This window comes from Siniperca chuatsi, linkage group LG24, assembly GCF_020085105.1.
Source record: "Siniperca chuatsi isolate FFG_IHB_CAS linkage group LG24, ASM2008510v1, whole genome shotgun sequence".
Classification (NCBI taxonomy): domain Eukaryota; kingdom Metazoa; phylum Chordata; class Actinopteri; order Centrarchiformes; family Sinipercidae; genus Siniperca; species Siniperca chuatsi.
The window spans coordinates 13,394,186-13,673,435 of record NC_058065.1 but is presented as its reverse complement, the minus strand read 5'-3'; the positions used below and the strand labels follow the sequence as shown (position 1 = coordinate 13,673,435).

General features: G+C 40.2%; 14 protein-coding genes and 1 long non-coding RNA gene across 31 annotated transcripts in view; 8 read left to right on the top strand and 7 right to left on the bottom strand.

Annotated features, from left to right (window-relative positions):
* Window positions 1-16,374: 16,374 nt before the first annotated feature.
* cckbra (cholecystokinin B receptor a) lies at window positions 16,375-48,752 on the bottom strand. Its single transcript, XM_044188188.1, has 5 exons — window positions 48,128-48,752; window positions 33,881-34,129; window positions 25,669-25,930; window positions 19,572-19,699; window positions 16,375-18,579 (listed from the first exon to the last, which is right to left on the bottom strand). The coding sequence occupies exons 1-5, from the start codon at window positions 48,240-48,242 to the stop codon at window positions 18,002-18,004; spliced, it is 1,332 nt and encodes a 443-aa protein (XP_044044123.1). The 5' UTR covers window positions 48,243-48,752; the 3' UTR covers window positions 16,375-18,001.
* An 8,232-nt stretch (window positions 48,753-56,984) lies between these two features.
* On the top strand, window positions 56,985-64,380 carry cpo (carboxypeptidase O). Its single transcript, XM_044188186.1, has 9 exons — window positions 56,985-57,105; window positions 57,934-57,973; window positions 58,068-58,169; window positions 58,275-58,379; window positions 58,542-58,658; window positions 59,020-59,113; window positions 59,546-59,748; window positions 63,620-63,704; window positions 63,961-64,380. The coding sequence occupies exons 1-9, from the start codon at window positions 57,038-57,040 to the stop codon at window positions 64,224-64,226; spliced, it is 1,080 nt and encodes a 359-aa protein (XP_044044121.1). The 5' UTR covers window positions 56,985-57,037; the 3' UTR covers window positions 64,227-64,380.
* A 139-nt stretch (window positions 64,381-64,519) lies between these two features.
* On the bottom strand, window positions 64,520-65,815 carry nudt15 (nudix (nucleoside diphosphate linked moiety X)-type motif 15). The gene is made up of 3 exons (XM_044188187.1): window positions 65,579-65,815; window positions 64,830-65,026; window positions 64,520-64,719 (listed from the first exon to the last, which is right to left on the bottom strand). Exons 1-3 carry the CDS (start codon window positions 65,740-65,742, stop codon window positions 64,592-64,594), a joined length of 489 nt encoding a protein of 162 aa, XP_044044122.1. The 5' UTR covers window positions 65,743-65,815; the 3' UTR covers window positions 64,520-64,591.
* Window positions 65,816-69,030: 3,215 nt separating this feature from the next.
* Window positions 69,031-78,578, top strand: trim25l (tripartite motif containing 25, like). 3 transcript variants are annotated; one of them, XM_044188176.1, is made up of 16 exons: window positions 69,031-69,821; window positions 70,972-71,067; window positions 71,293-71,526; window positions 72,576-72,735; window positions 72,826-72,858; window positions 72,958-72,996; window positions 73,103-73,147; window positions 73,255-73,308; window positions 73,401-73,448; window positions 73,572-73,628; window positions 74,111-74,290; window positions 74,455-74,568; window positions 75,938-75,973; window positions 76,108-76,176; window positions 76,325-76,390; window positions 76,910-78,578. In XM_044188176.1, the coding sequence occupies exons 1-16, from the start codon at window positions 69,192-69,194 to the stop codon at window positions 77,482-77,484; spliced, it is 2,436 nt and encodes an 811-aa protein (XP_044044111.1). In that variant the 5' UTR covers window positions 69,031-69,191; the 3' UTR covers window positions 77,485-78,578. The 3 variants fall into 3 exon arrangements, with proteins under 3 accessions (XP_044044111.1, XP_044044112.1, XP_044044110.1); XM_044188175.1 differs by having other exon boundaries at window positions 69,032-69,821; window positions 75,935-75,973; XM_044188177.1 differs by lacking the exon at window positions 75,938-75,973.
* On the bottom strand, window positions 78,573-100,297 carry trak2 (trafficking protein, kinesin binding 2). Of its 5 annotated transcripts, XM_044188170.1 has the most exons (17): window positions 100,151-100,297; window positions 96,559-96,739; window positions 94,432-94,617; window positions 91,153-91,212; window positions 90,378-90,454; window positions 90,176-90,292; window positions 88,933-89,145; window positions 88,354-88,432; window positions 88,116-88,246; window positions 86,516-86,590; window positions 85,856-85,993; window positions 84,802-84,881; window positions 84,248-84,388; window positions 83,861-84,159; window positions 82,365-82,889; window positions 82,122-82,221; window positions 78,573-81,475 (listed from the first exon to the last, which is right to left on the bottom strand). In XM_044188170.1, exons 2-17 carry the CDS (start codon window positions 96,611-96,613, stop codon window positions 80,683-80,685), a joined length of 3,069 nt encoding a protein of 1,022 aa, XP_044044105.1. In that variant the 5' UTR covers window positions 96,614-96,739; window positions 100,151-100,297; the 3' UTR covers window positions 78,573-80,682. The 5 variants fall into 5 exon arrangements, with proteins under 5 accessions (XP_044044105.1, XP_044044106.1, XP_044044107.1 ...); XM_044188171.1 differs by lacking the exon at window positions 91,153-91,212; XM_044188172.1 differs by lacking the exons at window positions 94,432-94,617; window positions 96,559-96,739; window positions 100,151-100,297 and adding an exon at window positions 93,858-94,349.
* Window positions 100,298-100,338: 41 nt separating this feature from the next.
* Window positions 100,339-109,967, top strand: stradb (STE20 related adaptor beta). 5 transcript variants are annotated; one of them, XM_044188180.1, is made up of 12 exons: window positions 100,339-100,548; window positions 101,094-101,415; window positions 102,076-102,156; window positions 103,883-103,985; window positions 104,139-104,260; window positions 104,439-104,547; window positions 105,538-105,661; window positions 105,778-105,949; window positions 106,181-106,312; window positions 106,399-106,655; window positions 106,786-106,828; window positions 107,886-109,967. In XM_044188180.1, exons 2-12 carry the CDS (start codon window positions 101,404-101,406, stop codon window positions 108,045-108,047), a joined length of 1,317 nt encoding a protein of 438 aa, XP_044044115.1. In that variant the 5' UTR covers window positions 100,339-100,548; window positions 101,094-101,403; the 3' UTR covers window positions 108,048-109,967. The 5 variants fall into 5 exon arrangements, with proteins under 5 accessions (XP_044044115.1, XP_044044118.1, XP_044044117.1 ...); XM_044188183.1 differs by having other exon boundaries at window positions 100,340-100,548; window positions 101,094-101,211; XM_044188182.1 differs by having other exon boundaries at window positions 100,340-100,548; window positions 106,181-106,285.
* A 4,354-nt stretch (window positions 109,968-114,321) lies between these two features.
* On the top strand, window positions 114,322-168,225 carry nbeal1 (neurobeachin-like 1). Of its 3 annotated transcripts, none has more exons than XM_044188166.1 (55): window positions 114,322-114,469; window positions 115,003-115,373; window positions 127,121-127,212; window positions 129,194-129,355; window positions 129,608-129,689; window positions 130,007-130,134; window positions 130,766-130,848; window positions 132,030-132,115; window positions 132,753-133,131; window positions 133,360-133,466; window positions 135,239-135,325; window positions 138,069-138,152; window positions 139,557-139,655; window positions 139,866-140,437; window positions 140,684-140,816; window positions 141,162-141,281; window positions 141,657-141,966; window positions 142,251-142,336; window positions 142,662-142,751; window positions 142,873-143,050; window positions 143,162-143,295; window positions 144,764-144,923; window positions 145,887-145,989; window positions 146,089-146,248; window positions 147,634-147,792; window positions 148,378-148,537; window positions 149,040-149,128; window positions 151,123-151,728; window positions 153,006-153,181; window positions 153,317-153,605; window positions 153,721-154,029; window positions 154,133-154,282; window positions 154,414-154,571; window positions 154,856-154,980; window positions 156,804-156,930; window positions 157,029-157,177; window positions 157,265-157,398; window positions 157,553-157,654; window positions 157,860-157,955; window positions 158,054-158,178; window positions 158,351-158,491; window positions 158,706-158,836; window positions 159,278-159,387; window positions 159,705-159,822; window positions 160,165-160,262; window positions 160,371-160,487; window positions 160,667-160,756; window positions 160,896-161,005; window positions 161,172-161,344; window positions 161,772-161,866; window positions 162,359-162,475; window positions 163,329-163,490; window positions 163,953-164,101; window positions 164,260-164,395; window positions 165,513-168,225. In XM_044188166.1, the coding sequence occupies exons 2-55, from the start codon at window positions 115,323-115,325 to the stop codon at window positions 165,600-165,602; spliced, it is 8,277 nt and encodes a 2,758-aa protein (XP_044044101.1). In that variant the 5' UTR covers window positions 114,322-114,469; window positions 115,003-115,322; the 3' UTR covers window positions 165,603-168,225. The 3 variants fall into 3 exon arrangements, with proteins under 3 accessions (XP_044044101.1, XP_044044104.1, XP_044044103.1); XM_044188168.1 differs by lacking the exon at window positions 114,322-114,469 and adding an exon at window positions 114,476-114,898; XM_044188169.1 differs by lacking the exon at window positions 135,239-135,325.
* Window positions 168,226-168,345: 120 nt separating this feature from the next.
* LOC122872238 lies at window positions 168,346-173,872 on the bottom strand. 2 transcript variants are annotated; one of them, XM_044188185.1, is made up of 9 exons: window positions 173,752-173,872; window positions 173,600-173,637; window positions 172,353-172,571; window positions 172,093-172,161; window positions 170,909-171,164; window positions 170,499-170,751; window positions 170,192-170,329; window positions 169,362-169,473; window positions 168,346-168,565 (listed from the first exon to the last, which is right to left on the bottom strand). In XM_044188185.1, exons 1-9 carry the CDS (start codon window positions 173,802-173,804, stop codon window positions 168,492-168,494), a joined length of 1,212 nt encoding a protein of 403 aa, XP_044044120.1. In that variant the 5' UTR covers window positions 173,805-173,872; the 3' UTR covers window positions 168,346-168,491. The 2 variants fall into 2 exon arrangements, with proteins under 2 accessions (XP_044044120.1, XP_044044119.1); XM_044188184.1 differs by having other exon boundaries at window positions 170,499-170,845; window positions 170,877-171,164; window positions 173,752-173,871.
* Window positions 173,873-175,086: 1,214 nt separating this feature from the next.
* On the top strand, window positions 175,087-184,719 carry fdx1 (ferredoxin 1). The gene is made up of 4 exons (XM_044188165.1): window positions 175,087-175,552; window positions 182,267-182,391; window positions 182,653-182,782; window positions 183,495-184,719. Exons 1-4 carry the CDS (start codon window positions 175,419-175,421, stop codon window positions 183,601-183,603), a joined length of 498 nt encoding a protein of 165 aa, XP_044044100.1. The 5' UTR covers window positions 175,087-175,418; the 3' UTR covers window positions 183,604-184,719.
* A 160-nt stretch (window positions 184,720-184,879) lies between these two features.
* On the bottom strand, window positions 184,880-213,150 carry LOC122872226 (rho GTPase-activating protein 20-like). 2 transcript variants are annotated; one of them, XM_044188159.1, is made up of 16 exons: window positions 208,171-213,150; window positions 203,134-203,219; window positions 200,490-200,663; window positions 200,150-200,299; window positions 199,390-199,431; window positions 199,207-199,291; window positions 198,974-199,051; window positions 198,241-198,307; window positions 197,742-197,936; window positions 197,468-197,640; window positions 196,110-196,274; window positions 195,267-195,379; window positions 194,888-195,080; window positions 193,754-193,868; window positions 192,157-193,097; window positions 184,880-188,261 (listed from the first exon to the last, which is right to left on the bottom strand). In XM_044188159.1, exons 1-15 carry the CDS (start codon window positions 208,240-208,242, stop codon window positions 192,181-192,183), a joined length of 2,625 nt encoding a protein of 874 aa, XP_044044094.1. In that variant the 5' UTR covers window positions 208,243-213,150; the 3' UTR covers window positions 184,880-188,261; window positions 192,157-192,180. The 2 variants fall into 2 exon arrangements, with proteins under 2 accessions (XP_044044094.1, XP_044044095.1); XM_044188160.1 differs by lacking the exon at window positions 184,880-188,261 and adding an exon at window positions 190,260-191,565.
* A 3,215-nt stretch (window positions 213,151-216,365) lies between these two features.
* Window positions 216,366-230,540, bottom strand: pspc1 (paraspeckle component 1). 2 transcript variants are annotated; one of them, XM_044188161.1, is made up of 10 exons: window positions 230,029-230,536; window positions 229,217-229,366; window positions 228,919-229,070; window positions 226,903-226,998; window positions 226,505-226,701; window positions 225,586-225,670; window positions 225,243-225,348; window positions 221,200-221,257; window positions 217,878-218,014; window positions 216,366-217,322 (listed from the first exon to the last, which is right to left on the bottom strand). In XM_044188161.1, the coding sequence occupies exons 1-10, from the start codon at window positions 230,401-230,403 to the stop codon at window positions 217,107-217,109; spliced, it is 1,572 nt and encodes a 523-aa protein (XP_044044096.1). In that variant the 5' UTR covers window positions 230,404-230,536; the 3' UTR covers window positions 216,366-217,106. The 2 variants fall into 2 exon arrangements, with proteins under 2 accessions (XP_044044096.1, XP_044044097.1); XM_044188162.1 differs by lacking the exons at window positions 217,878-218,014; window positions 221,200-221,257 and having other exon boundaries at window positions 230,029-230,540.
* Window positions 230,541-238,143: 7,603 nt separating this feature from the next.
* LOC122872447 (ly6/PLAUR domain-containing protein 6-like) lies at window positions 238,144-242,923 on the top strand. Its single transcript, XM_044188694.1, has 4 exons — window positions 238,144-238,261; window positions 241,944-242,042; window positions 242,479-242,609; window positions 242,747-242,923. The coding sequence occupies exons 1-4, from the start codon at window positions 238,144-238,146 to the stop codon at window positions 242,921-242,923; spliced, it is 525 nt and encodes a 174-aa protein (XP_044044629.1).
* Window positions 242,924-248,758, top strand: LOC122872228. The gene is made up of 4 exons (XM_044188163.1): window positions 242,924-245,028; window positions 245,439-245,551; window positions 245,642-245,824; window positions 246,037-248,758. Exons 1-4 carry the CDS (start codon window positions 244,969-244,971, stop codon window positions 247,115-247,117), a joined length of 1,437 nt encoding a protein of 478 aa, XP_044044098.1. The 5' UTR covers window positions 242,924-244,968; the 3' UTR covers window positions 247,118-248,758.
* A 620-nt stretch (window positions 248,759-249,378) lies between these two features.
* On the bottom strand, window positions 249,379-253,635 carry LOC122872230 (cobalamin trafficking protein CblD-like). The gene is made up of 8 exons (XM_044188164.1): window positions 253,452-253,635; window positions 252,890-252,934; window positions 252,193-252,334; window positions 251,680-251,897; window positions 251,061-251,166; window positions 250,775-250,893; window positions 250,597-250,683; window positions 249,379-249,866 (listed from the first exon to the last, which is right to left on the bottom strand). The coding sequence occupies exons 2-8, from the start codon at window positions 252,899-252,901 to the stop codon at window positions 249,648-249,650; spliced, it is 903 nt and encodes a 300-aa protein (XP_044044099.1). The 5' UTR covers window positions 252,902-252,934; window positions 253,452-253,635; the 3' UTR covers window positions 249,379-249,647.
* Window positions 253,636-277,321: 23,686 nt separating this feature from the next.
* The window catches only part of LOC122872225, a 2,390-nt gene continuing 461 nt past the window's right edge, over window positions 277,322-279,250 (top strand). Inside the window, exons 1-2 of one of the 2 annotated variants that reach the window (XR_006377055.1) lie at window positions 277,322-277,458; window positions 278,712-279,186. This is a non-coding gene — a long non-coding RNA (uncharacterized LOC122872225). The remainder of the gene's footprint in view (window positions 277,459-278,711; window positions 279,187-279,250) is intronic. The other variant, XR_006377056.1, reaches the window with a different exon arrangement.

The following is a 279,250-nucleotide window of genomic DNA, read 5'->3' as shown; positions in this document are numbered from 1 at the left end:
ATTTCCAAAACTGAGATTTTAGCTGACCTATGCTGATTGTAGGTAGGAGTGGGAGCGTATCTATGTCCCCTGGGTCCTTTGTTCACTAATCCCCTAACCCAAAACCCTAAAACTGGGGAACATAGGACCCTTTGTCATGTTCCCATTATGTGCCATATAAATCTGGGGAACATAAGACCCTGGGAACATAGGAATGACCCTGTGGGGGTCACTTACAGAAAGTAAACTCCTTATGTGTCATTTGTCACCTCCTCTCTCAGTGTGGGTGGATGTTGACTGATTATTTGTACTGAAAAGAACAAACAAGAGGGATACTGCACATTAAGCTTTGCGATCATTCGACTGTACGCTATTTCTTTAAGATAACTATAAACAGGTGGCGGATCATTGTTCCATGAAGGAGATGTTAAGGCTGAAAGAAAAGTGTTTTTGAGGTGGATGTCACCTCAGCTGCACCTAGGCTTCCACCTCTTTGACAAAACTTGCTATCTCCAGTACCTGCCAAGCTTCATGGACATCAGGTCCAGGTTTTTATACAGTCTTTAATACATTTATCTCATCATTTGTCCAGTGTCTAAGGGTACATTCAACGACCTATGTGCCTTTCTTGTTCACTCTCATTTATCACATTTTGTATTCAAATTTCTGCAAGTAAGATTCAGATATTAGTGTTATTATTGACTTGTGTTTTATCACCATATGCTAAAGTAAAATAAGTGTAATTACAGTCACTAAGAAAAAACTGAAATTAAATGCAATTTGTAACCTTCAGCCATGTACAACATCTTAAACTAAACTGCTAGTCCGTGTTTGCTCAGCCAAAATGTAGGACACATTAGTGGTGCCAAAAGTATAGTGTTCTCACTTCACAGAGCAGTAAAGTGATGGTTTTGACATTTTCAAAAAGCTCTTTGTTGGCTTCTTTGCCTGGCTAATTTTATTGGATCCAAAGGACAGACTGGGCCTGTAATGTCCTGGTTTATGTTCTATCTCAACTTGAGAATCTTTAAAGTAACACTTTTGAGAGAAGAAATAACAATCTTCCGCTTACAAGTTAAATTCCTAAGCAATAAAACACACCCTTGCACATTCAGTACACTCAGGGGTTAATGTTATGTTAGCTAATGTCAGCAAACTTTAGATTCGAATTTTGCTGTATCATACCACGGTTGCCAACTCCCATGCTTTTGGCATGAGACACCTGCTCTCAGGATCTGTCTCATGCTCTCACGCTGCCCAAACAAATAAGAGGAAACCACAAAGACGCAGTTTGTGTGGCTTTAGTGGACCGAGGCGCATACACAGACCGCTCCAAAATCACAAAATATCTTTCATGTATGTTGAGTTGAGATCAAAAAGTGGCTGATGGTATGCCACTAGTGGTTCAGCGACATATGCAGGTCCCTAGAGTTGTAGGCCGCTCGTGTCCAACTGTCACACCAAATCAAATCAAAACAAGTTCTGCCATAAATGTATGTAAATATATGTATATGTATTATTTATTAATGATATATTAGTCAGACTGGCTCTGGTGGCTAGGTTAACAATAGCTATGTTAGCTAAGGCTAGCTCTGTCAATACAGACAGAATACATTTATGGCAGAACTTGTTTTGATTTGATTGGGTGTGACAGTCGGACAGTATCCTACCTCTTTCAAGCGGCATGAGCGGCATACCACTCTAAGGACCGGCATATGCCGCTGAACCACTAGTGGCAGCCACTTTTTGAATTTTGTTTCACTTTGCTCTGCAATTTCACATCTATTACAAATTGAAATGTCCATAAAAATACAACTTTTAATGGAATTCTGTAACTGTTAGATTAATGAGGCTCACCAATAATGTCTCCTTGTGCCACTGAATGTAATGTGGTTTTGGCCCTCTGAACAGCTGTTTCTGTCCTAAATATTTGTAGCTGTCATACAGCAGCAGGATATATATGCGCTTCTCCAAAGTGAGAGAGTTGCTGTACGCATTTATGCACGAGGAACAACAGCGGTAACTTCAATAATTATTTCTAACTATTAATTACCCCCGTCACGGAGACAGGATGGATCAGGATCTAACGGCAAATGACATTCTGTACTTTTCTACACTTCAGACAGATAAGCTGTCAAACACAGATTCCAAGTTTATGGGCTACAGTCAAGCATTTGTTACATAGCGGCCGTCCACAGGTTGAGTTTTGCAATGGTGGCATTACTGTCAGGATATTTTTATTTTACTGTAAGTTAAAGTCACAGTATTTGCAATGGTGGCATTACTGTGCACATGGATGCTTTCCCATATACAGGATGCGACCTCTAATCAGTAAAGTAAAATATGGCAACAGTAACAATGAAAGCACATTTTCTAATGCAATAAGTTACCAATAGCAATAAACCATCATTACTCATGGGCAGGATTTTCATCTTTAGAACATCATAAATTCAACTAAAAAAAGATTTTGTCAGCACCACAGACAGCATATTTGGGGTATTATTGTGTTGTGAGACTTGATGCTTCACAGAGCTGAACTTTTTCCCTCTCAAACACTGCGGCTTCACTCCTCCTGGCTATTTAAAACGTCAGTTCACCAGATTACTACTAAAATTATTATCTTCTCAATAACCTCTTGTGGTATATATCCATCCTGATTGGGGGGTTTTCTCCAGGTTTTGTTGGTTTGTAGATGAATGGAATATTATTTGTGATGGTCTTTGCTTTTTAAAGAATTTAAAATTCAACATCTCTTTTCAGAATCAGTGCCAAATACAATGGAGCTGAACAGATAATCCACAGATTTAACTGTCTACAATAATTCATGAGAATATTTTCTTCTGAAGAAACAGTCCGTGTGAAACTGTCCACAGTGAGGTCTGTTGAATTTTGCATCTCCATTGTATTGGGAGACACAAACAAAAAGAAAACCCTGCTGATAGACAGCACAGAGTCACTTCGCTGACATTATAATGTGTCTATATTTTTGCTTCTGCATTTTATGCTTACGAAGTCAACTTATCATTTGTAAGCGGAAGAATGTGTTAATACTTCTTTAAAAATGACGTAGTTTCTCTTTAAGAACAACTGAAATATATACTTAACTCTCTAAACAATATTGATTTCCCCAAAAATGCATCCAGAACAAAATCCATGAACATGTTTTCATCTCTGTGTCTTTGTCATTGAAGTCTGTGGCATGAGAGAGCTCTGATGTGCTCAGAGTGAAGCTTCTTTCTCTGTTTATGTCGAGCGTAATCAACACCTAATCCTGCTGCTTTCATGTCACACTGAAGGGCACATTCATCTCTGGGAACAAGGAAGCAATCTCGACCCAAGGGGCTGCATTAGACTTGATCTGAGAAATCCTTTGGAAGCTGTATGGCATGTGTGATATTTTCAGTCTCTGTGCCTGAGTGCTGTCTCTATGTATTTGTAGGCCAAAAAGATTTCAGTCTGATTTATAGTTCAAAAGAATGTTCACCTTTTCGTAGTCTCCTCTTTCTTTCTTTCTTTCTTTCTTTCTTTCTTTCTGTCATCACACGCACATTCTCTCACATTTCCGAGGCCAAATCAACATCCTCTGCTGCCCTGTTGGCTTACAGACTCTCTCAGAGAACGGAGCCAGCAGCAGGCGGCCTCGTGCCACTGTGCCATGTGGTGTGGCCTCGGAGAGATCACCATTTTCATAATGAGGTGTCAACAGGGATGACGGATGATGTCTTTCCTCTCCGCCTCGGTTTGGACTCCAAGGTGCAGTGACTTGGCAAACGGGGCCAGAAGGAAATCAGAGAGCAGAGGAAATGTGGGAGATGTGGGCAGCGTGACTGAGTCGCCTGCTTTTCCATCTCTCCCATTGACAGAGACATCAGCTGTGACGCAAGCGCGGAGAAGTGCCACAGTCCCAGATATTACTGCCAGGATCAGTCTGATCTGCTGATTTCTTTGGTCTTATTAATCTGATTCCCACTGAGTCATTGGCGCTGATCAACACCCTGAAATTCTATTATTATTTCATGTGGCTGTGGCTTTCTGGAGTGACTAATGTCAGTGTGTGGAGTAGAGCAGCAGCATGTTACCAGTCAGCAATCAGACAGAAACATGAATGAGCTGTGAATGTGCTCCAAACGACCAATCACTGATCACCATTGTTTGTCCGGGGAACTCCTTCTCCTTTGTTTTTATCCTAAATGATTTAACTTGACTATTTAAGTTTGGGCTTTTTTTCAAAATACAGAGTTTCCAGCACAGACTGTGTACAATATGGACACAGTGTCCGTGACCTCACCCATAGGTCTCTGAAGAGCCAGTGTGAAGCTCAGTGTGGTGGCTCTGGCCGACACCATCTTGGCAGAACCTGACTCCGCGAGTAGGGTATCTCTGCAGATCGGAGACTTTGAATGGGCAGGGTAACTGTCAATCCTTTTTTAATTTGGCCAATCAGAGGTTGAATATAGTAACTTGCACCACTGCTCATTTTAGAACACATCGCAAGTTTTGTTGGAAAGCTAGACACTGGCGGCTAATGAGCTGCCACAGACTGTATGCAGAAAACTGCAAGCTAATTGCTAACTGCGACTTATTCAGACCATCAGGGAAAAGGCGAGAAATATATCCAAATATATTATATTGTAATTCATTCCCATGCATGCTGCGGCTCTCCCTCTCCTCTTGCACTGTGCGCAGGCAGTCAGTGTGGCATGTGGGGCATCTTCACTCTTTCTCTCTGGATTAAAATGTTATTACATGTTGTAAATATGTAAATAGTTTGTTTGATCTTGTAAATATTAAAATTTTTCGTAGATTTTTTAATTGATTTGTTTTACTTTTTTACTTCAAATATACGATGTCCCCATAGTGAGTTTGTGATAATTGGGCCAAAGATTTCTCTATCTACGTTAATATGTCTTAAATTAAGGTGATCTCTCCCTCACTGCAGTAAGCTGTATGCAAATGAATGCGTGATGACGTCATCTAGCTCGCTAGCTATTTGAAAAGGAGCATGAGTTGTTCGTGTACCTCCCCCCTTATGATACTGTGAAGCGATTCGCTGAATTAAAAAGTGATTGACAACTGGTTCAGGCAGTGTATTGGTGAAATTAGTTTTTGACAGACAGTGGATTGTAAGCCACTGATTGGCCAAATTAAAAAATGATCGTTACCACACCCTCTCAAAGTCTCCGGTCTGCAGAGATACAAACATGGACTCCGTCGGCTTCCGGCTAATCCAAAAATGGGCAAAGATGTGGAGCGAGCGTGGAGCGAGGGCGGGCCCAATGAAGCCTGTTTGCTGAAATCAGCTACCTGTGACGCACCCACCTGTCACTCAAAGCGGCCACGTCTTTAATTATGCATAACTTTAAGCCTAAATATAATTTAAACAGGTGTGTTATATAAAAATTCCCCGCCCCGTACAGCTGTCATGAACGGGGAAATTAGCTACCGTTTTTTTTGTACCAGGCTGTAAACATGTTTGTTTCTGCTGTATTTTCTGGCTTCATATTTCAGCCCGGGAGATTGCTGCTTGGTTTGCAAGAGTGAGTTTATTCCTGTGTCTGGATCCTCTCTATTTGTGACACTTATCTGACTCTATAATATATACAACAGCCTTCATAAAAAAGTTTTTGGAATTAGAGGTAGATTTCGATGCATATTGATATTAGCAGCTTGAAAAATAATAATAGCTAATGACAAGTCAGAAAAGCTAGTCAGAGTCAGTACAATTTTGCTTGACTTTCATTTTATAAAATCTTGTATGTATCTTGTATATACTTGTATATACACAATACCCATGTGAATATGCCTACACCACATCTACATGTGGGTCATCAGATAACATCATTAAACCAACTCTTATTTAGATGGCAGTGTTTACATGGCCACATAAATTGAGAGTTTGAATCCAGCTGTGCTCCAGACACTAATTATGGCCCTACTTTCATTACGATAATCAAAATGAGGGAAAACTTAATCAAATTACCAACCAATTATCGGTGTGTATGTAAACCGGAGGTGTTCCCAGTGTGAACTGCAGGAACTGGTGTTGTTTGATGTGCACTCAGTCTCTCAGGCAGACTTGTAATAGAGTTGGATGTGCAGCTGCGATCAGTAATTATTTTATCCAGTCGGGTATTCCTAATTAGAAAATCATCCTGATGTCAGGATGGGGAGGAAATTAAATTTAGTTTCACAAAATAACACTGAAAAGCTTTCATTATATTTTGTGAACCACATGCATGACACTCCTGTACCTTACATATGGAGTATACGTATAAACAAATTACACAGGAGATTTAACAAATGAAGCCCCTGATGTGCTCCTTGTTGTCACTGTAATGATCACTGGTGCTGTAATGATCATGTAAATGAAGGTCCTGATGATGACATTCAGTTATTAAAATAGTCCCTTAATGTGGTGCAGCTACTTTTAGATACCATGAGCTAACGGTCCATCATGAGTATAGATGTATTTGTCAGCGCCCGTGAATTTTCCTTGAGGGTTGTAGCAAGTGTGGTTTACATTAAAAATAAATTGTATCTGAGCAACCGGACATATTTCTCATGACCCAGTATCAGCTGGGTTTGAGATATAGTACACACAGATCTGTGTACACCAGACTCCAGCTGTTTGGATACTGAATATATATTTTTTTTTGGAAAGGCGCGGTCAAACCAGAAAGAGCACAGCGTAATCCATTGGTGTGTCTTCGTGGAAAATGCAGGCATTGCTAGATGCTTGGGCTGTGTCTGAAATTTCAATCCTTCGCTCACCCACTACTCTATATATTAGACACTCAATAGTTTACTCTAGTGAACAGTAAGTTGAGATTTCAGATATTTACGAATCATTCTCAGTTTGCATCATCATTCTCGGGTGTAGTGTTGCGGCACGACTGTGTTTTTGGGACATTGTGGCATCGTTAGCAGGCCATGGGCACTACTTTTGTCATTAAAGTGTAGAATCCTCTTAGGTCAATAAAATGGCGGACAGTAAATGTAGAGCACCGTATTATAAACAGGGAGTGATTTCGTCTTCCCTTAATAGAGAAAAGACAGCTACCTGAGCTCAATAGCTTGTTAACTGTAACTTCAATTATATTTTGATAGTCTCAAAAACAGCCTACTCTTTGGATCCATTGTTGCCATATTACCCTAAGAAATGGAGATAATAAACATGCCGAAATCAGTCGAGAGACCCTCAGCTTGGTTATAAAGTGTAGTCTTAATTAGACAGCAGAATGATGATATTTCTTATAGCAAAGTCAGGATGACAGAGGGGCGATATTAGACACCCAAAGAGGATCCTCACATTGAGTATTTGTGCAAGCAGCTTATCACCACCCATGTTTACGTTAACCACGTGTTTAACATCACGTGACTTATATCACGACTTGTTGGGCTCCAACCGGCTCAAACACACAACATCTTGAACCAACACAGAAAGGAGAAGAAGTGTGCTGTGCCAAAGACGAGAGTATAAACCTGTTGTACTGACACTTCTTCACACTTCCCTCTGGTGCAGGAAATGAATGCACAACACTTGCCAAGCACAGTAAGCTGTTGGTCCAGGCTTGGAGTTGGCCAGGCATCACAAACGCCAAATGAAGTAGGTAAAGTCCAAACCCATTACTATTAGCTCCCATAACACAGGCCAAGTGATTACTTTCTGCAGTAAAATGCAACTCTGCACCAATACCATCAGCAAGCAGAAAATTGCTAAGAGAGGAGATTTCCACAAGTAGTCATATTGAGAGTCCATGTCTTGTCCTGAGGCGGTAACATGGAAAATTTTATATATATATATATAGTGTATATGCAGGGTTATATATATGCAGGGTTTCATTCCCATGCGCTCCAAGCCATTTGCTCTAAATGTAACCATCCCCTCTTTGCTCTTCACAGTTCTCAAACCAAGCCAGCCAACCCATGTGTTTTTATAAAGAATATGTCAGATTTTGTACCGTGGAGACTGTTCTTTTCAGTTCAGTTACTTAGCAACTACATGACATATCACGCAAATAAAAACCTGAGCCTTCAGCAGTGAGAAAACTTTGAAAAACAGAAGGACGTCTCAGTGATTGTTGCAATAAATCTGTCTGCTCTGGGTCAGCGTGTTCAAGGTGGGCGTGTCGATCTCAAGGTTTTCCTCCCATATTGGGCCTTGTTCCTTCTTTGGTAATGACAGTCATTAAAGGCATCAAAGCTCTGACTTGCAGGACAAGAATGACAACTGGGTTGTCATAGCTTTATTTTGGCATCAGTGTCATTCATCAGGCTGCACGTCATGTCACCGACAGCCTTACTCATTGTCATTGCCAGCCGGGAAGGTTAATTGAGTTAACTTGAGTTAAGGAAAGTTGTTCAAAAGTTTTGTTTTTTTTTTGCAACAAACCCCTGTTGGCTACATTTCAGATCTCTCTCAGTGGGAACCCTAAAGCAGTACTTAGTTTTGTGCTTCCTATTTGCATAAACTGGAGGCAGAGGTTATATAATAAATAAAAATATAAAAAATAAAATAGCTTGAGGAATACCTTGAGTTGAGTGATTACTTGAATGAAATGAATGAATGAGACAGGGTGTAATTAAGGGTTAATATTTGACTCCTGTGTGCTGTGATAGAGGTCAACTCATTCGAGGACATGGAACAAACAGCACCAATACCATTAGCTTTATATTTGGTAACAATTCATTAAGTTCGGCTCTTTCATCCGAGGATAAAGACACAATAAGCTTCGGTGAAAGGGGCAGGTTTATGTGGTAGGTATTTAGGTCTTTTATCTTCCTGGGTTAGAGGTTTCTTCACATTCAAATAAAATCCCTCCTTTCTTTCCCTCTCTGAAAGGTGACCTTTCACAATGCACCCTTCACCCTCTGGTTCTATATCACTCGAAAGATAAATTGAAAATCTCTTATTAAATCTGAATTAGCCTCCCAGGACACGTGCATTTGATAGCACCTTTCATCAGTGCACTATGTTTTGCTCACACTGGAGGGTGTGTGAATTGCACAGAAAAAAAGAAAATCATGGCCTGAAGGCTTTCATACCGCACACTGGCTTTAATACCAAAGCGCTCTATGTGCTGAGCTGAAAATACCTACATATGCTCCGGCCTTTGGAAATGGAAACATTACTTAAATGCTGCATTGAATCAGCTGTGCAGCAACGTCCATAGCAACACATGGATTTATTGTGTTACACAGGATGAAATATAAAAGGGAGATGCATCGCTCAAGTTTCTTTTATTCCTTTAGGCTGTTTGGATACAGGGATCCTGCTGCTCTTTATAACGCTGTATTTTCTTTTAGGTCCCAATTGAAACAACCCCTGCCAACATAGATAAAAGTAATAGGGCATATCATAGCTTTAACCTGCTGGTCAGGCCTATGTCATGGAAAAGGCCAGTGTTCCCTCTGTTTTGTGTTGCAAGTCAACATAGGAATAAGGAAGATCAGGGGATGAAGAGAAATGTGCTGGAGAAATGTAGTGGGGATAGGCCATTAGGAATACCTTGCTGTTTGAAAGAGGATAAATTAGCTGTCTGTGTTGCTCTGTTGGGGGGTGGTGGGCAGGGCAGGGTCAACAACAGAGAAGCTGTGCATCATCAGTGTACTGTCACTTGGTTGAAATCAATGAGATTGTGAATCCCAGTTTGTGGTCAGAAAGCTGTTTTGGAAAAAGAGCACGTATTTCAAGGGACTCCCAGTCAGCCAGCTTGCACTCTGTCCTGGGATACTGTTCCAGGACAACGTAGCTGAAGGGGCCAAAGGAATGAGGACTGCAGGGACTAGTTCTATCGGTTGCAGATGCTCCTGCGGTGATTTGCAAGCATTGCTTTGCAAATGGTGGCAGTGTCACATTTCATGTTCCCTCAAACAATGTAACGTTATAGCGAAGATGCGTATCAGAGGGGATTTAGAAGTGGGCCAGGGTCTGACATAACCGGGGTCCCGGGGCCAGTACAAGTTTATGCAGGGCAACTTGATTGACCAGTCACTGGTCCGTTCGGGCCAGTGGCGGTCTGCTTATGAAAAGATGAAAAGATCGCTCTTCTTTAAGAATGGAGTGGACTTGGGATCCCAATATATTACCAATGTGGCATGTTGAAGGTAAATTAAAGTTCCGAACTGCTGTAAATCTGCTCATTATAGTGTTTAGACTCAAAACGTGACTTTTATTGAGGGTGTCATCTCATATAGCAGTCTAACGTTAGCCCTATTATGAGACAATTCGCTGAGGTACTTGTGGCTAGCTAATCATGTAGCCAGCTGCGTTGAGCTCAACAGCTACGGTGCTCACATTTATATAAAAATCTGAAAATACGGACATGATCATACAGTCGTCCTTTCTCCCTGTAGCCAATGTTGCTGTGTGGGGCTCAGCTGTTTTTTATAATCCGCTATGAGATTTGTTTTCAGTTCAACACTACGCGCTAGCTAACGTTAACTTTTACTGTAGCTGTCGTTCTAATGTGGAGTGCTGTGGGTTTTAACAGCATCCCTACAATGTAAAATACTGTACTCTTTGATTGGATTAAAATGTAAATATATACCTAGTGTCTTGTACTGTAGGGATGATTGAAATGTCATTTTATGACAAGTGTTGCAATATAGGGCCCATATAATTATTAAATGATGGGGGGGAAAGGGTTACCTAAAGCTGCTGTGGCTGATGGTTTTATGTAAAACTAAAAGATTAAAACAACAACTATGCCTCTGTCTTTTTCTTTCTTTTTTTAATAGAAACTTATTTAGATTTTCTACAAAATTAATATAAGTGTATACCTTTAATATGATTTAAAAATGTTAAAAATACGTTTTTAAATCATAAATTTTATGTAAGGTTTTGCAATTCCTCATACCCATGACAATTTTTCAGAGCAGAGAGCAGCCTGTCAGCCAACTGATATCCATTACAGCATAGCTATCGTTAATATTCAGGAAACATGGCATATTTCACTGTGTGCTCTGACTGTGTAAAATATTTAAAAAGCCTCATGGACTTCTGCACCGCCTGAGAAAAAACAAATGTGTTTCTGTTTTTACACAGGGCAAAATCCACATCTTTGAAGGATAACTTCAAGGATAAAAAAAAAAGTATTTTCTCAGTTTTCTGGTCCGAGACGACAGATTGAAGTTGTGGCCAGGCGCGTTGCTATGGCGATGACTCCTGAGCATTCAGCCTCTTCCCCATCCCGGTCCGTGAAATGTGAGTTTGAACTTCCTGAGGGCTTCTCGTCTCCCGAGGACTTTGATTCATACCAGAGTGTATTCACTGGGGAAACTGATTTTCCATTGTTTGTTGTTATTTTACTATTCATCGCCCTTTTTCATGTTTCAGTGATGAATATTTATTCACAGTCCAGCTCTTCTCTGCTTGAGATGAGAAAGTGTTTCAAACTTCCGTGGAGAAAGATTTCTAATTTGGAGGCAGATATTATTTATCGTCTAGTAGATTTTCTACCAAAAAATCCTCTTTTTTATTGAAGTAATCACACATGCTCTCACACACATGACATAAAGACATAATAATGTTTTCCCTAATATTTATTTTTTGTTAAATAATGGACATTTGGCATGAAAAATACTGTACGTGTAGCCAGTAACCATGAACCAAACCATGAAAAACAAGACTGCATCATAATAATTATATCATACTGGAGATACAGCAAAAGCAAAACATTACAAACATCAGTAACCTCACGTTTAAAACCTCTCACAGACATGAGAGTATGGTCGTGTTTCAACTAACAGACAATTACACATTTTATAGTATTACAATGTAACACAAGCAGGCACCAGATGTGGCAAAAATAATTCAGCAGACCTAGAGACTGCTTTGGTAAACATTTATCGCATGTAGATGCACAAACACAGACAACTTCACTATCAGAGAAGTGCTTCCAATGCTAATAAGAGCTAAATATATGATTTCATCTCAGCATCTCTCACTTTGTTTACTTGTGGAGTTTATTTTTTCCTTGAAGCTTTAACTTGACATACATGTTAACATTTAAAATGCTCCCTCAGAAGGTGTTAAGAAGCCTTAAAGTCCTGAAAAAAACAACTCTCGTCTACTCCTCCCGTAACTCAACCTTTGAGAAGGAAGAGGAGCAGACGAAGCCACCAGACACATTTTCCCTTTTTCACAAGGACGTACTCCGTGTAAGGCTGAGCAAAAAAATGAACATGAAAAGGAACAAATGAGAGCAGTTTCTTTGACAACACACATCCACTATGGTTCTTGGTATCACTCATGTGCAGAACCTGTAGACCTAAACAAAATATTTCATTCTGTGCTTGAGGCGAAACTACAAAAATCTCTCTTTGCAATTATGAATTATTCTGCAGAAGAACAAAATAAAAAATCCAGCAGAGGCACATTTTACTCGCAGCTGTCCTCCAGGTAGCCATTATATATAATTGAGAAACAAATTCTTCTAATTTACTTATGAGTGCTTTGTCAGTGTTTGCTGCTGGCTGAAAATCTTGTAATGCCGAGCAGTCAACTTTCCAAGAACTAAGAAAAGCAGCATTTTTAAGCATGGATTTTGTAAGCTCAAGGTGAGCAGAGTTTCCTCGGAGTGTGTAATCCTTCAATTAAAGTGGCAACATGAAGATCCTCCAAATTAGAGGTTAACTAAGAACAAAATCATAATGAGCAGCTTAACGAGCACATTATCTGCCAAAGCTATTTGTTGGTGCTTGTAGAAACTATTAAAAGGAATGGTTTGATATGTGGCTTTGAAAAGTGACAGAAATATATGCGTGGCACAAACAGCATGTTCGCTTCGTTTAAGAGAGCACAAATGAATCATCTGCCAGAGAGGTGACATTTCTGAAAGATGACACTGCAATTTATATTTTGTGCTGTCACTTATTTTGTGTCCTAAGATGATCAAAATGTTTTCCACGTGTCGTGTGCTGAACTAAAGAGGCAAATGAGGTTTGCTGTTTTTCCTCCTTGTGTGCCGCCTGAAGCACCTAATGGGATTCTTGTTGAGGGAGGTAGAGATAAGAGAGAAACCAACTGTGTGCACAGTCCCATGCCTCGGTCTCATTTCAGTTTCAATTTGCATCAGGCATTGTTCTGGGGACGGGGTAAGAATTTGATTTCTCACCCCTGGAGGGGCATTTTTACCTTTTTTCTTAGGAGTCTGTAAACTTACTGTGATATGGTAAAAATCTATTCTTTCGGTAGTCTACCGTTTCTTTCAGGAGACATTCACAGTTACTGAGCAGAGGCTTGTAGTAGTGGAAGTGCTCCATATAGCCTTAAAGGAATAATTCTACATTTTAGGAAATACGCTTATTTGCTTTCTTTCCGAGAGTTACATGAGAATATAATGTAGATACCGCTCTTATATCTGTACTGAAATATGAAGCTAGAGCCAGCAGCCGGTTAGCTTAGCTAAACAGCTAGCCTGACTATTCAAAGAATTATTTTAAATCCGCCTAGCAAATAGTCCCCCGTAAAACCATAACTTGTCGTTTTTACACTTGTCGTTTTTTTCCACAAATAAAACGTTAAATAGTGAGCTTAGAAGGCAGACTTTTTAAAACTTTGGACAGAGCCAGGCTAGCTGTTTTCCCCAGTCTTTCTGTTAAATGAAGCTAACTGCCTCCTGGCTGTAGCTTCATATTTAGCGAATAGACATGACATGTAACTTCGCAAGAAAGCAATTAAGCGTATTTCCCAAAATCTCAAACTCTTCTTCTTTTTAACCCATCCCTGCCTTTTCAAAAAGACACAGTTTGCTTAGCCTATATATCAGTTCTGCCAACGTTAACTGTTAAATATGACACCAATATTTTGAGTTGGTTCAATGATCACTGTACTTAAAAGATCAAAAGACCAAATCATCTCTGTGTGTGTTTCTGGTGAATGTATCTGTCTGGAGTGCATGCTAACACTTTAGTGTACTTGACTAGCGTATCGTGAAGTGAGGAAATGAGTTGCACTTGTACTCACTTTTAGTGTGCTGAGTACAATTTGCTTGACTAAAAGCATGAAAATAAGACAGTAGCAGCTCTAAGACTGGGTGGTTTGCTCGTTTTAATAATGCATGTCCAAATCTGCTGGCCTGCTAAGGTGAATAGCAAAACAGATATAAAATTCAACGAAAACAGTATATTTTCAAGAGCAAATCTCTGTCTCTCTGGGAGGCTTTTACCATAACTTTTAGTGAGCAAGATTACCCAGAGGTTTTGCACTGTTCTTTCATAATGCACATGGCCAGAGACTGAGATTTATTTTGTGAAGTTGTAAATCTACAGGCCACGGAATACAAAACAATACCAACTCTGGATTAAGAGGCTTATCTTCATTATTCGTACTCAGCTCATTTAACATACTTAACAGTTTGCAGTTCATTAAACTATAGGCTCCAATTTCATAATGTTCACAAAACATTTGGATAAATAAAAATTTAATGGAAGGTGAAATAAATCCTGATTGAATCCAGTTCTCCAGTGCACCAAGTGCTGGCAAAGATATGGTAATCACTCATTTCTCTCTCCTGCCTTAATTATGAAAGCACACACAGAGTGGAGGCTGGCAGATGAAGTGTTTACAAGAAAGGCTCTGTTGGGGATTTTTGTGTGCCAATTGTCTGTCTGCAAGCCGAACTCGCTGCCACCTCTGCCACCGCCTGTAAACTGCTCTCGGACAGTGCTTGTGCCTGCAAATCTCAGCTGTCACCCACACGCTATTGTCATTCATGTATTCATACGCCTCTGCATTGAAAAAGGATAAAAAGGAGGGTGTGTGGGTGGGGGGGCTGCAGGGACAGGGAGTGCTAGGCGATGGGAGGACATGAAAAAGAGGACCAAACTTGAAAGTGATAGGAGATGACAGCACTAAGCTGTCAACGTACACCGTATGTAGGACAAAAGTATTACATCACTGCTTAACACAAATCCAGATATTTTTGTGCTGCAGAGGCCAACCGATAAAAGTCTACTTTATATCTTAATGCAGTGTTAAATTATTCACTGCAACACTATCGTGTCCATATTTTGGCATAATTGAATTCATGAATGAAGTCATGATTAATTTTCATGGGAATCTGTTGTTCGGTAATGAACATCATGTCCTGTCATCAAAATAATATCTATCATTGGACAAAGTCAAAGTACCTATAGCTCATGAATCAAACAAGTCTGCCTTAACATTGTACACATTCCTCATGTGTATGTACAATTCAGACGGGATTTAAAGGGTTTCACTCTCATCACTAATAGGTCATGCTAACTTTGTACTTGCCGCCTTTATTATGGAGTTTCGGGAAACGCAACACAACAGCGCACGCCTCCAAAAGTTTTTCAGATAAATTTAAATATTACCTAAATCATTTCAAGTGCTTGCCTCTGCGTCCAAACCAAAGTAAACATAAAGCAGCATTGTAGCTAACTGCATAAGGATCTACTTCCGGGGCAACTTGCTAGCTAACGAAATAGCTACCTGTTCATCTTCACACACTGGTCTGTTTGCATGCAAAGCTGTAGGTTGATTTAGCATGTGTGCGTTAAGGATGGGCGATTCGACGAATATATCAGCTATCAGCTGAGTCCAATTTTTGTCATTTTCTTTGACTAATTCAATGGTCTGCCTCTGAAGAACGAGTGACATCCGCTGCTCAGCGACAAACTCGCATTCAGCAAGCTAACCCAGTAGCTCAAAGAGGCCAGCACCGGCAGAGAGAGGCAGCTGGGGAAAACAGCTAGAATATTTTCACATCTGACTCTGTGAATTAAAGGTTTATTTCGCATACATCTGCGCTAATATGTTGTCAATCTCCGGTTGTCTGGCTGGAAAAATGTAACATATTGCCCAACCTTAGTGTGCGTGCTGGAGAAGTAGTATGAGAGATTTGTTTATGCTATTGTGTTCTAAGGAAATTCAAGAAAACTAAGTGCTAAGTGTAGCTAGTTATCAAGTGGACTATTATGAGGACGTAGATGACCAGTACACAGTACACAGACTAGGAGCTAAATCAAATGGAAGAGGAAAGATGAATAATAGCGGCAGAGGCAGCAAGAGGAACATCCCGCAAGACAATATAACTCCAGAAGATGGTCACTCGATCCCTTTGCAGTTAGCTTCAATAGTTAATCTTTTCCACTACTTTCCGTACTTATTTAACAGACAGATATAGTGTGGTCTCAATCTTCTCATCTAACTCTCTCTAAAAGAATAAGCGTATTTGCCCCAATATCCCAAAACTTTTGTTTTGAAGCCCAGCAGGGCTGTCAAGCACCACAACCCCACAATAAAGGTTTAAAATAAAAAAATCTGCACAAGGAGCCAGAGCTTTAGAGGTGCTGTCGGTGGATTTTGTTACCTTTAGACAGAGCCAAGCTAAGCTAATCGTCTCCTGGCTCTAGCTCCATATTTAGCGTACAGACATGAGAGTGGTACTGATTTTCTCACCTAACTCTCAGCAAGAAAGCAAATAAGCTTATGCGGATAAGCTTATGTCCAAAATGTCAAACCATTCTTTTAAAGTTTTGTTTTTCATTGCTATTACTGCTTTTATTCTCATTCTTATTATTTAACTTCAATTATTAACGTTTCTTTGTACTTGTTTTTTGTCCAACCATTTTCTTGTGTCAAATTTTCTTGATTCTCCTTATTGTAGCACACTTTGAGCTGCTTTCTTTGAATGAAAGATACTATTTAAATCAAGTTTGTTGTTATTATTATTATTAAAGAATTGAAGGGCTCAGATGTGGTGCGTTAGCGGAGCCATTTGTCATCAGTTTTACAAAGGCAAAGCCGTGAGATTTGCACTGCAGGAGAGGGTCCCTGAGAAACACCTCGTTAGTCTAAGCCTGGAAACGGGGTCTTTGTACTCAGGTAATGCTCAGAGTAATTGGCAGCACTGAAGCGGAAGGCAGAGAGAGTACATAAAAGACACCACAGAGATAACTGAGCAGAAAAGGTGAGTCTGACTAAAGCACTTTTCCGTGCAAGTTCCGTGTAGCAGCGGCAGACTGGAGCAACAAGCAGGTGTCATCAGCCTTTCATGGACACGTTTTCTGCTAATTCACATCATCATCATGTAAATGTCTGCATCAGTATTCAACATACATTTGTAGCAGTGGCAACATGAGATTTAAGTTCCATGACCAAGCAAGCCTGTTTCATCCCAGTTTGTTATACTGCAGGGGGATCAACACAAGAAATTCGCCTGATTCTAAACACCAGGCTTTCTTATTTATGTATGCCAAGAAGTAAGCACATGCACCTGCCTTATCAGTCTGAATCACAAAGAAATGCTGCAGAAGGGTCAAAAACATCCCGTTTTTACTAAGAAGCAGACAAAATCACCCAACTGAATGAATTTTGGTGTTAGGATATTTGCAGGAAATCTGCTTTACACATAAGAAGTGATGAAACATAATATTTCTTGGTGTTCAAATATTTCAGAAATTTGGGACCCAACGATGTCCAAGTTATTCAGTAGAATAATTCTGATAACTGAGAGAGAGATGCCCTGAATGAATGAAGATGAAACAACATTAAACACAAAAGGAGCTGAAATCCATACTGAGTTAATGAGTCTTCATTGTTCAACAGTATGTCTCTGTCAAAAATTAACCTTTGGCAAAGTAAGAACATGAAGACATTATTTACAAGTACACAAGATTCATATTTTCAACGTAGTTTTTCATGAAAATGTCTTGTCTGAGCAAGTGAACAAACTACCATGACAAACGAAGCCACACAGCACGCACAGGCACTTGATGTTCTCTTCAGGATGCAACAAAGCGGATGCTGCCAATTAAACAGAAGAAAAAGAATGTCACCAAACTGAAACAGCGTTTTCCCCGCCTCACATTCTGCAACCATGCACACAGAATTTGAAGAAGACCTTTTAAAAAGGCTTCATAAACGAGGGCAGCGATATTGCTCAGCACATGACTCATAGCATATTACGATGAAGAGTGAAAAACAAGATTGAAAAAACAGATGGTGCGCACAGTAACCGCTGCCCGACAGCCACCCAGCTCTCCTCGAGGCTCAGCAGGTGCCGGTGGTGCTGACGGTGGTGTAGCTGAACTTGGACATGGAGGTGGCCATCGACGTGGCCATGGAGGAGGCGGTGATGCCGTCTTCTCCTGCCTCCCTCTTCCTGCACCACCAGCACTGGCGACAAAGCCAGTTGCGGCAGCAGCAGGCGAAGGTGGACAGCAGGACCTTGCGGAAGCGCGTGTTCATGAAGCAGTAAATGACGGGGTTGACACAGGCGGAGGTGTAGGACAGCAGGTGGATGAAGGAGATGGGCGCTCCTGACAGGGCTTTGGAGGCTGATTTCAGGTCAAAGGCCTTCCAGGTGTTGGCTGAGTACAGGGGCATCCAGCAGATGAAGAAGAGCGCCACAATCACCATCAGCATGCGGATGACTCGCCTCTTGGCCTGCAGCTTTGCTTCTGAGGTGTTGCTGCGGGCACGCTCAGGTTTGGCCTGGGTGGCCCCAGATGAGGCAGAGAGGGTGGGGAGCTCCACAGCAGATGAGGGTTTTTTAGATACCTGGATGTAGCAACCATCGTCATCATCATTCGACCCTGCGACAGCCCTTCCTACACCGTTCCTCTTGCCTGTAGAGGGTCAGAAAGTTTACATTTGGAGAGTTTTGTTGGAATTCAACATAATGTAAATGCCAAGTATTAAAGGATAGGTTCACAATTTTTCAAGTCTGTCTTAAAATAGTCAGATGCCTGTATGTACAGTGAAAAAGGATCTTTTAATGGCCAGTATGAACAGGAATGATTACAGCAAGCAAAACCTGTTTAAGGCACTTGACAATTGTTTAAAGACGGACTTGAAAAATTGTGAACCTATCCTTTAAAGGCATGAAACACTGACTTAACGCCAAGGATGGAAGTTCATTATTTTTCTCCATCCCAAAGAAATATAACACTATGTTTACAGATTACCAAAGGCTATTTCAGATCATCTCAACCTTGATGAATCACACACAAGACTGGACTCCATGGAAACTGGTGCTCCTGATGCACACAGTTACAACAGCAGTTATAATTCACCTGAAGGGACCATATTTCAGCTATCCTTCACAGGTTTTTCCTTTTCTATGGCAAATACCAGCTGTAAGGCCATGGAGAAATTCCAACATTAAAACAAGTAGAGTAGGTATTAGGATAACTAAGAAGAAGTGTATTTTTGGATGTAGCAGGTGCAGAACCTGTAGGTAGCAAAAATATTTGTCATTCTATGCTTGAGGCAAAACAAACACATCTCCCTTTGCAGTTATGTTGCATTATTTGTTTGCCTGTATTGCCTGAGAATGGTGGTTTGTGTCTATTAGAGAGTGCATAACATAAAACCATTCACAAAAAACCCCATTGAAACAGGCAAGTATTCAATTGGAATTCAATTGTGTCATTACTGGCAGTTATATTTTACCGGATCTTTGATAAAACTTGCTGTTTCCTGTCTTTCTGATGTAATTCACTGCAGGTTCATACAGGTCTATAAAAAGTGAAATAGATGTTTTCATCCACATTTTGAGTTATATCACGGTGAACAAAAAGCTTTTTGCAGTTTGGATTGAATTTATGATGCATCTCACCGGTGGTCTCTCTGTTCTGGCCAAGCTCAAACTGAATGCCTCGGTAGAGCTCTCTGGAGATCAGACCGTAGGCTACAATCATCACCACTCCCGGGACGAAGAACAGAGTGAACAGCAGCAGCACATACCTGGAAAAACAGCCAGAATGGAAAGAAAGCGGCGTTAAAAAAAGACAAGAAAACAACACAGAGAGTGAGAAAAAGTCACCATTAAATCTGAGTTAAATCAGCCCTCAAACCAACCAAACACATCAGACTCTCTAGCTACTGGCTGAAAAAGTTGCTTATGAACTTAACGAACTGTATCTTTCTTTCCTTTCTTTCATGCATGTGTGCATTGCATTAGTTGGTTGGGGGGTTGCTGATGCCATGTTTGCATATATCCACAAATTTTATATGCTGCTACAAGTTAACTTATTTGCTGCTAGTTAATACCTCTGCCTGGTACATTACTGTAACTGTCTTGTGCATTTCATATTCCTGTGTACTGTCTTGTTTCTTGCACTTTTTGTAGTCCCTTGTGCTGTCCTGTATGTTTCACCAAGGACAGGGCCATTTCTGGCCAGACATCCAGTGGTGCCTCAGGGGGACTGATCTTGTATATATATATATATATATATATATGTATGTATATATATATATAGCCTTTATTTCAATCAGGAAGTCTCATTGCATTTAAGCTCTTTTTTGCAACAGAGACACAACAAAACACAGACAGTCACACACAAGCATGTATAAACAGCATCAGAAACAATCATCATCATTCCATTTCTATGGTGCAAAGTACTGGAAGGTAGTCTTCCCAACTTCAGTATTTACTGGTGGGGCGTCGAGAGTTAGCCAGTCCTGAGATCTGCTCTGATGAACAGTAGTTTTAAATTTGAGTAGAGAAGTGATATATTGATGCAGCTTTAGTAGCAGACATTTATGTAGATGTAAGATACAAATTGTAATCTAGACATGGCTTGGGTTGGAGCAGAGCCATGTGAATACAAGATTGTATCATCTGCATAAAAACTACATTCAACTTCTGGTCTGTGTAATGTCATCAACAAAACATGACCTTTTCTGTCAATGAGTATGTTTACATGCGCACTAGCCCCCTTGTTTTAAGTCTTATCCTTAATTATAATCAAAATAGGGTTATGATATGTAACATAAGAAACTTGGTAACAATTCAGATCTGCTTCACAGCAGAATAGCTTTCTGTGAAGAAAAGAGAACCTTTTACAATTTTGACAATTTTTTAAAAAAGGGATCAAAATCAATGCAGCAGAACCAGAGATGTCACCTTTTATTATTCCATGCATTCTTCTACTTTGTAAAAACCTGGCACCTACATTTCCCACAACGCAACTTGACTGCAGACAGTTCTGTTGAAGATTCAGATGTGTTATGTTAGTAGCGGCTAATGTAGGCTACAAGCCTTTTAAAAGTAGACTGGATTTCTGAGAATAGTCACAAAAAACTCCTTTTCTTTGTCGACCCTCCAGCTGGTGGTTCCCTAGGCGACCGCCTAACTCGCCTATGTCTAAAAATGACCTGGCCAGGGTCAGAGAGATTTTTATTTGTGTCCCACTTAGTACTTTTACATGAATGGAGTGACAGTTGACTTAAAGATTAGATCTTATGTCCCTTATTTTATCAAGTGAAGACAGATGTACCCCAAAGGGCAATGGAGTAAAAGAAACTGTAACCTGGAGAAAATGCTAAAATTAAATGAAATGTATGATTTAACTAAATACACTGCCAAATTCACATCTTCCCAACATGAGTACACAGTTTGCAGAGTGAGGCAGGCCAGTTGGACCAGTTGGACCAGTTAGCTGCTGCAGGTCTGACACTTCAAGACAGTATTTTCTTTAAGAAGGTTTCAGCCATCCTGTTTAACCTAGGGAAGGTTTTCAACACAACCTTATCAAATTGTCCCTTTGACATATTGACAGTTTACACAGTAACAGTGCATATTAACACATATGGTAACAACCATATGAACACAGCACAACCTACTATAGACAGTACACATTGCTATATATCAATAATACATATAACACAACAGAAAGAAATGTAATTATTTTTTGAGAACGTAGTTATGAAATGACATTTTGCCAAATAAACATTGTTAAATATACTGTAATATGACAATTGCGAGACATTTTCTCCTGCTCCAGGCTGTGTACTCCAGTACTGTGTACTGGCTTTTTTCTGATCATAAATGTTCCATTTTTCTCACACGGAAAGAACAACGATCATGGCTCTCTCGAGTGCCTGGATTGATGACACCTCAAAGAAAAAGTAGTGAACTGAGTAAAGTGCAAAAAAACTGAACAAAACATTGACAGAGGGGAATTTGTGAAGAATGTACAAAATTCGAAGAGCTCGGAAGATCTGTCAATTTCTTACCATCTGTATCAGACTGCAGATACCACTCTGCATATATTCTATAAAAGACCTTCAACACTGTGTAGCTTTGTTTGAACATGCAGTAAAATACAATGAATGAGTTGCATAAGAATCCACTTGGGATTATAAAAGTGTAGCCTCTCTGTTAATCAAATGAATAAAACCTTTAATACAAGTGAAATTAAGCGAACTGAAGGGAGAATGATACAGAGAGGCGGGCAAGCGCAATTATTGTAAAAGACTAAACTTGAAAGAGTAATCCATGAATAAATAAGATAAAGAAACTGTACAGATGTCACTTTGATCGTAATAAATCTTTCCCATCTGCAGCCACATCTCCCTTTTGATTCATCATAATCAGAGAATGCTCTTCTCAACCACCGATGTCTGCGGTGCACATCAGTCAGCACATGAAAGCGACAGCAGAAAGGAAGAGGCCGAGTTTCATTCATTCTCTGATATTCTAATGTCTTCCCGGACAACCCTCTGAACTCTCTTTCACTTCTCATTTAAAATAAGGCTTCAGTCAAAGCCCCTCATCAGCTGGCTGTTTGATACTGTGGAAAATCTGTTGGACAAAAGCTGTCAGGAAGTGAACGTGTAGGAGTGCAGGAATACACCAAAAAAAAAAAAAAAAAGGTGCTGGTGGATATCTGTGCTTGTTTTGCCTCAAGGGGGAAACCCAGATGGATGAGGCAGAGGGACACATGGAAAAAAACATGATGAATATTCATATGTAGCTCCCTCTTTTGACTGTTCCCACATCACCTGAAAGCTACATGATTATCAAGCACTAAAGGTGTGTTTGGTTTATATTAATCATCAAAGAAAATGATATGCATGTGTTACACATTGTGTTTATTTAAAAAAAAAAACAAACACTATTTTTGGTTGTTAGGGTACATAGAGTATACTTGTATTTTTTTTCTTTAACTTAATTGTGGCCATAACCAAGTTTCTCTTTAATGCAAAATGTTATTTGGTCATATTAAAATGTCTACATTATCTAATGGGTTGATTTGCCTCAATGAATAAGATTATTCATCCCTCCAGAGTTTTTGTTATGTAAAACCCCAGTCTGCGTAAAACTATTAATGCACACCATGCATAACAAGAATTACAAAAATCGAAAATCATTACATTTGTCTTTGACTTGACAAAATTGGTTCATTAGCCACTTTATGGCTCTTACGTGTCTTGATATATTTGCCCATCATCTCAGACTGTGATTTCAGTCTAAAAATGGATGCTTCAGTAACTCTATGCACTGCTTCATTAGGTGCAAAAAAAGGTGCCATTTTCATGTAGTGAGAGGTAGATGAAAAAGTTTTAACCCCTAACCCTGGTGTAGTTTAAAAGACACTCATGATGGGTGAAGATGAAACTGTGAATTAAAACTTGAAAGGTCCTCCTAGTCGATGACACATCTGGACTTTTGACATCTGAGCCTCGACTTTCTTCCTACTCCTCCTCCTCCTCCTCCTCCTCCTCCTCCTCACCGTGCAGACTAATTAACTAGTCTCCCACTGCCTCGCCTTTCCCAGAGAAGCTTTACGGTTTTATAGACAGTGAGAGAAAAAAGAATTCTTCAGAGTGTTCGACCACAAAAGGCTGTCAAGTAGAGAGATGTACAAGGTTTTGGCATGTTCAGCTTTTTCTTCACTTTAATTGCGCCATCCTGCAGGAAAAGTTCTTTATGGACAGATCTATGAGTAGTACATCCCAAGATGCTCTAACACATCTTGTCCTTGGCTGCATATCCATCTGCTTGGGGTGCTTTTTAACAGCAAAGCAGCATTTATCGGTCCTCAGGGGGCATGAAGATATAGATGGATGACTTTCCTAACACAGCGCAATCCAGACTGTAACAGCAATAATCGCTTCTCTCCTGACATTTTGCATAAGCTTTACTCTTCTATCCTTTTCAGTGTACAGTCAGGAGCAAAGAAACAATCATGTTCATTTAAAATGACACTGATACAGAGGGCAGACACGTTATCTACAGTATCTTTGTCTAATGATGTACTCTCTACTTTCTTTCCCAGCTCCTCTGTGTTTTGGTACGACCCCTGCTATGCTAGAAAACAGACCCATTACACACTGTCTCTAATTGTGCCTCAACAAGAGGGTAGGTAGAGAGAAAATACACTAAAGGCCCAGTCAAACTGTGAAATTTCACAACAAAATCGATTTATTTTAAATGAATCCCCACAATCAGTGGATTTTCTTGCAGGGGCGAAATAAATCCGCACAAAGCTTTTGTGTTGAGTTAGTTGAGTATCTTAGGTGAACTTTGACATGCAAATTCAGGCCATTTAACCTCCTCTGTCAAAGAAAAAATGGCTTCACCAAAGACGAATGGTTTGCAGTCAATGGTTATGAGACCGGAGTCGGTGGCACAAATAAGTCTTTTGAATAACCTGTGTGAACGTATTGTCCATTTAGCGACTTAGCTAGCTTAGAGAATCTTTTTCCCCTCTTCAATGACTCTTCATGGAAATGATGTACAATCCTGAGAACTAAATGGGGAGTAAACAGTACAGAGAAAATAGAAATAAGCTCAGAGAGCTATTGTGACTGACTAACACTAGCATGTTGCCGGCTGGCTAGCATGTCAGCTGTTAGCTCACCAGCTACAGTAGTTCACCACCTAGTCCTGCGAGTAGTCCCTACGTCATTAGGCCTCTGTGCTATTTCACGAAAACGTGCGGATGAATTTTGCTGTGCCACTTTCTGGTGTGACCGGGCCTTAACTCTGACTCTCTAACTGCTTTAAACTGAGTGTTGGCTTATGGCACAAACTTTAAGTGCAGCACCAACTGTTGCTGGAGAACTACTGCAGTCCTTGAATACTAAAGATAACTACATCATTACATAGTAAACAGCTACACAGGTACGATAAACCATTAGACCTGACAAAATATATTCCACACTGTAATAAGTTCAAACTAATATAATGCAGCACAAAAAAAATTCCAGAAGACATGGGTTAACTAGCATAGCTACACACACAGTGTAATACAAACGCTGTTTCAATTTACTGCTCTGAGAACAGTGGATCCGCTGAAGGTTTGTGCAGGAAATTTGAGCTATATTACCAAAATGACCGAATCAGCATGCAATCTATTTTCCAGCTGTGAGCAATCAGTAGAAAGCGGTCAGATTGCACTACTCAAAAAATTAAGCTACTTTCTGCTTGTCATGGTAATGCATATGGAAATTACACAATTACACTGGATGTAAATCAGAGTATCTCAACACATTTGGAACCAAAGCCAAGCAGATTGTATTAAATTCACTAACTGACTCCATCTATTCATCTTTTTCTTACTTATTCCTGTTGTAGTTATGGAGGCACGTCCACCAAATTATTGATATGCATGTGAAATCTTTAAAACGCTTGCACAGACTTTGTGCAGAGTTTGTCCATTCAGAAAGGCAGCTGTCATTGCTTTAAAATAGCTAGCAGGCCTCATCTCCCAACAAGTTATGCCAGCAAGACAGATGGTTTGTCCTTCTATCATTAAAATCAAATCAGATTTTCCATTATCCATGCTTTTTTCACATTTTCACTTGTTTATTGTAGGTTATTGTGTTACTTTGTTAGTCAGTTTGAATTATTAAATAACTGTGTATACTTCGTTACTTGATAATAAAAATATATTAGTAATGAATGTAGTCCCACCGGTACTTACCAGGTCTGCTCAGCTTGCTGACTGGGCCAGTCCAGGCGACACATGTGGCCAACAGTACCGTTGCTCTTGGGGAAAGACCTGAGGACACTGAACACCGGGTAGGGCACCATGATTAGCAGTGACACCACCCAAGTGGCAGCGATGACGCGGTAGGCGTGGGATCGGGTCTGCCACGAGCGGGACTTCAGCGGGTTACAGATAGCGCTGTATCTCTCGATGGCAATGGCCACAAGGCTGAAGGTGGAGATGCTGACAGAGATCCCTGCAGGAAAGCAAATAAACTTTATTTAGTCCTTCCAGCACTTTTGTCCCGGTAGTCAACAGCAAGAGACAAATCATTTTTTGATCCTGTTTGAATTGTGCCATGAATTACACATGATGTTTGTCAATTTAAAAGATCATTTTACATGTCAAGAAAGTCGCAGTTTGTCGTAAAACTGAAGTATAAGACTGTGAAAATTAATAATAATGATAAGTCTTTCTAATGATAATTAGAAAGACTACATACCCAAAAGTTGCAAATGCCAAATGCAAAAGACAACGTAACTGCTTCATGACACAAACATGACTTATTCACTTCATCCAAAAACTGATTTGCAAAATAGTTTACAAACATGTACACAATAAACTAAAAAGGCTTCAAGACACATCTGCTCAAGAGTAAAAAAAAAAAGGATATAATCCACCTCCTCTCCATAGTGCTAGCACCTCTGTGATTATCCAGTGACACTGACTCTATAGGGTTCAACGCAGGTTAAATTCCTTCAGAGACAATCTGAGGCCAATTAGTATTTGCATGTATGAATATGCATAACCTGCAAAGGGGAGCAAGCTCAGTCAGTGCATAGTTCTGAGGGTGAGCCAGGTGAGACAAATAGCATTAATAAACCCATACCTGCGTGTCACCAGCAGCTACAAAGGAGCACTCCAGGAATAAATTCACCACACTAATCCTCTGTCGCTACGAGAGGCAACAACCTCAATCCACCATTTCGCTGTCACACATGAATCCCCAGTCATTGTTCCTTCACGACGGAAGAACATATCCTGTCTAAACCACATCTTTGCATTATCATTCAAGGGAGGAAGTCATTATCCCTACTCCTATGAGCATGGCGCAATTCAATCTACAGGAACCATGTTAAGTATCTGAGTGGTGGACTGCTCTGTGGCCTGCATGAGAACAATTTATCTTTTCTGGTATCAGCTTTTGGCAAAGGTTTCTCCTGCAAACCAATGATAAAATCTGTGTTCCTTTCTTTGTTATCAGAAGCTAAACGATTAAGGATTTAGTGTATATTGTCAACTGCAAAACCTACAAATGTGTGGATTGTAACCTAGAGAAGAAAGAGAACTTTGTGGATAACTGGTGTGGGATTTGATGTGGAGTCTGATAGAAGCGACAGAATGGCTTTATCTTATTCCTGCACTAACAGAACAAAGGAGCTGACTTATAAGGATACTCCAGAACAAAGAGAACATCACCGACACAAAAAGACGTCTGAATGGCTTTTATGCTCCGTGAGCAGTCAGAGAGACTCTGCTGTGCATTATTAAAGCATTTCAGTTCTTCACCAGAAGGGTAATTTTTTTTGATTGCTGCTACACTGACATTAAACCTGACAGAATACTACATCAAACCAAAACCACCTGGCCACTGACGCACTCAGATGGAGAAAGATAGTTACATATTGTAACTCTAGTCCTATGTTCATTGACACCGCCCTCAAACTGGGCTTATTGGCTCAGCACCGGGGATTTCAAATAGTGAGGTACACCTCCCCAGGGGGGAACGGAGGGCAAGGATAGGGCCAAAGACGAGGCAAAGATACTTCATGAGATTATAGAGACAAGAGTCGTGTTCTAGAAATAACAGGAAGTTAGTTATTGTAGTTTGTCCCGCTGATTTAGCCTGTTCATCAACAACAGCCACTTTTCGTTCTCTGCGTCTCCCCATTTATCGCACTTTGCATCAAAAAAGTACCTTGTCTCCAAGGCTTAACTCAACTCTGAACACACAACCATGATACACATATTTTTAGATTCAGTGTGACTTACACTTACGAGGATATAATTTTCTCCGATGTCCATCGTGAATAAACGTCCATAAATCCACTCATAGAAAAAAGAAATCAAAGAAGAAAGGACACACCTTATAACTCCAAAGCTTGCCTGAGAATCATCACGTTTTTAAGTTTTCTTCAGTGTCAAAGTAATCCAGTGATAACTGTCTGTACATCCATGGGTACACTGCAAACAGGAACTGCTAATTCAGCATACTTTGAATGGTGGCAATTTGCCAAAAATGTAAGCAAGACTAAATAAGCAGGGCTTGAGGGGCTTCTAAGTTGTAGCCCACAGCGTGACTAACTGAATCCATCACAACATTATACTTCCTGTTCACATCCCCCAAAACATAGGCCATGATTATCTACCAAAATAGAAGTAAGGCAAAGAATACCAATATTAATAGAAGTTTTTGCCATGGTGCACATAAATCGAGACATATATATATATATATACACACACACACAGTGCGACAGTGGCATACTTTGAAAACCCCTGGCTTAGCATAACTGGGCTTTAAAAGACAGGCTCCATCTGTGCCTGTGATGATAGAACTCGTGTTACAATTTCTATTTTTGTCAAAGAGCCTTCACTGTCTATAGGCTCAGGGTGTAAAGCCTTCCTGCAAAGCACAGGGTGGACCACCAACCTCGTTCCATGACACAGTCCTGTTGACCACTGTACACTACCGGTCAAAGCACAACCACCTCCAGCTCCGGCTGAGCAGAAGGAGGTGGGTGGCACAGTCAACACATGCAGATCTTAACAGTGCACCGGCACTGTAAGAGTCTCGCACAATAAGTCTCTCACACCCACACATCTCTTTCAAGTGCTAAGAACAGACACACGGACAGACCAAATCACACATGGGGGATTTTCTTTTGTTGATGCTTGAAGGCAGTCATGCCCAGCCACAGCGCTGGCTTACACTGACTGTGGAAGTAAGGAACACGGAGCGGTAGGAATTTTGGTCTTTTTCTCTCTCTTCCTGCACGGCAAGCAGGAGGAATAATCAAAAGGAACAATAACAGTAACGAGTAGAAGAAAAAAAGGAAAAGAAGAAGCATTATCTATATAGCACTTTTGTTAAGTGCTTTACAGAGCAGGAAAAAAAATTGTAGGTAAAATGCAGATTAATAAAATAAATATTATAGAAGAAACACTCTTTAAGGCCTTTGCATAGAATTAAGTTATAAAGGAAAAGGTGGACATTTTTGAGAGATATGCTTTTTTGCTTTCCTGTTAATTAGTTACATTTGTCTAACTCTTGGCAAGAAAACAAATAAACATATTTAAATGTCGAAGTGATTTTAAAAATGACAATGATTTTGCAAGCCTGAAATCAAGGAAGGTGCAGTTATCTTTAGCAGTCAGGCGTGTTTTAGAAACAGGAATGAAGGAATGATGCAATCATCTTGACCACCAACCAGCATAAAAACTGCATGAGGAGTCAGGCTGTATTGCCTTCTTATGAGGCCAACCGCCATAAGGTAGAATTATCTCATTATATTTGGCAAAACACATATTTTTTTCAGTGCATGGATGCATGCCCACAGAGACCCATTACAGGGTGAAGCCTGTGTGAAATAGAGCCACAGGTTTTCAAATGAGTGATGTTTTCGAACCCTACACTTATAAACACTGATAGCTGGGAGGTTGTGCACATCCATACTGAAAGGAAGTGCACTTCCAGGTGATGTATAGCACTGATACTCCAGTGATTTGAATTGATGACACAGTTGCAGGTACACAGACAGCTCAAAGAAATTCAGAGCAGACTAATGTGCTTTTTGTCCGAGGGATTAGATTCTTGTCCACGAGCACTAGGCCCAAATTCATCAGCCCTTTCAACATTTCAGTCCAGGTCCACTTGACCATCTGTTTTATTACTGCCAGGGAAAGCCAATACTGACTGAGATCAGCTGTACTGAGATCAATTTGTTTGGCCTCTAAAGAAGAGCTACGAAACAAAACAGGAAATCTTGGTGTAGTAAAACACGATGTAAAATATACTGCAGGAGCTGTATATAGATCATCATAGACACAGTTTCATTTTTCTTATTCTAACTTGTGATATCATCAGTAGCAGCTGAAATGGTTCGTGACCAGTGACCATAAACCTGGACTTTTCCATGAGGTGTGCATATACCTCATGTCTCTCAGCTATTGCTGCATGAAGCCCATTGCAGTATTGAGAGGCTAATGTTTGAGGAGAGGAGATCCTGCTGTGATTCTGGACAAGGTGCTGCCAAGCTAATTACCAGTCAACTCACCGACTAAATGCTCACATTTTCCCCCTGCGCTGTATCTTCTGTTCTCAGGATTAAAAAGAAGCTCTAATCCTTTTTCTTGTTCATTAAGCCCGAGTCGGGCGAACACTCACAGTAGGCTGCTTGCTAACTGGCTTTTGAGCGAAACGGTGAACTTTGGAGTCGAGGGTCTCTCAGCGCACCTCAGCCTGGGAGAGGAGATTTACATTCCTCAGCTGAAACTACGCCTCTTCATTCTTAGCTCACACCTAATTCTCAGAGTGTTCAGTTGAATGTTGCCCTGAAGAAGCCTGAAGGCATAAAAACTTTTTAAATGGAGTAAATGTGTTATAGGTGCCAGATTCCCTTGCAGCCAATTCTGTAAACGTTTGCTGGAAGACATGGAAACCAAAATTCTAATACATTATGCAAACTGCACCCCGGGGGGAGCTGACAGACTGAGCTGGTAAGTTGGTGGTAATTGCATCATATGACCAGCAACAAAAACACAAACATGCATACATAAATGTGATTGAAGATCGCACACATACACAAACGCACACACCCAGAATATTACAACATCGATCTCATAACTGCCACCGAAACAGTACAGGGGCTATGAGTCACATGATTATCGAGCTAGGGGCAGATGGATGGATGTATGGAGGAATGGGTAACTAGAAGGATGGATGGTGTATTATATGTCTAATGGCCGTGTGCTAACAGATGAGTTTGCAAAGGGTGGATGAGTTTGCCGAGCAGGTTTGCCGTACAATCAATGGGTGAGGATCACAACGATCCTGTGTATTGATTGGTTTTGTAATCAAAGGGCGGTATTAATGGTTCTTCTTCTGCTGCCTGCTACAATCACTTCTGATGATTCAAAACACACTAACAAGACAACAATTATTAAAAATTGTAGTATCCAGTACTCTGATAAGATTGGTAGATAGGACCTAAGTGCAGACAGAAGGAAGGCAGGAGCAGAAAAAGAAACAGTCAACTATGGAAAACTCACAAACCTCTGACTGAAAAATTACAGGGAGAATAATAGAGAAACTACACATCTCGTCAAACAAGCAATACACAGAGGGAAAATACCTACAAAGAGCTGCATCATTAGTGAGACTATTCTAGCCAAGAGTCCAGCTTATAATAGCCCTGAATGAAGCTCCAGTAGTGGTTGTGGGGTCTTGCAGGGGGTACTTTTCAAGGCTGGGCACCGAAGTCCTTCCTCTGACTGTCGGCCCGGCTATCATCGCAACTCTCTCTGTCTCAACTTCTCGATGCCTGCCTGCACTTTCTCATCGTCACTAATCCTCTTGACAAGGTTGTTTGATGATGAAATAGATAACAAATCAATGTGCTCAACCCCTGTACGGTATGTATAGATGGGTGCTGAGTCCTCAAGAGCATTTGATGAGGAAACAATGCATTTATAGCCAATTTATAGCCCAAAAGATTCCAGTGAATAGAAGGTTGCTATGGCAATTGGGGGCACTATTGGACCGGATCTTGTGGCGAAACACCAGCCGAACAAAGGACATTATACAGCATTTTGTGTTTCAAGCATCTGGTCATTTCTTGGTGGGGCTATTGCAAAGTGGCAAAATCGATTCATTCCAATGGAATCGCTGTGATAAGCCTGGTTCTTCCAAGAATTTTAGTCTTTAGAGCAGAGGAACCTCTAATACCGGTCTTTGATTATAATTTGAGACATTAATTCAAACCTAGACTAATGAAATTCTTAATCACTGCATATAGTGTGCAGAGAAAATAAATGTTCTTGCGGTTTTTAGGTAGGTGAGCCAGGAAATAACATCTATCACATTTGCATTGGAGGACATCCTAGTCATTAATCACAGTTTAATAAAAGGCCAGTATTGATATGGTTAAGTGATTCATAATTTCACAATGATTCATTGTCAGTTAAACTACTCAGCAGCCCTTACCTTGACTGAAATGACAAGCATAAGAAAAAGCAGCCAAATAAAAAGTTTGTATTTAAGGTCGAAGGCAGCTGGCCCTTCTGCCCTCCTCCTCTTTATCACAGCTCAAAAAGCCCAGTAGTTGAAAAGGAGATTCAGCAAGCCTGTTCTCACAGATGGTGCATTGCATTTCTGAGACAATAATAGGATTGTGATCCTCACCATTCAATAGCTCTTCTCAACCATTCAAAGCTCAAAGTGAAGCGAAGAGACAGAAGTATTGCAGCGGATCTCAGTTTCTTTGCCATCTCTTGTGCTTCAGTCTGACTCAGGCCTCACATGGCACCTTGACTCTGGCCTGATGGGAGCCAGCTCATCGCTAAGTCACACTCCTGAAGATGTGTGACTGTTCGAGCACTTTCAGCATGATGGTTACCTTCTGACAGGCAAAATGAAGCCCAGAGAAAAGCCTCTCTGAAAAACAGGCTCTTGTTAAATATCGAGCAATTTTCAGGCAGGATTCTGAAGCTGGAGCACATTTTCTGGCTGTCAGTCATAAAAAAGGCCAGATTTCTATGTAAGAATAAGAAAAACACCTATTAACCTAGACACTGAATGATCAGCATAAAATTATCAGATTAATTTGATCCCTCCCTTGTTCCTGTCAGCTTTGTTTAGAGCTTTTTGTTTAACGATTTTTGGCGCAAAGGTACTTGCAACATTACCTACAACTAGCTTACTTTGTGCTATAGCAGTAGCTTGATGTTTCTAATATGAAAACTATATAACATACTGTATATTTTAATAATATTATGATATGGAATAATCAGCTCATTACACAAAAATAAGTCCATGTCATGGAAAACTGACTGATGTTGTTTCTATCTGATTTATTCAACCTCGGTCAAGCATCGGGCAACCAGCAGCTGCTTAACTTAGCTTAGCATAAAGACAGGAAACAGGGGGAAACAGGTAGCCTATCTCTGTCCAAAGTTAACAAATTCTGCTTACCAGCACCTCTAAAACTCATTAATTAACAAGATATCTAATCTATATATTATCTTGCTTGTTTAATCTGTACAAAAACCAAAGTGTAAAAACGATAAGTTGTGGTTTTACGGTGGATTGTGTGTTATTTCTTTAGAGGTGCTAGTAGGCAGATTTTGTTACCTTCGGACAGAGCCAGGCTGTTTCCCCCTGTTTCCAGTCTTTATGCTAAGCTAAGCTTACCAGCTGCTGACTGTGGCTTCATATTTAGCATACAGACATGACAGTGGTATCAATCTTCTCATGTAGCTCTTGGCAGAAAAGTAAATAAGCATATTTACTGGAATATCAAACTATTCCTTTAATTAAATTAAAGTCAATCTGAAATTCCTGAAATTATTAGCTACATTTAAAACCACATGAATGTCCACAGTGTAGTACTTCACTATGACTGTAAATAGCGGTCAATGTTTGTAAGACTGCCATGGAAGAAAAACAGTCTATGCTATGACAGTCCTTAATGCTATTTATTATACTGTAAAATTGGTCAAAAATGTATTAAATTGCAGGCACAAAGTCTTAAAATAAACACAGAAATAAATACCTTGGTTAGAATTCAAATAATGTTTGATGCGACAGTTTGTCTTCAAATGTAGACTAAACCAGAATAAAAGTGTTTTTTAGCATGAATGGGCCTTGTGACTGCTAAGATAACTGACTCAATGATGGTACAATAAGTAAGATTTTTATTGCCCTCAAATACAAAATGGTTTTATTGATCAGTACCAAGCCCTCACTGATTACTTTGCCAGCTGGAGAGATTTATGACTTCCAAAACTCACTGCTCAGTTTTGTAGTAAAAAGTCTCCACACCAGCCCATCCCTTATTTAAAAAAACAGGTAATAGAGCTGTTTGAATTTATTGTAATACTAAAATGTTGCAGTTCAGCCCAGGTTTGAAATTAAACAATTCATTCTCACCCATGAAGTAGGAGACGGTCTTGCACATGGCGCCTCCGAAGATGAAGTCCTCCAGGATGTTGGGGATGAGGGTGAATGGCATGCAGAAGATGGCCATCATGAGGTCGCTGACTGCCAGCGACAGCAGGAAGGAGTTGGTGACAGTCCGCATGCGCTTGTTCAGCATCAGGACCACGATGATCAGCAGGTTGCCAAAGACGCTGAGCAGGAAGATGAAAGAGTACAGCAGGATGCGCAGCGAGTCCATCTCTGACAGAGAGAGAAGATATCATTTATAAGATCTGTTTTTGTATATAGTTCAGCTGATCAATTAAAGGAAGGAAACACATTTGCACAAGTGAATTACCAAGTACACAGCTTTGAATTAATGGGAAACTGAATGAATGTTGTCTGTCTTCTAAAATAGAAAATATTAACTTGGTTCATCAAAACCTCTCAGTGTGCTTGTGTGGGAACTTTTTCTTGTTGTCAAGAGAGACAACCAAATGTTTAATGTTACTGGGAACAGCAATAAAAAAGAAGAAGATGTGGAAGAACAAATAACAGAGGCAGAAGAGGAAGATTGATGTTTTAAATGAATTGGCTGGTTGACAAAAGACTTCCACCAGATTAACAAAACCAAAACTAGTTCAAAAATGTAGAACATTTTCTTCAACCATATGCAGTGCTGTTTCTTGTAATCATTCAAGCAACTCACATATTAAATGACACATGAAATAATAAAGTAAGCAGACGTTGAATAAAAAAGTGTGAGAAAACAAAATAACAGAGAGAGAACAGACTGTATCAGGTTGCTCACCTGGGAAATAAGACTCTGGGCACATAAACAACAGCAAAGTCTATTACAAGACAGAATAACTTCGGATAATCAACATCTTAAATTGTGTTAGTGTCAGTATTTTACTGCTCGCCCTGTGAGCCAAATGATAATTGAAATAATAATACTGGCAGAAAAAGATGAAAACAAACAACATCGTCAGTGGTGAAGAGACTGTGTCAGGTGGTAACCTGGGACTATACCTCAAACTGGAAAAACAAGATCAAAATTAAATTCTTATTATTTGCATCATCAACATTACATTTACATTATATTTATATAGCTGAAGTGACTTACAATGAGTGAATTCAACCATGTGAATACAACCCAAAAATTGTAAGAATCATGCAAATACAGAGTTGTTTGTTTTTTTTGTTTGTTTTTATGGGCCAAGGTGCAGTCTGTTCGGTCTATGACAGAAGATGTGTTGAGTTTCTGCTGTCCTGCTGTCAATGGGGAGCTTGTTCCACCATTGTGGAGCCAGGACCGCAAACAGTCAACATCTTTCCTGTGTTTGTGTTCTGTGTTTTCATTCTGGTTTTTATTCAAATAACCCATTAAATGATTGAAATACAATTCATAGAAACAGGGGTGTTGCCAAGAGTAGATAAACAGATAAACTATATAAGAAATATATAACATTTTCTATGCAGGACTATAACCTGACAAATAAAACTATGAATGAAACAGTCTTCTAAAATAAGTGTGTTCATATGGTTTCCTTCTTTCAGCCTTGACATACAGCTGAGCAGCAGTGAGAGCAGGATGGCCCAGCCGGAGGGTTTTTGGGATGCTCTCTTCACTCGGCCTGTCACAGCGAGTCTGCTTGAGAATTATAGTATCTAACAGGACGAGGTCGGGGCAGGCCATGTGCTGCGCTGACTGAGTCCTCTGATTAGAGACAGTGACATGGGACAAATCTAAAGGGTTTGCAGCAGAGCCTACAGACAGAGCGCAACACATCACCTTGAAGGCACACACACACACACACACACTCCTCATGAGGAGTGGAACAAACAGTACTGTATGTTCAGATATTTATCACTCATATGTGGGGTTTTAAATGCGTTTTTTGTGCCACAGTGAGTGTCGAACCATGGAAACACCATGTTAATGATGCGATGGAAGGCTATTTCATTTTATTTTGATAATTTCACATTGTCCTCCAACACAGAGGCATGACTTAAATCTCAATGGTTTCTCAATAAATAACATATGAAACACAATAGTGAATTGTAGTATTTCAGAGCAAGACATAAAAATGATAATATGATAAATGCTCACATGAAAATGGTCTGTGAAGTCATGTTACAATCACAAAATATATGTAGTTATCATCGTGAATGTTTAACAGGAAGCCTGCATTACAAACTGGGAGCGTGGAACAAAATGTAATGTGTTAAATTATTGAGCTTTAGAGGTGCTGGTAGGCAGATTTTTTATTTTTGTTTTTTTTTTGGAGAGAGCCAAGCTTTTTTGGAGAGAGCCAAGTTAGCTGTTTCTCCCTATTGACAGTCTTTATGCTAAGCTAAGCTAATCGGCTGCTGGCTCCAACTACATACTTAGTGTACAGATACGTGGTATCAATCTTCTCATCTAATTCTCTGCAAGTAAGCTAAAAAGTATACTTCCCAAAATGTTGAACTATTCGTGCAGCTAGCCATCCTATTAGCTGACTCTGCCCGGACTGGGAGCTTGGAGAACCAGGGGAGTGTTGGTGTTAACACTGCTAGCACAGGAGCTTTGGACTACCGGGAGAGCCGGTGCCAGTCTGGGCAGAGTCAGGTAATAGGACGGCTAGCTGAGCTAACTAGCTAACGGCAGCTAACATTAAAGTTAGCAGTAGTTAGCTGCTACTTTAGCAACAAGTAAAGCTATCTGTCATCAGGAAACTCCATAACTGAATACGGACTGTGTGTATTTCTCCGTGGCTTGAGCGTTTTGATACTTTCACAGTATTTATATAGCACCTACACCTTCTTTATAATCAAAATACATACATGGAAATCTCACTTTCTACAATATTGGATCTTTAAAACATGTGAACAAGCAAAAATATATTTGATATCTATTATCAGTAGGCAATTTGAGGGGGGATGAAGGGGGATGCCGTCCCTGTTGTTAGCAAAATGACCAAAATCCGTCCCCCTTGTTAACCTGCTCACAAGATGCTTTTAGTGGCGCTTACCATTGCTGCTTTTAATAATCGCCACAATACAATATACACGAACATATGAAACATACTGGTTCTGAACTGCCTGTGGGAAGATTGAACATGCAAGAGTCTGTCCATTCTTGATTAAAAGCTCTGTTTCTGCTGTCTATGTTTCTTTTTAGAACACGCCATGTGAAATTATTTCTCTGACTCGTCTTGTCTCTACTTTCCCTGTGTGTGTGTGTGTGTGTGTGTGTGTGTGTGTGTGTGTGTGTGTGTGTGTATGTACGTCACTCACTGACTCGACTCACGGGCTTAAAATAGAAACGCACTGTCAAAATGTAATAATTCATAATAATGGGTATGTATAGGCGTATTTACTGGTATTTAGTATTAGTATTACTGTGGTATTAATATTTTTATAATTTACTTGTGACTTTGTGCTGCATGGCTTACGTGTTTAGTGTGTGATATGACCATTTCACTAACTTTCAAACTATTTCTATTAACATTTTAAGATTAATACGATTGGTTGTTAACATTGTACTTTATTATTGCCTAATTGCTTAATGTATGGCTAACGTATGCAAAATGTGGTTATTAACAGTATTGCTCATTTGTGCTCTGTTGCTTCATATTGCTTTGCAATGCTACATATACTGAAAAGTTACTTGAAAGTTATCATATAATTTCATCATTTTTTTTTGCTGCTTCCCATTGATTTGTGTAATAAGTTGCTGAATTTGTTACTAATGTTGTAATTTCATCATCCTATAGTCACTGTTTGTGTTTCTTAACCTTTGTTGGTTTTAGGGCAACTAGCCAAAGAACTGCAGTTGAAAATTAGCCAGTTGGCTAACACTGGCACATTTATAGAAATGTTGATTAATGTTTGTTGTCCTGAAAATTAAATTAAAGATGTTTAATTTCCTGTTTTAAACACCTTCAGAGGAACTAGACAACAAAGATAAAAGTAGATGAGGTCTGGATTTGAACCGGGAACACTGCAGGATGCATGTTAATCACCTCTGCCACCTGAGAGACCCAGTTGCCCTCAACTGCAAATATGAATTATTCTTTTGATAAGAAAATCCTCTGATGGCTTTGAGAGCAGTTTCATCAGCTTAAGATTGACATCACGGTCAAGTTAATATAAGTAACATCCACCTTGTTTCAGCCACGGAAATATCAATTTGCAATGCAGGTGACAAGTGAAACAAGAGTTTGATTTACACAACAGCATTATGGGACGTTATGAATAATCAGCATTGACTTGTGACATCCTACACAAACACCAAGCGGGGAGCCCCCAGTGGCTCAGCGGGTTCTGTTGTGTTAGATTTTGTGCGATCCAGCCAAGTGAAAATGGAATTATCTATTCATTGAGCACCAGCGGTACGTTGGCTCCCCTGAGCCTAACGACTGCAGGACAATTCATTTTGACTCCCTCAAGCGTGACAGCTGTGTTCAAATCCACAGGCATCTATAAAAAAAAGGACGGCGTTCACCTCTGAGATGCCCATATGCAGCAGGAGTTGTTGACGTGGAACATTTTAGCCATGACCGAGGGCTGAGAGATCAACACTGCAGCTTATGTTAAGGTTGTGCCTGTTTGCTCTATTCGTACTGTGTATCCTATTGGCTGCTGCGGTGCAAACTGTAATTATGTTTCCCTGCAAAAATCATTAAAGTTATATCAATTCACTTTGTCTTATCTTTAGGCAACTATTAGCACAACTTCATAGGGACAGCAAGTCATTTGAAAGCTTTGTCATTTATTAGAGGATGTGGAGTAAGAGGAGTATTTCTTATGGATTGAGTTATGGAACTGGATCTCATCGTGATATATGAATAAGTTGTTCTAAGGATCATTAATAATGAGCAGTAATAATCTTAGAGGGGATATGATTGAAATGCAAAAAAAAGAGCCAAATTTCGGAACCATCCTTTTAATCACAACCTCACCATCAGGCTGTATTTCATACCAAGCCCCAGTGAGATGATGAAATGTTAGAGATGACTGTCAGCTCTGTCCAAATCTGATGTTACTCCTAATTACAACTGAGCAGAAAGCCCTTTGGAAATGAACCTGTGAAGCAGGAGACATGAGTCAGTTAATGAGTCCTGAACTTGTGGAAGTTAGCAACTAATTCCCTTAAGTAGTAAGTAAGAACTAATGTCATACCTTCACTCTGCAACATGTAAACTAGGGCTGCAGCTAACAATTCTTTTTACCATTGATTAATCTGTTGATAATGTTTTCATTTAACTGATTGATCACTTAGTCCAGTGGTTCTCAAACAGGGGGGTGGGCCCCTGGGTGGGCATAGAGCCACTGCAAGGGGGGAGTGGATGCCCAGGGGAAAAATATGGAGTAGAACTAAGTTGAATGAATATGATTTATGTAGGGAAATGAAAAAGTGAGAGTTTGCCGATGCTATCGTGCTGACCTGAATCATTTCTTTTATTTCAATCGAATTCAACTTGGCTCCTTTTTTATTTGTTGTTCCCCCGATATTGATAATGACTGATAACAATTCAGTCCGTTTACATGTGGTGGGGATGCATGAACTTTTTTAGGCTTCTGATGGGGGCCATGACAGAAAAGGTTTGAGAACCACTGGCTTAGTCTGTGAAACATCAGAAAATGCCAGAGCCCAAGGTGAGGTCTTAAAATTGTTTGTTTTGTCCAACAGTCCATATTTAAAGATAATCACTTTACAAGTTTTTAAAACATAGAAAGAAAGCGATGAATTGACACACACACAAAACACACAAAAACTCAAGGTCCATTTGCTAGCTTTTACAAAGCTTTTGACCACATTTTCCTCTCAAGCATGTTCATTTAAAGGAGAATTAAGAATCACTGCAAGCATGCTTTACTTTAAGGTACCCTGTGGAGTTTTTGATTAGTAGTGCTATGAAGCAATGTTTTTAAGAGTGGGTTCCCATTTTGTTTGTATCGTGCACACCCATGAGGACGCACATGCAAGCGCGCAGCACAATTCACTATTCCACTGATCAACAGCTGGTGGCAGTAACGTGCCAACAAATTGAGCAATGTGCTAACAAATGCATTGAAGAAGAAGACCAGCTAGCAAGCACACATAGATGTAAATAATGCGCAATTTAAAATATTTTGAAAATCAGCTTTGAAAATGTTTTATAAGGAAGGAATTGCACTGAACAAATTTGCCAAACCTCAAGGGTAGACAAAAAAAAAAAACATTGAATGTAAACAGAACTTTGTTTACAAAAAAAATCCATATGGCACCTTTAAAGTTACCCTGTGGACTTTTTGACCACTAGTAGCGCTATGGAGCAATTATTTGATATAGTATCTCATACGCACGCACAGGGACATACGTGCACATGATACACATCCACGCAAACATGGGCGTAAACTAAATAATAATAAAATGTATCTTTGCTTTTTAAGTATTTTAGGGAAGAAAATGCTACAGGGTACCTTTAACCTATAGATATGAATGTACCTTCAATATAATGCTGATATAATGTGCAAACACATTAGCACTGAATTTTGTCCGACAGCTGTAATATTATAGAAATCAGTCCAATATAATTATATTTCCTAAAGTACTATTCTGTTGAGACATTTCCAAAGGGAAAAAAAATATTATTACAAAGAGTCTCTTTTGGAAAGTCAGAGACATGAGAGAACAACATCTTTTTTGGAAAAAACAAAAACTGGCTGAATTCAAGTCAGACCAGACTGTGTTTTGAAATTGATTCATTTATTTCTGATATGCTTTCCAGGCACAAGGACCTGCTGGTTATTACATACAAACATCCATTCCATCCATTCCTTATAACCATTAATGGTTGTGTTTTGGAGTCATTTCTTTCTTAACTAGTAAACACTCCAAATTGAGAATAAACCACTACAAACATGCTTGGTATGAATGTTTCATCAGAGTGGAAGGTTGCTTCAAATGCCTGATTTGTGTCCACACTGCCAATAAATCACTATCTTAGATCGCAGAGCACTTAATAGCTCTGGCTTTAATCCCTATCATTCTTTTGCTGGTTGTCACAGCTAATGAGACGCTGTCTCTTTTCAAATTGTCACTTCAGAGAGGTGACAGCATGTCTTGTGTACTAACAGATTCAATCAAAAGATAGGGATAGTGGTTTGACCTCTTCTTCATATTCAGTTCAATCACAGAGGGAAAACATGATGGCTGAATACCAAGACTGATTTCACCTTGTGTCAGGTATGTGGATCCCTTTTAGACTTGTCTGAAAGGATAAAACTCAATCTGTGGGCTTTATAACACAATCCCTCAGGTTAGTTTCTGATATATTTGGATATATGTATGGATTATGAATTTACACAAATATGAATCTGACTCCTTGCAGATTCAACTTGGCCTCTATACTCCACACATGACCACAAGGCATTACTGGTTCTTAAAAAAAGTAGTGGCAAATGAATCCTTTGACACCAATTTAGCATAGTGCTCAATGTGCAGAAGCCCATCTCTGTATCGCATTTTATCACTATAATGAGGGAAATTGCTGTTACAGTCAGCACAATTCAACCCAATTAGTCTTTCCACTATGCATCCCATGAGAGACTACTATTGATCCTACATTACTTTAAAATTTTTGGAAGTTGGAGAGCTTGTTTGTAGTGTACGAACAAGCTCAGCACATATTCAATTACCCAGAAGGCCTTGTCAGACATGTACGTTAGCTTTTGATGCCATTAGTTCCTCCTTTCTATTCACTTCAGCATTTTAATTGAATATTTTAACTTGAAATCATGTAAAGAAACTAACCAAGAGACAGCTAACCAGTAACATTCATCATGATGAAACAGAAAACTTGAGAAGATGCTGGGCAGTATAGGACAATAAGCTTGATGGCAGATAGCACATGTACAGTAGGCGTGAGCTCATGTCTATTTAAAATAAAGCATTTAGCAGACAAACAGAGGCAGAGCTATTGCACTGCAGCCTCTCCTGAGGGTGAAAAATTCAGTATATCCCTGTCCTTTCTGCTGTCTCTGCAGACAAAATGACAGGAAAACCACAGTGTTGTTTTTACACTTCAGTTTTTTTGTACTGATTAAACAAACAAGTTAACAACATGTTAATTAGTGAGCTTTAGAGATGTTAGACGGATTTGTTAATTTTGGACAGAACCAGGCTAGCTGTTTCCCTCCTACTTTGTCTTTGTGCTAAGCTAAGCTAACCGGCTGCTGACACTAGCTTCATATTTAGCTACAGACATGAGTGTGCTCTTCGAGCCTTTATAATATCATTAATGGAGTATCAATTTTCAAAATTGCCACTAAGATACTTATTAAAAGGAGTGAAACTAACTATTGTGACCATAACATGTTGAAATTGATTAAATGGGAGTTTCCTCATTCACTTCAATATATTAATTGGAACCAGCACCTCGTAGCTATTAGAAGAGCTGCATCTTAAGGGATTTCCCTATTAAATTAAACATTCAGCCGAGGTGTTTGCCACTTCCATAAATCATTATGTAAACAAAGCCAGCAGTGAGGCACCAGTGTTTCCAAAGGGAACACAATGCAGTGAAACGACTAATTGGACTTTCCCAGGACTACAGAGACCTTAAACTTTGTGAGATTCAGACTTCACAGAGTGAAAATCTATCAAAAATTACAGCTCATATATTTCAGAATTTTTTAACTCCTTTGTCATGTATGGTTGCACAGGGATTGAGAGCCCTATAAAGTAGGTCTGTTTTTGCTTTGTCACTTATACTACACATGCGAGTCACATGACTAAGGATTAACCAACAATGAAATTAGTCCTCAATAATATGCACTGAGTCTACCAGATAACCCCAATAAACTCCAGCCCTGCCTCCCTCCATTCCTCTGCTACAGCCAGTTAATAAAGCCGGTGTGCAGACCATTACAGCTCAATACAGCTATTGCATGGTTGAGGGAGTTCTGCACATGTTTGAGGGGATCTTTATTTGTGCTGTCATACTCTACAGGCGTCACTATACACCCTCATATATTAATTGATTATTTAAGTCCTACACAAATTTGTGTTTTATGCTCAGTGATCTGGTCCAACATACTCAATGTAGAAATGTATAAATATATTTCCTTGATCAAACTGCTGCTATTGTTTCTGCAAACATAAAATGCAACACTTACTGCTGTAATATATTGGCAACTGTTTTAATAATCGATTAATCATTAAACTCCAGCCCTGCCTCCCTCCATTCCTCTGCTACAGCCAGTTAATAAAGCCGGTGTGCAGACCATTACAGCTCAATACAGCTATTGCATGGTTGAGGGAGTCCTGCATATGTTTGAGGGGATCTTTATTTGTGCTGTCATACTCTACAGGCGTCACTATACACCCTCATATACACCCTCAATTTCATGGAGCAAACTTACAAAGATAAATGCATTTAAAACCTGAAATGATTTTCCTTATTCTATATATACTTACACAGAAGGTTTATTTATTATTTAAGCTCTGGGATGTGGATTGTGCACAAGAGGCAACAGTTCATTATCAGGAAGGAGGATGCTCCAAATATTTTGTATAGTCAGTGCCTGCCTGTGCGTGCTTGTTTGTTCCGCCTCACCAGGTCGCTTCAAATTGTTCCAATTATTTGTTCTGATTACCGTGATCATGTTATGACAGTCTACATACACCGTGTCTACACCGTGTACATACCCGAAGGGAACAAGATGCTAATTTCATCTACAAGACACCTCGTCGTTGAAATTGATTAGATATTAGGAACTCCTGAGCCGTCCCTGCTGCAATAACAACTCTCCAAGTCTTTTTTTTTTTTTTATTTAATGCTTATGAGATCCACTTGATGATAACTTATCTCACATGCACTCAAAAGGACGGGGTGAGCTCAGCAAAGTGTCACTTTGAATCAGCAGGGAACGGAGAGTGTGCGGGCAGAGCCAAGGTGCAGCTACAGATGTTATTCCACATCAGCAGGGCCCTGTCTGAACTGAACTGCTCTCCAGAGTCCTGAATGATTACTATAATGTGATGTATTTCTGGTGAACACTGCAGACAAGAGACGGAAGAAAACAATCTGCGTCTTTGGAATTCACATGTAAATAAAGATCCCAAAGGATATAATGATATTTTGAGCATTTAAATTTTAGGAGGATTCACCTATATTTTTGCTGAGTTTAAATTCTAGATTTGCACAGTTTCTACAATTTGTTCCCATTTTGGCAAATTGCCACCATTAAAAGTTTGCCAAATTAGCTATTAGCAGTTCCTGTTTGCAGTGTACGCATGGATGTACAGACAACTACCACTGGATTACTTTGACACTGAAGAAAAAAACATGCTGATTCTCAGGCAAGCTCTGGATTTATATAGGAGCGTCTTTTTGCTCTGATTTCTAAGTGGATATATGGACATTTATATACGAATGACATTAGATATAATATTATCCTCGGAAAATGTAAGTCACACTGAATCTAAAAATATGTGAATCATGTCATATAGTCTGTGTGTTCAGATTTGACTGAGTTATAACTCTGACAAGGAGCATGATTTTTGATGCAAATTGCAGCAATCGGACTACGGATTTTAAAGTATCTTAATCGCCTCCCCGAGCTGTGTGTCACTGCTTTGAAGCAGAGGTCAAAAACAGAATGCATGCTCATTTGTCCTCTGTCCCCAGATAGATATTTGCTAACCTGGCTTGACTATGATGCACTCTATGAATTTACATATTTTTCTAAGCTAAAATGCCAAAAAACTCACTGTCTCCAGCTTCTCAAAAATAAACGTGCTGGATTTCTTATGCGATTATTGAGAAAATAATCTGCAGATTAATCGATAATGAAAATAATCGTTAATTCATTATTTAAGTCCTACACAAATTAGTGTTTTATGCTCAGTGCTCTGGTCCAACATACTCAATGTAGAAATGTATAAATATATTTCCTTGATCAAACTGCTGCTATTGTTTCTGCCAACATAAAATGCATGTATACTGTTTTAATAATGGATTAATCATTTCTGTAGTTTTTTGAAAAATGGCACCTTTCCTGGCTTCTCTGTTGTGAGGATTTGCTGCTTTTCTTTGTCCTATGTGATAAAAAACTGAATATCTTTAGGTTTTTGACTGTTGGTCGGACAAAACAAGACATTTGATGACAATACATTGGGCCTTAGGAAATTATAATTGGCTTTTTTCATTATATTCAGTACATTTTTTACAGACATTTTACAGATCAAACAATTAATTGATTAATCAAGAAAATAATTGGCAGATTAATCAATAATTAAAATAATCATTATTTACAGCCCTAGTTTATAGTTAAGTTAATGAGAACAAGTGTCCATTTTATGAAATTGTTTATGAATTATTGCTCAAAATATGTGATTTATGCAGGGCGCCACCAAGGGGGGGCCATGGCCCCCTTGATACAATTGCTAGCCCCCCCACTGGCCCCCCTCGCAAGTTACATATGCATAATATGCTTCTGAGTAATGAGGACTGTATGTGTAACCCAGGTTATTTTCTGCAGCCCCAATTTACAGATGTTCCCTAAAAAGCCTCGCAAGCAGGCTATTGGTAGGCACTTTCAAGGCTACTGTGCACAGCAGAAGCCGCTAGTCCCCCCCCCCACGGCTACCGGAGAACACACAAATTAGACAGATGTGTGAGACCGGCATTTCTTCCAAATTAAGTGGATTATCCTGGTGAGTTAGCTGCCTAAAGTTAGCTGGTTAGCATTAAGATTTCTTTGCAACAGAGTTGAATTTTGTGTCATTTTACTTTGAGAAACATGGCAAAGCAAAACCAGTCAGGATATAACGTTTTGTGTGATGTACACTTAATATGGTCGTTAAAATGAGCTGTTTAGCCGTCCACCTCTGTCGGCTTAATTGCGGTCTAAAAGCTAAGTAAGTGCAACTTTCATGACAGCTGATCTAGCTCTAGTAAAGCACATAAGGCAATTTGTGTGTATTTGAATTGTGGTTAAAGCTCATCGATGTGCTGTAAAGACTCTCAAAGGCCAGATGTCTACTGATGTCTATTATTTTGAAACTGAGATAATAAAAAGAGACAATTTAGTTAAAAAATGTTTATCATAGTTATTGTAAAGGGTTGTTTGTGTTAATTCTGATATGATGGACTGTAAAACAGGGAAAATCGGACCATATCATAGCTGTTCTGCACACTTGTGTGCAGGCTGGATTTTTTTTAGGGACGATTCTGTTGACGACGTGGAGCTGCTTCGTCTGCTGTCCGGATCGTCATTGCAGCTTGTGGATGCCTTCATCTCATCTGGACACTGATCTGTCTGGATGTTGTACCGTTCCAAGGAGCGGTAGGAACCAAATCAAAGGAAACTTAAATAAGGAGGTTTCAATTTTATTTGCACTTAATTTCTGAGATCTCAGATTATTTTTTTGTTGGGTCCAAAACTGAATAAAACTGGTATTTTAAAGAGGCCCATGGTTGACTGGCAACCTTGAAGGACCTTTCAAAGGAGAGAAACTCAAGACTTATTTAAAACTGATAACCTTAAGGAAAATAAGGAATGTTCCAAAGGAAAAAAACAAAGACTATTAAGAACTAATAAGTTAATCAATTTGGGCTGAATTTGGAGGTCTTATTGTTTTTACATAGAGTCTGCTACTCCAATCTCCTTACCAAACCTAGTGAATTTGGTGAACCTGAGAACCAAGTGAATCTGTAACCAAACTGAACTGTAAGATCTTGGGTCTAAGATATTTTGAAGAACCCCAGATATTGATATTTTGGATACTAAACCCAGGATCAGCAGCACGTCAGACTGGATTTATGCTCATTTTCCCAATACAACCAACAAAAGAAACCTTTTTTTTAAGATTCAAAACCGATATGAAAGTATTTTTCACTGTATCAGAAGCTCCGTCCTTTTGCAAGCGAAGGACAAAATCTCCAATTCAAGGAATCAGACAGCGTAATTCCACAAGTGAAAGGTGGGGTTGGGCTTTAATTTCCTGTCCGGCACTGGAGTATCACATCTGAAAACAATAATACAGCTGCATAATCAGGCTCCATTGCTCTCCCTTGGCCTAAAGAGATCCACTGAGGGTCCACTAAGGATTAAGGTAAGTAAAAGGAAGACTGTGTGTGTGTGTGTGTGTGTCGCCTCACAAGTGTGAGAGAGATGGAATGAGATAGAGGCAGCAATCAGTCTGCAGAACATTTCTCTTGGTCAAACACTGAACACGCCCCACAGGGTTTGATTGCTCTCCTGGTAGTCGAATCTATATACTGCTATACTGATGTTCCATCCTGCTTCCCATATAAGGTCAATAAAAGTAATGCAGCACAGAAGACGGAACTATGTGAATTATTTAGTGGGGGGAAGATTTGAAATTTTCTCAATACTGCAGCAGTGGTGGAGGGGGGGAATTAAAAAAGAACTCTCGCCTATGTTCAGACCTCATTACCTAATCAGCTTTTATTTTCCACTGGTGTCCTGATAGAAGCCAGAGCTATGGGGCCTTATCTCCTCTGGTGTGGGGTTTTAATCTCCTCAACGGGTAGTCAGCATTTTGAGAATTATAATCAAGAAAAATAAACATTCAGAATTAAAAACGGCTTTGCACACACAACACAGCTGCTCATTCTGATAGTGGTATTATTGATGGAGAGAGAGGCGGCAGTCAATTGGGCTGCTTGTTGATTGAATGCGTACAATGAGGCTGAGGAACTTGATTTAAACAAAACTCCTGATTGCAAATCATTTCATATAAAACACAGGTATCAGGCAGGCAGGAGAAAAATTAGGAAAATCAGTGATGGTTAGAAGGTAAAAGTGCAATTTTTATCCGTGATCAAATTACCAGTCAGTAATTAGTTCCACTGAGGTAATCAGTCATAGGTGGCAGTTTGTAATTAGAAGCAAACAACATTACTAAATAAATTAGTCAGACCACTTGTTTTTATGAAAAGAAGAATAACAAATAGTTTGAATTATTTTTTTCCAGTGCCAACACAGGCTATTTAGAAAGAATTACAGCAATATAACACACAGATTTGAAAATCCTGATAATCAGTTTAATAAAAAAAAAACAATAAAGTATAAGGCCTTGTTTCTTTAAAACCCATCTGCTTGGAGCCAGATGTTGCCTTTTGCCTGATGGAACCACTTGGATGCCATCTGAAGCATAAATAGCCTACAGTTTAACACCTCAGCGTGGATGCTTCATGAGAGGCAGCCTGACGTGGGCCTACAGAAGAAGAGAAGAGAAGAGAAGAGAAATCTTACCTCTGGTTCTGGTGGCCGGTCTGGGGGGGACGGAGCTGTTCGTGCAGCTGATATTATAGTCCACACAGCCCGCCGACACCTCCACCACACTCACATTCACCGCCTGCAGAGCCATCCTCTCTGGCGACAAGGACGATTATTATGACTATTATTACACCTGCACGCTGTTTAAAACTGGAGCCGCGATGGAATCAACTTGCCACCGTCGCCTATTTCTTCATAACAGCCGGAGAAGGGGCGTTGTGTAACTTGGAGAAAGCCCAAACTGGAGTTGACTAAATCTAACACAGTGGAATAACTGGAGGACAACCGGACTGTGACAGGGTACTTAACGTGAAGTCGTGAGGGAAGCCCCGTGAAGCGCCGCGCAGCGCTCACAGCACCGGACTGAAGCCCGACTGTGAAGGAATGAAGCTGCGCTGCTAAGGCAACTGAGGAGCTCGCTTTCACACACACACGCACACTCTCCCTCTCTCTCCCTCTCTCTTCAGTCAACTCACGGCACTCTACCGTTACAACTTAGCCAAAGCAGTAGCCTACATGAATAGGCTTCTTAGTTAAAGCTGCAAGGTTCCTGTCATCACGTGGAGCGTTTTGGCCTCTTTTAGCTCATTGTTTTGATTTTATGCCACACCTTTAAGCCACAGCAGGCAGCTGTTTTTAGTGAAAGAGCTGTAAAAACCCACTGTATGCTAACTGCTCAGCACCAAACAGTAGACAGACAGTTTGCAGCTAGCTGGTGAACATAGTGGAGCATTTAGCAGCTAAAGAGCCAGATGTTTTTCTCAGGAGTCGGTGGAGACCAAAAACAGAGCTAAAAGGAGAGGGAATATTGTACTCACATTCATCAAGTGGCCTGTTGCTAACGTTGGTGCGCGTCTGCTACGTGTGTAAACAGCAAACTGTTTGCTAACAAGTTCAACATAACTTTATAAGGCGATACTTTGTCAGTGTTGTTTGCTTGCTTCTGCCAAAAAAACAGTATCAATACCACAATGTAAAAATATTTAAAGTCCTGCATTTAAACTCCTACTTAAGTATAAGTACAGAAGTATTATGAATAATTCTACTTAAAGTATCAAAAGTAAAAGTAGCCTACTTGTTCTGTAGACAAATGTCCCTGTGACTGATATTATTACATATGACATTATTAGATTGTTAATACTGATGCATCAATGTGTAAGCAGCATTTTGTAGCTGGTTGAGGTTTAGCTAGTTTAAACAATTTTATATACAGTTAGGTCATCTAGTCCAGTGATTCCAACCTAGGGGTCGGACCCCTACGAAAGGTAAATTTGAGGGGTAGTGAGATGATTAATAGGGCATTGACTGGACACTTTTACCTCAGTGTGTCTCAACCAGTTATAGAAATGAAACCATCTGAGAAGTTTAGAGGGCAAAATCACTGCTGGAACTGCTAATAACTCATAAACATCCAACTAGACACTGCTTTTTTGGATCACAAGCCAAAAAGGTTGGGAGCCACTGGTTTAATCTTTAATAATGCATTGAATTTTACAAGCTTATTATATGTTTCTTAACATAACACAAATCTTAATCTTATCCGTCAAATAAACTATAGCTGTCAAATAAATGTAGTGGAGTAAAAAGTAAAATGTTTCCCTCTGAAATGTTGTACAGTAGAAGTATAAAGTAGCATAAAATGGAAATACTCAAGTACCTCAAAGTTGTTCTTAAGTACAGTACTTGAGAAAACTTTTCTCCACTGCCCTCTAGCTGTTTTGTATTTGAGATCACCCTCAGTGTCCAATCCCTGAGGGCCATAAAAACACAGAAGTTTTTATGGCCCTCAGCAGTATATAGAAGTTTTTCTTTTTCATAGATTAATTGATTGTGCTGCTGAGGTTGTATCCATCAAGTGTGAGAGTGCGTGGAAAGAAATTTGGCATGGGTGGGTGTTGAGGTTAAGAGAGAGAGGGAGGTAATTGCAAATTCTAAACCACTTAAGACTTCCAAGAGCTACACAAAAAAAACATCTGTATTTTGGTGACACGTATTGAAAAAAAGCAGCAAAAAGCAGCATTTTAGCGCAAGAGAGAGAAGCTGAGACTAGGCCAGAGAGACTTGGGGTGCTAATATGTAATTGTTATACCAAAAAAAAAAAGACATTCTGTTTTGAATGCTCACGATATACTTGTTGTGATATCAATGGTTTTGTAAAGGTAGAGCAATGATTGGGAAATGGAAAAAAAGGGGGCTCCAAAACTCTTACCCAGGGCCCCCTAAAAGCTGAGACCTCCGTCAATTACAGGATCAGTGTCACCAGATTTGTTAGAACTCCTCTTTCCTTAAATTGTTTTAATTTCATGAACCATTTCGGTAGATCGATAACAGAACAATCTTTTTCTGTCTGCTGTTCCTCTGCTCTAGTGAAAAACCTCCAGGTCTTGCAGGATGTCAGGGGGTATCATCAGTGGAACAAAGAGCCGCAATTCTGCAAGGTTTAGAGGAGAGTGCCAGCTACCTTTTCCTAAATTGTCTGGTGATTTAAAGCAGAGGATGGTGCCATGGTTACAAATTGTTTTTTGGCACTGGAATAGATATTGCACATCCTGTGTTTTTGATGAAAGTTCACACTTTTTGTGAATGCCACTGTCTTGTTTACACTTTGACTGTTTCAAATGATTTGTTTTAAACTGGGGAATGTCTAGAAGTTTTTCTGTAGCCTGTCGAACAACTGTAAAATTTTTGGCTATTTGGCCAACCCGCAGGAATAAGGTGATAGGTTCTGGGATGCCTGATGTGCAGCATGATGGCTTTGTTTATGGGGAACAATCTCAGAGTGCCTCAGGGTTTAGTTCATGTGTTACCGCTTGAGAAATAATTCTGATGCTTTGAAAAATGTCTGGAGGCTGTGGGGAAGGAGGGGGAGTTAGTTTGCACTGTGGGGGAGGAAGACTTCAGTATTTGTGTTTGTGATTTGTTCGATGGTTTCTGTCTGTCCTGCTGATGGTTTTACAAGTGTTGCTGCCCCTGTTTTTACTGCTTTCATACTGCTCTTGTGTGGGAGGTGTGTGTGTGTGGTGCTCCAGCTTGGTTAACATGTGCTGGTGTTCCTTCCACATTTTTTAAGATAACAGCTTATTAAAGTAATGCCAAAAGTCCCTCCCTTCTGCTTCCTCTCAAACCTTCGATGTTGTGAGTTTGGCAGCTGCTCCATATTGATTTTCACTGTATAAAGGTCTTCACACAGGTCATGACCAGCATGTCTGATGAGATAGGGAACTATTCACCATCTGATTCTCCAGGGTGATAAAACATCCTACTCCAATAGAGGCATTTTGTTGCCATTTTACTTTAGTTGAACTGAAATTCCTTGTGTAAAACTCCACTGAAGCAACGGCAGCTCTGGTAAAGCACTAAAGCTACCGATGTGCGTAAAAGGGAATGTCAGTCCACGCATTTTAAGAATTCCAGAGTTCCCCAGGACAGCTCAGTCAATCCTCACGTGTGGTGTTCCACGGGGATCAATCCTAGGACCCTTACTCTTCCAAATATATAATAATAATAATACCTTTATTTATATAGCGCTTTTCAAAACAAATTACAAAACACTTTACATATAATTAAAAAAGACAATAAGCAAACAGTTATTAAAATATGATAAAATATTCAGCAAAATATAATAAAACAGAATAAGCAAATCAAAAATAGTGAGTTAATGTGTTAGCTTCCCTGATCTCCTCCAGCACGCCATTCCACAACTGGTGGGCCCTAACAGAAAAGGCCCGGCCAATATATGTAAATGATATTAAAGCTGCAGTTTATTATGAAGTTTTTTGATGTTGAAAACATGCTTCAGAAAAGTCAAAAAATGTTGAAACTGAGTTTATGGCTAGTTAACAATAGATTCTCACTACATTTGGGTTAAGACTGAATCGATTTTATTTGCCTCAAATTGTAAACTTGCTCAAACCAAAGATACTTGGAATCAATTCAAGTTTTTAGAAACAAGTGTAAAAATGTTTTATTAAAGCAAATTGAAAGAGGAGAGATGGGTGAATTGTACTTTTTGTACAATGACTGATACTTATGATTTTTACTGAAGTAGTCTGTATGTAGCAGAGGCCCATCAGTCTTTGTTGTTATCTTAATTTGAGACAGCCAGGACAACAATAAGTTAATTAGTGTTTTTACCCTGTGTCATGTTTCAATTTTATGCATAACATCTTGTCTTTGTTACATGCAATTTATAGTTTGTTTTACTTCATATCATTTTAGATTTTTTGACTTTGCATGTCCAGGTCCCATGTTGAATTTAATCTGTGTGTGCCTTAGGTGTGTGTATTTGGAGGTTTTTGACATGAAAATGTTTGACAACTTATTTGTTAGGCTTTCTTTGTCGCCGAGGATATTCTCCTGATCCAGTGATGTGATTAGCTTAGTTTAGCACATGGACTGGAAGCATGGGGAAAAAGCTAGCCTAGGTCTGTCCAAAGGTTAAAAAACAATCTTCCTTCCAGCAGCTCTAAGGATCACTAATTAACACAAATAGTCATCTTTAAATTACTGTTTTTACCTAGAGCCAGACTAGCTGTTTCCCCCTGCTGTCTTTATGCTAAGCTAGGCTTTATACTTAATGGAAAAGTTAGACACTTTGGGAAATACACTTATTTGCTTTCTTGCCAAGAATTAAATGAGAATATTGATAACACTCTGATAGCTGTCCATTAAGTATGAAGCTCGAGCCAGGAGATGGTTAGCTTAGTATAGCATAAAGGCTGGAAGCAGTGAAACAGCTAACCTGATAAGGTACAAAATATCTGACTACCAGCACCAGCACCTCTAAAGCTCACTAATTAATAATATGTTTTGTTTAATCTGTAATTAGTGAGCTTTCGAGCTGTTGATAGGGATATTTTTTAACTTTGAAGTGAGTCAAGCTATTTGTTTTCCCCTGCTTCCAGTCTTTTTGCTAAGATAAGCTAACCATCTCCTGGCTCTAGCGTCATACTTAGTGGACAGACATAAAAATAAGCAAATGTATTTCCCAAAATGTCAAACTATAAATTGTTATCTTACTGAACTTTGCTTGTGCTTTTTGTTTAAATAAAAGTAAATCCAACTAAAAAAATGTCACAATGTTCACTGTAAATAGCTTTCTCCCACAACTGGAAATTTGACATTTAAAAATACTAATATGGGACACATTTCCAGAGTAATGACGCTGTGAGGCTGAAACACATTTAATGACAAACACAGTCACTCACACATCAATGTAGCACCAGCAGACACTTTACCTCTTATTACCCACCGACCCATAAGAACCCTAAGGCCCTTCAGGAATGTGTACACCAAAAACTTGCCAGTAAGTTTTACAGTCTGTCCAGATGTTGACACAGCTTTTCCTCACCACATGCACTCTCCAAGTTAAAGCACCTCATAAAACAAAGAGTCCAATGCTGAAATAAACTGTTGGAGTGATCATAAAATGTTGGAAGAAAGCTGTCAGGTGAGGCAATGTTTGGCTGAATGTGTGTGTTTAAATGAGTCCCAAACTAGAAAGAAGAGAATGCTTGAGCACATCTCTTATCTCAGCAATGCATGTTCTCTAAACCACACTTTAAGAAGCTATCAGTGGGGTTATAATAAGGTAATATTATGCGTGTGCACACACACATACAGACAGACCGTTTTTGAAATGTTGTAAGCTTGTGTCTGAGTGCAACACAGCGGCCTGCCTCTCTCATCCAAAAGCATTAGTGCTTTCATCCATCATTATGAAGAAACAGCCCATGATGTGTGCTTTGATTCTCTGTCTGGAACACACACACATCTAAACACACATCCTGGGTTTGTGCACACAGGGCCGATGCTGAGACAGGTCTTGTCTTTATATCTTATGAGCAGCCCATGAATAGAAATGGTGCACATGTCAGCAAACGAGCGGGAACAAAGACTTGCAAGCACTTTACTGTCAGGGTATAACCACAAAGTAGCCAGACTGACAGCACTCCTACACTAATTAATCTCAATGGGCTAAAACTTGGAAACTTTTTTGGAAAACTGCGGATTTTGGTGAGGACCTGCCAAGAATAGCAGGTAACATAAATTATTAGTTGACAACATGATAACACCCACATACATTATATTGTCCACTCCTGATCTTCAGGTGAGGATTTACTCCCACTAATAGACTGTATTTTAGAATAAAACTGTCACAATGCTTCTTTTATTGGGTGCACGGGTTTGCAAGAACCTTGCGCCTGTCTCATGCTACAGGTTAGCTCTAAACTCAGCATTGTACTGACATCTGCTGGTCAGATGTTACATGAAAGATTTCTACAAACCACCATGTAAGTCTACATAAAAGCAGACCTCACAATAGTGGCAGCACATTTAATTTTACATTTACTTAGTTAAAGTCCTAGTTATTTGTATTAAGATTCCATCGAGAGCAATATCTTTTTTTGTTGTCCGAAATGTTGTCATTTCTTTTTTCTGGTACTTAATTTATTTTCTGACCTGTTTTTATAGGGTTTTATAGTGTATCAAATTTTTGGCTAGTACTTTCTCCTGTGTGCACTGATGTAAATGCGAGCTACTGTAACAAAGAGTTACTTTATTGATCCCCTTCGGGGTAATGGTATAAATGTAGGATTTACTATAGTGCAAAGTCAGACTCTAGATCACATCATATATATATATATATATATATATATACATATATATATATTTACAGTGATACAACATATTCAATAAATAAATGTTATGTTTTTAAAAGTCATTCTTACTCGACATCATTTCAAATACTGACTTATACGCTAAATTAAACAAATTGGACATTTTGTTTTTGTTACTGTTTGACAGCCTCATTTGATAATGAGCATTTTTATTTTAAAATGTAACAATGATTTAAATTCAGAGATGAACATATTAAATGGTGTGATGTATTACTGTCCCTAATTTGATACAGATGTTTTCATTTTGTGTGCTATGGGATATTTTGAGGCCAAAATTAGGAGTGTAACATTTTGTGTTAAGAGTTTTGCAAATTGATCCGAGACACAGCAACTGTAAAATACTGTTATAGCCAAAGGAAAGTTTGGAACTCTTGTACCATTGATCTCTTCACACAAAAGTGATTTGACTTCAGTTGTTGACAGCTACTACATTCACTGATTTAAACATGGTCTTGGTCTTTCCTGGGTAAAATCCCTCAGGCACACAGGAAGGAACGTGTTTTAGAACTTTAAGACTGCCACAGACTGCTTGTCTACAATCAACAGAAGAACTGGGTAGGCTTCCTGTGCAACGAGAGCAACCACGGCTGAAAAAAACATTCATAGAGCATCAAAACAAAATCAAAAGACTATGTCACAGAAACATTAAAGCAATTTAGCACCAAAATAAACCAAAAGTAGGATCTGAAGACCACAATGAGGACTCTTCCGCAGGGCACTCTGGTTACACTGCACTCCAGGGATACAATTATAGCTTGTTATTTTCAAAATGATAAACTAGATTGAGTCTATGCAGTCCACCTGAGCTCAGATTATGGTGACCAGCTACATTTCAGCCCCACTGATTAATGAAACTTTGTTTTTGCCTCCAGTATATTATGAAGACTGCATTCTAATGTGTTGTAAATGCCAAAAAACGTGCGGATATTCAGTGGGTAAAATGTATAGTGAGATTGCTCAAGACATGCTGCTCATAAATCACAAATCAAGGCTGCCAACTTCACACCTGGCCTGGGACTACTGATGAAAACTAGCATTTTGACTAATTCTGGCATATTAACATTAATGTTTATTAATATGCACTGTCCCTGAGAAATAAACTGAATAATAAATATATGTAATGTGACCAGAAACCATAAACAGCTGTTTTAGAGGACTGACACACAACATTTAAACCATGAATTTCAAACACAAAATAAAACCATGTTTAGCAGGTTTTAGCATGCACAAGGCAACAAGACTATGAAGAGCTAACTGCTAACGTTAGTATGCTAGCATGCGTACAGTGACAATGTCAACATGTTGATGTTTAGCAAGTATAATGTTTACTATTAGTTTAGCGTGTTAGCATGCTAGTATTTGCTAATTATCACTAAACGTAAAGTACAGCTATTTGGTGATAAAATAAAGTGTTGGGCCAATTAAAATGTTGAGCCGATGGTGGCACTAGATGAAAACTTGATGGATCACCAAAGTTAAAAAGTTATGTTACAGAAGCTGAAGAAACACGTACAAAAAGTCAGTCATCAAAGTAGGATCGCGAGTAGGTTATAAGTGTGAAGAGGTGTTCATCCTGCTGTTTGCTTGTATTCTACACCAACATGAAAAAACTAAATCCACCACTGATTTAAAGACATTTCTAAAATTTCCAAATCAGATAATCATGAACAGACATTTATTGACAGGGAACTAGCCACCCAAACTCATGTTCCTTTTGTTAAAACGGAATAGCGTGCAGCACATGCATTTATGCCCCTGCACTGTGAGGGTTGCTCTTTACTTAATGTACCTTATCTAATCTTGTCCCTCTCATCTTAGCATGAAGCTATGCTATTGTCAGACAAGTGTGGGTTACTTATTTACTTACTTACTTATCAGATTTTAGAATTAAAGGTTTCCAGACTGAACCAAGGAAACCATTGCAGCAATGATTTCCAAGGTCTCATTAGCTTAAGACAGCACAGGTATGAATTACACAGTACTATGTCTCTGTGTGAATTGATTTCGTGTTTCTGATGAGTAGTTTCTGTTCTAAAAGATATAAAGTAATCAAGGCTCTCACCTCAGATTTAACATTAACTAACACATGATATGAGTGTGGGCTGCTGTTGGGCTGTGGCTGAGGCAAAGGTGTGTGTTTATCTGATGGATATCTGCTATAAAGGCTTGTACCATCCTGAAGTCAGTTTACTTTCACAAAGAGACAATGCTTAACTCTGTGGGACTGAGCCTTGTGGTGCTGCTTTCAGCGATGGAAACAGCCACATTAGAGAGGTGAGTTTTATTCATAAAATTACATACTGGGGGCTTGTGTTAAATACTAGGCTATTTCACAGAAGGCAAACACAACAAGTTATCTGTTACAGACTCATATTTGCAATATATTAAAGGCCTGCAATCTACTGGACTACTCAAATTGAGTAATATAATGTAGTATCAGTTATTTTTGGAGTCCTTCGACTCCAAATCCTTACAATGTAGTTCTCAGAGGTGGAAGAAGCATTCTGTAAAGATAGCGAGACTAAAATATAAAAATACTCCCCAAAAAAGTACTCATTATTGGTATTATTATTGATGTATCCAACCGAATCATTATGGGAATAGCTTGACTTTTCTTGGCCGGGAAGCAGTGACTTCCTTATTTCTTGTCACTGTGATGTAGCCCCACAAATTGTCCTTTTTACACCTGTACAGCTTTAACAAACAAGATATAATGTGTTCATTAGTGAGCCTTAGAGGTGTTGGTAGGCGGAATTTTTTTTAACCTTTGGACAGAGCCACGCTAGCTGTTTACCCCTGCTCCCAGTCAGGCTAAGCTATGCTAACCATCTCCTAGCACACAGACACGAGAGTGGTATCAATCTTCTCATCTAAATCTCGGCAACAAGATGTAGCCAGCATTTTAACGATGTAGTTCATCAAGGTGGTGCTAACAGACTGCAAATCTGAGTTGAATAGCAGAAATGGTTTCTCTCAAGAGGACAGATGGCAGATGCATTTTTATTTAAGTATGACGAGCACAAAATAATATTATTTAGCTAGGACACACTTCAGCAAACCACTGCTTCTCATGTGTCTCATGTATTTTGGTGTGTGCAACAGAGTGGAGTATGACTACTTCAAATACCATCCCATGCCGGAGGTGAGAAGGCCCGATCACTGCTCTCACACGTTACTTTGACAGATCACTACACACACACACACACACTGATGTGTAACAATGCACCACCTTACAGATCACCAAGTGGATGGGTCAGATTGCGAGGGATCACCCTGATCTTGTGACCATAGTGGAGTACGGACAGACCTATGAGAAGAGGACTATTAGCTTGCTCAAGGTCAGATCCGACCAGAAATTAGCAAATACCAGAAGGTGCTGATGTTTTGTGTGTGTTTATGTAATACAGTAGCCAAATAAGAAGCTATATGAATTTGTCTTCCAGATTGGCCTGAATACTGGAGAGAGAAAAAAAGCTATCTGGATGGACTGTGGTATACACGCCAGGGAATGGATCGCCCCGGCCTTCTGTCAGTACTTTGTCAGACAGGTAAGAGACAGTCGTTTAAAAAACATGATTTATCATTTAAATTAATTTTGCTGTGGTGAGGGAAAAACATCATGTCTGAAGTGGATGACATAAGTTCATATCCTACATATCCTCCAATATATCGGTCTGACCCTGATGGTTTTGCTTGCTCCCTCAAATCAGATCCTGCAAACATACAAAACAGACGCAAAAATGGAAGAGATGATGAAGAACATGGACTTCTATGTCACCCCTGTGCTCAACATAGACGGTTACATCTACTCCTGGAAGGACAACACAGTCAGTACTCGTATTTGATGGGTTTGCCAAATTACTTTTCTAGGGTTCTGAGTTGTGCCTTAAGCTCTCAAGCCACAGATGAACAGGATATGAGAGACGGATGGTCTATTAAAGCAATGGCAGTTAAGTTAAAATGAGCTACAATTCAATCAGTTAGGAAATGTATTTCTGATGCTCAACGGGGCCCAAGTATAAAATTATTTCATTTCCAAAATAAGATGAATGGAAAAATAATATGAAACAGCAATCCAAGGCAGCATAGTATGTACAAAAATGCTAATTGCCCATTTTATTTCTTATGAAATTGATAGAACGATCAGAACCAGCTCATTTAACTGACTGACCATTTTGACCCATTTAGACTCGTCTGTGGAGGAAGAACAGATCACCAGGACCTTCAGACTTCGACTGTTACGGCACTGATCTCAACCGCAACTTTGACGCCACCTGGGGCAGTGAGTCTCGTTGTGGTTCTCCATCTCTTTATTTATACAACCTGTTGCTTTGATAATCATGGATAAGTGGGTATTACACAAAGAAAACTGTCTCACCACCACACAATTTATTTTAAAGGGGTACTAAGGAGTCAAATATATCAAGCCAAAATTCTGGCTTGTATGTGAAAGCGGTCACTCATAGTGAGAAACCCACTGTCAGCTTGTTTCTGCTGCCCCCAAGTGGCCAAAAATCAACTAATGCAGCTTTAAAAAATAAATGTTTTGTGTACATTTATACTGAAGTTGTCTCATAGAATTTCTAAGATTTTAACATGTGAAGCTGAAGCTTCAACATGTGAAAAGGTGAGCTTGCTCAGCCTGTTATGGGAAAAAGTGGTGTCATTACTACCTTTGATTCAGATTATTCCATTTCTGTGGCTGCTTTCACAGCAATCGGGGTATCATTTAACTGCAGCTCAGAGATCTACTGCGGGAGCAAACCTGTGTCTGAGCCCGAGGCCCAGGCCGTAACTTATTTTGTAGGAAGCCGGAAGGAGGACTTCCTGTGTTTCCTCACCATCCACTCCTACGGCCAGCTGCTCCTGGTTCCCTATGGACACCCCAACTTCACCGCCCCCAACTACAATGAGCTGGTACTTACATCCACAGACACAGTGATGCATGTTTGACACTTTACTGAGAATGAACATGCACACACAATATTCTACATAATATCAAAGAACTAGTCAGGATTAACAGTGTATATGCATCTTTACAGCCTGTTTATGATCATCACTGCATGCTCCTACATTAATAAAGAGAATACTTTGCATATTGCCAAAGAAACTGAGCTTAAGCAGCTCACAAAAACCCACAGAAGAAGAGACAGTCTGTGAAAAACACTTCAGTACACACATTAACATTAATTTATTTCAAGGTTTTGGATTTAATATTGTTTGTTGGTTATGCAGTACATTTGAATGGTGCATGGCCAAATGCATTAGGACTTCACACAGTGTATACAAACCACACACATGACAGTACGACAGATGTCATTAACACACTCGGCGTCCAAGAGCGGTCAGTCCTCATCTGCCAAGACAGAGCAGAACAGGAGGAAGCTGTGGAACATTGATAGTGGAAAACGAAGCGCTGGTTGCTGTTAGGAGGGAGGCTGATGCAGGTAACAACCCACTGGAGTCACAATATATGGAGAATTATGCAAAACAGCGGAGGGAAGCCAACCCGCTCTCCTAAACCGCTCAAACGACACCATGTCTCTTTGGCTTGGCAGGATGCAGAGTCACATCAGATTGTCATGCATGATGTTACAGGGTTTTCAATTATGAATCTCAAATGAATGAACCTGGAGCAGGATCGGTTTATGAACACTTAGACTCTAGAATTGATGCAAGAACATCCTGTCAGGTCTTCTTGGTTAGACAGTAACGGCAGATACTGATATCAATATATGGGAGTTTTAAAAATCGAATTAAGATATATCGGCTGATAGTAATCTTTTATTAAACATAGACACATAATGGAAACAAACAATCTTGATGGGGATCCCTTACATTTGTTTGTTTTGGGGTATTTTCTATTGTGACTAAGATACATACTGAGCGGGACATTTTACGGTGTAAAAAGCAGCTTGTCTAAATGACCTCAAACCTAGTTTGGCATTTCTGTACTGTAATTTCTTGTTACTTATCGGCCAACATATACACTAAGGTACAACTATTTTAGCAAAACAGGAAGAATGCTATGGTACAACTGGTACAAAATCTGATGTGTCTGGATTAGAGCGAGACCAATAAATCGACCAAGCCAATATATCAGCCGATACTCGATTATTGCAGATTTATCAGTATCGGTTGGCCAATAAGTAACAAGAAATAGCAAACTAGGTTTGAGGTCATTAAAAAACAGTCTCTCCATTACAGTTTGTTCACCAGACAAGTTGATTTTTACAATGTAAAATGTCAGTATGTATCTTTAAATAAAAATTATAATTTTTTTTATCTAAGGGATCCTATTAACATTGTTTACTTATGTTAAAAAAAAAGACTTTTAAATATTTTTTAAACTCTCAAATATCAGCCTCAAAAATCCAGTATCAGTCGGGATATACAGGGAGTGCAGAATTATTAGGCAAATGAGTATTTTGACCACATCATCCTCGTTATGCATGTTGTCTTACTCCAAGCTGTATAGGCTGGAAAGCCTACTACCAATTAAGCATATTAGGTGATGTGCATTTCTGTAATGAGAAGGGGTGTGGTCTAATGACATCAACACCCTATATCAGGTGTGCATAATTATTAGGCAACTTCCTTTCCTTTGGCAAAATGGGTCAAAAGACGGACTTGACAGGCTCAGAAAAGTCAAAAATAGTGAGATATATTGCAGAGGGATGCAGCAGTCTTAAAATAGCCAAGCTTCTGAAGCGTGATCATCGAACAATCAAGCATTTCATTCAAAATAGTCAACAGGGTCGCAAGAAGTGTGTGGAAAAACCAAGGCGCAAAATAACTGCCCGTGAACTGAGAAAAGTCAAGCGTGCAGCTGCCAAGATGCCACTTGCCACCAGTTTGGCCATATTTCAGAGCTGCAACATCACTGGAGTGCCCAAAAGCACAAGGTGTGCAATACTCAGAGACATGGCCAAGGTAAGAAAGGCAGAAAGTCGACCACCACTGAACAAGACACACAAGCTGAAACGTCAAGACTGGGCCAAGAAATATCTCAAGACTGATTTTTCTAAGGTTTTATGGACTGATGAAATGAGAGTGAGTCTTGATGGGCCAGATGGATGGGCCCGTGGCTGGATTGGTAAAGGGCAGAGAGCTCCAGTCCGACTCAGACGCCAGCAAGGTGGAGGTGGAGTACTGGTTTGGGCTGGTATCATCAAAGATGAGCTTGTGGGGCCTTTTCGGGTTGAGGATGGAGTCAAGCTCAACTCCCAGTCCTACTGCCAGTTTCTGGAAGACACCTTCTTCAAGCAGTGGTACAGGAAGAAGTCTGCATCCTTCAAGAAAAACATGATTTTCATGCAGGACAATGCTCCATCACACGCGTCCAAGTACTCCACAGCGTGGCTGGCAAGAAAGGGTATAAAAGAAGAAAATCTAATGATATGGCCTCCTTGTTCACCTGATCTGAACCCCATTGAGAACCTGTGGTCCATCATCAAATGTGCGATTTACAAGGAGGGAAAACAGTACACCTCTCTGAACAGTGTCTGGGAGGCTGTGGTTGCTGCTGCACGCAATGTTGATGGTGAACAGATCAAAACACTGACAGAATCCATGGATGGCAGGCTTTTGAGTGTCCTTGCAAAGAAAGGTGGCTATATTGGTCACTGATTTGTTTTTGTTTGGTTTTTGAATGTCAGAAATGTATATTTGTGAATGTTGAGATGTTATATTGGTTTCACTGGTAAAAATAAATAATTGAAATGGGTATAAATTTGTTTTTAGTTAAGTTGCCTAATAATTATGCACAGTAATAGTCACCTGCACACACAGATATCCCCCTAAAATAGCTAAAACTAAAAACTACTTCCAAAAATATTCAGCTTTGATATTAATGAGTTTTTTGTGTTCATTGAGAACATGGTTGTTGTTCAATAATAAAATTAATCCTCAAGAATACAACTTGCCTAATAATTCTGCACTCCCTGTAGTCTGGATCCCAAACATATCCTATTATCTTCACACCAGTGCACTTCCAGATTAATCTGCAATAAAAAGGGCAATTGGCAACAGGGAAAATAGAACTCCACCCCTAAATATTTACAGAATTGTTCAAGGAAATTGTGCAAATTATAGTAGTTTAGCAGCTCTAAACCTTCTGACTTTTTTAAAATGCGAAAGACAAAACACACATCAAACAGTTCAATCCTCATGTTGGTATTTCTGGAAATAAACTGCAAATAACATTGGGTTGCAGCACTTGTTCACTCCATATATCTTCATCAAACGTATTCCACTGTTCTGACTGGGTGCCAAAAACGTTTCACACTCCCCCATCACAGTGTTTCTGCACCATATCAAAGATATCAGCGCCACAAGCATGCACTCACATTCTTACATGTCTGCCATAGGGAAGGAGCATCAATTCCTGTCATTAATGCTGATCCCTAAAGTTTAAATCTGCATTCCCTGCCTTGTAAAACTGCTTCCTGGTGTCTACCGCTTATGAGCGTGTTTTCAAATGATGACTGGATACAGTACACTCATTACTAGAGAAAACCTACAGTATATAGGCACACAGAACTGGTGTAGATGCTAAAAAACAGTGATTCACAGCTTCAAATGAAGCAAGAAAGGTATATTTGCTTGTGTAAACTGTAATGTTTAATGTCAAAACTAGAATTTCCTGAACAGAATATTGCTTTCATTCATGCGTGTTTTATCCCCATTAGGCTTTACTCAATAGAACTGAAAAAATAAGTCTTTGGGCTCTCTGGATCTCTGCACATTTTAATGACTGTATGACAATAGCTAATGTCTGGATCCTCAGATGGAGGTGGGTTTGGCTGCAGCAGATGCCATAAGGGGGATCCACGGGATGAATTACACTGTAGGAACCTCACCGGATGTGTTGTGTAAGTCATCACTGCTGCTCACACATTCATCATTTTTGCCATGTTGTTTTCCACCTGAACTCCAACTTAGTCTTGCTGATTTTTGCTCTACTCACACTCATCATCTTTTTACTGGTTTTTAGTTTAACTGACTCTAAACTGAAACTCTAAATATAAGGTTTGAAGGATTCATCCATAAATGTAAATAAAGTGGCTACTAATAGCTTATTGAGAAGGTTACATGAGGGACAGTGAAATTTGCACCCTCTTTCTACAGACCCCAACTCTGGTTCATCCAGAGACTGGGCTCGGCTGCAGGGGATCCCTTTCACGTACACCTTTGAGCTGAGAGATAATGGGACATCAGGCTTCAAGCTTCCCGAGGATCAGATCCAGCCGACCTGTGAGGAGGCCTACAGCGGAGCCCTGCACATCATCACCTACGCCCACGACAAGACCTTTAATGGTGCCATGGCAACCGCTGCTGCAGCCCTGTGGACCATGCTGTTAGCAGTGGGTGTCACCAGCACCACCCTGATGTGAAGTGAAAAAACTGCATGAGGGAAACTGACCAAAGCTGTGTTTCTTTCATAAACTATATATGTCATATTGCAGCCAATAGTGGATGCATTATTATCTGGTGCCAAAGAGCAATAACAACTTTCCCAAAAATAATAAAATCTTTAAATATGTTCCATTTTTCTTGTGTTAGTGTGTGTTTTCAATTTGTGAAGCCCATTTGTTTACTTTAACAGAACTAATAGAAACATCTAAACTGTAACTGTTCATAATATTGGCAAAAATTACAGTATGTACCATAACAGAAAAACATGATGTTTGAGAAAACAGAGGTGCGTCTGTTTTATCCTTTGGTGAAGGATAAAGGTTTCCCAATGTAACAGGCAGTTTCAAGGCTGAGTCTCAGTGTTTGTTACTGTGGTCCTGAACGGCTGGAAGCCTTGTTGTCTCAGACCGGCTAGCGGCAAGAAGAGCTGCTCCTCAGGAGGAAACTGGTCCCACCGTGTCCACGTCCAACCTGGGAGGGAGAGAACCACACATTCTTTATTATCAACTGCTCAGATGGGAGGGAATGTTTTTTTCCCCCCATTTAAATCTTGGGAAAAACAGTAGTTCCACTTCACATACCCTCATTCTTCTCTGGCTCCAGGTTCTCTGGCTCTCCTGATTGCTTCCTGTCCAGTTCTCCTTGTATGATTATGGTGACGTAGTGGTACTGCTCCTCCAGTCTAATGGAGTTCACCACTGACGCAAAGCGCACGTTCACCAAACGCACCCCTGCTTCCTCCAACACCTCTCTGTGAGCACACTCCTCCCACGTCTCTCTTTCAATGACAGAAATGAATGTCACATCCACTGCAAGTCATTACATTCAGGTCTTTCATCATTTCACAGTTTAGGTCATATGTACTGCACATTGAAGAACATATTTAGACTACTGCCCCTCCATTCCTTGCTCCTGGCTGGACCGTTACTCTGATGATCTTTAATGAAGGATCTCAAAATGATTACCCAGCCTCACCACCTTACACCAAACTGCATTTAAAATAAAGCAAATTAGTATTTGTGCACACTTATTTGGCAGGCACTTGTAACAATGCAAATTCAGAACATGTCTTGATATATGCTGATAACAATTCGGCATAATGATAACTGACTAAGACGTTTTTATTTCATAACAATTTCTGTCCTTATGGCGGAAAAACCACAATGTGAAAGGAGTAACTTAAGTATGTTTTGTTAGAAGGACAGATGTTTGCTGAATTATATGAATGAAGGCAGGTGTTAACATTCATAAACCGCCTTGCGTCACATAAATATGCTGCTAAGCAATGTCAGATTTGTAAATGGAGTTTGCGAACTAGCTACCCACCTACCCAAACTCCAAGTGGCCACCGGGGAGCTGGTATGTCCCTTTGCCCATTGCGCTTCTCCGTTTTCCCAGAAGAACACAGCCCTGATGGGCTGAGTCTGTAACAACCACCCCGACCCCAACTCCTGGACGTTTGACGGTTTTATCTGACATCTGGCCAAGACTCATAAATGACACAAAGTTAGCTAAACCGACCTAACACGGCAGTGCTGTAGAGTAGCTATTCAGGAGGTACAAGAGGTTTCCCTTCTGTGTACTTCCGTCTTCGCTTTAATATATCGTTTGGGACACCAGGCCCTCTCTTGCTGTCTTACTTTCGGTATATTAACTTTTTGTTTGGTTCTGTCTAATAGTGTGGCAACAATATCACGGTATATAAGTAATACGTAGCTGACATACCACATTATATCGTCACAATTGTTATTTAATTGTTTATATTACGGTTATTTTGAATTGGTGGGGCTAAAGGTGAACTCTCTTGACAGTTAAACACTCTTTGGCTATCTTCAGCATCATGAATGTCTTCTAACCAAAACCTCTTTAATTAGTTAATTTTTCATATAATGGACTATAATTACAGTTAAAGGCACCAGATGAAGCTAGTAAAAGAACAGAGGGGCAATACTGCCACCTAGTGACAAGTTGTGCTTAATATTCTGGTTATAGACCTACAGGGAATTTTATGACTGTTAACTGGAAAAGTTCAGTTGTAATAACTGCTCTTAGCAGCTGTAAATTATTATATTACTTATCTTAGATATGGTAAGCCATTGATAGAAATTATAGGATATATAAGTATGAACATGTGGCATATAGTAAGATGAATGTGAAACACAGGAAAGTGTTTGGATGACGATTTACTGTTGGATAATCAGAATCAGAAAGGGTGTGTGAAGGGTCCTGTGTGATGAGGGCTCACCAGCAAGTATAACATTATAGCCACACTAAATCTAGGTTTCTTTAATCCACTTGAAAGCCATCTTCTCTTCTTTCTATCAAAGACTCTGATTGCTGTCACCAAAGAACACCAGTGGAGGTTAGTACTGACACCCAAGAAGGACTCGTCATCATTCATTTTCAAAATAGTCCTTGAAATAGGACTTTATTCATGAATTATTGGTTAGTGGTTATACAGTAGCTGGTACTTTTCAGTATTCATTTACCAGCGTTTCTTTAAAATGAAAAGATCAATGGTGCTGCAAAAAAATCAACATACATTACATTGCAATACATAACAAATCTGTAGTGTCATCAGTCATTCTGTACAGTAGATTTTTCACTGGTAATGAATGACAAACCATTGATTGACTTTTCTGTGGAGATTGTTCATTAACACAAGTCCTCCAACAGCTGGTGATGATTCTGTTGTTACGTTGACGTGATCTGTGAAAAAACCCCATTATTATAAAAGTTCTAGATAAAACTATACAACAAATTAGAATAGAATAGAATTAAAAGATAATAAAAAATCCTATTGCCTGCCATATATGCAACCCTGCAAATTTGTTTCTGCACAACACTCTTTATTGTACAAAAGAGAAACAAAAATATATATTTTTAAAGACACTGACCATAACCTTTTAGGGGTGAACTTGAAGCAACAGCATGTTAAGGTATCTTTTGTTCATCACCATGTTGTATTACGGCCATGCAGCTTGTTTCTTCGGCCCTATTTTTGATAGACGGGACATTTAAAGTTGTTCCTTCTGTCACAGCTCAGTAAATGCAGGATTGGACCCAAACGCAGACAAAGCAGGCAGCAGGATGGCTTAGGTGGTTTATTTGATGAGAATAGCTAACAGGTAGACAGGTAGGCATACATCATCATAACCAGCATCGTCTTTGACACCAGGTTAGACTGACTGATCAACTGTAGGAAGGAACTGGTGTTTTGTATTCAGATGATGAATGAACTAATGGAAAAGAGCTTGTGGCTCTAATCCCAGATTGCACTTGTAGACGCTGTAGCCCGTGGGTGGGAACATGAGGCATGGTTAATGGCTACATTAAATGTTAATGGTGGGTTGCTGGTAATACTGATGGTAACTATTCATGAGGGATAACAGTCTTAAAAATAAATAAATCAAAATAGTGTTTATTTCAGCTTCAAATGCAGGAGGAGTCAGATGTTTCCAGTAATAGCCTAACAGCCTTATAGCCTTCAGGTTTTTTAAGCTTCATTGCAATCTGCTATTGCAACAAGCACATTCCATACTCCATTGCAAATATTTAATTTTAAGGTTTTCTCACTTGCCGCCTGTTAAAAATACCTGCTACAGCGAAATGTATGACTTTTTAAGAATAGCTTTTATATTCTGGTACATTCGGTATAAATTTAACTGCGACTTTGTTATTATTGCAATAAACTCACAAGTTTTAAAACTGGATGACATTGCCTTCTGCCATTCCCCACGCTGGATTTTTGTGGAGCAGACACACTCCAAACTACATTGTAAATATTTAAGTTTTACTGTTGTCTCACGTATCGCCTATTAATAATACCGGAAAGAACATAATTTTTGATCTTTAATGAATTCCTTTCATATTCTGGTACATTTGGCATAAATGTAACTGCTAAGTATCTCTTAATTGTGATAAATACATCACTTCTTCAACTGGTTCACAGGCCTGCTGCCTTCTCCAACGCTGGGTTCACTTGTTTATTGTAAAGTTCTACCTATTATTTCCTAACAGATCTCAATCCGTGTTGATGGAGTATAAACTCAAAACTTTTTCAATGGAATTTGGCACACAGTGTTTATATAAGAGAAACGGCACATATTGCCTCTAAAACACTTAATAATTTACCTCTAAAATTAATGGCCCTTGAAAGGTGACATTTCAGATGTAGACTTTATATCTGTGTGCTGGATCATAGATATGAGGGCTGCAGAGGGGGCAGTAATAAAATATACAGCACTGAGAGCATTTCTTCACCAGCGACAGCTGACTCCCCTCTTGTATGGTGATGTGGTACTAAAAAGAGAGAAAACAAGACAATATAAAGAAAGCTGAACTCTATGTCTTTGTCTATTGACGGCCAAATCTCAGTTTAGGCTTGAGACCTGAATTATAAACTTAGGTGTGGGGTTTGAAAGGAGCATTTAGAAAACAGGGAGAGTCTAACACAATTGAGTTGCATTATGGGTATGTAGCAGAATCGTGCTACCGTGAGTTCCCTTGGCCCTGAGACCACGTTTCCAGTTTATATTCTCTATTCATTCATTTATTTATTTATTTTTCTCCACACACAATCTTTCCGTAATGATCTGCCGTTCCTCCGACCGCCTCTGCTTCTACGTCTTTCGCCACTGGATTGGTGAAATGATAAAATGATCAGTCCATTCACACCTTTACTGTCCTGGCATTTAACAGTTTTCCACCGACACCCGTTTTCCTCGCTAGACCTGCCTGGTGGCTCTGGCCCCGCCCCTCTCACCTCTCCCTGCTCTCACCTGAGAGACAGCATTTCCCTCCTGTGAGTCCACGCTAAACGTACCTCTTTACTTCTCTGGATCTATCTCTTCCACTGTTCTGCTTTGGATTACTAGAAATCTCTGAGTGTCATACCTGCTGACCATCTCTCTGATCCCTCGGTTTCTTCTTTCGGTGTCAGCATGAGTGCTAAACTGTGGACAGAGGAGCAGTTTAACTGCCCTGTGTGTCTGGATCTCCCAAACGATCCAGTCACCATCCCCTGTGGGCACAGCTACTGCATGGGCTGCATCAAGGACTACTGGAGCAAGGACGAACCCAAGGGGGTCTACAGCTGCCCCCAATGCCGCCAGACCTTCTGCCCTAAGCCCTCCCTGTCCAGGAACACCATGCTGGCTGAGGCTGTAGAGCAGCTCCGCAAAGGGGCCCTCAAAGCTGACGTGCGAGAGTCTATGCGAAGCACCCGTGGGGTTGCCTCCTCCTCATCTAGATCCAAAGGGAAGCTCTCCTCCTCAGCAGTGCTATGCGACATGTGCAAAGAAGAACAGCGAGCTGCGGTCAAGAGCTGCCTGTCGTGCATGAGCTCATACTGCGAATCCCACCTGAAGCCCCACAAGACCAAGAAGGCCCTTAAGCAGCATGAGCTGATCGCACCCACAGGCAATCTGGCTGAGAAGATCTGCACCCAGCACAAGTACCTGCAGGAGTTCTTCTGTCGCCAGTGTAAAGTGTTCGTCTGCTGGCTGTGCACCAGCAACCAGCACAAAGGCCATGAGAGTGTGTCCACCAAGGTTGAGCGCTTGGAGAAACAGGTAGGCGAGAATGGATGCTGTACTGGTCTCAGGCACCAGATGAGATGCTCCAAAAATAATGGCAGTGAAGAGGGGCCCTCAGCCAGTTACCAGGGCGTACTGTTATGTGATCCAATATCAAGTGTTTGGTTTGTGTGATAAGCTAGATAAAATCCTTTTTAGTAAGTGGTGTAAAACAGTTTTATATTTTGTAATTACACAATGTAACAGTTAGGGATGTAGGCCCGTAGTGTGTATGTTTCGCAAGCCTAGGTATATGTCTAGTCACTCAACCAGAGCTGCAACTGACAAATATTCTCATAGTTGATTAATCGGCCAATTATTTTTTCAATCAACAGTTTAATTATTTGTTCTATAAAAGTGAAAGAACAGTGAAAATTGTCCATCTCAAGTTCCCAGAGCCCAAGCTGGCGTCTTCACATTGCTTGTTTTGTCACTTTAAATTCCATGAATATTCAATTTGCTATCATGGAAGACAAAGAAAACCAGTAAATATTAACATTTGAGAGGCTGCAACCAGTGATTTAAAAAAGAAAATGCACTTTTGCTTTGAAAATGACTCAAACGATAAAGCGAATGTCAAAATAGTTGGCTATTAATTTTCTGTTGGTGGACTAGGAATGTTTCAACTTGAGCTAAAAATGTGCACACATCCCGGGCCTTCGTGAATCTACTTCATAAACAAAATAGAGACGAGTGGAAAATGGAGCGAGACTGGAGGGAAATGACAGAAAGAACTGGAGTTTCTGCTGAGTTCTGACTTCAGTCAGAGGCTGATGAACACAAACACACACAGACATGGTCGGAGTGTCCATTGCTGTAAAAGGGATCACAAAATGGAAGTGGGCAGCTTTTTCTAGAATAGGGTGACAATCAATACTATGTATGTACAGTATATCACCCCTCCTGCTAACTGTCCATTGTTCTGTGAGATGGATTTCTGTTTAAGGTGTCGTCCTCTCTCCTTTTGTGTCGGACTGTGGCTCCAGCCAGGCTGAGAGCATTCCTAACTACATTCCTGTCCATTCATAACGCTCCACCCTCTCACGCTGTCTCCTGTGTCACGTATGCAGCTGTTTCCTCGTGCTTGTGTTGAGTGAGATACGTTGGGGATTGTTTTGATGTTGCGTCTTTGTGTGTGCTGCTATAGAAAGTGCTGTCGGAGATGCATGCAGAGAATCAGCAGAGACTGAAAGACAGAGAGCAGGAGCTGAAAGACATGAAGAAGATGATGGAGGTGATGAAGGTTGGTCAGCAGAATTTCATCTTTCAGGAGCATTCTCTCTAAGTTGGGTTAACTTGCACCGATTTGGCAAGTGCAAGCTTTTGTCCTACTGTTTCTCAAAATATAAACCACATTCCCCATAAACCCTGCAATAATTTCAGTTATTTCAGATAGGTGCAAGTGGGCCTTACTGTATGTGTATTTTGGCATACTGAGACCTTATCGTCTGTCTCCCTGCATGCACAGCGTTCTTCAGACAGGGTACATGAGGACACGGAGCAGGCGCTGTCGGAGCTGCAGCGCTCAGTGGAGCGCCTCCAGGAGCTGCTGGAGCAAGTTCTGGATCAGGCCAGCCAGGAGAAGATGGGCCAGGCTCAGGAGGTTGCTGACAGCCTGGAGGCCGAGATCAAGGAGCTGAAGAGGAGGGACACGGAGATGAAGGACCTGGCCTGCTGCGAGGACAACATCCACTACCTGCAGGTAGGCTGGACCAAGAAGTTCATCGAGGGATGGAGGTGGTGGTGGTGGAGGGGTAGAGCTCCTCAACAGGAAAACAGGAAGGTCCAATGAGAGACACAATTGAGTTGCATTATGACTTCCTGGAGCTTGGGCAATACTAGAGATTTAAAGTCACAATATCTCAACCTCTGCTGCATTGATTTGGACCGTTATTTTTTGATTTGTCTCTTGTGAGACCCCCAACTTTCTGGACATGCAATAAAAAAATGTGGGAGGAATATCAGTATTTGCAAGAGAGAGTATAAGAGCTTCTATGTTACAACAAAGTCAGCCACTGAACTTGCTTAGCCCTGAAACGTTAGCTAAAATTCCCCCAGCACAAAAATAGTTATTTTGTTGTCTTCACATGAGGCTTGACGGTCACACGGTTTCAGTTTCATCGTGCCAACTAAGCTAGCTAGCAACATGCTAACGCTAACACACTGCAAAATGAAGAGTAGCGGTGGGGCTCCATCTCTCCTCAAGCTTGAGTTTTGAGATGAATCCTTCCTTGTACTGGGCCTCATCGGTGAAGACATGAAGCACACCTCTGCAAGCTTTTACTAACCGTTGTGGGAACGTTTCCATCAAAATTATAGTACATTTTAACCACTCCAACTTCACAAATTCAGATGCTGGGACTATGTGAAAGCTTTTATGTTGGTCCTTGCAGCCAACAACAGAACAATTTGTGCTCCCCCCCAGGAGTCGGTGCAATTCAAATCAGCTCCTCATAGCCCGCAAAAATGGTCTTTTCTCATACTTTTTGGGTCTGTAGACACATTGGGGACACATTTATGTGCACAAGCAATGAAAAAGTGTGATTTGTATAACATGATGTGCATCATTCTGCATGGAAAACATGAAAACATCGGTCCTGTTTCAGACCGGATGTGAGCTGCCTTTTGTGGCAAAGCGTGTGCCCTGTTTAATGAAAGTAGCGTCTCTAAAGTTATAGTTGTAGTAGTCCGGACTGCTGTAGTCTATACGTTTCCCCTAAAAGTCAAACTAACCGCCATGTTTTCCTTCAGACATATGAGTCCATGTGCAGTCCCCTGGAGTCCGGGGCCCTGCCCACTGTCGTGGTCAATCCAGAAGCTTCCTTTGATCCTGTACGAGACTCCATCCTGGACATCAGGGAGCGAGTGGAGGACCTGTGCAACGAGGAGCTGGGCAAGATCACCAAACAAGGTCTGTCTCAAGAGTCTTATCTTGTTTTGTCCTACCTTCTTTTCTTTTCACGTCTCATCTTTCTCCATCTTATCGTCCGTTCTCTTTCAGTCAATGACACAACACTGTTCACTTTGGGAGAATGTAAGTTGAAACATTTTTTCTTTTTTGAACATGAGCATTGAACATTGTAGTTGTGTTGCGTCTTCTTGCTTAACATTGTCTTCCTCTTATCTTATCTAGCCAACCGGAGCGCAGGACAGAAAGGAGGGATTTTTAAATGTGAGTTTGGATTTTGTTTTTTAATCTGGATATATTATAGGACTACATGTTCTATGATGAAACTAATTATTCAAAAACAAATTTTCTGATCATTTCCCCTTCTTAGTATTTTCTGGTCTGGGTTCTCGCAACACAAACAGTCGTTCACCAGGTACGTCCAGTGTTTTTAAGTTTATCTCCCATCACTGCATAGTTTCACTTTATCATCTTTTATATAAATAGATGTAATGTATACATGATTTATTTCATGTCCCACAGCTTCCACACCCAGTATCTCAGTTGGAGCGCGGAGTACAGACAGACGAGGACTTGGTACTGTACACTGACATTCATTATATGTGACAATATCAAAAGTAATTCAATAAGAAGTCCTTGTTAATTAACATTTACATTTTATTATTCAGGTATAGGCCTCAAAAGTCAAGACGTGAGGAGTAGAGACACACCACGGGGTGAGACTTTATGTCTATGCTGTTGAAAAATCCCTAAATGAACCTCAAACCTGCAATGATGGAGCAGTAAAAATGTGTGTGCGCATGTTTTAAAATTATGCTTCTTTCTTGTTGCATACAAAGGAAACACAAGCTCACCCAGACCTCGGGACAGACAGAGAAGAGAGGAAAGAGAGACAGGTAGGTTCATTCATGCTTTGCCTGGCAGGATGTTCCACAAGACTTCCTGATGATAATAATAATGTGGCTGTTACTTCCTACTGCAAGAAATGTTTCCATACAAATGTCAATTCCTCATATTCTAGAAGTAAAGAAGAAATAAACCACTGCATTACACAGCATATTCATTTTCAGTTGCTTATTTTGTCCATTAACTCAGCCGCCTCACTTGCATTAGATGCATTAGATCCACAGCATCCTTAGGCAGTGGGTGGGCATCTCTGGGTCAGCCTTGGAGTGGTTCTACTACTGCTCTGATAGGAGTTTTTCAGTTGCTTTTGATAACTATGCCTCCCCATTTGTTAGCATTTAGCTCAAAGCACCGTTGTGTCTAAGTAAAGCCTCACCTAGCTACTACAGCTATTTGGTAAGCTGTTATCAACTGACACTGATTGTAACGTAACCCCAACCTTTATCTAAGATCTTACATGTCTTCCAAACAGTGAGGGAGACCAACCCCAGCCCCAGACCTAGCCCCAGACCCAGCCCCACACCGAGCCGCAGAGAGTCTCAGTCTCTTTGGAGCAGGTCCAGTCAGAGCCAGGCTGTCCCTGCTGCAGCCCCGACCCCAACTCCAACTCCAATCCCAGCCACCCCAACTCCTGCCCCAGCATCAAGTGGAGGTACAATACCAAACTTTTGACAAAAGAAATTTGCTGCCATTTGCCGCCACCAACTGGCAAACCTTGTATAGTGCAGCTTTGACATATAATAAATGCTTACGCGAGAGTGTAACACCCTTTGTTTTCTATCTCTCTCCTTTGTCTTCTCCTCCTGGTTCGGTCAGGTTTCAGTCGGATGGCGTTGATCAGCAGCCGCTTCCGCTCCAATCGGCGTGGCACCAACCAGGCCACCCCAGTAACTCCAGCCAATAACACACCATCTGCAGGAGGAAACCCATGTAAGATCAGACTCCACCTCCCATACTCTAATTTAGACAGTGGAACTCTTAAACCACTTGCTGTGCCTGGTTGACCAGATGTTTCATGCAGAAAGGATAATAAAATAATAATAAAACTAGAAAATAGTGAAAGTGGTTGAATTAGCAGTTAAAATGGAGGTGCTGAAAGAAGTTGAAGTGTCCATTTAAATGAAAGCACTGGGTGAAGTTGAAGTGTCAGTTGAAGTGTGAGCACTGAATGGTGCCAAAGTGTCAATTTAAGTGCAAGCACTGAACTTCAAGCACTGAAAATAGTTGCATTGTCAAGTGTTGCTGATAAATTGAGATAGAAGTGTTAGTTAAAGTGGAAGTCCTGAAAGAAATTAGTGTCAGTTGAAGTGCATAAACCGTCAGCTGTTCTGTAAGCACTGAAAGTAGTTCAAGTAAATTGTAAATTGTGTATGAACAAGTTGTAGGAGTTGGGAGAGATGAATTTTTGTTGTTGTTGTTTTAAGGAGAGGACCTGAAAGGTCAATCAAGGTCTAAGCATTGAAAGGAGTTGAAACATCAGCTGACAAAAAAAAGATGAATAGAGTTGAAATATCAGTTGACGTGTAAGTGGTGAAAGGATTGGTATTTTCATTTGAAGAGTAAGAGATGAAAGCAGTTTAAATGTCAGTTGACAAGCTGAAAAATAATAATAAATAATAACAAAAAAGGTTGAAACACTTTAAAAGAAAGAATAGTAATTTCACCCTGTTCAGTTTTCAACCAAGCTTATTTTCCATAGAATTAAATTATCCTCTTCTTCTTCTTGTCCTTGTTCTTCACCACCTCAAGTCTGCCAGAAATTCATTAATTCATACAGTATCTCATCTAAAATGCTGCTAGCCTGAACCTGCCTTGTGTAGGTATTATACTAAGCACTGCAGTTGGTATCTGTCAAGCTTAATCTAGTCATTTGTTTGTTCAGACTTCCGGTTTAGGCATCTACTGTAGCTAACTCTGTTCTTCAGAGTAATTTACCATGACAAACATGATGAGCTTTATTTCTTAAATCAACTTCAATACAAACAGCAAAGTTGTAAAGGACACAAATATCAATAGATGCAACATTCCTGTGTCTCTAGAAACATATGGACCTTTTGAATGCTTGTACAGTATTGTAAGAAAAAGTATAAACAAGAGTATATTTTGTTCAAATGTTCTGTATATTTGAACTTTTCCAAGTAATCAGTTTGCCCCAGGATGTTGGGGTTTCTGTTATACTCTAGGATTCAGTTAGATGGGGGAATTCAGCTCAAATGAAAAAAAATCTCTACCTCAATATAGTTATATAGCATGTTGATTGTGTGTGTGATTAAGTGTGTGACTTGTGTACACTTAGCAGGGGGGGTGTCTGCTCTGCCGGAAACACCAACAGAAAGTAAGATGGCAGTCTTTATATATGTAAAATGAATATTCTTCTTTTGGCTCATTGGCACATTCAGTCCTATAACTTGAACATGGACAAGTGTATGTTAATACTAATGTGACTAACATTGTTTTCTAATTGGACAGTTAACCCCAGTCTCTTCTTGGACTTGCCCACCCCTGACACCGTGATTCACGCTCCTGCTTTCCCTGCATGTGAGTTAATGTAACTTTATCTTCATGGTATCTCCATTTTGAGACAAAAACATGTATGAAAAATGCAAATCAAATCAATATATGCATTCTAACTATTTGCAAAATGTGCCACTTTGTGCATGAGCTGACGTATTGTTTGGTTTTCCAGTAAGAGAGATCAACATTGACAGCATCCAAGCTCCAGAGCCGAGGACCAGAGAGGAGTTCCTACAGTGTGAGTCTCAGTGTTTAACTACTATATTACATTTTAGATAATAGTTACAGTACTGAGCACTCAGGCTCTTGCTGACAAACTACTTGGCAGGACAAATGACAACCATGTTTGCTGCAGGAATTAGTTCAAAAATGGCCTGCCACGGCATCTATTGCTGTTCATGTGTCCCCCAAAGGAACTTCCTGTGTAGCAAGGGATCTTACTTAAAAATACCTAGAATACAGAAGGTGTTTAGTACTCCACAACAAGGTCAATATTCTTTGGCAAAAACAGTCCCAACTCAAGGTCCAATTAGTAGTTTTTCCAGCACTTTGAACCACATCACATGGTCTTCATCAGCAGATTTGCTCAGTTGTCATGGAGACGGATCTGTGGACATGGTTATGATTTCATCCACAGTGCTTTTAGGACTTCTCATCTGTGTTGGCATAAAAGTTAAGCATGAAAGTTCATTCTTTAATGCTTAATGAATATTCTTAATTATGTAAATAATTGACCATTAAACCCTCTCTTTCCTAGACTCTGTGACCTTGACCCTTGACCCCAACACGGCCCACCGACGGCTGGCTCTCTCCGAGGGCAACACTAAAGCCACCCTTCAGGCGGCGGCGCAGTCCTACCCCGATACTCCTCAGCGTTTTGACGGCTGGACCCAGGTGATGTGCACTAGCCCGCTGTACGCCCAGCGCTGTTACTGGGAGGTGGAGTGGAGAGGCCGGGGCTCCTCTATGGGCGTAGCCTACGGGGCGTTAAACAGGAAGGGCTCAGACGCCAGGTCAGGGCTCGGTTACAACGCCCAGACCTGGACCATGGAGCTGTCGGACACCTGCTGCTCAGCCATGCACGACAATGAGAAGAGGGACATACCGGTCACCTACTCCCCCCGCCTGGGCATCTACCTGGACCTGTCCACAGGGACGCTGGCGTTCTACAGCGTGGCAGAGAGCATGACACACCTCCACACCTTCCGCGCCAACTTCACCCAGCCTCTCTACGCTGCCTTTGGGGTGGGCAGTGGAGTCGGGGTCGGTCTGGACTTCGCCCTTGGCCAGTTCAGCTCCAGCTCTGACAGCATCAAGATCTGTCCCATGTGAGGATCCAGGCTGGAAGGCAGTGATAGTGCTACATTCATGTCATCAGAACAACTGACTTCAGAGTTTAACACAGCTGCTGTGCTCATGCTGATGAAACTCATTCCAAACCGTCAGGACACAATGACTGATCGTTTTTGTAAAGTCTGGTTGCACCTGTTAATTTTGTTTCAGATTTTAAATGCACTTAGTGAAAGAAGTTTCTGTTCTACACAAAAATTGCATTGTTTACAGCCATGCTAGTGGCTTGGATGGTAAATGTCACTCTGTTGGTCGTTGCTACAGTTTGGTCCAGACTGAAATATCTCAAAAACTATTGGATGGATTCCCATGAAATTTTGGAATGACGTTCATGGTCCCTAAAGCATGAATCCTAATGACTTTGGTAATCGCCTGACTTTTCCTGTAGAGCTGCTGAGAAGTTGACTTTTGTGGTTAAGAGTGCAATATCTTGACAAATGTTGGATGGATTGCTGTGAAATTTGGTTGACATTAATGTGTCCTCGGGATAAATTGTTGTAACTTTTCATTTAGCGCCATCATCAGGTCAAAATTTGTCCAATACTTTGGTTTTTGACCAACTATCCGCAAAACTAATGACATTCCCATCAGCCTTAGCTGTACTCTTGTGTTTAGTGCTTATTAGCAAATGTTAGCAGTCTAAGATGGTGACCCTGGCAAATATTACCTGCTAAACATCAGCATGTTAACATGCTCACAATGACAATACTAACATGTTGATGTTAGCATTTAGCTCAAAGTACAGCCTCACAAAAGCTGCTATCATGGCATGACTTGTTTTGTTATACTGTTCTAAATTTAAATGCATTTAAAAAATGTTCCAGAAAGGCAGAAAAATCATTGTTCATCACTAAATGCTGTGCTCCACAGTATGTATTAGCTGAAAGCATACATGTGCATGTTTTATTTTCACTGAAGTTAAAAGTTTTCACCCAAATCTGAGCTGTTCCCAGCCATGAAATAAAAGTTCAGTATTTTTCTGTGTGACATCTTACAAACTGATTTTTAGGTCAAGACTTTCTGCATAAGTTCTTCCATCATTTCTAAGTAATAATAAAGCAGCCTGTGAGTCAGTGGCTTTGTTTCTATTGCTTTATTTAAAAAAAAAAAAAAAAAAAGGAAGAGGCAACTGAATAATAGCCATGAGTAGTTTACAGAGGATCATGATCTTAAAGTGGAGGCATTAAGAAATCACAGGCAATTTTATATTTAACCAAAGAATATGGATATGACAACTGCAACAAATCTAAAAAGATATGAACAGTCTGGATGTGCCTTCTTTCATCTTCTCTTCAATCCTACACACATACAAAATATTAAACTGAAGTGCTTCTTCCTTTATTAAATATGTTATAGTCAATTAACACAAAATGCATCACAAACACATGTAAGCAAAGACTATTCCATTCTTCAAAACACTTTTGGCTTGATTTGGATTCCCTTCTGTGGGCCTCTACATGTGGAAAACAAAAAAGCAAAAAATACTGCTACATATATTAAAAATCTTATGTCAAAATGTTAGCCGACATTGTTACAACAGCCACACATTATGCTAATTTTCTCATTAATAGGTTAGAATCTATATACTTCTAAATAGTGGTGTCACTAAAACAAAGGTTAAATATAAAAGTAAAAGTGCAGTAGCTGAGTGGGAGGGTCTGGTTGGATTGATGAATGTTAGGGATAGCAGCAGGAGTGTCACAGGGGTCAAGCTCAAAGCTCTATGCTTATTTAAACATGATATTATATGTATATAGTAGTATGTAGGATGAACTTTCATATGCTTTCCTATATAAACACTCCCACCTGCTGGCCAATGTGTGAACCACACATTACCTTGAGATATCCCCGAGACACATTTTAAACACAGAAAACAACCACATATACAGTAATAAACCTGGATGTGTCAATGGTTTTTCTAAAATAATGTGTCAATGGTTTTTCCCTCTTAACAGACTGAACCCGAAAGTCCCACGGGCCCGAGATAAGGAAAACTCAACGATAAAATTCCCGTTTTTCTTTTAAAGGCCCGTGGTGAAATGTTTTCAACCAAGCAGTGATCCTCAAATGAACACCAACTCAACCTCCAAATCCCACTGAGTGCAACCAATATATACAACCATGGCTTCACAGGAACACAAATCTTAACAGTGCTGGCATCTACGTAAGGCCTCATACCATTAAAAAAAACAAACAAAAAAAAAAAAGACAAGGTCCTGAAGGAAAAGGCAGATCCATTTTTTTTTGCCTGCCGTCTGCTATGGTTCTGACCCTCGCCTTCAGCCTGGCCCCACCGGTCTGCCGACAGGTGCATGCTGGGACCTGTAGGCAAGTTCGCCTTTGACGTGTCATGCAGACGCTTGCAAGAGGCGGGAAAAAGGACGGACATGGACGGTCACCAGACATCCGTGCAACAACGGACTACTGTAAAATCATTACAATATTAATACTGGCATGTTAATGGCATGGTCTGACTACAAGATTAGCCTGGCAGTATGCCGTTAAGCCAGGTAGCACTTAAGTCTTCTAGTCCAAGTAATAAAAGCATGTTGAATCCCTTCTCTTCTGACTGTAAAAGTTTATTTGCAGATGATACTGATTTTTACAGACTAAAGCTTTTCCAATCCACTACAGAACAAGCCCTTGAAATAGCAAGACTCTGGATGCTCAGTCTTTCTTTCTTTGCCTTTCACTTCTCTTCTGACATGACTGAACATGCAATAACCAGACTCTACCTTCCTTTCATACCTTTATCTTAACTCTTGTTCTTCTCTAATCCACATCCACAAACCTTCATCCACTTACATGTTGTCCTTTCCCCACCACCTCTGCCTGTACCTGAATATCCAGAGCCTCACAGGAAAACTACATAACCTAATTAAGATTCATACATGACTGAGAAGGTACAGAGAGCTGAATAACCCACTCAGAGGCAAGCTAAGGCCTCAATAACTAGCATCATAGCAAACATCTAGACACAGACAATGCGACATCGCTAAAAACAGTCAGTTTAGTTAAATTGTGCTTTTAAATTAGGTCATAAAAAGGAGGGATTGCTCTGCCCACCGGATGCCCTGACTCCTCTCTCCAAATGCAGAAAGGAAGAGATATGAGGGGAGGAAGAAGAGGATGGAGGTGTAAAGGAGGAGTTCATGTTCTTGGTCCACCCACCGCTTCACCTCAGCGTTTGGTTGAACTTGATGGGGCATGGGAGACAGAGGCAAGATGCCGGCGCCGTTCTTTGAGGTTTCCCCAAGGTGGTGGAGGGAGGGCCAGGGAGGTGGGGTGAGGAGGAGGTGTCGGGTTACCGGCTGACTTCCCCGCTCGGGCACCAATCATGGCTGGGAGGCTCTGGTTGCGCCTCAGGCCGTCCAATAGGCTTCCTCCACCTGCTGACACAAAAGTAGCAGAATCCTGGCGTGGCAATGAAGCCTCAGACTCTGCACCCTGGAGCACCTTTGTGAATCCCAGGCGCCGCAGCCTCTCCACTAGGCCGACGTTGACTAGGTCAGGCCTGGCTCTGCCTGACTTAGGGGACGGGACAAAGGCTGGGGTTTCCTGGGAAGGGCTTGGTAGGTCGGGATGTGGGGCACGGCCCAGATTCAACCCGTAAACGTCCTGGAGAAAAAGCTCTGCTGGCCGTGAGGCTAGGAAATTGTCAGCTGGGTGCTGGCGGGATTCCATGGGCACTGGGGAGGGAGCAGGTGAGTGGGAGGGGGAGTTAGGGGGTGTGCTTGGGAGGAGGCGGAAGAGGGGCTGCCGGGCTGAGGGTTTTGGGGTTGGAGGGGGTTTGTCAGTGGAGACTTGTGCAGAAATACCCCTTTCCAGGACCAGCTTGGCCAGGCCGCTGGTGGGCGCAGGGGGGCGTCGAGGGGTAAAGGAGTCACCCAGACTCAGTCTGCAAGGAGTCACAGGGGTACTGGGACCTGTCCTCATGGAGCTGGGTGTGTTAGCCAAGAGGGGCGACTGAGAACTGAAAAAAAACATGAAGACAGAGACAAGGTGAGAAAAGAGAGACACGTGTTAGCATGACAACATTTGAACAACGGCTATCGTTAGCATGTCCAGCTAACTAGCTTAGACTACTACCTACAGTAGTTACCAAGTGTTACTTCCAAGACCAAGCACATCATCAACTAACTACATCAGTTTGTGAGGTTAGGCAAATGTTAGTAGTGCTGTCCTGCTCTTTATTGGATTTGGGGAAGTTCACGCTCCAGCAACCCCAGCAAACATATCAGTTAGTCTTCATCCTAAAAGCCTTTTCTCTTTTAACAGACGGATCAGACAGCACCTTATAATACTGCCTAACTAACTAGCTACACTGCAATACAATGCTGCTTCTTTATGTCCATGTCTTCTTCATGTTTCATCAACTGGTGAAGATGCTGACGTTTTGCTGGAATATGTAGATTTAGCCTCAGTGTTTATCATGATATTGTGTATGTAGCCATCAAGTGCATATTTAAGACCCTTTTACAGGGATCTCGTTTTAAAACCAGTCAGCTGGAAACATTAAAGTCAGCCAGAATTTTCAACCAATTTATGGAGCTAAGTCATCAGCTATAAATGAGGAGCTGCTTTTGTCTTTGTCACCTTCTCCTTTGAAGAGGACTTACCTTGGGGTTACCTGTGTGATGTCACTGGGGTGAAGGATGTGACAGGTGGTGAAAGTGTAGGTGGAGAAGGTGGAGCTCTGGCACTTCCCTGGATTTTGGACTGAACACACAACAAATCGGGTTGTGAGAAAAACAATCTTCCTTGTGATGGCAACAATGAGCAGTAATATGCTCATCTTAAAACTCCTCATTAAAATACATTATAGTGCACATTTTTATTTCAATATTTCAAGTAGTATTTACCAGAGGAAGATGCTGTTGTTGATGTTATGGTGCAAATCACACTTTGTGATTGGACTGTTGCTGTACAGGCTCCTGGAATGGGCAGAGATGATAGGCTGGATTTCTCAGTCACATGATGGGGTGTGGGGGTCAGACACAGGTCTGATCTCACTGAGGAGGAAGTGGTGGGTGTCCCAGGTGATGTTGGCAGAGTGGGGGAGAGAGGCGGGACAGGGAGAGGCGACACCGAATGCTTTCTGTCTTTCCTCTCCTCCGGCGTAGACGAAAAGCGCACCTTGAAGGTGATCCCGCTTTCCTCCACTTCCTCTTCCTCCTCTTCCTTACCCTGCTCTGCCGCCCCCTTCTCCAGGACACCGATCCCTCTGTGTTCTTCATCCTCCTCATCTTCCTCCATGTCAGACAGGCGGTAGACAGCATCCTGAGCCAGTGGGCAGAAACCCTTAGTCACCACCCCAGGATGGGGGTCCAGGATGGTGGCCAGGTGTGGTTTTGCCAGCTGCTGCCAGTGGTGGAGCGTCAGTGAGCCTAACAAAGAAATGAGTATTACGGTTTGATGTACCAATAAAAAATGTCCTTATAGTCACTGAAAACTTTTCAGTCAGAAGTTGAAAGCACCCAGAACCAACCTTACAAATGTTATCCGTTATCCTTTGTGTTTCCTAATGAACAAACTGGATTGCAAAAGCAGCCAGTGATTTTTGGAAGTTGCCATGGCAACTGCTTTAAAAGAGTTATGTTCATCTCCTGGAGGCATTGACAGTTTTAAAGTAATTTTTCATTGCAGTTTTCATTGTAGATTTTGCCGATGAAACTGGGAGCCAGTTGCACCAGCTCTCTGTTAGTTCAAACTTAGCCTAGTTGTAACGTGTTGGATTAAGTGGAGATATACACATCACTAAATTAAAATTGGTTCCACCACACAAACTAGTATATACAGTAACAGCCAGGTGTAACGGTTGCAGAGCTAACTCAACTAACTCTCAAACACACATATTTATCCATGTATGCAGATATAAAAATAACAAAGCAACACCTACTTTTACAAAGAATTCCTACCAACTGATCACTTAAGTTTTTACTAGCTAAGACATTTCCATTGTTTCACAGACATGTGTAACATTTTATCTGGCATAATCCTAATCCAAACGATTAGGATTACAAATTTACAAGCCATTTATTTCCTACTTTGGGTGTGAGTAGAGGAAAGGGCCCTCACCAATAATTTTTTTCCACTTTTCCCCAGAGACTGATCTAGAGCTGATGTGACAGAGCCTGAAAATGCTGCATCTAATGGAGAAACGCCGTTAGAATAGTGTTCTACATGCAGCATGCAAACTCTATGTGGCATCACTGGCTTTTTGGTTCAAATTTAATCAGTTACACATCAAATTGCTTTCGACAGCTGCTCCACTAGCTGCTTTGTGGTAAACAGAAAAGGACTGCAACTGTACAGGGAGGCTTCCAGGCACAGCTGGACGGATAACTTAACACTTTACCTTCCATGGGCTTGACAATCTGAAGCTTTTCAGGCAAGAAGGTCTTGAAAAGGCTGGAGCTGATGGAGAGATCTGACAGGTTGGAGAAAGAGGAGAACATGCTGCCCATCGGTGAGCTGCAGCCGCTGCCCTCCCCATCTGCCTCTGCCCCTGCCAGCGACTGCAGCTTCTTCTCGCGCTCCGCCTGGAAGAACTGACGCTCGCACAGGAAGTTCTGTCGTCGCAGCGACAGCCGGTGGAGGGCTCTGGTCAGGTCGTTTCCTCCTGGACAGCCAGGTTGGCCCAGTCGCACCTCCTCCCTGCAAACACAGACACATTTATTGAGCTGAAAGGGTCCAAACTTCAGTTAAAATGCAAGACAGGAAGTGAATATTCTTTGCAACAAACCCCTGAGTGGACTGGAAGGGCTGTGCAGTCATCACTAGAGAGCTCTGTCCTGAGCCGGGGATAGGAGGGGTGGCCGAAGCTGCCCGTGATGCTGAAGCATTGACGGAGCGAACTGTTTGGAAGACTCGCTTGTGGGATATTCTGCAAGGAGAGGAGGTCAAAGGTCAGAGACAAGGTCCACAAATTGACAAGATACTGTAGGCTACTGAACCAGTTAGTGAAAGCAGCTGTTATGTCCATGAGGTTGATTATAACTTGCAATATCACTGCCATCTGTCCAAAAGACTAGTGATGTAAATAAATGTGGATTATTGGACTTTAAGTGCCCTAGAAATGCAGTTTGGTTTTATGTGAAGAGCTATAAAGAGGACTCAATATATCACAGGCACACTCACTAAATTCACCCAATGAGTCTGTGTCGGGAAGTGGGATTTAATTGTTGTTAAGTAGCAGCAAATCGAACCAGCCTCCCCAGTCTCAACCTGAGGACTGTCTCAGTAAGACAAAACCCAAAAGTCTTTTTCATTAGATTTGGTGAAGTTTGGGTTTCTGACCTTTGGTCCTGAAAGGTGCTCTCTTCCTCAACACTCAGTTCTCTCCTCATGGTGCCCTCGATCTCCGCTGCCAGAGAGTCCTGTACACACACACACACACACACACACACACACACACACACACACACACACACACACACACACGTTTAAAGATGCCCTCTAGAGTTTTCTTGTAAACAAAAGAAAGTTATGTTTACATTCAGCGTTTAGCTGTATTCACATTATAGTTCGGCACAGGATTCTTTGGGGGAATCTTAGTTTCTATTTGCAAGTTTTATAATTTCACTAAAGACTACAGGTTACAATATGAACATAGTTGTTAAATCACTATACAGACTCAATCAGCATTTTTAAACAAACCTTGTAATTCAGTCTGAAAGCTGGTATTTCACCCAGCGCATTAATATATACACAATAACAGAGGCACGTGCGCAAGCCATTTTCAGCAATAATGTGAATACAGCATTTCTCACCAAAATGCATTGTGCACATCCTTGAGGTCTAACAAACGTGTTGAATGCATTTGCTTCCTCATAAAACATCGGCAAAGCTGATTTTTTGAATATTCTGTGCAGTGTTTACATCTTTGTTTCCTAGCTTACCGTCTTCCTCACAGCCTTTATTGACGCACTGCTATGATTCTTGCTTGTTACCGCCACCAGGTGTCAATGAGCAGAATAGCATTGCGGTAGGAATGTTTAATGTGTTGCGTGTGTCTATACAATACAAACATGGGGAGCCACTTTGTACCTTGCTACTAGTGGTCAAAAACTCCACAGGGGTTAAATGGCATAACATACAAGCACCATTTTTGAACCCTGTTGAATTAAGACTTTACATGGCAAATCTGTGTCCAAGAGGAAATAAACTAAGCAGCAACTGTAAAATGTATCAGTACATTTACATATACTGTACTGATAGGCACATTGCTCTGGAATTTTTGCTTTTTGTATCTTTATTTAAGTAGTGTGAATTTGTGTCTCAGGACTCTCAGTTCTCTTTCTATCTCCTTCTCTGCGCTGCTACGTAAAACTTCAGAGTGTGTTCCTCTCACCATGGGGTAGAGGCCGTAGGAAAGGTGCCTTCGCATCCCAGCAGAGGGAGTGTTTTTACTGCGAAGCGCCTTGATCTCCTCCTGGGATTCATGGAGCATCTCTACACACTCCGCATTCCTGTCCGCCAACTCGTTCAGCTGCAACACACACACACACACACACACACACACACACACACACACACACACACACACACAAGCAGTGGTTATTTAAATGACTTTGTTTCTGTATGGAGCAAATAATTAAGCAGAGGAAAGTCTTTAAATATTAAATTAGGCATGTATTCAGACTGTAATTGTATAATCTTATTTGTCAATTTAATTGTCTTAAACAAATTGCTAAACCTATTCATGGATTTACAAAATTAACATAATTACTAATTAAAGAAAAATGCAACCACTATTTAAATGAGGCACTTAAACTATTATAATTTACCTTTATTATTTATTTTTTGAATTCTATTTAATCAAAGAATCACTGAATTTAATAATCTGGGTTAGTATATATATGTGATTTGCTGTAACATTCTAAAACTTACAAAAACAGTGTCATGGATACTGTATGTTAAAGCTACAAAGCTAAACATCTGGGATTTAGGTTTATTCAGGAATCCATTCATACATAAACAGAGAAGTTCCTGTGCGTGTGAGAGACTGTACCTCTGCTGTGAGCTGTCTCTGAGCATCTTTAGAGGCCTGCAGGTGGATCCTCAGCTCCTCTTTCTCCAGAGCCAGCTGCGGAGAAACAACACACAACATAAGCATTTAAACACAGACACACACTCGCACGATAAATGTATTCACTTGTGAATTGTGATAACCAAAGACAATGTCAGGCCACTGTGACACCATTCATTTCTTTATACCTGGATGTAATAAAACATCACTACTCCGTAGAAAAGATACAACCTATCTATATGGGAGTTGTAAGACAAGTTCTTATAGTAATGTAAATATATGTAATTCAGGGCTATGATTAAAGACATTTTTTTTCCTATTTAAGCATTATACATAATATAAGACAAAACTGGTCCAGCAGTGAGGAACTTCTTGGGATTCTGGTATGAAAAAAAAATTAAAAGAAAATACACGGTTTGGTCTGACCATGTGCCATAGATATGTGCCAAAACCTCTTTTTTTATATGTTCATGTTATAAACTCTAACTCAAACTTTACCGTATTGAACATTGAAGGGATTAAGGCCACTAATCAGGACAAAGTCATTGTTTTGAAGTCACAGGTAAGTCTCAAGTCTAGGCTTTGGAGTCCCAAGTCAAGTCCAATTCCTAAACTCTTTATTTCCCGTCCTAAATAAGTCATTAAGCAACCGCCAAATTTAATGTCATTTAAAACTTCTAAACAGAGTAACAGTGTAGTAAATTTACAGGAATAACGAATGCTTTTTAAAATGTGCATTATAAAACTATTAATTAAAGTTTGTAACATTTAAAAGCAAAATGATCAGGTGCGCCTTGGTACATTATCCCTGTGACTAGGTTCGGGGTTTGATTGTCTGTTTGTTTTTGGGTTTTTTTTAAATGAATCTATTTTGATGATGACAGTTTTGTATCCCTTATGGAATACATTTGTCTTCAAATTTGTAACAATAGAAATAACTGACGGTGTAGTCCCTCATTCGTCCAGGAGTGTTCTATCGTTGAAAAGGTTTCAGTCGTAGTCATCTGGACACTGTTTTCGGGAGCCGAAACATCTTGATTCTGAAAACAGTGTCCAGATGACTACGACTGAAACCTTTTCTACAATAGAAATAACTAAAATTACTAAGATTTCATTGAGATCTGCCAGTTTTGAGTGACAGTGTAATTTTTGGTCACATTGAAACAAACAACAGGTATAACCTACTTACTCAGCACACCTTATTTTTCACCCAGAGTCCTGATTCAGAACGATTACATTGTTCATCTTAAAACATTGATATAATCTGAAGTTTAATTGGGAGATTTCCACTACTGAAAATGACGTGATCAGCAGGAGTGATGCTTCTTTTACCTCACAAGTGATTTTTGGCCATTTTGTGCTTGGGGACAATAACAAGTCATTCCAAGTCAAAAGTCCAAGTGAAGTCACAAGTCACTGGTTGCCAGCCTTGACAATTTTGTCAAGTCCAGACTTCAGTCATCAGATTCATGACTTGTGTCTGACTCTAGTCCAAGTCATGTGACTCAAGTCCACACCTCCGGTGCATACAGTATATAATGTGTAACAGTAGTTCAGTCGTCCCACCTCCCCCTCTCCTCACCTCCTTCACTCTGTGTTGCAGCTCTACTATCTGGGAGAGCAGCTGAGCGATTTCCTCCTGGTGTCTGAGCAGCTCCTCGTTCTTCTGAGACAGTTCATCTGTCAGAGACACCATCTGGCTGTTGGACTCACCTAAAACCAACACACACAGTTAAAATGAGCTTTCCAGACGTGAGACTGTGTCTTTTGAGTGTAAATGCGTGTGTGTGTGTGTGTGTGTGTGCGCGTATCTCACTCACGGAGCTCCTTGACACAGTCGCTCACTAGCTGCTGCTCCTTCTCCTCATAGGTGATGGTGTCTCTCTTCAGTTGAAACGCCTGGAGTGGAGATGTTGAGAGGAACCAGTCAGCACTTCCAACATCATATTTGTAATTAACATACTGTTTTTGCTGACAACACACCTTCTCATCCTAAAGGACCTTCTGTAAACAGCGTGTTTATAAAAGCTTACAAAAAAGGTACTGAAACACCAACCTGAGGGGTAAATCCTACAACTTCCTCTTAGAAGTGTAAATGCCACAGTCTATTTTTGCAGGGGAACAATCTATTTTGGTTGTATTACAGTATGTTCTTTAAATCAATCTTCCCTTTTTTAAATTCAGATGTTGACATCAAATCAAACCTTATGGCACACGATAAAATGCACTGAATTTTCTGGCAAAAGCTGCCAATCCTCTTGGTAATTTGCATCAGTAATTATACTAAATTCTCAAAATGTGGTTATGATTTAAAGCTTCCCATTTCACTGCTATTATTTTCTGTTCCAGTGTTTCAGTGTCTCCACTATAACCTCATCTATCCTATGTATACCCCGTACCTCAGACCTCAGTGTCAGGTTCTCCTCCTCCAGCTCCTGCAGCTTGCTCTGCAGAGACTCCAGCTGGCTGAGTGCTGCGGCGGTTCCCCCCGGGGGCTGAGGCTGCCGTAGCGGCGTGGACACGCTGGAGTCGGTCTCGCTCTCCTCCGAGACGCTGGCCACCATCCGCAGCAACTCGTCCTTCTTACTGAGCTCATGCTGCAGCTGGTGAACCTGGCCAATGGGGAATGGTTTGGGAAGAGCGATTACTGTGTGAGTCAGAGCTGTTTATGCAGTATACACAAAAAAATGTTTCTTACAAACCACCTTTTTGTTTGAAAAGTGGCAGTTTCTTTTATTTGCACTACAGCTAAAACATTTGAGAAGCTAATTTCTAATCAATTATCACAGTACACTGATGATTTCAATATTTGATCTCCATTTCACTCTGGATTTAGTTCTAATTTCTATACTACTATTACTGCTGTCAGTCAACAATTACGTATTGTCATCTTTATACAAAGGTCAACTTACAGGTGCAATTTTTATTGATATAACGAAGGTTTCTAATTTGGTTGATCATTATCTCCTTAATACATTTTACTCTATTGGTGTATCTCAGGCATTATTTTGGTTTAAATCTTATCTTCATAACAGCTGTCAGTGGGTTTCTTTTCACTGCAGTCAATCAGATTATTTAACTATTGAGAAGGGTGTCCCACAAGGAACTATTTTAGAGCCATTACTTTTTTGTTCTCCATTCAGTTATATGCAGATGACATCGTTATATACATACTATATATACTAATTCTAACGTAACTAAAATACAAAGTTCTCTGCAATCAGCGTTTTCTCCTTTTCAAAACTGTTTTTAAACAAGAATCTTACATAAATAAGGCTGTTTGGTAACACATTCTATTGTATTATAGCACATTAATAATGTCTGTACATTTGTTTTGAGGTGTCCTTGTCGTACGTGTAATTGTTTCATGTACGTGTAATTGTTTCATGTCTGATACCCCTAACTCTAGGAGACATTTTCATTGGTTGCTTTTTTGTTTTTAAATGCATTTACTTTAAATATCTTTAATAATTAAATAATAAAACAGCTTTTAGTTCCATTTAGATCATCATACACACTCACTACTCTCTCGTTTTTGTGCCTCTAATGTCTAAAGAAATTAGGAGGAAAAAAAATTAAAGCACAATTCTCAAATTAAAATTTTGAAATAAACAAAATAAATAACTAGCATGTATAAGCTACCTGGTCCAGGGCCTGTGCTAGCTGCTCCTCTAAGGCCTCATTGCGTTCCTGCAGCAGATGGTTCCTCTGCAGAAGTGACTGACCAATCCGAGCTGCCAGCTCCAAGTCTCTGTCCCGCTGTCCAATAAGAGCACAAGCACCCAGAGTCAATCAGCCAATTAGATGCTGGTTAGTTAATTGTTATAAGTGAGGGTACACCTACCTCAGCCAAAAGGTGCGTGACCACTTCCATGTCATTGTAAGTCTTGGTCATCTGCTCCACGCGATCAGCACTGAGGACTGGCCAGAAAGAAAATGTTACTTTTAGGAGACACACAAGCAAACACACACACATGCAATCTATTAGGCACATTGTGGCATGTGCATGCAAAATGTGCACACAAAAACAAAAGCATTTAAAAGTAAACATAAAACCATCATATCACCCCAAACTAATGGACACAGTTCTAATAAAAATGACTGACCACAAGCAATGTGAGAAGCCACTTGTTCAAAATCTGCTTATTTACTGTAGCCACATTTACTGTACATTTCTCTGCATGCTGAAGTTGGCATCAGCAGCCAATCATGAACTATTGTGGTTAAGGTATATTGCTGAAACACTACTGAAGCCATTTGATGATATAGAACCACAACATGGCAATGTGGTTGCTAGAGGTCTGAATGTAATGAAGCCACAATAGCCCTATACAGACATAAAAAGACTGCACACACACACACACACACACACACTATACAGTGCTACAGTACTACAAGCTGTCTACAGTGGCAGACAGCAGACCTATACTATGCAAATCTCTTGTCTGCTGTCATCCGCATGCAAAAAGCAGAGAGGGGCTGCAGGTCTGTGGCTCTGGAGTGGTTCCAGAGAGAAGTGCAGTTGTCAGAGCCACATTGTGGACCGAAGCCCCTCTCTCACACTGGAGCTAAATGATGAAGTCGCAGAACAGAACAGGCAGATAGAGAGAGAAAGATACCTTTGGAGAGGCTCTGAGAGCCGGGGTGGGAATAAGAAGAGGGCTCCAAAGCAAAATACGCTAGTGAGAGAAAGGAGAGAGGCAAGAAGGGAAAGTTCAAAAAGGTGTACAAGCAACCAGCTTGTTTTAAGATGAATGGGACAAAAAGACAGAAAGAAAGAAGGAAGGAGCAGCACAGAGAGGCAAGACATAATGAGAAGTAAGAGAAGCTGAAGGTGAAAGCTGAAGCTTCAATAAATCAACTTCATATAGAAACATTAGTTTGTTGAGAATCTACACATCAATTAGTTTGATCCGCTTTTAGCACCTGAGTGGGTGTCACCAACGCTGCACCGCTCCCCCTTCCACCTGTTTAGAGAAAAGTGGCAACTCTAATCACTGAAACATTGCCTTTTACTAAAGAATCATTTCACAGACTGAGGACAGACTCCGGACTCTGCACCTAAATGTAGCCCCAATGGGCTAACAAAACTACATTTTTAATATTGTCTTTTGCTTTTTTGGTTATATTTGCAGCAAAAGATTAACTTTGTGATACCCTATTTGATTTCAACACTTACATATACAAACACACACAGTCTAGTGTTGTTTTAAGTATAATTAATACTGCAATTGAAATAAGGCACACTGAATCGATTATGTAAAAATAATAATACTTAAAATTGCAACTATTGACTGCAATCAAATTATTGTATGGTATATATGCACTCCTTAACCACACAAAAGACTGACAGATGACTGGGGTATTTTTCATCATACAGTGTTACACATCTTCGTAGCTCAATTTCTCTCTCCTCTCTGTTCTTATGTACATTCATTATGGTGAAACAATCTACATTTCAGCAGGAATTAAATGTAATAAGCAGTGCTAGAAAGCCTCAAGTGAAGCAGCTGCTCTAATGGATGAGAGCTGTCGTCCAGTAATCTGAGGCCCACAGTGACCTCTGGATCTGGATACCGCACTCCCCTGCAACAACCAACGGTTAAAAATAACCTCTGACCAACAGAGCTATCTTTGTTACACACAGGAAGATGGATGTGTGCATACACAATGCATATCATTTCTCATGTTACTGTACATTTGACGCCAAGTGTGTTTGTCTCACACACACACACACCTTTACCTGCTGGGAAGAGTATGATGTCGATGGTCTGGTTTGATCATCATCTACCAAACGCTACATCAAAAACTAAAGATATTACTCTAAATGCAGTCACACACAGCACACACATAGTGAAACACTAGTGTGGGTTGTGTTCACTTGGAGATTGATGATTGATTCATGGTTGGTTGGACCTTTGGCACTAATAAACTAGCTACATCAGCTGCAGGTACAACATTTGTTTATTTGACTAATTGTAACACCGAATTTGAAAGCTTAGTGTACGAAATAATTACAAACACAAAAAAGTTATCGATTCTACTGGGTAAAAATGCTCATTTAAATGGATCAGTTTTGCTCAAATGAATGTGAAAGTTAGGGGACAAAGGTCAAGTCAGGACAGAGACAAAACAAACAACACTGTACATTCCATAGATCTTACACTTGTGTTGCTGATGTGGTTTTGTGAGGTTGGATCAGGCGGGACAAACACGTGTGAGGTCAGAGTAGCCAAGACTAGAAAGTATTAGAAGCGGGTTGATCCTCTAAGTGAATTCTCCATGTGTCATCACTTTACACTGACAAAACCACATGCTCATATATAATTAAAAGACTAAGCTACAGCAACAAGTTCTGGTTGAAATACAGTAATATCTGCAAATACTTCTAAATTGATTTTACACTTCATGAAGAATGAAATGTATGGGGTTCACTGCGTTATGATTCCTCAAATAAATATACTTTTTACACATCAGAGTTGTCATTGTCTAAAGTTTTTGCTGTTCAAACAGCATTTTTGCCAAGTCTGCACCAGACAGCTCCCTCTTCCAATTTCACAACATGACACAAAAATGGGATACTTGATACTCGAGATGATTGTATCATCATATAGGCGTATTGTAATATTTAGGCTATTTAAACATTGTCAGCATTGTCTAAATAGGTCAAAACCGCACTTCTCTAAACGCTCTCACACATTTCTTCATACATTTGCTTTAGAACAACCAGGAGGCATTCGAATATTAACATGCCATGCTTCTGCCAGTGCACCAGGCACTATTAATAGGCACAGAAGTGGAGCAAATGTTTCACCGAGCAGGAATAAGAAACTGAGAGCCCCTTACTGTACCCCTTCTCTCACACGTGCAGTTAAAACATACACACCACCTAAACACATACCCTGCATCTACCATGTTACACTTGACAGCTTAAATCTTCTGCTTTTCATTAAACTGTTTTGACAGAAAAACAAAGCAACAAAAAGGACTCAAATACAGAGAGGAAATATGTTTTGCAAATTGTGCGTTTGTAAGAAAAACAGGAAGTCGCATCTATCCAGCTGGTAACACTGCTCCTGCATACCACAACTTGTTTGAATATAAACACAAGCATTCATTCAGACTTGCATACTTCCTGTTTTTCAAGGCTTTTACTTACACACAGTAACACACACACACTCCCCCTCTACGCTGTCACGTTCTGGCTGACCTTGCAGACATGACTGGAGCTGCTTCTGCAGTCACACCAGCTCACATGTCTCTCTCTCTCTCTCTCTCTCTCTCTGTCACACACACCGTGCACCATGCTAACGCCTCCGCTCACCTTCCATAGCGAAGTTTTCGTAAACCTCCTCATTGTGGATGTTTAAAACCGGCATGGTCCGACTCTTCTCTCTACTGTCCTGTCTTCATCCTCTATCAATCCACTCTACCCCTCCTCTTCACTCTCTGTCCCGTGACTCTGACCCTGTCTTTGAACTCAGCTACACTTAACTCTGGCTAGATCACTGGATTCCTCTTGCTCACTCTCTCTCTCTCTCTCTCTCTCTCTTCCTCACACACACACACACACACAGAGCTGTCTGGTACACACAAGCAAAGACAAACAGACACAATGACAACTTTGTGCCAAATATCCACGCTAAATCCCTGTGAGTTTCATTGAAGAGGATGTGCGCTGTATAAAATGAATCCCTCATGTGTCTAATGTACCAACACACACGCACACAAATACACCATCTGCTGTATGTAACAGTAGACAGAGAGACAGAAACAGAAAAGTTATAAAGAGACACACTTTGTCTATTTTGATCCGTACAACTGATTCAGAACTAGTGCAGTGATGTTTGCTGCCTGAATGACGCTAAAGTGAAATCTAAACACAAACACACACTTACTCATGTAGCGGAAAGTCTCCTCGGCCAGCACGGGGGAGATGGCATTGTGCTGGCCGGGGCCTTCGTCTGGAGAGCAGCTCGGGGAGACCACCCAGTCCTGGCTGTCTGACAGGTAGACGGAGCCGGCTGAACCAGAGCCCAGCGAGCCGGAGCCATAATGCCTCCCGCTGCTGCCCAGACCTTCATCTGTCGGTTAGAAGACAGATAAAATATAATCCAGGGTCCAGCATCTAATGATTACTTTCATTACTCACAAATCAAGCATTTTTTAGATTAAATAAATGATCTTCAACACTGGAAAATGTCAAAAATGGACAAAATCAAAAATGCCCAAATGAAACGGGGAAAAACAAGCAAATCATCACATTTGTGAAGCTGTAACCTGAAACAAGCTGATTTTTACTTGATAAAAAAGTGTTTAAAAGATAGAAGAAAGAACAATCAGTCAATTAACTGACAGTGTTAGCATTAATATCATTCACAGTCCCAGTAGGGACAATATGGCCTAGAATTATACAATAATTCCTAATTAAATTATTAATTGAATGAATGCGACCTAGAATCAGATTAGCGACAGAAAATTGATTAATGGATTAACCAATAAAAAAAAATGTATTAATTTATTTTATTTACTTATTAATCATTTAAAAAAGGGCCAGTATGTAACATTTAGGAGGATCTATTGGCAGAAATGTCTGTTTTCATTAGTGTATAATCACCTGAAAATAAGAATCGTTGTGTTTTTGTTACCTTAGAATGAACCGTTTTTATCTACAGAGGGAGCAGGTCCCCTTCCATGGAGGTCGCCATGTTGCACCGCCATGTTTCTACAGTAGCCCAGAATGGACAAACCAAACACTGGCTCTAGATAGGGCCTTTCGCATTTTTCGCGAGTATCGCGGCCACCATAGTTTCTCCTACACGGTTGCAACGGGAGGCTGATGCGAGCGGTATTCAAATGGTTGGAAACTGCAATTTCACCGCTAGATACCACTAAATCCTCCACACTGGACCTTTAAGTTTTAGTAAGACACTTGCCCATAATGAGACAATGAGCATCCTAGCTAATGTAGCTAGCAGTAGTGAGTGTTTGCTACAGCCTCCTGCAGCACAATCCACTGTCACTTTTTAGTTTGTAGGTGTGAAACGTCAGCCCGTAATCAATTGCAAAAACACTTTATAACTAACATTACTGCCTGCAGCAGGCAAGAGAAGATGTTTAAGACTTTTGTAAATGAAATCTAAGACTTTAAGACCTTTCGAGGGGGGGGGACCAAATTCAGCTTTTCAAGGTCTCCACATACCCTGTCTGGACAGAGCCAGGCTAGCTGTATCTGGGTAGCTGTAACCTGCTTCCAGTCTTTATGCTAAGCTAACGGCCTCCTGGCATTAGCGTCATATTAAACCTACAGACATGAGAGTAGCATCTATCTTCTCACTTAACTCTCAGCAAGAAAGCGAATAAGCGTCTTTCCCAAAATGTCGAACTATTCCTTTAACTTTGGTCGCTCTGAATAATGAAAAATGACAACAACTACCATTATACTAACAGACTGTAGGAAGTGCATGGTCCATATTTATACTCTGTAATTATTCAGTTGATGGAGGCCATAATCAGCTATAATACTGTAATACTGGTGACACATTATATTGAAAACAAATCAAGGCTTTACCTTGTTATCCTGCATCACAATGAAAATATTAAATAAAGGAATGATGAGGGATGCTTTTATTTTGTCAAAACAGTGCAGCCCTGGTGAGATGAAGAATGTCAGACTGCAGTGAATGTGTTTTGAGGGCGAGTGTGGGCTGATGAAGCATTTGAATATGTGTGTGTGTGTGTGTGTGTGTGTGTGTGTGTTTTCTTGGCTCAGGCACTGTACAAGCCAATGTCCTTCCACTTGAGCAAATTTGTGGTTTACTGGGACAGATGGGGCTAACTATAGCATCAAGCCCAAAGACAGAGCATACTGTACATCAGTGCAGCATGAGCATCATTTGAAAATTGTACACAAAGCTTACAGTTGCCATACTGCAGCCTTTGAGTAAAGATATTTCACTGATTATATTGCAGTATCAGTGTTAATTTGATACATGACACAGCTGCACACAGCACAAACACCCTACCTGTCTCAGTGCTCGACTCTTTCTTCTCCACCGCCCGGGATTTGGCTTCAAACATGTCCTGTCCTTGGAGCGGGAGGTGGTTCCCACTCGCAAACACAAAGCTGGACAGAAATCGGGAGCTGCTGTGAGATCACATCCTGTTCCAGCACTGATGGGTGGTGCAGTGCCCACACACCTTTACCTGCAGAGGGAAGCGTTAGAAGTCAAAGAAGCAATGGCCCCGTAGATGAAGATGTTAAACTCCACAAAAGGTTATAGCTCACACTGACTTTGCTCATGTTTACAAGCCAAATAACTTAGCGTCATTTCTCTTTCCCACTCAGTTGCTGACATTTAAAGCCAGATGAAAAAAAAAAAAAACAGTCCTCACAGTTTTTTTCTCTTGGACACTTAAACTGCTGATTTTCTGGCATCTTCTTCGGGGTTTGACAGATCTTACATGTCACTACAGCCATTTAAACATCAGTCAAGCCTTAAAATCTCAAGAAGCTGCAAGATTTCTACTCCCTTAAAGATAGACAAGAGATACACAAAAAGTCACTTATTAAGTTTCACAGTAGGAAATTTACAGACTAGCACAAAGCAGGCCAGCTGCTGTAACTCTGATGCATTTTCATTTCCTTCTTATTTGCCACATACTGTTTTAAGGGAGGACCAAGGGGTGAGACAGAGCCCTCCCACATCCTGTTGCCTGTCTCTGGAGGAATGAGACAGGATGCACTCTCTTAAAAGGGACGAGCTCCCAGTAGAGAATTGGGAAAATGAAAGACCAGCTGTGGATACCTGCTTCTGTACAGTAAGGCACTGTCTGTTGCTGTTTGCTAGATTTTTCTGGTTTTGGTCTCTATCTTTGGTGCTAACTGCTCAGTCATCTGACTCAGTCATCTCAGTTAGTCTGTCATGCCTAAGTGGTTATCACGGTTTTTATTATATTTATTCACACATTTCTTCTGTTCCCAATAACCCTCTGCTGCTGGAAACTTTTGGTCCTTAGTATGAGTGATGCCCCCAAAACTCTGGATCCTACACTTCCCATAGTGCAATTTCATAGCATCTTTCATTACATCCTCCCTGCCTGATAAACACTCACATCTTTCAACCTCCGCATCTTCAGTTTGTAACGTAGACTTTCAGTTAAAACTCTGAAGTCTCCAAGCCCAAGCTGAGACAAACCCCGATGACATCACTATGACATCATCTGGGTTATTTTCTCAGACTTTTGAAATCTATCTACAGAGCTACAGAAGACATTATACAACTGTTTTCACAGGCCCCGTAGTACTCCTCAAACTGATCTTCATGTGTAAAATCTGTGTAGTGCTCCTTTAAGTGGATAGAGGTGTGTGTTATTGTGCTGTTGTGTTATTTCAACCAACTATAAAAAAGAGAGAAAGTGACAGTGTTTATAGGACAAAGCTATGAATAGCTGCTTTACTAAGAGGATACTGTGCAGGGTCATACATCCTACGATCCTTTACAACCCCAGACAGATTACATGCATGCGTGTGTGTGTGTGTGCGTGCGTACTAAAGCTGAAACTGTTCACTATATAAAAAGGAGATTACTGTGCGGCACGCAATGCTACAACCTAATGTGCTGTTTACCATTAGAGGCTTGGCAGGTATAGTGTATTGACCCATTAATGACACTGGTATTGACTGACTGATATCGGAATTGTAATAGTCACATTCATATTAGGGCTAGGAACAGTGCTATGCACAAAAAATTGCAAATATTAATCATCTTTAAAAGCTACTGACATCAGTATGAGCCGGGTAAAGAAATTCTGCATCCATTATGTCCATACTCATCATAGCAACATCGTTTAGATGCAAGCTTCTTCTTTCCCCTGATTTAAAATGTCAAGGCAGATCTTGACCAAGTGCCCATGAGTCATCTCATGAGTAACACTGTCACAGCCAGACAGCTTCTTGTTTGTGATACAGCCTGGTCTTCTGATTTGGAGAGTTTAAATTTTAGAAATTAAATAAGAGATGCACTTCTAATCCCAGGGCCTCTTTAACTTCTTGACAAGGTTAAACAAAAACACTCAAAATTATAGAAAGCTAACAGATATTAAATGGAGGTCTGTGATTTACACTTTACTGACTTCACACACACACACACACACCCCCTTTGGCTTGAAAAAGCTGGAGAAAATTCTGACCACAATCTGAAAACCACCACTTAATGTTGGTAACAGAGTATTGCACATTATAAAAGGTGTAAAATGTCGGCACAGCGGCAAGATAGCAGCCCTGAAAGTAAATCTGTGAAACACAGACACAGCGGCATTATACACAACACTAGCCTGTCACAGCTGTCCCAGAGGGACTGTCTGCTTACATCAGCTTTTTACAGATCTCCCTTCATGTCTAATCTAAGCACCAGCTGAGGCTCTTATCCAGTGACCTACAACAAGTGCAGCAGTAGAAATGTCAGTATCCGAATACCATGCTCAGGTATACGCTAAGGTCAAAACACACTGTATCTCAGCATCTGCAATCAGCCCATCTTAGATCTGACAAACTGGCCAGGGCCTGAGGGCTTGCTTCAAAAGAAATAGGACATGGGAAGCAGCATGTGACACTGGCTGGACCAGAGACCTTAAATGCAGAACCAGAAACCTCTGACTGCAACATCAGCAGACAGATGAAAACAGTACAGTTTAATGTAACTACCACCTACAACATCATGAAATACTCATCTGAACAGACTGGCTGCTAATATCCATAACAACTAACCTCCATATGTGCCATCCTCCAAAAAACCTGCATCTAAAAGATGATTTACTGGTCAGTAAACCTACAGGTGAGTAAAATATGACCCAATAACCCCTTTAATTAATCCCCAGGAGCTGGTTTCCAATTCGGCATGACTCCAATACACGAAAAAAATGTTATTTGGATAAAATTTTACAATTAACAGAAATTGTTTGCGTGTAACTCCTACAGTCATCTTCCAGCTTGATGGGCTGTGGAAAAACTAGAAATCGAGGTTGTAACATACTGTTATCCAATGCTGCTTCGTGGATCGTTTAAGTGCCGAACATACCAAAACATTTTTGTTGCGTTATCATGATTTTAAGATTAGGATTTTAGAAGTTCTTGTTGAATATGGCTATGCCTCCCTCGTTGGCTAACGACACTTGCAAACAGACACACGGAGAATGCTTTATGTTCAACTGTCAATTAGCATTAACATTTACTCTGCATCTTTCTTATATTTAGTGTGTGTAATATATATATATATAAAAATAAAGGTTAATTTTCTTGTTAATATGTTAGCTAACCTATAAACAAAAATGTTTAGCAGACCAGCTATGATTTACCGTTGTATGAGTTACAGGTCAGTAGATGAGTTTGTTGAATCAAAATCTCCTTGAATTTATCCTACTATTGTATTTACTATGTGTTTAGCATTAGCTAACGTAACGTTTCACATGTTTTCCTATGCTGGGCGAGGATGACAGCTTCACTGTTGCTGTTAGCTGACAATGCCATCGCGAGCTCTAAATGGCAGCATTCCTCACGCGGGGAGCATTGTAGCATTAAAGGAATTAAAGATAATGTTTGATTATTATAAAACTTACCCTATGTCAATGTTATTCCACAGCATGGGCAATTCCAGTAGTACATGCGGTGTCTATCAATCCCTTCACCAAAACCTCAAACAATAGCGGAGAAGGGAGGGAGATGTCCAACAGCTACAAATCATCGACGTGCGACAGCAAGCCTGATGACGTTTTTATCACGCGCCAATTATCTGTGTCAAATTAAAAGTCCTGTCAAAAGAATATATTTTCGCCCTGGGATGTTATGCGGTTCGATATTGACAGTAAAATTCGATACTTTTTGCACACCCCGTATAATTTGGACACAAAATGAAATAATATGAACTTTATAGACAAAACGTCGTGTAGGATATCAGGCTCTCTGTATTTTTAACTTGTTTACGTCGAAGCGCTAGAACTGCTGTAGAGGGGAGAAGGTAAGCAGCTTATTTTCATTACAGGGTACTTCAGATAAATACAATAAATATAAGACCCATTGTTTAACTGAGCTAACGTTAGCTCAATGCTTGAACCATGCAAATAAATCTACATTAGTAAGTCTAGCTACCGAAAGGGGAGACCAACAGGATGCGTATTATTGTTTTTGTGTAGCCTGTCCCGTATTTTCTTTCTTCACAGAGTTACAAATCAACGTGTAATAAAACAGTGTTATACAGCATGAGATAATTGGCCCATATGTTTGCTAATAGTCATTAACTGACGACATTAACCGTCGGTTTGAATTATAGTCGTCGTCTGATTAAACTAAAATGGCTGCAGTTAATCTAACCTTGAAGTGGAATTGAATTTGATAATTGCATTGCGAAATGATTCATTTTTGGATCGTAATCAACAAACGAAGCCTTATTGCCCACCAACATGACCTCTTTTGAGTACTTCATAGACACAGACAACTGATTAAAAAATAATATTTACTGCTTATTGGGAGCGTGCAGCCCTATAACCAAACACTGTGTTCCAGGCTTCATTCACAATTTTCCTTCTTCCGATGTCAACGCCACTGACTCGACTGGACGGGGATCACCGCTGGTGAATTTCACATCATTTCCTCAGATCTCTAGATCAGCTGATGCAGCCAGGTAAGCTGCAGACGGATGGATGCATGGTTGAGGTTGGATGGATGCTGGCTGCTTAGTGGAGGATTCACCGTTTGTCTCACATTACACTGCTGCGCTTCATCGTCCTGTCTCCCTCCACCGCGGTCGGTCTCCTGCGGCCTGTGAGCGGATGAATGCCAAAGCCTCTGATTTTACCATCGCCAAAAGGACTCCATGTCTTTCTTGGTAAGATTATCACGCTGCATGGATTTTCCTTTGTGCCTCCGTGCGTGCGGCGTGCCGTTGTATTGTTACCGAGTAGATGTATAGTCACGAATCAGTTGCTCATGCTGATGCCTCCGGTGGGATATGGCAAATTCAATCAGTCTTTCAAGAGTATTAAAAATTAGGGGCTTCCAGATAGGATGCACCAATATATTTGTCAGATATCAGTTTATCAAATTAGCATTTTTCTGAGTTACATGAGCTGTCAAATAGTCTTTAGAAAGCTTGTCTCAAAAGTGTAAACCCTTTATATATATATATATATATATATATATATATATATATATATATATATATATAGAAAGGAAAATATTAGATATTAATATTGGCTATCTGTGCATCCCTCACATCTAATTATGTATGCAGCTCTTATCTTGCTCTGTTGGGACACATCAGTCAGTCAGCTGCCTCTTTGTTGCCTGTTACCATCACTCTAATTCTCTCTCCACACATCACTTCCGATAAGATGCTCTGTAAGTGCCTTCACAGCCCATTTCCCCGATGCTTGCCACATCTCTGACCCTCCCAAGGTCCCCAAGGCAGCTCCATGTTTCTTCTCCACTCTTCCTTGTCCTGTAGGGCATGTCTCACCTGTGCTTCCCCCCCCCTCCCCTTCACCAGGACTGTTCCTGCATCTCCCACGCTCAGGTCCAGCCCTTGGACATAGAGGAGCGCTATGAGGACATCAGCCACCAGTTCCTGGTCAGTAGCCAAGACGCTGTCAGCATGGAGACAGGCGTCACAGTGATGCTCTTCCATCATTTCATCACTATTCATTTATCATATCTGGAGCTGCTTAACCCTTGCCTTAAAGACAGTAACTATTGGAATAACATTGCAGCTGATAAAGCTATTGGTAACGTAAGAGACAGATTAGAACAAGAGTGGTCAAAATTGGTGCGACAGAGGCCAAGCTATCCTGATTTTAAGTCCTTAGTATGGGTCAAGCTCCCAAAACAGTAGATACTACAGTTCCCATAATGCAACTAATTCATTTTTTTTTAATTATGCCTGGTGAATGACCATGTCTCCCAGTTTATAACACAGGTGTTTTTGTAATGAATTTGTAACAAAGTCTCAAGCCCAAGTCAAGATAACCCAGATGACATCACTATGACATCATCAGGAGTCATTTTTATTCCACATAAAAACTTTATTTGCAAGATTTCACCAAAAAGTTTGCCTGTTTTATATAGGCAAGCAATGATATAATTATTCTTAATCCAGTACTTCATATTTAATAATTATTCATGTGTGTAAGGTCATTTTCCCCTGATAATACAGACAGTATGGATAAAACCAATAAAACACATTCAGCTGGTGTGTTTTAAAGCTGCATCCAAAACTTCTGCAACTGTCTGATGCTGAAAGAGAATAAGACACACTGTCCCAAAAATCTGTCTGCATCACTACAACTGCAAGCATCCCCCTCTCCCTCCCTTTGGTGGCCATTGTCCCCTCACACATTACCTCACCACCACAAAATTGGTTATTGTGTAAGAAGCATTACTAGTGACATTTTTCCAGTACCATAGCACAAAATGATTAGAATATAACTGAAAAGGCTATGTATGGCTGATGTTATTACCAGTAACTAAAGAGTGTTTTTTTCAGTTAGAGATTTATTTTGTCTCCTGCTTTTTGTGTTAAATGTAATCTACCCCCACCCTGCCTACTCACAATTTCAGCTGCTTAGTGATGGTGGTCCAAACCAGCAGCAAGCATATTTAATATTATTTCAGTATTTTCCTTGGCGCTGTTTTACCTCTTCACTAAATATTTCTGTTGGATATCTCCTGTAATTGATTAGCTTACTTGTCTGTACTCTGAATATGTGACTTTCTTGTTTGTATCAGTTCAACGGAAAAAAAGACAGGTGGAAGTTGGGCTGAACAAAACTGCTAATATAATCTAATTGTGGCTATGTTATAGAGTATTGCAGTTGCAATCGGCATTGTGAATATTTGTTGACGCCAGTCACTCCACCACTTTGGTCCCTCCTGAAATATCTAAAACAACTATTGGACAGATTTCCATGACATCCTAATAACTTTGGCGATTCCTTAGCTTTTCATCTAGCGCCATCATCAGGTCAAAATTTTAATTTCTCAGCTCTTTGTTTTTCCTTTTTTTTTTTTTTTTTGGAAATGATTGAGACCTGTACCACAGCATGTGAACAAGGATGCTGTCTTCTGGTTCTGTCAATATAGATTCAGTTCCTACTGGTCATTAACAGAGTTTGATGAAGGTCATAGATAATGCACATTTAAAGTGGCTGCACATGTGTACGTGTTTGAGTTACCTATATGACATACTGAATCATGTCTATTTGCTGAATTACCTTGCTGAGTTGCTTTTATTTTCCATTCTGTGTTACCTTCAAGATAAATGCCTAATATATGTGCGTGGGGTGTATGTGTGTGTGCAGAGCTGTGACGGTTCTGAATACACTCTGCAAGGGCCAGCAGGTGGCGATGACATCACAGGGCTGTCAGCCGAGCCAGCCCACTACCAGCTACTGTCTGAGCTGGGTGAGAACACCACAACACACGCTTGAGTCCGACCATTTCAGCGGTCAAGACAATTGCAAAGAGTGGAAATTGCACCTGATTTCCCACCCGAATCTTTCAAAACAACTGTAAATGCAGAAAGATTTCACTTCAAGTCAATTCTCTGTATCACAGGGAGGGGCTTCAATAACCTGAGCCAAGTGAACATGGCACGCCACATCCCTACTGGCCAGCTGGTGGCCGTCAAACAAACCAACCTGGACGAGTGCACCGAGGAGGAGCTGCTGCAGCTCATGGTGAGTTGGGTTTATTTAAAGGACATTTTGCTGAGTACATGTGGTTCTTCTCTTCAAAGCTTATTTTAGTGTTAGTTAAGTTTTTGAGGGTATCAGACATGCTTCTGTAAACCCACAATCAACTAATAGCTGCTTTCCGTCCATGTTTGTTTATGTCCGATTGTGTCTCAAACCCCAGAACGAGGTTCTGCTGTCCAGGCTGTTCCGTCACCCCAGCCTGCTGACCTCTCGCCTGGTTTTTAGCTCCTGCTGCCAGCTATGGGTCCTCACACCGCTCATGGCCTATGGTCAGCCACTGCCACACCTCACTAACGTTTTGTTTTGTTTTGTCCCTAAAATCCATCAAATTTACATGAGACTATTTTGATAATTTAATAATTACAGTTTTAATGAAATTGTTCTAATTCCAACTTTTCAAATGTGAGGATTTTCATACTTTTCTTTGTAGTACATGATTGTAGGAGCCATAATATAACTGATTGAATAATTAGGTTTATGGATGGTGCATCAGGTCTCATTGGATTAATTAGCTCAGTTCTATAAATAGGAACCAATCTTTGTCTGGTCAGGTGTTCTGCCCGGAAGGTAAACAGTTTTTTGACCTCTGAGGCAACTTGTTGCTGCAGTGGTTACTCGTGGTTCTGTATGTTACTGTTTGTTTGTTTATTATTGGAAATAGTTCGACTTCAACAGGAGAAATAAATGTGAGTCTGTCTCAGATGATGATTCGTAATCAGCGCGTCAATTAGGTCATCCGTGGCGCTGCACCTCAGTGGCTTAAAATGTTGTCTTAGCCTCTACAATGATAGTAAATTGTATATCTTTGGGTTCTGGACTGTTGGTCAGACAAAACAAGACATTTGAAGACGTCACCTTGGGCCGTGGAAAATTATTATGAGCATTTTTCACTATTTTCTGAAACTTTGTTGACAAAATGTTGAATCAATTAAGTGAGAAAATAAGTGAAATAATTGATAGATTAATCAATAATAAAATAATACTAATACTTAATTGCATCCCTAGATTTAATATTTAGCATTATCCTCTCTTAACCTCTCAGTTATTATGAAACATTTTGCTGTTTATATTGACGGACAATAGCTCTTTAGTGGTTTTGACATTCTTTATCAGTGCATTTCTTTATACAAAACCTTCTCAGGCTGAAATGATTGCACTCTCAATTTGCACCACTGCCTCAAAATTCAGATAAATCATTGCTGATTTTCCATGAGAATTACCTGCTCAGCTTGTTCTTTTCCCTCTCCTCTTGCCTGCAGGCTCTGCAGACACCTTACTAAGAACATATTTCCCAGATGGAATGAGTGAATCCCTGATAGCGTACCTGCTGTACGGTGTGCTGAAAGCATTGGAATACCTGCACAGGATGGGCTACGTTCACCGGTCAGTGGGAGACAGGAGACGTTATAAGATACATCTGTATTACATGGGGGGGAAAAGTATTTAAAATATACGAATATTTGAATCTCAGTGTCCACATATTCCTTTTCTCCTGTCAGGGGCGTGAAGGCCAGTCATATCCTGCTGTCAGGAGAGGGGCGTGTCTACCTCTCAGGGCTCCACTGTGTTTACAGTATGATGCGTGAGGGGAAGAGGATGAGGGCAGTGTTCGACATGCCCCACCACAGCCCCGCCCTGTTGCCCTGGCTCAGCCCTGAACTACTGCGACAGGTCAGGACTTCCTGTTTTAAGACCGATACTCCCATATGACATGAGCTCCACTTCTCCTGAGTATTAACTCAACTAGACTAGACTATTGAACAAGTGCCTTATCTCCTCCTTTTTAATATTGCTCCAATCAAAGCTGGAGATGCATTATTTCTAAATGGAGCTATTGTACCTATTTGTACCTTATTCTAATGTATTCTGTCTCTCCTCTCCCCATGGTGTTGCCCTCAGTAGGACCTGCACGGTTACGGAGTGAAGTCAGATATCTACAGTTTAGGTATCGTGGCTTGTGAGCTGGTCAGCGGCAGGGTGCCTTTCCAGGACATGCCTCCCACTCAAGTAATGAAAACACTTCCATCCAGACTGGTTAGGAAGAATATGTATTTGCATGTTTAGCTTCAAAGGATCGGTTCACCCACAGTTTGCGTCAGTGTTTGAATCTTCCTGTTCAGATGCTGCTTCAGAAGCTGCGCGGCTCCCACTGCTGCCTGCTGGACGTGGCTCCCTTCCCGCTGGGTGAGCTGGGGGGGCTGAAGGTGTCGCGGTCCGGGGTGGACTCCGGCATCGGGGAGAGCGTGGCCACCGGAAGCCTGACACACAGCGCCACCGCTCCTCCTGCCGACCGACCTCAGAGCCCAGGACCCAAAAACCACTCGGCCACCCTGCACAACCTGGTCCAGCTATGTCTGCAGCAGCAGCCTGAGCGCAGGTCGTTACATTAAAGGACCAGTTAGCTTCATTTGACAATTGATCTGATATGATTCCATTCATGTACAGTACAAACAATGATTTCCTTAATGCAAATGACAGAGTGTTTGTCCTGTTTTTGTCTTTCATAGACCGTCAGCATCTGCATTGTTGACCCACGCCTTCTTCAAGCAGGTGGGTTTCCTAGTTGTGATGCCTGCTTCTCTCAGTAGAGCTCTGTTTATTTCTTTTATCTAAAATCACTTCCTTGTGAACTTCCACTAGGCTTTTGCCATCTGGAAAAGTACTGTTCTGTGACAGCAAAACGTCATTCTAACATCAATGAATCTAAGAATAGCAGTAAATAGCAGCAACGTTTTTGCTGTCTTTTTAGCCATGCTAGCGGAATGGCTCTATGGATGGCAGTGTCATTATGTCGGCTTTGTCTGTTGGTCGGTCTACTACTTTGGTCTAGCCTGAAATGTTCAGTAATCATTGGCTGGATTGCTATGACATTTAGTACAAACAGTCATGGGCCCCAGAGGATGAATCCTAATGACTTTAGTGATCCCCTGACTTTTTCTGTAGCGCCATCATAAGGTTGACATTTGTGGTTTTAAATAAAATGCTTCCACAACTATTGGATAGACTGCCATTAAATGTTGGACACACATTCATTTGAATTTGTCCAATACTTTGATTTACAACCAAATACCTGCAAAACTGACATTCCCATCAGCCTCAGCTGTACTTTGTGTTTAGCGCTAATTATCAAATATTAGCCTGCTAACTCGCTAAACTAAGATGGTGAACATGGTAAACATTATACCTGATAAAAATTTGCATGTTAGCATGCTAGTGTTAACATTTACCTCAAAGCAATGCTGTACAGCCTCATAGAACCGCTAGCATGGCTGTAGACTCTTAGTTGCGTTGTGTGTACACAAAGATACAATATTCAGCAAACACAATATTGTACTATTAAAATACATGACAACCAAATAATGGCTACTCTCGTGCCATATAGTAGGGTCTGGATCAGAAGGGTCAATTCACTTTCCCAGATTATGATAACTACAACAACCGATTACAGACATGTTTATTCCGCAACCGAGCCTCAACACGTAATTCCGACACAGCAGGTTAGTCAGAATACATACAATATAATGAAATCTGTGAGAGCTGACATTGAAAAATAACACTACATTATGTTGTGCCAGTGTTTGAGCAGAGTTGTGTTGTTCTGTGACAGGTGAAGAGGCACACCAGAGACTCCTTCCTCAGCCTCATGTACCCAGCAGTGCCGCTCACCAGCCCCGAGGACCCTCCAGTATCCTGCCCCCCCACCCTGTCTTGCCATGCTTCAACGTCAACCTCCACCGACACCACTGAGGCTGTGTGGGACTTCTCCTAACACCAATTCTCTGTCCCCAAATCTCCAAATCCTGACTAGCAAGCCAAACACAAGACAATCAAAGCAAAGCAATGAGGCCAAATTCTACTGTGCTTTTATTTTTTATTATTAACCCGACTCTCTGAGCCTTTTTTAAGTAGTTTTGTAGTGTTTTTTATATGTTTGTCTGGTGCATATGTGGAGTTTGGGTCATGGGTTGGTGACGCAACTGTGAAAGTGCTGGATCAAAGAAGCTGCTCTGATCACATGATATTAATAATGGACTATCAATGAGTCACAGGACAAAAGACTAATCAGTTGATTAATAATCACACACTTCCTGAGGTAAAAGGCAACTATTAAAGTAAAAGTTCACCCAGAAATACTTTATTGTTAAAAACAGCTATTTGTGCAAAAAAATATGTCTGGGAGCATTTTGTTGTTACAGTGTTCTTTTCATATTTCCATGGAAATGGTTATTTTTTGGGTGGCCGTTGTACCGGTTCTTCTACTCTAAAGGCATTCTGAAAAATGGAGGACCTTGTTAACTGAATCTGAAATAAATAAGTGAATACATCAAAAAATAAATCCTAATAGGTACTGACAAAATAACCCCTGAAGTGTAAGAAATTATGTCAGGGTGGATTTTTCCTTTAAAGTGTTGTAATATATTCAGACTGTGACTAGTGAATACCGAGGTACATAAAAGTATATTTACAACACACATGCTTATATATTCATCTAAATGAGGTTTTCAAACGAGGATATAGTCTCTGATGTCCATCACAAATAATCCACAGATCCGCTTAGACATCATAGGAAAAAGACGCTCCTTAACTTGCGCGTCGTTTGTCGACGTTTTTAAGTTTTCTTCAGTATCACAGTAATCCAGTGATAGTTGTATGTACATCCATGGGTATGCTGCAAACAGGAACTGCTAATAGGTAATACTTTTAAAGGTTTTCCCAAATTATGGGAATTATGTTTCAAAAACTTAAAGCATGATTCAGAAATTAGATGATTTTTACTATGTTCAAAATGTTTAGAAAATTGGCCACAATCAAATACTTAAATATATTTTTGCTGTATTTTTGAACATAAATGCACATAGTGTTTATGTATAGTCATTTTAAAACATGTTATCACGTGTTTGCCCATGAGCAAATAAGACAAAGTGCAAACTGTCTGAAAAAAGAGCACATGAGCAATAGAATATATCTAGTGTTCCATGTAGTTGTTAGAAACCATCAGTGGAAACAACCTTCCCTGCCCTGATCATTAGTGATACGCAAAAAGAATATTTCTACCGTGCTCTGTGACCACTTCTCCAACAATGCCTTTATGTTTGAATGAAACCTGCATTCTGAATATGGTGATCTATCTGTAACTGTGATTACATGTACTGTGTATGAGAACTGTGATCTTCAGTACATATCAAACATGGTAGCTGTATGAGCCTTATATATATCTATATATATACACATATTATAAATGATATATATGTATATACACAATTTGATTTCTAAACTTCCTTTTAGCTTTTATTGATTTCTTTACAGATTTATGTTGATAGAAAGTGTTTGTGTGTGTGTGTGTGTGTGTGTGTGTGTGTGTGTGTGTGTGTGTGTTTTGACGGTACGCTCCATTCTGAAGTACACTGCAATATTCTTCTTAAATCCCTGAACTTTGATGGATCCTCAGAACTGTTAGATATGTAGGAGCTGCTGGAGTCTGGAAGACGGACTGTAAAAAAGACCTGTTCTGCAATTATATAGTATTAGCAGCATCAATGTGTAAATTATGGGCAAAGTCATGTACCCCTTAAATCCTACAAAATTTAAGGGTTTTTTAAAGTTGTTTTTAAGGGGTTTAATTTTTTTCCTTTTAAGAACCCCTTAAAATAGCATTTGATAGAATAATAAAGGGTTGTCAAATATTTCACATTAATGTGTCAATTAAGAGGAAAGTCATGTAACCCTTAAATTGTACTTATTTTTTTTAATTAAGGGCATTTCAAATTAAGGTGCTTTTAAGGGGGGTGGATTTTTGGTTTTTCAAATAAATGGACAAATTTAGAGACCCCTGGCTATCTTAGATTAACACTCGAAAATATACTTTGCTGTCTTTTTGAGAGCAAAATGAGAAGATCAATATTGTCTTATCTGTGCGTTAAGTACGGAGCTGACGTCAGAAAGGGGTAGCATAGAAGCATGGGGAAACGTTATCCTCACTCTCCAAAGTTCAAAATTACAACTACCATCACATCTAAAGGTGATATATTAACACTGGTTTGACACTGTATCTTCTGTCAATCCGTAAACAAACAGAAATGTAAAAATTACACCTTGGGGGGAGTTACGTGTTGAAGTTCTGCTCCTCTTCAAAAGGGCTAATTAGAGATTTGGAACAGCGCACAGGAAATGTTGTAAATGTTTGAGAGAAATTTTGAGAAAGCTGCTACAAGAATTGTGTTCAAACCTGAGTTTAATGGGTTGACCCTTTTTCCTGACTGCGATTTTGATGTTGCTGTACATTGCCTTTCGAGTCTTTTCAAGTCTGTAAATATTCTGTCATTTCGTTAGCAAGGCAAGCTAGCTTTTAGCCAACATGTTAGCCAGACTACCTTGATATTTTTTGTCATGTGTGGATTTTATTTTAATTTGTAAAGAGCTATTAGAGAAATAGAAAGATTGGTATTTGCTTCGTGAATGTAATCTATATCATTCAGTATATTTCAATTAGATAATACTGACTGTTTTTCGCCAGACATAACGTTTGGCATGTATGCCAAAAAGTTCTATTTAGGTTTCATCAGACCACAAACTTTTCAGCCAGTTTGTTGGAGGATCCTCAAGGTGTCTCTCTGTAAACTTCAAATGGGCTTCCAGATTCCTTTTTCAGAAATGGCTTGTTTCTTGCCACCCTCCCATACAGGCCAGATGTGTCCAATATCTTTGATATTGTTGTGTGATGCACATGTTGCCATCTGTTGGCCATAAAACCCTGTAGGTCTTTCAAGGTTGCCATTTGATTCCGCGTAGCCTCTCACCAAATGTCTTCTCTCCTGGTTATCTAGTTGACGCCCTGATTTTGGTAGCCTGGGTGGTGTCATACACATTCCACTTTTTAATGATGGCCTTAGCAGTGCTTCGAGGTATCTTCAAAGCCTTGGAAATCTTTTTATATCCCTCGCCTGATGTGTATCTTTCCACAACTTTGTCGCAGACTTGTTTTGGGAGATCTTTGGAGCCCATGCTGCTGTACTTCCAAACAGAGGGACCATGGTAAACTGCTGTTGGACATTGGGTCATTGAATGATGTTGAAGGCATTTAGTTATCCCTGAGATAGTTGTCATGATGCTTCAGTAAAGGGGGTGTATACTTATCAAACCAAGTTATTGCAATTGTTTATTTTTAGATATGTTTTTGAGTTTTGTGAGTGAGAAATTAGTCATTTTAAGCCATGTTTGCATAACACAGTTCCACATCTACAAATGTATCTTTTTCCTGGACTCACCACCGTCAAAAATAATTAGCCATAATTCTGCATCAGCACATCTTATTGCAGTTAATTAGTAACAGAGACCCTGACAACTGTCTTATACGCTAGTACTTCCTTTTTTACTATTGTATTTTTACTTGTTTCAAATAAACTAAACTAAACTAATGGTCAGTCACATGACTTTATTGATATAATAGATAATAGATCCACAAAAATATTCTCAGAACGAAAATATATTTCAGCGTTATGACATTACTAATAGGCCTATAAGTGCAGCTAAATGATGATATGAATGACGATAAACTGATAAGTGTGCTAATTAGACACAACAGTTATAAGGTTAGAGCCAATTAAACTTGTAGCTCAATTTGTGTCTTGCGCTGAAACGCATAACACATAATGACACGCATCTGATGGTGCGTTTTAAGGAATATCTGAAAATTTAGTTCACACAGGAGATACACTTTGACTATAAGAGTTCAACAGCTCCGGATACATTTTAAGTCAAGTTTTAATCATCAAAACAAGTCAACTCGGCTGTCCGTCCTGACGTTTCCTTTTAATAGTTCTCCTAATAGTTCCATCGTCTCCATGGTTACAAGGAAAATGTATTTTGGCATTTTATGAATACTGGCCCAGTCGCCATCTTTTTTTTAATTTATTTTTTTTACATAACTTTTACTAATAACATTACAAACTCGGTAGAATTGATGCCTTCAAACCAATCAGCAGATGTTTCTCATGATTGGTGCTCTGTTGCAACTGCAGAGTGAGAGAGTGGAAAGGTCTTTTAGTTACAGGATCTTTGTCATTCCTCATCTCTCTCTCCTCTCATTTCCTGGGATGTCTACTGCCATTTCACTAATAAAGGCCTAACATTTTCAAAAATACCTAAAAAAAAAAAGTGTTTATGCAATAGCCTATTTAGCCTGGTGCAGAACAGAAAAAGTAAGGATTTTTTGCTTTTGCCCACATTTCGTTTAGAATAGGCTACTACAGTAATTGTATTACTATATATTCATCTGATATGTCTTTATTTTTGATATCTGAAACCACGTTTTTCCTTTGAAAGAAAACATTTCGTCGCAGAAACACACTCACACTACTCTAGTGATAAATAGCAGTTCTCTACTGCTCCACTAGATGGCAATACAACATCAAAACAAACCGATGGAGCTCTGCAACCAAGCCCAGCCCTTAGCAACCACGTAGCTCCACATCGGCAACGTAAAGTTGATTGACTGTCGCAATTTTTCAAAAAACAAACCGAGTATTATTATTAATATTACACGTGTTAATGTTTTTTTTTCCTCATAAGAAGTTAAATACGCTATAAAGAAACACGTATACTGTATTGACACTGCAGTTTAAGCCAGAATATGTTACCTTGGTTGGTAGTAATTTTGTGCCAGTAGCTGTGTGTGTGTCCGGTTCGCCTACCAAATTAAAGGTTCGTCTTATACTGTGTGCATAACCCATACAGAATACAGTTGATGACATGCAACTGGTTAAGTATTTCACATAGCCTAAGTATTACCATCTGAGTATGGTTTATTAAAACCATAATAGTAATCTTGCATTCTTTTGTTTTTGCTTTTGATTAATGAGCATATTCTTTTACAGCAAAACCAACTTCACAAAAAGTGATTTACTTTATATAGGCTACCATTATCAACCTTAAGGCCAGAGTATTTTGCCATTTTCTTGCCACACCCTTCTGTGACTAATGATGACATCTAGCCTGTTGCAAGAAATCTTGGTGTCCTGTTTGATAACAATTTATGTTTTGAGCAACATATCACTAAGCTTGTCCAATCATGTTTTTATCACCTCAGAAACATTGCGAAAATCCAATCTATTTTAAATCTTAGTGATGCAGAAACTGTTGTACATGCTTTTACCTCCTCACGCCTCGATTATTGTAACAGCCTGTTCACTTGTCTTAATCAAAAAACTTTGACACAACTGCAAACTGTACAAAACTCAGCTGCTAGGCTGTTAACCAGGACCAAGAGGTACGATCACATCACACCTGTTTTAGCCTCTTTACATTGGCTCCCTGTTTGTTTTAGGATTGATTTTAAGATCTTGTTGATTACTTTTAAGGCTCTTCATGGCCTGGTTCCAGACTATATTTTAGACCTTGTAATCCCTTATGAACCTTCACGTAGTTTGAGATCTTCGGGCAGGGGTCTTCTGTCTGTTCCTGAGTCCAGGATGAAATCTAAAGGGGACAGAGCTTTTACCATCAGGGCCCCGAGGCTCTGGAACAACCTGCCCGAAGAAATTAGGTTGTCTGAGTCAGTGTCTTTGTTTAAGTCTCTTCTCAAAACACATTTTTATCTGAAAGCATATCCTGATTTTACTTGAACTGGCTGTTTATTTTATTGTTTATTTTATTGCTTTTGTGTATTTTGTGTATTTTATGTATTTTATTTCTTTATATTTCGTCATTCACTGTGATATTTTATTTCTCTTGTTGTGAAGCACATTGTACTTTGTTTTGATGAAGTGCTCTATAAATAAAGTTTTATTATTATTATTATTATTATTATTATTATTATCTACCATTACATATACTGCAGGCCTGTAGAAGAATTTACTTGTCTTTGATTCAAGTTGGAAGAAAAATGCCAGGCATTTAATGATAGAAAATATATCTTCTGAAAATATTCTCAAGCACAGTATAACACTTTGTAATCAAACTAACTTAAAAGAAAGAGTAGAAAAAAACAAACACAAATTTCTGTCATAACTACATTTGTGCAGTTATTTTTTCTGTTGTTCTTTCAGGGTGAGCTCTCTTATTTTGAAAACCAACCCAAACGTTCTTCGACAGGAAGTTGCTGTTGGTTGTGTACGCTGTATTGTTGTCGGCAACTTGACACATTTACAACAACTCGAGACGGCGTCAGTGACAGTTGGTCCTTTCGTTACACAGGTGAGTGGTCTTCAATTTCTCGACGGTTTCGATACATTTTATCAGGTGCTCATATGTTTATTCTTTTTTTATATGAGACTTCTGTAGCCGGACAGACTTGGGAGGACGAGAGGCGTTTCTGTGACATGAGGAGGAGGAGAAAGGGAGGCAAAAAAAAAAAAAAAAAAATAGAAATAGGCTTTTTTGACAGCTAGCTTTTAGCTAGCTTGTTCAGGTAAGGTCGACTGATACAGTAATGTTTGCCGAGGATAACGGAAGGCGTTGTATAGCTGTCCAGGACGAGCAAGTCTGCTTGTAGCTATTTGTAGAGCATTAACATTATTAATGGTGTGTGTTTTGCCTGGTAGTTTAAACCACCTTCGCCTCAGTCTGTCTGCGCTTGGAGCCAGCAGGACAGCTCAAAGTGCACAGGGAGTAACGTTACTGGAGGTATTTTGTTGCTGCTAGCAGTGAAATAGTTTCGCCATTCGTTAGGCCGTGACAAAACATCCGCCTCCGTGATATGTAATTGTCTGTGTTGTTATCATTGATAGCGCAAACACTGCTGGGAATTATCTTCTGGTTCTTCGAGAAGAGCTGAAGAAGTGGAAGCACAGGCCCAGTTGCACCAAGTCCTCTCTGGGACTGCACAGCTCTCCTCTGCCATGGAATAATTTTTGGAAAGTTTCTGCCACAACACGTCTACCATCGTCGCATCTTTGAAGGAGTGTTACGTCTTGCCAGAATTGGACAGTCATGATGTTGAGCATTGAAGGCCAGCAGCAGAGGTTTAGCTCTTGACTGAAAACCATGAAGCAGCCAGGGAAGTGACCTCGGTGCACAGTACAGGCTGAGGGTGCCACTCACTGGCACCATGGCATCCAAGGAGAGACTGTACGAGGTCTGGATGCTCTACTGCACTAAGGTAAGGTGTATTCCTGTGCACGCAACACTCTCCACTGTGGCTGTTTTGTCTCCTGTTGAACAGCCAGGGAGATGTCATTTGGTGAAGTAATGGACAGTATGATGGCATTTCCTCCCTTGCAAAGAGGTTATTCTTTCTTGGCATATCGGTAGTGGCAGGCTATGGCCAGTAGTAAGTAAAGTCAATTTGGGATTTCAAATCATGTGCTGACAGACATTTTTAAACCAAAGTCACTGATTGTCATTGTTTTGTGGCAATGTTTAGCATCTTTTTATACCATGTATTACACTTTTCAGGATGCAAAAGCCTCTGAAACAGCATATAAAACATTATAGGACTCGAAAACCACTCCAGACTAATGAAATTTCTTGCAGATCCTGAAGGATGTATTGGTAGGGGACACATTAGGTGTATAAATGAATAATTAATTCACAGAGAACCAATGTAACTTAGTGTGGTCGGACAGGAACGTCCATCATATTGGTGCTGAATAAATAATATCTGATATTTATCAGAAAGTCAACACCATCCCCATTAATTCTAAACACACATCCAATAGTTGAAGACTAAACATATATACAACACTAGTAGGGATGCTATGTGGTCATGTCAGGTAGGATGGGGCACTGCTGCAGTGAACAGTGCAGCGCATATAGGATACTGCTTTGTTTTTACAGTCGAGATGAATGAATGACACTAGTAGAGACAGCATCCCTTGAGTCAGCTGCTGGCTAGATTTAATTCACTTGGCGATAAAGCATGAGCACGTCCTGGCGTCCAATCAAAACAGCCTGCCTGAGCCGCTCCTCACGTGAGCCCAGCTGCACTCACACACTTATTTCCCACAGTAATCCCTCCCAATAACATACACACAGTACGCAACCCTCTCTGAAGTATTTACCCTATAAAAGCAAAGCTGTTTTCTGCAAGTTTAGGATATCTCATTGAATAGTCCTCACCCTGAGAAGTAAAGTATGGAAGCTTGAATGCTGACACAAATAGAACATCTAATACCAGTTGTGTGGGTGTTTGTGGTGCATAACAGAAGTATTCAGACACACTGCTGCCCGCACACACTTGTCACAGTCACTTGTGAAAATGTCAGCAATTGCTGCAAGCATACACATTGCATTTGTTCAAGCAGGAGTGTGTATTTGCATTGATTAAGCATTACACTGCGAGGAAGGATCATTTCATTTCATCTTGGCTACGAGCCAGGTTCCACCAGGCCAATATTTCTCTTTGCGTGAGGCAAAAGAGACGCTGAGAGAGAAGCATTCAAATATATATGATATATGTGCAGCAACCTGTCTCTCTCTCCCCGAGCAGCTGTAATGTTAGGTATGGCTAGCGGGGTGTCTGTGCACTATATATGTGCATGTATGTGAGGGTTGCCAGGATATGTTGGCTGTAAGGAGAACCTGCAGTCAAGTGGCCTAAATCAGATGAAGAATGTTGGTGTGAAAGCCCCGAGACCCCCTGTGTCCCACCAAAGGGTTAATTGTTTCACAGCCAACCTTAGTCCAACCTCCCCCTCCCAGCCTCTTGTTGTCTCAACCAAGCACGAGTTTCTTATGTTACTGTGTGCGCAAGGAAATACTCTAGTTTGGGTTAGGTACAGTATGTTTGATAGATAGTGTGTTCTTATTGTAGAATCAGTCACTGCTATATTGGTGGTCTAGTTGCATTTTTAACTGTAGTTTCAGCTGAATAAGCATTGCCTCAACCTTTTTAAGTGATCATTTTCTTGGTTATATGTAGCATTAATGTGTTTAGTAATTATTGTCCAGGGTTTCATATACTCAATTTAAATTGATAATCAGATATTGGTATCTTAAGTCCACTTTGAAGCCACTTTGAAGACTATTTAAGCATCAAAACAGAATAGAGTACAACCAATAGCTTTTTAAACTAGATTATATAATTCAGTTAGATGACTTGGAAGGGGGTTGTTTTGTTCTTGTTCTCATCATAGGTCCCTCATGCCATCTGTCTGTTAAATGATTGACAAAACAGCGACTGCCTTTAGTGTCAGAGGTTAACACTTGCACTGTTCTCTGAAGAGGAGTCAGTCAGAGGTGTATTGTTGACAGTAGAAGCTTGTACAATACAAGCAGCCAAGGGTCACATTGGGAGAACCAGCTCATCCTGCTCTGTCAGTTAGACATCAGCTGTCTTTTCTAATCTCTGTATGGCATTATTATTCACCTGACTGTCACCCAGTTCCCAATGCTGAAAGAGGAAGGGGTGGGGTTTGTATTTAAACAGATGTGAGATGCTTTGATTAATGTCTTAGAATGACATTGTAATAATAATTTCAGACTGTTTCAAGCCAGTAGTGGCAGCTGTTTGCATATTGATGATGAGGTCAGAAATTGTTGGGTGAGCAGCTGTGGCATCAAATGAGTGTGTAGGAGTTGGTGTGTTGATGGGGACTGGTGGCAAGGCAAGGCAGTTTTATTTATAAAGCACATTTCATACACAGAGGTAGATTCAAGGTGCTGTACAGAGAAGTTAAAGACAGCAAAATTCAGGAGTTAAAAACAGCACAGTTCAGAAGTTAAAAATGGAGTTAAAAGTGCTTGAGAACAATAATGTTTTCGGCCTGGATTTAAAAACTTCAGTGGATGGGGCATTCCTAAGACCATCAGGCAGTTGGCTCCAGCGTTGTGCTGCATAATAACTAAAAGCCGCTTCTTGTTGGGCACCACTAGCAGTCCACTCCCCAACGATCTAAGAGTTTTTGCAGGGTTATATTGCTTAAGCATATCAGTTATATATTTAGGGCCAGCTCCATGTAAAGATTTCTAAATAAGTTATAAGACTTTAAAATCAATTATGTGGCTTACTGGCAATAATTGTAGAGATTTAAGAACTGGGGTCCTTTTGGTTTTGGTAAGAACTCCTGCGGCTGAATTTTGGATAAGTTGCCTGATGGTCTTTTTAGGAAGACCTGTCAGAAGTCCATTGCAGTAATCAAGATAAAGACGTGAATCATTTTTTCCAGATCTTGTTTTGTCATGAGGTCCCTGACTTTGGCTCTGTTTTTAGGGTGATAAAATGACGATTTTGTTATTGCTTTTACATGACTGTTAAAACGTAGGCCGGAGTCAATTAAAACCCTAAGGTTCTTAACCGGCTCTTTTGTATTTAGTGCCTTTTCCTTTAGGTGAGCAGCAACCCTTTCATATTTGTTGCCAAATAAAATGATCTTTGTTTTGTTTTTGTTTAATTGTAAGAAGTTTTGATCCATCCAGGCATTTATTTGCTCAATGCATTGGGATAGTGACTCAATGGGAGTAGTCATTTGGTGAGAGAGCTAGTAAATTTGGGTGTTGTTCTGAAGAATGTGGCCAAGTGGGAGCATGTACAGGTTGAAAAGAAGAGGGCAGAGAATTGATCCTTGAGGGACACCACAGGTTAAAGGCATGCATTTTGATTTATGGCTCCCAATGGCGACAAAATAATCCCAGCCCTCCATGTATGATTTCAGCCTAGGGTTGGATACCGAACTTGTACTTTTAAGGGTACCGACCAAATTACGTCGGTACTACAGAGTACCAATTCACATTAAATCAGTCTGTGCCAAATTTCGGTACCTGAGAACAGATTTTGGTAAGAGAGTAAAGTATAGAGAGAAAGAGAGAGAGACTACGTCACCCCTGCTGCTAAATCACACACTGGGGCAGCATTATGCCAGCGTTGTTTGGTTCAGTGTAAAAAAGCAAAGGGCTGCTGAGTCAGGGCAATGGCGAGCTGAAAGTGGCTGCAAGTGTGGTTACATTTTTCAAAACTCCAGGCAGAAAACCCTCACTGCATAAGCTGACCAGGGCAACATGTCTAACCTGAGGAAACACCTGGTCAAAAACAAAATATATCTAAATGCTGTCTGAAAGTCAAGGCCCCCACTGCAGCTAACGTTAGCGCACCTGCAGCCAGCAGGAAGAAGTTAACTTAATCTCCATGGATGACTAAACTTTAAGTGAGGCAGTGAGGTAAAATGTTCTAAATAAACAATGTTGAAATTGAAAAGTTTGGACTCATTTTTGTTATTACAGAGAGTACAGAAAAAAGCTACCATTGGGTACCGGTACCAAATTCTAGGTACCGGTACTGATATCGGTTCAAATGTGAACCCAACCCTATTTCAGCCATTTTTAAATTGTTCCAGAAAAACCAACCCAGTGTTCCAGTCTTTGCAAAAGTATGCTGTGATCAAAGCCACACGGAGGTCTAAAAGCACTAAATTGATGTCTTGCCTAAATCACTATTAAAACGAATATAATTTAAAACCTTTATAAAAGCCATCTCTGTGCTGTGATTGGCACGAAAGCCTGATTTAAAATTCATCAAAATAGTCGTTAAAGGTTAATAGGGGATAGTTTGGCTCAGGTTTAAGCTCAAGTCTAATACCATTAATTTTATTTTTTTTTAAAGGACGCAAATTCGTCGCATTCGATGCTGCACTGTGTGGGAACTAACTGTCTAAGCAACTCGATGATATCAAGTTTTTTTTAAGTTTTCAAGACTTTGATCATGATTACCCTTTCCATTCTTAACCACACATGCACATACTTAGGATATTCTATACTTTGTTACCGTCAACAAATCCATTGAAGGTGTGAGTCCGTCTCTCAGTATTTTACAACTTCCTTACTCAAAACAGCTGGGCACTGTAGTTTTTAGCAAACGTAACTTTAACAGGAGTTAACAGTGCATTTGTTGGGGACCATTTTCAGCCATGGATTAATATGTGCTCTGGTGAGTACTAATGGCAGCAGGATGCATTTATGCCTTCAAGCACAGTGAACAGTATTTTAGAGTAATATTTACCATTTGAAAATGAGTATAGTATTTTTAAGTATGAAGCTTATACCCAATTTTCGCTTCTGACCAGACTGCAGAACAATCCACCACAATATCTGTAATTGGTCTGTCATTTAAAGCGGGCTTGGATTGGTAGATGCATATTGTTATTTCATGTTATAGTAATTGTTTAAAATATGTTGGTATACCCTTTAAAATGGTAGGATCATCACACCCAGAAACTCTGGAGACCCGTGCAGGTTTCTACACACAGTAGGGGCTTATAAATAGCACAGGGGAGGATTCTGTGTATTAGTAGATGTCTGAAGCCATCAAAGGGTTTATAATGTATACATTTTAGCAATTATAATGAGAATCTGCAGTAGTTGCAGAGGCTGACTCCATCTTGCTTCTCTGAGTTGTAGAGGGCTGAGAGGTCACAGATGACGCTAAGACCGTTACGTAACCAGCCATCCTCTTATAGTGGCTGCCTGTCATTGGTTCGTGCCAGTGTTGTCCCCTGAGCACACGGAGCCGCTTGTTGCCGCTGGTATACAGTGGCAACATCACAGCGCTGCAGTGGCTCTCCTCTTTCACCAGTATATTATCCAGAAGGGCTTGTCAGAGAAAGTGAAGGGTTTAGCAGACTTCTGAATAATGCCTTTGTCTGCTGCAGAAAAGCCCTTTTAATTCTCAACCACAGGGAACATGCCTCAACAGCTAGCAGCATCATTTCACCCTTCAGTGGCTTTAAAGCTGAGTCCGGTATCTTAATTCTAGAGCAGAAATCCTCACTCCCCTTTAATTGTCCACAAACCAGGGATTTCTGGTTAAGATTCATAGAACCGTCATCCTGTCTAATGTCACGCCACCCTACCCTGCCCGGTGAGCCGCTTTTTGACTGGATCGGAGAAACGGCCACGTCATTTGCGTAAACCCCTGCACTTATGGGAGTCAAGAATAGTGAGAGGATTGAAGGGAGAGGGTGACAACAGAGGGAGGAAGAGAGAAATGAGGAGGGAAATAAGACTAAACAGTTAAGCTGGAGATGATGGAGGAGGAGAAAGTGCCGCGGTTTCACATATTTGAGTAGATTACTCAGGTCTTTTTCCGGCTTTGCTGCTTGTTTGCTTGTTACAGTCTAATCTCTGTTGTCACACACACACACACACACGTACACCATGCCACACACAGTCACACAAGCTCACACACTTTGGCTTTGGTTTATGTGCTGGTATGCAAAATTTGTTCCCTCAGGCTAGCTTTCTTTCTCTTTGCCCGCTTATTTCATTCTGTGTTCCACTCTTGCTTCTCATTTTCCTCTGTGCTATGAATATCTCTGGAATAACACTGATGTCACTGACACGGTGTATCAGACATGCTTCATGTGGTTTTAACCCCGCCCACCAGCCTCTTTAAATACACCCCTGGCAGTGACGTCATGGCCAGTGGCAGTGATGTTGGGCTGTGATGGTGCAGAAACAGAATGACTACAGGGTTATATACCTACAGGGAGGGGACCTTTAAACATTGTGGTTTCAGCGACTCCATGCCACTTCCACCAAACCAGACCCAAACTAAGCAAGCAGCCACCCGACTAGCCGGCTGACCGCGCCTGTCTGGAGGGGCGGAGCACTTGCTGAGCTGGAGACTGTGTAGCTGCTCTGCATAAGAGCATAGAGCAACTGATAATAGATATAAAAAGAAGTTTTAATGTATTGGTGTCCTTTATCTAAATTAGATGAAAATGCAACCAAAGCTGTTGGTGTTGAGTTGCCACAGAAAATAATGACATATTTAGCCTAAGGGTTTTTTATATTTTTGTCATAATTGTTTTATTAGACTAGTAATTCTTGTTTTTATTTTATGTGTTTATAACTTGGCTGACTTCAGTATTATGTGGTTTTTGCTTCACTTGCCTTTGGCTTCTTCTTTCTCTGACTTTATTTTGAAATAGTCTGACTGAAGTTCTGTAGTTTGCGCTGTTTTTATAGGTGGTTAAATTGTCTTTTTAGCAATTTATTTTATTATATTCCATTAACTTAAAGGTGCAATGTGGGGTTACAGAGTACATAAACAAAGGTTCTTTTTACAATTAGTGTTTTTCACCAAAATGCATTGTGTATGCTTGAGGTCTAACAAACATGTTGAGTGCATTTCCTTCCTCATGAAACATTTGGTAAGCTGATTTCTTTATAAAGAAAATAAAAAAAAAAGTACTTCTGCTTTGTTTACATCCTTGTTTGCTTGCTAGCGGTCTTCTTCTTCATTATCTTTTGTTAGTGCAGGAAAGCCACCAACTGTTGATCAGTGGAATAACCTGAAACCAATGCCCGCATGCTTGCACAGGTGCATGTGTGTCCTCATGTGGTGCACAATACAAACAAGATGGGGTCCCACTCGTAAAAACATTACTGCATAGCACTACTAGTGGTCAAAAACTCTGCAGGGTATCTTTTAATAGTAACAAATAGCTTCCATAAAGCTAAAATGCATTGCTTCCTGTGTAACCGAGAATTTTTGCCATTAAATAAGTACCAAAATGTAGAGCTGCAATCAGTAGACAATCGACAGAAAATTAATCAGAATAAATTTTGATAGTCGATTAATCGGTTTAGTCATTTTTCAAGCAAAAAGCCAAACATTTGCTGATTCCAGCTTCTCAAATGTCAGGGTTTGATTTGATTTTCTTTGTCATATATGATAGCAAAATAAATAAATTTGGTTTTTGGGCTGTTGGTTGAATAAAACAAGCGATCTAAATACATCACCTTGGGCTGTGGAAAATTATAATGGGCATTTATCACTATTTTCATCAACATTTTATAGACAATTAATCGAGAAAATAATTGGCAGATTAATCAATAATGAAAATAAGTTGCAGACCTAACAGCAAATATAAAAGCTTTCTTGAACTTGATGATTAAATCACTTCTTAATTAGCCAGTGATTTTTTTCCCAAATGAACATTTATTTACAGTATATGAAAATGTTGTGGATTATCTCTTTTTTAACAGAATTTTTTTTTTAATTACTTGAGTACATATCTGGTCAAATTGTTGACATATAACAATTTTATGTGTTAAATGGTTGTATCACTTTTTCCACCTATTTAAAGGGACATTGTCTGAAAGTTCAACCCCTTATCTGTTATCAGTTGCTATGAAGCATCCAATGCTGGGAACATGTTATTATTCGGAATGATATGATATCACATGACACAAGATGGTTGTTAGAGTTGGGACAAGCTGACTACTGTTGAGTTTGGATTCCTACTTGTAGGTCTAGATCATTATGTGTGTGTGTGTCAGGCCAGTGATGAAGGCCGAGGATAAACAGAGCCATGTAGAGCAGGGTGTGTCCCTGCCTGCCACAGTCCAAACCCTCAATGGGCATCTGTGCTCCCAAGCTGCTGCCTAAAAGAGGACATTCTTTCAGGCACACACACCCACGCACACTACACACACACACACACACACACACACACACAGTCAGTCACATTCAGTCGCTGCTACTGCTCGGTGATTTCAGAGTGAAGCTGCTTGCTTAAATCATCATCTTCTAATTTTCTGGCAGTAATATTCACATGCACGCAAAGACAATACAATATTTATTGCTTAAGTTAAAGAACAGTAGGCACAAATGTGTTTTTCTCACTATTCTCAGTGATTCATGCAGTTAAGGTAACACAGGAAAAGAAGCACGCAGGCGGCATGCCATGTTCTCTCAACAGAACATATTATTCACACGTGGCTGTTGCTGACTCCATTCAGATGTCTCTCCTTCTTTTCTTCTTTCTCTCATCCCTGTCTCTCTCTCTCTCTCTCTCTCTCTCTCTCTCTCTCTCTCTCTCACATGCACACACTCAGAGACCAGCATCGCAGGATTGTTCTGATGACTTCATAGGCATTGCACAGAGCTGGCTTCCTGCTTCGTTCTGGCTGATTCCCACTTTGACACGCAGACAGAAGCAGTCAGCCTTTCAGCCCCTCTCCCACTCTTTAGCCAGATGGCACTGCTATCCTGAGAAAACCTCATTTTTCCAGTTGTTGGGTTTTTTCTTCAGTTTTTTAAGCTCTAATCTGCAAATTCTTCCATATGAAAGTAATAGCTCCATATGAAATTGTATAAATTGGTTTGTGAATTGTCTGTGGCCCCATGTTCATGTGTCAGTCTTCCTGTTTGTCTGAAATTGGCATCATGGGATATTTTGCAGTATCCAGGTGGAGATAGCTTCAGTGCAGGAAAAGTCATAGCAACAGTGATTAAAAAATTTGCTAAGAAAAGTCCAGTCACAAAAGACCTGGTGAGCAGTAGTGCAGTGTTCTTTTATTTTATTTTTTTTGCATTATGTTCTCCTTCTCCATCTGTTTCTTTGTTTACCGGGGTAGCTTAATGGATATATATGCTGGTTATCTTAGCCGCGGAGGTATTTTCTGTTTCAAAGTAGACTGCTCTTAAAGATGAGTGACAAAATGTAGGGCACAAACCTCAACAACTGTGACCGGAAATGAGGAGAGGGAGGAGAACTGCATGATGTTGCTTCAAAATCCATATATTCCCTCGTGGCTTGAACAGGCACAAATTGGGAAAACAACTTTGTCATGAATTGTCTAAAGTTTAGTTAGTAGTAGTATTTACCTATTAAGGCTTGCTAGCTGCATGGCTCTAGGCATGGCAATGTTCTGTCAATCACTTTACCACTTTGGTCTATACTGAAATATTTCGACTATAACTATTGGATGGATTGCCATGAATTTTTGTACAGACATTCATGGTCCCCAGAGGATGTATTCTAATGACTTTGATGATCCCCTGAGTTTTCCTCTAGCACCACCATGAGGTTGACATTTTTGGTTTTTATTTTGAAATATCTCGACAACTACCGGATTGATTGCTCCTGACTTTTTATCTACTGCCAGTGCTGTGGTTTACGACCAAATACCTGCAAAGCTAATGACGTTCCCATCAGCCTCAGCTGTACTTTGTGTTTAGTACAAATTAGCAAATGTTAGCACTCTAAACTAAGATGGGGAACATGGTAAACATTCCACCTGCTAAACATCAACATGCTAGCATTATGCAAGCATTAGCATGTTAGCATTACCTCAAAGCACTGCTGTGCCTAAGTACAGCCTCACAGAGCTGCTAGCATGGCTGCAGACTCTTTAGTCTACAGCAAGTTATTGTCATTCGCCTCTGATGTGACAGATATGATACAGCTTGTTCAATTACACATTAATGGTATTATTGATTAATATGAGACTGGCTATGGATCCCTTGGCCTGAATTGATTCTAATTAGATTTTTGTTTCAAAAAAAGAAAAATCTAGTGTTTTTCTTTTAGCCATGCTAACGGTGTGGTTCTACAATGTCAGTTGGTCTCACACTTTGGTCCACCATATTGGATGTACAGCTATGAAATTTACTTTAGACAAACAGTTCCCCAGAGAGTGAATCCTGACTTTTTTTTCCCAATTGTCCAACACTTCAGTTCATGACAGGATACCTCTAAATTATTATCTAAATTAATGGCCTACTCAGCCGTCCTTGACCTAGATTGCTCACTCGCACCCTCCAGATGGCCCAAAGTCCCTTTGACAGGATCTGCTGGGGGGTCTGAGCAAGTGATTACTCCTGTATGATGAATTAAGGACGCTTTCCAAGCTGTACTGGGCCATCCACGTGTCCAGTGACAGTTCCACCTTTGCTGTAGATGTAACTGCTGCAGAACACACCATAGTTAGTAGTTTTATAATCCAGAAACTTTATGATCCCCCTATCTCTCAGTTTGCTGTCATCATAATACCTGAAGCTCTCCCCTCAAAGCTCCTCTGTGTAGAATTACTAGGTGGTTATAGCATCTTTCACCTTATTCTGATGAGATAAGTCTTTGGTTGCATAAAACAAGACTATCCAGTGAAAGTTGTTGCAGTCTATGTGTTGCTTTAGGCCATCTGTTCAGTGTCCCTGGGTCAAATCCATTAGTGATGGTGGTTTGACTTGATAAATGTAAATGTAATGGTTATCAACGATAAAAACTGACACTACTCTACACTATTTGTAATTTTAATTTAGATATATAAGAGCTAATGCTCCCAGTAGTAATAAGTAACAGGTAATTAGTATTATGAGACTTTTTTGAGTCTATGGTTTTGTAGTTTTGTCGTGTGGTGTTCTGTGTTTGTTCCTGTGGGCTGAGGGGATTTTACGCCAGGAACTCTACTGTGACCTAGCAGGCCGAGCCAGGCCAGCCTTCCTCTGTGGCTGAAGTTGCCTCTCTGGGCATTGTTCCAGGAATTTAGGAAATGTCGATCAGTTGGCTGTTAGTATCTCCCCCTCAGAATGCAGCCAGTCCTGTTGTTTCACTCCAACAGGTGCATGTTTTAGCTTCCGCACCCTAAAAAGATAATATACACACTCATGCTCACCTGAGACATTCCTGCTCTCATGTGTTTGACATGCTACGATAGCAGCGTCACAAACCACTATATCTATTTTTTAAGTTATGTACAGCATACACTGCATTTTGTTCTCTTGTTCTTTTAATGTTGCTTCATATAATCAGATTTTTGTAGTTTTTCAACTTGATTTGGCTGGTTGCTGTCAAACAAAAAGTGAAAAGGCCTGATTTAATTGATTTTTGTAAAAGTATTTCAGTCCTCGAGGAAATGAAAACATTGCCTTGCGTTGTCATTATCATGAATTAAGAGAATACAAAAAAGTTTGCGGCCTATTGTTGTCTGGCTATAGAAGTCACAGAAGACACACATACACACAATAAATGGAATCAAATTGTAGACAAGTCCTGTCAGCTGCCTGCTATTTATGTATTATAACCAAGACAGCTTTTGTCAGCAAAGACCACTAACTATATTCCTTTCTTTCTTTCCATCTTTATTCACCTCCCTTCTTTCTTTCTCTGTCTTTTCATTTCTCAGAGGGATCCAGACTACTTAAAGCTATGGCTGGAGATTTTCATCAGCTCCTATGAGCGATGCCTGGATGTGGACTTCGAAAAGCCACCTTCAAGGTAACTTGTGGCAAACTGCTATCATAATCACTTGAAGCCCATTTTGATGATAACAAACATATTTATACATTTAATAGTTAAAGTAGTAGTAAAAAAGCTACCACTGATCACGCTGAATACCCTGTTCTTCTTCTGTTTATCTAAAACTAACTGGAAATATAAAATACATCACTTTGTGTGTGCAAGATAATTTATCCCAAGAAAAACTCATATATGGCACTTCTTCATGGGGGAAATGTTTGATGGGGCTTACTGGTGAAATAAAAAACTGAACAATAAGTGGTCGAGTTGGATTTGATGGTGCACTGTATTAGGTGCAGACCCTGCACCGGTGGTTCCGAACCACCGGTGCAGGGTCAATAAGCTGGATGTCATTTAACTATTATTAACTAGATAAAAGTGGATATTGTTACAATATTTTTTTCATACACATCACTGTTTCAGGTGGCTTTGGTCTGTTGGCATTTGTACTACCATATGGTTTCAACCATTTATCCATTACCTTTAACTATTTCAGCTGTTTATTCATTACCTTTAGCTAACTATTTCCACTGTCTATCCACACTTTTAGCTATTTCAAAACTGTTTATCAATTTGGTTTAGCTAATGATTTCAACTATTTATCCATTACTTTTAATTTTCTATTTTAACCACTTATCCATTACTTTTATTTTTCTATTTTAACTAATTATCCATTACTTTTAGCTATTTAAATTTCTCTGCTTGCTTTGTTACTAGTTTTCACACACTCTATTACAACACGTGTTAATGTTTTACAACCAAGGTTGATTTGAATTGGATGTTTATTCTCCTCCTTAACACAGATATGTGGATATATTTTTAATCACAAATTAATTTTTTTAGTTGAGTTTGTTGAGTTAATTACTTTTTCAGGTACCCCTTGACAACTACAGAAGTACCCCCTGAGGTCCAAGTACCCTACACCAACCCAGGGCGGCATCTGATTTTTGCAGTTTAGTCCTGCACAATTACGCTGACTATCCTACGCTCCCTATTATTATATTTAACAATACACCAATGCAGTTTTCTGCATTAGGTCGTCGCGAGTGGGATCAGAACTACCTCTTCTTGTATGCGTCATCCACAGCGTGACCACATACTGTGCAGCCTACCACAGCACAACCCAAAATAGCACGGCCGCACCAGATGCTTTTGTGCAGAGCGGTCACATTTTGTTGCAGGTGATGCTCTGATTGGTGTTGACATGAACATATGATGCAGGTTAATGTGAGAGCCCCTCAGTGCTGGAATACACATGTGAAAGTCTGTATCCAGTATTTTAGAGCATGCAGAAATAGATGAAATTTGTTGATACCTTGGCTTTGCTGGCGGTTGTTATCAGATGAAGCCCCGGGAAGTCAGTCACATTTTATAATAGAGGGAGGGCCATGTGAAAGGGTGGAGTGAGGTGGAGGAATATGAGTGGTTAAATTCTATTTGTTGAACTTTTTATCTCTCCCTCTCTCTGTCATTTCTTTTTTCTCCCATCCTTCTGATTTACTCTGACTCCTTCCTTCATCCTCCTCCCTCCGCTGTCTCTTTGCCTATTGTTCTCTGTCTTCTCTCCATTTTCTTCCCTCCCCTCCTCCTTCCCTTCCTCTGCAGCTGCCACATCTGTCCTGCTTTCCCAGCGACACTCATTGCATGGGTTTGGCTGCGCTCTCAGCCTCTCATATGAGCGGTGCAGCACACATGCTGTTTTTCCTAGGAATTAATGCCTGAATGCACCAGGCATGTGTGTGTGATTGAATGAATGCAGAACGGTCTGCTCCTTGCCCTTGTATATACTGCAGTGACATCTCCATGATAAACCTCCATGATAAAAGACTACATGTAAAGTGTCCATGTTCACTTGGCCAATTTTGACATTAACCTCCTAAGCCTGGTATATAAGCAACCTATCTAATGGAGATTCCTATTCATCCTGCTTCTTTTGGTTGTGATTCTTCTGTGTCTCCAGGCCAGAGGAGGTTCCCCCGGTGTTGACGCTCCTCCCAGACAACATCCTGCAGGTTTTGCGCCACCAGCTGCTGCAGTGCGTCCAGAAAGCCTCCGACGGCCTGGAGCCTGAGCAGCAAAACCTGGCTCTGCTGCTGCTCAAGTTCCTTATCATCATCTGCAGGTCTGGACAGTTAACATACACAAATAGCTACTTTACAGGAGAAAAGAAAAGATTGTGACCTATGAATCCTGTGTTTTTCATAGATTATTTTGTGCTATATTGTAGTATGGTAGTATGCTTTTGGGTTATTGCTTACATTTTTCCTCAATAGCTTAGCATGGAATAACTGGTTACTCCTAAGTAAGTAATTGATAAACTAATGGTCAACTTGTTCTGTGTGTGTGTGTGTGCATGATTGGATGTTTCTGAAAGGAACCTGTCCAACGTGGAGGAGATTGGGACTTGCTCTTATATCAATCACATCATCAACATGACAACACTCTATATTCAGCAGGTCTGACTCCTCCCTTTGTATTTGCTCTAATCTTTCTGTTTCTATCTGCTCGGTAAAACATGGCCCCCAATACATTGGATGAACAAAAAGAAACATTTCAATTTACTTATTAAATAGTAGGAATAGGAGGAATATAAATGTTTAAGTGACATCTGTGCCATTCTGCTATTTGGAAACAGAAAAAGAAATCAATAGAGACACATTTTTTAACTTAAACTTTTACTCACCTGAACTGTATGTTGAATGGATTATAGAAATAGTCTGAATGAGACACATAATAGCAGGTGTGAAGTGGGTCTGTGTGTGTGGTGTTCCAGCTGAAGAGCAAGACCAAAGAGAAGGAGATGGCAGACCAGAGTCAGGCAGAGGAGTTCGTCCGTCATGCGCTGGCTTTCTGCGAGAGCCTCTACGACCCGTACCGCAACTGGAGGCATCGAACCTGCGGGTAACAACATCCAGCAGCTAGCTTGGCATTGCTTTACAATAACGTAACAACAATAAAGCTAACTTTTCACTTAAATGTTTATGTTGGCAGTCAAAGTGTTTTTATAATAGAAAACTTATTTGAACACTGAATGCTAAACTAGATGTAAGAAAAAATACACTTTGTAGTTTAGCTATGTAATTAATTCTGATCATGTCCTAAATGGACTAAGCTGAAGGAGTAAAAGCTCGGAAGTTAAACTGTTTCAAACTTGCTTGGTTTCAACTCACGCTTATCAGCCCTCAGCCACAATTTTCCAACATCCTGGCCTAGTGTTGATATATGCTGCCAAATAGGAATGATGTGCTAGCAAGACAACAAAATAATGTACCCTATAAAGTACTGTATGTGTCTGGGAAGGGTCCCTGTAGAGACGAGACAGTGTTAACCAGCTGAGTAAGTAACTTGGGGATAGAGAACCCAGCAGCTCTCACAAAAGATGCTGTGCTAGCCAAACAGCCTGCCATGGTTGCAAAACTGATTAAGACCTCAAATTCAGAAGAATTCAGTGTTGCCCATCCTGTGTGTATTGCATGCTTGCTTGGTTTCATACTCATGTCCTTCCTGAACTGTAAGTGGGTTTTTTTTCCAGGGAGCAGCTGGGTACAGTAGAGAGGAGCAGACAGAAGTACAAGGCAGCTCCGCTCACTGTTGAGTTTGTTCCTTTCTTTTACCGTAAGTCTCTCATTTTTCATTCTACTTCTCAGTCCTACTCTCTTTCCGTGTGCAACACAAGGCTAGTAGAATTCTGGATACAATCTTAAACTATTGTATTAAAATAGTTAGACTGAGGCATAAACATCAACTGTACATGGTACTTTCAGTTAACCTGTCCTAAAAAACAAAAAACACTTGGCATGTAGCAATATTACAGTGCTTGCTGTGTATGGTCCATACTTTGCATCTCCTGCTTCAATAGCCTCTGTGGGTGTGGATGAGGAAGCAATCCTCTGCATCATAAAAAAGCCAGCTTGTGATCACAGAACATAATTCTCTTCTTTTCTCTTCTACTCTGCTCTACCATCTTTTTTTCTAAGAGCTCCCATGCCATCACTCTCTCTCCCTCTGCGTTCTCTTCTTTCCGCTCTGGGTCTAGTTGAATCCACTCTTTGTGTCCGTGTTCTGTTTGCCAGGCGCTGAGATGACTGATAGTGAATGGTGTCTGTCAAGCCACTTCAGCTATGCTGGCGGCCATTTTGAACAAATACTCCCATCTGTCCTGTGTTTTGTGTGTGATTGCTGTGGTTTGGCACCAAAGATAACACATAAGGCCCTGCCAGACTGTGTGTGTGTGTGTGTGTGTGTGTTCATGCTTGTATGTGTTATGTGCAAAGAACAAGTTTGTGGGAATACTGTAAGAAGACTTTTGATAAAGAAAAAAGCTCAGTTTATTAAGCTCATTTATACAATATATTAAGCTCAATTGGATAATATTGTGGTTCAGTGATCGTAGAATGTAATTTAGTTGTACATGATTGGGATAAAGGAAACAGAGCCAAGATGTCACACTTCTTCTCCCCAGTCAGACGTGTTGACATGACCCAGAGGTTACTAGTAGGACTCCCACATGCCGGTGTGTGCTAATTGCGTTCCTATCTTATCTGGTTTGCAGATTTCATTGAGCTTTGTTTTGTGAGTGTGTGTTCATGAAAGAGTCAGAAAAGATAAAGGCGTGTCTGTGTGTGCATTCATCAGTGTTTTGATTAGAGACAAAAATACAGGAACTTCAACTGTTTTGCTGTGAGCTATAATTTTGTTTTGTAGTTGTGTTGTATTTGTGTAGCTGACATCACGCTCACTGATCAAACTAATGGAGGGTGTGTTTGTGTGTGTGTGTGTGTGCGCCCTCGTTCTAGAGTGCTTCCAGGAGAGCGAGCACCTGAAGGAGAGTCTGAAATGCTGCCTGCTGCACCTGTTTGGAGCCATAGTAGCTGGTGATCAGGTAAGCCCCTGGATGGCCTGGAGGTCACAGAATATTTGAACTGGCACAGGCTTGATCCCCTTTATAACCAATGTGTCCTTATCTCCTCTTGCTGGCCATGGATGTGTTTGAAGAGTGTTTCAAGATGGCACCACATACATTCATTCCAATGAAAACTGCTCACCAAGGCTTTCTTTTTCTTGGACCACAATACATGGACATTAAAGTCTAGTATTCATTAAACGACAATACATATTGACAATGTATTGGACCCAATGAGTAATTCATTCAAGTCTTTTTTTACAGCTGTTTTGTATGGCATATAATTTTATCATGGTAAAAGATACAATAATAGAGCATCAGTGGATATGTGCATGTGAATGTCTTTCCGCGACCAACAGTGTCGCACAATCTGCAGTTCAGACTGTGACAGCTACACAATTTAGTCAATAAAATGTCAGAAAACATTTTTTTCCTAATTGATTGTTGCCACAGGGTATTTTAGCTGGCTTTTTGTTATTTATAGTGGGCAGTTTCTGTTAATTGTCACAAGGAGGTGTGTCTTCTGTTCTCCATATCTTGACTAACCCCTATACCTTTCTCTCTATCTCTCCAACCTCACTTTGTTTCCCTTTCTCCATCCCTCCCTCTCTGGCAGAGGAACGCTCTGTTTGCCATCTCTCCAGCCACAATGGAGGTGTTGATGCGGGTGCTGGCTGACTGCTCCATGGGTAGCTGCTCTTCAGATGAGGGCGAGGACTGGGACAGTGAGGCCCCCGACCGTAAGGCGCTGCTGACTCTGGGCTGCCTGCGGGAGGTGGTGCAGCGCCTCCTGGCCTCAAGCTCTGACCAGCGGCAAGTGGAAATCGCCTCCGTGCTGGAAAACTACTTCAAGCTGCTCAACTCTGACCCGGCGGCTGTCGTTGCTGCCCGACAGCAGCAGCAGCAGCAGCAGCAGCAGCAAGCCAAGGGCCGAGTGCCGACACTGGGCCGCCACTGGGAGAGCCGATTTGTGGCACTGCAAGTAAACATGCTAGGTAGGGTCTTAATTGACAATAAAGGCCTCAAATAACTTTTGAGCTGTTCTATTTTGATGAATCATGATTTGCATACAGGGAAGCCAAGATAATGTAATTTATTACACCTTTTTTTATTTCTGTCGTTGCTTTCTCTCTTCTTTCTCGATGTCTGTGTCTCTTTCTCTCTCCATCTTTGTCTCTCTTTGTCTACCGGCCTCTCTGTCTATCTCTCCTGCTGTCTCTCAGACACTATCAGGGACATGTTCCTGTGTTCAGACAGGCCAGTTCTACAAGCCATCTTCCTCAATAGTAACTGTTTTGAGCACCTGATACGACTGCTGCAGAACAGCAAGGTAACAGTACTGTTTTTTATATCTAAATATAACCTGAAGACACAACTCGGTTATGAGTGCAAGTGTGAACTGGTGTTTGATAATTCTGAGCTTATTTTTCTAGTTCAGAACTGGGTAAAATTGATCATTATTCCTAAATTACTAGTTGCACTTCATCATATCTTCGTATCTGAAACTACAAGATCCTAAGGCTGTTTGAAGTTGTAATCTCATATCAGTATAACATCTCCTAATACGCCATTTTTGCCCCACTGCAGTCTTTATTTATGTAGAGGTGTGCTATACAATGACTGACAGTGTAGCAGTGTAGTACAGCTTGCTGTGTGTTTGCAGTTGTGTTTTATTCTGTATATAAAGGAGAAAAAGAGCAATGTTCTTGATGAAAAACATTTTTTATAGAAGGTTGTTCTAAACTTTCCTGTGATGGAAAAAGTACTCAGATCCTTCGCTTTTGTAAAAGTAGCCTCACCACAATGTCAAGTAGAAGTAGAAGTACAGTACAGAAGTCTTATCAGCCAAACGTACTTTAAGTATCAGAAAAATACCCTTTTTGCAGAATGGCTCCTGTCAGCATGTTATAGTATTGTATATACTATATTATACGATTATTTTTACAGATGCATGTAAACTGCATTTTATTGTTGTAGCTGGTTGAGGTGGAGCTAATTCTAACTACTTTATATACTGTTGGGTAGTTTAATCTGTAACAATGCATCCTATTTTATTTATTATTACTCTGCAAAGTAGTCCCTGTAGATGTCAAATAAATGTATGGGAGTAAAAAGTATAATATTTCTTTCTAATATTAAATGTAGAGGGGTTGAAAAATAAAGAAGCATTTTGGGGAAACACTCATGTGAAGGACCAGTACCTCAAAATTGTTCATGTGTACAGTACTTGAGTAAATGTTACCTTTTAATACTGAAATTCCCCAAGATAATTTTCCATGTTTATAATTTAGTTATATCTTGGATTGATTATTTACTTCTCTGAGTTTCTGTAGTTCTGGGACTGTATTCACAAAGGGTCTTACCACTAGGAGTCCTCCTAAATGGCACTAAAAGTTGCCAGCTAAGAGTTTCCTTTAAGAGCTACTCACAAAGCTGCACAAAGATGCTGAGAGCCACTTTTAGTGAGGAACAAATAGAAACTCCCAAGCTAAGAGAAGGGGCAAGGCTGACCCTGTTGGATAACATCATGCTATTTGAATGAACTTACTCAGTATGTGTACAGTGATTGGTTGACAGGAGACCTGTCTTTGTCAGTAAATTAGTATCCATTAATACAGAACAGTGCAACAAACAAATTCGATTAGATGGATAGATTAATGTCATTTAAAATATTTTTTGTGAATTACTGCCAAAAGCGTAGGTGTCCTAAAGTACATTTTTTAGGTGTTTCTCCTAACCTTAGCCTTATGATGTTTTGTGAATATGGCTCCAGGTATTTAATGTGTAATATGGATACATTACTGTCCATGTGTAGTCTAGCCTGTATGTCATGTTTAGTACTTCTTAAAGTTTCAGTGTGAGAAGGAGCATTTTGCCCACCTTGCATGTTTACCTCCACACAGCAAGGCTGGATCACCAACACAACACCCCTCTTCACAGTGACCCCTGCTGAGGGTCATGGCTTTTAACCTCTCACCCTCTCCTCCACTTACAACATCTTTCCTCCCCTTCACCATCCTGTGACGCTCCCTTGTCTTCATTTTCTCTTTCTATCAACCTCCCCACATGCTATGTTGACATGTTGCCTGTTGTGTGTGTCAGCTGGTTAATGCTAGGTGCACGGCGGCAGACAAGGACCAGAAAGATATAACCAACAACAGGTTACTGACAGGAGAGAGGGACACTCAGGTACCGCCGAGAAAGACCCACCTCACCTCACCCGACCCCCACACCATCCACCTACCTGCCCCTTACCCTCACCTGCTGCCAAGTCCCGCCACCTTCACCTCACCAGAGCCACATGGCCACTCCACAGCAAGACACTTACACTGCTTTGTCCCAGATAATTATTTGTAATTGGATCATGTCTTAACAGTAAACTCACTGAGTCACTGGATTGTCAGACTGCTGGCAGGCAGCACACTGTCAGTCGTGTGCGTTATTTATTTAATAGATTCTTACTGTTACACCACCCTGTTTATGGTGTTTAAGGTTTTCACATTAATACTGTATTTCATGTCTTGTTGTCACCAGGGTGTTGCTCTGTTGACTAGCTGTTATAGTAGTTTTCACACATGGTAGTAGTACAAGTACTTTTTGAAGTACTTGTTGACCTCTTTCTAAAGGAATAGTTTGACATTTTGGGAAATCTGCTTATTCACTTTCTTGCTCAAAGTTGGATGAAAAGATCAATACCACTCTCATGTCTGTCTGTTAAATATGAAGCTCAGCCATCAGCCAGTTAGCTTAGCTTAGCACAAAGACTGGAAACAGGGAGAAACAGCTAGCCTGGCTCTGTCCAAAGGTAACAAAAGCTGCCTCCCAGCACTATTTCTTTGCTTGGAGCAGTGACTTCCTGACTTCAGGACTTCAGGAAGTCTCTGAGCCCAGAAAAGAAATTGTCTGGCACATAAGCTGCTGTAAAACCACAAATTGTCATTTTTACACTTTTATACAGATTAAACAAAGAAGATGTAATATGTTAATTAGTGAGTGTTAGAGGTGCTGGTAAGTGTATTTTGTTACCCTCAGACAGAGCCAGGCTAGCTGTTTCCCCCAGCCTCCAGTCTCTATGCTAGGCCAAGCTAACTGGCTGCTTGCTGTAGCATCATATATAATGAACATATATGCAATTTCCAGAAATGTCAAAACTATTCCTTTAACAATATCAGAATTATGATAATGCTATAAACCCCACCCATCTGGTCCTTCTAGCAGGTTATAACAAGCATCAGTTAAAAGTATCACATAGAGATTTCTCAAGCATGTACTCGAATTTAGAGAAACACAAAAAAAGTGGTCTTTACCAGGCTTAAAAGCCATCAATTTTATTAATGATTGCTGTGGGCACTGTTTGTTTTGCTGAGGGCTCTAAGACATGAAGCTGTCACTTACAGTACCTATCAGTTACGTCTGAGGCCTGAATAGTGTAGTGTCAACTATCAGTCAGCGCTCTTTCACTAAATCATCTCGTGCACAGAAAGGTCACTTGTTCCCCTCAGAGTATACCAGCTTTCATTCTGCTCTTTGTACTTTTTCTACTCACAGAGCCACCTTTTATAAGGTATAATCCCTCCATTGATCTGGATAATGTGAATACAGGTGGACACACCAGCATGAAGACACACACCAGTGTTGTTGTGCAGCTGTAACCTGATGCAGTGGCAGATGCTTGCAGCCTGCTTGGCGCGCTTTTAGACATGAAGCTTTTGTTGTTTCCGAGATCACCTGTAGAACTCCAGGGTAGGGTCTTAGTAGATTAATGCAGCTTTTTAGTTCATTTACAGCAGAGAGATTTAAAACAATGCATATGTAATGAAAAAACACCAAAACTGAAATTCCAAAACCAGAAGTCACCCAAGGTGCTAAATGGCCAATTAGCAATGCAACTTTGCCATCTTGCTGTGGAGTGACCACTTTTCCTCTTTCACAGCTATGTCAATTCATTTATTGTATTACCATTTTCAGTTTCCTCACACCTCCCCGGTACCCCACCCCACCCCACCCCACCCCTCCCCTCCACATTGTCCTGGTTTTCTGCAGTATACTATGGGTTCCTCTGGAATGCTGTCACATTGGCCTGGTGTGTGTTCTCACAGAGTTCAGTGGTTTGAGGTGATCTGGACTCAGTGATGATGATCTAAATGTTTAATTTTTGCCACAGTCCCTCTCCAGCTGGTCCAAGACTCCCTGTAGGATCAACCAGTCTACAGCTGCATGTTTATTCTAATGGAATAACGGGTTCAGTGACCCAGAACATGTTGGACATGAGCAGGACAGAGCTGGATGGAGATGTGTTTGTGTTTATTTTTCATGGTTTGGCTTGTGTTTTATGGGTTGCATGCTTTTTGTGAATGTGTGTCTGTGTGAGGAAAAAGAGTGAGGTACTTCTTTGTGGCTGTCTCTGTGTGGAGGTGGGTGTTATTTATTTTATTTTTTTACCAAGCCCTGAGCGCTTGCTGCTCCAGTCAGATCATCATACTAACAAAAGGATTGTTTTCTTTACCTGGAGCAGAAAGACAACACTTTCCTTATCTGCACTCTAACATCTGCAGTACAAGCTTTGATGCCGACCCCTACTGCAGTGACAAACAGGGTTCTAACCATCATCGATGATTTTACGCACATTTTCACGCAAACGCTAATTGAATCAAATGCCAAGGCATCTACTTAAGTCTCCCTTTTGTTCCTCCAAGTGTGATGCATGTTGTATTCAGTGCCTTAAATAAGTTGATCATTATCATTTTAGCAATACAAACCTTGAATGTGGCTTTTAATTGTATGCATGCTTGTCACCTTATAAAAGTGCTATAACATTCATCTAGAATAAGAGGGGATTTAACTGTCCAGTCATCTGTTACTACATACTCTGCTCGCTAAAGAACAAGTAATTGGCTGCAGTGAGTGACTGACAAGTCTGACTTTCCTTCAGGTGTTTCAAGGGCGACTAGACTCCCTCGCTGTAGCAACCATCAAAGCCCTGACAACAGTGATGCACAAATCACCAGCCGCAAAGGTAATGGAAACACAAATACATACGGGCAATACCAATAGTCCTAATTTACTTTTGCTGAATTCTAAAACTCTACATTATTATGGGCTTTTGCCTAATCTGTGAAGGCTGAGGGTCATCCTTTGAGGGATGGAGGTAATAATAACAACTTTATTTGTATAGCACATTTCTTAACATAGTTACAAAGTGCTTAAATAAAGGACACAAGAGACTATAACATTATACAGTAAAAAGTAAAACCAGACAAATTAGACTAAATTAAAAATAAAATAGATTAAATTATACAACATTATCTAGGAGATATAAAATCATACAAGTCAGTCAAAAGCCAGTTTATAAATGTGTGTTTTTAGCTGATGTTTAAAAAGAAAAGGCAGAAGTAGCGATGCAGATTGTGAGCGGTAATCTATTCCACAGTTTAGTGCCATGACAGCAAATGTACAGTCACCTTTGCTGGCAAATCTAGAAAGAACTGCAAGAAGAGCATTTTCTGCTGACCTCAGTGTGCACCCTTGTACATATAGGCTTTGTAGGAAGGTAATATAGCTTGGAGCAAATCCATTTAATGCCTGATAAGTGCTGAATAAAATTTTAAACTGTATTCTGGAAGCAATGGGAATCCAGCAAAAGGATGCTAAAATTGGATTAATGTGTTCCAGTAGTTCCAGTTAAAAGTCGAGCAGCTGGGGCCCCCGGTAGCTCACCTGGTAGAGCACATACCATGTATCAAGGCTGAGTCCTTACCGCAGCAACCCGGGTTTGAATCTAGCCCGAGCCCTTTGCTGCATGTCGCCCCCTCTCTCTACCCCTGCCTTTCCTGTCTCTCTCTACTGCGACTATCAAATAAAGCAGAAATGCTGAAAAAATAATCTTTAAAAAATATTAAATTAAAAACAAGTCGAGCAGCTGCATTTTGGACCCATTGAAGACGATTTAGTGCTTTTTTACTGTATGCTGAATATAGAGAGTTACAACAATCCAGAAGGGTTGAAATGAAGGCCTAAATAGCCTTCTCCAGGTCTGGCAGACAGAAATGATTTGGTTTTAGAAATACTTTTATCAACTGATAAAATCAAGACTTCGTTGTCATAGTTGAATAAAAATCACTCCCAAATTTCTGGCAGGTCAAAGCTACCAAGTTCCACAGAAACATGCCTGTCAGAGAGATAGGACTGGAACCGCTCAGAACCTAGCCGCTCATTCTAATATGATTATTAAGGTACTGAGGTAGGGAAGAAAACTGTGAGGGATCCAAGCAAGGAAATTGATCATATCCTCCTTACCTAGTTGTCATTAAAGTTCCTTTGAGTTGTGCACTTTATCCACTATTTATAAACTGAGGTTATTGTCTGCGCTCAGATGCCATGCAATTGTTTTACCATGCATTTTGTTCCACGACCCCTGCAGGAGGTGTTCAAGGAGAGGATTGGTTATAATCACCTGTATGAAGTGCTCACCTCACTTGGCCAGCCATCACGGCACCTTCTCAAAGAGCTGATGAACATGGTGAGAGAAAGATTGTTTTGGTGTTTGTTGTTCATCTGGTCGGCCTCCTGTAGGCATGTCCGCCTTTTTGTTTGTTTGGTTGAATGATGTCCTGCTAACTTTCTTAGTTGCCTGATTGACTGAATTACGCTCTCTAATCCACTTTCTGTATCTGTGTGTATTCTGTGTCTTTGTTGGTGTTAATGTTAAATTCACTATCTATGTGTGTAGGCGGTGGAGGGTGAGCACACCTCAGTGGGGCTCCTGGGCATCAGTAACGTGGAGCCCTTGCTGCTGCTGGTCCAGTGGCTCCCAGAGCTGGACTCATCGGACCAGCAGCTTTTTACGGCCGACTGGCTCCGCCGCCTCAGCTGCCTCAACCGTCAGACCCGCGCCACCTGCGTCAATGCAGCCATGGTCATGCGAGCGCTGGCTGCCCTGGAGGGCCACCAACGGCTACACCGAGCTTGCGCTGAGAGCCTACTGGGGCTGGTGGGCTCACTGGGCTCACAGTCCTTGAGCGCCAGGGAACTCTTGGGACTCTTGCGCCTCCTCAGGCCTCCAGAGACCACTCAAGCACACCCCTATGTAGGTCCTGCCCTGAGAGCCCTCCTGGCCATGGTACGGAAGCAGGGCCTGGAAAGTGCCATGCAGTACTTTGACCTGTCACCCAGCATGGCCGGCATTGTAGTTCCAACAGTGCAGCGCTGGTCAGGCTCTGCCTTCAGCTTTCTTGCCTGGTTGTCACTAGATCAGGACCAGCTGGGCCCACCCAGCAAGGACAAGAGGAAGCAGCTCTACAGGTGAGAGGAAAAGAGATAATATAAACAGTGAACTGAGGAGAGAGACTGGAGCATAAGAACATACAAGAACATTTTCATCATAATGTCTGGTCTATACAAATTAGAGCATCATTAGGAGGTGGTACACTCTCTATTTCTTGTGAAATTCCCAAACCTCTCAGTTTTTAAGAGCCAGATATTATCACACCAGAAGGTTCTATATGTCTGAGCTTGCTCAACTTTTTTCCTATACTTCATCCCGTACAGTTTTTTTACCCCGGGAGGGACGGGGTTTGAGGCCTTCATCAGCTCAGCAGGTGTGCTGGTGGTGGCTGTATGCACAAAGAAGGAGTACGTCACAGTCATGCTGCCCGACTACTGCTTCTGTGACTCTCTCTGGGTGAGTCAGGTTTAATGACATCAGATATTGACATACATTTATTGAAAGGGTAATTCCACTTAAAAATGTAAACAGAATAAAAATGTCCACTTTTCCAGCACTTAAACACCGAACACAGCTTTAAAAAATATAACAATATTGCAGAAGATGAATCAGACACCCTTCACCTTTCCTAAGGACAGTTAGGCTAAAAATTCTGAATATCCTGAAGTCTGGCAACACTGATGGCACCCTCTGTTTAGAAGATTACACCTTTTAAGCTTATGTCTTGTAGTCTGATTAAAGAGAGTAACACTATTTAAAGGGATGAAAGGGACTCAATTCTGTGTGAAATTCTGTTTACAGCACAGCATCGGTGTGGTGCATGTACCAGGAAAGAGGCCATTTGGACAGAGTCTCGTGTACATTTATGTGGATGGACAGCAGAAACTGTCTGCCCCCCTCAAGTATCCCACCATGACAGAGGTGAGACCTGCAGTCACTTGGTTAATGATGGAAATTCAACAACGTCTTGGCAACTTGGTCAACCAACTAGATTGTGTGTGTTTTCATTCAGTTATCTGCCAGTGCTTCAGCACACTACTTGCAAGTGACAGAGTAACTTCTGTTTAATTTAGCAATAAACCATGAGAGGCTGTGCTTTAACACTCGCTGTACAACAGCTGTGAGGCTTTACCGGGCTTTGCAGTAAGCAGCAGTCATAAATGAGCCTATTTGAATTGGTAACCTGCAGTTTGCTGTTTCTAGTGTATTTATCTGTTTCTAAGGTGTCTTTTATGACATCATGCATGTTTTTCTTTGTTCACTCCCCAATCTTATTCTGTTATCCTTCACCCACAGCCATTCATCTCCTGTTGCATTGGCTCAGCAGGCCACCGGACCACCACTCCCCCTCCCTCCCAGATCCCAGACCCACCCTTCTCCTCTGCCACCACACCCACCACTCGCTCCTCACTGGGCGGCATCCTGTCGCCGCAGACCTGGGGGGGACTGCTGGGGGGAAAGCCTGAGTCGGTGACTAAGCTCATCTCTGCAGGGACCCAGGACAGTGAGTGGGGAAGCCCTACCTCCTTGCAGGGCCAGCTGGGGAGCGTCATGGTCTTCCAGGAACCCCTGCAGCCCAACCACATAAAAGCTATCTGTAGTGCTGGTAAGCAGGGGGAGATGATGTGAGAGGAGGAAGAAGAGGTGGATATTTAGAAATGAAAGTAAAAGTATAGTGGGATGAAGGAAGCATAGTGTTTGTTAGAAAAGTGCTTCATGAGATAAGCAGCAACAGTGCGACCAGTGAATAAAAATGAGACCAGCAATAAAGATGAAAATAGTCAAATTAACATGACAATATTGAAACAGAGTACGGATCATAGATCAAATATAAGTAAGTTCTCTCTTTCTCTGTCTTAAACTCTCACTCTCCTTCTGTCTTCTATGCAGGTCCAAACTGCATCTCTCCATTCAAAGCCCAGGAATCAGAACTCGGCGACCTTTCAACCAAATTGCTGCTGCACTACTCACCCAAGGTGACTGGACCACTGCAGTTTCAGCCATCCCTTCTTGAAGCTTTAACAGCAGCCACATACAGTGTGGAGTGCAGTGGATGTGACTCTGGGTGTTGTTTCCGTTCGATTAATAGATTGATACTAGTATTTACTTTGTAGGAATGGGAAATGTGCTTTGCTGAGTGATCTCAAATGTAGTCATACATCCATTTCCTTTAATTAGTGGAAATTAAGGGTTGATTCTATCAAGACAAAATGATATTTTGACCACAGTCTTCTTATTTATTTGAAGGAAATCTGCTTACTAAACATTATTAACAACTAAACATGATCTTTTTGTCAACAGGCGTGTAGGAACCCCATCTGTCTAGATCTGTCTCCAAACATGCTGCACGGACGCCTGACTGGGAATAAAGTCGTCAACTGGGATATGAAGGTGGGAGGAACATCTATCTCATGCTGTCATGTAATTTTTCCGTGCTCAGAGAAATATTACAACTTGAATTGCACGGATGTATATTCTATTTCAATATGTGTTGCTGTTGTATGTGTGGCAGGATATGATCAACTGTGTGGGCGGTCTGCCAGTGCTCTTCCCTATACTGGAGCAGTTGGCCCTGGTGACCCCCGATCAGCAGGCCAGTGATCCTGCAGCTGGGTCGGATTTCATCACCCCTGATGTGACCACGCCAGCCGATGGAGATTGGGTCATTCTCCCATCCAACAGGGCTTCAGGTCTGTTGGATCTAATATATTTCTTTTTTTCCTCATTTCTCTTTACTCTCAGTTAGATTGTGAATCTGGCGCACATGTTGAAACAAATGTGTTTTAATTTTTTTGATTCAGAGGCACGTCTGGAGAAGAATCTGGTGGCCACCTTCCTGTTGGTGCTGAAGCATTTCCTGCAGAGACATCTAATCAACCAGGAGAATCTGCTCCACTCGCACGGTGTCGGTACACTGGGAGCCCTGCTGCAGAAGGTCTCTGTTTAATCCTAATTTTGCACACAACTAATATTGCCAGGGCTTCAGAATGGAATTTCAGGCACTTTGCACAGAACAAGACTCTGGGCACTCCTCAAATTCTAGTCTAATCTAGTTTATTTCTACTTCACTCACACACAAAACAACACATTTGTTAAAAAGCAGAATTTGGCCATTACACTGATGATAGCATGTTTTTACCATACTTCCGTGGCTTTCCTCTGTTAAATATGTCTGAGGAGAACGGGTTTACTGTCTAATAGTTGTTAGAAATTGATTTGAGAGCAGACCAGTTTGAAATAAAAATATGAAATGATTAAAATTCATACTTGAGGACCACAAGAGACAGTTTACACCAGAAACCCATCGTTCACTGCAATTTGTGACCTTAAAACAAAACAAGTTTCCTAATTATCAAGGGTCCCCTGATAATGCTAATCCTGCATGAGTCACACTAATTAATGTCAGCTCAGCTTTAATTTTGGGGGTATTAAGTTCCTTATTCCTTCAGATGTGTGATTTCCATCTTCCTGCAGTTAGACGAAAAGAAGGCAAGACTGTGATCTAGAGGGATGTTTTAAAAGCATTTTCTGGTCATTCCAGTTGAGTGCATTTCACAAAATGCATTAATTACACAAGGCCTCCACATATTATTAGTCCATGCAAAAAGGACATAAGTCTCTTTTGTTTTTCTTGCTGTTCAAACTGGATTAGAGGTTCTGTAGAGGACGAATTAAGAATATCTGCTGACTGAAATCTAATTTATTTTTGATACTTTTATTACATTGGTCATACAGTGTGAGACTCACATGGCGTGAGAATTATGAATGTTGCTGAAGTAATTCACCTCAGATAGCTTTTGTCCCTGTCTGTAGGCCTGTCTGTGTTTGTTCTGTGTTTATTCTTTTCCTTTGTGTCTGTCTGTTTCCATTTGGTGCTCATTCTTTTTTCCTCAGCTCTCTTTCATCCCCCTTTCTTCATCTAGTTTTTGTCTGGTGCAAGTACCTCAGTATTTATTTGTTTATCGGGGGTGTGGAAATACTTCTGAATCAGCATTTACACCATGGGAAAATAAAAGCCTCCACAGAGACTCTGTTAAAAGAAAACGTCTTAGATGCGGTAATAGTTGCTCTAGGCAAAATTACCACACCCTGTAAATGGTAAAAGTCCAAATAAACCACTAATGTGTTTCCCCATTCCAACATATCCCTTATCTGTTGTGGAGGCGAGTTATAGGTGTCAGGCATTGCTTTATACTTGTTTGCCAACAAGCCTTGTCATGGGTTATGGGACTATACATAATAAGTACCTGATTATGTACATCTCTTTGTTTCAGATATCATGGATTTTTCTGTAATCTCGCTCTTTCTGTGTTTTATCGTTTTGTATGTGTGCCAGTAAATGTGCATGTAATTGAACTAATAGTAGTAAAATACTCTAATCTATTGTTTTTGTATGTGTTTAGATGCCAGCAGGTCATGTGGATGTCAGCGTGCTGGTTGCTACGCAGCTGCTGATAGAGCAGGTGACATATGAGAAGAACCAGGCTCTGCTGCAGCAGCTTCACACACATCTGCTGTTCAACTTCAACATCTGGAACAAAGGCGACTTCCCTCTGCGCATAGGTTAGATGTGTGTGTGTGTGTGTGTGTGTGTGTGTGTGAGAGAGAGATCAGGTAAAGCTTAACAAGGGGAAATTAGGTACTGGTGTTAATAAATAAGATACAGTTGAGCAAAATACAGTAGTCGGTAAGAATAGAGCAAATGAGGTGTTACACAGTACAAGAAGCAACCAACAATTAGAACAGAAGAATATGTAAAGTAAAATAGGAATGCATGACTTCCCAGAGACCATGCTGGTTGCCTGGTAACAACAGGACTCCAGGAAGTCACTGCACCCGGCAAAGAAATAGTCTGCTACCTAACCTCAAGGAAAACCACAACTTGTTGTTTTTACACTTTGGTTTTTGTGCAGATTAAACAAACAAGATATATGGTGTTAATTAGTGAGCTTTAGAGGTGGTAGATTTTTTTAACTTTTGGACAATGCCAGGCTAACTGTTTATGCTAAGCTAAGCTAACCGGCTGCTGGCTCCAGCTTCATATTTAACAGACAAATAAAAGAGTGGTATCAGTCCTTTCATCTAACTCTTGGCAAGAAAGCAAATTAGCGTATTTCCCAAAATGTTGAACTATTCCTTCAACAGGTCAATACATGCAGTATGCAAATGAGGGCCAACACAGTCTGTGAACAGAAAACAAAGTGAACAGGAGTGTCATTTATTTAGAAACATAGTTTAGTAGAATTATGAGGTAAAGGGTAAATGTCAGTGAAAGAATATAGATGAAAATGACATGTTTATGCTGGTTGGTTTAGCTTTTTATTGATTGATGAAGGACAGTGTGAGTGATGCAGTCCATTAATTATTTTCCTTACATTTCCCCTGCATTTTCTATGTCTATTTATAAATCTTCATGGCTGTTGAATGTGATGTTGATGCATTTTGTGTGTGAAACACAGAGTGTGTGTCCCTGATTGAGACTTTTACAAGTTTTAAGTTGTGTTCGCTTGTTTTCTTCTAATGAAGGTCATATCCAGTACATGTCCACTGTCATCAAAGATAACAGAAAGCAGTTCAGAAAAAAATATGGAGTTCAGTTTCTTTTGGACACCATGCGCCTTTATTACGGGTGAGATTCCCTTTCCCAAAGTTCATACCTGTATAGTTTTTCCCAATACATTTAGTCCCTTTTTCACAAAACATCATTGTCATCTGCTCTGTACTTTAGGAAGAACAGTAATAAAGACAGCGACCTGAGTGAGGATGACATTCGTACCATCCGTGCGTCTCTCTACGGCCTTGTCAAGTACTACATCAGCAAGGGCATGTCACAGGACGAGATGCACAGCATTCTGGGATACATTGCTGCCATTGGAGACGAGGACCAGGTGAGGGGGTTGCGTCATTATGGTATTATGGTATGCACTTAAAAGGTCTTTAAATTAACTGGTTTTGTGAGAGGAAAAAAACATTTTTGTTAGTATGAGATGCTTCACAGAGCCAACAGAAAGAAAATGGTGACCTGAAATCTTCTGATTATTATTATCATATGCATTGGAATAGTACTAAATCATCATTTTTCTATACCTGCTTAGTCTGTTGTACTAAATCGTACAGTAGCCTAATAAGATTGTCCCCAGCACGGACCAGAATACTCCTAAAATTTGATCAAGGGAATACAACATTCACTATGAACAAAAGGTTAATTAATTTTTAGCCTTTCAGGTCAGTCAGCAGCTTGAGAAAAAACACTTTGAGGTGTGTCAGGCCAACATCTAAAACATTTGGTGTAGGTCAAGTTATTATTAGTGAAACTGGTTAATGCCAACCACTCTTTGCCATTTGAGGATTTCATTTTGAAATAAGATGACCTTTCACTACACGATTTTCTGTTTCCCTATGAGACTTACTGCAGTGATGCCTGTACAGGAAGCTATCGGCTCATTTCCCGCCTGACAGCTGTTTTGCCAGCCACTCTCTCTCTCTCTCTCTCTCTCTTTCTCTCTCTCTGCATTCTTTTTAAACATTTTCCTCTGTGTAAGCAATATCCATCAGTGACTGTTGGCTGAAAACCACTTAATTTCTTGACTGTTTTCCTCTAGGACTGTAAAGCTCCAACACCCGCTAGATAAAGTTTTCTCAGGACTTGGTATCTGTCACCTATTTTGTGAAATCCATTTCCTCCTCTTGTCACACCTCCTCCCCAGCTCTCTCCCTTTTTTAGTCCCATCTTGTTTTTCATTTTGTCTGTCACTTTGCATATCCTCTTACACCACAGTACTATATGTGGAAGCTTACATCACCCTGTATGAACATATGGTCAATATAATCGCGTGATCCTCCTCCACTGTTTGGCATCTGCCCTCTCTCTAATACTATTTATCCATTCATCAAGCCAGACTGAGTCTTCAAATGCCACACTTAATGATATATTAAAACTATGACAAATCCACTTTATCAGAATATAATCTTTAGTTAAAACATTTCATACATTCATTGTCCAGATATAAATCTTGTATTACAAGCACTTAGTTTTACACTGTGAAACAATAGATTTAATATCAGGTTTGCTTTGCCCAGCTCCCATTGTTTTTATATTTTAAATTATCCAAATTTGGTTAAAGGTGCAACTCTGTGCTTGTTAATCACAGAGTGATAGAACATGCATGATAAGCTGTTTTGTTGTCTTTTAGTGCCATAATTTCCTCCTCAAAACAAGCGACCTTGACTATGTAAAAATAACTAAATTTAGTTGTGGTTGTGTGTGTTGCAGTTGTGTGGGCTGCTGGAGTTGGTACTCAGCCTTCTTCAGAGCAGTCCGGCCAGAGACCAGCTCTTCCTGCTCCTCTTTGAGCCCGGGGCGGCCGACTCCTGCTACGCTCTCCTGCTCAATAACAAGCACTCAGATCGACTCCGAGAGCTCGTCTTCAAGGTGGGTTACAGCCAGCTACACCTGGGACATACTGACTAATCAAATGACTCACTGCCACTGCCATGTCTGAGCTACAATGCTTAATTATTGGCGTCATTTTATTTCTCATGAGTCTATTACTTAGTAAAACGTCACAATTAGTTATGGAATTCCTGGAATATTTTTGAACTTTAAGAGATGTCTTCCAGAAAAGTCAGGCGTTTTCAAGTCAGGGAATTTGGAATACATTGGTATCTGTCATGATCAGCTATCATGGAATTTTACAAATGTTTCACAACAGTATTAGTGTGACTGATTCATTTAACCAACTCAATACTTTTAATCTGTCTGACAGTATTAAGTCAGTTCAGGGCCCATGCATTTATTTAACTTAAATGTAAAAGTGACTTTTGGCCGAACACCAACTCACTCAGAACGGTAAAGACCATCCAGCCACAGACATTTGTTAACTTAAATGACATATGAATCCATCAATCCTACCTATCCTGAATATACCACAAATGTATTATGGCACTATTAATCATTAAAAAAATTGCAGAAATGATTTGATCAGAATTTTTTTTTTCTCTCTTCACCTCTGCACAGTTGTTTGAGCGCATGTTGCGCTGCGACCGCGTCTATGAGAGGAATAAGCAGCGTCTGCGGCTGAGGGAGGCAGGTTACGCCGGCCTGTCGCTGCTCTTCTCTGAACTTCACATCACTCCGACCCTGACCCGCTGTCTCCTCAACCAGGTCCTCCACACAGGTCAGCTTCTCTTTTTTAAATTGCTGAAGTGTGTTTTACACTCTTCTGCCTTTCTGTTCAACTAGTGTTACTGTAACCTTATTTTATAATGAAAAGAGGATTATGAGATTTAGAAGATCTTTGTCTATGTACTAGGGTTGCAGCATTATACCGGTTTCACGGTATACACTGGTATGAAAATTGACGGTTATGATAACATGTACATTTGCTTACCTATGGTATTGAATTCTACAGTATTATTGTTTTTTGTTTTTTTTAAATAAATAAATTCAAGTTTATATCAAGTTTCATGTCTGTCAGGACATAATTTTGTGAAATTCTAATAAAGTGTTTGTTCAACCAAAAAAAACCTTCTGTTTTTATAACTTTAAGGGTCATTGTAACGGATTATAACAATAATAATAATAATTGAATACCCTGAAACCGTGATAACTTCTCATACCGTTGCAAATCTCATACCGTTGTACGTGTGTGTGTGTGTGTGTGTGTCTAAAATCTACAGATCAAGTGGTGAACTACAAGGACCTGATGGCTCTGGTCCAGCTCACTCACCGGGCCGGTCCCGGCGTACGCCTCATCGTCTGCAAGAGGGTGAGGAAACACCTGCACTATATATTGAATAACAGCAGACGGGCTATTGATTAGTATCATCAGATGCTTTCTGCATTACTTTCTATTTCCTTCTTTCTCTTTATCCCCTGCTTCCCTTCATCCATTATTTCCTTACATCCCCCTCACACACACACACACACACACACACACACACAATAGTTTGAGTTTTGTTACCAGTACTTTTCTTTCATTTTTCATTAAGATTTCATTCCTAGTTAATTTGGCGACACCTGTGGCTACTGGTGGTAACAGCAAGTGTGGTTTAATACTACAGCAAACACTCTTTGTCAGAAATACAACAGAAGAGCCGCTAGTGCATCTCTTTACAGTGCAGCCAAACAAACTCATATTGTTTTAATTAAGAAGTCAGTCAATAATTTTCATCATGCCATAAGCAACAGTGATCTGATTTTAGTTTTACACACAACAGCAGGGCAGTAAAGGAGTCTGTTAACTTGCTGAGGTGTTGGAGGTGTGCAGCCTGATGCCTGCAGCTCGCTGTGGCTGCTCCTTCTTGTTCCATTACTTTCTGCAATATTTAAAACTGATCCACTGTCAGAAAATGACTGTTGTATTGATTTGTAGATGCATTTTTGATGAACGATCACCATTTGAATGCTTTTAATTTGAAGCAGCAATATTAGGAAGTGTTGGGTTAGCATTAGCAGTAACTTAATACTCAACTTAATACAACATTAAAATCTCTGATTGTCATGGACCAAGCAGTCAAGGCACAAAAAACATAGGTTTAAGGTTCAAAAAAGATTCAACAAAACAACTAAGGGCAACAAAATTATAGGGCCCTTAACATAGGTCAACAAAACAAACTCTACCAAAAAATAAGGCTAACAAAACAAGATGTTAACTAACTGACCTAACCGTGAGGACAACATATATACTGTGTGATCAAACCAATAAACACACACAGGGGAAGACAACATAGAGAAACAACTACAACTCAGCACAAAGAACCCTGATCCCCTCCCCATGTTTGTGGTATGGTCCATGGCTTGGGCCTCTGCATAAAGGCAGGCTCCGCCCTCAGCCCCATCTTTTGCCAGACCAGGAAGGAGGACTCAGCAGCCAGGTAACTCAAGGCAAAGAGAAATGAATTAATATAACTTAATCAAACCAAACAATATGACAAAACAATGTCAAATACATGTGTTCGCTTAATTTAGAAACAGTGTGTTGTCCTAAAGTGCCAATAAACAAATTCTAAACTATTCTATTCTAGACTGCAAATGAAAATAACTGAACATGATAATGATGTGGGCGAGTGTGAAACCTTAGACCTACCACTGTGTGGTTGTGGCCACGGCCATCAAACTGATGTGAGGCTGATATCAATGAGATCAAATTTCAAACAGTAACGCTGGATTATATGCGGCATCGTTTCCTGTGAATACCTCAATTTGTACCCCATGTGGGAATGACAGACTCCACCACTGACAATAAAAGCTACTATATAGAGAGGTAACATTATTGCAAATGCAATAATAATGCAAAAACATTGAATGCCATTTTACTTAAAATTGCAGACCATGAATACTACAAAAAATCTTAAGAATTATAACTTTAAGGTGATCTGTTGTATTTGCCGGTTTTGATCAATTTAATACCCTCCATTTGCTCTATTCATGTTTATATCTGATTCTCTTGGCTATAACTGGTTTACTTATATCTTAATTGTAATGAATCAGTAATCACATAAGTTTAATCTCCCCAACATTCCAAACACTAATAATACCATTCTAAGTGCGTCAGTACGTAATAGTACTAGTACAGTAAGTCGAGAAGTAGCAATGATCAAAGTACATCACTTAGAAGTGAATTAATTGTTTCATCATTAGCAGTTAAAGTTTAGCTTTGAAGATTGTTTTTGTTTTTCATCCTTTACCTCTTGATGCTACATGGTATAATTTTCCTGCAGGTATCATTAAACTTTAATCTTTTTCTTCCTCTGTCTTCAGGTGTACCAGCTGCTACAATCCCAACAAGATGCTGCTGTCCAGATCTCAAGGCAGCAGTGTTGGCAGGACACTCTCATGCGTCTGTACCTGCGGGGTGAAGGGTCCTTGCCACTGCGGAGCACTGACACCGTCAGCACCTGCAGCCTGGACCTGAGCCGGCCCGGTGGCAGCAACACCAATCGCCTGGAGCTGCCGTTGGAGAGGAGGGCGCGGGCAGGAAGCGCTGGCCGCCTGGACCGGCTGGAGGATGACCGGCTCAGCATAGGCGACGCTCGCTCTGTGGACAGCCTAGAGAACGGCGACGTCATCTCGCTGCTGGACACGCCATCTTCCTCTGCCTCTACAGAGCCACAACTACACGTCAAGCCCTGGGTGGTGGGAAAGTCGGGGGGGCTGACGCTGGATCTGTCCCATCTGCAGGCCTACGAGGGCGTGGAGAGCGGCAGCCAAACGCCTGGCAGCATGCCCAGTACACCGTCACCACTGGAGAACTCTAAGCCTTTCCCAGGGAGCTCTGGGGATCGAGATGCAACTTCCTCCCTGACTGAAGACAGCTTTCTCTTCAGTGACAACATATCACTGGGGGAGTCCTTCAACAATGCTGAGGTGAGATGGCCGATTTTGTGATACTTTTCATCTTAGTGAGATGGTTCAAAGCATGTGTTAAGGAGAGAGTTTTATCGTTACATTGTTGTTTACAACAGTAGTTTATTAAAGGATCAGGCTGATAATACTCTGTTTTTGTTACTGTCATCAAATCCCATGAAAAGACCAAAACCAACTACTAATTAGTCCATCTCCCAATACTTTTTGACCCTGTCTGTTGCACCTCAAGCCCATTGGTTCCTGCTAAAGATGTAAATCTTTAAAAAATGGGTCAAAAATATATAGTTTCTTTATCTTTACCTTATCTTTATTATAGTTTTCTTTTTCTTTAAGAAGTGACTTATTCACCTTCCTCCCTATAAATTTCCTTTAAAGTAACACTTTTATTTGTATCAATAGTAAATCTGTAACAAAAAGAAACAACTGGAAAATATCACTTCAAGTCAGTGTGATAATACAGATATGTAGTCTACAAATTAGTCGGCTGAACTGGTCTATATGCATTGTAATATTTTTTCTATGAGAGCTGGAATGTTGCAGGTACTGCCCGCAATTTGTTCTTTGTTCATTACCTGCAATAATCCCTAAAATAGTTACTAATAAAGCCCCTAAAAGTAAGCAAGTGATAAGAAACCCTTGGTGTCTTTATTTCGTATGATAGTCTGTATTCTGAGGTTGTCTTAATGCTACTAAACAGCAAGAGCTTCTGACTCAGTGGGTGAAATGTCACTGCCACCCCAGGGAGCCCAACACTGACTTTCATCTAGTGGGTTCTTTTCATCATTTCAGTGTGTCACTGGAGGGCAGAGGTGGAAGAGAGACAACCTGTCTCTTCCCGCAGCAGGAGGCTCTCAGTTATAGAATTAAATGTAATTTTAAAAGTTCTAGTCTGGGAATGTGAAAAATGTTTGATTTACCCAGCTGTATTAATTTAGCCAATATAAATGTAGTGTCATCTACATTCAGTTTATATTAAGAGACAGATTTGAGTGTGGATCATACTGAAACTCTGGTGGTCATAATGCATTCTAATACTTCTCAAAGCCTTAAGTACTGAAATAAAGAATAGTATCTGCACACACAGTAGATAACTTTAAGATTCAAATTGTCTAAATTGTGACATTATCTGTCATCTATAAATATGAAAGTCCTTTTCTTTCTTTGCTGTATCCTGTTACCTACTGTTGCAGTTATACACCTGAAATTTAATATAATCTAATCTATTCTAATGATAACCCTCTCTTTTTCTGTCTCTTTGGTGTGGTGGCGCCCCCTAGCGAGCAGAGGAGGAGCTGAGCAGCATGCTGTTGGAGATTGTGCTGTGTGTGATGTGGCGTGGCGTAGAAGGTTCAGATGATTCGGCGTGGCTGGAGCGCGGCCAGGTCTTCTCAGCTCTCACCAAACTGGGAACCACCAATGAGTTGCTGCTTCCTGTCGACCAAATCAAACTCAGGTCAGTCCTCTATTCCTCTGCTGACAGTACTGGACATAGCAGGAGCTGAAAACATATTGAATGCTTCCAGACACTTGCTAACAATATCTAACGGTCTCCTCTTCCTTCCTCTGTGCTCTCTTTTTCTCTTTTAAGTCTTATGGAACGTATGTTGGAGTGGGCAGTGAGTGATAACCGCGAGGCATCAGCCGCCACCTTGCCACAACACACGGAGAACGCAGTGCGGTTGCTTCACATGGTGCAAGACTTTTTGCAGGCGGAGGGCCTGGTCAATCCAGCACTGTGGACGGAGAAGGTGCTGGAAGAGACTGTGACGCTGATGGACAGTCTCATGGTCTGGTACTCGGCTGGCACCCAGTGGTTCCAGCTCTCCCAAGTTGGACTGAGACTGCTGCTGGGCTTCATGGCTCAGGAGGACCCTGAAGTGAGTAATTTTTCCCATTGTCCACCATTTCTGCCTTGTTTATACTGTTCCATGTTATTTTTTTTGTAAAAAAGCAAGCCCATGCATGCACAGTAATAAATTACCTCTGTCCCAGGTGTGTTCCATGGCAACTGCCAAGCTCAATTGCATCCTGCAGACTAAGGAGGTGTCCAGCCAGGACGAGGCCTGCTACCTGCTAGGTAAGGTGGAGGGCATCCTGCGGCGCTCTGTCCAGGAGCAAACCGAGGAGACGTACTCGTTCCTGGTTCCTCTGCTGCGAACGCTGCTCTCCAAAGTCCACCGCCTCCTCTACATGGAGCTGCACCTCCCCCAGCTCCCTGACACCAACGGCAGCCCGTCCTTCTTTGAGGACTTCCAGCTGTACTGTAACTCACCTGAGTGGCGCGTCTACCTCGACAAATATGTATGAGATTGAGATTTTCTGTTGTTTTAGATTATATTATATATATATATTTATTAGAAAATGTAATGGAAATGTTCTCCCTTTTACTTCCATTTGTCTGCAGATTATCCCGTACATGAAGCAGTATGAAATCGAAACATTCAGCCAGTGCCATGAGACCATGGCTCTCTACTGGAAGGAGTGCTACGAGGCTTTCATGGTCAGCCTGCATAAGAGAGAGAGGGAGAGGGGTGAGAGCAAGATCCGCTTCCAGGTTAGTTGGATCATTAATAAATGGATAATAACTGAAGCCTCTTTTTCTTTATTTCTGTCCCAATATGGAATCTATGTAATGTTGGTTTGGTCTAAAGCTTGTCTCCCATGAACTCTTCACTTTCCCTTCAGGAGCAATTTGTGGAGCCTTTCTCACGCCGAGGCCGCCAGGAGAACCTACGCTACAACAGCATGTTGAAGCAGCAGCACAGCCAGAACAGCGCCACCCTCAGGCAGTGGAAGACAGCGCGCCGGGGTCTGGTGTGTGAGAGAGGGCCCTGGGCTGACAGGTGCTGACATCAACTTCTCTTCTTCTCTGCATTTCTTGTCTTTTTCCACTGAATACAATCTACTGTAGTAATACAATTCTTATTAATATGGCCTAGAACATGTCGACTTTAGTTTATATTTAAGATAAGATGGAAACGATTGCAGCAGTAGTGGTAGGAAAGAAAACACTAATAGAAAGAAGTCAAAGTGTTTAAATATAATGTAAATATAATACTTACACATGTAGGTAATGGTTGGCTTTGGGAGTATTACAAGTGTGTTTTGTAACCATTTCAACCAACAGGCAGCAGGATGAGATGCACTGGAGGGTGTCCAGTGCTGAGAACTTCTCCCGCATGAGGCTGAAGCTGGTCCGTAATTACAACTTTGACCCACACCGAGAGGCCAGCGCTCTGAGAGACAACCTGGGTAAGACAGTGCCTCTCTGTGGGCTTTAAATCAGGTTTAATTTTTGGTGGGAGTTTAGACTAACTAACTAAATTTAAACCTCCAGTGGCCTTTAAGCTGTACTTGGAAAGTTTCAAAAAGTACCTCCTCCAGTAGACATATTCAGTGAATAGATATGATGGTGAGGGTGTTTATACAGTATGAGCACACTCACCCAGCCTACCCTTGATAAACAGATTAAAAAGGACTGACCTTGAAAATCCTCTTTAATCCGATTTTATGTCCTACCCTTCCATCTACTTTATGAGATGGAGGATGATCCACTCTGCTTGGTGTTTTTTCTTTATTAAGTTCTGTGTAAGGGTGAGCGTGTTGCAGAGTCAGGATTTCAGCAAACTTTTATTTTTACTTTTATTTGTTTCATTAGATATTATTAGTGTTTTTAATTTTTCAAATGTAACAGTGTTTAGATTAATCCCATAGTTTGTTTTTATTTTTCCAGCTCTGTTCAGTTTCATTCCATAAACAGCACCTGCAAAACTCCTGCTAGCTTTGCAGGTGCTGAAATAACCACCCACCATGTGACAGATTCAAAATAAGTTAAGAAAATTAGTATCAGATTGGCTCCTGTTATTACGCAAACCAGAGGAGTCTAAACTTCTGTTTTATTCCTGCCTAGTTGATTCAAAAGGCTAATGTCAGGTAATCTCCGGATCTCTTTTCGTTATCTGGCTTCACTAACCCTAACAACTGCAATCACACAACGCTGGTTATCAAGTCAGGGTTCCCCAATCCACCAGCAGCGTTCAGCAGTTTGCAGCATATGACCAATCGCAAACATGGACAATGAAGTGGCATATTTTACAAATTTTAGAATACACAGTGAAGAAAAAAAAGAGGAATAAAACTTAAACACAATGGATGATTAAAAACCATAAATAAAACACCAAGGATAAAATGGAAAAACAATGGCTGAATTAAAACTTAAAATAGAGCAGTGCAAGACTTAAGTGCAGCGTTAAGAATAAAGTATAATGTAACTCAATAGTTAAGAATTAAATAAACCTAAAAATTGTAAGAAAAAAATATAGGACGGTAGGAAGATTTGTGTATTCCATTAAATGAATGTGTTGCTTAGATGTATTCTTATGGCTGAATGATCATTTTAGCCTTATTCTTTGAGCTGCAACCCGAGGGGTGTGAAACGGACTTGGGAGCAAATAAAAGAGAAATTTAAAAGCTTACTTTCACATCTTACAACAAGTACAAGGTTTTAGTGTTTCAACCAGTCTCTGTTGTAGGATGATATCGGGATACAAAAGCACATGGGTTTTGTTGGTCTCTGAACACTCTCGGCCTCCTAAGAGACCCTCTCATGATCCGCGCACCAAGCTTTTATTTTTTAATTCTTTTTTATTCCGCGCACCGAGCGCCACAGGATCTTCTATGAATGGTGAGGCCATTTTCCAAGAGAACTGATTGGTCAGTAGCCTATATATCTGTTATCTCCAACATAATCTGCTCTGGAGCAGGTTAGGTGTTCAGCATAAGTTACCATGGCGATCTACCCCGACAAGAAGTGAACCACCATCGTAGGACTGAAATCCCAGGGTTAAACCTGTAGTTACCTCACTATCCCCAAATCCCCTTCGTAGTACAGGCCCCTGGGGGAGAAAACGTGAGGTGTTAATTTCTTGGCAGGTATGTTTTTGTAGTTTGTCAGCCCTTGACAAGCATGCTAAGAAGTCCATTTCCAGCACTGCCATGTGATATTACCCACTTCACCATCTCTGGATGTCTCCTCTCAGTTTTTAATCCTCTCCTGTCTCCCTTGCTTTGCTCAGGTGTCCATCAACAGCGTGTAAACCCAGAGTCTCTGCTGCTGGAGGCTGTGAAGCAGGTCAAAGTCAGCGACCTGGAAGATGACATCCTGGAGCTGCCGGAGGATGACCCTGCTGCTGCCAACAACCAGTCAGTCACCAAATACAACAACCACAGAACAACAGTGTTCACTCAAAAGATACAAAGTTAAGAATTACAGCCTCCCATTCTTTGTCCATGTCCTGCAGAGTTGAAGCAGAGGAGGCAGGCCAGAAAGAGAAGATGGTGCTGTGGGAGGACTGTGAGCTGGTGACGGTGGTGGACGTGGTGCCTGGCCGCCTGGAACTCACCACCCAACACATCTACTTCTACGACAGCAGCCAGGAGAAAGAGGAAGGTGAGGAGACCGAGAGGTGGATGAGATAATATGGGAAAAACACCACTAAACTTTTACTTACACTAACTGTCAACTTGTTTCTTGAAGGAGTGGGCCACGACTTCAAATGGCCCCTTTCTCAGATCCGAGAGGTCCACCTGCGGCGTTATAACCTACGTCGCTCAGCCCTGGAGATCTTCCTCATCGACCAGACCAATTACTTCCTCAACTTCAAGAAAGAGGTGATGAGTCACAAATGTAACATGTGTATTTGTGTAAAAACAGGCATTAACTAAATTTCAAACTCCTGTTGAATTAGGTTTGAGTTTCTATGATCAGAGAAGAATACTTGCCTTTTAAATGGTTTAAAATAACATTGCGTTTTCATACTAACAGGCGAGGAACAAGGTCTATAGCCGCATGTTGCTGCTGCGATCGCTCAGCCTTTATGGAACTCGCTCACCACAGGAGCTCCTCAAAGCCTCTGGACTTACACAGGTCAGGACACAGGACACAATGATCATTTATCGGAACATAATTAATGAATTCTGCACACTCAGACTGCATTCTGAGGTTGGTGGAGTATGTGACTTAAGATGATAACTTGTTTGATAACTGTATGGTTAGTTGTGTGGTGTTGTAAGTTTGTAATGTTTTGTGTTAAACTGAGGAAAACGAGAATAAAAACTCTGCTTTTGCACAGAAATGGGTGAACCGGGAGATTTCCAACTTTGACTACTTGATGCAACTCAACACGATTGCAGGCAGAACGTACAACAACCTGGCTCAGTATCCAGTGGTACGTTCCGCACTGAACACATTACTGTTCAACTGCGGTGACCGGGTGAATGTTAATATTTGAGCTAACTTGTTGTGTGTGTGTGTGTGTTTTACAAGTTTCCCTGGATTCTAGCTGACTACACTTCAGAGGAGCTGGACCTGTCTGATCCTCGGGTATTCAGGGACCTATCAAAGCCAGTCGCAGTACTTAATGAACGCAATGCTAAGGCTGTTAGAGAGAAGTACGTTTCATCCGTCCATACTTTAATTATTATCATAACTGAATTAGCATTCAAATCTATAACTAATAAAACTGATATATATATATATATAAATTTGTCAGCAGCTATATGAAGGCACGCTGAAAAGCACAATCCGTCTGGCTCAAGGTAACTTTTTAAATGTGTCCATTAGGTATGAAAGTTTTGAGGACCCAACAGGCACAATCGACAGGTTCCATTATGGCACCCACTACTCAAACGCTGCTGGGGTGATGCACTACCTGATCAGAGTGGAGCCCTTCACCTCCTTGCACATCCAACTGCAGAGTGGACGGTAAGGAGGCCAGTCAGCCAGACACTCATCAGCATGTCTGCCCTGCATTACAGCCGCTTTACCTCTGTTTATCTTCAGCGTTGATAGTGATTGTAATTATAGCATCCACTAGAGGTTTGAAGTTTGACATTCAGAGGTGTATGTACCTAGTACATAACTGCTGTTTCTAGTCTTTATTAAAGATGCTCATCCGTACCATCCTTCCTTGGCTCAGGTTTGACTGTGCCGACCGCCAGTTCCACTCCATCCCTGCGACATGGCAGACCCTCATGGACAACCCCAATGACGTCAAGGAGCTCATCCCTGAGTTCTTCTACTTCCCAGAATTCCTTGAGAACCAAAATGGTGAGGTTTGAGTATAGAGTATCCTTTTCAAATGCTTTAATATATAACTATTGACTTCTACCATTAAAGTTGTGATGGCAGGAGCAATAAATTCTACACTGCTTTACTAATTTGAATGTAGACCGACTTGAGAATAAGTACGCAATGTGTAGCTGTAATATGAAAAAAAATACATAGAAATATATTTAAAAATATTTATCAGAGCAGATTCAGACTTGGCACATGGTCATAATACCTTAGCTTGCTTCTTCTTCTTATTCACTGGATGAAACATTTTTGTAGAGCTACTCAGTGACTCAGAGTCCGGTGTCGTTTTGAGGATGGTCATCAATATGTTTTGAATTCCTTCTCTGATTCCCTTTCTTCTTTCACTGTTTTTTCCCCTCTATACCTCGCTTCTCTCTTTCTGTTCCCTTGTCCTTTGTTCTTGCTGTCACTCAGGCTTTGATCTGGGTCGCCTGCAGATCTCCAAGGAAAGGGTAAATGATGTTGTTCTGCCCAAATGGGCCAACTCCCCTGAGGACTTCATCTACAAGCACCGCAAAGCCCTTGTGAGATGCAGTTTTAGTTCTACTGCTGTAGTATGACTTTGCTCCTTATGGATCATTCTCAGAAGATATTGTGCAACAAAGAATTGTAGTGTATTCAGTGAACTGTAACCATGATTAAAACCTTACCCTAACCTTAACATCAGTGCAAAGTGTCCAGAAAGTAGTACAGTATCTGATCTATCTATCAAACTCCATTTCACATGAGATTATGGTGTCTACACTTTGTTATTCACGTAGTTTTAGATGGAGTATTCCTTTAGTGGTGTAGTTTTATGCTTGTAGTGGCTACATATGTGTGTGTATTGTTTTTCTAACAGGAATCAGAGTACGTATCGGCCCACCTTCATGAGTGGATCGATCTGATCTTTGGTTACAAGCAGAGGGGCCCTGCAGCGGTGGAGGCCCTCAACGTCTTCTACTACTGCACATATGAGGGTAAAGCATCCAGAGCAGCTATCATGCTGTTGGGTCACATCATTGTTTTATACTTCCCTTAATCTTCAGTTGATGATATTGTTCTTATATTTGGTACTGTGTGTGTGTGTGTATATATAAAAATGCTTTTTCAACAGCTTGTTTACAAAATGATGTAAATATAGATTCAAAACAAGCATTCAGTCACACTGAAGTGTTGCAAACAAAAAAAAGAAATTTAAATAATTGAGGATTTTATCATCAAACACATATTGATTTAGTGGTATTTTTCTAAACTGTATTATAATAAGGGTAAAAAAAAAAAAAACATACCTACATATTTTGATTGGTTTGGTGATGCAGGGGCGGTGGACCTGGATGCCATCACTGATGAAAAGGAGCGTAAGGCCCTGGAAGGCATGATCAGCAACTTTGGACAGACACCCTGCCAGTTACTCAAGGTGCAGACACACACCAGATGCATGACTTTATTTTGCTTAATAAAAAATAAAGGACTGAAACCTATTATGACTCAAGGTAATGAAGTTCTGTATCTGTGCGCTGCATAGGAGCCCCATCCAGTGCGTCTGTCTCAGGAGGAAGTGGAGAAGAGGAAGGCTCAGCTAGACTCATGTCCCTTCAGCATGTTCGAACACCTCAGCGACCTCAAGTCCTTCTTTGTTGAGGTTTGATCTCTCTACTGCTCATTTACTCATGAATGAAAGTATTTTTTTCTAACCTGTCAAAAGCTGGTAAACTAAAACACAACACCAGTGAGGAATAATTCAACCCAAAAAATAATTTTTCATGAAAACATCCCTCCATAATAACTTGGAATTCAATTCTCTCCTCCGTCATGTTGCAGGGCATCAGTGACAATGTGCCACTGGTTAAGGCCGTGGTGCCAAAGAATCAGTCCCATTCCTTCATCACCCAGGGCAGCCCGGACACCATGGTGAGCCTTGGTGCTAACGAATAATCATTATAATAATTGTTATAGAGTTGTTTTCTATTTTTAAACAAAAAGGAATGATTGAGTGAATGAAGGGCAGGCGATCTACAGTGATGTCTCATGGTGTTTGCACTGTCTCCAGGTGACTGTTAGTCAGAACTGCCTGGTTGGGACCCATGGGTGGCTGCCTTACAACAAGAACATCTCCAACTACTTCACCTTCATTAAGGACCCTACAGTGTCCAACACTAAGTGAGAACACGCACAGCACACGTGCAAATGCAGTACAGCATTTACAGCATAGTGGCGCTGTGTCCCCAGCTGGAAAACAATGTAATGCTGCCTTTACCGCCGTCTTGTGTCCTGAGAAGTCTTTCTAAGCTTGTCTGTCTTCCTCTCACCTCACATCTTCACCTAGGACCCAGCGTTTCCTGTCCGGACCCTTCGCCCCCGGCATGGAGGTCACAGCGGGGCTGTTTGTGGTCTCCCATGATGGCAAGTTGCTCTTCAGCGGTGGCCATTGGGACAACAGCCTCCGGGTCACCTCCCTGGTTAAGGGCAAGACTGTGGGACAGCACATCCGACACATGGGTAAACACACACCCTACGCATACTTCAGTGAAGCAAAGTCTGCATCTTGACATCCACAACAAACAGGCCAGGTACAATGATAATGGCACTGGAACTTGATGTAAGTCTCCATTCAAAAACATTAGCCCTTCCTCACACTGGTGTTAGCCAGAAAGGTAAAGAAGCAGGCATGTGACCACCAGATGGCTGCTAGATTCAGTTTCTAGACTGGAAATAAATATAAGCACAAGGCTGACAGTACAACACTGCAGTTGCACTGGGCAGCAGCCTGATGTGTATGTGTTCAAATGTAAGACAACAAGCAACCTGAAAAAGTAAAGATAGATAAAAATACACAGTTTGAGTTAAGTTTATGATTCAGTGTTGTGTATATTTGTATAAGTGTATGTCCTGTAATAATCAGTGGTTTTGTCCACCTCTCCTCCAGACATTGTGACCTGCTTGTCAACAGACCACTGCGGCATCCACCTGATCTCCGGCTCCAGAGACACAACCTGCATGGTGTGGCAGGTTCTGCAGCAGGTTAGGGCAGCCAGGACTCGCTTATACAGATGTTGATCTTGAGTTTTAAAGAAATAGATTTAACTTCATAAAAGACACAAAACATGTTGACAAAAATAGAATTCCTGTGTGTTCATTACTCAGTAATTGGGGAGCCTTGAATAATTACCTTCTTCTGTGTTAATCTTCTCAAAGTAAATGACTAGTAACATTTTTATGAGGTGGAAAAGTTTGTGTATCGATAAAAGCAATATGCAATAAAGTGCAATGGAAACAGAATTGGAGAATAAATCAAGGCGTAGATGAAGCATGTGAGATATTTGTCACTGAAGCTTCCACTGAAGGGACGAAAAATTACAGAAGACGTTTTCCATTGGTTGAGGTTTGATTGGGGCTCTTTTAATTAGGTCATCTTATTGCGCCCTCTTCCTCTGCAGTGGTTTAACAGCACCCAACTGGAGAATACAGATACATTCTCATCAGTCTGTTTTGTTTGTTTGCTCTGTTGTGCAGGGTGGAGCTCCCGTGGGTCTCTATCCCAAACCAGTTCAGGTGTTGTATGGACACACGGATGAAGTGGTCAGTGTCAGTATCAGCACAGAGCTGGACATGGCTGTGTCGGGATCACGGGTAAGAGTGCATACCAGACTGCTCCTCCTGGGAGTTCACCACTGATTGTGTATCTATTGCTGTGTTTAATCTCATCCTGCAAATTGATGTAAGTTGGTCTCAAAAATATTTGATTTAACTCTGAGAGTGAAAGAATGATGGTGCCTTGCTGGAGATCGAATCATGTGTGTTTATTGAAAAACTATTCAATCACATGCTGAGTTTATGAGCTGGAAAATTGGGTTTAGACTGAAAGTCAGTGGCCTATGTGTAATTCTGGGTCTTAAAGGTAGAGAGATCTGTAAGGTTTTAAACGTTGCTGTAATGTTTGGTGTTCATTTGATTACTTTTAATTTGAAATGACAGTGATCTTGCAATTGAAGCACTGCCAACAATATACACCACCAATATCAGTTTGTGATTTTACAGAAAAATTAAATGAATGTTGAGACTTTTCAGCCAACTTTTACAGCTGACTGAAACTTTCTTTTTATTAAATTTATGCTTTACATCCAAGTTTGACGTTATTTGATTAGAAACTTGGAGGCCAAATCACCAAACTGGGAAAAGAACAAATTTTTCAAGAAAATTATTTATTGATTTGTCTTTGTTAGTAATGGAATTAATTTAAACACTGGCAATGCTGTATTTGTGTAATGTCATGTGGCTAAAATTGAATATTGTTTGGTCCAAAATCTCTCAACATAAAAAGTAGAGAACTGGTGGTTTGGTAAATGGAGTGCTGTCACAAGGGAAATTTAACTGTTATAACTTATATGTATTAGTTTGACTTTTTTTAATTACCACCATGACAATGTAGATGAATGAAATGGTGTGTGTTATTTAATGTGTGCTTCCACTCTATGTGCCCCAGGATGGGACAGTGATCATCCACACGGTGCGTCGGGGTCAGTACATGCGTTGCTTGCGGCCGCCGTGCGACAGCTCCCTGCCGCTCACTATCCTCCACCTGGCCGTGTCCTGGGAGGGTCACCTGCTTGTCCACACCTGCCTCGAGGGCAAAGCAACACTCAAGGTGCATGCACAGTTTTTTCACACACACACACACACACACACACACACACTGAAAAGAGGAGAATCTGGTAAAATGTAGGCTGAATCTCACTTTTGGACTGTATGGGGAAATCAGTGGATCACAGTTGTGTGAAAGGCAAAATTCCAAGATACACGACAAACATTTGTTTTGTGGACTATTTCGTTACTATTGTGTTTTTCTGAAAGTATCACCAACCAGTACTGACAATTTTAGAATATTTTTATCGTTCCACCTGTTCGAATTCTCCAGTATTAATTTCCCCACATTAAACCTGACCACTGATCGGCTAAGTTCTGCAGACAATGGTGCCAGTTTTCAACGTAAACTCTGAGCAAAAAGTCACTGAAAATGTAGGAAATTATTGAACAGAAAAATATAAAGCAGGTTAAGTTGATATACAAAAATATTATTCACAGGTTGTTGTTTTTTCTCTCTTCCCAGGATAAAAATGCTTTACATCTTTACTCTGTAAATGGGAAGCACCTCTGCAGTGAGCCTCTGAAGGAGCAGGTGACTGATATGTGTGTTTCAGGGGAGTACGTAGTCATCGGCAGCGAGCAGGGATACCTGTCCATCCGTGACCTCTACAGGTAAACTGTAAAACACTGAAAAATGTCAATTTTCATAATGTTATTGCTAACAGAGATTTTGAACCTTGTCCCGCCTTTTTTTAATAAAATGCCAACTGAGTCTAACAGTAGTCTGCCGACATGTGGACATTATATATATAATTGTTTCTCCTGTGCAGTCTGTCTCTGTGTACGGAGCCCATGGCCATGAGGGTGCCGGTGCGGAGCGTCTCGGTCACCAAGGAGCAGAGCCACGTCCTGGTGGGCCTGGAGGACGGCAAGCTGATCATCGTGGGCGTGGGCAAACCGGCAGAGGTAAAGAACTCGCTGAGGAACTACATCGCTCAGAGCCTGGAGGGATCGCCGCTCATGGCCTCCCCCCTGCTGGCCCCTCTTCGAGCTCGCTCGCCAACCCGCCTGCTGCACCAGCGAGACCAGCTGGTGTTCAGCCCCAGTTCCAGCTCCCAGAAACCCAAGCAGCTCTAGTCCCTTCCTCCCCTTCCGTTGCTGTAGATCTGACACACACACATTCATACACACAAATGAATATGCTGCACATATCACCTGTGTTGCAATGCTTGGGCTCAATGTCCTCAAAGACCTTTTAACCCACAGTCACCTCTCCTTCTCAGGGATGATTGTCGCCCACATTCAGTCATTTGGCTTCATTCCTCCGCAACTAAACCAACACAAACACACACACAAACACACATGCTTACATCTGAGCCACACAGATTCAACACATTCCTTCAGCACACAGCTGAGCAGACGCTGTGGCCACTAGAACCACAACTGTGATATGAAAACAACTTGTTGTGCTTACCTCATTCTGTTTTGTTTTTTGTTTCAAAATATTTGGCATCTGTGCAATGTTTGACTTGATTTGGCCGTTGACCTGGGATAAACTCCATACCCTGCTGTTTACCTGAAGTGTCATTATGTCACGTGTTTGAGTGTACTCTACGACTATAACAAATATGCTGTGAATCAAACTTAATACTAATTAACGCTTCTGCAAACTCAAGCCATATTAACAATGTAGCTACAATCTAATAATGCAAACTAATAATCTTGCGCCAAGATAGACTTTAATGTTTTGATAATGTAAGTGGTATAGTAGTGTAGATATCGGAGGTTGATACAGGTAGTCCCCATCTGAATAGTTTGATGTGAATCATAGCACCTTTCTGCTTTTCATCTTTTCTGTTCAAATTGACTCACCAAAGTAAATCAAGCTTTGATTTTTTTCTTTAATGACTCACAAGCTTCACAAGTCAATCAAGCTCCAATGAACAAATCAATCACTCATGAATCATATCCCTCCTCCTTTTTTCCCCCATTTCCTTTGACTTCACGCTTTTCTTTCCCCACTCTCCCCCACTCTCCTCCGTCCCACTTCCTCCTCCTCCTCCTCTTCCTCCACTCTTCTCAGATGCGTTCGGGCCAGATCACGCGGAAGCTGTGGGGCTCCAGCAAGAGACTGACCCAGATTTCCTCGGGGGAGACGGTGTACAACACCTAGCACGACCACAACTGACCCATCCCGGTCCCAGAGCCCTGAACCCTCCCCTCCACGCACTTCCCGCATTCCTGTCATCCAGTTCGCCTCCATACCTGTCAATCACCAAACAGGTCTGAGGGACTCATTTCAGTTCCTCCATCACCTTTCCACAGTTTAATGGGTAGTGGGCAGCTGCTTTTGGGGTGCTAAAAGCATTGAGCATCACAAAGTCTGCATATCCATGTGTCTGTTACTGTGTATTCCTGCTTCGGATTGACCGTATGGCGCTGGCGCTGTGGTTCAAATCCAGAAGTAGCGCCAGCCTCAGTACCACCACACCACCACTGACGACCCCTCCCAAACCACACGCCTTCTCTCTTCTCAGCTAGTCATCATCATTTTTACATGATACTACATGGTCAGCCATGTTTCTCCAGCAGGAGCCTGTTCACAGAGGCACTGTGTATTCTCCGACCTGCTCGACTTAAATATGACAGGATCGGTAAGCTAACTGCTCCTCGTGTGTGTGTGTGTGTGTGTGTGTGCATGTGCAGTGTATTGCCATTCTCTATTTCAAAATATAGTTCAGTTAAGTGGCCTTTTGCCCCCTTAGTTTGCCTTGGATGCAGACAGGCGGGCCTGTGTTCTGAAGGCCAAGACTTTTCATTGGTTGCCTCAAAGCTGCCACACAGCAGCCTTATGCAGTAAGACCTGTCTATCACTCACAAGACCAAACGCTCTGCCTTTCCTATGCGTTTTTATGCGTGTGTGTGTCTGATTTGATTTGTTTTTTATTGTAGATTCTTTGTTGTTTTTACTTTGGGTTTTTCTGTTGTTTTCTTTATGCATGTGCCCAGCAACTTGGCATCTGTTCGTATGCATGGAATTTTGGGTCCATTTTTGAGATTAGGTAGCAGACAGTGATGGGGAAGTCTTTTATCTTTTTATTTTTTTTACGCTTGGATATAGCTGACTTGTTTTGTTTTAGAAACATCTTACACACAACAGCAGATAGCATCTTAAGCGTCTGTCTTTAATGTTGGCATATCATTTAAGATATAATTTAACAAAAAACAAATTCTCACTACAGACAAAACACTACATTCTCAAACACAAGATGCTTCCGTGTGAAGATTTATCACAGCAGTACAGAGAAAAACACTTAGCTCTCCGTGCTTCATTGAATGTTTTTAAGTTACTTGAATCCATGTTAATTTATAAGTAAAAGTAGCAGTTTTTTAAATCACACTTTGTCTTTTGAATACAGCCACCAGTATGGCATATTTTCAACTCTTCTGACTGTTCAGACACCTGTAAAAGAAGGAGAAAGAAGAAATCCTCAAGGGCTTTATGAGATGTCAGTGTTAACAGCAATACAGCTCCTTCATTGGGTGGCTGTCGATGCTTTCTTCCTGTTTTTCTGTCCCGTATTGGTTGCTCAGCCAGCCCTCCAGTCTTCCTATAGCTTAACTAGGACAGTAAATGTACCCTAACTCCCCCCCCCCCAACTGCCTTCAGCTCTCATCATTGCCTCAAACTATCATCCTTTATTATTTTTACATCTCATTCTCCTTCCTGCTCATTGTGAAGTGACTGATTTCAGAGGAGTTTTTCTTCTATGGAGCATCAAGAAGGTTTGCATGCCTTGTTTAGGTCGCTTGGAAGTCGTGTTGTTCGTGTGTATGAATGTGATTTCTGTAACATTGGAATCACAAAAAAGCCACAGTATGAAGCTCCTGTGGATGAGACTATGTGATTTATATTTTTGCACCATACCTGTGTGTGTGTGTGTGTGTGTGTGTGTGTGTGTGTGTGTGTGTGTGTGTGTGTGTGTGTTTGTGTGTGAGGACATGCTAATGATGCATGTTTATTTTTTATAGCCAAATTCTTGATTTGATCGTACATGTTGATGTGGTGTCTCTGATTCTGTGAACCGTGGCAGCCCCTTGATTATTTTGGCTCAGTCATGGGTTCGGCATTGGACACAGGGTTGCTCTAGTGGTTCTTTCTTTTCTTTTTTTCAAAAAAGTGATTTTGTATTTAGTTTTTATTTAAATGTCACAGCAAGGTGGAGTGCAAAGACCAATCTGTGTCTTTCTTTAAGAGATTTATGTGAAAGGTGCATAAAATGTTTTTCAGTGCAGTTTTTTTTCTTTTTCATTCATCCACATTTGTCATTTAGACAAAATACCACTGTTGGAGTTGTTCCACGACTGTAACAAACGGAGTGCCTTTATCCCAGTGTGGTGTTAACATAGAGCTAGCTTTCTCTCATTACTGAAGCTTATCGTCCCCGACCTTAACGTAAATCAAATGAAAGGAGCATTCCAGAAGTTAGACCTCCACAGTTTCAACGGGAACCAAGAATATATAGGACTTTAAAGCAAAATCAAAAAGTACTATTTTGTGTCTTAGCAACATTCTCTGTGACTGTCACCAAATGGATGTGTGTATATCTGTGATTATTTATGAATACAGTATATAATGTACAGCATGATTTTTATTTCAGCGTATTTGAAATGTACTTTTGCACTTTCCAGGTACTAAATTGTAACAAATTGTTTTAACTTGGCTCCCTAATCTGTACAAACTGCTTTGTATACACAAGTGGAAAATGATCATTAAAGTCTTGTCTAAATTTAAATGGGTCATATGAATTGTGATTTTTCTTTACTGTAAATGCCTAAAAGAAGGAAGAGTGACTGCCTCTAATTTTTCCTCATGTTAGTTTTGTGCACAGATATAAAACAGACACACACAGATGTAATATGCCAAGTTTTATTCAAGTACAGACAGATGCACAATATGATAGCCCACACTAATGGAAACAACATTGTCTGTGGGGAAGATTGTTAAGGATATTCAAGAGGAAACAAATCAAGAGGGCCACACTGTGTTTCTTTGTGGTTTTCATGCAGTGATTGGGTATGAGCAGATGGACGCTCTCTTCAGTTCACAGTCGGCAGCCGTCCACCAGCTCTCATCTGCAAAAGGCGGTAGGGACAGATTTGTAAAAGACATGCTGGCTTGCCTTACATAACACACATTCCTAGTATTTCTAGGATCATTTAGTAAAGATATGACAGAACCCAACATTTCTGGTTACTGGTACTTTACTGTATTTCTGATTATTAAGTGACCTAAAAATGATGTGTAATAATTGTAACAAGCGGTTAAGGGACAGAACAAAGAGGAAACTTGTCTAAGGAGATTGTTAGGGTATCCTTAGTGCCACAAGGCAAAGGTTGCCGTAATACAAGTTAATTTTTTAGTATCTTATCAACTTTCTGTGACGTAGCCAGACAGTTATCCGAGCTTCTCTAATCAATAACCCTTTAATTAATAGTGTAGCTAAAGGTGTGATTTCACAACACAAGCCTCTCAAAAAGTACATTTATGTTAAAGTTAAACATAGGCTAGTATGTATTTTATCAACTCAGCTCAAGTAATGAATAGATGCTGGTGTTAGTTCTTAAAATATAAATAACCTGATCTAAAGGACAATTTTAATGACAGAGGTAGTTTGGTAACATTAGCCACCAAAAGCTAGTCATACCAGACAAGGTAACACCTGAGTGTATTGAATTGAAAAAGGGTGCGTTTAAAGAGTTAGAGTTAAGCATTTTAATTTTTACGATAACAACTGTGCTATTTCTTTTTTCAAAAGTTACATAGTCTGCCTTTAATGGACTGCCTGCCTAATGCAGAAATCTTGTGGGAAATGCTGACTACAGACAAATCAGTCATTAGTGTGCGTTAATGTGTGTGTGCAGTTCTTACCTATCTTGAACATCTCCACACAGACAGGTTTATCAGTGTGAATGTTGGGGTGACCTGGCATCCAGTCGCTGTAACTCCACTCTGACCCGTCTACCCATAATGCTTGCTGGTTCTGAGGTGTGCAACACCAACACACATACATTATATCAAGAATATGCACACATATATAAACCATTCTTATTAAAACCCACAGTTAACATATTAACATATACAGTGGTAGAGGAAGTATTCAGATCCTTTACTTAAGTAAAAGTAGCAAAATACACTAAAGTAAAAGTCCTGTTTTGAAAATCTTACTTACATAGATACTAGCTTCAAAAGTAAAAGTGATCAATGCAGAAAAATGGCCCCTCTTCCTGATATATTATTATTTACTGTTTATTATTAGATTGTTAATACTGTTGCATCAATGCTTGAGTAGCATTTTACTGTGTTTGGCTTTCTGGCCTCATTTAGTGACAGTTCAGAAACAGATGGAACATTTAAAAATAAAAGTTCAAAGATCAATGTTTTACCAAGGTAAGAATAACACTATCTGTCCCGTTGATAACATATCTGATGACACTCTCCTTGGCCTTCATTCTGTGCCACAGTACAGGACCAGACTGTTGGCGTCAGTCAGTAAGCACATGAATAAAATGGTGATATGAGATAGTTTCCAAAAACATCAGAGACTCCTTTCTATATACTGTAGATTAACTTTTCAAGATGTTTTTGGAGCGAGCAAGCCTGGGTACTGGTACTGCTACATTACAGCAGCAGTGCATATTTTTTTAAAACAAAAACATAGTCTCTTTCAAAATGTTGACTGTTGATGAGAAAGAACTTGCCTTGACCATGCCTCCCAGCCAGGTCAACACAGGGTTGCTCTCACCATCCTTGGTCACCAGTGAGACGAGGCGAGAATGCAGGTCACCACTGGTTACAGATGCAAGCTCAGCATTTGGGGCGAGAGCTCTGCATAAGACCTGGAGACAAAGGACACAGAAGTGTGAGATTTGATTTGTAGAGCCACAAACACAGACATTTGATTTGGGGAAGTCTTTGAAACAAAACAGTATTGGTGACATGAATTCACCACTGAAAGTTTTACTAGGCCGAATTACCCTCCTTGTCCATGATTGTAATGTGTCTAACCTGTGCATCTTGGAAGGCCAGCGGCGTGGAGTTGAACTCATAGCAGTTTTCATTGATGACCTCCCCCTTACATGCCACTGTCTGTGTCTGTGTTTGGAGTCTGGAGGTGAGGGATTCAGTTCCCTGTCTAAATCCCTCTAGGATTGTAAGAATGGGTTCAGTGCCCTGTCTAAATCCCTCTGGGATTGTAAGAATGGGTTCAGTGCCCTGTCTAAATCCCTCTGGGATTGTAAGAATGGGTTCAGTGCCCTGTCTGAAACCGTCTGGGATCGACATCATGGGTTCGGTTCCCTGCCTGAAACCGTCTGGGATCGACATCATGGGTTCGGTTCCCTGCCTGAAACCGTCTGGGATCGACATCATGGGTTCGCCTGAAACCTGGGATCGACATCATGGGTTCGGTTCCCTGCCTGAAACCGTCTGGGATCGACATCATGGGTTCGGTTCCCTGCCTGAAACCGTCTGGGATCGACATCATGGGTTCGGTTCCCTGCCTGAAACCGTCTGGGATCGACATCATGGGTTCGGTTCCCTGCCTGAAACCGTCTGGGATCGACATCATGGGTTCGGTTCCTTGTCTGTAACCATCTGGAATATGAGGAGCAGAGTGTTCCTCCACGCGGGCCCAACCACCACCATTCTGCTGGGCTGGAACATCAACAGGGACTGGAAAAAAGAAGGCCTTTAGATTATACGGGCTTGTTAAGTATAGTGATATTCTATTGAGAATAAAAAGACAAGACTAAGAGTCTACAGCCATGCTAGCAGCTATGTGAGGCTATACTTTTGTACAGTGGTGCTTTGAGGTAAATGCTCACATCAGCATGCTAACAAGCTCACAATGACAATGCTAGGATGTTGATGTTTAGCAGGTTTAATGTTTACCATGTTCACCATCTTAGTTTAGCATGTTAGCATGCTATCACTTGCTAATTAGCACTAAACACAAAGTACAACTGAGGCTGATGAGAATGTCATTCGTTTTGCAGGTATTTGGTCATAAACCAAAGTATTGTACAAACTGAAAGTATAAGGTGATGATTGTGCTAGGTGGACAGTCAGGGGACCAACATTATTATAATTCATCCTTTGGGGACCATGAATGTCCAAATTTTATGGAAATCCATCCAATAGTTGTTGAGATATTTCAGTAACAACCAAAAATGTCAGCATGCTGTGCTATGCTGCGCTAGAGGAAAAGTCAAGGAATCACCAAAGTCATTAGGATACATCATCTAGGAACCATGAATGTTTGTACAGAATTTTGTGCCAATCCATCCAGTAGATGTTGAGACATTTCACTGAATAAGTGAAATATTTGACCTTATGGTGGCGCTAAAGGAAAAGTCAGGGGATTGCCAAAGTCATTAATATTCATTGTCCGTGGAACATGAATGTCTGTACAAAATTTCCTGGCAATCATTCACTCTGGACCAAAATAGTGGACTGACCATTCATAGAGCCATGAATGGTAATGTCGAATATGTGGAATATGAATATGTGGTCTTATAGACATCTCTATTTGTTGTGGGTAAGGGCTGAAAGTAGTAGAGAGTAAATCATGGTTGAATTTCTATAAATATGGCTCCCTCACCCTCATCTGTCAGCCAGTGTCTTCTCTCCATTTCTCCAAACCCATTTCCCAGAGAATGACGGATGAAAGCTAGAAGAAGAAATGTACAAATGAAAAACATCTCTGGTTTTGTGGCTAATTAACTCACTCAAATGCGTACATAAATTAGCATATTTGCGTAGTTCCATTTAATAAGCTGCCCAAATGAGGCAAATGACCTAAAAGGAAACCAAATGGGTTTAATTAACTTCTTCATTCATTAGGTTCGATTATATACGTACCCACTCTCCTGTCCAGTTCACTGATGTGTTCCTGCACCAGGCCGGTGTTGAGGTCAACAAGGAATCTCCTGAAGGGCTCGGTACCTTGTCGGAAGCCGTCAGGAACAGGTTCACGGATGTCAAAGTGTTCAGTGCCCTGTTGAAAGCCCTCAGGAAGCCATTGGGTTGAAGATGTCCTCTGCAAACGTCTAGGGACTGCAAGTGGGACAGCCTGGAGGCCTGTGAAGGGTGTTTATTTTACACTGTTTTTGGCCTTCTCTTTGCAGGTTGAGAGAGTTTCTAAAACAGCAGTTACACTGAGGGTCTGCATTTATAAAACCCTAAATGAATGCAAATTTGTCAGCTGTGGTTGCACATCCTGCTCATTCAGTGTTCGAGATGCTCACATACAGGCAGAAAGGTAAACCTAGTGATAGTGGTGTTTGAATACACAACCTTAGACTTCCTAGCAAAACAAATACTCTTGCCAGTTGACAGATACATAACTGTTTGGCCTTTCACATCAATTATTAACTATTGTGCCAGAATAATATGTAGGCCTCAGCTTTTCTTTAACAGTGTAATAAATCACTAATGGTGAAAGTCTAATTTCTGTACAAGTCAGTTGGCTCTTTGCCACAGTCAACACTTTTGCTGCCATGGCAACAAACCACAAAACCAAAATGAATTATCACATGTAAATGATCAAACAATAAACTAGGATCATCAAGAGGAATTAATATGTTCTCAAATAGTTTTGCTAATTTTAAAAAAAAGGGTTTTTTTTCCATTTTTTTCCATGAAGCAGTGATGTATCTTCCCAATAACCAGTAGACAGTCAAAAGCTTCTAATTAGCAAAGGAATTTTTTTTTACATAAAAATCATTTTATAAACTGTCATTCTTTAAGTTGAAAGACATTTATTTTATTGTGATAATAATAATACTAATAGGATTTTCTACTGATCACAAGAAAAACTATTTTGTATTTCACAATTATTTCGTGATCTCCATGACACATGACAAGCATTATGGTATGATCTCAGAATAAAGATTTTTTTTAAATCACAGGATCATGAGAAAACTTCCATGGCCATCTCTAATAAAATGATTATTAACTTAAGTTAAAAAAAAATCAAGTTATATCAATATCAAGAAATAGATATTTTGTGTTCATGATAAAACAAACCATGAGAATCACATCATCTGCAAATTAAAGCATTCAGTAAGTGGTGTGACATAAAATAAATGCTTGCTCAGAGATCTTACCTGACAGTGTCAGGAACAGCAGCATTAACTGGAACATCCTGTAAACACCAGAATAAACAGAGCAACTTTTCACCAAAGTCTTTTTAGCATGTAAGCTGCTGTATATTTGTGTGGTAGTGTAGAGACAGTGAGTCAGTTTGTGTGTTGCTTACCTGAGACAGCAATGATGAACACTGAGCAACTCTGAAACAAAAGGCTTCGTCATAAAGCCCAACCCTACTAATAACACTTTGATTGAGATTATTGATTAATCTGATTACTGGTATTTGATGCACTTTGCCCTCAGGTCTTGCCTGATAAAGGTTTGAACACAAGGATGATATAAGAGCAGGTAATAAAGTGCAGGCTGTCAACAGTTGACCCCTGAAGTAAAGCCATCAGACAAAGCAGCCAGTTTCCCTTGACATCCTATTATACTGTACACATCCCGTTTTCAGGGTCTTGTAAATATGTTGAAGGTGAACGGCACTTGGTTTAATCGAGGGTAGTTCAATCAGTGTTTGTGAACTTGGGCAGAGAGTGGAGATTACAACAGATGTGAATAGATGGTAAATGTGACTGGTGGTCACTAAAGGTTGTTTTGGGGGTAGGAATATTTTACAGGCCATTTTGATGATGTTGTTGGTACACATGTACACCTTGTTGTACTGTAGACCTTAGGTAAGAATGCAGGGCCCTTTATTATTTTCATTAAAAAAAATTAAATCATATGTTACTGCATTTTTGTATGCCGTAGAATTATCACCGCATTTCAGCAATGTTAACGTTTAAAGATACAGTAGGTCATATGGATTCTTTATGAAAGAGGTGATAAATTATACAGTATCTCTGGCTCCACCTGGTGTATATGCAGGAACATAGCCTACACACTGCTGATAGAATTACCAAAAACAAAATATATCATTTAAATTTTACGGAATAGCCAGGCACAAATTGTCACGTTGTTGTGAATGCTTCATTGCACACATGCTACTCAACCCGTTCCTATCATGACTAAGGTCCTGGTGCTTATAACAAGGTGAGTCCTACAATAAGACATTTCGAAAGTTCAAGGTTGTGTCTGCCCTTTTGGCAGGAGAGAAGAATGTGGAGTTTCTCGATTTTAATACTCAGTTACACTGCTTAAGTGAACATTCCGGAAAATAACCCGCTCAGTCGGCTGACGCTGTAATTCAAAACGAGCATTTTATTTATTTTTTTATTTTAAACTCGCTCACCCTGTTTGGCGAATTCACGCCAGCACTTAGACAGGCACGTAGAGCTAGCGACAATTACCCAACACAACAGGAAATAAAAGTAAAACAAAGACACTTTTGATAAACTTGTGTGGCCCGAACAACAAAATGCTGTATATTAACTCTTTCTAGATCTCTAACTAAGCAGATACTTAATTTTAAGCTCAGGACGGTGTTAACCCTGAAAAACTGCAACCCGTTGGTTGCTAAAGCTTTTGTTTTTGAAGTCATGACAGGAAGTTGTTTTATTATGTAATTACACCGGGGCAGTGTGGTTGCAGCCGATACCAGCTGCCTTCTTTGTGCTTTTTAGCTAATTATCACAAGCCAATCAACTAATTGAGCTCAGAAAACGAGTAGTTGCCATAGGTTAACGTTACATGTTGCGCAATGAATGTGACGGTGAAAGTGACTTCCTGCGGATAAAACAAGCTAGCTTAGCTAGCTAGCTCGGTGGGTTTGGGTTAAATCGAACAACTTTGGGTCTCTCTCCGTTGAGACGCAAAGTGGACTGTGTAACTGTCTGGGTGTTCAGAGGGTCTGATACTTTCTCAGCTCTTTTTTGGACGTCTTATCTACTTCAAATGGCTTTAGTAACAACGTTAAGAAGACTGGCTCACTTTAGTTTAAGAGAATATTCGCGGAGGACGGCTGTAGTAACTTCGGGTGCCTGGCTGACGGGTCAGAGGAGTTTTACCACCGGCACACAGTCTTTGAGGTAAGGTAACTTTACTGAGAGCATATACGCTCAACCTGGTGTCTTTATCTTGTATGGACAGAACCGCACGCCAAACTCCATTCAGAAAACATGTAATTAAACATGACCTTTCTTATCAGCACACGCCTGCCAGAATGTTAGGTAGAACACGAGTGAAGACCTTTTTTTTCTAATGTGTCCATTATCCCTTCCTTAGCTAGGGTCACTTATTTATTTTGCCTTTTATGTGAGACACATGTGTTGGAGACACCAAGCAGAACGCACTCCCTTTACGTTTTAACTTTTAGAAGTAATTTAACTTAAGTTGTTTGTTCCCACAGCTGACCCTCTACTGGAATCCCCATATAAGCCAGTGGCGAGAAAGCAGTTAGACCAATACGTTAAGCCTTGACGTTTAATTAAAACCTGAAAAAAAACTGCTGCTTGACTTGGTCTACAGTTATTCTGTATGCCGAACGGCTAGCATGGTTGCTTGAAAGTTCAAATGTCTGTTGCACCATTAAAGTGTCGCATTTGTGAATGGAGTTTAAGGTGAAATGTTTTTCCAAGATAAATTATCAGCAGTGTTGAACAAAATCATCAAAAATTACTTGCAGGATTAATGGTAAATTGATCAAGTTTGTAATTGGGTTTTCATGAAAAATCTGAAATGATGTGATTTCAGTGTGTAAAAACTAGTGTGTGTGTGTGTGCCACAAAACAGCAACAGAATAGCAGTTTGGCAGTTTGTAGTGTTATCTTCTTAGAAATGGCGGATTGAACCTTGGATAAGGCTAAGATGTCACATGTCCACAAGGTTGATGTGATCCATCTTTCTGCTCAGGTACAAGGCTTTGACCAAGGCTAGGCTTCCCAGGGCCAAACAACTTGTTGAATTGCATAATAACTGCAGACTTTCCACTCAGATTGAAAGCTGGCCTTAAACTGGTTGACGCAGTCCCTGTGTGTTCACATCAGGGGGGCATGGCTGGCCCTGACCCTCCTTTTTAACTATTATTTTCAAAAATCCACATGGGCGATCAAAGTTTCATGCAGTTATCACCAGGTCTTTGCCTGCCTTTGTCTTAAAAGGTCATGTAGTGCAGAAGAGGGTATGGAGTAGAGTTTGAGAATTGACACATATTTTTTTTCCTTTTTTTTTTTTTTTTTTTTTAAAAGCGGATTACACAGGGTTCCTACTGGTCCTGAGATTTCCAGAAGGTCATGGAGTTTAATATGTATGGCCAGGGATATCTGAGAATTTAACAGGTTGTCTGAGAGTGTCAGGGAATTTTACAAACAGGAATAGTGTATAATTGAGTGCATTTTTAATCATTAATTTATGGAATAAAGGAATGGAGTCTGCAGCCATTGATGATGATTTTTCTTTGGTCTACAAATTTGTTTTTTTTTGTTTTTTCTTCAAATCACGATAAAAGAATGGCAGTGTGTCAATGTGTTGTACATTCATATGTTATGTTATTTAACAGGCCTAGTTAAGCAATAGTAACACAGCTTTGTGTAGACCTCTGAAGTTAAGCGGAGCAGTAATGGCAGCCTGTCGTGCAATTAAATAACTAAAGCAGATGAATACATGGCTACATCAGTTTTTCATACTAAAAGCTTTTGCTGAAGCATTGGAGAACTAGATGATTTTGGTGTCTTTTATTTTCATTGTGAATAGCTAAGGGGGGGGGGGTGGACTCACTGTTCAATCTTCTGGCTCTGTGCTACAACTGACATTTTACTCTGGTTAAATATGCGGCAGAACATTTTTTTTTTTTTTTAAGTGTGCAGCCCCACAGGAGTATGTTATCAAAGATTTCAAAGTTCATAGCACGGTCTACAAGGTAATTTATAACACAAGGTAGTACTATGAAGTTAAGTATCTTATCTGTCTATGTATCTCAGTTATTTACATACATGTATACACCCAGGAAATAATTCAGTGCATTTTATTTAATTTTTTTTATTTGCATCTGGGGGAATGCAAGACAGCAGCAACAAGACAGTGAAGATAAGAATATGGTGATTATCTTCACATAAAATGTTTGACATCTGGAAACAGTGTCCATTCACTTTGACTGTGTTTGAGCACCAAGCACCATCGATGTAAACTCAGAGTCCGCCTCCCCTCATCCTCCTCCTTCAGCTCGGAACACGGTCCGCCCGTTGAGTGCTTGATCCGGGATGTTGGTGGAGCAGGTCTCTGCTTGGCCAGCCAGAGTCTCATTTTGTCCAGATGGACATTAGTCCGGAGCAGCATTAAGTCCAAACTGGGCCAGCTTGGCTCCTATCCCGGCTCTGCCTCTCCTCCCTGGGCGATCACACAACACCCGCCGTGGTGTCTGGTCCGGTTGATCTGGCTTAATCCAAACCCAGCTTCTTTTTCCGATGAATAGGTAATGCGTGTTTCAATAATAAAGCCAGAAAAAAATAAGATAACAGATGAAAACAAATGTAGCAGAGTCTGAAGGAGCTAGCCTACAGGCCACAGCATCTACATGCACAGCTGTTGCCATAGTCAAAATGTCCTGATCCAGTCGATTTGAACAATTTTGGCTTAGCCCTTTTTAAATCAAATCCACTCGGACATCATTCAATGATGTTTCAGCAATAAAGCCGAAAAAAACCTAACACCTTTTTAAAACAAATGTAGCAAGTTTGAAGGAGCTACCAGCTGCTGCATCTACATGTGCAGCTGTTGCCATAGCATTTCCTTGTTTAAACCTAAATTTGTACAGCCTCTGGTTGTGGTATGAAGCTGAAAAGGTTGGCATCTTAATTAGATTCCCACTCTAACATTCACTGCAGTTGAATAGTGACAGGACTGGCAAGGCTAAGCAGATAAAACGTTTATCCTCGTCTTGTTGTTCTGAACAGAAACATTAATTGACTGAATACAGACAGGATTTGTTAACTTCTGCATAATGGACAAATGTCTCATCTAGTGCTGTTTTTAAAAAAAATAATAATAATTAAAAAAAAAAAAATCACTTTGTGAAATGTTTGTATAGTGACAGCTAAACAGAGGTTTAATATGTATTTTGAAGATTTTAATATTGATGCAGACCTATGTCTGGTATCTGCTGTGTGTCGTATGCAAAACACTAAAGAGCCAAATCCAAAAGTGGAATTGTATGATAAAGCCCAGTCAGACTGTATTTTTATAATATTTATAATCCCCTAAATTACACATTTTATCATCATAGTTTTACTTTGATCATTATTCATAATATTTTTAAAAGACAATAATGATAAAAACATTAAAAGTATGCCTTTTTTTATCTGATAAAACTAATTATACTATTTTAGTATATATAATTTTTTTTTTTTTTTAAATATTATTGTAGCATTGTATGTGTCAGTGTGTAAAGTGATTAATGAAGATGAAAATAAAATAGTTGAGATTTACAATACTTGACATTGTGCATTGTGGGAACTGTCCAGCCTGCAGAAGTGGCGTTATCTTGTGTCTCTGGGTGTTTTTTCTCTTAACTGGAGTCTGGGGAACAAAAAGTCTTGTTCATTTTATTAATGAATTGATTTAATTATTAATACAATAACAAGGAACCAGGCAGCTTTTATAGAAATCTCAATTTTTGGAGAAACTCACAAAAGCTGAAATTCAAAATAATTAACACTTGATGTTGGCTCTTCATAGCTCGGAGCCTGCATGTCCCAGTGGAAGTTGTGGCCATTCAGAAGGTTAATGTAGTGAAGTCTGCATCTCTCAATACACATTGTAGTTGTTTACTAGCGGATCTTGACCGCTCCAATGTGGTGGACGCACAGATGCATAGCCTTTGCTTTATCCTTCCAACTCTGGGAATTTAATAAATATCAAATCAGAAGACTGGCTATCCAGTGTCCGGCATAGGATTTCAATACATTAGCCGTATTCCAACTTTTATTAATAATCAGTTTAACAGCACCCATAAACTGTTCGTCCCCTAAAAGGGTATTGTTTAATTTCCAATAACTTGTGTTGGGTTTCTTTCCCTCAAGTGTGTTATCAAGACTTAATGACCACAAGGTTATTTACACTTCAGTGAGTACAGAGGGCTCAATATAAACATGCATTACTTGTTGTTCTAATTCTCCAGATATTAACCAGAAATCTATCCTTGACTGTTTAGTCGTATCTTTGGTACACCACGTAAAATGCATTTAGCCAGGATTCCTGTCTCCATACATCGAAACAGTTTAGACTTAGGCATAAATTGTTAAACTCTGCAGTATTGTTCACTCTTACAGGTCGTGGAGATATACAGTCCAGTAGTGGATTTTTAATGGAATTCCAGTCTCTCAGGATTTTGCATTAGCAAAAGTTCTCAGAAATGTAGAAATTTCCTCCTCAAACTGGAAAAGTTCTATTTCTAGATATTGATGCATGTGTCTCTTGTATAAAATAAGTCAGTGTGTAATTTCTTACAAAATAAAAAAAGCCCTTCTTTTCAACAGATCTGATACCCCTTACATTAAATGAACATACTGATAAAGACAAATAGAACAGAAAATAGTTTAAAAAAAAAAAAAAAAAAATAATTATCAACACCTGTTGACAAAATGACAAATAGTCAAAATTATACCTGACCATATTGAAACTGTTCAGCATTGGCTTAGTGTTCAATGTTGCATTCTTCCATACCGATTCTTTGTTGTACTGTGCATGGAGTCAGGTAAAGGCACACAATCAGGACTTTTTGGGCGTGCATTAGTGTGCATATCTGTGGTGGTGACATCCATCTCAGAAACAGAATCACCTTTTGGAGAAAGCCAGGTCCTACTTTTCCACCGCAGGTCTCTGTGGGCTAAGCGTTTTTTTGTTTATTTGCTGTATATAGATAGAAAACAAAACGCAAACACCAGAAATTAATGAATGGAAAGAAACAGTTTGAGGTGTATCAAATGGAATGAACACATATGGAATCAAAGCTCCCTCTCTGAGGCGAGATGGGAGAGAGTTAAACAAATAGGTCGGAGCCGTTGTCCCTGTTGCCAGAGCTGCTGATACAGGAGTTTGGAGTTCAACAGTGGAGCCGCTTTTTTTCACAACAGTTTTTAAAATGATTAACGAACAGTTCTTTCTAACCATTACTCTGGGGCAGAAGCCACAGTGATAATGCCTGTTACAAATGCAAATAACATTGCAATTGTACATGGCTACAGTATAACACAACTAATAAATGTTTCAAATATGAAACATTAGGAATCTCCAAAGTGAAGGGTTCTTCCATCTGTCAATCTAAAATATATGTAGGCTAACTGGGGGGAAAAAAAATCAGTTCTCCATTACTCCAACAAACTTTAAATTCCTTTTTAATTGGAATATTTCAACTTTACATTGCTTCAATTCATCTGGCTTTAAAATCTATGACCTGAGCTTAAAGTATTTAATATGCAACCTGACTAAAGCTTCTTGAATCCCAAGTTTGAAAATAGCCATATAGCTAGTTCATCTTTACCTTGCATTAGCGTCACTTGTTATCAATTGATAAGGTGGACGCTCGCTAAATTGTTAGCTAATAACTCTAAGGTACGTGGGGTTACGTGTTAGCATGCCTAAATATTGATAGCCTAACCCCACCTTCAGTGCGTCTGTGGTTTTCCTGATGTGGTCAATTCTAATTTAGACATTGGTTTGACAAATCTGATCATTTGTGATAACACTGGGTTGGAAATGAGCTAATTTACACCTTGGCCTTTTATGTATTCAGAGCTGGAGAACTCAAATCTGCATGCTGAAAAAATAAGCCTGTCAGAAGAACTGAAACTGTAGAAAGGGCTCAATCCTAGAAAGCAACTCCTGCTACACATTTAATATCATTTTGTTGTAGCATGCATCATACTTATTCTTCTTGAGGTACTGTAGGGTCTGTTCTATTTTTGTTAGAGGTTTTCAAGGTTTGTAGAGCTAATTTACCCTATACAGACAGAACTGCTGTTGACTTTATGACTACGATTATTTTCATTAATCTGACATTATTTTTTGGTCTATAAAATGTCAGAAAAGTGTAAAACGTTCACAGCAATTTCCGAAAATTTGCAGAATGACTTAAAGGAGCTGTATGCGACATTCACTGCCACTAAATGTCGCACTAGAGCACCAGCATCTCAGACCAAAACAAAGGGCGCTACGGCCCACCAGACTCCATCGAGGGGAAAACTGGCGTTTCACAATGATCCGAGAGGTAAAATTATCTAAATACAAACTAGACAGAAACAAAATAAAACTCACCAGAACCGTCTTAGTCTTTCCACAGTTCAAACACCAATTTAGGGGGATTGAACGTTTCTTGGCATATGCTGGATATGTATGTATGTATGTGCAGCTTTTGGGTTAAACTACTGACTTACAAATGTAGCATTTATACAAAGCTGGTGTAATATGTAAACTGTGCTTATATGAATCAACAAGACAGTACTGATTGTATATAGTTTACTCTGTTCTGAGTTTCCCACACTAAGATTTCTAAGCGCTTTGACATCTTTGGTCAACTGAACTGACTGTGGTGATGAGCTCTGGCCACTAGAGGGCAGTGACGTGTCAGTCAGGGCTGTATGGAGCCTGGCAGCTAACATTAGTCATTTGAGGGTACAAATGACCAATTTGTGTGCAATTGAACAAATATTTCACTCTTTTCTAATATTGTTACTATCTTTCCATGTAAATCACAAATTAACAAAAAATAAAATAAAAATGGTAAATTAAACTATGTTTGTGTGTGTCAGGTCAGGCAATAAGGTGACGGTCCACTTCATCAACAGAGACGGGGAGAAGATCACAGCGAAGGGGTCGCCTGGAGACTCACTGCTAGATCTTGTCATTAATGAAGACCTTGACTTTGATGGCTTTGGTACGTTAGCACGCACACACACACTGGTGGGATGGCGTCACAGACTGAGGTTTAGAGGTTTGGATTGGTGTAATCGGCAGCCTTCTCTTAGCTCACATTTTCCTTTCATCACCCATGTTTTCTGTTTCACTGGCGTGCTTAGACCTGTCTTACACTGCTGTCTTATGAGCAGATGTGTAGTAACACAGTAGCCTCATAGCAGATAGCTGAATCTCATCCATCAGAAAGTTTATAAAAGTGTGTGTGTGTGTGTGGCTTCAGGAGCGTGTGAGGGAACCCTGGCGTGCTCCACATGCCATCTGATCTTTGACGAGGAAGTCTACAAGAATCTGGGGCCAGTCACAGACGAGGAGATGGACATGCTAGACTTAGCCTATGGCCTGACGGACACGTAAGGACACACATGCACAAACACACACTACTGAGGGCCCAACCTGCCTTTGTCAAAAAAAAAAGTTTTAAGTATCAATTAGTGGGATTTTATTTTCATAGACATTAACATTTCTCGGTGGCAGCATGTTATTCAAATGTAACTGACTATTTTTTGTGGGGTTTTTTTATTTATTTTTTGATAACAATTTATGGCACAGAGGAAATGACTATCAGGCTTTGGCTGCATAGACAATACTAATTGGATTATTCATCGTTAAGTTTGTTTTCACTATGGAATGTGCATGGGAATGAAAATTTGAGAAGCTCAACAGCAGTGTCTCTTTCCAGAAGTCATGACCCTGTTACTCAAGATAATCCTCAGACCTTGTTGTGAGCAGTTTCATGTGGGAACTATTGGTAGAAAGAAAATAGTTCCTACATGAAACTGCTCACAACAAATGTCTGACACAGCTGTAGCAGAATGAGGAGAACAGTGAGGCTGATATCAGTGAGATCAAATTAATGCTGCATTACATGCTGCATCGTTTCCTGTGAATCCCTCATGCGTGTGAAGGCAATTTTAATCCAGCGCAGGAATGGCGGACTCCACCACTAACAATTTTAAAACTACTATATAGAGAGGTGATTACAGAACGTAAATAATTTGAATACCTGTTGATGGGGGCGACCATAAAGATAAAGACTTTATTCTCCTCTATTTCTCCACACAGATCTCGTCTGGGTTGCCAGATCTGTCTGACGAAGTCTCTGGAGGGCATGGTGGCCAGGGTTCCAGAGAGTGTAGCGGACATCCGACAGAACAAAGACGAATCGTCTTAACTGGGAACCTGCGGATGCAGACCGTGCGGTTGTGCCTGGTCAGAAGTGAGGGTACGACATGTGTGCACAGGGACGATGGTAGGTATAAATCTGTCAGCACTGCTGTATCTGCTCGGCTGCCACCAAAAAAAAAAAAACCCCTTCAAAGTCAGACAGCTAGCACCAGCTCTCAATAACCAGGATAGAAGAATACATGACTTTGACTCACAAATCAAGACAATTTTTTTTTTTTATAGAAAGTAAAACTGCAGTAGGAAAGATTTTTAGAGGAAAACAGTCTTTATAACCTTTTTAGAGAACCTTGCCGCCTTAGTGTGAGGAACAATGTATTAGGATATGTAGATAGATTAATTAATAAATAAATATACTCACTCAAAGCCAAGACAAACCTATGGTGGCACCCCGGTAGCTCACCCCCCGACTCTTAGCTGTCCCTATCTAATAAAAGCAAAAAAGCCCATTAAAATAATCTTAAAAGAAAGACAACTATATCATAACTCTGTTAATCCGCCCTGATTTTTACTCACTGTCAGAAAAATGTTTTAGACTTTTATTTGTTGCTGTGGATGAAACATGAACATCAGTTTACAGCACACACCAGGATTTTGGTCATTCAATAACACTCAGACTCCAGCCTGTCACTGCTATACACCTCCAGTTTGTGGCTGTGCCCTCGATTCTCTGAAAGTATCTTGTAACTATGACTGAATTTACACACACACACACTTGCATAAAGAGATTTGTACCCATGCAGGATTAATTTTATTTTAACTCTGGGGCTACAGATCTGGTATACATTTTGAGATTCCTTCTTTTCGTGTGTAAATTCAGTCATATTCACCGAACAAGGGGAAGGAAAAGGTACGCAGCTGCTTGCAGCCTGTGACTGAAATGTTTGTGAACCAAGCGACTAACAGTTCTCCATGCCTTAGAGATTGTGCTGATGCTGACATCCCCCAACACATTTTATTCTACACACATGTATACCCCTACTATTGTTGGTTTGATCAATCCTTCATGTAACCAAATAATTTCATCATGTGATTGTACATAGCTAGAACACACATATCTATGTATAGAGTGAAAAATAACGTAATAAAAAAATCACCTTTCTAATGGCGTGTTGAACTGTCAGTTTTTACAATGTTATATATGGTCTGTTTGAAATGAAAACAATATGGCATATCCTGTTTCTTGCACAAAATGACAAATCTGTTTTTTTTTTTTTTTTTTTTTTTTTAAACCTTCTTTTTCCCTACCAATTACCACACGTTAATCAGATTTTCACTCATAGGTCATTTTATTTGCAAATGCAGATTTATTCAGGCTTATTAACACAGCGTATGAATACATGTATATAGAAAGGAGGCATAGAAAATATAATAAAGCAACAGTCTTGTAGCCTACTTCAAGTTTTAAGCTGCAAAAAATATAAAGCTTTTAAAAACTGGACAACAATGTTCCCCTTGAGGGATCATATTTACAGAATAGAAACATTGGGACAGGATACATGTGATTAATTCAAATCAATACAGGCTTGTGTGAAAACCAAATTATTGGCAACAAATGGAAAACAAGGATCATACCTATAAATCTACAAATTGTGCTACTTCATGTATGTACTGGAACACATGTAAGTGCTAATGCTGAGAAGTGTTTGAAATGTGTTGGGAAAAGACTTACAGAGCAGTTTGCTTTTATGACCAAATATTTAAAAGAACAAAGACTCGCTGCAGCCAACAAAACGTAAGTGTCGTCTAGAAAAGTCAGATAATGATATTCCAGTACAGTTGACTAAGGGTGTAACGGTACACTAAATTCCCGGTTCGGTACAGCAGGGAAAACAATTATATTTTTGTAATTTTATTTTGAAAAATGTTAGCCGCGATTCTTACTGTAACAGAATGCACTCAAATACGGTCATATTGTCAGTAAGACAAAATAACACGTATCAGTAACGCTCCATCGTAAAACCGAATGAAGACTGTCAACTCCTGACCAGCTGCAGGGTTTATACAGGGCAGGCACAACGGACGGACTGAAATGCACACGTGAAGGCACACTGTAGCGGGCTCAAGCATTTTGACCATATGCTTAAATTCTGTATTCTCTACGACAGTCTGGTGGCACTTCTGCAGCGATAAATACTCCTATAGCATTAGTTACTGATTTGGCACAGTTTGAATCTGCAGTGTGAGGCGAAGGACTCGCCTTCCAGTCTGTTTTTGTCTCGTTCCGCTCATCCGCGCATTCAGGAGACGCCGTCGTAAATGACGTTTGAACTGTTTCCAGACATACCCGACTTGGTATGTTTGATATCTCTGTGCTCTGTCAAAACGTTCCGGGTAAAACTCCCACTCTAGAATGTCTGTTCCGCGGGTGCGAGTTGTAGACATTAATAGACTACTTTGACAGGAATAGTTTGGGGCACAGGGCGTACCGATCCGAGGAAGTCGCACACCGAACGTCCTGTACCAATACTTGTACCGCTAACACCCCTACAGCTGACAAAAAGCACAGACATTTTTAAGGAAGTTAATGAATGTGCATGAACAGTGTAAATAGTGAATAATCACATGACCTTAATCTACAAAACTCAATTTGTGTAAATTTGAAACTTATTTAAGTTAAGATGCTAACAGTTACATGCAGTGATGTTGTCTGAAACTTAACTATAATCATGACTGTATAAGCCATTAAGATTTTTTTGTTCTGTTATGAAAGGACTACTCTGACGCAGACTTGGGGACAAAAGCAAAGTACAGTTCTAGTCACAGTGTGTACTCAGGCTGCATTTACACTACAGGCAAAGTAAAAAAACAAACAAACATTTTCTAATTATATCCCATAATGTCTCCTATTAATGTTCAAATGCAAATATTGTGCATTACTTTTTTTTAAATCAAGTACCAATGCAGAAAAACAGTGACGCTCATATAGCATTGTAAAAAGTTGTGTAGGACTGTGGTTGGCTATATTAAGCTGCTTATGTTACATCCCACCAAATATGCAAAACAACTTCAGATGAACATGCTTTGTAGGAGTTGAAATATATTGCCCAAAATCTGTCCTTATTGTACCTTTTACAGTATGTAGCATAAAGCAGATTTATGTCCAAACATAATGCAGCTCTGAGGGCAGAAATCTTGACGATAAATCTAAAAAACAAAAAAAAGTTAGCTATCCAATGACCTGTCAGTAATGAGTGAGATTATATTTGTTCATGATGAAAGAAGGCAACACCAGGTAGCTTTATTGGCAGGTCTTAATTTTGGCCTGAAGGAAAAAGTGACATTCCTTAAACAAAACCCATGGGTGAAAATCAGATACAACTTGGTATCAAATACATAATGAAACTAAGACAATCCATCTCTTGAGACTGTGATAAACGTATTATTTCAATGTAAGTAAGGTTACAAAGTAATATTCCTTCCACATGTGTAAATCCAGCCTTGAGGACATTCAAGCAAAAATGTATACATTCCCTTAATGGCAATAAGCTCTAGGCAAAGTTAAAAATATACTTAATGTGTTTTTAAAATAAAATTGTATCTAGTCGCATGAGAAACTAGTTTTCTCCCTGTTTGTTCTACTACAGCAAACCTATTTCATTTCAAGTCCTGTTACAGACTCAGGCAAAATGGATCACAATGTATTGCATGGTAGAAGCCAATGCGTTAAGGTCTAATGAAAGAAGAAAATGCAGTAATTAAGGTGGCGAGTATAATAACTAAGTTTTATTAATAGGTTAAAAGCAGTGAAATCATGTATTTCTAGTGTCCATTGTAGCTAAGTGATGTGTGTGTTGCATCTTTCTAATCCAGTTTTGCTCCAGGTTACAGTCAGAATCAGACATAGGATTCTTCAGCAAACAGAAGCTGGTCGAAGTCTGGTTCTGCTGTGGGATCACTGCATCTCTTTAGCCATTCCCTATGACTCTCCACGAGGGCGAGCGCCACCTGCTGGCTGCTCTGGGGGTTACTGCACGGGTGAGAGGAGAAGTACTCCCTCACTGCTTTGGTGGCTAAGGGGGAGAGGCAGAAACGGGCCTCTGATGTCCCTCCTTGTGAATCCACCTCAGTAACCTTCAATCCTGGGTCGCTGGGCAGCCTTGCCCGTGTGAGGGTGGAGGTTCGGTCCACAACCTGCCAGCCGGGTTCTGACCCGCGGCGCTGGTAGAGCCTGGCGTTGCATTCCTCCTCCACGGAGTGAGACTTGTTTTGCTTGAACAGGGACAGAGATGGCCCCCTCTGCTTGTAAAATAAAGATGGCGATGGCAGTTTCAGCTCATTCACTTCACTTTCTGCTGAGCGCCTGCGGTTGGTGATGCCACCTCCGGTGTTGGCAGCATGGCTGAGCTGCCTGGTGGTTAGCGGGGGGTCTGAGGAATGGAACCAGGACTTGGGAAATTGGAGACTCCCTGTAGAGCGGTGGTGGGAAGGGGGGCTGGATAAGTCCTGCTTAAGATGTTGGGGCTCCTGGCCAGACCTCCCCCTTAGATGGCCCCCTCCTCCTCCTGCTGCATCTTTTGAGGCTCTGCAGGATGTTTTGGGCTTGGGTTGGCTGCTGGAGATCAGCTTTCCTCCTCCCCTTTCGCGTGCTTTTCCTTTCTCTGGGACGAGTTTCCCAAGTGTGAGCGACTTCTCAGTGGGTCCCCCCTGTTTGTAGAAACATACAGTGCATTGGTCTTTGAGTTAAGATTTTATATATATATATATATAAATAAAATTTCTCAAAGGTCCGCTTATTAATGATTCGGAGCTTTCAACTGCATCTCATGATGACCTGACTCGGGTAACTTTTGGTTACATTACAACATGGTCATTTTGATCATACCTCCATTATGGTTCTAGGATGGGTTTCCTGATCCTTCTTTGGTTGATGATCATGATCCCTTTTCAGTCAGGTGTTCGCTGCTTTCTAAGCTCCCTTGTAGTTTCACCCATGTTCCCCACAGCTGCTGCAAGACACCTCTCCAGCAGTTGGACTATCTGCTATGGCTACTTAACAGTCCACTGACATCAAGTTACTAGGGGAGCGTATCCAGGTCCTTAATCTTATGGACACGATGTCTGTCCCACCCAACCAAGGGCCCATTGACATTTGCATGAAATTTAGCTGACTGACCACCAATGCAGGAGACAGTAAGTCTTGACGGCTTTTATGTACCTTTTTTATTTATAGGTCCAGTGTGAAGGATTTAGTGGCATTTAGCGCTGAAATTGCAGTTTGCAACCATTTGAATACCACTTGCCTCACCCTCCCAAGCGTATAGGAGAAACACAAACGGCCCTACCTAAAACCAGTAATTGGTTTGTCCGTTCTGGGCTACTGTAGAAACATAGCGACATCCGTGGAAGGGGACTGGCTCCCTCTGTAGATAAGATTCTTATTTTCAGACAATTATAGACTAATGAAAACGTACTTGTATTCCATTGCTGTCAATAGCTCCTCTTTAATGTTACACACTGGACCATTTAAGTATTCTGTTGGGTACAGCTTTTTCCAGAGGTCATAGATGACTACTTCTTTCACCTTCCACTCTTCACTACGAGCCCTGTCTTGTATTGCTGTATTGGATCCAACTTAACCCTTATACGCATTTGACCTTTAGTTTCATACGTCACAGTATCAATTGCAGGCGATGGTAATGGAGTCATCCTTTCCAAGCTCCATCAGGGCTCCCCGGGGAAAAAGGAGCTTAACAGGGACGATTTCAACAACCTGCTGGTAAACAAACAGAGGGCGACAGTCCCAGGAGATAACTGAGTTGATGAAACCAAAGTGCAAATGCTTCTGAGTGATAAACACCTATGTTAAACAAGACTGTGTAGTCCCTCATTCGTCCAGGAGTGTTCTATCGTAGAAAAGGTTTCAGTCGTAGTCATCTGGACACTGTTTTCAGAATCAAGACGTTTCGGCTCCCATCCGGAAGTCATTCTCAATTGTGAAAAAAATGGGACGGGAACTGGAAATTTAAGCTACTCTGTGTTACATAAGCCCTGCCCTCAGGAGGGAATCTGCCTGAGTATCTGTTAATAGCTAGTTTCACCTGAAACCGACCTAATAGTTTCCAAGATGGCCCAGTAATCAAAAATGGCTTCCTTGACACCCCGTTCAAACCGAATCTTCACCTCGCTGTCTTCAATTGTGTGGTTTGTAGCTTTTAGATGCAAATGCACGGCGCTCTGTAATCCTGAGTTAGCGTGTCGTCTGTGCTGATAAAGTCTTTTGTGAAGTGGCTGTTTGGTCTCGCCTATGTACCGTGCTTTGAAGTTTTCCTCACTGCAGTGTGAGGAAAACTGGGGGTGTCAAGGAAGCCATTTTTGTGAAAAAAGAGAACCCCTTTGAACAGAAATGGTGGTCTGAGTTTCAATCCGCCCAAAGTCTATCACAGTGTATTATCACCTTGGTCACGCCAATCACATGCTAATCAGGTACTTAACAGTGATGAAGTAGATGCAGCCAGAAAACAATAAGCCTGATTACTGGGCCATCTTGGAAACGATTAGGTCAGTTTCAGGTGAAACTAGCTATTAACAGATACTCAGGCAGATTCCTTCCTGAGGGCGGGGCTTATATAACTCAGTAGCTTAAATTTCCAGTTCCCGTCCCATTTTTTTTTTTCACAATTGAGAATGACTTCCGGATGGGAGCCGAAACGTCTTGATTCTGAAAACAGTGTCCAGATGACTACGACTGAAACCTTTTCTACGACCTATGTTAAACGTAATTTGGATCTAAGACAGAAATACGAGACTAAGCTTGTCACAATTCTAAAAGAGTGGATTGAGGAAGCACATACCTCCTATGCCCCCTGGAAGAAGATGTGCCCTATAACAGAGGACATGCCAAAGTTTTATGGGCTAGGAAAGGTACGTGAAACAGAGATGCCTCTTAGACCTATATCCGGCATTGGTAGCATCAGGTTCAATCAGCTAAATTCTTTGCCAGTGGCATTTAGCGCTTGGTGGGATGAAACATGCACTATATTAAGAACAATGGGGATTTTGTCCAAGAGATCAAAGACTTGGAAGTGCTCCCCTCACTTAGATTGGTGTCTTTAGAGTGTACTGTTTACTAGCATCCACACAAAGGAAACACTAAGAGTAACTAAACTGCAGCAAACATAAGACGTCTGCTGGAAAGGCAAACCAACCTCAACTTTTAGACCAATATAATCCACCTGTTCGACATGTGTTCAGACATATTTCAAGATTTTTTCTACAAACAAACTAAAAGGCACAGCCATGGGGTCACCCTTCTTTCCCAGTTGTAGCTAACCTGAATGTGGAATATTTTGAACAGACTGCTTTGATAACAGCCCCCACCCAAAATCTGCTACAAGGACGACACATTCGCGAAACTGCACTGTTCCAACATCAACAGCATTGACCCACACATCAGCTTGACCATTGAAGTAACAGTAAGCTGCCATACCTAGACACCTGCGTTCCTGGGAAGTGTGACGAGAAGATAGCACTTACCACAAACCATTCAACACCTTAAGTGATATATTGCTTGTGACAGCTGTTAGGAACACTACATAGTTGAGACACAAAGGACCCCGGACAAGATACTGAATGAACACCAGACCAAAACCCATAACAGCACTGTCTGGGAAGGTGTCAGTCAGTTGACAGCCAGAGAAAGATCAAGGAGCCCATCTGACACCAGAGACTATTTTCGAACCATAACAAGCGGTATGTTCTCTCCTACATATGACTACGTGATGACATCTGAGCAAGCTCAACTGGCTAAAATGAACAATCATTAGTAAGTGGCGCTCACTGTCCTCAAATAATAGTGGCTAATAAAATCCAGTAAAAAATTAATGTCAATTTAACTCAAAACTTCCTGCAGATGTTTCAAATTAAAAGCTTTCCATGACTGGATGCAGATCATGCCATTTGAGCAGCTGGAAGGCTTGCGTTGTGAAACATCTGTGCGGTTTAACAGCGCCTGGAAAATTGTCAAAAAGGGAAGTGACTGAAAACATTATTTCTGTTAGAAAAGAGAAACTCAAATTCAGCATAAAGGAAATGTCCTTTATGCTGAATTTATCATGACAAGTAAACATGGAGTAAGTGAAGAGCTTGCAGTAACAACCAATTGAAACACGGGAAATTAGAAATAAAGGCCCGGGTCTCTCGGCAGCTTAGATAAATAATATACGCAATTATTTAAGAACCATATGTACATGCATAAGAGTGGAAGTAAAGGCATTGCAATACATTAGATAGGACTGAAATACAGATGAGATATAGAATCAGCCATAGTAAAAATGCATCAGTAAAACTATTTTTAGTCTATTAAGTGAAGAGTGCCCAAGATGATGTCATCATTTTGCTTGTTAGTTTAAAGTCTGTATTCGAAGATATTTAATTTACAATCATACATAATGGACAAAAGCAGCAAATCCTTACACGATCAACCAATTATTAAACTAATAATTTAAGCACTACCTGAGACATGAGTATATGATTTTCATTTTTACATCACTATTTGACAAATAGTGTATATAATCTGCTATAATCAGACTGTTTTACTCACCCTAGTCTTGTCCTCTTCTTCCTTCTACAAGTTGTCTTGTTGGGTTAGTGACAGCCTCCGGCCTTTCTTCAGCCAAGAGTTTGGGTGGAGGCCTATGCAGCCTTTTAAGGTCCCCCAGTTAAGTGGTTCTTTGGGTGGGGAGCCTTTTGGACAAGTCCCCAGGTCTGGATGTCCACCGGAGGTCAGAGTAGAGCTTATGGAAGAGGGTGTAGAGGGGACAGGGGAGGAAACAGATAAAGAGGAAGAGTTGGAGGGCAGATGTGTCTTGGTTGGGTAAAGCCCCCGTCTGGTCGCCCAGGTGTAGTCACTGCTGAGGGAGTGCAGGGAGTCAAGAGAGTCCAGAGAGGTGGGGGTTGGTGCAGGGGAGGTGGGGTTAGAGGAGAGGCTGGAGGAGCTCGTTTCCAGGCCTGCTGACCTCACACCATGCAGGTTTAACGTGGACTCACCTCCACCCCTTCTGGTCTGACCTCTGGAGTGTGTGTGAGTGAGTGTGTGGCTGTTGGAAAGCTCTTCATCCTCACCAGTGAGACCGTCGGTACTCACTGAAACGTACGGCCGAAACTTGGCCACGTATGCTATAGCTGGCTCGGAACACCGCCGCTGTCTGCGCCGACCATCCAGGGACAGCGAGTCCAGGGTGGAGGTGTCCACAGTCAGCGCGTCCTGGCTGGGGCAGGAGAGGTCTGGATCCTGTCTCCTGCCTCTGGTTCTCCCCAGTGGGTGTGACAGACCACGTGGACTCTCAGTTTGGGACCGGTGTATATCTGGGTCTGTGTCCTGGTCGTAGTCGCTGAATGTGAGGATGGAGTCCAGGCTGCCTTGGAGTGGTTTGGGTCTAAGGTGCCTTCTGCTGCAGAAGCCTGGTGACCCACCGCTGCTGTTGTCCAACTCGTTCTCTAGACTGTCGTAGGACGAGTCTGTCAGAGGGTACGGCCAGGAGTCTGTTGGTCGAGGGAAAGGACGAAGAGTTGATGCAGAAGAGAAAAAGCAGAAGGAGGATGGTGAGAAACAAAACTGTTTGCAACTGCTAGCCAGTAAATACTTCATAGAAAATTTTCTGTAATTTGTGGGTTTTTCAGTTACATTACATGAAATAAAAATCACATTTTCCAAGTTCCTGCATCCTTGTGTCGCTTGTACAATTATTTCTTTAAGCCAAACATGTCAAAATGCCTCTTTTCTCTTCCCGTTAAACGTTAAAATATTTTTGATGACTCATTCTGAACTTGGGGGCGGTTACATAAATGTATCCAATCAAATGTGATTTGTGGCGACTAGCCCTTTGCTCATGGGTCAGAGGTGTGTGTTTGAATCTCAGTGGGCAAAAACTTCTGTTTTCAGAAGAATGTGGCTGAGGTCTAATTTGACCCTGCTCCTGATCTAACAATGCAGCCGCAGTGTTTACTGTGACGAATTACATGACTCATTAATACGGTAGATGTGTCCACTGTTACCTTGTGTCCAAAATGTTTAAAGAAAATTCTTAAAGTATGCGGATGTACAGGAAAGAGACTAATAACACGAATGTCTAATCCCCCTCCAATTAAAGACTTTAAAACTTGCAACTGTCTTGACATTAGTCATGTTTCAGTTGTACCTGATCCCATCTCATCAGTGTTGAGTCTTTGTGGTGGCCCTCCGAACAGGGAGGAGGGCTCCTCTCCCAGAATCTGCTCACAGTGTTCGATCATAAACTTCACCAGCTCACAAACCTGCAGCAGAACAGATGAAGAGAGAGACTGATATTTAACTAGTGTAACAACGGAGGTTCAATTATAACAACAGTGTAACAATTGTTTTAGCATTTCTCAATGTTCATTATGCAACTAACTGGAGTGCTCAAACTTTTCAAGGTTGCGAGGAAACACTGCCACTTCAATCTCCAGCATTTAAAGTGCATCATTTCTGAGCAGCTACTTGTATTACTCTCTAGAGCAAACTGCTGTTACAGGACTTTATCTCTGGAGTTCCTGTCCACAAAAAGTCAAACTGCTCTAAAATTACACTTTCTACAAAGCTGATTTCAGACATTCCTATGAGAAAAGCTTGAGGTGGTTTAGAGGTGTTACAATGCACTCATTAACACAGGAATTAACATTCATTCAGTTGACAGTTCAGGCAGCTCAACATTTGTGTGAATGATAACACAAAAATAACAGAGCCATTCAATGATGGCCATGTTTGTAACTCAATATACTGTATACTCCAATATGCTGTAAAACATTATGAAGATAATGTGGTTTTTCCTAAATGGTCTCTTTAAAAAAAAAAAAAAAAAATCAAGAGTAGAGAAGTTGTCCTGACCCCAGGCCAGCAGCAGTTCATAAGGTAAAGGTGGGCATTTGGCTTATTATTGTTTCCTGGTATTGGAACTGTTTTTTTATGGCCTGCAGACAAAACTAACAGACTTCTCTTTGTTACTGTGACATGGCTAAGACAGACTGATTTAATTATGTTGCAACATTATAACAATCTTGGGTGTGAAAGTCATTAGAGTAGCCAAAGTTACAGCGGCCAACTCTATCTAGGTCTGGGTCAAATTCCACAGTGTGTTAGCTGTTAAAGTGATATTCCAAACCCAAATTAATGTCGAGTGTCAAACACTGATCCCAGTTTAGGGCTTTGCTGGACAGCAGAATCCATTAAAACTAACTGAGTTCAAGCTCACCACAGCTGCTCTTCTCTAAAATTTTACACAGCCATCTTTCAAAACTTCCTTCCCCTCTCTTACCTTCTTAGTTCCTTCTCCCTCCACCTCAGGGCTACCAGGTGCTCCAGGAGGCCAAAGCATGCTGGGAGCGATGCACACAGATAAATTGAAACTCGTCATCTGATTCTCTTGGGCGTTGCTCTCGACACCGAGCAGCATGGCCAACAGGTAGCGTAGCAGCAGGGCGTTTTCTTTGGGCAGACGACCAATCATCCTGCAGAAAGAGAGTCGGAACAGGAAAATAATAAAACTGTGTTAGTCTTTAGACATGAAGAACAGCCAAATCTCCAAGCCTCTGGAAAATGATGTCGTGTTCCAACATTGACATCCTTCAATAGTTAAAATCTCATCTAATGATACTAAAATTTTCCACTAACAGTATAGAGTGTATGCAGGTTACCTCTGTATGTCCTGCACGTGTTCTTCTTCCTCCTCCTCTTCCTCCAGCACATCCATCCATTCTTCATACAGCTCACAACACAACAAGCTGCCTGGGATGCTGCGCAAGAAATCCTGAAAACATGCACACATCAGGAAATCACAGCAGTGTTTTCTCTAAGATGGTGTCCGTCTGAAAATGGATCATTCAGAATAAAAATAAAACACCTTATTCCTCCTCTTTGTTCCTGAAAACTCAGTCAGTATTACTATTTCCAGGTTTTGGTTAAGTGAATTGGTGCAAGACATTTTTATTACTTGGTATAAGTGAGAGTAATGAATGTTCACTTCCATATACTGCAATTAAAATTGATTGAGAGAATATCATGGCTGTGACAAATATAAATAATGAGTACAAATGAGAAATCTGGTGCTGCAGAGTAAAGACGTGATATAGTTTAAGCACTCGTGCACAGAAGCTCTGTCATCCCTCCAGATAATAAGAGATTATAATCTAGATCACATTAACAAGCCAATCTCCTCTGCTGTGAACAGCTTGTTCTGCTAACGTAGCTGCAAAGCATTTCACACAGAGGCTGAGTAGGATGGAAGAGGATTAATTTTGTGCTTATGGATGAGGGTCAATAAGGTAACACAGTGACGCATGTACACAAACAACACAAAAACTATTTCCAACCATGATGCTGTTGATTCTTTCTCAACAGGTAAGACTACAATTCCACCTTTTGAACAGGGATGTTTTTACAGCCCCCTGGTTTGCGGGGGAAAGCTCTTTTTTAAAATCCACCTATTGGGGTTGAACTAAAGTATACACACACAGCCACACACACTCATACTGTCACACCTTAAAGACTCCGGCAATGATAAAGACGTGGTCTTTTGACAGAGGAAGTTGAAACTCTCCGGCATCCAGAGAGTCCCGCAGCTCTCTGACAGCCCGAGCCCCTGCCGGCCGACGGAAAATGCCCCGCGTCCATGAACCCTCGTGGTATAGAAACGCCAGCATGTCCTGGTGACGGGGGAAGAGAGGAAGTAAGGGATAGTGTTTTTTACCATTACAATACTGAGCGACAAAGAAGGAGAAACAAGGAATGACACCCTCCTGTGTTCCTCAGCCTGTTTCTTAGTCTTAAAGTCCAAATGAAATCACAATTTGTGAGATATTGCAGTCAAAAATAATCGTTTGCAGACTGAGCCCCGGCGGAGGAAAGAGAGACAAAGTAAACAGAGTGTAGTTCACAAGTTTTGGACAGACAGGTGTTGACGAGTAAGGACCACACTAGCATCTAGTGACATTTACAGGGTGGTGTAAGTTTTTAAGTTGTTCAATTTGCTGCACCTGAGCAGCTAATTAGCTATCTAGCCTGCAAACTGACGTTAGCGGTGCACTTTTCCTGGTGAAGGTTTGTTTGGTGGCTCGTTCAACAAGCTAAGGTGCAGGACAAGACGTGTTCATGTTTGTAACTTAGATAAGGCAGGAAAACTAATGTGGGTTGTTGTTCAGAGTCTGTGGCTCATTCAGTGTAACTGCTTTATGCAAAACACAGTTTGAAAACAAGTCCTCCAAGTTCCGTTTGGTTAATGCAAAACTAGGGGGCACCATCATGAAACCAAAAACATATCAAATATAATTTTCTCCCCTTTGGGTTGTGATTTTTGTAGTGGTGTTTGCGGCATGGATCTGGATGACAATGTTGCTCAGTCCACCACTTTGGTCCAGAATGAAATATCTCAACAACTATTGGATGGATTGCCCTGAAATGTTATACAGACATTCATGGTTCCCAGAGGATGAATCGTACTGACTTTGGTGATCCTATGACTTTTCCTCTAGCCACCATGAGGTTCACATTTGTGGTTTTGAGTGAACACAACAACTTTAGTGATCCCTTTACCTAATCTAGTCCCATCAGTCTCAGCTGTATTTTGTGTTTAGTGTAATTAGCAAATGTTAGCATGCTAACATGCTAAACTAAGATGGTGAACAGCTTCAACATTATACACGTTCAACATCTGCAAAACTCATTGTGAGCACCTTAGCATGCTAACGTTAGCATTTAGCTGACCTGTGTTTGATCCGTTTTGTGCAGAAATTGCTGCTACTCTACTATTTACTTTTGAAGACTTTTGAAACAATCTGAATAAGAGCATCAGGTACAAGGGCAGTAAATTGAAGTCACTGCTGTTATTGTACCCACTCACCATGACTGGCTTTGGCAGAGCGTCCTCTACACAAACACAGCTGAGCGGCTGGCCGAACAAGCAGCCGCGGGCCGCACAGGCGAGGGACAATTCATTCAGGTGAGAGGAGGAGCCTCGCCAGAAGGCCCAGGTGATGAGGGAACGCCTCCTTTTAAATGGCTTCTGAGACAACTCTGAAAAGACAACACAGTATCCCAGAATGCATGAGTATAAACACTCAATCTACTATTTTTAATACCTTTTTAAAATAAAAAAAATCGGTGGAAGACCTCACCTGCAGATACATGCAGTGTTTCAACGGGTCGAGGCTTCATGATGAACTGGCATTGCTTGTACACCTGCAGGTGCTCCACCTGCATGGCCCTCTGTCTGTCCGCAGGAGGTGCAGCAGCGTCCCTGAAGCCGCTGCCTCCCTGAGACATGGTGGGTCTCACATGACTCATCTGGATACTGAAGGGAAACTCATGACCTGAGACACAGGAGAAGAGGCAGCATCACTCCCTGGAGGCTTGATATAGTTGCTATAGAACATCAACAGCACCATAACATCACATTATTAGCCAGCACACACTCTGTGACCCCTCGTTTCCACCCTGCAAAGGAGCAACATCGCGCTCTTCTCTGGGAAAGAATGGTACTAGTGTGTCCAAAACATCACACCCCTGTGTCAAGACTCAGAGCAGTGCTTCTCAAAAGTTTTCTGTCATGCCCCCCTTCAGAATGTGAAAGAAAAAAAATATTTTGTCAAACTAGTCTAGACCTCATTTACTGACCAATTAGAGGATAGGGGGTGTTGTCCCTCTTGGAGATGACCCACAGCTGGAAGTCTTTCACATTTCCCTGAGCAAAGCAGAGACAAAGATAGTCAGAAAAACAAGACACACAGCTCTACAAGGCTTTAGAGAACCTTAAAGGCATCTTGTTCTCGGGAGCAATACGTTTTGGGAAGCTGAGATGTGACAAAGAATAGTATTCTCTTTCAATTTTCACATGCTGTGTTCACATCACATGTAACTTGCACAACTAAGCCGACATTAGGCTACAGGGCTTCTGTGAAAACATCATCCTCTGTTGTTCTCTGTGTTTGGGCTGGTTGGTAAGAAAATGTTGCCGCTGCTGAACTTATGTGGCAACATGGGGTGCATTCCATTCAGCTAATTCTGCTTCCTCTCGTCCTCGCTCCTCCATCCTCATGACCTGGAGGATGGACATTATATTATATTATATATTATAGCTTTTCCTCTTCTGCTCTTATTTTCCATTCCAAGTGCGTCTTGGCTCATTCAGGAAAAACCTATCCAAATATTTGACCTAAACAGGTGCGCAGGTGTGGTTATAATTAGTCTATAATATCAGTCTCAGCCTAAAAAGGACAGACTTCCTATACCTGCAAATTAAACTTTTTATTCTGGTGTCCACATTCCCATGACCAACAGGCAGACTATGCACATATTACACTTTATGAAAGCAAGTGGAACAGGTTTTTCCATTTTGTTCTTCACTCACGATGATGCTAAACTGCTGCAGGGCCAGCCGGATCACCTCATTGGTTGAATCTGAGTTGCTGACAGGAAGCGTCTTGGTCTAATCAGGGGGAGATGGCAGTAGTCACACAGAGGAAACACTGACATACAGTATATGGTACAGGATCATCACACACTAAAGTTTATAATGTTAAGATTACAGATACACACACGTCAAAGTAGATGTAGGCTTCTCAAACATCAAAGTTAACTTACAACTGCAAAAGTGTTGATTCCCTTCCCGTACACTCTCAGAGGAATGGTTTTAGGTTCTTCCCTTTCTTTCTCTTCTTTTATCTGACTGGAGAGAAAGCAAAGAGGAAACACGACGCGTGAGATTTCTCCTCTTTTCTCTTCTCTCTACAACACTTTATGTTGATGCATGAAGGCAGAGTTTACCTTTTGAGGAGCGAAAGCCATCTCTCTTTCAGTTCTGCAGAGCTGAGGGGAACATGGAGAAGAACGTGACACACCATCTCTTTCTGAGTGCGTCGTAATACTAACTATTTTCTCAGCCCAGGAGGCAACCTCTTGGTTTAGGTAATTTCTTATTTTTTTAAATGGTTTTATCAATATTAACAAGGTTCTAGCAGGATTCTAACACATTTTAATTACAGGTTGACAGGACAGATAACTGGGGAATGCTGATGTGTTATTCATTTGCAAGGTGGGATATCATTCAGTTTGACTCTAAACCGGCTCTCTATACAAGTGTTTATAACTCCCCCTGTCTGTTTTATGTTCATCTGCCATTTGAGGTCAAGTTTACAGCTTCACCAACATATTTACTATTGAGACATAAACACATTTTACAGCCTCTGATGTGAGGCTGACTGTACATGAACCATGAACAATGTTTGTGTGACATGTTTGAGTTTAACTGTTTCACTTGGAATCCCATTTAAATATTTCATCAGACTCAGTCCAGGTTAAGACCTTCTGAACAACAAAAAAGGTATTATACTCATCAGATGGGCTAGATATGTTGAGTTTGTGTGTTCACATGAACATCTGTGTTATACACTAAACACATTCCAAAGTGTGTCAATATTTGTGTGTTTCTGTGTCTGTGTGTGTACAGTAAATGTGCAGATTTATAGCAATAAATGATGACACTGGACTGGTTTAAAGTATTGACGTGTGTGTGTGTGTGTGTTACCTAAACGTAGCGACACAGTTACAGGTAGGCCAGCCCATGACGAAGCTCCTCTCTGGGTTCGTGCTTCCCTCACACACCTCGTCCATGCAGCCTGCCGTCCACATCTCACGTACACACACCTGGGCCTTCTGCTTGAAGTGGTTGGCTGATCTGGGAACGCAGAGAGAGACATGAGCACCAGTGTGAACGTGCACACCCACACACACACACATACACACTCTAATTTTAACCTTAGACCTGGGTATTAACCTAATTCACCAGTGAAGGACATGAGGAGCAGCCAAAATGTTCCTAAACTGCTCCACACAAAGATAAAAATACAACACACACTTGTGCTTACTTGGCTTTGGCAATCACCAGTATGTCGTTGAACAGGAAAAGGTGTCTGTCCTGAGTCTGCATCCCGGTCTTCAACTGAGCATGTCCGTGCAGAAGAAACGACCTATCAGAGCCGGTGAGGCAGGACTGGACCAGCGGGCAGGTCTCTGGGCACACGGGAACCAGGACGCTCTCTCTGGAATACAAACAGATGGAGCCAAAAATTGACTGACACATTTTATTTTACATGTTAAAATATCCTGTTTTAATACAATGACCAAACTGATCTTTCTGACACACGTATTGCAAAGTCCAGCTGATCATAAACACTCTCAATACTTCAAAACATATTTTGGTTTACTGAACAATAAAACAGGTTACTTATAATTTACTTATTGTACTCAATGTGTAGCATGTTTAAGCATCAATTTAATACTGTTAAACACTGGAAGAAGGGAAGCATTTTCAGCAGATTTTCCACCAACAAATTTCGATGAAGGCAAACAATCTTCTCAGCAATTATCTCAACTGTTTGGTGAATTTATACAAATGTCTAAAAATAACTATGGCAGTCTTTTATCATGTTAAAATATTTGTCTCTTCTCAGATGGAACATTCCAATGCACAGGTGTGCAGTTATCTACTGTTTGTGATGAAGAGATTGAAAAGATTTTGAAAAGCAGATTGCTATATAGTTCCATTATATTCAAAAAAAAGGCAGACATCTCTACAATTCACAGCAAAAACAATTTAGATGGATGTATAGCACTACAGGTAAGAGGAAAAATATGTATTTTTAATTTTGGGGTGAACTGTCCCTGTAAGACTTATGTAAATTAAACTTTTAAAGAACTTTTTTTTTTGAGGAAACTAAATGACTTTTCAAGACCTGCAGATACCCTGATTAAACTTTTTTAAATTCATTTTTATGGTTAGAACTGCGGTGCTTACATGTGTGTGTGCATGTATCAGTGGATTAAAGAAGGGTATTTTTTATTCTGGGAGGATGGGTTGTGAGGGAGAAATTATCAGTTGGGGAGGGAGAGCATAAGGTCATGTACAGCTTCTTCTGGTATTGTTCCTTGTATGGTTTGTCGCCATTGTTTTACTTTGTGTATTTCTCGCACCACCGTGACTGACTGGTAATGCTAAGCAGCTGCTAACTCATTGACTCTTATAAGGAGATGTTTTGAGGTTTACAGTGTTAGTTTATTGGAAGGCATGTTTGGTAGTGATGCCCCAGTGTAAATTAAAAGATTTAGTCAGTAGTGAGTCACTAGCTCACGACCCGTTCACCATTTATAGGAATAGTTGGACATTTTGGTAAATATGCAAAAACAGTGAAAGTTACCTAACAAGGTGTAAACAAGTAATTTTTCATTTGACTGTGTTGGTTAATACTCTCTTCAGTTGGATTCAAGACAAATTTAAACCAAATCAAAGACCAAAAAATGGTAGAAAACGCAGAATATTTCTGATTAATCATCTGAGAAAGAACAGAAGGTAGGAAACAAATTATGTAGAGATATGATTTCATGTCAGTGGTATATCATATTAACCAGATCCACAGTTAGAGTGAGAATTATGTCATAAAACAAAGACATACACACTGTCAACAGTCCGGGTTTGAGAGCAGGGGTTGTAGTTGTTGGGTGTTGTTCAGTGAGGTGCCCCACCTCTGTAGGAGCTTTTTAATGAGGTTATTTCTTCTTCACTTTCAGTCTGTATGTTCAAAGGCAGAGAGCTATTAATAGATGCCTAAGCCTCTGATAAGTCTGGTTACCGAAGGATTATCTATCCGAGTGAATTCAACACCTCACTCAGGGTTATTCCTGGGGCATGTGAGTGTGTGTGCGTGCACGTGTGTGAGAGTGTGGCCTCAGGGTTTTGAGAGTGGCCTGACCTCAGTGGACTCTGTGTAAGAGAATTGGATGAGGTATGGATGTTATAACTGACCTACTCACCCTGTTGAGCACTGCTGGTACCTGTGGTGACACTGAACATCAACTAACACCTGCAGGTAGACTTACAGCATGAAAACAGCCGGGATGCATTTAACTGCAGGATAAAAATGCATGATATCCCTCGGCCATTCTGTTTCCTGTTCTATCTAGGTCTATCTATCTCCTTCCTGCATATGCATTTAAGGGAAGATCATGCAAATAAAAAGAGGGGACAAGTTAACAGAAGTTGATTAAGTACTCCACCGGATTTACTAGTCATGCAATTTTCGATGGTCAGTTTTGCGGTGAAAATTTGGAAAAGCTTTTTGAAAAGCTCTTTGAAAAGCAGGTGTAAACATAGCACAGATGGGATTTACATTAGCCACAAAGGAGGTCGTAATGGGAAAAGAAACCTGACTTTCCCTTTATTCTACAGAGTGGCACTATATTAGTTAACTGAATGAATGTATTTTCATTTAATATATATTAAATGAATATACTAATACAAATATAGACCTAATAATTAAATCTGATTCTTAGAGTAATAACTGTTAATACACATTATTTATTTAATGCATTCATCGCACTATTCTAGTGAAATATCAGCAGTATCAAATCCATCTCCTCCTCCACCTGCTGCTTTAAGTCAAGATCACTACGTTATCACACATTTGTGCTACACCATTTACTTAGCCTCGAGTTTTGAAATGTATTTTACAGTACCTGGAAAGAGTCTTGGACCTGGTGAGAGCCTTGGAGATGACCAGAGATGGGGCGGACTGGCGCCGATAACTCTGAGACTTCATCCGCTAAAAGAGACAGAGAGAGACAATACAAAGTTCATCCGAATCTAAATATTGTCTGACCACTGCAATATTAAAATATGTATAATATTTATGTATCCAGGGTGTAAAAGAAAGTTTCTATTTTCTTATGACCAATGTTCATACTACACTTGACATCAAAGTAACATATTACTGAAAATATGAATAGTATTTAGCTCTACTTCACTTCAACATCTCTAGTTAAACCAGGTTACTTTACAACCGCAGTACTTTAAGCCTTCAATTCACGCCAATTTGGATTTTACACAAAAAACAGAGTGCATTTAAACATCAGAACTGACCTTTACAAACTGTGTTGTACGTTATAACCTTTTCTCGCTCTCATCTTTCCTATTAGTCTCATACTCGAAAGTCTAATGACACATAAAAGATCTGTAATAATATTCTTAAAGAAAACATTTACTATTTGCATCACATTTGACCACACTGCCCTGCACAACTAAAAACAGAATTTGCACAGAATTTACTCCATGCTTGTGTCATGTTTACACTTCCCTCATCCATTACATAAGCATCCTAATGTTCAACACATTCATCACATCATTGGGACTGACTGTGGGCTCCAACAGTCAGGACAGGAAGAGCAGATTGAAACAGGAGAATTTAAACAGAGGAATGTTGGAGCATGAAGATTAGCCAGGTGACATTTTACAGTCTGTATTACCTTCATTACGCAGTAGCCTCTATCTGTCTCTGCCATGACACTCCTGACCTCTCACACCTCAACTACTCAGTGAAAGCGAGCTGGAAATGTAAGTCTTTTTATTCAGTATGTTAAAGTGTTAAAGTTGTGTCTGTCATATATCATTTTACATGTTTGTGGTGCTACAGTAATCACATATTCATAACTACATAATGTTTTTTCAGTCTAAAATCTTAAGCAAGTCTTTTAAGTTGAAATGAAATAAGTCTAGACAAAACTGTGGCACTTCAATACTGAATTGCTGTTCCTATTGTATACACCTCACCAGATGCTGCTTGCAGCCATATTGAGATCCTATTTTTCTCTGCTGGATCCTATTATCCTAGTTTCCCCACGCGGATCATTAAAGCTTCATTTAATCTAATTGTAAAAGGATTTGTGAGTGTGAAGCAGGGTGACAAACAACCATTACATAACCACAGTTCTTTCATTGTATGTCAGATTAAAACACTTTGTATACTTTTAAGATATTACTTTGTTTTTTGTTATGTTTTGATATTATTTTTTTGTTGTTTTAGAAGTTTTATGAAATAACTCTTAATGCAGAACTTTTAATTCTCTGGATGTTCATTATTCAGACTGTAGCAGCCCAATGTGAATAAGCGTCTTCTTTTCACGTCAGCATGCTAAAGTGCTCACAACGTCAATGCTGACATGTTGATGTTCAGCAGGTATAATGTTCACCATCTGAGTTAAGTACAGTATGTTAACGTGCTAACATTTGCTAATTAGCACTAAATATAAAAGGGGGGCTCCCGATGGACCGCTACAACCTGCAAGGCTAGGGTAACATGACAGACGAAGACAACCGAAGGCATCAGGAAGATTTTGGTAGCTATGCTAGCTTGTCTACTTGGGCGTCTATTGTAGAAGAGAGGAAACAGTGAAGAGGCACATAGCACAACTGTCCTTGAAAAATTAGTAAAACTGTCTAAAGCAAAGGTAAAAACACAGTAAAGCGTGTTGCCTTTCTTTATTCTTTAACCGCTATTTAGTATATATATATATATTTTTATTAAAACTATGATCATGAGACAAACAGACTTGTAACAAGCCAAAGTCCCTCCAAAATATGACATTATATCCATTATAAATAATCATGCAAACATACAGTAATTTCTAGTTAATTTGAAAACCACATTGAAGGATCCCTTCAATCATATTATGACTTAGTTGTATCGTAGAAAAGGTTTCAGTCGTAGTCATCTGGACACTGTTTTCAGAAGCAAGACGTTTCGGCTCCCATCCGGGAGTCATTCTCAGTTGTGAAAAATGGTCCGAGAACTCAGAAATTTAAGCTACTCTGTTACTTAAGCCCTGCCCTCAGGAAGGAGTCTTCCTGAGTATCTAGTTACTCAGGAAGACTCAAATTTCTGAGTTCTCGGACCATTTTTCACAACTGAGAATGACTCCCGGATGGGAGCCGAACGTCTTGATTCTGAAAACAGTGTCCAGATGACTACGACTGAAACCTTTTCTACGATAGAACACTCCTGGACGAATGAGGGACTACACCGTCATAACTTAGTTGCATTATCACAGACTGTTAAGAATGTCTAGATAAATATCAGATAATGAAGAGGACACATATCAATATCATTGTAATTATTTGACTATAAACAGAATTCTCAATAATCAATTCCTACTGAAATATGTCCATTATACAATTTTTTCATAAAACATGGTCAAACCAGCAGCCAGTGTGGTCTTTTATATAACACTGCAACAGCTCGCAAAGCCAACAGTGGTCAGTCAGCAGTAAACATGCTAGACGATTAGCTCGCAAGCGGTAGTGCTAGCTCGGCAACCCCGGTGGGTCTTGTAACTCTTGCATGGCAGGTTGCAGCGACCAGTCGAGTCTCTCAAAACAAAGTACAGGTTGATGAGGTTGATGGGAATGTCATTAGTTTTGCGCTGGAAAACACTTATGGAATCACCCAGGTTATTACAGTTCATCCTGAGGGGAACATGAATGTCTGTACCAAATTTCATAGCACTCCATCCAATACTTGTTGACATATTGTATTTTTGTCTAGACCAAAGTGATGTCATCACAGTCGCCAATTTGGCTGTAGGCCTTTCAGTCCCCCCCCCCAAAAAAATCAAAAGCTCCACAGTGAGAAAAGATCAATCCCCTTCCATCCTATAACCACCGTGCACATGTACGCATTTTTGACATTTCACAATGTAATATTGATTTAACAGGGTCACACGGTGGTGAAACATTCCTTACACTCCAGCCACAACATGACAATGTTACCTTTCATTCCTAAAAATAAACTAACATAAGCTAACATGGAGGTATGGGTTTTATGCTTGGAAACAAATCTACCGACTCACACCAGCCCAGCTCTGATGTTATTGACTGTATAACAACACAAAGTAGCTTAAGAGGAAATTCATTTGTTGATGCAGTTTCCACACTATCATACTTCCCGCAGGTCTGAAGGTACTCAGATTCAACTAATGAAAGTTGATACTGCAACTGCATTTACTCATACTGTCAAAAATGGTCATAGTAGCAGCAGGGATCAATTGCATGTTGGTGATGTACTGTATTTCTGTATCTTGTTGAATCAGAACATGCGGATGAGCAGTTGGAGCCGATGTGGTATCAATCATGAATGAAAACAAGGATGCAGCACATACTATAGTCTCTGCACAGTGCACAAAGAAAGTTGTGCATTACCAAGACTTCCTGCAGCCACCTAAAAGCACTTTCGCTGACTGTTAATAAATGAATGAATACATTTAACAATTTGTTTGGTCGTTAAATGTCAGAAAATAGCAATAAAATTAAAATAATAAAATAAAATGTCCATCACAATTTTTCAGAGTCTGACAAGCAATCCAAGAACTACATTCAATTTAAAGTGATATAAATAAGAGCAGCAAACCCTCACATTTGAGAAGCTGGAACAAGCAAATATTTGACATTTTTCCTTGAAAATAATTAATTGATCATCAAAGTTTGCATAAATCTTCTGAATTGTGTCTGCCCGTTCAAAGTGCAGAAAACCTACATAATCAACAACCCAACAGCTGACCTATGGATCCAATTTTAAGACTACAGTTATGAGATTTATATATATATATATTCATTTACAAATATTTAAATTAATAATTTAGTTGGTAAAACTCCATTTTAACCTCTCTTATGTAGTATGTATAAGCGGTATACAACACTTAATGGTTACAACAAAACAATGATTAGTTATTCTGTCAACTATAACTATCCATAACTTCTATGAAGCATCCATAACTGATAACTGTATACATAATTAATGAATGCATGATAACACAACATAGGTGCTGTAATCGTATATGATATGACACAAATCCTTAGCTTAAGCATTTTATTAATTAAATTATCAGTTTATTGAATGAGCACCTGTTATATTACCAAGTATTCATTATTTGTTTAAACACCAGTAGCAGATGCTTAATGAGTTTTAGTTCTTGACAAATACATTTCTAAACACTTCAAATCTCCATATATCTGCTTCCAACGACATTATAGTGTTATTAATCATGTATTAATTGATTACACTGCTTATAAATGCTATTTTGGAGGGAATTTAACATAAAATGTTGCCACACTGGGAAAAAGGACAGAATAAGTTTAGATGATAAAATAAATGTTAATTGAATTATTGGCTCTTAACACCAATAATTAGTCATTGATATTATCTTCATTCTGGTGATTTACAGCCTGCTGGCCAGTGTTTTACTAAAGCTCGAAGCATTTTGTAGCTAGTTTGCAGATACTTTGGAAACGCCTTAATTACCGGTGTTTTTACTCTCTGACTCTATCCAGCCACTCCACTGTGTCTCTTTTATTTTATGGTTGCCTGAGGTATTTTGTACACCAACATTTTCCATGGACCACTTCGGCTGTTCGTCCGTCTTCATGGAGGCCGGGTATCACTCGGGTAAAAGCCTTGAACTCTGCGCTAACCTCTCACCCGACTTACATGTGATGGTTTTTCTTACTTCATCAGGTAAATTAGCACAAAGGTGAGTAAAGAAGCTAAAAATAACAGATTCTTACATCTTACAAACGGAATATTCTAGAGCCAAACTGCTGCTCCTCTGCGCACTCAGGTTCAAGTTAATTCAACCAAAATTAATGTACACTTCAGCCTCTTTTAAAAACTGAACTATATATCAACCCTAACAAAGTCTGGGACACTATTTTTTTTTAAAACATACCCGTTTGTTTTCTTGCTGTCCACCGCCTCGGCTGAGGCTGTCCTGATGCTGTTGCGGAGACATGTTGTCCATTCAGCCTCCACACGCCCTACGGCTCACTGTCCAACTGTCCTCAGGTGATGCAGCGGAGAGAAATATCTCATTAATAACCTCCGCCTCCGGAAGACAGAAACCATGTCAACACAAGCTTGTTAGAAGTCACTGAAAACTTTTAAGTCTGCGACCAATGCGCGCAAATGGAAAAACGTGATCTGCGAGGAGCAAAAAATCAGTTAGTTAAAAAAAGAAGAGAGGAATTAGTTCAAAACAAAACAAGCGCAGCTGATCCCACAGCTGTCCTTCTCTCCTCACCATCAATGAAAGGCTGTGCTGTAACCAAAAGCACCTCCTGTCTGGATTATCAGTTGCTGTGCCACTTCTTAATGCGTCTTTACGCGCAGAACGGAGGCGGCGCCAATACGCTGCAAAAAATAGGCCTACCTATTTTTTTTTTTTTTTTTTACCGCATTGATCCATCCATTCATCAGATTTACCCTAAAACAATGAAAAGGTATGATTAATAGGTAAGAATAGTTGTTTGCTTTGGGGATCAGCTTGTTTCAAGAGATTTGCGGGAAGCCAGCGGAGTGGACAATTCTAGTTTGATTACTGACACCAAACTGCGTTAGAAAAAGAGCAGAATTGTCACTTAACATGTTATTCTGTGCTGAAACAGTCTACAAATCACTGTTGTCTATTAGCAGAAACAAGATAATTCTGCCTTGATAATTGTGGCTTACATAAACATCCCTCAGAAGCTTGTCTTGAATAAAAGTGTAAAATATTGACTATTGAATATTTATGCTAATATTTCCTACTTCCCTACATTCCTCTGCCACAGACCGGTTTTTAAACTGATACAACAGCTAAAAACAAAAAGCCACTCTTAGATAACATTCATGTATTTTAGTGTTAAACATACATATTTAAACAAAAAAAAAACAACAACTTTAAAATCCTAAATATAGTCCAAAAGAATCCAAAAAATCCCAGAATTCAAACAAAACAAAAACAGATGTAATCTGACATCACTTCACTATTTAACATAACAATGGGCAGAAACAAATGTTTTTTTTATACATCAGAGTTTTACTACACAATTATCATGGCCAAAATAATTCACAATAAAGATATCATTGCAATATCTATAAAAAAAATTGAAAAAAGTTAGCTAGCTAGCTAAAAGCTAGCTAGTTACTGCATCTTTTTTACGTTTTATGGCGGGTGGCAACCAGCATTAAGGTGCATTACCTCTACCTACTATGACTAAGCAAGAACGGAAAGAAAAGTAAATGATTTAACAGGTGCAGGATTATTTATGAGACATTATCATGTGTATTATTAACATGATATCAATATTTCCTATTTAAATATCACGATTATCATCAACACCGGTTTATTATTATCTTGAAACTTCATGACTTCTCCCAATTTTACGAGATGTTTCTGAAGTCTACTAAAGAAAATGACACATTAGCTGTTACAGTCTCAGAGACCCCAGCTGTAAAACATTGACATTCATATGCTCTGTAGATATGATTGGTGTGGACTGTACTTACACAAGGCTATACGTACCAGATCCCAAATTAGTCTATTAGCATTTCTGTTACTGCAGTTTTATAACATTTTGTTCATCAGAGGTGTATATATATATATATATATATGTGCACATGCATAGCCCATATAACACATAAAACATGAAATATTTCCGTATTTGGTTTGATAACAATGCTTTTTAGCAGTGGTTCCCAACCTTTTTAGCCTTTTAATCAAAGTCTACTTGTGACCCCTCATACAGGTTGTGGAGCAGCTGAACCAACAAAGGGTATTTGTTTTCTCAGATTGTTTCATTTGAAGGATTTTTAGAGGCCTAAAGATGGAAAAATGTCAAGTATTTCACAAGAAACAAAGCAAAAATGTGAGAAAAGCAAGAAAAAATACACTTCATATTTGTGTGACAGAATTCTTTTCTTTGAAAATTGTTGATTTTTAAATTATCATTATTATTTACACAGCATTAGAGTATGTGGGAGCCCAAACAATGTGAAAAAACTCAAGGGTTAAAATCAGTGTAGGTAACCAAACTCAAAGGAATCCTGGGAACATTTTCTAAACTAAAAAGAAGTTATTTAGATCCAATAGACAACGTTATCAGATTATGGGTCAACAGCGCGGATCTGATGCTCTCTGTCAGTACAGTAGCTCCAGGCTCTCCATCAGTCTGAAGCCACATTATTAGATTCCAGTGTCTCTGGAAAACAGTCATGATTAGTACTGACTGCAATCTAGGCCATAAGGTTGTAATGTAGGGCACGTTCAAACCTTAAATGAAGCGATTCTCCTTCAATTAACTCGACAAAGAGACATCATCTTTAATCTGTAAAGCAGATATTAATGTTCCAAAGCTGTAAGAAAACACTTACAGTGAATAATGAGATTAATTTAGGTTTATATGCTTAAACGGATACAAGTAAACACCTGACCATATTGAAGGAGGAAATCTAGACAAAGACATTTCTTAAAAGGGATTTGCAAACTTGACAGATTTTCAAAAGGAAAAATTACTATTGCCCCAAAATCGATTGTCCTTCTAGAAACAGAAGTGGGCCACAAACTGGGCTAAAGAAGAACAAGGCCAGAAAGTGAAGAATAGAGACGCCGAGTATTCATTCCCCAAATTGGCCACAATCAGCCCTGTTAAAACTGGATCACTACAATGATTACCTTCCCTCGTGTTGATAATGAACAGCCTTGGGCATGGCAGAGAAAAGCAACGCTCCCCTCCTCACTGGCACCCAACCTTGCTGCTACAAACACACTTTTTCCACCCTCAAAGCATCAAATCAATTTGCTTTGATTCAAAGAGGTAGTCCAAATGTGGATGAAATGCCTATTGATTAAAGTAAACAAACATAAGACGGATAAGTTAGTGATCACAACGGGGATCAATAACCTTCACGAAGATCGGTTGTTGCCCACAAAACTTTGTATTTTATACCTTGTGTTTGATAACAAATATAGCACAATAAAAGTTGTTTATTCTTGTTCTATTTCACTACAAATGGACCAAAAAAATAAATAAAAAAATCAGAAACAAATAATGATCATGCCACAACATAATCATCTTTCTACATCACTTACAGGCATGACCCAATAACAAGTTAAATGTTTGAGGTTTTAATATAGTTGGCTGTAACAGCATCTGATCTCATTTATAATTTCAGTTTTAATAGGACAAGCAACACTTATCTATAAGAAACTTAACAGAAACCACTGTTTTAACAATCTTAACCAAAAAAATTCATGGATTACATAATCTCTCTGGGATCACTATCAGATTTATATTTGCAAAGAACAATTTCAATCCTGTACAAATCTAAAATATTAATTTGTGATGTTAGTGACAACTGAATTTAACTAAGTCAATTCAGTTAATGTCAAGAGTAAAAACAGAACATCATTGTACAATAATGAAAATACTGATTTTATACAACTAAGACCCAACCTCCTGATGTCTACTACTGCAGCTCATGACAATCAACAGTAAAATCATTTATCAATCAACAATAACGTTACAAACAGAACAAAAGGTAAAAATCAGAGGCATCAACAGCACTGTTGTTTTATAAATCATCTTTACTTAATGTAGATACAACAACATTTTTGAAAACCTACCTGTGGAATCACACATATCGAAAATAATTGATGTGGATGAAGAACTATGTTGTAGGTCATCCGTCCACCTTAACCCAGGATCCCTCTTTGTTAGTAACCATTTGCATGGAAAACTGAATGTTTGTCAACGAAATGCAACACAGCTACTATATATGAGCTGCTGGGTACCACAATGACAGAAAAATCTCAATTTTGCACTGTTGCACAGACACTGTTAACTACGCTCCATGCAAAAGATGACTTACAACCACTGACTATAGACAGACAAGGGGGAAAAATACCGAATGAAATTGTTACTGTCAGGAAACAAACACTGATTAATGTTCCTTCTCTTCTTTTTGTTTTCAACACTAAGGGGCGACGGTGCCTAAATCCCTGTGTGATTAACTGGACCTGTGTATGTGTCTGTGTTTAACTGATGACTTCATCCTAGTAATCCTGTTCTTGTTCTGCATCTCATGTTCATTGCTAAATTCAAAATGTTATAAAAACTAAGGGAGAAAAAATATATATATGTAATATGATGTGTTGGTTTAGTAATCTGTCTAAAAGCCAAAAATGTACTAAAGAAATGTGACTGTGTCCTGTTAAGCCACTGGTATAAATTTAAATAATATTTGTCAATTGTATTAAGTCAGAGCTACACAAAAAGCTTAGGTGATTTACCTGGACTCCCAGTCCCACTAAGTTTAGTTTGCTTCCATCAGGATGGAGAGCTAACCTCCCCAGAGGTGGCATTAACAGGTATATGGGGATTTTGTTCCATCAGCTGTTGGCTTTTTAAACTAAACAGCAGCATACCAGCTGTGGATGTGACAGGGCTGTCCCCTGGTTTCTTTTCGCTGCTTTTTCTAGACGATGACAACAGTGACGGTGGCATTAACCTGGGTAATTGTGTTTGTGTTAATTGTTGCTTATATTCATTGCTGTACTGTATTTAATATTTATTATTCATTGCCTGCTGTCTGGAAGCCAAATTGCCCCTCAAGGAAATTACATTTCTACTCAACTCTAGGTTATATTTTATTAAGTTAGTTTAATAGTTATTCTTTTATTAATGGGTTCTGAGGCTCGTGGTCAGTAGGTGTGGTGTTTGGTTACGTTTGGTCACCAACATCCGACAGCATCAAAAATATATATCTTATTAAAATATGTATGTCCATAACATTTCAAATATAATACAATGGACATGCCCCAATCCTGAGTGGGATAAAACATGTTCAATCCTATGTACAGACTGTGTGTGTGTGTGTGTGTGATGGGATTTACCTAGTCCTTCACTGGTGGCAGTACACAAACAGGACCTACAAAAGACGACAAAGAAGACAATTTAAGACAAATATTCTGTAACACTGAGCATATAACTAAAAGTGGCATTTCATAAACTATGTGTTATTTTATGTAGCCTCTGAAATATGCATGCATAATATAGATGAACTAAATGACAGTGGACAGGTAAAATGCAAATAAATAAACCCAAAACAGGCTCATCAGATGACACTTCTTTCAGTCACATTTTCTCCAAATATATCTCAGCGGGCAAATCACCTGCCTGGCATCGTACAACCCCCAGACTACTGAGTCTTTTCACCTCGGATTTTGGCAATAAAAAAATATTAACAACGAACAGATGTAGACACTATGCTATGGCAAAATCTTTGCATCTGACACCAAACATCGATTTCTAGGGACTAGTGGAGCAATTATCTTGTGAACATAATTGTAGGTTTCCAATTTATGAAATTAGAGTGAACATTACTGAATGCAAATATATGATTTCCAAACAGTGGTGAACCTGGAAAATTTCTCAAAAGCTGCTCTCCCTCACACATACAACCTACATGATCAAGTTGTATTATCTTGGGTTAAGTATTTGGTAAGTACCGTTTCTTGTTTTTTACCATTGGCATTTAAGTTTTACTTGCTCTTCTATCCCCAATATCTCAAACATTTTGTTTTCCTGAAGTGACATCCTTAAACCTCCTAAAAGATCCACCACTTCCTCCATGATGTCATATCTCTCTGAACAACCCTGTCATCTCACCTGTGTTGCTAACACTCTGCTCCGCATTTTGTTCAACCCTTCAGTTAGATCACCTACTAGTATGTACACCAATGAAACACTTTTTGGATGTAACCCCATCCCCCTGTCAATCACTTAACCTACCAACTTCCAGCTTCCAGTTAAGCAGCAATAGAAAGCACTAAATTCAAAGCCGCTTATGAAGTCCTTTTTTCTATTTATTCATAGTTCTATGACTGTTGTCCTCTGAGATATTCAGGATCCCTGAAATTTACCAAATAAGAGTACATGCATGCTCATGGATGAAGTCTATAAACTGCCTTTCAGTCCAAATAACTCGAGAGACTTTAAACGATCATGCTGCGACCCAGCATTAGTACTGTAAGGAGTAGATCTGCAGTCTGAAATTGACTTAATGTTTGCTGTACAGAAATCCATTACAAATATGATTACTTATACATCTCACATACATTTATACTTATCACACAGCTGTTTTATCATTAGAAAAGCTGCACAACCCCCCACATCATTAGGGTTGACTTAATAATAAAGTCTTTGCCGTGTTCAACTTCATTACTCACACAGTAATTGTAGTAAAACTGGCTGATGTCATTATGTTGATGCATAAGCAAGGACTTATCTTGATTACTGATTCACGACTCTGATACAGTATTTGTCACATACACTTGAAACACATAGAAAGGAAGACTAAACTGAAATACAGCTCGTGAAATATGCAGAAGGACTTTGTGTGTGTGTGTGTGCGCGTTTTACAACGCAAAGATACAAGAGAGGAAGAAATGAAACGTATTTACCTGTTATATAACTATTCTTTAGATTCCGTGACACCTGGTCAGAGTATATCACATTTCCCAGATCCAGTGAAATGAAGAGCTTGTATGGTCAAGCACACAGAGAGCCTGGACCACAGTTTATTTTCTAACTGATGCAACATGCAGAGATGTTTGATTCTGCACTGAAATGCAGTACACACACACGCTCCTTGAAAAAGATATCTGCACACTCTCACAAACACTATGGAAATAATATATTGTCCTCTTAAAGATTTGCAAAAGGTAATTATCACCAGAAAACATTTGGAGGTAGTTTTTAAAATGTTCAGCACAAGGCCTAAGCAACAGTGGAAAGTCAATTTTCTTCAATATATTTTGAGACTTTTCCTAGAATGACCACCTCATTAGAAAAAGTGAAATATTGGCCACATGAAGGTGTCCACATCAACAGATTATAGGACAATGGTGGCATTTGACCTGTAAGCCATACTATTGGCACGTACATTGTTGTTGTTTTCCAGATAGGTCAAACAACAACACATACAACTCTACCACCCCATCTTCAAAACTCAGCCACACCCCACGCATCCTTCAGAAGATGTGGTTTAACATGCATTTGTCTAAACCTTGTTACTGTTGGTTTAAATGACCCAGTGTCCTGGGAATTATGTCCATCTTAGATGATTTCACAATGTAATATCACAGTTTATGTTCAATGCCAACATTTAGGCACTTTACAAAGCCAAGCGGAAAGTTAAGTAAGCTCGTCTGACTTTCATGCAGGAGAAGTTCGCCTTTATGAACCATGACCACGATGGTTCCCTAACCTTAACCATACTATAATTGCCATGTGCAGATATTGACATTGGAAGTAAAAAAATAAATTAAAAAAATTGTCATTGAATATATTCCATAGTCTTGCAGTATAAACATTCTTGTCTGGCAATAGGGTTAGGTTTAACTGAGGTCTACAAATTATTCAAACACCAAACCTAAATCTGTATCTACTGACTTAAGGTTTTGTTAGGGGAATTATTTTGGGTTGTTCATATATGTTGGAGCTCATTCTCAAGATAACTATATTCTTATCAAAATGTTTAAATGTGGAATACCAAAATGATGGTGACATTTTGAGGAGTACAGGACGTACAGGCTGTACAGAGGGGGAAAAAAAACAAAAAAAAAAAACCCCTTCTGACTTCTCATAGCAAATACTTAATAGAAAAATCAGAGGCTTAGAAGCTTGAAAATTAAGGTACATTTTCTTTTTTACCATTTGATGGAGGAATCAAACTTACTTGATAGTAAATCTGATTTAGCTGTGTTAAACTGCAGTTATGCTGTGATTCCGCTGAACCCACAATTGTTTACTCAGAGCAGTCACTTTGATTTCCATTTCAGATGGAGCTGAGTGGGGTAGTGGGTTTTGTATGCTATGTAAGGTAAATTATCAACAACAGTAGAAAATGTATTGTAATTTTAGCCATTGTGGATAAGAACTGACCTGTGACTATAAAAGATGCATCCAACTTGCAAACATAGCAAGAGGGTTAGGGGTATATGGGTGTCGGGCGTTGATGGAAGTTATTTAGCAAGATTTGGTTTATTTACTGTCCAGTTTAAGGGGGGAAAAAATGACACAATTCTTTCAAATCACAAAGAAACAACTTCCTACAAATCTTTTATTTCTCTTAACCATCAAATACAGGATGCACTGAAGCTGCAGAAACATTCACTCACTATATGATTGAACATCTAATAAGCTAACAGTAGTAACAGTATGTTTAAAGGGAGGGGAAAAAACATCTATGGCCTATATGACTGAATGGAGATATTAATGATGGTTTACTCCCAGGAATTTCTATTTTTCATTTTTCTGGTGTTACACTACTTTTCAGTTTGAGAGGTCAACAACCCTGTTGTGACTCTAATCCATGTCCAATCTAATTGATCTTTTTTTTTATTTATTCAACACTCCCCTAGAGCAGCATAATAAAGTGTATCCAAGACCATTGCAGCCATAGCAACTGCAAAGCTGTCTAACCACAAAGGCCTTCCTTGACATGCTATGAAATGTGTTTGCACACTATTATTCAGCACACAAAAAGGACAAACTGTTTCATTCTGAAAACATAGAAGAGAAACATTTGCTGGGAAAAACACTGTGTATAAACATTGCAGATGTGTGGATACAAAGCAGTATCCTGGAGTTGTATCAATCACAAAATAAATGCCCCTCAGTGAAAACTTGCATTACGGGGAGGGGGAATCTGCCCAATTTTTTTCAGCAAACATATCCAAGTCTCAGGAAGGGAAGTGGGTTGACGTAAAAACAGAAAAGATATTATCGGGATGGGGCAGTAACAAAGACCCATGAGAACAGTGTCTCCATGATAAGAGAGAAGTTAGTATCTGCGCCGCTTGTTATTTGGCCCATCAAAGACTCCCCCTACTGGATTTCCCCTGCCAAATCCTGGGGCTGGTCCAACTTGGGGGCCCAATGGCTGCTGATGTTGCTGCTGTTGCTGTTGCTGCTGTTGCTGTTGCTGCTGCTGCTGCTTTGGGGACTCGACTTCTGATCGGCCCCCCATTGATCCACCCTGCGGGTATCTATCGTTTCGCTGTGGTATCATGGGGTCAGTGTTACAAAAAAGATGGAAAATGGTGTGAAATTGAAAATAACATTTTGGGGGTCAGACACGAATACAGTGTATTCAGAAAAGGCATGGGGTTTTCAAAGTTCATCAGTCAGGGTTTAGTTTGATCCAAGTGTCGCCATCCAAGAGTAAAAGGGAGAGAGGTGAACCAAGCAGACAAAGGGAGAGAGAGGAATAAGACTATTAGTTAAGTCTACAGTTTTAAGGTCAATTTTCAAGTTGTTCAAAACTTTATATTCTTGAAAATATGTTGGGTTTTTGTTTTGTTTTGTATTTTAACTTCTGCTTCAAAATAAAGCTTCTAAGGGTAGGCCTATGCTTACAATCAAGCACTGCCTTTATTTTATTTAGGAATTATTCTTAGAAGCCAAATTATTTACTTTTATTTATTTATTTGTAAAAGGCAATGTTCTGTTTTTAGGCAATGTTTGCGTAGCATGTTCTGTAACGAAAACTGCTTTAATGTTGAAGATAAATTAAGCTTATATCTCAATTAGTTTATTTTTCCTGATACGTTACCATGGCTCCATTCTCTGACATCAATGGTGTCCCCATATTTGCAGTTCCCTCTGGGCCAATGGCTCCTCCCCTTCCACTCATGCCCATCATTTGACCCTGGTTACCACTGGGCCCTGGAGAGGCCTGGTTATAGCCATCTACACGCAAAACAATGGAGCATTGGTTTGACATTTGGTGGGTCAGTGTAATGTACCCAACGGCCGCAAGAACTGTAGTAGCTGAATGCTAGAACTAATTTCAATGACTTCAAAGTAAAAGTTAACGTTGGCTTTTGGTCAACAGATAATATGATTATCTGTAATCCGATGAGGACTATCATTTATAATTGTTTAAACAATTTGCTACTCATTTAAAAAAGGACCTTAAAAGTACACTCAATTCATCATTTTTAAGTAAGACCTTTGCAAAACAATTATATAAACAAGCAATGCCCTGTTCAATTGAATAAATATGACACCACCACAACCAAAAACCAACGTTAATTTAAAGTAGACAGCAGGTGATATATTATGTTAAAGTAGACGTTAAGTCACATTTTACAGATAGAATAGAACAGCTGATTGACAACTTAACAGAATGAGAGGTTCCCACTTTGACACCTAAGTTTTGAGGCCAAGTGCCAACGTCCACATCTTTTTCTAACTAAACCTTGGATTGCACATCAACGTAATCATGGAGCATACAGAGTTGTTAGAAAACAACCATTTCAAAAAGCAGTCAGACCTGCACAGACATCACAGGTTCAATCCCAATGAAACACAAACCCCAACAACAGAATCCTCCATTATCATACAACTACAAACTACAAATACATTTGGAGGGTAGAAAAATATAACACTGTTTAAAGTACAATCGGACGTTTGACTTTTGACTGCAACATCCCGACGTATTGCAACATGATGACTGATGTAAACCATGCACATCATTGACAAGTGAGGCAAAAAGCTGAAATTGCTGACACCACCTTTCTCTGGACGGAGAGCTTATGCCACATTTACATCATATCGTTTAAAACCTAATGACAAGCAGCCGAGTGGGAAAAACCGTTCACATCAGCCTCCAACTTGTACTTGAGTCTGCGATATCGGGAATTTCTGACACTGAAGATATCTCCCACTTTATGAAAAGAACTACAGACATGTCAACAAACTGTTGGCAGAATGGCCGCACATGCACCACTGCTGGCAGTCGCATCAAAATAAAATCCAATATTAACACTAATACAATCGATTCAGATAACTTTATAGGAACTATATTCTGTTTGTTTGTATCTGGTTTCATTTGGTAACAAACTTCTACAAATACGTCACATAAAAAAAGTAGCTAATTTAGGTTATTTATCTGGTGTGACTACAAGGTTAGCACTAGGACCTCACAATAATGCATAAACACTCCCTTCCTCCTCGGGAAGAACAGGAAAAACACCCCTTAGTCGTTGGACTAAGGGGTGTTTTTCCTGTTCTTCCCGTTCTGCCAACATTGCATGAATGCAGCGCTACTCACTGACCTTAGGTTTATGATTTCCTGTAAGTGGATATTTCCAGCTAATGTTGATAACTAGCGCCAGATTTTTATTTGGGAATATACGTACACACAACAGTAGGTGTACAGCATTTGGATATATATATGATATAAGCAATAGGAAAATGTTCTTAAAATAAACCCAGGACATGACTGAAATGTACTAGTAGCTCTGTAAACAAGAGCAGTTTAACTGCACACATTGCAATGTATTTGATTGAGTCAGCATTCATTTCAAAATTAGTGGATATTAACATTAACATAAACATCAAAATATGGTATGAGGTAAGTTTGGTAAGTTTTTATGCACATACAAATGAAATTCAAAAGTCAAAATATCGCAAAAACGTTTTTACACTTGGCTGAGGTGGAAAAGTTAGTGTGACGATGAAAGCGAAATACGACAGTACAATGGAAACAGACTTCAAGAGTAAATCATGACATAAATGAAGCATGTGACTTAAACATCCACTGAAAGCTTCTGCTCCACTGAAGAGAGGAAAACTGACTTGACTCGCACTCTATTAATTACGTCATCTCATTGTGTCGTCCTCCTCTGCAATAGTTTAATGGCACAAGACCGGAGAATTAGTGCCATCAACTGTTTATCTTGATGCATCCTAATATTTGCATAACACTAGTGGATGGAAACACGGATTAATTTGCATTTTCTTTTTTAAATTTTTCTGGAAATTTGTTTAAAACTTGCGCTGCATTTGGATGGAAACTTGAGTGATGACAATTTTCCAACAACATGTATATGTACATATACAGTACTAAAGATGCCTGCCTGCACGCACATGCGTGCGCACACACACACGTACACACACTCATGCACCATGGTAAATACTACTGCAGATAAAACAGTTGTGAGACAGATATGAGAAATTTACCCACACTTAAAAAAAAAAAAAAACACACTTAAAACCAAAAACTTAATTATAACTTACTCCCCCTCCCCGAAAAACTGGATGCTACTGTAGTTTGTGCGACAAAAAAACAAATGAAACACAGCAGTTTTGTTTATAGAGATGATGTGCAATCCTAGGTTATAATCTTTGTATGGTGTAGTGCCACCATGAACCTCTACCCAACTGTCCCACATCAAAGACTTAAAAAACAGTCCCCAGCCCCTCATCCTGCACTCAATCAGATCAACATTTACTTTGTGGAATACACAGTTTTCATTCCCGATCAATGGCAAAAGACATTTGTCAATATTTCTTGTCTCCAATTGTTTCCTACCACGATTCACTTAAAACTCTAGTGCTAAATAAGTACTACGGCCTTTAGGATTCTTTTTGAAAATGCAAAGAAACTCAAAGGCCGCTACAGCAATAAATCATGCTTGAATTATGAATACCATTTCAACACCTTTAGCATCGGCTTCTGAAAAGAAACATTTACCATATTATCTAACCTTATTTTGAATCTGCATACAAGTGAGGATGAGAGCTCAGGGACCAAATATTTCTCAAACTATGTAACCTCACCCCAACAAAAACAACCCCATTCAGCACACTGTATATCCTGTTAGTATAGACATTATATTGTCATGTGGTGTATTGTGTTTTTTCTCTTTTGCATTTCATCCCAAGTGTGTCCATTTTACACCAAAAAGGGTGTCAAAATGTACAAAGTATTGCTTTACACATCCCAAAAAATGTGAATACATCTTAAAAAGGAGCCACTTGGGATGCAACACAAATAATGATAAATTACATTAAGGCAGTCATAATTCACTTATCGTCACTTGATCTGGTTTTTGTATCAACCAGTCTTTACACAATCATGCCCGTACCTCCCATTTTAATGGCTCCACGAGGGCCCAGCTCACCCACTCTCATTTCCTGTTCTCTCTGGAAGAAGTGAAGAAGAGCCTTCAGAACAAAACTCTGCTAAAGTACAAATCTTTAGCGGATAGCCTAACACTCACACTGTAAAAGTAAAAATGTTCTACACAAAACTGATGACAGCCGTGTAAATTGCCCATGGGTCTTAGGGAATGTAATTATCAGCGATGGAAAAGGGTGAATTTTAGGTTTATCTTCAATGCTTCCTTGCCTTTATTTAAACTCTGGCAAGGCAGAAACATTTTACATCCTCCTGCTGGTCTGTAGATTTACTGGTCAGACAAGCTTATTGGAATCACAGTGCAAGTCTCATTTGCAAATTGAGCCTACATCAAATCTAATCAGCTGGGAGTGTGCAAGCAAATAAGTTACAGAATATGGGCTTCAGACTACTTTACTATTTATCTGCTTCTGATGCAGATTCAACGTGCTTAATCAGCCAAATGTCTGCTGATAAAGGAAGACTATAGTTAATGGTGCTGGACATAACGTAGCTGCTGAATGATGCCATTCTGACAACTGTCAGCTTGGTGTGTCAGGACTCAAACACAAAAATAGAGATGCTCCATTATCTGTTCATTCATTCATACATACATCCTCTCACAATAACTATCTAACACACAAGCCTCTCTCTCTGCTTCAAACATAATCTTGCAAATACACGAAGTGAATAACATTCAACAATAATAGATTTCACTGACCTGGATTGAGTCTGCTTTAGGATTAAAGTTTTTAATGAAAAATTCCCAATGAAACATCTAGACAAGGCTTAATCCAGCTCATTGAAATCAGCTAGACATCAATGACCAATTTTTTTTATGAAAACTCACTATAATGGACCGATACATTTTCTTCTTATCACAAATAAGTGTTGAAATGCAGCTGTAGGTCAATCAGAAGGCATTTTGCACTGTTACAACCTCTCCCTTCCAAATGTATCTATTCTACTCTTTGTGATGGTAGAATATAGACATCAAGATCGTATTAGTAGCCCATACTTAAGTTTAATTTGGTGTGCCAAAACTGTACAGCTACAGCAATGATGGAAAAAATGTAAAATTTCTGCAAGTACTGTGATACTTACCTGTTAAATGGTCAATATGTTGCAATTATAATAAGAAAAGAAGTAATGTGAATGTGCTGAAAGTGTGATGAAACCATTGTTGCACGAACATCTGTGGAGGACATTCAAATCTGTTTGTGATCAGAACTAACAGTGATGCCTGCGCTGCAGCTAATTTAAGCACTAGATGGCAGCAAACAGCATTTATATTCTGGGAGTCACTCTTTAACAATAATCCTCCCAGCAAACAAAAACACAAACCAGAACACCACAAGAAAGAGCAAGTTAGCACTTACATGTAAAATGGTTATGAGTAACATCTCTTATATCCCACGGTTAATAATGTTGTTGTCTTGTTATCATACCAAAATGGTCTACCAATATTTGTAAAATAGAACTTTAAATTAATTTAAATTCAATTTAATATTTTTCAAGACAACAAAAGAAAGCTAATGTGGAGTGCATGTTAGGGAAGTGTATTACTTATACTCATTAGTAATTATATAAAAATACACAGTTTAATAAAAAAGCGTGTTCATTGACTAATTGTTGGTGTTACTTGATATTAGTCAAGTAAGTGAAGTAGTTAGTTTTTCCAACTACTTTGGTGCTGACAGTACAGTTTTTGAGGACAGTTGGCCACCGTAATGGAGTCGGTATGAATTGGACGGATGGTCATAGATGCAGGTTCTGAGTGTGTGCGGAGTTACATGTATGTAAAGAAGCAGACTCCAACAGGACCTCTGAACGCAGCAAAGGATTTGAAGAGAAAAGTTATAACATAGAAATCAACAACATATCACACCGACAGACACTCATACTGACAATTAAGCCTAGAAATCACTCAAACTTTGTTTTTGACCAAATAAAATCGCTTAAATTCTAGTTTCACTGCAAATCCATGTGCATGAAATAACACTGGCAAACACATCCTCGTCTTTTCTTTTTGTTTTACAAACCTGCTTATTGCTGTTAAAGCACTGTGTTTAAATGTTCCAATCATATGTGTTAGTGTTTCCTTCTCAAAGATTTTATTTGGGCCAATCCACAGAGTTTCCCCATCACCCAGTAAAATTTTTCAGATTTTATTTATTTTACCTTTCTTTCAAAATCTAAAGGAACATGCAGTTGAAAGAGCAGTCATAAGTCTGTTAGAATTTAGTTAAAAGTGTGATCATGTGTTAACTAAGCTGAGTTTCCTACATGCACATGAAGCCCCCACCTGTGGGAAATACTAGTATTAGATTGGATATATCGTTGGATTACATATATATTCGTGACAGCAAAACTATACATTCTGCTCTGATTGACATACCTCAAGCTCCATCTATTATGTTTCCTTATTCTAAGAATATCTGTTGAACTGGCTGTTTCTATTCATATATCCAAACATGTTTCTCTTTTAAATCATGTTTGTCTCTAATCAAAATGAACTGCTAAAGCTGGCAATGCAAGAGATCTATACATTCTGACGTTTGATTTTTGTTTTGTTGCTCAAAGAGAACGGATGTTCATCTTGGAAAAGAATGAATACAGATTCCTTGAACTTACAGGAAACAACTGCAGCTACTCTATAAAAAAGGTGCACAGAAAAACACTATAGCCACAAATAACCTGCTATACCAAAATGCATAAAGGCACTGTTCCACAGCTAATCACTGATCTTTGATAATGAGCTTACATTTGTTTATTTCTTTTAATTGTTCAGGGGGTGGAAACAAAAGCAACAATCCAATAACCCTGCAATTATTACCACTGTTTTGAAGCTTTCAAAATTACATTTTTTCTCCGACCCAGTCCAGGAGGGGTTGGCTAAACAACTAAAGTCAACATTTTAAGCATCAGAGAGGTAATATTTGATATAGACTGTGAAAGAAAAGGATCATAAAAAGAAGAGGCTTAATGAAGAAACAGTAAAAAAGTAAAGTGTTAAGTTAATTTTGTATTAACTTGCAGATAATAGTAATAATACATTACTTATAAATAAAAACGGTACAAGTGAAACTATATAATACCCATGGTTAGTGTGGGTGTTTGTCCTATTCCATGAGTAGTTTGACACAATGAACCACAGTATTACCATGGCAGCCTGACTGCCACCATTAAAACACAAAGTCATTACAAATAATCATTACTGGAAGCTGCTATAAAACTATGAGGAAATAAGAAATCCCTGCACAGCAACATAATTCAGACGAGGTGCTGCTCAAATGCAGGCAATGTAAATGAATCATAAACAAAGAACGGGCTTGCAGCTGACCAAAAACTGTTTATTTAAACGTTTTTTTGGCAGATCATTCTTGTGGTACTATACCCCCCAGATTTGCCTCAATGAAATATATTTGGCAGTTTTACATGTTGCTAAATAATTCAGTTGGAAGTCTATTGACCTTATATAAACAAGACTGTCCTGACTAATCCCAATCGGACTGAAAGCTGCTGGAAAGAATATAAAACTCTGCAGCTATTATAATACCAAAGACCAATAACTGAGGATGATGCAGTAACTTACAGAAGATACTCCTGAAGTATGCACACTATACAGGTTGTTGAGATACATTTCACTCTATGGTACATTTATACTTATATATACTTTATACTTATGATTTTTTTTTGGTATATCAAGGCAAATACTACATTATGTATTTCTACTTTATTTTGATTTCTACGTATGAATGAAAAAGAACCGTGTGTGCTAAGCTGATGCTCAAAGTAGAGAGAGAGGTTGTGTGCATTTGTAGAATAATTAATTATTAGCTCAACAACTTTTAGTACTCTGACTGGTGAGATTCTTGATTGTAGGTGTGTGTATGATGATGATGATGACTATAATATGTATCAAAAGTGCAAGTGTAACTGGACAAGCTTTAGTGTGTTTCTAAGTGCATTTGACTGCATATTTCAGTATTGGATTCCAGCAGTACTCACATTGTCCATGTAATTTGGTTTGAAGCCATCTGGGTTGCGTCTCAGGTCCTCCTGTTCTCTGTGTCTCATCATCTCCTCCTCTCTCCTCCTCCTCTCCTCTTCATGCCTACAGCCAGAGAGAGTAAGGAGAGAAATGAGTCAAATAAAACTTAGTCAACTAATAAGAAGCCTGTTTAACTTGAAAAGAAAACATAAGGGAGAGCATACTGCCAAAATCAATCCCAAACGCCACTCACTTAGCAGTAAACAGTAGGAATAATTGGCACTAAACAATACATGTTAATTGGATTCTCAGCAGCTCTCTCACTCTGTCCTAATAGTTTGCTCAAGAAATGAAACACACCTCATCTCTATCTGCTTTCGTCTCTGCAGCTCCTGGTTGCGGAGCTCCTCCAGTCTCCTCAGTTCCTCCTGACGTCTCATTAGATCTGGAAGAAGGGAGGAAGACAACATAAGTAAGAAGGACTGGCAGAGGGACGGATATATAAGGGATAATAAATGCAAGCAAACACATTTTAAGGACCAAAACCAAAAGGCAACATGCATGACTTATAGCAGTATTTCCTATAACTCAGTCATCATTCTTTGATTCTATTAAGCAACACACCACCAAAGAGTGAAACAGGCCTTTTACATTTTCATCTATTTTACTTTACAACCTTTCCAGCAGTTCAGGTAGCATGATTCATTCCTTTTTCAACCTATCAATCTTAATCAATACATCATACTGTGGAGCTTTTCTGACCATAGCTGGCATGAGCAACCTCAAAAATGCAACTAATTGTGCTAGAGTGGAATATGTCGAGACTGTGTGTTTTCCTTAATATGCCTGGTGTATGGAGTGTCTGACAGTGAAGACAACGTTGACTTGGTTGAAGAAAGGCTTATCTTCTCCTTTTCAGTTATGCTGGAGAAGTTTGTATTTTGTAATATAGCAAAATTATATACAATGCAACACTTGCTCTCCAACACAAAATCAATGAGAAGCCAGTTAAATCCTATGTTGACCTATAGTTTAAATCAAGCTCTGTACACCACAGGAAGCTACAACGCAGCCACTGCAGAGCCTCAATGAATAAATGTTGTTCAGATTTCCCACCTGAGCAAATGTGAGCTACAAGTGCACTATTGTCAATAAAGCAGCCCAAATACAATCTTCTTTTATACACAAGTAACAGTTCAACACAATTCAGTAAACACACACACAGGCTGGTATTAAAACACCAACCTAAAAGGAGGACATTAAAAGCCACAGCCCCTACCTTGTCTCATTAACATGAGCTGATGTTCATGTTTGGCTGACTCCAGCTCAGCCTCCAGTTTCTCTTTGGCCTCTTTAATGTTCTTGTCCACCTGCTCTCTTTGCTGTTTCTCCATCTCATGAAGAGCTTTCCAGCGAGACGAGTATTCAAACTCAAAAGTCCCCGGCTGAGCAAAACGTGGCGGCTGCTCTCGTTCCCTTGGGGGGAGGGGGAAGATAAATACAAAAATAAACTAAAACTCCAGTGGTTTACTAGCAGTGAGCAAGACGCCACAGACCTAAAGAGTCACAATGAGCATGGTAAAGTTCTAAAAAAGCAAAATCAAGCACATTTTAATTGAACAAAAATGTATACATGCCTTTGCTTATAAGATGACTACAAATCCCCTCTTTACTTACTTATGGTACTTTGGAGTCTTCTGCAACAATTTTTCAGACAGTCCATCCTCATCATCAAAGTGCTCTGAGGGCTCCACAATGGCTGGACAAGGTGTGCTAAAGAAAGAGAGGACAACACTTTAAGTTAAACCCCCTGTAATATTACAAGTAAGCAATGGTGTTAGATGGTTAGATGTGTTAGAAAAAGACAGACAAATGGCATTGACTGAGATGAGTGATTTGTGAATTTGGTAACCTCATTTTCAGAAGCCTGCAAAACCCCACCCAGTGTCTGTTCATAAATCACTGGTGTTTTAAACTTGTCTTGCCTTCTTCTGACCTCCTCAGCATTGTGGGCCTGCACATAACTACTGTCACTAAACTGATGACATAATGAGCGCCGTGGATTAATGCCATGTTCAGCCACACAGCAGCACCGAGAGAAAAAAAAAACAAAAAAAAACCTGCATCCATTTAATGAGGCCAGCCAATGATGCAGCGGGGGTGTCAATGCAGAGGACTCAGGCAAAAAAATATCTGACTCAACTTTTGCAGCAACAGAATGTGATGTGATCTGGCAAGGCACAGGGTTGGCCAATCAAATACATGCTAGCACACTTTCCTGGTAGATTACCAAGTAGCGTGAATGCCACATTTCTACTGGTACATCATGATCGTTGCAACAAAAGATAATAATAATAATAATAATAATAATAATAATGATGATAAAACTTTATTTATAGAGCACTTATCAAAACAAAGTACAAAGTGCAAGAGAAATAAAATACCACAGTGAATGATGAAATATAAAGAAATAAAATAGATAAAATACACAAAAGGAATAATATAAACAGCCAGTTCAAGTAAAATCAGGATATGCGTTCCAATAAAAATGTCTTTTGAGAAGAGACTTAAACGAAGACACTGACTCAGACAACCTAATTTCTTCGGGCAGGTTGTTCCAGAGCCTCGGGGCCCTGATGGCAAAACCCCCTTAGATTTCATCCTGGACTCAGGAACAGACACAAGACCCCTGTCCGAAGATCTCAAACTACGTGAAGGTTCATAAGGGATTACAAGGTCTAAAATATAGTCTGGAGCCAGGCCATGAAGAGCCTTAAAAGTAATCGACAGGATCTTAAAATCAATCCTAAAACAAACAGGGAGCCAATGTAAAGAGGCTAAAACAGGTGTGATGTGATCGTACCTCTTGGTCCTGGTTAACAGACTAGCAGCTGAGTTTTGTACAGTTTGCAGTTGTGTCAAAGTTTTTTGATTAAGACAAGTGAACAGATTGTTTTCCACAGCAGCAAGAAGCTGCTTAGATACAAGTTTTTCGAGAATCTTTGCAATAAAAGGCAGTTTGGAGATTGGGCAATAGTTATCCAGGAGGGTGGGATCAAGCCCAGGTTTTTTTTTAGGACTGGCTGGACACAAGCTGTTTTAAAGTAATCTGGGACGCAGCCAGTAGACAGCGAGATGTTAAAAATAATTAGCAAAAGGGGCGCAATACAATCCATAACTTCCAATAAAAACCTAGTTGGGATTTTATCCAGATAAAATGATTGCTGCCATGCTAACTGTCTAGACTTGTGAAATCTTGTTGCATAGTTTTATAAACCACTGACCTTAAACTGGCCTTCCTGGATTGTTATTTCATTGTCTTAAACAACATGCCCAGACCAATGCATAACCTTGCATTTATATAATGCAGGGTTTTCAGTCTGAAGGCCTGGTAAGTCAATTGTTTTCTGTACAAACGTAAGGTTTCATCTGATGCAGGATGAGTAGATAATTACTGGACCTTCATTTTGGACAGAAATATTCCTTTAACATTAATTAAGAGTACAAAGCTACGACAGCTAACCTCACTGAGAATGTGACATGCAAGCTGATTTTTGTAGCAACTATACAGGTAATCACAGCTTCACAATTTCTTACATAATGCAACTAACAAACACAGAATCTTCACACACTCAACACCGGCATGTTCTGTGTGTTCACCCCTCCAAACCACTTCATCCCCACACTCCTTACGTGGTCAGCAGCAGCGCTCCCTCCGTGCAGCGCTCCAGGGCTTTACGTGCAGCTGCTTTGTTTGCAAACTCCACAATGCCTCTCCCAGTGGGACGACTACGGTCATCTGTCACGACAATAGCCCGCTCCACCGGCCCAAACTGAGAAAACGCCTGATGGTAGAATGTGGTTTTCAGATTAAAAAGGTCACTGCACAGAAATCAGCAATTCAAAAGAGCAGCAGACACAGGAAGCAAAATGGACAAACATCCCAATCCTGCTGAATTTCTGAGATTTTAAAGCTTCTTGTCCAGTATACCTGTTCCAGCAGCTCATTTGTTACTGCGGGCAACAGGTTGCGCACTGTGAGCGCAGCACCATGTGTAGAAAAGCGGATCCTGATTGGTCTATTATTCAAAATAGTCCCATCCAGCTCAGCTTTAGCAATTTCTGCCAGAGTCCGGGTTTCCTGAAGAAAAGGGACAACAAGGAAAAGGATGAAGATACCCCAGTGAGGCACATTATGCTATTCATTAGGGCTGTAGAATACATTGCTATTTCACAGTCCAGAATTGGCACCCATGTATAAAACCTTGCACCACATCATCTATGATGATGAATGAAAGCGCGCCACTTACGTTCAAACTATATATATATATATCACTGTATAATTTGCTATATAACACTATACATTTTGCCTTCTCTCGCAATATTCCGTAATGGGTTGAAGCACCTACATTGCAATGTAACAGTTAATGTCACAGACAGAGGAGAGGAGAAACGAGAAATTCTGGGAAGTTACTGTCATTTTAATAACTACATAAAAAGTCTATTATTTAAAATTGTGAAATTTAATATGTGCGGAACCTTCTCGTAATTTGGAAACATACAATATGTAACATTATTTAATATGTTACTATTAAATGTAGCTAACGTTAAGATACGGTAAGATATGAATGGGGTGACAAGTCAACAAGCACCTTTTGCTAATGCTAACATAGCAGCTAGCTCCTCTTAGCCACGACATTTTTGTCCATATAACGTTACTAATTTACACATATAGTTTAAGAAAATTAAAACACACACTTCACAGTTTAAAACCAATAAGCATAACTTTGGAACGTTACATACCAAGCGAATTAAGCCGAACCCCCGGTCTCTGTTGATGAAAACCTCGTTTACATTCCCATATTTAGCAAACATGTTTTTGAACTCCTCCTCCGGGATATCCAGCGGGAGATTGCCGACAAAAAGACGAGAGCGCTGGGTGAACGTCTTCTCACCGGGCTTCCGAAAACTCGTGATATCCAGAGTCATTTCTTTCGGGCCTTCTTTGCTTCCTTCCCCGGTTTCTTGTTCCGCCGCGGGGGACTGCTGCGGCGGCGGAGCTGGGCTGTCTTTGTTCGCCGGTGACTGCTCCGTGGCCGGGGAATCGGTCCCGCGTTTCGCTGGTTGAGGAGAATTACTGCTTTGCATGCTCGCTTGTTGCATATTTCGGTTAGCCATGCTCGGACAAAGTAGTTTATGTAACGCTATCTAAATTAAACTAACTTTGTGGAAAAGGCATGTAGACCAGTGTTGATGGTGCACACCTGTGATTCAAAGATGGCGATGGTTGCGCGCGCAACTCGGTGTCTTGATCCAGCCAGGGGCGTAAACAGAAAATCTGGACACCAACTGGAGTTTATGTGATTGTTTATCATGCCCTTCTTCACCTCCCTCTCATCTCCCCTTCTCCAACACACACTCTGCCACTCATTTAAATATCACAGTATGCACAATGGGACCCACTATGTAGGCTACTTTAAAGCTCCCAGGACCTGGTAATGCCCCTTCATCCCTTATTTCCAACACGAACATACATTTTGACTGATCCCATACATGACATGTGTGTTTTGCTGTCAGTTTTTGTCATTCGAGTAGTGTGCAAGTTCCCTGAGGTGCTGCTGATAACTTTGATGGACCGGCCATCTGTCCCGATACTGTGGCACATCTGTCTACATATGCTACTTAAATTCTGCTGTTTGACAAGGGTCTGAAGGGTTGCTCTCTTCTTCCTTGCGTTCCTGTCAGGGATCCCATATCCAGACTGGTCAGAGAGCTGCTGCCTGTCGCTGATGAGTGCATGAGTCTGTCCACATTTGCAGCATACCATGTGTTTCACTCAAGGAATGTGAAAAAGCAAGCAGTTTGTATGGCATGCATAGTTTTGTAGGGTGGTAATTTGCCTACAGAAATAATGAATACTCATTATAGTACAGATAAGATTTGCCATTTGATCTCTTTTGATCCTGAGCCCTTAAGCATGTGTTTTACATATCTGAAAGACACTCATCTTAGTCTTAATTAAGCCTATGTTCATTAAACATGTATTAGTTACACATATAGGACTCGTGTAGTATAAAGCAGCACATTATCTTATGGGTCAGCTAACATGAATATTTTTGTAATATTTTTATTTGAATTTTAAGCAACTGAACATTAATTGAACATATGTATAGTTTTACGCACACTCATTTCCCCACCCAAAGTTAAAATATATGAAAAAACAGTAATGCATGATTTTCAAGTATTTTTCGAAAATGTTTGAATTTCCAAAAATTCTATATAAGGGCTCTATAAACGTTCTGGTCTTTCTCTTTGACAATATACAGTAAGTCAATTTTTCCAGCGCGAGACAGGCTGTCAGTTCCTTTGTCCACATTCCTGTGGAAGGAAAGTTACAATTACATGGCTTACACATCCAACACCTAAAAAAACCTCATGGTTCCTCAGTCTTACAGAGGCACCTACAGACAGCAGAAATGGGCAATACATACAATACAATAAGTGCAATACATGTAGCACAGTATGCCTATTGTCTTACTTTATTTGTTTTACAAATACAGCATGGACAGTTTCCCTCTGGAATGTAGTGGAGTTGAAGTATAAAGAAGCATAAAATGGAAAAAGTCAAGTACAAGTAGCCTACCTCAAAATTGCACTTAAGTACAGTAATTGAGTAAATGTACTTAGTTGCATTCTACCACTGCATTATAAAGATAATGCAGCTTCACTAAAGAAACATTCGCTACTTACTGATGAGATCCACAAAATGTGTAGAAAATGTAACCACATATTTTAACTGGTCCAGCTGCAATGTTGCTGATGGGAGTAGTAGTGATGTCACAGTGACGTTGCAGCACCCTCCTCCCTCAGCTTTACTGAGCAGCACAGTAGTTTTTATTTTCATCTGCGGGCAGTCGGGCTGGAAGCCTCCTGCGGGCTTATCGAGGGAATAAAGGCGGTAAGTTGTATTTTAAAGTACCGTATGTAAGCATACTCAGGATAAAGTCAGTTTTAATATGTCTTTAAATGTCACGCGTCATCAGTGTAATTAAGCCGTAATTTAAGACGAATTAATGTTTAATAATGCTTAATAATCGTAATGTAAGGATATATCAGAGTGAGAACTCATCAAATACACTGTTTAATACTGAAACACTTTTTGAGACAGCATGATTTTTGAACAGAATAATAATGCGGTTTTAATTACCTAAATCCTTAGTAGCCTGTTATATTACAGCGAGTGATTAGAGCGCCTTTGTAGTCCCATAAATAGGCTTTTTTAATTATTTAAGCTGTTTTAATTCATGTGTAGTGGCTGAGATTTGAAGCACAGTTTGAGTAGGCATCTTTAATTACATGCATGCGGGTAATTAATTATGTAGTGTATTTTTGACATCATTAATGCCATTTAAATGTGCTGTATCTACACTTTTTGTCTACACGTATGCAGTTCCATATTCACACTGTGCAATGTACCTATATTACAATGTACAGTGTTTAAGAAACTTTATACTTTAACTCCACTACAGTTCAGAGGGAAATATTGTACTTTTGACTCAAGTACATTTATTTAACAGTAGCTTGGTACTTGCTACTTGTCAGGTTTTACATAATAACATGTGCAGTGTTATTGGTTAAACTACCCAGCAGTATAAAGTACTTCATGGTAGCTTCACCTCCACCAGCTACAACATCAAAATACTGTGTGCACAGTCAGTGACAGTATTTTTACATTGTAGTATTGCTACTTTTACTTAAGTAACGGATCTGAATACTTCCTCCAACCCAAACGACCACATAGGTCGTTTGTTCCTACCCTCTAACACGACCCACAGGAGCGTTTTCTAAATTAGCGCCCCCTACCGGTGGCAGGTGAGGACGCGCTGCAAGCATACGTTACGTAAATCGTACGTTAAACACGTGGTTAACGTTGTGAAACTGTCGCAGTTTGGTTAGGTTTAGGCAAACGTAAGTCACGTACGTAACGTTATGTAACTTGAAATAAGTCAACGTTGACTTTTGGTTTTCACACGGGACACGAACCCCGGTCTCTTGGGTAAAATACCTTTATTTGTTTGTGCCATTCGTCCACCCCAACACCTCTATAAGTGGACTTTTTAGCTCTTTATACTACCTCACCTGACTTCCTGGTTTGCTCCGATCATAATTACCACGACCACTAGAGGGCGCACCCTACAATAAACGTAAACATGGGTCGTAATCAGCTGCTTGCACAAACGACCTATATGGACTACTCAGTCACATCAGCTCAGCTGGTTTTAAGTTGCAGTAATGAAGTCAGTTGATACACAAAATTAGAGCTTGATTGCAAGTTACCAGAAAGAATGATTCATCCTTTGGCAGCCATTCTTTACTACAGTAAATATGTGTTCATTAAGAGCCACTGGCCTGTTGTAACCTTTTTCAACCATGTTAAACAATGTTGTTGTTCTCAATTTTATGAGAAGCCCAGCTCAGCAAGGGCCTCATAAAAATCTTACAGGGATGTAGTGACTCAGTAGACCCAGATGGAGATGCTTGGGAAGCAAACTGTGTATTTGTGTTCGACGGGAGGCTGAACGCCACCAGTTAACACTTTAACAATAGGTCTGATCAAGTAAAGTTATGATACACTGCACTTTGCTGTTTCAGTCAACAGTGTTAAACAGCACGAGACACGAGAATTCAGCAACACATCCTGTCATTTCTCCGGTGCAGTCACCGAAAAACATAAGCAGTTGTATAACAGAAGTTAAGCCCCTGCCATATGTGTCTGGTCGATAGAACTGAGCTGCTGGATATCAGCTGAACTTCAAAGGCAACCCTGGTGGCCTAAATCTTGATAGAGTATTCCTTAGACACGCATGACCAACGTGTAGCAATTATCCTTCATCTAAGGAATCAAAATAGTTCACATTTGACATTTGTTGGATTTTTTTCCCAACAGATCTGCTGCGGCAAAAATCCAAAAGCAAACAGGAGGGAAGTCACAAATGTCACGTGGCCCACAAACTGACAGGAAGCGATCCACAAATGTGCAAAACCCGTTTCACATGTACAAATGGATCCACGTTGAACCATCAGTTGCATTGTGGTTTTATAGTATAGTAATATTTACAATGTTTTCAGGTGTGTTTCAGTCTCTATGATATATCTCTGACAGGCAGCACTTGAAGGCAGCATAGCACTGCCTGCGGACAGAAGGAAGTAGTTAGTTTGTCTGAATGTTGGAGTTTAACAGCTTTCTCTTGGAAATAACCTTTTTCATTGACTTGAGTCATGTTATTAATCCAGGTCTTTATACAGTATGTATAATTTTAAGCAGAAAACACAACTTAACCTCTGAACTTCTGATGACTGATTTATAGCATTAGACTCAGCAGATAAACCCATTTTATCTTTGGTAGGAAGAGGTCACAAGCAGGGTCTTGAGTCAAACAGTATTTAAAATGCGATTTTTTTGTGTGTGTTTTTTATGTGACACTTTAGATGGCTGCACCACCACCATGCCTGAAATTATAGTAAAGAACACCTTTTTGGGTACTATTGCAACAGTAATGTCTGCAAAATACTGTGGATGTGTTCTACAGTATATCACTAATAATATCATTGTGGCTGAGAAGCTGCACAGTTCAGCTCCACTCATCAACTTTTACACTCACAATCTGCAAACTGTTGTCAGGGGAGACAGAAAGATTTAAAACCTGCTCTCCTTCAGATTCTTTCAGCCCTGCGTGGCCTTTTAACTGGGACCCGAAGGAATTGGTCGGTGCTGATTGAACCCTGAGTGATATAAACCCTCTTCATCCCTCTCCAGTTGGAACAGGGAGCCATAATCCCCTCACTCCTGCCTCTCAGACTCAAACCAAATTTTACTCCAGACGAGGCCTGGCATCTATCAGACAGCTCAAAGTTCGAGAGCTAATCTCAAGTTTTCCTTTCAGCGTTTACAGCACATCATTATGAGCTATACAGTAGCACTAGTGCTATGAGGAGCATAATGAATGGACTGAATGGGCACATTCAGGTGTAATGTCACTAAGACACAAATTTGGGTTCCAGATCTTTCTGTTTGTGTTCATTAGTTTCTCCCATCGTCCAAAGACATGCAAATCTAGAGAGGAGACTCCAATTGTTTCAATACTGCAATTTAAAAATCCATTCAAGTTAGCACTGAAACAAACACCAACTTACTTTAGCTTCCAATTAGTGAAGAAAGAATTTATACATACATTGTGCCTCAGGTGCTGGGTTGCTCTTAAATATTGTGTATTGTGTACATTTCTTCATAGTACAGTGCCTACATGTTAGATTTGATTGCATTGATTTTTTTTTTTTTACTTTAAACTTAATAATCCAGAGCCTTTGATTCAGAGTATGCTGTGTACAGTATAGCACAGTATGGTTATTCTGTCTGCAGCAAAGACGTGGATCAGTTTTATTGGGGCATGTATAATGCAAAGAAAACAAGCATTTACAACCACACAGCCAGCACAAAGCCTGGGGATAAAACATAAAATAGAGTCAGAGGCATCAGAACTCATCGCTGATCTTACACAGATCTACTGATCTCAATTCAGGGGCAAAACCAGGTCATCTGGTATTTAATCAAGTGATTGACATCTCAGTGAATCTAAAAAGAGCATTTGTTAGAGAGTGCTCTGCCTGGACTGTAACTGAGTACTTAAATGAAAAAGGAATTGTTGGCAATGGCAATATGGCAAATGGCAATAGTTTTACCAACAGTGATAAGAGTGTCATCAATGGTATAATTACAGCCTGTGTATATATAATAGAAGTCTGTTAATAATAATGAAAGAAATTGCTGAAACACATACCAAAGCCCATAGAAAAAACAATGTTTTTTTGCATACTTTTTTCTTGCATGCAAACAAATTCTGCTTTAAATCTTTATAAACCAAGAGTACTCAAGTATCGTCTCTCAATATTGAAAGACGATGTGAATTTTTCTCATATGGTGACAAAGCACTCGCATTTTTGCAAACAGGAATGCCCCCTCTTAAAGTTTATTTGATCTATGTTGAAATGACACATGTCACAGTATCATCATGCCCTGTTTGAAGTAATAAGCTGTCAGATATTCTGAATGTGGTTCAAACCTTTAGGCTATGGAGAGTTATTCTCTACAGTATATGTTCGTCACTGACTTGTCAAATCCTCCTTTGGAGTCTGGAATGAAAACAAATTGTTTCCGGCTGCATAAAGATGGCCACAGTTGCACCTGATTTAGAGATGTTTCAAAGGATTAACATGGCAGCTTAGAGGATATTTCTTGACTTCTTCAACAAAGTCAGTCTCATAATAAGGAATTTGTGTCCTCAAAAGGCTTTCTTTATCCTCACTGTAGCCTCTTGTATCTATTACCTCAGGCTGTAGTTTTAAAGGTTTAACAGCTTTTCTCTTTTATAGCTAGACTAGTGGCGTGGTTCTAGGTATGGCAATAGCAATGTCAGTCAGTCAGTCAGCCCACCGCTTTAGTCCAGACTGAAATATCTCAACAACTATTGGATGGATTGCCATGAAATTTGGTACAGACATCTATGGTGATCCCTTAACTTTTGATCCAGCGCCATCATCAGGTCAAAATTTCCATTTTTCCAATACTTGGTTTATGACTAAAAACTAATGACATTACCATCAGCCTCAGCTGTACTTTGTGTTTAGAGCTAATTAGCAAATGTTAGCATGCTAACAGGTTAAACTAAGATGGTGAAAATGGTCAACATCAGCCTATACCTGCTAAACATCAGCATGTTAGCAATGTTACTATGACCATGTTAGCATGCTGACGTTAGCATTGAACTCAAAGCACTGCTATGCCTGCAGTGAGTACAGCCTCATAGAGCTGCTAGCATAGCTGTGGACTCTTAGTGTTGTTATTATTTCCCAGTAGTGCATGATTTGTAAAAATAAATAGCAAAGATACATTTTAAGAATGTTTCTTACTGTTTGTTTAAAGGTCTCAAGTAATCATGACTAAAGTAGAAATTATTATTCAAAGTTTGACAATACAATAGAACACAGCACAGTTAAGATTTTTAAAGGCCCAAATAAGAAGCCGAGGAACTGATTTGGAAATAAAGAAGGTCTAAAGGGGGACGTTTCCTCCTTGAGCAGACCTGCGGTTGCGATCTCCAAGTTTAAAGGGTCAGAGTAAAAGACAATGCACATGCTGACTTGGCTTTACCAATGAATGACCCATTGCATGACAGAAAAAAAAACATGTGGCAAGCAAGGACTAATGGCTTAATTCCCAGAGGGCAAAAGGGGGCTTTCTTATTGAAACATAACTCATGTCTATGTCAGAAGTGACAATGTTAATAGTCATATTAGATGTCTTCCAGTCCTTTGTCCTGCATTTATTCAAATCCAGGGATAGATGCTGAGAGTTAATCTGGTAGGGTTCCTTTTGATGTTTAAATGATGAAGCAAGCTCACAGCATGAGCAGCACACACACAGCTGATCACTTTTATACACTCATTCCTTCTATTACTAGGACTTTAGCTTTGCTTTTCTCTTGAGAAGGCATTTGTTTTCATATTCTCCATGCACTGCAACTACAAAATAATGACATACACATTGTCGTTTTAACATGTATTTATCAAGGTGCAGATAAAGTAGGCAATAAGAGAGATCTAGAGCTGCATTTCTCAAATTTTTGTCACAGACACTGGACAGACACTCTCACAATCATTAACTGTTTCCAAGTGATGACACCTATTACTGTAGTACTCATTCTTATATATTTGACAATGTGGATTATCACTGGTTAATTCAATTTTGGGGATTCATTTGAAACCACCTGTGTGGTGTCTTCCAGCTGTTCATGGCCCCCTCTCTCCCACAGTGTTTGCCTGCCCAAACAGAAAAGTGCATGAAGCTACTCTGGGCCAATGATGGAAGCCTGGCCAACAGTGGCCTGTGTCCTGCTAATGACCAACATTGCTGACTGGCTGAAAACTGTCCAGTCACGGGACTTCACCATGACGGACATCATCCTGCTGCATCCCTCAAGTAGGAGCGTAAAATTACTATTTGCATAATGTGTGTTTTGAGTGTAAAAACACTGTAACCATATTCCCAGAGGCGTAAAGTGTAAAATGTTAGCATGCTAACATGCTAAACTAAGATGATGAACGTGGTAAACATTACCTGTGAAACATCAGGATGTTAACATTGTCACTGTGAGCTCAAAGCACCAAGGTGCCTAAGTAGTGTGGCTGTAGACTCTAAGTCTTATTAATCTAAAAAAGGTGAATGCATCAATAATCTAACATTTGCAGGGATCAAACTGTAAGACTCAAGGACAGCGGGTGTGGAAAGCAAGTCAATATATTTAGTACTGAAATAGAAAAAAAAACAAATGTGAAAAAGTGATTTAAAATTGGGAAACTGAGAACATAATCAGAAACCATAAGTGAGGTCAACTAAACAAACAGCAACTAACTGGACAACAAATGACACATGGGGAGGGTTTAAATACACATAGGGGGACAAGAATATGTGTGCGCATAAAAGACATGTAGACGACTGTACATACAAATTCAACAAATTCCACAGAATAAATTATGGTTCAGCTATTTAAGATGCAATTGCAGAAGATTAGTAAACAACAACAATAACATGATGTTTTGTGTCCTTCCTCACAGACATGAATTTACTTTGGATCAGGATAATGAAACGCATATCTCCTTTTAGTCATGTTTAAGATCCTACTAGTTCCAGAAACTCATCCATAAATCCATCCATTCATGAATTCATTCATGGATCTGCCTCAAACAGTATCATGAGACAAAAGATTGGGGAACTTCAAAAGTGATCGAGTTGTGTGTGTGTGTGTGTGTGTGTGTGTGTGTCTCTGTCTAGTGAGTAACAGGCTTTGTCCTGTGATTGAAAAGTGGCTGACCCTGAGACCCATAGCTGTCCCAGCTGAATCACAGCCTAATTACCAGTACAGATATGATTCTTGCCAATGGGAAGGGCAAACAAGTCCTTGTTTGATCACTGTGTCACAGTAAACACATGATTATTCAGCGATACTGTCTGGAAAACAAATCTTTTATGTAAGAACTTGACAACATCTGTTGCGTGGGTCCTGAGAACAGTAAACACTGTGTTTTGTTACTGTCCTAGACCGTGGGCTTGTCACAGTCATAGGCTAGCAGGCTTCAGATGTATTGCTTTTCATGCTGAATCAGCAATCATATTAATAAAGAGCAAAGAAAACAATAGTGCGATTGAGCTATCACACTAATGAAACATGCCACAGTATTAATACACCAGCTGCCTCACAGCCACAAGCTAGTGTGAGCATTTCCTGCTCTGGAAACAGAGGGGTTGGTAACTATATGCACATTGGAAAGGTGACAGACCTGTGGTGGAGCTAGATTCGGAGATGGAGATGGAAACTTGAGGAGAGACTAACAGAAGTACAGAGAAGGCTGCAGAACTCCCTCCAGAAGCAGGAGGTGAACTGGGGGTGTTGGTCTGACACAAGATACCTGGGAAGACCAGGTTGGCATGTTTAAGTAGAAGCTCAGCATTCTCTTGGGCAGTGAGCAACTTGGGCAGAAGAATAAAAAGCACCTGAAAGCAGAGATGACAAAGAAACAATTAGCAGAACACCCACTGGGGGTTGGAGTTGCTGGTGTGACCACTTTACCTGACATGTGACATCCCATGTGATCGCGCCAATGATCAAGAGGTTCTCCAGTGGACTCCTCAGCCTCAAACTCAAATCACAAACGGGACAGGGCATTAGTTCTTGGCTTTTTCAAAGCCTGGGTGGTAACAGGGTGAAAGAAAAGCAAGGGCAGAGGATGGAGTTTTGGGAGAGAATTGACTTACCTGCACATCGGTGGCATCAACCTCCACTTCAAACTGATGAGGCTTAGGACAGATGCAGTGGTGAAGTGATGTTTGAGCTCCAGAAATGCCTGTTCTGCCTGAACCGGCCACTGAAAAGGTGAGTTTGAAGAGATAAGGCAGTTCAGGGGGGTTGCAATTGAACTGTAGTTCTGTATGCCTTTAGAAGTTATCAGACCCCCAAAACCTCCGCACCTGCCTGTGGTTGGATGGAACTGAACACTCTGAACGCTCCCTGTCGAGAGAATGAACCCCAATACACGACACAGTGGACAAACAAAACGTACCTCTCTCAGGCTTGACTAAGCTAGCTACCTAGCTAGCGACAGAAAAGTCACTACAAAAATGGTGGTGGCGTGGTAGATTTGACTTAATTGAATTACAGAAAACTCTTAAACCGATACCACAGCTCAAGAAATACTTGAAGTCAGTAACAGAAACTGTTAAATCGGCATATTTATTTGATCATTGTGAACTGTCATTGTTAACTAGTAACTGCTGTCACGGCTTTCGTACTGACTGAAAATGAAGTCAGCGGGATGGATCTGTCACTTGCCACTGATTGGTTAGGGCAAGACAAAACAAAATACCTGCTGCCCCTCCTCCAACGTCCTAACAGAAATACATGATTCCGATGTTCGGCTAAATGAGTGAAGTGAAACAAAATGTCAAAATTGTGTTTTGACAACAAATAAAAAAAGAAAATGCTAGTAAGTGGACCTTGAGAAGACTTTTGTCAAACTACAATCATGGTGGTCATTGACAGATTTTCCAAGGCTGCTCACTCAATCTTATCTTACTTACCTTATCTATCAAGGGTCATAAATGGTAGTTTTTTATCTCAAAGGTCTATCGTGATGTTTCTGAGTGTGGGCACCGCAGTCAGTCTCTTGTCTATTTTTCATCTGCAGTCCAATGGCCAAAACAGAGAGAGTTAACCAGGATCTGTAGGCTATTCTGCCTGCTTCAGCCAGTCCATTTTGGTGAAGTGCTTGTCCAGGCTGAGTATGCACACTACTACTACTACCTCCAGTCCTCTGCCACAGGCTTTCCACCTTACGAATGTCAGCTGGGTCACTAACCACCATTATTTCCTGAACAAGAGGCTGAGGTGGGAGTTCGGGTAGTTGAAGAGTTTATCAGGCGCTGTTGTAGGAACTGGTGACGTGCACATGGAGCTCTCTGCAGAGATTTCTAGATGCATGTGGCTAACCAGAACACAGCCACGCTATCCTCTCCCCTGGAGATAAGGTTTGGCTATCAACTTGATCTTACTCTGAAGGCTGAGTCACAGAAGCCTCTTTTAAATGTTTAATTGGCATCAGTAATCACAAATTTAGATTTTTTTTGTTTTATAAAATAATTCATTAAATTAACGTTTAAATTGTGCATTAATTTAAAGTAAAAACAATATGAATCTCCTCATTCAGTCTTAATATGATGGATAGTTAAATTTTAAAATGATACTGCAAATTCATATTAAAAAGGCTTTTTACTATTATATATACTATTCCATCCCACAGTTTGTCTCCTGCTTAACATAGTTTTAATTTGTTTTGTGTATGTTGCAATCAAGTTTCAATCCTTTTTTAAAAAACTTTACTGTCTTTCTCTACTTTTACAGCTTATCATGCAGTAACTTTTAAGCTGTCAGCAACTTTTAGGACACATTTAGGAAGTGCAGTTGCTAGTGAGCTTGTGTTTTGCAGCAAACATCATTTCAGAATTGCTCAAAAGTTCAATGGAGATATAACAAACCCTCAAACCCTGAATGTTATTCATCAAACATTGTAACTCAGAGTACTGAAATGTCTCTGTCTGTCCTCCACAGCTACACCTCATCCTGGCGGCTTCAAGTGCTTCACGTGTCAAGACGCTGCAGATAACTATGAGTGTAATCGCTGGGCACCGGACGTTTACTGTCCAAAAGGTACATTAGCCGTTTCTCATTTGCTTCTATGTGCGCAGCTCGACTGCGCTGATCTGCTAGATTTGGTTATTTTCACCTTCTGTTGATATTATAGTTGCAGGCAATAATGAGTGAATGTGAAAAAGACACATACAAGCATGGGAAAACCTCTTCTCTGCATATATAAAGGAAACTAAATAGTCAGACTTTGGCATGTTGAATTTAATGAGCAAGCTTTTCCTTAACACCTGATTGTTAAAAGGGCCGTAAACGTGAATGCCAGCTAAGACACACTGGGTGCTGTTTTAGGACTGGTATGGATCAGTCTCATCAGATTATTGATCATCAGAAGGGAATTTTGGGGCGTCACTCTCTATAATCTTTCTAAAATATGAAGGAGAGTGTGGTGTGGAGGTAGCAAAATAACCCAGACATTAAGGTGTGCCATGTCTTCCAGATGCCAGATACTGTTACACACTCCACATGATGGATAACCATGGAGAAAGTGTGTCTGTGACCAAGCGTTGTGTGACCCTGGAGGACTGTCTGTTTACTGGCTGTGCTGATGTCACTGATAATGGCTATCAGGTATGTGGAGCCTCTGGATTAAACGACATTAATGTCCACAACCTCATACCACATCCTCATTTTATGAAAAACAGAAAAGTCACAGATTCTTTTATGCAATCGGGACCTATTCTTAACATTTAAATCTCATCTGCCAGGTGTGCTCGTCTTGCTGTGAGGGGAACATCTGTAACGTGTTGGTGCCGAGAAATAAGAGCAGCGCCATTTTCTCCTCGATTTCTCCTCTGGCCAGCTCGAGCAGAAGGCTTCTTCCTGCAACGCTGAGCTACATCATCATCATCATCATCGGCATCTTCACAGCTGGACATGTTTGAGAGCGAAACTCTGCATCTGTGGAACATCATCAAAAACAAACACCTTGATAAAGGACACTATCAATGAGCTAACGGTGAAAAACAGCGATAGATACGTTTCCTAATGTCATGGTATTGTTTAACACAGCTGGTACATGTAGCATCAGATCTGGGATTTGTGTTTATGGTCTCCTGCTCAGATTGATTAGATTAACTGCATAAGGATGTTTCAGAAACTGTCCAGGGCTGTCACTACTGCACCATACTCCATTTAAATTAGGTTTAGTTTAAGCTTTTTTGGTAATTTATTTATGCGTCAGCGTCAATACTAATGTGAGATTGTTATTGTTTAACCATGTCAGTGTGTAATTCTGGAGGTTTTGTCAGTATTAAATTGCTTGTGAAATTGATCATGCTGTTTTTTGTATGTAATAAATGTATGTACAAAATATTACTTTTTTTTTTATGGTGTAATGTGAGACTGATGTTACATGACATAACTGCACCCCTCTTTTTGGGAGGGGCGGAGTCAGAAGGGTGGCCAGGGGTGGCACAGGCCCCCCTAGCCACTAGTTGATAGGCAGTTGGCATGTTAGCATCAAGGATGGATTGATAGATAGATAGATAGATAGATAGATAGATAGATAGATAGATAGATAGATAGATAGATAGATAGATAGATAGATAGATAGATAGATAGCTGAAGCCATGCAAACGCGTGATACAGGTAATCAGAGAGTTTTACTAGTGGACTGCTTGTAGTTCAGTGCCATTCATCCCCAGACATCATCTGACGAATAGCTCCTATGCGGTCGCGCTACGTTAAACAGAGGCCATGCATCGTGATGCATAAAAATGTGGTGCCCCTACATATTTGTATTTCCATTGCAAGATTATCCAAGCGGAGGCCGGTAACATTTACACATAAATATCTATTGACCCTGTGTTTACTTTCTTCACTGAGACAGACGAAAATGAAATAGGCCTATATTATTATTGTATAAATATATGTACAACACACATTTTGCTTTCGTTTATGTACTGTTTGGCAGGAGAGACGAGCGAGGAGTCGCAGAGAAAGGGCCAGGCAGTGAATACAGAGGCTGAGAGCGAACAAAGAGCAGTGTCTGTAGTGTGAATTTCCCTTGAACACTTTAATTAAAGATCGTCAGCATTCATTTTCAGATGTTTCGTGATCAATTTAGCCTCTTCTGTATTTCCAGATTGTAGTGTGGATCAGTCATTGCAACATTTAACCTGATCTTAAAATGCACATATTTAGATCAGGGGGGGGGCATGGCCCTGAACCCCCCTAGCAAGCTCAGTTTTTGGAACTTGGTATTTTACTGCATGCATGCCCCGGGCCCTCGGGCCCTCAGACTGTTAACATTTCTTGTTGGAAAGTCAATCAAAAGACCACAAAGAGACACAAAAAGCATTTGTAGTCATTGTGTGTCTCTTTCAGTCTGGGGTCTTGCTCCTGAGTAAAAGGAGTGGGAGGGTCTTTTACATGTCTGTGCCCAGGGGCCCATTGTCTCCTAATCTGTCCGTAGCTATAGGCTATGTGGAGTTACAAATAGCAGCTATTTATTGATATTATTTCATATTAGAATAAAGTTTAAAGTTGTTTATTTGGCATTCATTTATTACACTGAATATATAATGTGACTATTCATAATATACAGTTTATTATTGCAGAGAACCAGGGCTTTCATTTTGAGTCTTGTAAATTAAATGTAAATTAATTAATTATTTTAACTCTTGGCTTAACTTTTGAGAATGTCTGCTTTCTGTGTTTGTTTGTTTTTTAAGGTGCCATGTCGAGTTTATTCTTCAGCACATAAATAAGACTTTTTAGAATTTTAACAATGATTTTACAACACTTGATTAGAATGTGAGTACTGAAGTGTGTGTGTGTGTTCTATATACGGATATAGAATGCTCCGGAATCCGACAGGTTTAGTTGTGATGTTCTGGTTCATTATGATGAATTCTGTTCTACAGTCACTTTATTACCTCAGCAGAGACAAAGTGAACAGTTCTACACAGACCTTCACCTTAAATACATGTTGAAAGCGCCGGATTGTGCTTCAATTGATAAATTATCGCTCGACATGGATAACAAGGTAAGAAAATCTAGCCCTGAGTCACACACACACACACACACACACACACACACACACACAATATATTTTTAAAACATACATCTCTAAGCTGTGATGTTATTTAAAATGAAGAGAAAATGAATTATTCTGTATGTAAGAGTTTTGTTGATTGCTGCGCGCTAATATCCAACAGCTAATTGTTTGCTTTTCAAAGGCAACATTTGACAGCACTTTAATTCGACCATAAGCTCTTCAAATGCAAGTCACAGATTTCCATCTGCTCTGTCTGAATGCAGATTTGGTTTGTGAATTGTGCACAGCACCAAGTACCAAAACTGTTTATAGTGTTTTGAATCCTAACCCAATGAGAAGTGTTTTGTTGGTGTGTAAAAGACGTCTGGTTGTTAAAACCTGATTGTTTTTCTTTCTAGATTTCAGCAGATGAACTGGGAGAACAGAGGTGCAGCGATTTGGAAGTGCCTCTGTTCACAACAGCGAACTTGAAACCAGTGGTCTTTTTATATATAAATCATATCCCAAATGAGTAAGTCACAAGTTAAAAGTCATCAAGCAAACCAACGGAAGAATATTATAATATTTGCTTTGCTTAACCATTCCTAATCTTTTCTTCCAGGAAGTGGATTTTGTTGGCAGCTGGCAAAGTCCATGCAGACACAATCATTCTGCTATCCGACATGTGTCATGAGATTGTAGATGCGATCAGCGCCATGGTCCTGGAAGCTGTGGGACCTCAGGTTCAAAGCAGGATGTATGGCCAGACTGCCCTGGAGGTTGCCAGCAACGAGTCTATCACAACGTAAGTCAAAAGCATTTTGTGACCTTAGGATTATTAGAGTCCAAAAAATGGTATAAATTCTGGTATAAATCATCAGCTACCAGGGTTGCTGATTTGATGAAAGAAAGGGTTGAAAAAAACCCAAAGAGCTTGGTGATACAAGGGGGAAATGTTTGAATCTCACTGCCCAGAGCAGATCAGTTGACTAACATGGGACCGTTTCTCTTTTTAAGGAACAGGGTTGAAACACCGCAGACGAAGTATAATTATGACAGTGTGACAGAGGAAGACATCCAAGCCAGCCTTGGGAATTCTCTTCACAGCTGTTTTGGTGCGGCGCTAGGAATCGTTCAGGAGAAGTCCCACAACTCTGAAATACTACTAGAGTTGTTCGGAGCAGAGGTGAAGAGGAGGGTGAACCACTCACTGGCTGTAATCAGGTCAGTCTCTTCCTGGCAGTCCGAGGAGCCTGCTGAGTCGGAAACCTCCAATGAATCTCACACTGATGATATGGTTTACTATATAATCCATATACTGAAGTGTTTGATCAACAAGGACGAGCATGAGTCGCCTGAGGATATAGAATGCCTGGGAAGTGATTTCTCGGAGGGTTCCATTCCAGACGAGGTGACGGACGTTGAGGAGTTCAGCGCAGGGGACGATGAAATGATCTGCTCTGTGTCAGAGGCGCAAAGCTCAGACCTCTCAGGTTGTCAGAGCGTAGAATGTCCCGCCAGTTCTGCAGAGGAGTTGCCACAGCGAGAGAAGACCTTTCTCACCGTGTTTCTCGGGAAGCTTCTGGATCACATCGCTCACTCCACCAAGACATCGGTGGTAGACGTGGACTTTGACAAGATGTTGGAATGTCTGTGGGAGAGGACTGGGCGGGAAATAAGTGCCGCTCTCTCCCAGAATGTCGGAAACATCCACATCCCCATCTATAAAGAACTCTGTCGCGAGTTTGGATGTGCAAAGCTGCTGCAGGCCGCCATGCTGTCCAGTGATGTGACTTTTGAGGAAGCCGTTGCCAGGACATTAAAAGCACATCTGCAGAAGTCTTCAAGAAAAGCCAGCAGCTTTGTAACCAAAGTGGGGAGATTCTTCAGCAGAAAGACGAGGAAAGTTGCTCCGGTCTGTGAGATTAACACCTCGGCGTCTCACAGTGAAGTCATCAACTTGGAGAAGACCTTGGAGAATGGATCGACGCCACCGCCACAGAGGAAACAGAAGCGGTCCGCCATCATGAGGATGTTCTCTACCGCAGCGAGGATTCTGAGGAAGCCATTCACCTCCTGCATCAGCGATGGATCGTAGGATTACTAGAGCAAGCAAGTCCTTTCTGTATAGTTTTGTATTCATCTTGAGAAAAAAGAAATAAATCACTGGACATTTTTCAAGATGAATACACATTCTTAAAAAGGATGTGTCAGATTTGGATTTGATAAGGTACAGGCTACATTCTAAAACAACCTCTGTACTGATGTGGCTAAAAGAACACGTCCTTTTTAAGAATGAGAGGCAGCACGGTGGCTCAGTGTGGCCCCACAGGAAGAAGGCCGAGGGTTCAGTTTGTGGCCTCGGCCCTTTCTGTGTGGAGTTTGCATGTTCTCCCCGTGCTGATGTGGGTTTTCCCCGGGTGCTCCGGTTTCCTCCCACGTTCCAAAGACATGCAGCTCAATCGGAAACTCTAAATCAGTGTTTTTCAACCACTGTGCCGCGTACTGTGTACGCTTGGAAAATTATTCAATTTCACCTAATTGGTCTAAAAAACATTTTTTGAAAACTAATGAATTATTGTCTGCAAATAATATGCCATTGTCGAGTGCCTGTGCTATCTAGTGACCGGCAGAGCAACCATGTCATACTCTTCCATATCAGTAAGTGGCAGCAGGTAGCCAACTTTTTATTTGAAAGAAGAAATATGAAAGATCATAAAATACTTTTTTCTTTGTGCTTATTTGATTCATATTCAAGACACTTTGATAAGAATGACTATATATTGTCAATATAGGCTACAGAGTTTCATTTTTTAACATTTTCAGTTGGTGGTGTGCCTTGTGATTTTTTTTCCCCAATGAAAAAATGTACCTTGGCTCAAAAAAGGTTGAAAAACACTGCTCTAAATCACCAACACATCTGCATTTGATTCTTGATATGGACTTCAATAAAACTAGCTAACTATGAAAACTCTTTTGTCATCATTTATTATCAGAGGTATAACAGTCAGAGTACTTTCCCTAGAACATTGGTCAAATTGAAGGTGAAGGAGTCAGCCTGTTTGCGATAAATGTAATCAACCACTAGATGGTGACAAATAACCATCAGTTTCTGCACAACACACACAGGCTGGATATTTCGACAGAAAGGAACATTGCACCCAAAAGGTGGAGCAGCTTTGACTCGTTGTGCAAATCTCCTGTTGCAGCAATTCAGTGTTCTCAGTTTTGGACTCTCAGATGACGAAGATGCTGTATACACAAACTGCAAAATAAAAATGTCAAATGAGGCAGTATATTGTGTAAAAATGTGTCTCCATGCATTCAATTAGTTTGAGGCTCAAAATCCATATAAATCAAATGTTCCTTGCTGCATCCAACAGTCAACTCAAACCAGTGAAGTACAACTCTCCCCTGAAGAGAACATCAAGTGGTCATTTTTCCCCCCAAATATCAATGGGCGAGAGTATACTGATACATTCTTTTTGCATACAATTGCATAAAATGAGACACCACTTTGATATTTTGAATTCAATTTTTTTTAAAGTTAATACTGGAAGAGACTTCTGGGTCAATAGTCTCCATACTGGCGAATATTGAAGATATTGGCAGCGGTGCCCATCGCAATGTTAGGAAGAGACAAAATGGCCGACAAGACGTGTTCAACACAAAAGGGATGACAGTTTAGATCAGACATTTGGTAGATTAAAAAATCAGCCCATCCCATTTGAATACCAAATGAAATGCCTGCTTCCATTGGTCTTTAACCATTGGTCAGACTCTTTTAGTTTAAGTCTTTATGCTCACAGTATCTCAAAATACATTCGGATTTGTTTGTTTTTTTAGCATACAAACTTTGATTTTGTTGTATATTTTATCATGTATATGTATAGGTAACTCTTCATTATGATAATTTATTTGTCACGTCAACATTTCAATCTGGATAACTCCACGTACGAAGACCAGGGCCCTGGTGGTAAATTTGGGAAACATTTCTGTGAAAGAGCACACACTGACAGCTACAGGAAATGCAGCATCACTGCAGCCTGATGAGAACTCTCTTTATTTGTTCGGCAGTTCTGACTGGCACGACTCTAGTGCTTCAAAAGAAACAGTACCTGTACTTCTTTAGATTCTGTGCCACAGATCAGAGAAAAAACGATCCGTTATTGACCTGATATCACGCAGCTTGAATCTTAAGGTGTTGTTGGAATCTGCATCTTTTTACATGAGCTAACAGCAGCCTGAGACCATTTGAGGGCTTTCCATTTCATATCCATGGTTCTAATATCATAAAACACAGATGACGTCGTCCTCTAAAGTGTTAACATTGTCTACAAACTTTGCAAACAGCATATATTACATTTCGAAAAGTCTTTTATTAGTAATGTAGTCAGAAAAGAGTGTGTGTTTCTCCCTGGATGTAGTGCAGGATAAGCCGGGTTGACATGTGACCTCTTGTCAGCATCGAGGTCTACATTAGAGTCTCGGTCAAGTCCTTGTTAGAGTAAGACAACCTTTCACAGATACAACCATGTACCAACACTACCGTATGTCAAGTTCCAAGCTTATTCAAACAATAAATAGAGGCCTTGTGTTTGGATTTAGTTCTGTGGAATAAAAAAGGTCTATTCCTCATCATCCGGTGCATTTGAAAGTCCTTGCAGTCTTGCGATAGCAGTGCTGTGAGTAGGTGCGTTGGTGAAAACAGTCCCCACAAACAAAGGCGTTCCTCTCAGGATGTGGCGAATAACTGTGCAGGAGCCTGACGCTTCGATGTGAAAGCCCAAATGTCTCAGCTCCTCCTCTGTTCGCAGTGCAGTTGGACTTGATGGAGATGCAAAGAACTGTTGGGGAACATAAGGTGATGGCAATATAATACAGTCCAGTACAACACCACCTTTAACTATGGCCTCAGTGCTAAAACATAGAATTGAATTAACACGTCTATGACAGAGTAAAAAAAACGTTATAGGCATCATAAAAGTAGACTTCATGGCAGAACAGCTGTATTGGATTGCATTAGTTTGTACAGGCGTACCTAATTAAGTGGCCACTGAGCTTATGGACTGATAATATATTATTCTTACACTTATTTACTCTTGTAGGCCTTTTCCACAACAGGAACTTAAAGGTATAACATGTAACTGTTCCACATTAAAATGTCCAAAAAACGACTAGACCTAGGTTATATATTTTTTTGAGTTGCATTCTTGCATTATCCCAAATGTTTCCAACAATTTTCAAATCTAGAGAAATCTGTAATTTTAATCAGTGTAACGGGAAGTTTCATTTGGTTGCCTGTCAATGGTGTCATATCCCCTTTGCGCCTGCGTCAGTGTTGTGGTTGTGTGCCAAAATTGACTCTTTATCCAGTGTTAAGCCACATTTTTACGAAATACTTTTTAGATCTTGGTCGTTTTTAACTATATATTTTAACTGGATGAAGGATTTTAGTCATTGGGTGTCTGGATCTTAAGTTAGCAGAGAAACAAGTTAAGCAAACGTTAGCGGCACTGCGTGCCCGCCGAACAGCACCATACAAGAAATCACTACTACAAACAGAGAATAACTCACAGCTGCTCCTGTTGTTGGGTCAATGAAGTCTGCCCAGTAGCCTGCAGTCCACAGAGCGAAGCACATTTCCTTTGCACCGCTCACAAACTGCAGTGAGGAGAAAACGCAGTCAGCGGCTGTTTCGACATTACATCACATCTCCAAACTTATTATAACAATAAAACATCACAGGACTCACTCTGTGAAGCAGCTTGTCTCTGTCCTGCTCCGCTGCCTCCTCACACCGACTGCTTCTCTGTGAGACGGTCACAACTGTGATGGAAGTGGTGGGCGCTGAGGGGAACAACAGCTCAAGATCTGACACACACACACACACACACACACACACACACACACACACACACACACAATCAATCACACAGTGTTATTACTAAAGGCAACTGAAGGCTATTAACAGGTTATGCAGAGTCACTGTATAAGATGATTTTGCTTAAGTGAGTTAATGCCAAATAACGTCCCCTTACCTTTCCTTAACAGCTCAGGACAGGAATTGATGGAGAAGTCTGTGCCTGTCTGATTAAAGTACTGCTCAGCTTTGTGGACTCTCGTGGACATAGGACCCAGTTTTCCCTAATGAACAAACAAACACATATAAACATTGACAAAGCAGCTTTGAGGCCTGGAAATAATTTATTCTTACTGATAATATGAATTTCTTAGGAAATAATACCTGAGATGAAACTTTGGATACATGTAGTGTACAAAGCTGTTTTTGAGAATGTTTGTAATAGCTGTTTGTAGCATGTTATCATAATTAATAATATAAGAACTGTCAATTAATTTAATCCAAAATGTAATACCATTAAATGGCTAAAAAACATATTGTTAAATGTACCTACTAACGCAATACATGGCAGGTAATAAAGGAACAAAATCTCAGTGTTACTGTAGCCAGATATAATTTCTTAAAGTTCTACAATTTTAATGGCCGATTTGGGAATTTTTCATTGAATTGCTGATTGTTTTTAATTAGAGAATGTTAAGTCCCCCAAAGTTCACAAATAAATAAATGAATAAGAATAAACAATAGAACCTCAGTGTCCTCAATTGTAGCTACAGACCTGCCGCAAGTAAAAAACTTACTTGGAACTCATTAACAAACTGGGCCAGTATGAAGTGCTGTCTCTCTGTGCAGCTTGGGGCTGTCAGCACATCAGGCACAGTCCTATGGACTGGAGTCTTCTTTTGGTCCACCATGCCCTCCAGGTGGCAGTCAAACCCAACATTACCCGGTAACTGAAAGCGCCGGTCTTGAGGTCCGAATGGTCCCATGTTCTCATCGGGCCACACCGTCCTGGGGCCTGGAGGGGACAGGACAAAGATATTCGTGCATGCTCCTTTATGTTTTGCTTTGCTTTATCTTCCCTCAGTTTGCTGCTGAAAACCACACCAGTACACTGTTGCCATGTTTGACCCACCATCCTGTCTCTACATGTTGATTTGGAAACACAATTCAACAGACTGGAGCAAGTGCAAAGAAACAACAAACAAATGTCATAGGCTCCCTTCAGATTCAGATCAAAGCCTGTTGTGAACTGTAGACTATGATCACATTTACCAGAAACTGGTGACTAATTCATTTACTACTTGACTCACCTGAGTCTGTGTGTGATACAGCTATGTAAGGCTCATCTGAGCTCGCAGTAGAGAAGGTTCTGGTTCTACTGACACTGAGAGCAGCTAATGCTCGATGGCCAGCTGTCTGAGATAAGACCAACCTGCCTCGACCACACAGCACCTACATAGGAACAAAGGCATCTGTTAACAGCCAGCAACATTTTAAGTAAGTCTAATACATAAAGCAGGTGCAGTATTTCATTACTCCTTACCACAGTGTACAATATGCCTGAAGCTATACTCCTGTATGTTCTAGTTATACCACTACATTAACTACCAACTGGCCAGTTATCTGCTGATTTAACAGCATCAATCTTGTTGGTAAAGATGCACATCTAGTGTAACACATGTAAACTTTTAGGAATAGCTTGAACTCTTTGGTTAAATTCCGCATTTGTGTGATTCAACAAAAATTCAAGAGTTAAAACTGATTGACGCAGCTCAAAAGTGGGATAAAATCCGGGAAATGTCGAACAAACACCAAGTTAAAGGCCAGGCCATGGGCTACATATAAGTGATAAATACTAAGATTACTTTTTATACGGTGTGTAATTTGAACGATAAGGAATATACTGCCTGATTTTTAAATGAAGTTTGGTGGACACCTCTACAAGGGGTGCAAGTAGCCGTACACTGAGCTAACTAACTACGGGGAAGTTGCTGTTATGTCACTTACACTGCTGGACATTGTGGTTCGTATACGTCTGCTTTTCACTTTAACCTGTTGGATAAAAAAACAAAACAAGAACAATTAGTGCAAAAGAGGAGACCCCAAACAGTTTTTAAAAGTGATACTAAAAGCTATAGCTAACTTTCAGTTTGCTAGCCAGAGTTAGTTAACATAGCTAACATGATGTAATGATTGCATGTATTTGTCACGGGGCAGCAAAAGCAGCAAGGGTCGAGTCAATCATACACTAGCTTCAGAAGTAACAGCAGTAAACTTGTAACAAATATAAATCGTCACAAAATGTGAGAGGTTCGACACAAACAAAACAGCTAGCTGCTACCGGTAGCGCGTTGTTTGCTAGCTTATATGGTCGGTTATCTTATATATTGTTTTGACACTTTCCCCTTTTCGACAGTATTACGTACTTCCTCATTTGAGAACACCTTGCACACAATTCCTGAAAACGTGAATAATGAACTTCTTAGTATTTTTATTATTTTTTTAAAAAACAGGGCAAATGTAAATCTGTTAATGGGATTACATTATGAAAAGTACATGTTGTTCTTACCTGTCAACTTGCACGTCCACCAACATACTCTACGCGTTCGCAAAACAACGACGGGAAATGACAAGGGACAAACTACTCATGCGCAGTTTGCACAACAGTTACATCGACAGACAATTTAGTGTATGTGATGTAAGTGATAATGGGACTTTGAAAAGGGCTTCAACACTTCACCATTTGCTCTGTTAAATTGTGCTATTTTGAGACAATATTAATTTTATAATACCACTGATTTTTTGTCCTTTGAACCGGTGCTGCACTTCAGATATTATAGGCTGTGTTTTTCCATGTCTCACCACAAGATGGCAGCAAATTAACAGTTAACAGGACCAAGGATTTCATTACAACAGCAGTACTGCTCCTGTCTGCTTTGAAATGTGGCCTTTAATTAACATGCTAGATAGTATGTAACTTAGTAGCCTATTTAAAGTTTTTAATGTTGAACATCCTGCCATATTGTACCAATACCAATATATATCAACACCCAATGCTCTTAATGTCTTATAAACAACTTAAGTGGACAGCTGAGCCCCTGTGTAAATTATGACAGTAAGGGCAGGGAAAGTGCATTAATAGCACTTTTACTTAAGTTCCCAGAACTCCTTTAATTCTATTGAACTTTACCTTGGCTAACCTCTAAATAAAGTCCAGAATCAAAGACTGAGTTCATTTGTACTGGGAAGTTCCCAGGTGGGAATCTGTGGAGAAATGGTACACATGCTCAGCAAAATCCCCTCCCTTGATCAATAAAGTTTAAAACTAGAATAATGGAATTGTCCCGGCAAGAAAAGTGTTATTTGCTGTCAGAAGTCGTGAAGGACAAGGACAGCTAGTATAGTACATTTTGCTTGCGTAGACACATCTCTTTAGCTGACTTGGACAAGCTGATTGACACTTTCTCTGAGCTGACAGGATATGCAGTGGGAGTTTACCCTGGGACCAACATGCTTCAGTCACTGTGGGCAGCTGCTGCAGGCACGTGATGTGTGTGTGTGTGTGTGTGTGTGTGTGTACACTTCTGCTGTGTGTGTTACATAGTGAGGACTGAAACATGTTTTTACCTACAGTGTGAGGACATTTTTGGAAAGTGAGGACATTTTGGCCAGTCCTCTCAACTTCAAAGGGCTGTTTGAAGGTTAATACTTAGTTTTATGGTTTAGGTTAGAATTAGGTTAAGGTTTGGGTTAGGGTAAGGGTCAGGTTTAGGCATTTAGTTGTGATGGTTAAGGTTAGGGTAAGGGGCTAGCAACACAGCATCCACCCTAGATGGAGCCCCTGTGGGATGTGCACACACAAACACAAGCACACACACACTGATATGCACCAGCATCCGAAAGCAGCTACCAAATGAATTCTTCACCTCAGGCTCTCTCCACAGTGTTGTTATTTGGAGGTGAAGAGCACTGAAGAAAAGGCTGAATCAAGATGAGTCGACTGGTGGAAATTCAACACTCTCTGTTTTGTAGTGCGATAATATGCAGCTCCACTGACATTAAAGCTAAAGCAGCTAACGATTTTTAAAAATGCTCTTTTTACCTGTCCATTGTGTTTAAAATTAATGGATTTGTCAAGAAAATATCAGAAAATAGTAAAACTAAATCACAAATTATCCGGGACCCAAGGTGACATCTTCAAATTGCTTGTTTTGTCCAACCATCAGTCCGTATTCAAAGATGTTTAATTTACAATGATACACAGAAAAAAGCAGGCAAATTCTCACAATTGAAAAGCTGCAATAGAGAAGTGTGAAATAGTCATTATTTTCTTAAAATATTTAGTAACAGCATGTTACTCTTGAAAAGCCTCTGAAACAACATTTAGATAATGAGATACTAAAACTACTGAAATACCCTTCAGGACTTGCAGCTCTTTAAAGGAATAATTTGACACTTTAAGAACTACACTTATTCACTTTCTTGCTGAGAGTTAGATGAGAAGATCCATCTCAAATCTGTAAGCCAAACATAAAGCTACAGCCAGAAGGCGGTTAGCTTAGCTTAGCAGAAAGACTAGAAGCAGGGGAAACAGCTAGCCTACCAGCATCTCTAAAGCTCACTAATTGACACATCTTATATTCTTTAAGTAAAAAAACAAAAACAAATGTAAAAACAACAAATTGTGGTTTTATAGGGAGTTACGTTCTAATACAAAATCTTTATGCTAAACTACGCTAATCACCTGCTGGCTGTAGCTTCATATTTAGCATACAGACATGAGAATAGTATCAATCTTTTGATTTTAGTCTTGGCAAGACAGCAAATAATCAAAATGTCGAACTAATACTTTAACATATGTTGACCCACAATTAAGCAAACAATTAAATGAAAGATTAAAATGGGCAGATAGATACAATTTACTGTGTATTTTTCAGTCTGTTTTTCTGTGGCTGTGGTCAGAGGAACCTCTCTCATACCAGCATAGAGTTACTGTTACCCAGTGTATAATAATAGTCCAGTATCAGGCTGTAATTGTTTCTGTGAAACACTTTTCCCTGGACAGCAGTGACTGGTTTTGCGAGTGGAATGCCTAAATACAGCGAAGCCTTGAGACCTCCAGACAAAGCCATGAGTCAGTCGAGGTCTTTTTATTGCTGCACTGTCAGGTCTCACCGGATCTTGTCTAGAATCAGCACTTTTCTATTGCCATTTCTTCCACTGTCGAAAAACCACATTTCCATCTCACACATCCTGAGCTACCTGCCTGTGTCAGCACACTATTAACTGCGCTCACTCCTTAACTAATGATATAGTGTGAGCCATTAATGGTCTATTTGCCATTTCCTCGGCATGTGTGGGTGATAAACCTATTAGGATTGCAGAGTTACAGGTTTTGGTTTCCCACCCACCACCACCTCCACCTGACTGTTTATCCATGCTTGCTCATACTGGCTTTAAAACCCCAGTGCGCATGCTTTAAATCACCTATATCTCAGGCTGCACTGCAGTCCTCCATGTCAGCCCTTGTTTTGTTCTTCACCACTACTCTAAGCTACGACCCTATGGCACTGACATTCACATTCCTATAACTGGTTACTTACAAGCGTGTTGCTGTAAACCAATACCCATCAGGACAGAGCATTATTTAAATGCAAAAAGTATAAAATACAAAAATGTGGCATTATCCATTAAGATGAAATCTAGGGGGAAACAACTATTCTGGCTCTGTCCAAAGGTAATAAAATCCGCCAACTAGCACCTCTAAAACTCACAAATTTTCAGCAAACCATAACACTGATGATCATTTAAATATTAAACCCAACATAATTTTCTTACTTGTGCTGTCTCCCCTGATTGACCTAACTTTGTGAACATGGTCACAGTGGACATTGATGCAAAATGCATGAACAGCCCCTCCTGAAACACATAATTATATGAATACATAATAACAGCTCATACACAGTGCTACCTTATTAGTGACTGTAAACCCCAGGCTTGCACAGGGGAAATAATTGAACAGTTCAGCACTATTGACAACGCTCTAAGCATTTTGGAATCCATTTTAACAAATAAGCACCAGGTGCAAGTATGGAGGACAGTAAATTTTATGCTAATATCTCAAGAAAGCACAGAGGCTCAAGCAAGTCAAATAAATCACTGCAGAGATGGGTTTTGGTTTAATGTTCTGCTACAGAAGCCAAATAAAAAATGCTGAGTGATTAATATTGCCAAAACACTGCAATGGTGGCTTAACAAGACTAAGTCCACAGCCATGCTAGTAGCTCCATGCAGCTGCAAAGCAGCTAAATGCTAACGTCAGCATGCTACAGTAACATGCTCATAATGACAATGCTAACACCATGCTCACATTTAGCAGTTGGTCACTAGCCTATATTAGTTTGGCGCGTTGGTGTAATTTGAGGTAATAGAGCCTATAATACAACACAGTTATAAGCTATAGTTATAATTACGTATTACCTATTTGAAGAACATTTAAAACATTTAACAGGTCTTGTGCTCCCCAAACTGACACCTAATTAGTCCAACTTCTTGGCTTGTTCACTCTCATTGAACTAAGCTTGTCTTGTCCCTTGCTACTCCAGAAAGTTCCAGTGACTTACTATGAGCTTGTCAACTGTGACAGGAAGAGTCAGTAATAACAGAATATTACTGTAGGTGCTCGCACCTGATGCTCATTTGTCGAAGTCTGTTCCAAAATGCTCTGAGCGAAGTCAGTGCTGCTGAACTGTGCAATTATGCCTTTTCCCAGTTGCAAGCCTAGGGGCTGCAGTCACTAATGAGGTAGCAGTGGGTGTGTGTCTGCTGTTGCACTGTGCGCATAAAATTATGTATATGTATAGAGGGCCCCGAGGTGTAGCTGCACCTCCAGCACCACTCGACTAGTGGCTGGTTGTAGTTTAAGGCAGATTACAATATGCTGGTGAATTTCCTGCATCCCCGAGATCCCTGATCACTGTTTGCCCAGTTTGACTTTGCTCAGTAACACGGACGTCATACCTGAAAACAGCTCCTTTATGCAGCAAAGGGTTCATTAAAATTCAGGCAAGTAGCAATTATGAGGAAGATAATTACTACACAGTTTGCATGAGACCACTCAAGCATGTGGCACCCTGATCATTTATGCCATTTTACATATCTTTACATATCATGAATGCAAGCCTACAGAGCAAAGGCTCACAAAGTGCTCTAATAGCATTCTGATTCAAACGATATTCCCAACAATGTTTCTCCTCTCATCAGCCCAAGAGGCTGGAAATAGTAGCTATAAATAGACACATTATTGCACATCTATTCCTGGTAAGAGATGAAAAACTTTCAGAAATGTTGCATGCTTTCATTCTGAAGCAATGCCTCTCCTCCCTCAATCGCTTTTCCACCAGGTTCCTTCTGAAAAGTCTCCAAACCTCAGAATGAATCTATGCTGTAACTATAATCTGAGTGTGTGATTTCTACCACTAACCACAAGCAGAACCAATACCTGCAATATGTATATTGTATCAGGAATGTCTACACTTGACTTTCATGAAATTATGCATTTGAATTGTCTTAAGGATTTTTACTTCTTGCACCACAGCTCAGACCAGAGTGTGCTAAAACCTGGCAGCATTGAGAGACTTGGAACTTTCCATAACCACATGAAGAAGCCTGTGAAGCAGATAAAAACATACAGTAGGAGAGCAGTCTTCCGGGTTCATATTTCTCATCTTCCACTTAAATCTGAGCATATGATAAAGCAATGGAAAGTTGGGTTTCAGAGGAAAGATAACGTTGTCCATCTGGGAGGTTTTTGAGGCCACAGGCAACTGACCCTTCCGTTAAGCCCAGCTCTTGCTATGTCTGTCCAGTTTCCACCCTGGCACGACACATAATGCAGTTTACAGTGATAACAGTGGCATGTTACCACTCAAAATGCATAGTAATGTTTGAAACAATAGGTCTTTGATTTCAGGTAGACAAAGGCAGCTTCCCATTTTTAGTTGGTGACCTTTGATTTTGTCGGCTGAAATGACAACTGTTGCTGTCAGATTTGATCAACTCTAGCCAGCAAGCTAATTAAGCTAAGGTTAGATCCATGAGTTGGTGTCTCCAGCTGACACATTTTAAAACTACAATCCTGTAAAACTATCTTAAATAAAACGTGAGGGCTACATACTGTACATCAAATCATGCTAAGAGACTGAAGCTAAAGTTATATCTCCCAAGCAAAAAGTCTAAATCCTCACCAGCTGATGATAAATAAACAGTTTTGTTCTTGTATCGCAGGGTAGATAGTTAGCCATAGTAGCCTGTTGTTGCACAGTATTATAAGGAACAATGCAAGAAAAAAAATGTAATACTATAGTACATTATTAAACTGAGAACGAAGTAACGCTAGGTTAGGTAGTAAGCTAGTTAGCCAGGCATGCTAACGTTAGCGATTTACGTTAGAGCAGACAAATACACTGTTTAATCTGTTCTTTATACTTTAGCTTTTTTGATTTTAGCTTTGGAAAGGGTAAAAGAAAAAGACACGACCCTCCTAACTCTTTGTATACAGAGTATTGCTCTTTCTAGAGCTCCATGAACACCGCTTAAGTGTGCCGGTTGCTAAGCTGTGGTTGCATCGGTGGCTACTGTTGCAGTGAATTAGCTCAACCCACAAGAAAACGAACATAATCCTAGACGACAATGGTATATAAGTGTGTAGAGGGTATAGTCCCCAAGGAGTAATGTTGAGGTAAACCTAAATGCAATAATACAATTAACCAGCCTTTTTAATGTAATGCATAACTTATCCAGCAAACCCACACTTAAGTGTTAAAGACAACCACTAGAATAAATGGCAGGTATCCCATATGCATGCAGAAAGTTGGAGCTTCTCAACTTGTGAACATGAATGGTTTTTTTCACGTTTTTTCATCAAAATATAAAATAGGATGAGATAGAATAGATGATAGAATGCAATTAAATCATTTTTCATTCGGTAATGAGCACAGCATTCATGGTCTTGGAAGGTCAGCAGGAGCCTTTGGTCACAAAAGCTACTCCAGCAAGATGAAACTTTGAAGGTCAGCCAGGCAGCAGGATCATTTACAACAGACTGTATTGCAGTTTGAAGCAACAGTGCTGGAACTCATATTTCCTCCTCTCTTATCTCTTGCCTTCTAACCAGGCTTCAATCTAACATTTCTTTTGTTGGAAAAAACTGTGGTTCAGTCCTACCCACTGACATTTAACTCAATAAGCCAATGAGATGACTTATGCCCCTGGATCAGCTAAGCCTGCAAGAAATGTTTGTGTAACTAAAACTTCACTTCTCATGTACATCCGCATGGCGTCTGCGCAAGTATGTGTGTGAGTGTGTGTGTGTGTGTGTGTGTGTGTGTGTCGGCGTTCATCATTTTTCAGCCACCCCGAGGTATGGTGACATTTCTGAAGGCACGTAAAACCTTGCCACTGTCTCACAGCACTGTCTGTTCGGATTACAGCGACAACGTGCGTGGTGTCAACAGGGAAAGCTCTCTGAAAGTGTGTAAAAATACCCAACATCTGTCATGTCTGATGCACAGAAAATGAAAATAGACAACATGACTTCAGTGAGTATTAAAAGGGGCCGGCTTATGTTAAATTGTGTATGTATTATATGCACTCTAAATGCAGGAAAACAACTTGAATACTAATGAAGCGATTATCCACAATTTGACAGTTATGGCATATTTTCTTCGTACTTAACTGTAATTTCAACTTCTGAAGCACTCTTTTGGAAACAGCGCTGGAATAACAAGCACACTTGTCAGTTCAACCAAATTACAAAGTAAACACATTTTATAACTCAACCCTGGTGCACTGCCACAGCCTGCGTTTGAAACATGTCGGACAGTCTGTTTACTGGAAATCAACATGTTTTAGATATTTTATAAAATCAAGTTCAACTTTTTTATTCTAATTCTTACAAGTTTCAAGATACAGACACTAGAATTTTCTTGAAAAAGTTTTGATTTGTATTTGAAACAGGTTGAAATATTCTTACTGCAATGACAGATTTTGTCACTTTTTTTAAGAAAATTTTTAGGACTTGGTCATAGACAGAAATACGATATCGTATTTGGGCCGCTGTTTGAAAAAATAAAAAAGAGGTTTTCTGGAAATATCACCACTTTTTCTCATAAATTTCCAAATTAATTCTTGAATTTTTACAACTTTATACTTGAAACTTTATGACTTTATTCGAAAAATATCACGACTTAATTCTCAAAATATTGTGACTTCATTCTCACAATATTATGAGATTTTCTTTTCATGTATTACTAAGACTTTTCTCAAAATAACAACTTTATTCACACAGATTTGTTTCCTAACATTGCACTGTGGTGTCTAATCATGCAGATAGTTTTGGTTTTATGTGCTGAGGTTTTGAAATATCTATCACCCAGCAGAAATCAGAGGCGGATATCTCAAAATCTTGATAAATAAAACTCAAACTATCTGCATGGCTAGATAAAACTTGAGCAGTGACAGTTTTTTTTTTATAAACATATCTTTTGGATTTTGGATTGAAACCCCTAAGTTATCTGCATATACATGAACAAGAATACAGCATTGTTTCAGTGTGATCCCACAATATGGTCTGCTCCCGGTTTCTCCACGCGGGCCCTGGGAAAAACCCCTCCACACCTTCAGGCTGAATGACACAAGACGGCATTGTGATGACTGCATGGTGCACAAAGGGTGCGGAAGGGGCTCGACTATGCCACGGTTCATAATGCCCTGATAACCTGTGCTTTCAGTTTCCATTCAAAACAACAGAAGATCATAGTGCTTGTCAGATCTAGCAGGGTGGCATCTCAGTGCAAACGGCGACGGTCCTGTGACTGTAATACAGTTTGATAGAGGGGATGGGTTTTCACACTCAGTGCCCAACGGTAATGTATTAGCTAATCTCAGTGTACAATGCTGCTGTAAACCCATTGGAGGATGAAACAGTTCAAACTCAAATCTCTGATAGATTTGTGCCACAAAAACATTTTTCTCAAGACGATATCACAAGAAAGGGGAGTCGGAGACTTTACTATGAAAGATTCAGTGGGTACATACACATCCGAGCAAGAAGCTAAACAAGTTCACAGTGTGAAGCCTAATGTGTATTGATGTGTTCATGTCAGCTGTCTCTTTGGCTTTGTCACATGCTCGGATGACCGCCATCCTGCCTGAGAGCCACCTATACAGACCACATGGGGCTTTGAGACATTAGTGAACTTAGATAATGTATAGGAGGATGTGGCAGGATGGAAGGATGTCTGTGTTAGGGTTTCAACACTATAAGGTTTTTCTGCAGCTGGATCGTCAGCATGCATTTGAAAGACTTTCTACTAACTGTATGAAATGTATTGCACTCACACCAACCAGGTAGCGCTAAAACAATTAAATGCCTCGAGGAAAAACTGACCAACATTATTAAACAGGAAGGCAGATAATGTTAGCAGACAGCTGGAGGAGCTCCAATGAGTTCATCACACATCAGGCACCCGAGGGCTGATTTAACTCTTCATGGTTGGATTACACACACCAGCATGATACTGTGCCGAGGGGCAAAGCACCTTTGTGAAACATATAGTGACCAAATAAGCTAAGATAAATCTCTCAAAGGTCAAGGACCTAACAGTTTCTTACATGTGTTTCATTTCAGGTCAAGCAAAAGGTCTAAGGAAATGCTCGTGTACATAAACAATAATTTCACTCCTTTACTGCAGGAAGGAAACTCGTGTTTTTATGGATTCATTCATACACCGAGCAGAAGGTGTTAAGCAACATTTTTGAATATTTGTTGATTCAGCCTACAAACAAATTTGAAAACCTGTGTAGTAATGCACCAAATGGCAAATGTATACAATATGCAAAAAGGGAAGGAGAGTCTACAGTCATGCTAGCAGCTCTGTGTGTGCTTTGAACTAAATGCTAGCATGCTGATGTTTAGCAGGTATGTTCACCATGTTCATCATCTTAGTTTAGTGTGTTAGCATGCTAACATTAGCTAATTAGCACTAAACACACAAGAAACAACAAGTACAGATGAGGCTGATGGAAATATAATTAATTTTGTATTAGTTAGTATGCAGTCATAAGCCAAAGTACTGGACAAATTGGCACAAGATTAAAAGTCAGGGGATAATCAATTCATCCTAATCAACGCGGACATGAATATCTGTCCCTAATATACATCAAATAGTTTCTAGGATGCATCGTCTGGGAACTATGAATGTTGCTACCAAATTTTGTGTCAATCCAGCCAGTACATGTTGAGATATTTGACAGGATAAGTGAAAACTTTGACCTGCAGGTGGTGCTTGAAAAAATGTCGGGATCACAAAAGTCATTAGGATTCATTCTCTGGGCACCATAAATGTCTGAGCCAATACATTCAATAGTTTGTGAGATATTTCAGTCTGGACCAAAGTAGTGGACCAGCCGACTGACATTGCCATCACTCATGCCATATCACTAGCATGGCTAAAAATATAAATGAAACAGAGGCAAAAAACAACTTAAAGGTAAAGGGGGAAAAAATCAACAGACGAAACCTGCAGCCAGTCACCACTGACCAGTGACTGAGACTGGTGAAGCAACCTTTTCACAGATAGACAAAATGGCTACAAATACACAGTGTACAAGATAAAGGTTGTGGAACATCACATGATTTAGTGACTGTGGGGTAAAAAGCATAAGGTATGGTAGATGCAGTAGGAAAAGCACATTTGTATTTATTCATTTCTTTCTTTATTCATGTTAATCAACATCAATTACAATGTAAATCAGTTAGCCAAGCTTTTCATGTGTAGTCCCTTGCCAGAATCTGCAAAGATGAAGAAGTCTCATGAATTACTTTTTTACAATTACACACACTGCATATACATTACCATTTCAAAGTGACATACTAAAATAGAAAATTTTCAACATTTTCAAAGAAAGAAAAGCAAAGAAATTAAGTCCTTAAATATCTTTCAGATATGCACTTTATCATTTAAAAACATCTGATTTGTGTGGGTGACATTCACCATGGCCACCTCCAGCATGTTGGTATCCAAATGTTGGCGGGCTGGGAAATGTCCTGGATAGGCCTGCATGCCATTGCAGAGCAAACAGACATTTAAACCAGATATGTGATAATGTGTGCATTAATTATTATTTTTTGTCTACTTGGGGGCAGCGCAACAAGCGGTTCACATGTGTTAGCAAACAGTATCGAAGAATCAAGCTTGATGAGAGTGGTGAGTGAACCAAAACAGTAAAGTTGCGGGCTGGAAAACCAAAACAATGAGCTGAAAGACACTAAAAACCCCTGTAAAGCTGAGGGGAACTGGAGAATTGGGTGATAATTCTTTGTGGGTTTGACACTACGAGCGACCCCTTTCACATTACATGTAGTCATTTGCTAATATAAAAATATCTATAAGAGCAGCTTTAAGCACTCTAACCTCAATGTGTTTAAAACTAAAGAAACTCTGGGCTGGGGCTCAAACACAAATCAAATGGCACTGTTTGCTGCCCTGTAGTCCTGGTAAAATTTGCTCTGCAACATCATTAAATAAAAGCCTTGTGACATATCTAAGTGTGCACATGTCCTTTCCTCTTTTAATGACTCACACTATAAACCAGAACGCCGCCACACTTCACTAGGTTTTGTGTTTTCCAGTCTGCAGGCAGGGTTACACTGGTGAGCGCTGAAGCGTGACCATATTGCGCTGCTATTACTGTGCTTTGTCTCCTGGCTTTGTGCCTATGTACAGTGCAGGAATGTGTATGTGCGTGGCGTGCCAGACAAGGTGAGAGTGCTGACCTCTCTCAATCAGACAGGAGCAATGATCCGACCAGCGCTGACCTAATTTGGTGGGGTATCGCTGATCCGGTCATGTTACCGTCAGCAACCTGCGCTCCGTTTAAATTCCCTGCAGCTGTTAGTCGTGACAGGTGGAGGGAAATCAGCGGTAGGTGGGGAGAGGATGGTGCGTCAGGTGATCCAGGTCTGTGTTGTAGTTTTTCTATAATGGCTTTTTGTTTTCAGGTAAAAACAAAGTGATGATAATGTTGTTTTTCTTATTTTAATCTAAATAAAGCCCTTTTAAAATATGCATATCCATGAAAAAATATTTGTTTTTAAAATACACCAAACAAATGCTATGATTATTTATCAGATTTTGGGAGCTGAGGGATTCAGTTTCATCTTCACCTTTAGCACCCTGGATTAAGTTCCCAACAGTTTCCAATACATTTTCTGCTAAAGGTGAGCTTTCTATTTTCAAAAGTTCACTTACTCTTTTCTGTGAAAACAGTAGTATAATGTCTTCTGTAGCTCAGGAGGGGCTTTTTGTCAAGTCTGAGAACTAGTGATATCACCAGGGTTTTCTCGCTTCTACAGCCTGGAGATTACAGATTTTTAGAGGAAAGCCCGGTTACAAACATGGAGTTTGACTTGAGAGACATTGAGGAGCTTACCAGGCAGGGAGGGTCTAATGAAAAGATGCTATTAAGTGGTCCCCAGAGGACGAATCCTACTGATTTTGCAAAACTAATGACATTCCCATCAGCCTCAGCTGTGCTTTGTGTTTAGTGCTAAATCAAAAGTTACTAAAATGCTGATTACTGACTGATCAAAGTGTATACCTGCTTAACATCAGCATGTTAGCATTGTTATTGTGAGCAGGTTAGCATTTAGCTCAAAGCAGTGCTGTGCCTAAGCCTCACAGAGCTGCGAGCATGGCTGTAGATTCTTAGTCTTGTTTAATCTGTCTCTCCCCAACTTTATAGAAGTGCTATACTAAGTCACTGGAGAAATCTATTAACAATGACTAAAATTAACACTAATCTTAAACCTCAAGACATGCTAATCATGTACTTTTCAAAATGACGTTTGCTAACTTTTTTTACATTAGCTGACCCTTTTTTTTACATGGTACATAGTAAACGGACTGTACTTATAAAGCGCCTTTCGAGTCTTCCGACTACTCAAAGCGCTTCACACTACATATCACATTCACCCAATTCACACACATTCATACACTGATGGCAGATGCTAACTGCTTATCAGTCCAAAGAAAGTTTCACACACACTCACACACTGAAGGCACAGCCCTGTGCATGTTAACTAATTTATTATTAAGGTACGTCTCATTAGTTTTGTTGTTCTCACAGATTCCTTAAGGTTGTGAAGGAATGTGCACTAACCTTCACATCACTGACTTACACAACGTGAAATGCACATTTTAGACTCTAAAGTCATTTAATGAAATTTTATGTGCATTAATTGTTATACAATGGTAAGACTAATGGACTGTTGCTCCACTCTTTGGGCCCCTGGGGAATATGAAAGGAGATGAATTGTATTCTATTGTGGTATTGATTGACCAGTCTTTTCAAAAGGTCAAAGTAATCCATCTGGAGCATCCAATTTGACAAAAGAGAAAAATGTATGTAAGGTTATTTGTGTGACAGAGAGGATGCATAAATAATGTGTGTAAGAATTACCCAGTCAAGATTTTTTCCAAAATATCAATTTAATATGTTTAAAAAAACAGCTACAGAATAGAATAATTCATTAAGTAAATAATTATGCCAAATCCTTTATTAATTACACATTTCCTATTAAAAAAGATTAAAAGTCCTGTCAAATAACACTAAGCTAGAGGGCATTTTGGGACCAGTCCTCATCCTTCACTTCTCCCACTGGATTAAGGCCATTGATTCACCCAGTACAGTTCGAGGTCAAAAATTGGCTGTTTGCCCAATCAATGGCCACCCTTACTGCTGCCTATCTGCCAATCAATAGGCCTACCTGCTTTAATCTTCCCACAGCTCCCATGTAACATGTAACCCAGCATCCTCACCAGCAGCAAAAACTCATAACGGAGCCCAAATTGGTCAGGATCTCCTGAGGAAGAAGATAAAAATCAATACTTTGAGAGAGAGAAGCCATGATAGATGCAGGCAAAGGTAATTGTTATGATCCTCTTCCAGCAAGATGATCATAATCTCATCGTTGTTGTGGACGTAACGATGGAGGTTAAGGGTGGAAAACTGACTACAGAGAGTTTCAACTGTGACTTTTCTTATTTTAAAGAAGTTTGATGCATTGACTGATTTTTTGGCCACTTTTGGCAGCGTAACAAGCTGTAAACACAACACTGACATATTATCATGAAGTTGATAAGGTTAATGTGGTAGCAAACAGTTGCTTATTTACCCATCCAGCAGATACAGAGCAACATTAGCGTTTATTTGTGTTTAGAGTTATGTGTCTGACCACCTGATGAATGTACGTCCAATATTCACTCTGCTTTTAGCCCCGTTTTGATCTTCATCAACTCCTGAGAAAAACATCTGGCTCTTTAGCTGCTAAATGCTCCACTACTTTAACTAGCTAGTTGCTAACTTCTTCTGTCGGCTGTTTGGTGCTGGGCAGATAGTGAACAGAGGGGTTTTTCCAGTTTTTTTTAGCTGAAAATGGCTGCCTGCAGCTCCTGGAAACTACACTGATGAGAATGGTGAGTCAATCAAAATAGTTAGCCAAAACAATGAGCTAAATATGCTAAAAAGCTCCATAGAGCTGACAGGAACTGCAGAGTTGTTGATAATTCTCTGTGGGTTCATTACTACGGTAGACCACTTTCACATTAAAAGTAGCCACTTGATCCATTGTTAATATAAAAATATTGACTAGAGCAGCTTTAAGGTCTGTTTGTGCTGCCTGCTTTGGTGACAATAGAGTCTGATATAGGAAACTTTCTGAAAGCTTTTTTAGTTGTTTTATAGGAAGTGATGTGTTTTGTTTGGAATAAACCAAAGAAGAACAGGGTAGCATTAGTAATGACAGCCAGAACCAGCCACAAACTCAAACTAAATCAATTTGATTTGATAAGTGATCTCTGGGAAGCAGAAACACCACAACAATAACCTCTTTACTAGCAACAATGGAGTCAAAAAACAAAAAAGGATGATCTTGAGGATGACCACACAGTAAGAGGCAGTGACAGATAGTACCAAGCCCACAACCCCCACCATGCACTCATGGTGCGGCAGCAGGGCCGGATGAAGGAAGTAAATAGGTTTTGACAGCACATTACAAAGCCTCTCGGCTGGGCGGCAGCATTGTGTGTTTTAAAGGATGGTGAAGGACACACAACACACACAGAGAGACAGACTAACACATTTATATTCAGGGTCTCTATAATCCAGATCCAATAAGTGTAAGCAGGTGCAGGATGTTGCCAAGCTAGGGACACTTCAGTATGTGGGTTTTTCACTTGTAGCCTTGCCGTTAGAAAGAATTTTATTTAAAAATGCTACATATAGTATGGTTTTGAGGAATGAAAAACATCATTATCTTTTAAAGGAATAATTTGACATTTTGGGAATCATTTGTTTTCTTGCCCAGAGTTAGATAAGATTGATACCACTCTCATGTCTGTGAGCCAGGCTAGCTGTTTCCAGTTTTTATGCTAGCTAAGTTAAGCTAACCATCTACTGGCTTTAGCGCAAAAGTGTATTTCCAAAAATGTTGAACTATGCCCATAATACATAGAAAACACAATACATTTTATTTTCTAAGGCTCAAGATACAAATAATAATTAATTTTGTTATGAAACTTCACATCTCTACCACCGAAACTTGCTTCTAAAAGAAAATACAACTAATTTGACAGACATCTGTCCTTCACAGATTCTTTCTGAAGACAATTACATGATCAAGATCACACCGGATGCCTCCAATGTTCAGAGCAAATTTAGTTAACCATCTGGATGTGCAGGCATGTGTGGAATCTATTATCTTCTGCTCTGAGGAACCTTGAATGATTGTTGGCACAAATGCTGTGATGCACCGCTCTTCCATCTTCTATAGAGTCACTCTGAACCAGCCACGATTCAGCTGCTTTTTTTTCCCCCGGCACACTTTGCTCTACCCTTTACCTCTGCACACACAATGTCACCCACCGTTGCTTATTCATACACTCACACAGACACACACAGACACACACCGGCAGCAGAAGATGAGGGTCAAGGACAGGTGGGACCTCAGAGAGACATTGTTGAAAGCTGATGGCCTCTCCAAAAAAAGCACAGAGGCTGGGATGTAGAGAGAGAGAGAGAGCGGCAAATGAAAGAAAGCTATCAGAAGTAGCAGCTGGATTGGTTGTGACAAGGTACTGATGGGATAGAGAGGCTCCACTGATATAGAAAGGCCTGCCATCAGCAGTTCTGTGCCTTCAGATAATGGGCAAATAACATGAATTCACATCCTTGCTGATGCACTCACTGTGACAGTGTGGCACTTTGATTCCTGTGAGAGTGCTCTCCTTTGTCGCCTTGCAAAGCAACACGGGCTGTTGGGAGAAGCAGCCGCATCTGGTAGCACCATTCCTCCCAGCAGATAGACTTCCGTCATTGTATTCCTTACTGTCGCTGCTGCCTGCATGTTGCGGAGCATCCAAAATGTGGCGGGGGCCTTTAATTTCACGTTTCTTCTGTTCCACACGACACAAAACCAGCCTTGCTATGAAATTGCTCTGATTCATTTTCCCCCGACAGGAGGTGAAGTGCCTTTTCCGATTTGCAGCTACCAGCCGAGCTTCACTCAATTACCCAGTGGCATTTTTGTGACCTTGCAGAAGATAGTAATGACCTCGCCATCCCGCTGAGTTCTTCTTTTTATTTTTTCCTCCAGTTTTTTCAGGGGACGGCAAGTCCTCCATCACCGCACGAGCTGATTGATGCCTTAGATGCATGACCTCATGTTAGACGAGCTTGACAGCAAATCCATTCTCATGTCTCTATTTCAACATTTACTTTTTTTTGTGTCTCAAGGGCAACAGATTTCCAGTTTTTTATTTTATTTTGAAGATTTTTCACATCTTGAATTGATTGATTTTTCCTGTTAAATATTAACCAGACCACACACAGACTCAGAGTTTGCTCCCACTGAATCTAAAAAGCCCTCCGGTTGGATAATCAGAAACATAAGAAGGAACTAAAGCACTGCTTTGCAAACGATGACATGAGAACTGTTCTGCTCAAATGTTGTTTTACAAAGAATAAAGCTGTGTCAAATACATGCAATGACCACAGATTATACAACAGAGAACTGCAGATAGAATCTTTTAAACATGCTAAATGCTAAATTGGTGTTATCATGCAAAACATGTCAAGTTGAAGAAACCACATTTCATCCTATTTCACAGTCAAACTGAAACTAATGGTACAAGCCGAACTGAACCTCATATACAGGGCAGCTTGGATGCATGTTAGCACCATGCATGCATTATGTACTCATAACATGCAGCTGAGTTTGTATCATCGTTGTAAGGCACGTTTCCTTGCAAGACATTCACTAAAAAGTCACAACATTCCTTGAAAGTGAAACAATGACAAGGGAAGAAGGCACATATTGTGGCATGCCAAGCACGGCATCCTAATGAGATTAGCTAACACACAAAATAAATCGCATTTTGCATCTTGCATCGTCTCCTCATTATAACAATCTGCTGTAGCTCTGTTTGATATGAAACACTGTCCTACTTAAGAGACGAAAACCTTGACACGAATGGCACAAAGCCTTTGTGGAGAATATTTTGGGGGGAGAGAAGGACCTTTGACCTTGTCTGTGATCATACCAAAGGTTCTTTTGTTTATGCTGTTGGAGGTAGGACAAAATCAGTCAGAAGCCTTGATGCATGAGCACAATGAGGCTAACAATGTTTATATGACTGCAGAGAATTCACAGAGATTTCTACTCCCAGTTTCAGGCACAAAAAGGAGCTGATTTTGCAGTTGCTCCGAGGTGGACACATTTATCTGAAGCACCTCACCTTTTCCTTAGTGTTTGGACTCTGACCTGTGGCCAGTTGTGGTGTCATGCTCCACCAGCTGAACTTTAAAATAGAATCACGTTAATTAATGAAGGTGAACGCAGGACAAAAAACACGTGCATCCAAAGTCATTTGAGGCACATATGGTTTAAACCTGACACCTGCACCAGCCTCATGTAGAGGTCATTGTGGATACAGAATGCAGAATTTAGATTTATTTATTGATTATTCAATATTTTATTTGTTTGATTTATAGAATGCTTATTTTATAAATGGCTATGTCTATGCAAAGGTAATTTTTATGCACACAAGCAAAACATTTACCAAAGAACAATGCATCATATATGTTTTCTGCCATAAACAAAAGACAGGAATTAATGTGTAGGACCAGGAAATGATATAGTAGTTAGATAATTGTGTTAAAGGGATAGTTCGACATTTTGGGAAATAAGCTTATTCACTCTCTTGCTGAGAGTTAGAAGAGAAGATTTATACCACTCTCGTGTGTGTGTGTGTATGAAGCCAGAGCCAGCAGGTGGTTAGCTTAGCTTAGCATTAAGACTGGAAACAGGGAGAAACAGACATTCCCCAAAATGTTGAACTAAGCAGTTTGTAAAGGCTCAGTTCTGCAGGTTCCAACGTCTCAATTCCATACAGTCACATGCAGTATATACTATTTACTCATTTATTATAGTATACTGATTTTCAGTTACTACACAAGAAATACATACAAAAACATACTCAACCGTTTTATACTAACAGGAGATCACAGATCACAGCATACTCAAACGTCAAGGCTTTTTCAGTCTGCATACTGACAGTTTAGAGTATACTTTGTCACTGTGAACACACTACTTCCTCAAAATCTTAGAATTAGTGTGTAGGGTGGATTTAGGACACAACTAGAGTTAGTGGCTGGTAAAGTGACGCAAGGATCGTTGATTTCAACAGAAATTTCCTGCTAAAATCTTAACGGCTTGAAAAGCTGTCAGAGATCCATTTGATATTCATTTGTTATTGGAAACCTGATTTATCTTGAATTGTATGCTTGCCTGTAGACAAATATTACTTTATTGCATGTTCAGCTGACCAGCTGTGCATTGACTAAGGACTATCTAGGTTAGATAGTTTATTTGAACACTGTCTGCATTTTCCCCATAATTAGTACCAAAATCCAACAGAATTTCTTTTCCAAATTTGAATACTAGAAAACAGAAATGAAAGTGCAAATTCCTTTATCTGTGATGTTGCACTTACAAAATACAGTTTCCCTGTTATACATTTTTCAAGTGCAACTACTAGTAAAATGTTTTTTTCCCAAAAGTGTTTTCCAGAAAATTATCACAGCTTTGTTTATAGTAACAGTAACTCACTTAATGAGTTTTCTCAGTCAGACCAAATGAATGCTGTTAGATGCACTTGATCATCCTCCTCACATTATTACACACCAAACAGCTTCAGGCTGCACCCACGTTAAACTGTAATGCCTTGATGAGGGGTGACAGTGATCAGAATGCAGCATCTGATTAAAACACTCACACACGACACACATCTTACCGTTGGCGAGCAGTGATATGACCAGTGACAGTCATTGCTGTGCACTCTCTAATAAAGTACAGCAGCTTTGCTCCATATTTAATATGTCAGCTGCTTGTGTGTCATTCTGCGACTAAACTGTTGTGACGGAGCCTTGCTACAGTAGCTTTCTGTTCAGCAGTGCTGCACTGACACCCTGAGGCCTCTGTGCCACCTCCTTGAGAATGCAGAAAATATATGCAATGTGGAGCAATTCACAAACCAATATCACTTAACATTTAGTATAAAAAAGATTATATTGTGTTCTTGTGGTGCAATAAAGCCGTACACGCACCAAATTCACTGTGAACTGATGAAACAAATTCATTTAAAGACAATAAGCGGCCTTATCAACATTTTACAGAGTCTGCAGAACGTTGGCTCAATGAGATATCATTTTCAGCTTCTTGGGGGGATATGCCACTGTTCATTTCATCTGTGGCTCCCTGCAACACTTCCCTCAAAGAGGCGGAAAAACAAGGAGGCTGAGAGAAAGGAAAACACAACTCATATTTCATTAAATCAGTGGGAAACCAGAAAGCAATCAACGCAGAACACTTTCTTATCCACTGACTCAAGGATAGAGATCTTGCAATTTGAAAGCTTAATATTAATTCAGTTTGAGTGACTGCTGCTGCAATTTGTACATAGAAAAATGTACATTTATGTGTGTAAAAGTGCACTTGCGTCAATATTGTGTCAAAGCTGATTATTCTTTATCAATTTCTCAACATTCAAAGAGTGTAAACACACTGTCTTATTGACTAAAAGACACATCCGTGTAAAGAAGCAGCTCTTCTGAGCACCATAATCTATATTTTTTCGACAGGAACTGGACAGAATTAGGAGATAATGAGACATTAGAGGTTCTGCCTAGGTGTGGGAGCTACAGTATAACATCATATGAAAGAAACATAAAAGCACAACAATGTTTTTTTTCTTGTGAAAAAGTGGAATTGGAAATATAACTTCTGAAATGGAAATTTTAAGACTATGTTTCTGCTTTTTGTGCACCATTTTTCTTCAAATCTAAAGCGTAATAAAATTCAGTCAAATCAGGCTTTTTAAATCCAGAATGGAGCAGCAATATTACTGATATAATATTATAATATTTCAAAGACATCTGTGTTATGGCTGTGACAGTTTGCCTGCATTCCCGAAGTGTTTCCAGCCATGTGTGTGTCACAGTGGGCGTGGCTGCTCCTCCCGTCTACCTCCACTGGCTCTCGACTCCAGTGCTCCCACTCACCTGACGCTCATCCACTCCGCTCAGCCAACACACCTGCCTCCAACCAACGCATCCTCTGCAGTATTTCTACCCCGGCTTCTCACCCACCCACCGCCAGATTATTGTTTCAACCCTTGTGGTAGTTACTAGTCGGCCAATTCTTGCTCATGCTGAAACTCTGTCTGTTTGCTTGTATCGCTAACGTTTGTTTCTTTGTGCCTCAGGATCACTGCTCACCTGCTTGCTCTCCGTTTGCTTCTGCCTGCCTGCCAGCCACGCTCCTCTCACCCACGCCATCTCCACCGCCATTACCTCCACTGCTCCGGACCCCAAACCCCAGTTAACGCCCTCACCCTTCTTTCCCTTTATTAAACAAATCCTTTTATTACATTCAACCTTGTTGTCTGTGTCTTGCGTGTGAGTCCAGCCCTGTTTGTAACGTAACAATCTCTGCTTTGCAGTGTCCATTAAGTGTCACAGGATGTGACAGCAGGCGGTGGAGACAACTGTGCTCTGCAGTGACACTCTGTCCACTCACATCAACAGCATTGTTCCCTACAGCGGCCTGCCACTACTCTGCCTTTAACCACCTGCTCAGAGGGAATATAAAACAACACCTGCCCACATCTGGTGCCTCTGCAGCCACCCAGTCACTGTTTTTATGGGTCACAAGATGATGGCTGGTGATTTTTCTGATGGCTGGGTACGAAATGCTGGCAGGCTACTGAAGTGGAGCAGGGGTTGGTTTTAGTATTGCTGCATGAGCAGTTGCACTTAGGAAATCGTTTGAATGACCGTAGCACAGGAACATTACTCAGTGAGGATGGTTTCTTTAGCTATTTTTTATTTATTTTTAAAAAATTATAACTATGAACCCCTTATCAAAATAGTTTGACATTTTGGGAAATGCGCTTATTGCTTTTTGGCTGAGAGTTAGATGAGAAGATCAATACCACTCTCATTTCTGTACGTTAAATATGAAGCTGGGGCCAGGAGTCAATTAGATTAGATTAGCTTGGCATAAAGACTGGAAACAGTTTTGGGCACTAATCGCATTGTGTCACATGAAAAACCACGCCCCTTTGAAGCTTAAGAAGGCTGAACAAAAAGTAAAGTATTGCGACATATCTGGACAAAACAACACCTGACATTATGCAATCCAGTACCAAAACACTGCCATTATGACCTCATTAGAATAGAGTTGAAATAACACCTCTCTGACACGGCACTGCTACATTAAAGCTGCTCTAATCAATATTTTTATATTAACAATGTGTCAGATGACTATGTGTCATATGAAAGGGGTTGCTCGTAGTGACAAATCCACAGAAAATTTACACCAATTCTGCAATTCCTCAGCTCTAGAGAGCGATTTAGCATCTTTCAGTTCATTGTTTAGGTTTTACGGCCCGCAACTTCACTGTTTTGGTTCACTCTCACCACTCTCAATACCATCATCAATAGCATTTCCAGACGCAGGCAGCTGTTTTCTGCTAAAATCTCTGCTCGTTCGACGCTCCCCGCTCAGCACCAAATAGCAGACAAGCAAAGTTAGCTGATGAATCATAGCATTTAGCTTTAGCATTTAACAGCTAAAGAGCCAGATATTTTTTCTCAGGAGTTGGTTATACAGAGTTAAAAGGAGAGTGAATATTGGACTTCTATCCATCAGGTGGACAGAAGCACAACCTCAAATGAATGCTAATGTTGTTCTGTGTCTGCTGGATGTGTTAAGAGACCAACTGTTTCAACTTTATATGCTGATGATATGTCAAAGTTGTGGCTAAGGTGTTGAACTGCATTATATTATCAGCTGTCTTATTTCTGTACTTTATGATGCACATCTGCTTTAAAAAACTAAAATATCAAACCGATCAATCTGAGACCATAAATGTTCTCTACCACCAGACATGAAACAGTTCGATGTTTTTCGATGTGCCTGATAAGCCTCTTGTTTATGTGTCAGGACTGCAGTGCGTGATGGTGATTAAATTTCAGCACTTCATCATCGTCACAGTTGGGGTCTGCATTTATCAGTAGATTAAATAAATTCAAATGTGAATGGATCTAACTGCGGAGAGATCAGTCTGCCGTGCTGTCAGACACACACAGAGAATCAGACGCTGGGAGATTAAAAGCGTAAAATGAACTGACTTACTTTGTAATGAACTGGGACATATTGAGTGTTGAATCTATCAAGTCAGATTGTATCTGCGGCAACTGTTAAAATCTTTCATGTTCAAAGATGTGAACAACAACAGAAGAGAATAGTGTTTGAGCTTTTCATACTGCAACATCCACAGCTGTCAATCTGATACCCTGAAACAGAATTTTGTCTGAAGCACTGTGATAATTTTTTGCCAGAAAACGTGCAGTAAAGTGGCAGTAGATGGTTTCTTTTTTAACTACAGTTTGTCTATCATTTGGGACTTAAAGCATTAAATAAACTACCTGTGCAGCGGTGTGTCTTGAATTTTTATTCAATATACCCTGTCTTAGAAGTTATTAACAAACATAAAATGCTGCCATTGTTTACAGAAGGGGATTCAGTATGCATCTAAGCACACAGAGGAGATGAAGTTTTGGGAGCACACTTGTGTTGAGGGAAGTAGAACTTGGACCGACACACTCATTTTTCAAAGTTTTGTACTTACAAACAACGAAAAAAATGAAGCTCCAGTGTTAAAATCAGCAGTTTCCAGTTGGCTGCAAAAGTTCTATTAATATCCAAACTATGAATGCTGTGAAGACATTTTCATTGCTTTTGTAATATTATTTGGAAATCAAGCAATGCAATGTAGAATAAAGGCAAGGAGCAATATACTGCATTATGTCTCAGAGTCATAAAACTCTCAGGCAAACACTGCCAGAGTATATTTAATTTAAAACTTTTCCATTTGCAGAATGTGAGTGCAAACAGTGAGTAAGAGCTTTAGAGGCAGGTGGACCAGGAGAGGAGGAGTAAAGAGACAGAAACAGGAAAAAGTCACATATTAGAGAGTTACCTACACATGGCTCGTACCTGGCTTTTCATTGTTGTGTTGATGGGAATGAGAAGGCAGAGGTCGTTCAGCACAAATCAAAGGCACATTTCAATCAACGCATTGCATTTGCTTGTTAAGCTTCATACCACTTCAGCTTCTGGCTGCTCCCTCAGTAAATATCGTGACAATGAGAAAGGGAGCAACTGGGAATTCCACATTTCAGATTCTGCAATTTCACACGCTACTCGTTTGAAAAAGAAATTCATGAAATCTCATTTCCAAATCTAATTTCCTTCACAATGCTTAACTCCCTGGTGATAAGAATAGATTAAATAGAGCCAAACCAGATGTGCAGGAATAAAGTACGAAACTAGGAGATTATATGTCCTCTTGAAATTGCACAGAAGCAAATTACTTTTAAAGCTAAAATGCTTTAGTGAAGTTTAATTTATTCAAAAACACTTCAGGACTCATTTTAAAGTTGAACTGTATTTAAAATTCAGTTTTGCTAAGAAATCAGTATAGATATCCTTTGTTTGTTTTGACTTGTGTACTTCAAAATTGTTATTAGAAAGTTAGAAAGAAGAAAGTTTTATTTCTCCTTATTATTCTTTATTAATAATAATTAATTCATAATTCATAATTATTTTTCTGCAGTGACAGCGCCCCCTACATTAGTATTTTTCAGGTAGCATGAATTTCTTTTTCTGTCTGATGATGTTGGTACTGATAGTTTGATTGGTGCAAAATTTGTGTGGGCAGACACGAAAAATGCTCTATAATATCACTGGAATTCCAAAAGCCAAAAGGGCAGTTGATGTAGCTGTTGCTTCACATCTTTTGAGAAAAAACAAAAGCAGAAGCACGAGTCTGGATGAGAAAACAGTTGGGGAGATGCGATCAACACGTGTTGTCTATTCTTCAGAACTGGAGGTGAGATTTTAACAGTTCAGTTTTAATAGCTGTCAACAGTAACGTTAGCCTAGAATGTTTACCATTGCTTGGCAAAACCGTCAGCTGCTCCGGGACTAACGTTAGCTTGTAACGCTTCCGTCTCCTTGTAGACTTGTCTCTCTCATTGGCTATTTTGGTCCCGCTCGGAAAGTACTGACATAATCATCTAGATTTTAACTCCTAAATATCAAACATGTTTGATATTATCGGGAGCAGTTCGGGAGGTTTAAGACTGGATCTGTAAACCCCTCACATTACCAGATAATTCGGGCCGAACATCGGTATCGACCGAGATCCCAGACAGGGAGGGGTGAATCTGGGATAAATCAACCCAAAACTCCTGTAGTCTGAGCCCGGCTTAAGTCATAAATATGGGAATCTTTCCCATCTCTACCTTTCAACCCATATGACGTGAAAGTGGCACTTCGTATGTTTCTCCGTGTCGTGACTCGATTCATCGTGACACGAATCATATGCTAACATACGGAGAGCTCATGTTACAAGACTGCTCCTTGCTGTGAGTTTTTGATAGTCTGGTCGTTTGCCATCACCACAACTGGACCCATTAAAGAAAGAGGAAAAAAGAGAAAGCTAATGCTAGCTAGACACCGTCCTTTCTATAAAATGGGATGAACACAGTACTGAGTGTGCACTGAGTAGCAGGTGTTTAAATAACATGAAGGAAAAGTAACATCCAGTGGGAATTACTGCTAACGTTAGCAAGCTAGGCTAGCTTGCTAGTTACCACTTTCTGAATGAAGTTAGCTTCCTAACTAGCTCGTATTCCTGGTGGAATACATACTTAAGAGCACGATGGGTTCTCCCAAACGTTGAATGGAAAGTGACAGACGTCTTGAATCGCTAACGGTACATAACAGCAACATTGGCCCTCAGATGTCAGTCAACCGCAGTCATGGGAAATGCTACATGCTGTTTCCACAAATTGTCTAAAAACAGTTTTGTCTTCTTTTGAAACACAGAAAAAATATGCACAATAGCTGCAATATCATTATAATTTATATTTCAAATAAGTAGGTTACACTGTAGTCTTGAGTCAAGAAAAGTGTGTAGAGTGTATATTTGTTTTTTTTTATAAGTCATGTAAAAATGCATGTCTATTTCTTATGTAAATATGCTGGGACAAATGAGTTTCTACAACACCCAAGTGGTTTGCAGGAGCTTCTGGTGGGCAAACAGAAACAGATTGTTTGCTGTTGATCCGAAATCTGCAGATCATACTGACCTGCAGTGTCAGCCGCCTCCCTGATGGCAGCGATGTGGCACTGCACTTTCTCTCTGTGGATCTCCTCTCCAGTTTGTCTGCGACTCTCGTTTCCTGCGGAAACCACCTGGGCCAATAATGAGTTTCTTATAAAAAGACAAGTCGCTTGCAGGTCTGCTGCTCAGCTGGACGTTCACGAGCCTGGAGACAGCAGCCGGATGATTCTGCAGAGCTGCAGGAAGAATTTTTATTTTCATAGGGTTTTTTACATGTAAAAGTCTTATCCCTACACTTATCCCTATATATATCATCATAAAGAACTCCAGATGCCAAAACACTGGAGGTGAAAAGCACCAAAACATGTAAATCTGTAAGATGCTTAACTCCCACACAGCACCTGTTCTCTCTGTCTGTGACTCAGCCAATCTGCCGGCTCCGTTACACCGGCTAACATCCTCTGTGTGTGTCTCTGAGGAGTCATAAAGGTACGTATGCCCACAACACACACACACACACACACACACACACACACACATGTTCCAACACACA

Bases quoted from the DNA above. Each gene is read 5' to 3' on its own strand.
- pspc1 (XM_044188161.1), bottom strand. From the start codon at position 230,403: ATGGCTAACCGAAATATGCAACAAGCGAGCATGCAAAGCAGTAATTCT. The intron at 226,999-228,918 runs GTAAGGAGTGTG...CTCTTTCTTTAG, and splicing joins GGAGCGCTGCTGCTGACCAC to CACACCTTGTCCAGCCATTG. The intron at 221,258-225,242 runs GTGAGTACTGCT...CACTTCTTCCAG, and splicing joins AACCAAATTACATGGACAAT to AGAGAACAGGAAATGAGAGT.
- fdx1 (XM_044188165.1), top strand. From the start codon at position 175,419: ATGGCTTTAGTAACAACGTTAAGAAGACTGGCTCACTTTAGTTTAAGA. The intron at 175,553-182,266 runs GTAAGGTAACTT...TGTGTGTGTCAG, and splicing joins ACCGGCACACAGTCTTTGAG to GTCAGGCAATAAGGTGACGG. The intron at 182,392-182,652 runs GTACGTTAGCAC...GTGTGGCTTCAG, and splicing joins CCTTGACTTTGATGGCTTTG to GAGCGTGTGAGGGAACCCTG.
- LOC122872238 (XM_044188184.1), bottom strand. From the start codon at position 173,804: ATGACGAAGCCTTTTGTTTCAGAGTTGCTCAGTGTTCATCATTGCTGT. The intron at 169,474-170,191 runs GCAAGTTCTTTC...TGCACACCTCAG, and splicing joins GGCTGGGAGGCATGGTCAAG to AACCAGCAAGCATTATGGGT. The intron at 168,566-169,361 runs GTAAGAACTGCA...CGCCTTTTGCAG, and splicing joins TGTGGAGATGTTCAAGATAG to ATGAGAGCTGGTGGACGGCT.
- trak2 (XM_044188170.1), bottom strand. From the start codon at position 96,613: ATGTTTGAAGCCAAATCCCGGGCGGTGGAGAAGAAAGAGTCGAGCACT. The intron at 85,994-86,515 runs GTACAGTCTCTC...TGTGTGTTGCAG, and splicing joins AGAGACAGCTCACAGCAGAG to CTGAACGAGTTGGCGGACAG. The intron at 82,890-83,860 runs GTAAAGTGTTAA...TTTCTTTGTTAG, and splicing joins GATTGTCAAGCCCATGGAAG to GCTCACTGACGCTCCACCAC.
- cckbra (XM_044188188.1), bottom strand. From the start codon at position 48,242: ATGGCTCTGCAGGCGGTGAATGTGAGTGTGGTGGAGGTGTCGGCGGGC. The intron at 34,130-48,127 runs GTAAGATTTCTC...TCTCTCTGTCAG, and splicing joins ACCGGCCACCAGAACCAGAG to AGATGGACTCGCTGCGCATC. The intron at 25,931-33,880 runs GTGAGAATGAAT...GCTTTCCTGCAG, and splicing joins GACCGTCTCCTACTTCATGG to GGATCTCTGTCAGCATCTCC.
- nbeal1 (XM_044188166.1), top strand. From the start codon at position 115,323: ATGGCATCCAAGGAGAGACTGTACGAGGTCTGGATGCTCTACTGCACT. The intron at 154,030-154,132 runs GTATGAGATTGA...ATTTGTCTGCAG, and splicing joins GCGTCTACCTCGACAAATAT to ATTATCCCGTACATGAAGCA. The intron at 156,931-157,028 runs GTCAGTCACCAA...CATGTCCTGCAG, and splicing joins CCTGCTGCTGCCAACAACCA to AGTTGAAGCAGAGGAGGCAG.
- LOC122872230 (XM_044188164.1), bottom strand. The intron at 251,898-252,192 runs GTGAGTCAAGTA...TGTCCCCTCCAG, and splicing joins TGTATCACACACAGACTCAG to GCCCCAGGACGGTGTGGCCC. The intron at 251,167-251,679 runs GTAAGTTTTTTA...TTTGTTCATTAG, and splicing joins AGTTTGTTAATGAGTTCCAA to GGAAAACTGGGTCCTATGTC.
- trim25l (XM_044188175.1), top strand. From the start codon at position 69,192: ATGAGTGCTAAACTGTGGACAGAGGAGCAGTTTAACTGCCCTGTGTGT. The intron at 73,309-73,400 runs GTACTGTACACT...TTTATTATTCAG, and splicing joins TACAGACAGACGAGGACTTG to GTATAGGCCTCAAAAGTCAA. The intron at 74,291-74,454 runs GTACAATACCAA...TGGTTCGGTCAG, and splicing joins TGCCCCAGCATCAAGTGGAG to GTTTCAGTCGGATGGCGTTG.
- LOC122872447 (XM_044188694.1), top strand. From the start codon at position 238,144: ATGGAAGCCTGGCCAACAGTGGCCTGTGTCCTGCTAATGACCAACATT. The intron at 238,262-241,943 runs GTAGGAGCGTAA...TGTCCTCCACAG, and splicing joins CATCCTGCTGCATCCCTCAA to CTACACCTCATCCTGGCGGC. The intron at 242,043-242,478 runs GTACATTAGCCG...CATGTCTTCCAG, and splicing joins GGACGTTTACTGTCCAAAAG to ATGCCAGATACTGTTACACA.
- stradb (XM_044188178.1), top strand. From the start codon at position 102,037: ATGTCTCACCTGTGCTTCCCCCCCCCTCCCCTTCACCAGGACTGTTCC. The intron at 105,950-106,180 runs GTCAGGACTTCC...TGCCCTCAGTAG, and splicing joins GCCCTGAACTACTGCGACAG to GACCTGCACGGTTACGGAGT. The intron at 106,313-106,398 runs GTTAGGAAGAAT...CTTCCTGTTCAG, and splicing joins AAACACTTCCATCCAGACTG to ATGCTGCTTCAGAAGCTGCG.
- LOC122872226 (XM_044188159.1), bottom strand. From the start codon at position 208,242: ATGGACAACATGTCTCCGCAACAGCATCAGGACAGCCTCAGCCGAGGC. The intron at 198,308-198,973 runs GTGAGTGAAGAA...TGCTTTGCTCAG, and splicing joins TGCAGCAGTTTAGCATCATC to GGAAATGTGAAAGACTTCCA. The intron at 193,098-193,753 runs GTACAACTGAAA...CTCGACCAACAG, and splicing joins CACTGATGAGATGGGATCAG to ACTCCTGGCCGTACCCTCTG.
- nudt15 (XM_044188187.1), bottom strand. From the start codon at position 65,742: ATGAGTCTTGGCCAGATGTCAGATAAAACCGTCAAACGTCCAGGAGTT. The intron at 65,027-65,578 runs GTAGGTGGGTAG...TGTCATTGAAAG, and splicing joins GGTGGCCACTTGGAGTTTGG to AGAGACGTGGGAGGAGTGTG. The intron at 64,720-64,829 runs GTATGTGAAGTG...TCTCCCTCCCAG, and splicing joins GGAGCCAGAGAAGAATGAGG to GTTGGACGTGGACACGGTGG.
- cpo (XM_044188186.1), top strand. From the start codon at position 57,038: ATGCTTAACTCTGTGGGACTGAGCCTTGTGGTGCTGCTTTCAGCGATG. The intron at 58,659-59,019 runs GTCAGTACTCGT...TGACCCATTTAG, and splicing joins ACTCCTGGAAGGACAACACA to ACTCGTCTGTGGAGGAAGAA. The intron at 59,749-63,619 runs GTACTTACATCC...CTGGATCCTCAG, and splicing joins CCCCCAACTACAATGAGCTG to ATGGAGGTGGGTTTGGCTGC.
- LOC122872228 (XM_044188163.1), top strand. From the start codon at position 244,969: ATGTTGAAAGCGCCGGATTGTGCTTCAATTGATAAATTATCGCTCGAC. The intron at 245,552-245,641 runs GTAAGTCACAAG...CTTTTCTTCCAG, and splicing joins ATAAATCATATCCCAAATGA to GAAGTGGATTTTGTTGGCAG. The intron at 245,825-246,036 runs GTAAGTCAAAAG...TCTCTTTTTAAG, and splicing joins AGCAACGAGTCTATCACAAC to GAACAGGGTTGAAACACCGC.